This window comes from Podarcis filfolensis, assembly GCF_964270895.1.
Source record: "Podarcis filfolensis genome assembly, chromosome: 9".
NCBI lineage: Eukaryota > Metazoa > Chordata > Lepidosauria > Squamata > Lacertidae > Podarcis > Podarcis filfolensis.
The window spans coordinates 68,869,386-69,135,462 of record NC_139610.1 but is presented as its reverse complement, the minus strand read 5'-3'; the positions used below and the strand labels follow the sequence as shown (position 1 = coordinate 69,135,462).

The 266,077-nt window shown below is 44.5% G+C and overlaps 2 protein-coding genes across 2 annotated transcripts; one reads left to right on the top strand and one right to left on the bottom strand.

The window, feature by feature from the left end:
- The first annotated feature begins 67,412 nt into the window (after positions 1-67,412).
- ADAMTS3 (ADAM metallopeptidase with thrombospondin type 1 motif 3) lies at positions 67,413-205,559 on the top strand. The gene is made up of 23 exons (XM_083571019.1): positions 67,413-67,433; positions 68,292-68,374; positions 73,280-73,307; positions 80,858-81,264; positions 112,798-112,954; positions 148,937-149,136; positions 153,760-153,843; positions 158,267-158,423; positions 159,208-159,313; positions 160,375-160,518; positions 162,099-162,231; positions 163,909-164,022; positions 165,025-165,170; positions 166,396-166,571; positions 167,619-167,752; positions 169,608-169,731; positions 171,495-171,575; positions 180,380-180,543; positions 183,008-183,173; positions 184,296-184,428; positions 185,988-186,195; positions 190,236-190,353; positions 200,927-205,559. Exons 2-23 carry the CDS (start codon positions 68,306-68,308, stop codon positions 201,499-201,501), a joined length of 3,624 nt encoding a protein of 1,207 aa, XP_083427145.1. The 5' UTR covers positions 67,413-67,433; positions 68,292-68,305; the 3' UTR covers positions 201,502-205,559.
- Positions 205,560-219,074: 13,515 nt separating this feature from the next.
- Positions 219,075-220,920, bottom strand: LOC310742646 (ferritin heavy chain A-like). The gene is made up of 4 exons (XM_083572077.1): positions 220,793-220,920; positions 220,032-220,178; positions 219,776-219,901; positions 219,075-219,254 (listed from the first exon to the last, which is right to left on the bottom strand). Exons 1-4 carry the CDS (start codon positions 220,892-220,894, stop codon positions 219,099-219,101), a joined length of 531 nt encoding a protein of 176 aa, XP_083428203.1. The 5' UTR covers positions 220,895-220,920; the 3' UTR covers positions 219,075-219,098.
- Between the last annotated feature and the right edge of the window lie 45,157 nt (positions 220,921-266,077).

Here is a 266,077-nt window from a genome sequence, read left to right as displayed (position 1 = left end):
AGGAAGCACACACAAACCAGGACGCTGTAGACAATGAATTAATGAAACAATACATTTGACATTTAAAAAATACAATTGCAGCAATCCATGGCAGAAAACATCAGGTTTTGTTTTTTTAAAAAAATATATCTTATCACTAAAAGCTTGTTCTAAATCAGCAAATTTCATTCACTCCCAAGAATTCTGGAAACTCAGGTTTACTCATCACAGACCTAGGATTCCCAGTGTCCTAAAGAAACTACAGCTACTCAGAGAGTCTGTTGAATATTGTGTGTTTGTGTGTGGTTTGTATTTTCCGTCACCTGCATATCTGCTGTTTAGATCTGATGCAAGTCTCTCTCTCTCTCTCTCTCTCTCTCTCTCTCTCTCTCACACACACACACACACACACACACACACAAACTTCCACTCTCCTTTCCTTCTGCACGAACAGCACATTCTTGTGGGAAGCTTTACTGGAAATTATTCACCTATAAAGCACCCGCTTCACTGTTAACTTCCAGGAGAAACAGGGGAAAGAATGTTGTGTATCGCGGTGGTACAGTATTTCAGCTGAAAAGGGCATCTGGCCTCATCTCGCTCTCTTTGCTCCGAAAACAGTGATTCTGCCTAGGCAGAGAACGGGGTACTGTGCTTTCGTTGACATGGGCAACGGGTAGCAGGGGATTTCACAAGGAAATGGCATCGCACCACTGGAATATTTGCAGAGTAGGAGAGAGAAGGTCTCTCAGGAGGCACCTGCCACTACCTCATCCTTTAGCTGGCCATTCAAGTCTCCAGCAGGTGTCCGCGCTCTGAGCAGAGCCTCGGGAAGGAACCAGTTGACACATGCCGGTGCTTTCTTTAGAAAGGGTCAGCTATGTCTCCTTGGATAAACCAAGCAAATACTTGACTGCACCGTTTTGCAGATGACCCAGAGAAAAATGGGTTTAAAGCAAACAATTGGGTTGCTTTTTTCTAAAATCTCTCTGTGTGTTTTGTGAGTGAGGAGTTGAAGGATTTGATGCTCTTAGGCCTTTTGTTCTTGATTCGAAAGCCGAGTCTGAGGCTCTTGCTTATAAAAGCAGCTTCTGAGAAGGACTTTTTGATGAGGAGCCAGCACTGCCGAAACACACATGAGGCCAGCGTTGCACCAGAAGATTGCACCTGAAACGAGCCCTGGCACTAACCTTTTGCAGAACTGTTGCTGGGGATTAGATGTGAGCTACTAGGGATGCGGGTGGCGCTGTGGGTTAAACCACAGAGCCTAGGACTTGCTGATCAGAAGGTCGGCGGTTCAAATCCCTGCGACGGGGTGAGCTCCAGTTGCTCAGTCCCTGCTCCTGCCAACCTAGCAGTTCGAAAGCACATCAAAGTGCAAGTAGATAAATAGGTACCACTCCATTGGGAAGGTAAACGGGTTTCCGTGCACTGCTCTGGTTCGCCAGAAGCAACTCAGTCATGCTGGCCACATGACCCAGAAGCTGTACGCCGGCTCCCTCGGCCAATAAAGCGAGATGAGCAGCGCAACCCCAGAGTCGGTCATGACTGGACCTAATGGTCAGGGGTCCCTTTACCTTTACCTTTACCTTACTAGCCTTTTGCTGGCCTTTCGGTCTGAGCAGTGGCAGACCCTGGGGTCTCAGATTGCAGGGTGCCCTGTGCAACCCCAAAATTTGGCACCCCCTGCCTCTCACACACCATTCTAAATTATAATAATTGCTGCATGCCCTGTGGCACCTCCGAGTCTTTGCCCTCAGTGCGACTGAACCAGTCACACTCCCTTAAATCCACCTCTGCTCTGGAGAAGGGATGCTGAAGTTACCATTACTTCTCCTTGCTCACTCCTTTGCTGGACTTTCCAGAGGTGGCAGGTGAACAGGCGGAAACCACAGGAAGCAGCACCTGTGGCAGGAGAAAGCCAACACCAGGCAGCTGCCAAAGCCCATACTCCAGCAAGGACCCCACTGCCAGTACCTGGGACAGGCCATAGCTCAGTGGTGTAGGGATCTGCCTTGCATGCAAAAGCTCCCGGGTTCAATCCCTGACATCTCCAAGTTGGGCTGGGAACAACTCTTTGTGAAACCCTAGAGAACTGCTGCCCAGAGGTGCAGACAACACTGAGCTGGATGGAACCAATGGTCTGACTCAGTGTAAGGCAACTTCCTGTTAGAATTCCTGCTCCATGATTGCAGTCATGAGATTGTTGTCTATCACATGACGGTATATGTTTCAACTCCAAAGAGTGGGAAGTGACGGAGACAGGATGTTTGTGTTACTGTGTTCTGTGAAGTGGGACTATTGTCCTTTTTTTCTTTTTCTCTTTGCTGTCTGATGCTAGAGAGAGAGGGAGACATGTTGCAGTGCTCCATGTGTGTTTATATGTAAATAAAGTAGATTAGTCAAAATGCTGAGTTGCTGAGGTCTGTTGCGCATGATGCGCAAACTCTGCGGATCCCTAAGTGTGCCGCTGTCTGTTGGCATCGGTCGCTGTGATGTTTGGGCAGAAGAAAGCTTTTGAAGCTCCCGAACGATCAACCAGGAGGGAGAGAACATGCTAGTCGGGTATGTGTCTCTGCCAGGGTCCTACTCGAGTGTAGGCTGAGCTCCTGAAACTTCCTAAGTTTATCATACTTGTGACTCTTCATCCCTGAACACTGGCTATGCTGGTTGGCTGGTGCTGATGGGAGTTGGATGGCTGTGTGTCAGGGATACTTTAGTTGAGATTCCTGCATTGCAAGGGGTTGGACTAGATGACCCTTGTGGTCTCTTCCAGGTCTAAAGTTATAAGACTTGTGCCCAGACTTGCGCCCCAGGGAGGTCACTTTGGTGCTGGTAACACAGCGATTTGACCTCACCCCCAGAGGGGCACTCCATCACCTCTTGACTGAATCACAAACACGTAGTCGGCTAAACACTGAGAACCAGTTCCAGCTGTTCAATGAGTGTTGATGTGACAGTCGGCTATCAGTCGCAAGCACTGCCTTTGGAATATATCTCATTGAGTTCTCAATCTCATCCACAGCTTGGCTTTTGCTTTCCACCTATAATCAGCCTGAGCAAACACATCTCTTAAAAAATAAAATAAAAAATCAAGCAAAGTCTAAATGACTTCCACTTGGTGGAATTCAGGAGTGCAATTTCTGTTTTCCTCTCAAATTGTCTCCACATGTTTGTAGAATTTGACCTCATTAGTACGCTTGTAGTCTGTAACATTAGCATTAAATCATTCAAGGGCATGTAGCCCCCCCTCCCTCTGCCTTATAAAGAGTGTTCGATTTAAAAGAGCTGAAATTCAGTTGATCTATAGATGGGTTTCATTATTCCTAGGGGAGTGGGGCAAACAAACGCTAAATTGTTTCCGGGGATATTTGAAAGGTATGATCTCAGTTGCTCAGATTTATGATGGGAAACCCCTCCAGGATTTTACCATCGGTAAAATCGGTGGCAACTGCAGTGATGTCTTTAAAGTGAAATAAAAATAGGGGCATAGGATCAGAACCAGGCCATTGGGTCCACCTAGTTCAGTTCTGTCTGCACTGACCAGCAGCTGCTTTCCAGGGTTTCAGGCAGGAAGTTTCTCCTAACTCTACCTGGAGATGTCAGGAGTTGAACCTGGGACCTTCTGCACGCAAAGCAGGTGCTCTACCACTGAGCTATGGCTGTTCTCCAATGGGCTATGCCTACTGAACTAGGGAAGGGGACCTTTGGCTCTCCAGATGTTCTTGGACTCCATCTCCCATTATCCCTGACCATTGGCCCTGCTGGCAGGAGCTGATGGGCGTTGGAGTCCCACATTGTCTGAAGAGAGAGGGCATAAGTTCCCTATCCCTGCATTGTAGAACATTCTCTAGTGGCACAATGCATAATGATCCTTATCAGGTTCATCTTTGCAATCACCTTGGAGGTACAGTGGTACCTTGGTTCTCAAACTTAATCTGTTCCCGGAGTCCATTTGACTCCTGAAACAGTTTGAAAACCAAGGCACAGCTTCCGATTGGCTGCAGTAGCTTCCTGCACTCAATTGGAAGCTGCAGAAGCCACGTCAGATGTTCGCCTTCCGAAAAACATTCGCAAACTGGAACACTCACTTCTGGGTTTGCAGCGTTCAGGAGCCAAGCCATTCGAGTATCAAGGTACCACTGTATACAGTATATTATTTTACAGACGACAATCTGGGGCAAAGACAGGTTTTCCAATAAACGAGAGAGTGAGGATGTGATTTGATCCCAGTTCTCCAAGGTCAAAGCTTCTAACCACTGAATAATGTGACCTATCCTGCTTAATTCAGGATCCACATGTCACTATGGGATGTCAGTGTGTGTAAAAACCTCCTCCCTTCCAAACTCTCCTCTGTTTGTTCTGCAGTAAAACTGCAGGCACATTGGCGAAGCTAAGCAGGGTCTTCTTTGGTTTAAAATAGATGGGGGGACCACATACTGAGGTTCCGACATTGCAGGGGGTTGGACTAGATGGCCCTCAGGTCCGTACCAAATCTGCAGTTCTGTGATTCTATGTCCCAGTCATGTTGTGTGGCAAAGATCCCAACAAGGGCACAACCTGTGGTCTATTGCGATCTAGTTTCCCCAGAACCTTCAAAGTGACTAGGATTCCTTCCTACCGTTCCATACCGTCTGTATTGGAGGAAGATCAGTTCCCTGAGGGGACAAGTTGACCTCAATATGGGACAATCAAAGCTCTATTTTTTATATATAACAATAATAATAAATGGTAGTGCCCAGTCACTGGTTTCTCCAAGCAGTCAGGCTTGTGAACCGCTGACAACGGTGTTACATTTGGCTCTCCACCCTGAGGCTAATAGCAACCAGCTTTCCGGCAGTATGTTATGTTCTCTGTTGGCATGATCCTGTCCTATTCTCCTTGCAGCTGCATCTTTTGCCCTTCAATATGGCTAGACATCACACAAGCGAGAAAAAACTTGTTGGCCTTAGATACAGTTCTTCACCAAAGGGGGGCAGGGATGATGAAGAAATGCACCTTGAGCTCTGTTTAAAGAAGCTGTGCAAAGTTCCAGAAGAATAAAATAAGCAGGCTGTTCTTGCTTTCTTATTTTTGCATCTTCAACTGGATTGGTAGTGGAATTCCTGGTGATCCCATCTCTCACTCCCACCCATTTCTTTTTAATTTTCAAAAGAAATGTTATTAAAAGAATGGTTTGTATACGATTACAATCAAGAAAGGAAAAAAAATCCCAGAACTTTTTGCCATAATATCGTAACTACAACAATTAATGAAATAAATAAAATAAGATTGTTATCTGTCTGTTGCTTTCCAAAAATGTTTAATAAACCATAACTCATCAAACCAATCATTGGAGGGGGATTAGACCAGATGTTTTTTGGCCCCTTCCAACTGTACTTCCAACCTTCTATGATCAAGTGTAGCCAGACTCTGAAGAGACTAAGCAGCTGAGATTATATAAGTGCAAACAGTCTTCTCCCCACACCCAGTTTTTAATCTTGTATTTAATTTATTTCTTTAATCCATCTAGTTAATGTTTTTATAGCGCTCCTTTCTCATGAGCTGGGCTTCAAGGTGACTTCCAGCATTTAAAAACATCATTATGAAATACATAGTAATGCAAACGAAGTAGTTAAAATACACCGAAACACATTTAGAACCAGCAATTAGGACACAGTTTGTCCTGACAGCAGCCCAGTGAGAATGCAACATTTGCATCGTATTTTCCAAAAGCCTGCCTGAACAGGGAGTTCTTTGGCTGCCAGCAGAAGGATAACAAAGAAGGAGCCAGTCTAACTTCTCCTGGGAGCGAATTCCACAACATAGGAGCAGCCACAGAAAAGACTCTTTCCCCAAGGCCACGTGAAATTGGGTTGGCACTGCTTGCCTAATTAGGTTGGACCTAACTTTCTCTGCCCACCAGCACATAAGAGGCCTTGCACTAGTGGATGGTACAGTTTAAACGTCGCACCACAAAGGAATCCAAGGCAATGGTTGTGCTAGCTCTGGCTGCACGTCAGCTCTGGTTCTTGTTGTGCAATCTACCATTGTGTGGCAAAGTCCCAAACCCTCCCAGGAAGTGGAATAAAGACACACGAGACAGCATTTTAGGTTAATGGGCGAAAAAGACCACAACTTTATTGGTTGCAGAATGTGAGTGGTATTGGCTTAGGCACTGGAAACCACACTACTATATCTGACTTCTGTCCATCCGCAGGAAGTCTTGGAAGGGTTAACCACCAGTAGGGGGAGCCCAGCTGATGCACATCAACTAGGAACGCCCCCAGGGTCACCGCTAGGGGTCATGCCATGGCCCTAGCCCCCCTGTCTAGGGCTTCGGACAGAGACCACGTCCTTTGGATTTCTTTAACAGAATACCCTTGAATTAGGAGGGGTAGGTGATGGCCACTACCTCCTCTTACCTTCAGCCGAATACTCCAATGCCTAACCGCCAAACCTTACAAAGTTGTGACAATTTGCTACGAGGTAGGCGAAAAACCAAATGGTCGGTGCCAATTTGCCAAGTGGAAAAAAATTCCTGCCAGGCCCCTTGTACCACCAAGATCCATAGCAAGGTCAAGAAATAAAGAGCCTAACCTAAGGGAGGGAGGGAGGAAGAAAAAAGGGGGCAAGTCCTCAGCCGCGGGCAGTTTAAATAGCCCATGCCACGCCCCCAGACCATCTGGATTGGACAGCCTAGGGATGATGTGGCCGAGGAGACCCTGATGGCGCAGGAGCTATCCCCCCCTTGTGCGTGGGGAGGGCTTGCTCCCAGCCCACAGCGTCATTTCCCCAGGAATGGGAAGTGGCTTTTCCAGATATCCCCAGGGAAGAGGGATTGATTGCTAAACCACTCTGGGAATTGCAGCTCTGCAAGGAGAATAGGGGGTCTCGTAAGAACTCTTGGGAACTTTAACAAACTACATTTCCCAGAATTCTTAGGGGCAAGCCATGTCTCTTTATAAATTGTATAATCCTGCTTTAAATGTGTGGTGCAGAAGGGGCTTCAGCAGGATGAAATGTCCTGCTTCAAGCAGCACTAGGAAATGGGGGGACAGAAAAAAAGAAAGAATAATTTAAATGTCTTCTTTGCTACAGTAATTTGCTTTGGCTAGCACAAAGGCTTTTAAGACCTGTTGGTTCATTCAGAGGTCCAGGAACATTTATTGAAGGAGTCCTTAATAACATCTTTTCAGCCTGGCCAAGTCAAGTTTATTCTATTTCCCCAAACCCCACACCACTTTATATATTTGGCATATTCTTTATAGCACACCCTTCATCACAACAGGTCCTGCCACAAAGGAAGAATGGAATACTAAATGTAACAATAGTTGAGTTAAAAAAAAAGATCTCTCCATCGCGTTATTGCATGGACCTTCCTGACATGCAATTCAACAGTCTTCCTCACCAGGAAATGTGTCGGAGGTGGCTCTGGATCGTAAGATTAGGGAATGCAATCACAGGAAGATCAGCTTCTAACAGAAGAGGAGGGGGAATATTCCAGTGTTTCCAGAAGCAGAGAGACAGGCAGACCCAGAAGCTGTACAGTTGAGACAGGAGCTATCCAGCTATGAGACAGTAGCTAAGCAACCAGAAGGGAGGGAGCAGCTGGGGAAGACATCAATCGAGAGTGGGGGGAGCACTCCCTCCCCCCAAACTTGGAGGACCGAGCATGTCAGAGAACAAAGGAAACGCAGGGGAGGGGCAACTTCCTGTTGGCGCTCTTCTTGCTGAGGAAGTGGGGGGGGGAGTCAGAGTGAGCAACTGATATCCTTGCGGAGGGTTGCCTTTTTGCGCTCGCAACATAATGCTGTAATAAAAGGACTATAAATCTACCAAATGCTTGTTACTTCTTATTGGTGACCTACCAGAAGGGAGAGGGGAACTCCCGTATTACTTGACAAAACGTGTCACACAAAGATAAAGGCAAATCCACAGTAAATTTGTTTGCTCTCTGATCCATTAGGGTTGACTGAAATCCAGACCTTCAGAGGGGCAGCTGTTAATGCTAATTTTGCAAATTACAATGATGGGCTCCCATTTGTCCATTGCAGACCCTCACAGGGGGAGTAGAGGTGTTTGGGTGGACATATTGCAAACACATGGATGAAAAAGGGTGGAAAAATCGGGGTTTCATCACATGTGCATTATGGAGAGTGGTACTCCGTCATCCCCATCTGGGATTCACGCAGTCCAGGGATTTATGAGGAATGTTTATTAGTATTAGTATCATACCCTCCAACATTTCTTTGATAAAAATATGGGCATCCTACCCATAGCTGTCAACTTTTCCTTTTTCTTGCGAGGAATCCTATTCGGAATAAGGGAATTTCCCTTTAAAAAAGGAAAACATTGACAGCTATGATCCTACCATACTCTCCAACATTTTTTCTGCTGAAAATAGAGAAGTTCCAAGGAGAAGCAGGACATTCCAGGATCAAATCAGAAACAGTGATGGCTTCTCTAAATCCGGGACTGTCTCTGGAAAATAGGGACACTTGGAGGGTCTGTAGAATTAGTATTACCCACCTTTCACCCTAAAGTTCCAGTGCTGTTTACAACAATTAAAACACAACATTGGCATTAAAGCAGAACATTACACAATATTAAGAACGGTTTAAGCACATCTGTCTTAGAGGGAGGAGAAAAAGATGAAATGAAAGAGATCTGAGGTGGAGGAAAGAGCTATTCTTAGGCTCAAAGGAGTGAGCTATTTTAGATACCGGATGTACAGAAAGCAATAAAAGAACTTGGCTTCTTGCTTACACACACACACACTCTGTTTCGCAAATGGTATCACAAAATGTGTTAATCGTTTCACTTTATCTTGAAAGAAGCTGCCTGCAGATCTTGCCGGATGGCCTAATTCTGTATTCTTTCTGATGTAGGCCCGAAAGCAAATATCTTGCATGTTATCTACAATGCCTAGGGCCCCATTTCCCCAAAGTTGGATTGACATTTTCATTTTTGGAAAAGACAGAGAGGGTTGCCTTCTGCACAACCTACTGACGTTGATAGGATTGAGGTTCCAGTCCTAACCATGTCTACTCAAAAGTAAAGCCTATTAAATTTAATGGGCCTCATTCCCAGGTAGTGGGATTTGGTTTGCAGCTTTAATCATGTCCATTAATCATGTCCATTAATTTCAGCATGATCATTTCAGCCCAGTATCATGGTTTCAGCCGAAGGCACGTCCTGAACATAAAGGAGCCATGCACTGTTGTTGGCATCTGTCTGTCTCAAGAGACAGTGGAGTACACCTCCAGGGGTGAAGTCAAATCACTGAGTTAGCAGGATCTAAGTGACCTCCCTGCACGGCATAGTCAGCATCTTAAAAAGCAGAGACATCACCTTGCCAACAAAGGTCCGTATAGTTAAAGCTATGGTTTTCCCAGTAGTGATGTATGGAAGCGAGAGCTGGACCATAAAGAAGGCTGATTGCTGAAGAATTGATGCTTTTGAATTATGGTGCTGGAGGAGACTCTTGAGAGTCCCATGGACTGCAAGAAGATCAAACCGATCCATTCTGAAGGAAATCAGCCCTGAGTGCTCACTTGAAGAACAGATCCTGAAGCTGAGGCTCCAATACTTTGGCCACCTCATAAGAAGAGAAGACTCCCTGGAAAAGACCCTGATGTTGGGAAAGATTGAGGGCGCAAGGAGAAGGGGACGACAAAGGACGAGATGGCTGGACAGTGTTCTCGAAGCTACCAGCATGAGTTTGACCAAACTGCAGGAGGCAGTGGAAGACAGGAGTGCCTGGCGTGCTCTGGTCCATAGGGTCACGAAGAGTCGGACACGACTAAACAGCAACAACAAGTGACCTCCCCAGGATGCAAGCAGTGTGTATGGAGGTCCTGGGCTGCCCAGGCAACAAGACCCCCTCCTGGTGTTGCTGATGTGATCAAAGAAAAGCAGAGCAATATATTTGGCACCAGCTTGACTGCAGGAGTTGCCAGAAGAAAGCATACAAGGCACCATTCAACTGTCTTAGGGACCCCACTCCAGATTTGTGTTTGGTTCACTCCTTAGCCTTTTCTTCCCCTGAAGATATTCCACAAGGCAGCAGAGGCTTAGGATCAGAGTTTTCCTTCTCCTAGATGGGCTACTTTCCCAGGCTGACTAAGTTCAGTTGAACCTAAGTTCCATTCTCCACATTTCCAAATAAGTTTGAGATTATTATGATTTTTAAGTTCTCATGAAAATTCATCATTGCTTAAGCACAAATTCCTCCTCATGTACACATGCCTAATACATACACTTTCCCCCCAAAGCAGTTTTCCCCAATATAATGCATTTGAGTTAGTTATTTTCACTAACATATGCAATTTTATGCATGCTTTACCCTAGTATAAATATTTCTGTACACATCACGTGGCTGGAAAACTGCATTGCAAAATTCAGAGAAGTACAAATTTTAAATAATGCCTGCACTTTGGTGCACGCTTCTGAAAGCATAAATTAGGTCACTTCACTTTTCAGTGTGAACCTAATTGAATTTCTCCTCTATTCCTAATTGTAACTACCACACCCTAGAAATTTTGAAATGAATGGCAGCATAGATTTTTTTTTAAATAAACCCATTTGAAACATGCACTCTAAGAGCAATAAAATAAAATGCATTTAACATCACAATTAGTTTAGCCCTGTGAATTTGAGTTGCTGTGCTCCCTGCTATTAACTTCATAATATTTTTGAAGTGGTGTAAGTATTCAAAGGTTGCCCAGGTCGCTTGGAACATCTTTAAGAGATTTCGGAGAAGGTGGGATAATTTTTAAGCTCTCTTACTGTAAGGACGGCTATGGGCCTTTGTAAATGCATCCAGGAACAACCCGTCTGAATGACTTCAGCTTCCTGCTTCTGTATTGCAAAGACAAATGTAACTCATCACTATGGGAATAGAGTATTTGGAGTGAGATACATTGGAGTATCCAGCAGGGCTCAGAACTTGGCCCATTTGTCTGATGTGCTATCCAGGATGCTCTTCAAGTCAGAGAGAGAGAGAGAGAGAGAGAGAGAGAGAGAGAGATCCTCTCTATGTACAATATGCAAAGTAGATAGATCGATAGACTACATACTTGTGATGGTAGATAATTTTGTCTACCTGGGCTCAACCATAACCAGAAATCTCTCCATCAACGCTGAGCTGGGCAAGCATATTAGCAAGGCAGCTTTGGCAATGGCTCCCTTCTCCTGAGTTTTTTGGGGGATGTGATGCTAATGCCCAAGAAGATGAAGGTTTTCCAAGCTTGCATGCTTGAGCATGGTGCTTCATGGAAGTGACTTGTGGGAAACTTACACTTGCCAGGAACAACGCCTCAATGCCTTCCGTATGCACCGTGTCAGGAAGATTTTGGGCCTCACGTGGCAGGAATGAGTCTCAAAAGATGTGCTCTCCCAAGTCCACAATCCCAGCATGTTCACACTTCTGCCTGTCTATGCTGGTTTGGTCATGTCCACAGAATGGAAGATGGCAGGATCCTCAATGTGACATGAAGGCTGTCAACATTAACCCCACCATGAGGGAATCCCACAGTGCCGAGAGACAGGGAGTCAGGTCGTGTATCCATGGCAGTGACGAGAGGAGGAATGACAGCTGGGAGAAGCACAGAGAAGAAGCACCATGGTGCACCTGTGGCAACAAAACTGGGTGCTTTCAACTGCCCCACCTGCAATGAAACATGTCTCTCTCATATCATTCTCTACAGCCAGTGGCAAAGCTTCATGCTCCGGCACCGGGGGCAGAGAGCAGGCGGGGGCGGGCTCACATCCTGGGGGTGGGGAGTGCATCCTGGGGGACACTCCTCTTCCTCCACCAGTGTCTACAGCCACAGCAGGTGCTGTAACTCTCCAATGGTTTGATTTTAGCCCCATAGGAGCACTCTTCTAACGCCCCCTGAGAAAGCTGATTCCCCTCACAGGGAGTCGACGTTGCGGGCAGATCATGAGCCCAACCCATGCAGGCGGGGCTTAGGTAAAGCCAGTGTGGTGTAGTGGTTAAGAGCGGTGGACTTGTAATCTGGTGAACCGAGTTCGCGTCTCTGCTCCTCCACATGCAGCTGCTGGGTTACCTTGGGCCAGTCACACTTCTCTGAAGTCTTTCAGCCCCACTCATCTCCCTGAGTGTTTGTTGTGGGGGAGGAATGGAAAGGAGAATGTTAGCCGCTTTGAGACTCCTTTGGGTAGTGATAAAGCGGGATAGCAAATCCAAACTCTTCTAGGTCGCTCCGCATCACAGGGAGTTCCTGGTCGCGTCATTTCATATCGCGTCATTTCAGGACCTTGCCACACAAAGACAGATGCCAGCAGCAGGTCAAATATTATCAACAGACAGATGCACATCCACCCACACATTAAAGTCCTATCCACCCATAGGTTGAAATGATAAAGGCCAGGAAGAATTTGCACCATGCACTATTTCTGCATGTATTAATTGCCCCTAAAAACTGATTTCCACATTCTTTCTAAGATGCAAGAACAAGCCATCAGAAAGGAGTTCAGGAAGTGATACCAGCAGGAAGCTATTTCTGCAGCTGCGCTGGGTTCTCCACACATCTTTTCACCACCTGGATGGCTGTCCATTAAAACATGTGATTACCAGACCCTGTTGTGCGCACTTCATGAAGCATCTTTGTCGAGTTAGGAAGAGTGTCGCGAGGCTGGCAGATACACTGATCTTGAGCTGACTGGGATCTTTGTAAACCAAAAGCCAACACAGGACTGGAAGTCTGCCATGCTGAGGACATCAATCACAGAATATAGACACAACACGTAGGCTAATAACTGTTAGAGCATATATAATAGAATAATGATATCATTCAAAAAGTAGAAATAAATCAATAGGAGTTCATATATACAATGTAATAGACTAGTGGCGCAGAACGCCAAGCCATGTGTTCAAGATAGGTGTCAAAAGTCAAAGGTCAGTCTCACAATGGTTATTCAGAGGTTACAACAGAAGACGTCTCAAAAGTCTAAAAAGTAAACTTTTCTCAATAGTTTTTCAAAAGTTTCAGTGGAAGATGTCCCAAAAGTCTCAAGGACAGTGTTTCCAGAATGATACTACTGTTTCGTGATAGTCTTCATCAGCTGAAAATACAATACAAAGCATACAACCAATGAATGATAACAGAATTGAGCTACCCCATACACATTGTATAGTAAAACAGAACATACAAAACAAAGTGTATAAAGAAAGGTACGTACCCAATATTTTTCACAAGAATATGTAAGTAAAATTCATCCTACTGATCAGTGCTCACTAGTAGTGTAGCTGCTGATACTTGCAACTCAATTGCATAGGACATGGCAAAGACTTGCAAGCCCCTGTCTTCCACAGTGATGATGAAAAGGGGACTGTGAAGAAAATGGTGATTACCAGATGTTGACACCTTTTCCTCCCACTTTCTATAGTTTCATATCGTATTCTCCTACTTTTCTGCATCTAATATGCAATCAAAGCAGCAAGCATGATTAATTCTGCATGCAATCAGGGTACAGTTAAAGTGCACTGTTTCTAACCCAAATAATTATGGGAACTGTGGTTTACCCCTCATAGGACCACAATTCCCAGCGCCCATAACAGTTCCCAGCACTTTTAGGGTGAAGCCATGTGCTTTCAGTGTATGGTGTGTACACAGCTGAAGAATAACTACAACAAAATCAGACCCATGAACAGTGTGATCCTAACTAGGCCTACTTTGGCTTTCTCTTGAGATTATATATATATATATATATATATATATATATATATATATATAGTTTTTTAACAAATCTAAACATATATAAAAAATAATTCAAGATCCATATACCAAGATTGCTCTGAATCTCTTGACTTCCCCCATCCCTTCCATGGGTCCTAATCATAATATTTACAACGGCATATCAATACTTATCCAAATTTTAACCACCCAAATTATCCATACTTTCTGTTACTTTACAAGCGTGATTAAAATCCTGCTAATGTTTTGACCTGCTTACAGTGGTCTCGTAAGTGCATAAATTATAAACTTTTCTCATTCTTTTTTACAGTTCTTGTCCTCTTGGTTTCTGAGCTTCCCAGTTAGTTTTGCCATTTCGGCATAGTCTCTCTTGCTTTATTTTTTAATGCTCATTTGTTGCTTTTAAGTTTTATTTATATGGATTCCCCCCACACACACACTCTAGAACCTAGAAAGCTGCCTGATGCTGTGTTGGACCGTTAGTCAGCCTAGCTCAGCACTTCCTACACAGACTGGCAGTGGCTCTCCAGGATTAGGCAAGGAGTCTCTCCTAGGTCTACTTGGAGGTGCTGGGGAGTGAACCTGGGACCTTCTGCATGCAAAGACAGATGCTTTGTCACTGAGCCACAACCCTTCCTTCCACTGAGCCATGGCCATTCCCCTTTCGTACACCACCTTGGCATCGTTTGACAAACCACAGTGGAGAGGGTTTTTTGGTAGTGTTTTAAATGAAATAAAAGAATAATAAAGCATTTCATCTGAGAGTATGATGGAGTGGGAACCAGCCAGCCCTGGGTCACTTTGCAGGTGCAGAAAGGGCCTGGAAGTGTTTCAGGATTAAAGCCATGATCATATAGGGCATGTCATCTGAGCAAACAATGGACCATCTGGCCAAGGGGTGAAGTCAACCCAGAATTCGTTCCACTCCAAATGCTTTAAGCGGAAGTTGCAAATCCTGTCCAGGCCGTTAATTCTGTAATGTTATATCCATAAAAGCATTGGAGACAGACTGGGTTAGGGTGGGGAGGATGGATTTCTCTCCCTTTCCCAGGTGGTGATGAGCTTATGGTCTGAGGCTTAATTATTCCTAGCTCATCTAACTTCTGCCCAAGCTCATCCACTGTAAAACCATTTAATTTCTGTGAAGATAATTTTCAAAATGTACTGAATCTGTACATTGTAAAAAATAATAATGGCAGAAGTTATAAGAGGACCCCATTCAGAAAATTTCAGATCACACACACTACTCAACATGTTTGTCCTACAAGTCTAGTTCTGTTCTTCTGACCATCTAGCCTTAAGTACAGCTGAAATGATCCTCTCAAAGTCAATGATAATGGGATCTTTTCTTCTGTAATTAAGTCCCAATTATGCCTAACAAGATTGACCCCAAACCTCTTGCAGTATGATCTATGCAATCCCATCTGTGTGTGGATGTTTCCAAGGCACTCTTCTTCATTGACCACCCTTAATCCTTGATTAAGATATAGCAATGGATTAAGTTATAACCGGGAAGAAGGGCCATAGCTCAGTGGTAGAGAGAGCTTCTGCTTTGTATGTAGAAGGTCCCTGGTTCTGAGATACATGTGTTACTAGAAAGATGCTGGAGGAATCTGAGCTCAGTCCTGTAGCTTCTTCTATGAGAGGTTCTCCTGCGATGCAGGGAAAATAGCCCATACATTGAAGAAGCTGGAGCAAAGAGCTTTAGACGATAGCTGCTGGTCCAAGAGATCTGATGACCAGCACTCTGATCTCCAACCCAGTTAAGGCCCATTCTTAGCCATTTCCAAGGCATCTTTCCTAGGGAGGCCCCCTTCGCACTTTGAGAACCGAGTCTGCCAGTCTAGAGAACTTCTTCAGTCTTATATTCAAGCCCAAACTACAAAGTGTTCCTTTGATGGGTTGCTCCCCTCCCTTGCTTTTAGCAGATGCAGATTCTAGTATTATCTCAGACAGCTGCTTCCCACACCTCCAGATGAATCATGGGTAATTCCAGTTGATTATCATGGGTCTCCATGCAGGAGTTCAGAAGCTCTCCTTGATCTTCCCCAGCCTTATTTTCTTCTGCTCTCACTTCTGTCTGTTCCCCTGGCTTCCACCCAATCCTTTCTCGGGAACAGCTGTGACCACATGGCTTGGGTGTGTGCTTGCCGACTGGAGTGTATTATGCACATTTTCGCTATAAAACCTGTTGTTTCGATATCTGCAGTTAGGGTTGGGGGGAGAAATTTGGCTTGGCCCACATTTGAATAAGAACCTATCTCATTTGTGCTTCCAGGAAGAATGCGTGAACTGAAACATAGATTTCCTTTGAAATTGACAAAAGAACACAAGAAGACCCTGCAGGATCAGGCCAATAGGCAACTAGTCCAGCATCTTGTTCTCACAGTGGCCAACTAGCTTCCTGTGGGAAACCCACAAGAAGGATTCAGGACAAGAGCCCGCTCCCGTCCTGTGGTTTCTAGCAGCTGATATTCAGAAGCCTTGCTTTCTCCCACTGTGGAGGAAAGAGCGTAGCCATCAGTCTAGTAGCTGCTGATATTCGTCTCCTCCATGCAGTACTCCGAATTTCTTTCTCCCCCCCCCAAAAAAAATATACATTTTATAACACAAATAAACAACACAAACAGAAAAACAAACAAATTCTTGTCTTGTCCTTATTTTTTCTAAACATTGTTAGGTGAGCATCCCCAAGTCCCCCCATCTGATTTTCATTTTACCTCATCTTTAGCAATTTACATATATCATAATTTTTAACCATTTTCTTTTCTATCACACTTACTTTTACCATAAAAATCTTCACATATTATCCCTTACAAACAATACTATTTTAAAATACACTATCTTCTACTTCTAACCCTACAGCCTATATCCCCTTCCAAAGCTATTCTAAGATTTAAATATTAACATATTTTTTCAAATATTCTTTAAACTTCTTCCAATCTTCTTCCACTGTCTCTTCTCTCCATATAGTCCATCATCTTCATCTGCCATTCTTCGATGGTTGGTAAATCTTGTTTCTTCCAATTCTTCGCCAGTAATATTCTCGCAGCGGTACTCCGAATTTCTTAATGCCATTCTCCAACCCAAAACGTGTACAAAAATGTGTATATTGTGGGAAATTGCACATTAAAATGCAGGCATTCCTGAAAACAACGTTTTAAAAGGGAGTGAATTAGGGCTGGCTCCTGAACCATTTCAATTAAAGAATTTAAAGCGGATTGGTGACCTTTTCCTTCAAAATTACAGGAAGGGCTTCATACGCCAGCTTCGTCATTTCCTTCAGTCACTGCAGATATTTTCATTATAAACAGGCAATGCTTTTTTCTGGGGGGACACAGGGGGACGTATACCCCTAAACATTTTATGAATCTTTGTACTTTTATCTGCTTACTGTATTTATTTTTCCCGATCTGAACTACAAAATGGTGATTTTCTTGAGTCAAAATGAGAGTACCCCTAAACATTTATTTATTTTTTAGGGGGAAAAGCACTGTAAACAGGTCTCCATTTTTGCACCTACACAAACACGTGCACCACATTTAATTGTTCTCTGAGATGTGGAGGAGAGGAAAAAGGGGAAATGGGACATTCCAGGGTCAAACTGAAACCTGGATGGCTTCTGTAATTCCATGACTATCCCTGTAAAACTGGGACACTTGGAGGGAGTGAAATAGTTCATCCTCCTAAGGCATACTTGTCTGCTATTTAACTACATTCATGCATTCAGCTATGTGATTTTATACACACACACACACACACACACACACACATTATTATTATTATTTTGGAGGACTGGCAAGGTACAAAGAAATGGTCTCATTTAGTTTTATGTGGAAACCCAGCTGCTTGACGAATTAGCAATGGCAAAGCTGGAAAATATGATTTTGTGATATTTTTATAACAGGGTTAACACACAGCCAGCACAGGTGGCACCACAATTAGTGCATCACGTCGAAATCAGCCTACACGGTGCGCACAGACTCATGCATCCGTTTCTGGGGCTTAGCTCAGCCCAATTCAGAGAGGGCTGTTGTTCACATGGCAGATCCCGCTGCTCTTCTGGCAATTTCATCCCATGGCGCCTTTGCGATTTAATGCAATTTGGATTAGAGTCACTGCCAGCACATCAGCCAGAGCAAAACGGGAAGTGAACTTGAAGGGTCTTTCTTGGATGAAACATTAGACGATAAGGGGATGATAAGTGGGACACAGGTGGCGCTGTGGCCTAAATCACTGAGCCTCTTGGGCTTGCCGATCAGAAGGTCGGTGGTTCGAATCCCCACAACGGGGTGAGCTCCCATTGCTCTGTCCCAGCTCCTGCTAAACTAGCAGTTTGAAAGCATGCCAGTGCAAGTAGATAAATAGGCACCACTGTGGCGGGAAGGTAAACAGCATTTCTGTGTGCTCTGGTTTCCGTTACAATGTTCCATTGTGCCAGAAGCGGTTTAGTCCTGCTAGCCACATGACCCGGAAAGCTGTCTGTGGACAAACGCCGGCTTCCTCAGCCTGAAAGCGAGATGAGTGCCACACCCCATAGTCACCTTAGACTGGACTTAACTGTCCAGGGGTCCTTTACCTTTACCTTTTACATTAGAAGAGGAGTGGGAAGCCCCTGTGGTCAACTGTGGCCCTCCAGGAATTTTCGTCTGGCTCTCCAGATTTGGTCCAAGCATCATACGCTCCCCAGACCACACGTTTTCTTCCTGGATCCAATCTCTCACTGGCCCTTGCTCTATGGCCTTGAGTGCTATTTTATATTTATATTTATATTTTGGAGCACAATTCTGAGCACAAATCAAAGTGTTGCTGCTGACCTTTAAAGCCCTAAAATGGCCTCGGTCCAGTCTACCTGAAGGAGCGTCTCTACCCCCATCGTCCTGCCGGACACTGAGGTCCAGTGCCGAGGGCCTTCTGGCCGTTCCTTCCCTGCGAGAAGCCAAGTTACAGGGAACCAGGCAGAGGGCCTTCTCGTTAGTGGCACCCACCCTGTGGAACACCCTCCCACCAGATGTCAAAGAGAAAAACAACTACCAGACTTTTAGAAGACATCTGAAGGCAGCCCTGTTTAGGGAAGCATTTAATGTTTAATAGACTATTGTATTTTAATAATCTGTTGGAAGCCGCCCAGAGTGGCTGGGGAAACCCAGACAGATGGGTGGGGTATAAATAAATAGATTATCATCATCATCATCATCACCATTACCATCATATTTATATACCACCCTTCATAACACGATCTCAGGGTGGTTCACCCTGGTCCCATGCCAGGGGTTGGAAATGTTGGGCAGATGCCAAGGCCCAGCATTCCAAAATGGGCCACATTGCCACCCGTTTAGGCTACCAGGAAGGGAAGTGAGGGCAGCAGCCATCACTGTTCCCTCACTTGCCCTCAGAGTAAAAAAATCGAAAGACAAATACAAAATACAAATGTACATATAACACTTAGGAACAATTTAAAACACCCCCTACACACAAATAAAAACACCCACCCAGGGGTGCCAACTTGAATAAAATATTGGCAGGGGACGACAGGTAAGTGCCGCCCTACATAATTGATCACATGACATGGCACAGCACATACCATTTGAATGGCAATGCCCATCAACTTGGGGGGGGGGGGCACAAATATTTTGTGGTGTACTGGTTAGAGCGTCATACCAGGACCTGGGGGACCGAGGTTCAAATCCCCACTCAGCCATGAAGCTCACTAGGTGACCTTGGGCCAGTCACTGCCTTTCAGCCTAACCTACCTCACAGGGTTGTTGTGAAGACAAGGAGAACTGTGTACACCACCCTGAACTCCTTGGAGGAAAGGTGGGAAATGAAGGCAATAATCAAATAAAATGAAAAATAGATAAATGAGGGGTGGATGAAGGGGCTGCTGGGGGAAGGGAGAATTGCCCCAAATTGGGCTTAGAACCTAAAATAGATTAAGTTAAGGAAGTTCGTGGATGGAAAATCTCTTGTCACCTCCTCAAAACAGCCCCCTGTGTCTTGTTCCACATTGTTCAAAGGGACCCCAAACTTTCATTGCATTTATATGTTGATTTGAAGCATTCAGTGTGTTTTGTATTAGTTATAATGCCCAGAACAACTCCGCAAAGTAAATCAGTATTTTTATAATTACTGTACTCTATCTACCTATCTACTTCTTTGGAAGCTACTAGCATGAGTTTGACCAAACTGTGGGAGGCAGTGGAAGACAGAAGTGCCTGCCGTGCTCTGGTCCATGGGGTCACGAAGAGCTGGACACGACTAAACGACTAAACAACAACAACATCTACCCACACAACTTTGATTTAATCCACCGTACCAGACTCTTCATAAGTCTTGCAGTAATAATTCCCTTCCTCCTGTGCTCTTTGGAAGGCATCCACAAGCTTTGAGCTGATACAATGGGATGCACTTACTTAGTTAAAACCAGCCATGCAAATGGATTTGAAGAAACTCGAACCTCAAGATTGCAACACTGTGCTTTGCTTGTGTCTCTCACCGGGCTGCAGTGGCATCAGGGGCAGAAAAGGAGGGTTGGTTTTAAAGCCCCGACGCTCTCCCTCCACAAACACTCTGCCTCTGTGAATTACTCTTTGCACCACAGACTTGGGTCTTTAAAAAAACAAGACACCAATAATAAACCACCCCGATTTCAGCTGTCAGACAAACTGTATTCCAAGAAAATTGGCCGAGCCCCCAGAAAAATGGAACTTACTAGCAGAAAGTATTAAAATCATAAAACTTTTATAGAATTCTTACTTTATTATACTTCCATCCCTTGGTATTTAGTGTATGTGTGTGCATATATATATATATATATATATATATATATATATATATATATATACACACACACATAGTACACAAATCATAAACTGCCTGATTCATTTTGGGCTTCTGTCAGTTTCACCGGCAATGCAATCCATACAAGACGTGACTGGCTCATCTCATTAAAATGCAGTAGATGAAAAAAGGGAGGGGGGAAGGAGGGGAGACATAGAATCTTATACAATTTTAGAGTCGTAAGGGACCCCGAGGGTCATCTAGTCCAACCCCCTGCAATGCATGAATTTGCAGCTGTCCCACATGGGGATCGAACTTGCAACCTTGGCGTTATCAGCACCATACTTCAACCCATGTCAGAGGAAAGGGGGCTCTCACAAGATCAAGAATGCATTATGCATGGCTCTGGTGTTCCCTTTTAGAGAAGCTGTTTATAAAGTATGCCACACAGCAAGAAGGAGAGAAAGGGTAACAAGGCTGTGTCCAAGGGAGAGGTGATCTGCTTCTCTGGCATGGCCATTCAGTATGGTGGACTTCAGGTGGTGGCACATGGCCAGAAGTGGCTACCAGAAAGTATGTGGCCCTTGGTCTAATGTTAACTCTGCAAGCCATCAGTTCAGACTTTTGCAGACAGCCACCTGCATCTTCCTTGCAGCCCACTAGGAAGGAAGGGAGAGATGGAAAAGGTCTATGAAGCCTGTAGGCCTCCAGATGTTTATGTTGTTGTTTAGTCATTTAGCCGTGTCCGACTCTTCGTGACCCCATGAACCAGAGCATGCCAGACACTCCTGTCTTCCACTGCCTCCCGCAGTTTGGTCAAACTCATGCTGGTAGCTTCAAGAACATTGTCCAACAATCTCATCCTCTTTCATCCCCTTCTCCTTGGTGCCCTCAATCTTTCCCAACATCAAGGTCTTTTCCAGGGAGTCTTCTCTTCTCATGAGGTGGCCAAAGTATTGGAGCCTCAGCTTCAGGATCTGTCCTTCGAGTGAGCACTCAAGGCTGATTTCCTTAAGAATGGAGAGGTTTGATCTTCTTGCAGTCCATGGGACTCTCAAGAGTCTCCTCCAGCACCATAATTCAAAAGCATCAATTATTTGACGATCAGCCTTCTTTATGGTCCAGCTCTCACTTCCATACATCACTACTGGGAAAACCATCGCTTTAACTATACGGACCTTTTTTGGCAAGGTGGAGTTGGGAGGGACTCTGGGGGTCATCTAGCCATGTGAGCATTCCACAAACGGGGAGCCACCACAGAAAAAGCCCATTGTCACCCTCTGAACCTCTCAGGGAGGGGGACACAGGGCTTTAAGGTCAAGAGCAACACCTTGAATCGGGCCTGAAAACTATTAGACAGCCAGTGAACCTGGAACATCGCTGAGGCAATATTGTCTGAATGGGTCACACTAGATGATAATCTGCTTAGAGCGTTTCTGAATCCGGGGCCCTCAGATGTTGTTGGACTACAACTCCAAACATTCCCCTGGGTATCATGGATTTGTAGTACAACAACGTCTGGGATTCAAATTTGGGGAAAGCTGTTCTAAGCCAAATTAATTTTCTGAGCACTTTTCAAGGGTAGCTTCAAACAGAGCATGCTCCAATGAGATGGAAGTGAGCAAAGCACCATCTGTACCAAACGTTCAAAGCAGTATCATACAGTCATGGCTTTCCCTGAAGACTCCTAGGTCCTGTAGCAGAAGGTGTAATGGGTTTTGAAGAAGCTTGAACTCAGGACGAAAGGGAGAAATGTGCTAAGAGGAAGGCACACTTGAAAAACCCTCACTGTGATCAACTCCCACCCGGAAACTTATGTCCCCACTGTGGAAGGACGTGTGGATCCAGAATTGGCCTCCACAATCACTTATGGACTCACTTTTAAAACTATGTTTATGGAAGGCAATCTTACTTGGCTATGAATGACCACAGAAGAAGAAGAAGAAGAAGAAGAAGAAGAAGAAGAAGAAGAAGAAGAAGAAGAAGAAGGGGTGCTGAGACCTCCTGTTCTCCGCACAGAGCTAGTGTTCTCAGGGTTCCCCAGGAAGAGGGATTGATTGTTAAACCATTCTGGGAAATGAATGAATAAAGCTTTGATGGTGGGCAGAGGCAAGGAGATAAGTGCTAGGAAGGAAATATCCTAGCTGCTCAATTTACGCATTTTGGCTGCTCTTTAAAGGGAGAGGAGCAAAGCAAGCAAAAACAGGTTGATGAACGGAGTTGTCAAGGAAGCTTGGCTAGGCTACTGAGGCGGCAAACTGGATTTGGAGCTGCTCATGGAAAGGCCTTGCCGGATCAGGTCCCTGATCCCCAAAGCGTTTTCCAGTGCATCGAAGCAGCTGTTCTTGGGATGCTTTGAAAGAAGAAGGAAAAAAGGCCTTGTAAAAATGAAAGTCAAGTCCATTGAGTGATTCCAACTTTCTTTTATTTAAAAAGGAAAAAATGCAAGGTATTCCTTTTGCTTAAATCTGAAGTGTTGGGGGTTTTTTTCATGGTAAAGGTTGTGGTTATTGGCTGTTTGGGTGAATTTTGAGAGAGGAGAGAGTTCTTGATTCACCACTTTACTACAGGGCGTGAAAGACATCTGTGTGCAATCAGTCAAGTCTGAAATACAGGGAAAAAAACATATGAGATATAGCAGCAGATACGATTTTCCCAGTGGATTTTAAGAAGCAAGTCCAAAAATTATTGCAGTTTGGGTGTCTTCTGACTGGTCAATCCATGAAGGTAGGGGATTGTGGGCTACTGGAGAGGGGTCTACAAGATCTTATTGCAACAATGATAGTGTATTAGTGTGGATTCTGCTTTCTTTGTTGTTTTGTAATGCTTACCCAATGTTACCACATTACTGCCAACTGGAGAGGCACTTTGAATGTTGGAAGATTCAGAACAGATAAATGAAAATACTTCTCCACTCAGTGCATAGTTAAACTATGGAACTTGCTCCCTCAGGAGGCAGTGATGGCCACTGATTCAGAGCTGTGAGAATCGCAGAATAGGGGTCTCCTAAAAACTCTCATCACTCTCAAACTACAATTCCCAGGATTCTTTGGGAGAAGCCAAAGAATGTATAGTGTATGGTGAGGATGGGGCCCTAGAATATCTCCCAGAATCCTATGCAAAGTGGTGTGGGGGTGCAGGGGTTGGACTAGATGATTCATGGGGTCCCTTCCAACTCCATGACTCTATGATATGCAGAAAGAGCTCCTTCAATCAAGGTTGAAAGTTCAAAAACAAATTGGTCTATTCCAGAGGTTTTCAACCTTTTTTAGTCCACGGCTCATTGACCAACTAAATTCTGTGTGGTGTAGTGGTTAAGAGTGGTAGACTCGTAATCTGGTGACCCGGGTTCATGTCTCCGCTCCTCCTCCACATGCAGCTGCTGGGTGACCTTGGGCTGGTCACACTTCTCTGAAGTCTCTCAGCCTCACTCACCTCACAGAGTGTTTGTTGTGGGGGAAGAAGGGAAAGGAGAATGTTAGCCGCTTTGAGACTCCTTTGGGTAGTGATAAAGCAGGAAATCAAATCCAAACTCCTCCTCCTCCTCCTCCTCCTCCTCCTCTTCTTCTTCTTTCTGTGGGGCTCAGGAGCCCAGTTATGTCACCTCTTGCTTGCAGAGCTGGCAGGCTCTCACCTGAAGTGTAGGTGGGTTCCCACGAAGCAGGACACAAGAATAACAGCAAGAACCTTTATTGAACTAACAGAACTGGACAACAGGGGCAAAGCAACTGCTTATATACATTTCTAAAGACCTGGGCCACTCCCACTCTCAACGTGACTGGCTGTCTAAACTCCCAAGCTGCAAATCATAACTCAGAGTTTAAGGGCCAATGGCAGGGGCCCAAATCCTGAAATGTTCTGTGATTGGATATCATGCATCGAATCAGAACATAGGGGCTCAGAATCTTTAGTCTAGAACTCAAGCTCAGGCAAACACAGACCACTGAAAACGTAACACATGCTTTTTTGAGCACCCTCCTTTGGGGAGTGTTTCCTCAGCCTCCTCTCCTTGAGAGTCCTCTGGGCAGCAGCTGCTGCTGTTCCTGGTCTCTGAGCTGCACCCCCCTGCCCCAAAGAGAGGTACCTCCTCATATTGCCCCAGATCCCTGAGACTTGTCTGTCCATTCCCAACAGCAAAGGCTGAGGGGACTTGCAATGGATCCAAACTACAAGAAAGAAGATTCCACCTAAACATTAGGAAGAACTTCATGACAGTAAGAGCTGTTCGACAGTGGAATTTGCTGCCAAGGAGTGTGGTGGAGTCTCCTTCTTTGGAGGTCTTTAAGCAGAGGCTTGACAACCATATGTCAGGAGTGCTCTGATGGTGTTTCCTGCTTGGCAGGGGGTTGGACTCGATGGCCCTTGTGGTCTCTTCCAACTCTATGATTCTATGATTCTATGATTCTATGACTGGCTGGGCAGGCTCCCTCGGCCAATTGCTTGCTTACTCTGAGGTCACCCCAGCCCCTGGCAACCAGCACCCCCTGGCCAGTCCCAGAGGCACCATTCTCCTGGGGAGCTTGTATCCAGGGCTGCTGCAACAAACAGCCACACAAGCCTTTGAGAGGCAGAGATGTGAGAGGGTATCAAAGGAGTGAAGGACAGAGGCCAGTATTGACCATCATTCGAGGCACTCCAGGGTGCCACGGCACACTAGTTGAAAACCACTGGTCTATACTAAAGTGATATGTGCATAGTATCTGAGTTTGGTGTATCTGTAGCAGCACAGCGCAGAAATGAATAGTCTGGGGCAGTTGAAAGAATATTTTGGGTTCCTGGGGAAACAAAGCCATTCTGGGTATAGGCAAGGCATTTGGCTATTATGAAGTCACAAGGAGGAAGGAGAAGACAATCTTCATATCAGCAAGTAGTCACTCATGAAGGAATCTGGGAGGAGATATTAGGTTGCCTTTCTGTCTATCCCCACCTCAGGTTATTTGTTATGAGTGCTGGTGTTTTATTCACAGCGTGCAAAACCTGCATCTTCTCCCAGGTTACCTGAAGTAGGTCTTCCACCCCAAAGGTTTCGGAGGTTTGACTGGAATGCCATCTGGTTCTGCGTAGCTGATTTCCCCCTGTTTTATTGGGTTTGGCAGCAGAATGCTTCTGGTCCGAGAGCTGCAAAAATGCTTTCTGCATATAGGTATAAAACTTAATATTCTCCAGCACTCAGATTTTTCTCTTTCTTTTACAATTTCAGCCCTTCTCTCTCTCAACACTGGTGGTAGTGTTGGGGGAGGGGATTGCAGGGAGTGAAAGAGGAAGTGGGAACTTCCAAGAGGCAGTGTGGTTGAGTGGTTAGAAGGTCTGATTCGGAAAATCCAAGTTTGCATCCCTACTCAGCCACAAAACTCCCTGGGTGATCATGGACCAGTTTTTGCTACTTCTCGGCCTATCCTACCTCACGGGGCAGATTTGAGGATAAAATGGAATAAATATCACTTGTGATTCCCAACGGAGATGGAACACAGCCAATGTAGCTAGTGACCATTGACAGCCTTATCCATGAATTTGTCTCATGATCCACCCAAGTTGATAGCCATCCCTACTTCTGCTATGAGCAAATTCCATAGTTTAACTAAGGAATGTGTGAAGCAATCCCATTTTTATCTGTGTCAAATCATTGGCTGGCCCCATTTAGGGTTGCCAAGCTAGGGTTGCATCCCAGAACCTGAGATTTCAGGGCCCCAACCTGAGACCTAGGTGTGGCCCCATGGTGACGTCATTAAGCACAACATGTTGTGTCTGCATCCTTATATCTTGTGCCAGTTGCACGTGCACACTCAAAATGCTCTCACAAATCTCCTCCTCCTCTTCAGTCCAGCCCAGTTCTCTTTCTTCCTCTGTGTCCCTCTAACCACTGAGTCCTGCAGATGGAAGTTAATTGGGAGCAGGGAGGAGGGAGCAGAGGTGTCTAAAGTTTGCAAACTGCTATCACAGTAGATAGAAAGATAGATAGGTACTCTCACTCACCTAGAGATTCAAGATCTCCACCTGAGACCTGGAGGAAGTGAGGGACACCTGAAGATTTCAGGTCAGCCCTGGAAGTCTGCCAGCCCTAAACCCAGTGTCTAGGATACCGAGTTAATACAATTCATAGGTTTATTGTTCTAGCAATGACCATGACAAATTTGTAGCAATAGTATTAATAAAATAATGCAGAACATACTTCCTATCAGCTGACTTCCATGATGTAAGAGAGAGAAGATACCAGAGCTTAAATCTAGCTTTATTTTAGTTTAAACCTTCAAATAGATAAAATCACTATATGTGGTTTTGGTTAACTCCTTTTCCTGATCTTTTTTTGCAGCCAGTGACTAGAAGGCCAATCTGTGTTATGAAAAAACAAAGCAAATAATTTCTGCTGGGGTGTCCCAGCTTGAAACTGTCCCACAAACTCCAGTGGGTGCAGAATGCTGCACTGAGGCTCCTCACGGGGTCCCTGCCATGGGAGCATATTCACCCAGTGCTTTACCAGTTGCACTGGCTTCCGGTGGAGTATAGGGTCAGGTTCAAGGTGCTGGTCTTGACCTTTAAAGCCCTTTGTGGCTTAGGGCCCTCATACCTACGGGACCGCCTCTCCTGGTATGCCCCGCAGAGGACCTTAAGGTCCATGAATAACCATAGTTTAGAGGTCCCGGGCCCTAAGGAAGTCAGACTATCCTCCACCAGGGCCAGGGCCTTTTCAGTGATGGCTCCAACCTGGTGGAATGCTCTGTCCCATGAGACTAAGGCCCTTCAGGATTTAACCTCCTTCCATTGGGTCTGTAAGACAGAGCTATTCCTCCTGGCCTTTAATTTGAATTCAGCCTGATCTTTTATTTACCTTCTCTTCCCTCCCCCTCCCCTTTTATGAAGATCACCCACTCTGAGACCCCACAGCTAATTCTCCCCTGGCCTCCTCGCTGGCCCAAGTAGGACCAATTCAGCCAGCTAGCCCTGGAGATTATCTAATTGATTTTTTATTTTTGAATTTTATTGTTATTCATGTTTTTATACTGTATTTTATGCTGCTTTTATAATTAAGAGTTTTAAAGTGTTTTAAATTTGTTGTTTGCCCTGAGCCCGGCTTTTGAACCGGAAAGGGTGGGATATAAATAAAAAATTATTATTATTATTATTAGAACAAAGGTTTCAGAAAGTGTTATTTTGAGTCATATGCAGAAGGAGATAGAGGTGGGCAGGCAATATGAATGAGAGAAGTGGTGGAAGGCGAATGAGAGAGATAAGTGGGTACCAGAGAGAGGGAGCCGTCATCAAGGATTGAGAAACAAAAAAGCACAGGTTAGGAAAAAAGAATATCTAACAGTTGGCTGACCAGGAGCTGACCAGGGAGTAAGGAGTTGCTATGTGTGTGCATATTGGAATTTAACAGCCCAAACTCTGGCTGGATGCAGACTACTCATTTTTTTGCTGAGTTTATAGTGGCGAAGTTTTGGGCACCAATTGGCTGAGCTGATGTGATGACACGGAACGTTCATACACATCCCAACTTCTCAGGGAGCAAAGGTGTCAGGATGCTTGCAGCTCACCTTCTAAGTGTAGGTTACACACATTCTCACTCACAAACACACATTCTCTCTCTCTCTCTCTCTCTCTCTCTCTCTCTCACACACACACACACACACACAGGTTTTGTTTTTTGTCTTTTTGAGAATGACCTTTCAGAGAGGAGTAGCTTTGTGGAGTAGTTTGAGGACTAGGAAAAGGCTTGAGGAGGTAGGGAACTTGCAAACAAGGTGGCCGAAGGAGGGGTACTGAATAGGCAGTGTGAAATGGCAAGGTGGGCAACCTATGACTAAGAAAAAGGGAGGAATGGGGGAATATTTGTATGTTGGGAGAAGAATGAATTTCACACACACACACACACACACACATAGTGTGTGTGTGTGTGTGTGTGTGTGTGTGTGTGTGTGTGTGTGTGTGTCCTGCATGACAGATAGTCTACCATTCAAATTATAAGTTCAATTAAGAGCAGCAAGCGAGATCTTGACCCAGGAAAGAAAACAACAACTATTCCTCTATTTTGTTTCATTTATAACGCTTATATGCTTGCTGCCAGTTTTCCTAATTCAAGCAACATGGGAAAATAGCAAAGAGCTCCATGCTGCCTTACGTATAAAATGCTGACAATAACATTGCAAGCAAGGCAAGCCAGTTCATAAACAAAATTAGGGGATAAATAAATAGAATTATTTCCCACTAATTCCCTGCAGGATCAGGGCCAGTATGCAAGCCCCAGCTTGTTTAGGTGTTCGTTTTTGGCAAGCCTCGTTAAATGTTTGCATTGGAGGCCCACAGCTAATTTTAATGAAAAACATGCGGCCCAATGTTTTCGTTGGAGGAAAGTTTGACCATTGGCCACAATGGACTAACACAGATTCCCCAAAACAAATATCCAATTCAACATGTGTGTGTGTGTGTTCTTAGTTTATAATGAGCAGGCAATTTATTAAAGTTGGGAGACAATTTTACACACATTGTTCTATCTGGGAGGAGTTGGCAATAAATCAGAAGGAACTGAAGGTCTGTCTGGTAGATGGGATGAACTGAATTAAAAAAAAAATATATTCAATAAGTGTCAGGAAGGGTCACCAACTGCTGAAACCACCCATGCTCCTGTGTCTTAATAGCAGCATGAGGAGCAGATAGGGATGAAATTTTCTGAAAATCTTAGGTTTGTGTTTATCTGCACAGGTTTTTTTCCTAATTCCCCTCTCACAGTTTGATTGCAGTGAGAAGCAATATATTTTTTTTTCCAGTTCTGCTGAAGTTGTGAAAAATGCTTGCAAATTTTATGCAGTATTATATCCCTGATATTTACATGATTCAGGTTTCCTAGAGTAACCAGGTACAAAAGCAGATATGTACAACAATGTGTAATGTAAACAAAAAAATGTATATTTATAAATTATGCTGCAGAAAAGTAGTACTGCATGAGAGTTGACTTTTCTATACATATCTTCCTATACACATTGAAATGTAAGGCTGTCATCACGCAGCTTGCATTGGAGGATTTGTAGTGCCGCATCCTGGATTTGCATGCAGAAATGAGGTTGGGAAGGCAAAAACTGATATTAGTAGTTGCATGGGATGAGAAGAAGAAACTCTAGGGGTTAATGTGGAGTGGGTATTTTTCCCCCATACAATTTTGGATGTATTTGGTTGCGCTTTAAAGAAAAAATGATAATGCACAGATGGCTTGAACCTAAGTGGCCACTCAGTGCAAGAGGCAGTCTCATGTGGGGAAAAATGAATGTATGAATCAGTTTAAATTGGATTCTGATTCCATCCCTATGTGCAGACATTAACAGGTGATGTTTATCTCCATTGCATGCTGTGAAAGCTTATTCTACTGATTTTCACTTTCATTTTACTTACTTTAAAATTCAAGAGCAGGCCAAGCCATTCTTCTAGTCAGTTGGCAGCCCAGCTGCTAGGTAACTTTTTGAGACAAACACAGTGCTTGATTAAATAAGAGCTATACATACAGAAGATATCCTTACCTCAAACATTCTAATGTCACCATCTTCGGGATCCATGAGTACGAACAATGGAGATCAGCACCCAAGGGTACTAAGGAGTTTCTGTCTATAATGTTCGAGAATTCTGAGGTCACTGCAGACTGGAGTAGAGCAAATGTTGTCCCCATCTTCAAAAAGGGGGGAAAGAAGACCCAGGTAGCTTACTGACTGGTCAATACCAGGAAAGGGACTAGAACAAATGAGAAAACAGTCAGTCTGTGAAGACTTAGAAAAGATCCATCACAGGTTTCTTAAAAACAAGCCATGCCAGACAAATCTCATTTCTTTTTTCAATGAATTTACAAGCTTGGTGGATCAGGGTGATTCTGTGGATATACAGTGGTACCTCTGGTTACGTACTTAATTCGTTCCAGAGGTCCATTCTTAACCTGGAACTGTTCTTAACCTGAAGCACCACATTAGCTAATGGGGCCTCCCACTGCTGCTGAGCCGCCGCTGAGTGATTTCTGTTCTCATCCTGAAGCAAAGTTCTTAACCCGAGGTACTATTTCTGGGTTAGCGGAGTCTGTAACCTGAAGCGTATGTAACCCGAGGTACCACTGTAGTGTATCTTGATTTCAGGAAGGCTTTTGACAAAGTCCCCCATGATATTCTCACGAGGAAGCTGGCAAAATGGGGGTTGAATGAGGTAACTGTTAGGTGAATTTGTAGCTGGTTGACTGACCAAACCCAAAGAATTTCAGTGTATCTGAAGAAGTGTGCATGCACACGAAAGCTCATACCAAGAACTAACTTAGTTGGTCTTTAAGGTGCTACTGGAAAGAAAAAAATTTTTTTTTGTTTTGACTATGGCAGACCAACACGGCTACCTATCTGGAACTCAAACCCAAAGAGTACTCATTAATGGTTCCTCATTATCCTGGGGGAAAGTGAAGTGGGGTGGCCCAGGGTCAGCACCTGTCTAACTGATGGCTGCTAGGCATGACAGCTATGTGGGATGCAGATGGCACTATGGTCTAAACCACAGAGCCTAGGGCTTGCTGATCAGAAGGTCGGCGCTTCAAATCCCTGCGACGGGGTGAGCTCCCATTTCTCGGTCCCTGCTCCTGCCAACCTACCAGTTCGAAAGCACAAAGTGCAAGTAGATAAACAGATACTGCTCTGGCGGGAGGGTAAACGGCGTTTCCGTGTGCTGCTCTGGTTCGCCAGAAGCGGCTTAGTCATGCTGGCCACATGACCCGGAAGCTGTACACCGGCTCCCTCGGCCAGTAAAGCGAGATGAGCGCCACAACCCCAGAGTCGGCCGCGACAGGACCTAATGGTCAGGGGTCCCTTTACCTTCACCTTTAGGCATGATGGCTATGTTCTGCCTCCACTTCTGAATACCAGTTGCTGGAAGCCACAGAAGCGGAGGGTGCTGTTGTGCTCCAATCCTGCTTGCAAATTTCCCACAGGCATCTGGTTGGCCATTGTAAGAACAGGATGCTAGGCTAGATGGGCCATTGGCCTGATCCATCAGGCTGTTCTCATGCTCTTGTGTTCCTAAACTTTCGCTGGAGGATATTCCAAACTGCAGGTGCCATAACACCAAAAATCTGATTCCTGTGTTTTTTTTTGTGGGCCTCCCAGTAATACGGCAACTGCAGGGTGCAGTGATCAATTGGGTGTATAAGGCGTGAGACGATCTTCCATGTCTCCAAGTCCCACGTGGTGTAGGGCTTTTTACAGTCAAGCCAGCACCTTGAACTTAGCCCAGTACCACGAGTGAACAAGAATAATAGTTTTGTTTTTTATGGCAAAAAAACCCATTTCACTAGCAGATGAAATCTGAGTCCAATATAGTTTTGGATAATTGTGGAGGAAAACTGGAGGTGCCACATTCCTCTTTTGCCTGCTAGGCTCTGAGCAGAATACCATTGTAATATCCACAATAGCAGCCATTTGTGTGTCAATACAGTAATAATATTTTCCTACCTCCTCATCCAAATTGGCTTCCGCACTGTCCGTCTGGGATTTGGACCACCCAAGTGATCCAGAACAGTAAGTGTTGCAGACAAAAGGTAACTGCAGCTAAATAAAGACACACACACACACACAGAGAGAGAGAGAGACCCAACAACCCTGCAAAAAAGGAGGAGTGTTAGAAAAATTTGTAAAAAAAAATACCAACCTGCCCCCCAAATGCTATTATTTCAATCTGTGGTTTTTTTTGTTTTTTGTTTTTGAAGTAACCAGAAAAAATGAGAATTGGAAGTTAGAAAGGGGTTGGTGCATTAAAAAGTGCAGTGAAACTTATTGTGAGGCACTGAAGACCTGGGGTGTGAATGCTCACCTGTGGACAATTGGATAGATGACTCTGACACTAACCCAGGGTGAAATAATTGCAGACTCTGGAAGGTTAGCATAAGGTTAACAGATTTTTTTCAAAGAATCTGGGGACACTTAAAAAAAAAATAGAGGGGGGAAAGTTATTTTTTAAAAAATTAAGAAGTAATATCTTCTCTTCTGTGGTCTCCTCTATTGCGCGACCTTCCACTGGGCCCTGGACTGCTTTCTTGGAGTGCTAGCTGCCGTGGAGTAAGCTCGGGTCGGGTCTGGGCTCGGCCACATGTCCTTGCCCTTCCGGTGCTCTCCTACCTTTCCTCCTCAGTGGCAGCGATGCTGCAAGGTCGGGGCTCCCCTCTTTTTTCTCCTTCCTCTTTCTCTCTCTTCCTTCTCCTTCTCTTCTCCTCCCTGCATCGGCTCCAGGGTTTTCCTGGCTCTGGAGCGCCGCTGGGCAGTTGGCCAGGTGGCCGGGCGTTCTTGCTCCTGGCTCGATTTGGGTCACAGGGGTGTCAGCAGTTCCTCCAGTTGACACGCCGGGCATCCCCGGTTCCCCCTCAGCAGTGGCAGCAGCAGTCTCAGCAGCCCAGAGCCAGCCTGGTAGCGCAGTTGGCTCTGGCTGGCTTCAGGAGCTGCTTGCTGCCGTGGTGCCCACCATTTTGCCTCGCTTGAAGTCCCCATATGATGTGTCTTGTGCCATTGAACCAATCACGCAACATTCATTCCCTACTAATACATCTACAACACTTAAAATACAAATCCAGGGACATTAAATGAAATCCGGGGACATTCCGGGGATGGGTTTTGTCCGGGGACAGATTTGTAAATCTGGGGACTGTCCCCGGGAAACAGGGGGTTAGCAGCATCTCAGGAGTTTCCCTAAAGGAGGTGTATCTAACCATTTATGCAACTGTCACCTCTTACTGGGTTACTGCAGTGATGCAGCAACAGCCATTGCATCAGTTGCTCATCAGGAAGTCCTGACTGCAAGTCAGGATTGGTTCCCTGCTTCTTGACCCATTGGGTCTGTAAATGGAACAGTAGGCAGGTCAAGCTGGAACATGACCCCCACAGCCAAGCATCTTCCAAGGTCTAGGTAGGAATCAGGGGACATAGGAGAGACAATTCTGTGCCACTTCATATTACAAAGCTCCCATATCAACTGATAATCCTCATGATGTTGGTAGAAAACATATTCTTTGGTTTGCAAAGATTTGTTCATTTATTTATTTTTTCAATTAAAGCAGTTTTAAACTACTCAAAATTTAAACTGAAGCTGTAATTTGCAATGGCACTTCTGGGAGATTTCACCCAATCGAGCCTACCAAATTTCCAAAAGAAGAGGTAGGTTGAAATGCAGCAATCCTTTGAAATGCTTGTTTCTCTGAAATTTGCAATGTTGCTCTTCAGCCAAGTAATGGGTACAAAAGTGCATATGCTTGGGTAAGCTGCACCTCAGCATGCATGCATTAGTGCATGCATGCATTATATCAGAGGGAATTGTTTATATTAGGCAGAATGCCATTTCAAATATGTCTGGCAGGAGGAATTCACATGAAATGTTGATGAATTTTCATGATTATTATTTTTTTAAATTGCAAACTGATATGGATATGTGCAGAACTGAATTTAGAACTGAGGGAAAAACAGAAACAGAGAGAAAGTGAAGTTGGAATATTTGCCCATCCCTAGAGTAGCCTCTCTCTTGGGAAAAAAGCAATGACAAACCTAGACAGCATCTTAAAAAGCAGAGACATCATCTTGCCAACAAAGGTCCATATAGTTAAAGCTATGGTTTTCCCATTAGTGATGTATGGAAGTGAGAGCTGGACCTTAAAGAAGGCTGATCACCGAAAAATTGATGCTTTTGAATTATGGTGCTGGAGGAGACTCTTGAGAGTCCCATGGACTGCATGAAGATCAAACCTATCCATTCTTAAGGAAATCAGCCCTGAGTGCTCACTGGAAGGACAGATCGTGAAGCTGGGGCTCCAATACTTTGGCCATCTCATGAGAAGAGAAGACTCCCTGGAAAAGACCCTGATGTTGGGAAAGATTGAGGGCACAAGGAGAAGGGGACGACAGAGAATGAGATGGTTGGACAGTGTTGTCAAAGCTACCAGCATGAGTTTGATTAAACTGCGGGAGGCAGTGGAAGACAGGAGTGCCTGGCGTGCTCTGGTCCATGGGGTCACGAAGAGTCGGACACGACTAAATGACTAAACAAAAGCAACAACAACAGAGTAGCCTCTCAAAGATGGGAAGGACAACTGAGAAAACTTCAGGAATGACACTGCCATGAGATGGCAATGGGTGTTCCTCCATATGATCATTGTAGGGGTCAGGCATGCTGGGGACCCTGGGGAATGCAGTTCCTAGGATCCCAACTTCTGTGCATATTATAGAGAAGACGTACAACACTGTCCAGGGATTCTGGGAATGATGAGAACAATTGAGATTGGGAACATGTCCAGAAATGCATTGTGCATACCTCTCAGCTGAGATTAGACATGCATTAGTTCATGCATCTGATGAGGGAACTTACAGCAAAAAAAACTTTTGCCATTAGCAATGTGTACTACAAAACTTATTTGCTGAAAAATGGACAGAAACATGGCTACCCTCTGGAAGTGGTTGCATCAGCTGACATATTCATCAAACGTTCATCATGAGCAGATCAATCCATGCAAATTTCATACATGCTAATTCCTAAATCTATTCCATCCTGTTTTTGCATGAATCTGTGGTGTTTTATTGGGGGGGGGGAGTGTATGAAAATTCTTACTGTAATAGTACTTTGAATATATATTTATTTTATACATACTTTCATATAAACTTACTTTTAATATATATATTACCACTAAGTACAGACTTTAATGTGTACTTTATCTATGCATACATTTCTAATGTACATCTCCTACGCTAAAATACACTTCGCAAATTATACTTGCCAGATTCTGAGAAATTCAGAGTATAATTATCATGTTCCGGTCCACACAGTTTGCATTGTAAATAACATGAGCTGAATTCCCAAGTATCCCTGCATGATATGCAAATGTGTTTATGTGCCACTCATTGTATAGATCACCATGTGCCGGAAAAAGACTAAAAGAGAGAGAGAAAAAGGAATAGTTTACCGGTGATCTCATGGCAAAGAGCTTATCGCCAGAGTAGAATGGTACTATAAACACAGCACTTCTAGGGAACAGATTCTCATTAGCAAAGCCACTGTTACATATCATTAGTGGCTGAGTCAGAATCTATAGAAAGACCAGACCAAAAAAAAAAGAGAGGTTGGACCCAGGTAACCTAATGAGGGCATAAGAAAGAATGGGTATCAAATGCAACCTCTCCTTGATTGTTGGAGATGCCCCAAGGGGAGTCTCTGGGCATGACAACACCCGTTGGCAAAGGCACCCACTGCTGGTGCAGACAGACCGGGTGAGAATTACTGCCCCGGGGGGAAGAAATTATTTTTAAACAACAAAGTCTATTGTCACGAAGAGCATCCAGTCGGAGGATCAGCCTTTACAAGTTCTGAGAAGGCTTCCCCGGGTGCAAACTCAGATTTATAGACAAAAATGGTTGTGGGTCGGGTGCTGTTGGTGCTCCTGTTTCTCGTGCTTATCGAAGAATGGATGAAGTCATAGCATGTGGCCTCACTTTGACCGAGGACGGCGTCCACAAATGCCATTGGGGTGAGCAATGTGGTTTCTGCTCAGGCATTCCGCTTTTTATTGCCTCGTTAAGGGTCAGCAAGGGGCCAGACGGGCAAGGGATGTGGTAAAACCAAGCATGTCCCTGTATGGTAGAATCCAAACAGCGAAGCTGCAAATTTGGCACGATCAGCACCATGCTCTAACCAAAGGAACTGTCCAGACTGGTCTATTGAGCTCAATATTGTCTATGCTGCATCGGGCGGATTGGACTAGATGTTGCTCAGAATCCCTTCCAACTCTACAGTTCTCTGATTGTAGTTTGACTCAGGGGAAGGCAGCTTCTTGTGCAAGAGCACAATTAGAATTGGGACTGACTTGACTGAGGACGGGATGTTTAAGGTCCTCGGCTTCTCGGAAGAGCCAGTGTGTTGTAGTGGTTAGAGTGGCAGACTAGGACCAGGGAGACCAGGGTTCAGATCCCCATTTAGCCATGAAGCTCACTGGTAACCTCAGGCCAGTTACTGCCTCTCAGCCTAACCCACCTCACCGGGTTGTTGTGGGTATTGAATTAGGATGCGGAGAACCAGGTGCACCACCTTGAGCTCCTTGGGAACAGGTGGGCTAGAAGTGCAATTTATAAACACAGTGTTCTGTTAGCCTGTGGATGTTGACTGTGGATGTTGATCACCCATCCCTGTTGCTTATCCCCAGCAACAGGCATTTGGGGGTAGACTGCATCCACACATGAAGGTTCCATTAACCCACCATGGTTCAAATCACTATAAAAGAGAAGTGATGCGTTTGGAAGTTCTCTCCTCCTCTCGCTCAGTCTCCTGCCCAAGCATGTCTCGCTCGAGAATTTTTTGACTGGAAAAGCAGACAGAGTCTGGTAATGGTTACAAGTATTTGAAAAACTCTTTTCTTTTTCTTTCTTTTTCTTTTTGCTGACTTCTCCATTCTTTGCCAGCTGTGAAATCCTAAAGTAGCTGAGGTTTCACCTTGTGAGGTTAGTCCTCCGTTTCCCATCCAGAATTCAGAAAGAAGAGCAGTTTCTTACAGGGCAAAGATCTGGACAGTGGCAAAGAGCTGCCGGTTGGCAATATTATCAACGACAATTTTGCACTGCAACATTAAAAGGTAATGCCCGTACAGGCCAGTCGTGACCAACTCTAGGGTTGCGCGCTCGTCTCGCTCAAGAGGCCGGGAGCCGGCGCCGTCCAAAGACACTTCTGGGTCACGTGGCCAGGGTGACGAAGCTGCAACTGGAGAGCCAGCACCAGTGCCGCACACGGAAATGCCATTTACCTTCCCGCTATAAAGCGGTACCTATTTATCTACTTGCACTTAGGGGTGCTTTCGAACTGCTAGGTGGGCAGGAGCTGGGACCGAACGACAGGAGCTCACCCCGCCGCAGGGATTCGAACCGCCGACCTTACGACCAGCAAGTCCTAGGCACTGAGGTTTTACCCACAGTGCCACCCGCGTCTCTTCTACTGCAACATTACATTCCTGTAAAACCGGTGCTCTCATAAGAATGCATGGAACATAGTAACATATGGTTAGGAATGGTCTATCTCAGGCTGCAGTCCTACTCAGAAGGAAGCCCAGTTGAATTCAAGGAGGTTTACTCCCAGGTCAGTGAAGCTAGGACTGCAGCCTTTGTCTATTCCATTTCCACTCCTCCCCTTTCTACATTAATCAGAAGAGAGAAATCCCATTTAAATCCATATGTATTAAATATGTATTTCAACATGTTTTCTCCCAAATGATTCACTGCTAAAAGGGATGCGGGTAGCGCTGTGGTCTAAACCACTGAGCCTCTTGGGCTTGCTGATCAGAAGGTTGGCGGTTCGAAACCACACAACAAGGTGAGCTCCCATTGCTTGGTCCCTGCTCCTGCCTACCTAGCAGTTCGAAAGCACACCAGTGCAAGTAGATAAATAGGTACCACTGTGGCAGGAAGGTAAATGGCATTTCTGTGTGCTCTGGTTTCTGTCATGGTATTCCCATTGCACCAGAAGCGGTTTAGCCATGCTGGCCACATGACCCAGAAAGCTGTCTGTGGACAAGCGTCGGCTCCCTCAGCCTGAAAGCGAGATGAGCGCCGCAATCCCAGTGTCGCCTTTGACTGGACTTAACCATCCAGGGGCCCTTTAGCTTTACTGCTAAACCTGTTTTCTCTCAATATATACTTTGATAAATAGATTGGTCAATTAGTGACTCCCCCTGCAAGTGAAGACAGGCTCTGACAGAATGAGCAGACAAGACCAATTGTGGGACCAATGGTCAAGAAGGCAATTTCTGCATGAGCTGTAGGGGAAGTGAGGGGCAGATGGGGCCCATCAACCTGGGAAGGTAGCCCATCTAGGAGAAGGAAAGCTCTGACCCTAAACCTCTGCTGCCTTGAAAGATATTTCCAGGAGAAGAAATGGCTAAGGCGTAAACCCTGCACAAATGCAAAGTGAGGTCCCTAAGGTGGTTGGATGGCACCTTTTATGCCTCCTCCTGGAAACTCCTGCAGCCCATCTGATGCCCAATGTATTGCTCTGCTTTCTTTTGGACCACATCAGTGAAGCCGAGAGAGGGTGTTGTTTTCTGAGTAGCCCAGGACCTCCATCCACACTGCCCAGGCTTGTGTCCCAAGGAGGTCACTTCAGTGCTGCTAACACAGCAGTTTGACTCCACCCCTGGAGGCACACTCCATTGTCTCTTGAGACACATGGATGCCAACTGACAACCCATGGGTTCTTTGATGCTTATCAGGAGCTCCTCAACAAGGAAGTCAGTAATAGTGGAAGAGCTTCCTTGAAAGACAGCTTGCCCATCACTTCCTCTGCCATGCACAGCCATGGTTGTGTGGTGGATACGCTCTAATTCATGTTCTCTGTTCAGGTGAGGCCCCAGTGCCAGGACCTTCCATAAGCTGAGGTCTTAAATATGCTCCACAATTTTGCATAGACCACACTTCCTGCATAGACAAATCATGGGGAAATGGAAGGTTTGCAAAGCACCCTGTGATCCTCAGATGAAGAGTGATATTGAAATATAATAAATAAAAGAATAAAGAGTTGATAGTCTCAAGGATATAAGTATCATGGGCACAACCCCAATGGCCTAGAAGCATTCCTTCTTACCAAGAGGAAGGGAAAGTTTTGTGAGAGATGGGATCATACTATTGGCTATACCCAGCATGAGAACCCTTAAGATCCTTAAGATATCAATGACTTCCCTTCTTCTCTTTCCATGGTTCATTTTACATATCATAAATCCCTGCATAAAGGTAAAGGTAAAGGGACCCCTGACCATTAGGTGCAGTCGTGGCCGACTGGGGTTGCGGTGCTCATCTCGCTTTATTGGCCAAGGGAGCCGGCATACAGCTTCCAGGTCATGTGGCCAGCATGACTAAGCTGCTTCTGGCGAACCAGTGCAGTTCACGGAAAAGCCATTTACCTTTCCGCCGGAGTGGTACCTGTTTATCTACTTGCACTTTGTGCTTTCAAACTGCTAGGTTGGCAGGAGCAGGGACCGAGCAACGGGAGCTCACTCCTTTGCAGGGATTTGAACCACCGTCCTTCTGATCGGCAAGTCCTAGGCTCTGTGGTTTAACCCACAACGCCACCCACGTCTTTTAAATTCCTGCATATTTTACAAAAAAAACCCCCCAAACTATACCATCCAGTATTCCATTATGGCACCCATCAAAACTTGTTTACACTGCTGAATTCATCTTAACACTGCCAGCATTTTCAGCTGTACACAATTATTTCCCATATATTCAGCGTTTTCCAATCATCTCTAAACGTACATTCTTCTTGTTCTCTTATTCTATATGTTAAGTCTGCAAGTTGTGCATATTCCATCAACTTGAGTTGCCAGTCTTCTGAGGTTGGGACCTCACTCATTTTCCATTTGGGGGCTAACATGGGCCTCAGTAGTAGCTGCTTCTTCATTCAGTGCATAGTTAATCTACGGAACTCCCTTTCACAGGAGGAAGTGATGCCCACCAACTGTAGATGGCTTTAGAGAGGATTGGAGAAAATCATGGAGGAGAGGGCAAATGATGACTAGTAGCCATGGTGGTTGCGCCTCGAGGCCCCAAGACCCACCCCCAAAATAATTACACACGGACACTTATATTAGTTTGGCCACAACTTTATTGAAATACAATCATGTGAGCGATATTGGCTTAGGCATTGACTCCCCACTATGACTGACTCCACCTCTCAGGGTGATCGTCCAATGGGGTAAACCCAACGAGGGAGCTAGGTCAATGAGGACCAACCTAAGCTCACCCCATGGTTCCTGTGGTCCTGGCATGACCCTAGCCCCTCAAGAGGACTTCGGACGAGATCCAGGACCCCCAGATTCCTTTAACAGAATACCCAGTTCCTGGAGGGGCAGGTGATGGCCGCACCTCCCCTCCCCACAATCCAACCGAGCCAATGCCTAACCGCCACCTTACAAGTTGTGACGATTTGCTAAGGGGTAGGCGAAAACCAAATGGCTAATGCCAATCTGCCAAATGGAAAAATTCCTACCCGGCCCCTGTTCCAAAACAGGCGACCCAAACCAAAGCAAGGCCAAGCGACTCTACCTAAACTAGGGAGGGTGGGCGGGTCTTCAGCAGTGCGAAGCAAGTGCCCCTGCTTGCATCACACTGCCATTTTTAAAGCCCCTGGGATCACGCCACCTACTGGCTATTGGCTAAAACCGCCTCGCGTGATCCCAGGGGAGTGACCAGGACTTCCTGCTCCCCCCCCCACATTTTAACCCTGTCAGATGAGTTCTTGGGTCCCGCGCACAACCAGGACCCTCTGTTATGAGGAGCCCATATGTGCTCTGAAGGCAGCAATGCTTTTGAATACCAGTTGCTGGAAACCACAGGAAGGGAAAGGGCACTTGTGCTTGGGTAGTGCTTGAAGGTTTCCCATGGGCTTCTGCTTGGCCATTGTGACAACAGGGTGCTGGACCTCATGGGTCATTTGCCTGATCCATTGTCCTAAAGCGCCCCTTTCCTTTCCTCCTCCCTGTTTGTCCCCATTCCCATTCTGGGTTGACCCAGATTACGCAACACCATTTGAAGATTGCGGTGCCCTTCAAAGACATTGGCCTTTGGGCGACCTTTCCGAAGATCAAGAGGACACCTCCAGAATAGGAAGCAAACAAAAAGCCCTTCCCTAGAAAATGTGGACCTGTCCGAGCGGTGGCCCATTGCAGAATAGCTATTGGAGGCAGACCCTCCGCTTGTGACAGAAGTCAAATACCGTCCATGCGGAATGCCCAGCATGTGGACTGAAGCCACGGAGGAGTCCCATGCCAGGCGACTGAATAAATAAATAAATAAAAGCGCCCCTCTGCCCTGTTACACCAGAGGGGAATGGCATTACATAAAGGAGTAGCATTCTCCAATGTTTAAGCAATCACATAACTAAGTCAGGTGCTGGAGTCTGCGATGAATGCTGGACAGCTCTTGCTGTAGCGCAGCAATGCCAGACAGAGCAAGGAGAAATGGGTCTCCTAGTTACTCCCTTGTCTGAGTAACTGATTCTCACCAGGATCTGCAATGATAACAATAATTGCATTATTCTGCTGTTGTGTTTCCACAGTGCAGTTTAGAATAGCCCTATGTCCTGCTTTACAGAGGACAGCTTTCTTCGAAGACCTGTTAAGCAGGCATAAAAAGTTGTCTTATACTGAACCAGAGTTTTGATGCGTTTAGCGCAGTATTCCCAAGAGTGGCTGGCAGTATATTTCCGGGGTTAACATAAGAACATAAGAAGAGCCTGCTGGACCAGTGAGGAGACCAGGGGAGAATTAGTTGTGGGATCCCAGAGCGGGTAATCTTCATAAAAAGGGGAGCGGGATGGAAGGAAGGGGAATAAAAGATCAGGCTAAGTTCAAATTGAAAAGCAGGCAGAATAGCTCTGTCTTACAGTCCCTGCGGAAGGAAGTTAAATTTGTTCTGCACTTCCTACATGTTACCTGTTGCTGCATGACCAGTGACTGCCACATGCTTGAGATGCAGCTATTTTTTTTTTTTATAATAATATTTTATTAGGTTTGACAATAAAAGGATACAACCAGACATAATACAATAAAAACACACAAAAATACAGAACACAACAATACAATCTTTCACAAAAAAGAGACAATCAACACACCACAAATGACATAAGACATACACAGATCACTCTTTTCTAGTTATTCATCTTTGATTAACTTATTTTCCTGACTTCCTCACAGCTCCCTTTTTTGTATCCCTCTTTAACAATTAGGTCAGCAAATTCATATCGTACTACTTTGTCCAAATATTTTATCTCCCAAATTTATAGTTCCCAATTTTTATCTCTTGTTACTAGAACCTCTTCTTTTTATTTCAATATCATCCACATTCATACATTTTACAGTGCTTCTGTAAATAAATTTTAAATTTCTTCCAATCTTCTTCCACCAACTCTTCTCCCTGGTCTCGGATTCTGCCATTGAGATGCAGCTATAGCAGTCGCTATGGAATTTCCATTACAGTCGTACCTCAGAAGTCGAATGCCTTGCTAGTCAAACGTTTTGGCTCCCGAACACCACAAACCCAGAAGTGAGTGTTCTGGTTTGCAAAAGTTCTTTGGAGCCCGAACGTCTGATGTGGGTTCTGCTGCTTCTGATTGGCTGCAGGAGCTTCCTGCAGCCAATCAGAAGCCGTGCCTTGGTTTCCAAATGTTTTGGAAGTCTAACTGACCTCTGGAACAGATTCTGTTCGACTTCCGAGGTACAACTGTAGTTGCGGAAGATAATGCAATCCTAAATTTTCACACACCACACTCAGTCTTGCCCAGAAGTTGCAGAAGTTAGACTTAAGAACAAAAAATAGTCTCCTGGATCACATCAGTGGCCCATCAAGATGCCTGCAAGACCTCAAGACCAAGAGCTCAAGACCTCAGAACAAGAGCTCTCTCCCTTCCTGCAATTTCCAGCAGCTGGTATCTGACTATAGTGACAGAACAGAGCAAGACTTCTTTCTCATGGGAAGTGAAGCGTGTGCAATAGCTTGCATCCACCAGCCATCAATGGTCCCTTAAGCAAGTGTCTCCTGCTTCTAAAGTCCCATTGCTAGTTATGTGGTGTAGTGGTTTGAGTGTCAGACTGGCACCCGGGAGACCAGGGTTCAAATCTACACTCGGCCATGAAACTCACCGAATGACCCTTGGTCCAGTCACTGCCTCTCAGCCTAACCTACCTCACAGGGTTGCTGTGGGGATTAAATAAGGAGGGGGAGAACCACGTGTGCCACCTTGAGCTTCTTGGAGAAAAGGTGGGACAGAAATGGAATAAAGAATTACAAAAATTAAAAACGCTGTTGCTTCTGCAACTGCAATACCCTCCTGTTTCCAGCAGGGGGCTCTTTCCATGGACAGGGGAGGTTGAGACTTGCCATCACATCGTTCAGCCTGGAATATTACATTTTCTTCAAACCACGTGCTTTTCTGAAATGTGGAAAGCCACATGGGGGGAGACGGGAAGGTTTTTTTTTAATTGGAAAAAAAATTAAACATCTGTTGGTTCAGAAAGCGACTGCTGAGCTTTGCATTAGCATCCAAGAGAGGAAACACCTGTCCACGTTTTATGAAGGTCTTGATGCCCACTCAGTGCACAGCGCAGATGATTCAAGCCAGGGCATGCAAGGACATGGGCAATTAGCAATGGGGCTTGGCCCCGGCTCCTGGCTCCTGACTGCTCCTCCATGATTAGCAGTGTGTGTGCAGGACTGGCCCATGCCAGAAACTGCATCATATGTTCACAATGCAGGTTCTGTGTCCATTCTTCTGATTCATCCCTCACCCTTTATGTGCAACACCTCTCTGCCCAAACACAGACCCTCCAAGTGTCCCTATTATCCAGGGATGGTCCTGGATTTACAGAAGCTGTCCTGGTTTCTGATTTGATCCCGGAACGTTCTGCTTTTCCTTAGGATCAATGCCAGATTTACGTATAAGCTAAACAATCTATAGCTTAGGGCCCCACTCTCTTGGCCCCCCCAAAAAAATTTAAAGGAAAAACAACTGGATGTACATTTCCAAAATATAAGATAAAAAACAAATAAAATAAAACCTACACACATACAGCAACAGTGTTTTGTGTTGTGTAAGCTCCTATTTGTTGTCTGCAAATGGCTTTAGATACCTAGTACAGTGGTACCTCGGGTTAAGAACTTAATTCGTTCTGGAGGTCTGTTCTTAACCTGAAACTGTTCTTAACCTGAAGCACCACTTTAGCTAATGGGGTCTCCTGCTGCTGCCGTGCCGCCGGAGCACAATTTCTGTTCTCATCCTGAAGCAAAGTTCTTAACCCGAGGTAATATTTCTGGGTTAGCAGAGTCTGTAACCTGAAGCGTCTGTAACCCGAAGTACCACTGTAGGTCCATTGATTACCATATAGCATATATTCAACACAAAAAACAGCGACAATCTGTTGTTGACAAAGGACAGCTGGACATATAAAGGGCCCCATTACCTTCAGTAGCTTAGGGCCTCATCAAACCTAAATCCGGTCCTGCTTGGGATTTCCCTATTTTCATTGAGGACTGTTGGAGGGTATGGAGTTATGTGACCCCCCGAGCCAAGGAGATAAGTCACTATACCATCTTTAGAAGGCATCTGAAGGCAGCCCTGTATAGGAAAAGTTGTTTGTTTGTTTTAAAATATTAATGTTTCATTATGTTTTTATACATGTTGGAAGCCACCCAGAGTGGCTGAGGGAACCCAGTCAGATGGGTGGAATATTGATGATGATGATGGATGAGGGATGAGGACATCCCTATTTTCATTGGCGAAATGTTGGAAGGTATGTGAATGTGCTTCTAGTGGCCAACTTTGACCTTCATAATGTGTGAAAAGGGCCCAGATAGCAGTGCCGTGGTTTTTTTCCTTCTTCTTTTTTAAGTCCAGCTGATTTAAATCAGGAATAGTAAGGTGGCACAACAGTCTCAGTGCAATCCGTCTAATATCCGAAGTGTCAGTATTGGCAGATTCGTCAGCCCCGGTGCCTCTTTGATGAGGTGTGAAAGCAGCTAAGGAAAGCAGGTTCCCATCCCAGCTTCTCTCGCTGAAATACTGCTGGGAATAATCCCAGCGTCTGGTTTTGAGTCATGCCGAACTCACAGGCGCGCGCCGAGCACACACACATTTGAACGGAAGGGAAGGGTCTTCAGAAATATATGATGGAATCATTCTGGGTGGTCTTCGGATCACAACTCGCACACCCCTCTCCAAAAGCCCCTTCAGTTTCCAGCCTCTGTTTGCTATTTTGCCTTCAATAAAATACTAATTATCTACCTCAAGCAAAGCCTCAGCCCTGAAAGAAAGGAAGGGGGGCGGGAGGAGAGGAGAAACTTCTGGCAATATTTTCAGGATATAAAAAAGAGAGACCTCAGACCTTGCTCACAAGCCAACTTTTCACTGCTGTCTAATAAAATGAAATAAGAGTGAAAAGTTCAAATATTAGACTTTCCTGTGGAGCTGGTTTCATTGGGGTGGGTGGGATGTGAGGGCCAATGTAAACAGTGTCCGAGTGGCGAATTCATGTCTCTGTCTCGTCTGTGGCGAACGCATGTGAGGGCATCTGCTTAGAGGAATAAAACCTCCTTTGCAAAAGACAGAAGGGATAATATAGGCAACTCTCCTGTATATAGATCATTGGGTTTGCTGACCTAAAGGTGAGATAATCTCTTTCTCTCTCCCTCCTCCATCTCCCTTGATGTTGTGGTTACAGAACACATTGAAAACCTTTAAGTTAAGGTTACCAGACATCCTCGTTTCCCGGGGAAAAGTCCCCAGATTTACGAATCAGTCCCCTGACAAAATCTATCTGTTTAGTAGGAAGTTGAAAAGTGTCCCCGGATTCATTGGAAAAAATCTGGTAACCTTACTTTAAGTCCTTTTTGCCCAAAAAGTAGGGGATGGGAGAGATTGGATCATGACTTTTGAAATATTTTCTGTTTTGTTTTTTTTAAAAAAATAATAATTGCAAAACCCTCCAGTCTTGGGATTTATTTATTTTCCCCTCCAACTTTCCTACCCACCAGACCCACTGACCACCATTGCCCTAAACGTCACATTCAAAGTAATTAATTAAGGATACCTAATTACATTCTCCCCACCCCCATCATTCTGCCCAGACACCGAGGTCCAGCGTCAAGGGCCTTCTGGCGGTTCCCTCACTGCGAGAAGCAAAGCTACAGGGAACCAGGCAGAGGGCCTTCTCGGTAGTGGCGCCCGCCCTGTGGAATGCCCTCCCACCAGATGCCAAAGAGAACAACAACTACCAGACTTTTAGAAGACATCTGAAGGCAGCCCTGTTTAGGGAAGTTTTTAACGTGTGACATTTTAATGTATTTTTAATCTTTGTTGGAAGCCTTCTCCAGAGTGCCTTCTCCAGAGTAACCCTAGGAACCAAACCTCACCAGCTGACTTGCCTCTTTCACTCTGATTAGCTCCAATCAACACAACGTTTTCATGGTGGCTGGACATGGATCCTGTTGCAGAAGTAATAGTCACTCTTTGACACACATGCACACACACACACACACACACATATCCTGCCATGAACCCTCACCACTATGGCTAGAGCACGAGACCCTTAACACCAGTGGCGGGTTGGACCCCCTTGCTGAGAAAAATATTCCTGCCTTGCTAGAACCCTTGTGGTCCCTTCAAACTCTACAGTTCTTTGATTCTATGTAGACGATGGCACAGATAGCTAGGAATAAGACATGATTCTTAGGGATGCCTTTCTTTTTGAATTCCTCAATGAACTCACTTGCTCCATATCTCCTTGATGGATGTGTTGAGCAGAACTTGTAATGTGTGGATAGTCAGGCAGCGGAATAGCAGGACTGGAGATTGAACCATATTGATCTCACCATTGTAGCTGCTCTAACCATCTTGGTTGATTTGTTCATCTATCAATTCCTCTCCAAGATGCGCATTCTGGACACTAGTTTGTTATTAAACCACGCTGGGAAACCAATAGATAGAGACGTGTTGGAAAATATAATGATCATAAAAACTAATCCCTAAGGAGAATTTTTCTAAAAGATGATAATGTTATGTCAGGGAACTGTCATCGGAAGAACCGGTGGTGCAAGGGCTCCCAGAGGTTGAGAGAGACTTATCAGCGGAGAAGGGAACCAGCAGGGGGAGAGAAAGAGCTCCAAGGGAAAGTGAGTCGGAAGGATGGCTCAGAGACAATTCCAGCGAGGACAGCGGAGAGGTTTCAGGACCTCCTATAGGGACACCCACTCCTCGCCGGAAACTGTCACGCAGAGAGTCCAGAAGGCGTGTTTCCGTTAAGGAGCTTTTATGCTGGAAGAAATTCCGTAAACGCCCACTGTCGGATTCTGCCAGCGACTGACGGAGTCATGCTTATGGAGCTCCGTTACAGACAGTGGTTTGTGGACATAGCCAAACACTGAGGGACTAGGAACTTTATGCACAAGCAGCTCAACATCCCATCACATGTTATGACTAGTATGAAGGCGGGAGGGAGATTTTTCTTCCTTTCTCATCATGCTACAACTTGGTAGATATCACACTGAATCTGGAAAGTGCTACAGCTGCAGACAAAATTCTGGATCTGCAGTCATACCCAACCAACTCTGCTTATGACAGAAACTCATCTGGAAACGTGACTGTTCATGGTGTTCATCAGATGGAATGCCTTCCATCAGCTTCAGCTGGTGGCCCAGCTACGCCCCTATCTAGACAGGGATAGCCTAACTATTATTATTATTATTATTATTATTATTATTATTATTATTATTATTATTGCAGGGGTTGGACTAGATGACCCTCATGGTCCCTTCCAACTCAATGATTCTGTGACCTATGCTGTACCAACTGAGCTATCGCCAATGTCGTTACAGGAAGCTTGATGCCTCAGGGCTGCTGAAATCAGACAGTACTGGGGGAGATTTTGTGCAAAGCAAGCTCTTGGCATGTGGAGAAATCCTGGCCAGCTTGGAAAGGCTGCCTTCTTTTCTTGCTTCCTTGCATTTCTCTGAGATTTGTACGTGACGCTGTGGAAAGAGCACTGTTTTGGTCTCCCCAAGCACTATGTAATCTACTCAAGCCACCTCTAATGTGTGTCCTTACTGGCCAATGGAAAGGTGTGAGTCACATTGAAATTGCCTAGAGGAGGCTTAGGCATTCAGACCAATATCTCTGTGGTATTGGAGATTCTCTGTCTCCCCTTCCTGCTCAAGGATAGCATTCAGCATGCTCCCTGGATTAGCACACACATTGAATTTCTACTTTAGGTTCTGCTGAAACAGCAAAATAATAGGAATGAAAGCTACAATGGAAGTACTTAACATCTGAGCTGGGGAGATATCAGTGGTGCAGCAATAAAACCGCTAGCCCACTTGCAAAGCTAAGCAGGGGCCAGTATGTGTTCTAATTTGGTGGTTGAGATTCCTGCATTGCAGGGGGTTAGACTAGATGACCCCCAGGAACCCCTTCCAGCTCTCTGATTCTATGATCTTAAAGAGACCACCAGCAAAGCTTTGCAAAGATGCTTTTGGTAGTCTCATTTGCTTCCCTGGGCATGTACTGGATGTGCACTGGTTGGGGAGCCCAAAACCAAATGTTGCAGAGAGCTCCTGTATATGGTTGCCATATGTCTGGAATTTCCCAGACATACCCGGGATACTATGTCCGGATTTCCACTTTTTGAAATATGGCAACCCTATTCCTGTATGATCACTGGGAGCTGCAACAAAATGTTGCAGGACAGAATGCTCTTGCTCAGAGTTCTAGTCTGCCAGTCATGCTATCATCATCATTGCATTCAGCTTCCTCTATTTCAACCCCCTTCCCAATACACACTCAAATACTAATTCCTTTGTTCACCGAGTGTATTGAGAACTGAAGTTTGTTTCTTCATTTGCACCCTTTTTTGCCTTTGGATCACTTTGAGTAGCACACCCCTGTCACATAAAGGCTAATGTGATCCACCAACATCCACCCAAAACATTATAAAGTATTTGTAGCTGCATAATGATCTTGATATATACTGTTGCATAAAAGTTTTTTGAGGGGAGGGGTTTAAATAGGTCATGGGTAGGGAAACTAAGACCCGGGGGCTGGATCTGGCCCAATTGCCTTCTAAATCTGGCCTGCAGACGGTCCGGGAATCAGCGTGTTTTTACATGAGTAGAATGTGTCCTTTTATTTAAAATGCATCTCTGGGTTATTTGCAGGGAATAGGAATCCATTCGTTATTTTTTTTCTAAAATATAGTCCAGCCCCCCCACAAGATCTGAGGGACAGTGGACCGGCCCCCTGCTGAAAAGGTTTGCTGACCCCTGGAATACGTCAACAGAAATTGTACAAAATGAATTCCACTTGCTAGATACCGATTGCTGCAGAACTTACAAAACTCAGCAGATAAAGGCAAAACTAATTTCGTCAATAAATATTGTGCTTTCTTGGAATCGATCTGGATTATCTTGGAGGAAAGATGAACAGTCCTTTATGACGTATTTCAGCTTTGATTAACCCGGAAGGTCCAATTCGAGCCTGGAGAAGGAATCATTCTCAGCCTGAAAGCTTCATTCCATGAGAGGTGCATTTCAGAGGTCACATGCTGTGTTGTGAGTTGGGGACCTAGGCAAAAGTGGGCAGACCAGTTTGACATGCCATCCAGACTAAAACACACAAGTTTTGACACATACACACACATCTTCACCTTCCATCCAGGAAAGTAAGAGGCATTGACATAGTCCAGCCAGGCAAAAGATCTCAAGGAGGGCACAGAGTGAGGGGTGTGGTTCAGGCACAGGGGCGTTGTCTCATGGGGACCAGACAGAGAGCCACATTCGGCCTCAAAGTTCTGCCCTCCTGCATTAAAGCAGGTGTTTTGCTATATTTGAACTTTGCTCGCGGTCTTTAAGGTTTATTGAGATGAGGTCCATGGAGCTAAACCTTCAATGCTGGATTCGTGCTGCTTTCCCCTGCAGACGAATGCCCTTCTTGTCCAGGTATGTCAGCTTGCACGATGACGACCACGATGCGATATAGCTATTTGCTCATAAACGTCTGCGAGTATTTAGAGAGCCCAGAGAACAGGATGCCATGCATCTCTGGTCAACGGACAGGGGAATTTTTACGAGAGCAACCCAAAAAAGGGTAACATGGCTTGATGGGCACAGCCTCATTTATGGAAGAAAGTTGCAAAGAGCTATGCAAAGCCAAAGTCATGCCAAAGGCTGGATGAAAGAGCAGCCTGCCAACATATTTGTCCTTGCTTTCGAAGCTATCCGTGGCCTTGTCCCCATCCTAGGTTTTTGCCCTTCTTTCTTCCCTGTAACCTGTGGTGTTTCACATATATTGTTGCACCCCAATCTCTGAGCGGTGAGAGACTCCAGGGGTCCCAGCGATCACCCAGGGTTAGAATAAGAGAATCATGGAATTGAGGAGTTGGAAGGGACCCTGAGGATCATCTGGTCCAACCCTCTGCAATGCAGAAATATGCAGCTTTCCAATACAGGAATCTAACCTGCAACCTTGGCATTATCAGAACTACACTCTAACCAACCAAGCTATCCAGGTTCCTTAGTATGAAGGTCAGCAGAGACTGCAGTGCCTTTAGGATATATGGTTTTATTTACACATACATTGGTACCTTGGCTCTCAAACTTTTAAAATATATTTTTAATTGAATTTATAATTTTTTTATTGAATGTTTACACATAACAAATCATCTTCATTATATTTCCCCCCATTTTTCCTCCAAATATCTATATCTATCTATCTATCTATCTATCTATCTATCTATCTATCTATCTATTATTTTAACAACAATAAATTTGTGTATGTTTATTCAAAACCTGCCAAGGAGTCCAGTTCATTTTGGTTTTTTTAAAAAAGTAATTTGTGAAAGGTTCCCATTCCTCTTTGAAGTCACAGTTGTCCTTGTCATGCAATTTGTACGACAATTTGGCCACTTCTGCATAATCCATCAATTTCCCTTGCCACTGATCTTGGCTCTCGAACTTAATCCATTCCAGGAGTCCGTTCCACTCCTGTGACTGTTCAAAAACCAAGGCACGGCTTCCAATTGGCTTCAGGAGCTTCCTGCACTCAAGCAAAAGCCACATGAGACGTTCGGCTTCCGAAAAACATTCACAAACCAGAACACCTACTTATGGGTTTGTGGCATTCGGGAGCCGCTTTATTCAACAACTGAGCCATTCAGCAACCAAGGTTCCATTGTATATACAGCCTGAGCATCTTGTGCATTAACACTCCAGTACATCTTGGTTCCCCATTAAGATTCCAATGCAGTCTCAAGTCACAGCTTTGGGTTGAGCACCGAGCAAGATATGCCTCTGTCTCTCCAGCTTCCAGCATCAGCCAAAAAAGACACACATATAGCCTACCTTAGCTGATTATTCTCCATCCTAGGATGATGTGGCATGCAGATGAGTGAAATGAGTAAAGGCCCATCTATTTATCTCTATGGCAACAGAACCCATGTAAATGGTGGTGCTTCATCAGTCAGTTACAGCCATTGTCTTACAAAGGACTGGTCTAACCATCCTGGTTCATCCTGAACTAGGACAACACGGTTCTTCAGCCATATTATAACTGACTTACATTTTGAGGCCTACCAAGATGGTCCAAGTGAGTTACCTACAGAACTCCAAAGTGGCTGAGAAACCTTAAGCCACAATATGCTACTTGAAATTGATTCAGCTGTGAGCCTTCCAACACATTTTATTAACTATAGATATTCCTTGGGAGGGATTGCAGAAAGGGAAATCCATAGTGTGGAGGGGGGGGCGGGGAAAAGAGGGCATAGCTGAATAGAAATAGCTTATACTGTAACATTTTGTTACAAATCTCACTTTTAATAAATGTGGGTATTAGGAGCGATGTGCACCAGATTTGGCTGATCTCCAAACCGAACTGAGCCAATTCAAGGGCATCTGGGTGTTGATTTGAGTTGGGCTGAGACAGCTCCAGATCTCCATGGGGTAGGTGGACCAGAGTGATCCTGAGCTGCCAGTGTGGGCCATCAGGCAGGAAAACCCACAAAAGGCCTATACCCACCTGACAGCTGGCTGTAGCTTCCTGGGAGTACAGGTGTGCCTTCAGTTATGGACAATTCTTTCCAACCTGATCTCCTTTCCACTCCCAACACCACCTGACTCTCCTTCCTGCAGATACCCAGCCCCTGTAGGATTGTCACCTCTGTGCCACAGCTGTTGAGCAGGGACATCGATCCTATGGGATGTGGGATGCTCCTTTGTGAAGCAGTGCTCCACAGGATCCAGGTCCCTGAGCAACAGCTGTTGCGCAGAAGCACCAATCTTGCAGGGCGCAGGCTACTCATTCGCATGTGCACCTTCTCTGCACAGAAGCTGCTTGCAAAACAGCATCCTGCAGAATCGAACCCCCCCTCCCCAATTTCCTTCCCCTGTGCCCCTCCTGACCATATAATTAATTAGGGTTTGTGGTCTCTTTTTTAAACCTAATTAAACATTAGCTCCACCCCTGAACTAATTCAGGGCATTCTTGTCTTGGCCAAAGGTGGGTTTCCAGGGCAGATTGGTGTGTGTGTGTGTGTGCGCGCACACGTGCGCACAACATTTATTATTACTCCCCCAGTTGCAACCTCAAACATGGCATGAGAAATGCATGTTCTGAGTCTTTAAATGCACTGCTCTAATCTTTCATCAGGAAGGCTATTATTTCAACAGGAACTCGGGTCTCTGTTCTGCATGTGTGCAGTGTATATATTTGTTTAGCAGCTGTTCCGAATTAAGAGAGGGGATAGGTGTATTGATCTTGGGAAGTGGACAGATGTTCTTACTTCTCTCTTGAACGAAATGCGGGACACAGGCAAGCAACGATAATTCACTAAACCTTGATCCCTTCCTAAATCTGGAGCTGAACAATTTCCCTTGGAATGAATGGGCAATTTTCCACACGATTCTGAGCAAGCCGTCAGAATGGTGCGATTGCTCAAGAAGTACCCTAACTCTGCTGATGCAATTGCTATGGCCAGCTTCTTTAATCAAAGATGAATGCGGTGGGGTTTGGGTTTTTTTAGCATTAAACTGCACGGCATCCAACAGAGCCATCTCTGAATTTGTTGGTATCCCTCTGTCTCGAGAGACAATAGAGTGCACCTCCAAGGGTGAAGTCAAACCACTGAGTTAACAGGATCTAAGTGACCACCAAAGGATGCAAGCCTGGGCAGTGTGTATGGAGGTCCTGGGCTACCCAGATGACAAGACCCCCACCTCTCAGCCTTGCTGATGTGGTCAAAGGAAAGCAGAGGAATGTGTTTGGTACTAGCTTGCCTGCAGGAGATGCTAGAATAAGATTTACATTATGCCAGGCTACTGGCTTAGGGAGTCTGCTCTGCATTTGTGTAGGGTTTGCTCCTTAGCCTTTTCTTCTCCTGAAGATGTCCTGCAAGGCAGGAGAAGTTTAGAGTAGGAGTTTTCCTTCTAAATGGGCTACCTTCCTGGGTGCAATGAGTTCCACCTGCCTATCATTTCCTTCTACATCACATGCAAAAACGACCTTCTTGACTATTGGTCTCATCTGATCAATCCACTTTGCATGCACAGGAAGTCCCTAACTCACTGAGGGTTTGAAACCCATCAGCTACCCTCACCCGGTTTAGCTGGCCAGTTGAAGCTATTTCCTGGGGTATGGCTGCTGTCACATGCCAACAGCATCTAGGAGCCACAGGTGAGAGTTGAGTGCAGGGTGGGGACAAAAAATGGACGCACTACCCCAGAAGGAGCATGTTGTGTCCGCCACCAGAGGTACTAACCTTCTCCAGCCACTCTGGGAGGCTTCCAGCACATATAAGAACATAATAAAACAGTAAACCTTAAAAAGCTTCCATTTACAGGGCTGCCTTCAGATGTTTCCTAAATGTTATATACAGTGGTCCCATCACCTCCTGGCGAATAGAAGGGAAAGAAATGGAGGCAGTGAGAGATTTTACTTTCTTGGGCTCCATGATCACTGCAGATGGTGACAGCAGCCACAAAATTAAAAGACCCCTGCTTCTTGGGAGAAAAGCAATGTCAAACCTAGACAGCATCTTAAAAATCAGAGACATCACCTTGCCAACAAAGGTCCGTATAGTTAAAGCTATGGTTTTCCCAGTAGTGATGTATGGAAGTGAGAGCTGGACCATAAAGAAGGCTGGTCACCGAAGAATTGATGCTTTTGAATTATGGTGCTGGAGGAGACTCTTGAGAGTCCCATGGACTGCAAGAAGATCAAACCAATCCATTCTGAAGGAAATCAGCCCTGAGTGCTCACTGGAAGGACAGATCCTGAAGCTGAAGCTCCAATAATTTGGCCACCTCATGAGAAGAGAAGACTCCCTGGAAAAGGCCCTGATGTTGGGAAAGATTGAGGGCACAAGGAGAAGGGGACAACAGAGGAGGAGATGGTTGGACAGTGTTCTCAAAGCTACCAACATGAGTTTGACCAAACTGCGGGAGGCAGTGGAAGACAGGAGTGCCGGGTGCGCTCTGGTCCATGGGGTCACGAAGAGTCGGGCATGACTAAATGACTAAACAACAACAAGAGTATATAGTGGTACTTGGGTTAAGTACTTAATTCGTTCTGGAGGTCTGTTCTTAACCTGAAACTGTTCTTAACCTGAAGCACCACTTTAGCTAATGGGGCCTCCCGCTGCCGCCGTGCTGCCAGAGCACAATTTCTGTTCTCATCCTGAAGCAAAGTTCTTAACCCGAGGTACTATTTCTGGGTTAGCGGAGTCTGTAACCTGAAGTGTATGTAAAAGGTAAAGGTACCCCTGCCCGTACGGGCCAGTCTTGCCAGACTCTAGGGTTGTGCGCTCATCTCACTCTATAGGCCGGGAGCTAACCCGAGGTACCACTGTAATTACTTATCTCCTTAACATCTGATGGGAGAGCATTCCACGGGGCAGGTGCCACTACTGAGAAGGCCCTTTGCCTAGTTCCCTGTAGCTTCACTTCTCGCAGTGTGGGAACTGCCAGAAAGACCTTGGCACTGGATCTCAGTGTCCGAGCTGAAAGGTGGGGGTGGAGACACTTCTTCATCAATTTGCAACATTTTTTTCTCTCTTAAGAACAAAACCTCAAATGCAAGAGTGGCATAGTACTTAGAGTGTCAGTCTAGGACCTGGGAGACCTGGGTTCAAATCCCCACTCAGTTAATGAAGTTCATCTATTGACCTCGAGCCAGTCACTGCGTCTCAGCCTAATCTACCTCACAGGGTTGTTGTGGGGTTCAAATGAAGAGAGGGAGAACCGTGGACACCACACTGGCCTCAGCCCAGTATACCTGAAGGAGTGTCTCCACCCCCATCATCCAGCCCGGACACTGAGGTCCAGCACTGAGGGCCTTCTGGCGGTTCCCTCATTGCGAGAAGTGAGGTTACAGGGAACCAGGCAGAGGGTCTTCTTGGTAGTGGCACCTGCCCTGTGGAACGCCCTCCCATCAGATGTCAAGGAAATAAACAACTATCTGAATTTTAGAAGACATCTGAAGGCAGCCCTGTTTAGGGAGGTTTTAGATGTTTGATGATTTATCGTGGTTTTACTTTTCTGTTGGGAGCCACCCAGAGTAGCTGGGGAAACCCAGCCAGATGGGCGGGGTATAAATAAAGTATTATTAATATTATTATTACACTGAGAAAAAGGGATATAAATGCAGTCAAGCAATCAAAAAACCCATATGAAAATCCATGCACCTTTTTCAATGAATTAAATACTTCACCTAATATACACATATTTGGAAGCAATATTTCTCGTTTAATGTATTTTTGCATATTGTTTTCACCAATTGAAGCAACTTTCTATTCGTTTTCCCATAATATACACAGTTTCCATACAGATTTTTTGCAGGGGTTTGAAGAACTGCATCAGAAAATTCAGACCCCCCCCCCAAAAAAAGCAGCTTAATTTCATGCAGCATATCAGCCCTGGAAGTCCAAATCCAGAAGGTTTCCATTAAAATGCAAAGTGGAACAAAAATTCCCCCTCAACCCTGCTCTGATGATGGGGGCTCATCTAACTGGCTTGCCCCCATGGTGGGCACTGTTCCAGGTGCCACATGCCAGTGTGCAAAGGTGGGAAGAGCAATGAATGTAACTTTTACCTATTCACAGTGGACTAGTTTCTACATGCAATCACACATTGCTTTCTCATCCTTCAGCCAAGGAAGCAAGAGGCATGGTCAGAGCTCAAGGGCACATTCCAGCCAGGCAAAAACCCTTAAGAATGGTGCAGTGAGGGGCATGGCTTGGTGCATAGGTGTGTGTCCTGAGGACCAAATAAAGATGCTTGGAAGACTGCCTTTGGTTCCATCAGCCCCATCCAGCATGGCCAATGACCAGGAATGAGGAGGGATGGAATCCATCTACATCTTAAGGACGACAGGTCCTCCATCCCTGATTTCTGAGATCTCCGGGTATAGGGCAATATAATAATAATAATAATAATAATAATAATAATAATAATAATAATCCCCTTCATGGACCACTGCCTTGCTGTGGCAAAGGGGCTTGAATAACTCAGAGAAGCTATGAGCTATGCCATGCAGGGCCACCCAAGATGGACAGGTCATAGTGGAGAGTTTGGACCAAACGTGATCCACCTGGAGCAGGAACCGGCAAGCCACTCCAGTATCCCTGCCAAGAAAACTCCATGGACAAAGGCAACAGGCATATAAAAGTTATGACGCCGGAAATGAGCCCCTCAGGTCAGAAGGTGTCCAACATGCTACTGAGGAAGAGCGGAGGACAAGTACAAGTAGATTCAGAGCTGATGAAGCGGCTGGGCCAAAGCCGAAAGGACGCTCAGTTGCGGATATGCCTGGAAGTGAAAGGAAAGTCCAATGATGTAAAGAAAAATATTGCATAGGAACCTGGAATGTAAGAACCATGAACCTGGGTAAGTTGGATGTGGTCAAAAATGAGATGGCAAGAAAAGACCCTGATGTTGGGAAAGATTGAGGGCACAAGGAGAAGGGGATGACAGAGGAGGAGATGGTTGGACATTGTTCTTGAAGCTACGAACATGAGTCTGACCAAACTGTGGGAGGCAGTGGAAGACAGGAGTGCCTGGCGTGCTCTGGTCCATGGGGTCACGAAGAGTCGGACACGACTAAACGACTAAACAACAACAACAACAACAACAACAACAACAACAACAACAACTAATAATAATAATAATAATAATAATAATAATAATTTTATAGTCATCATTAACTGCTAGTGATTATCAGCCTTCTATTCCATGAAAAGCATCTACGCTTTAGGGCAGCACAGCTTCTGTCAATTGTGCCCTTACGTAGCATGACGTTTCAGTGTTCACCATTACTCATGGCGCATTGGTCCTCTGTGAGAACAGGAAGCTAGACTACACGGGCCATTGGCCAGATGCAGCAGACTTCTTATATTATTATTTTCTCATTATGCTTGCTTGTAGGGGTGAATGAATCTGTCAGTTTTGCTTGTTCTCACTTTCTCATTTTCCCAGCCCTAAGGGCCTGTTATTCCCATTTCCATATCAGTTTCCATTCATTTTTTTTAAAAAGTCCCCATAAAAATTTTAGCTCGTATTTCCCCTAAAATATACATTTTTGTTTGCAGTTTTGATGCACATTTTTGCAAGCAATTGTACAAATGTTTGTGTCTGTGTGTGTGTTATGTTTGCATATATATCCACACACACACTTTTCCTCAATGCATACATTACAGAGTAACATAGAATTGCAGAATTGGTAGGGTCCCCAAGACGAATCTTTTCCAACCCTTTGCAATGCAGGAATCACAGCTAAAGATTCCTTGATAGACGTCTGTCCAACCTCTGTTTAAAAACCTCCAATGAATAAGCATTCACCCCTTTCTGAGGTAGTCTGTTCCACTGTTCAACAGCTCTTGCAGTCAGAACGTTCTTGCGTGCACATTTTTGGGTGGGAGAACAGCACCCCAAAATTCGGAGAAGTGTCGATCTGGAATGAGAGCTGTGTTTTGCTCATGCATTGTTTCGCACCGAGTGGCCCTTCTTGCGAGTGCACTTATCCTAGCCATTAAGTGCTTGCATAAATATTTGCTGGATGGGAGCCCACAATGCATAATGTATTCGGTGCAAAAATAGCTCTCTCTAGTATGCTTACCTCTCCCCTGGTCAAACATATGTACATCATCTCATAACAGAAGACTTTTAAGCAGCCTGCACATTTCAGCTGTCTCTTTTTAAAACGCCCTTTGATCCATTAGCAGTTTACGGGAATAGCACTATCTCCTGGGCTTCTGCTCTGACTCTGCGTTAAAAATGCTTACAAAATTGGAGGATCTTGGCAAGCGGAGGCAGGTTATTTTTACACATACGCCACAACCTTTCATAATGAAATCAAGGAAATGGGCGGGGATGGGGGGCAGGAGAGGGAGAGAGAGGTGCAAGTTCACTGTGTGAGTAGGCCTTTTCGGATGAAATCCCAACAGGAATTACACATTCCAGGGCAACCACACAGAAGGTAGCGTTCTATCCCACTTCTTCTGAAAAAGGCATTTCCTACTGTACAGCGGGCCAAATTGGTTGCTTACTATTGATTCTGAACCAGCATTTTTCCACCCATTCCTATTGTACTTTTTAATTGCTCAGGGAAGGTTTTTTTGGCTCCTTCGCCTTCATTCTCTGTTTGGTTGGCTGCCTAGATACATGGAGAGGCTGGCTGGGCTGCTGCGTAGTAAAAGAGCCATAGAAAATGCAGGTAGGATTGTGGCTGAAGAACAAATCTGAGATTAAGGGCGTATCTGCACCACAGATTTTGGGTTTGATCTTTGTTCTCTCTCCTTGGGGGACTATAGTTCCGTTAAGAGATGCTTGGCATTCCTAGAATGGCAAATCTGGGCATTTGCACCAAATGTCATTTCCTAAGATTCTTTGGTAGGTTTCTGGCATTGCGGATATGACTCAGAGGCACCAGATTGCAAGGGAGATTGTGGGGGGGTCAGCGTCGTGCATGTGACACCAGGACAATGGGAGGAACCAGGAGCAGAGCAGAACATGGCGGTCCCATGGCTTCAATGGCTTCTCCTCCACACTTATGGGACACTGGGGCCCTCAGCCCTGACCCCCAAAATATTGAGGGGGACCAAAAGTGCTTGGCCCACAGGAGCTGGCACACCGATATAATAATAATAATAATAATAATAATAATAATAATAATAATAATTTATACCCTGCCCATCTGACTGGGCTTCCCCAGCCACTCTGGGGGGCTTCCAACAAAATATTAAAATACAGTAATGCATCAAACATTAAAAGATTCCCTAAACAGGGCTGCCTTCAGATGTCTTCTAAAAGTCTGGTAGTTGTTGTTCTCTTTGACAACAGGGTGGGTGCCACTACCGAGAAGTCCCTCTGCCTGATTCCCTGTAACTTGGCTTTTCGCAGTGAGGGAACCGCCAGAAGGCCCTCAGCGCTGGACCTCAGTGTCCGGGCAGAACGAAGGGGGTGGAGATGCTCCTTCAGATATACTGGGCCAAGGCCATTTAGGGCTTTAAAGGTCAGCACCAACACTTTGAATTGTGCTCGGAAACATACTGGGAGCCAATGTAGGTCTTTCAAGACCAGTGTTATGTGGTCTTGGTGGCTGCTGCCAGTCACCAGTCACCATATTACTGTATGGCACGCCGTGAATAAATAAGTCAGCGTCTTGATGAGAAGATTTTCATGTTTCTTCGCAGCTGGGCTAACTCATTGAAATGACAAATCACAGAGCCAGGATCTCTGTGCTTTGCTGAGGTGCACATGAGAAACTAGAACTTTTCAGAATTCCAAAGTGGGGCACACACAGCAAGTATGTCCATGGAAACTTTTAGCAGTTGCATTAATATTCTGGGCATTTATTTTAACAGCATATTTTTAAGGTCACCAATGTCATAGAAATCTGAACAATTTTACAACTACTGTAGCTAGCTGCACTTCAGCTCATTTGCTCTACATTGACTTTTGCATAGCTGGAGTGAAATAAATATTTTACAGTCTTCTCCCTCTCCTGACTACATTCTACGTTGGACTCAGAACTTCACTTTCACGGGTCTTGCTGTTAAATCTCTGCCATAAATTCTACTCTCCGGCACTCTGAAATAATAAAGCCACCGAATTTCTCCCATTTCATGCTCTTGTGGAATTGAGGGCGTCTTTTAAAGCAATTAACTTTGGCTCGTGTAATACAATATTCTCCACGGTTTCTAACGTATGGAAAAGATGTTGTTTCATTAAGAATGTCCATCCTAGAAGGAGATTATTTGTGATCATGAACTGTAAATGCATGCCCCCTTCCCCACCCCCAAAAAATCTGGGGTCTGGAATTGAGCTGCTGCATGTATGCATGTGTGCACATGTGTGCTCAGTTAAACTTTTTCCTGCATGCTGTATTTTCTGTGCAAAATGCCCAGAAACTGCTTTCCTCAAATAGATTTCAGAGCATGTTTGCAAAGGCAATTATTTGAAGCCCATATGTGGGCCAATCCATACCTTAGCTTAATGTGGATTGTGAACCCCTCATGCCTCGTTTAATTAGAATAATAGAATTGTAGAGTTGGAAGGGACCCCAAGGGTCATCTAGTCCAACCCTCTGCAATGCAGGAATCTCAGCAATTCTTCCTTGTCCATGTGACATTCTCCAACCCCTAGGCACAGTTAATGGAGCCTTAATTTTGGGTGGTGCAGGCAGTTCTCCTGCATAGGGCACCAAGTCAAGGGGGTGCAAAACTATGATGTAGCACACTTGAAAGCATGCACAGAATGGAAGGCAAGAGGAGGGGGAGGGCACCAGATTTGGTCCTTGCTCAGGGCACTGTATGACCAAAGTCCATCCCTGACCTTAATAGATTCCAATAGTCTTAAAGGTAAAGGGTAAAGGGACCCCTGACCAATAGGTCCAGTCGTGGATGACTCTGGGGTTGCGGCGCTCATCTTGCTTTACTGGCCGAGGGAGCTGGCGTACAGCTTAGTCATGTGGCCAGCATGACTAAGCTGCTTCTGGCGAACCAGAGCAGCACGCGGAAATGCTGTTTACCTTCCTGCTGGATCGGTACCTATTTATCTACTTGCACTTTGACATGCTTTCGAACTGCTAGGTTGGCAGGAGCAGGGACTGAGCGACGGGAACTCACCCCATCGCAGGGATTCGAACCACCGACCTTCTGATCGGCAAGCCCTAGGCTCTGTGGATTAACCCACAGCGCAACCTGCGTCCCTCCAATAGGCTGAAGCATGCCTAATTTGGCACATTATCAGACCATGTCACCTATAAAAGTGACTTTAGGATCAGTTTGCTGGCATGTAAAATGGGTATACGAATGGCTTCCCTCAGAGGCTTATTGTAAAGATGCATGATGCACAGATTGTATAATGCCCTTGACAAAACCGAAAGTGCTATAGAAATGAGTTGTGGTGGTGATGCTTGGGATATTTGGTTGGTCTGAAATTTTATGACCGGCTCTGGGATTCCTGTTGCAATGAAGAGCTGGTAATAAATATTTAAAATAAGAAAAACAATTAGATAGCATGCAGACCTGTCTGTGCACACACACACAAAATATAGGTTGTATTCTGAAATGTTTATATCTGCCCTGGGGCTGAAGGGCTGTAGCTCAGTGATAAAAAACATGCAGGATGTGTCAAAAGTCCCAGGTATTTCCAGATACGAAAGACTCCTCCTAACTAAAAACCTGAAGATCTGCTACCAGCCAATGTTTATAATATTGGACTAGATGATCTGATGAGGGGACTTCCGGGTTAGCGCCATCGGCGAAATGGCAGAGTTCCTCCAATCGGAGGAACTGTCTCCGTGGAAACTGGGTCTACCCGCCGCGGCGAAGGTGGGGACCCACTAGAAATCCCAGGTGGAAGAAGCCTGGGAGCGTGGGGTTCGGCAGAGCACCAGGAGCGCCTCTCCTACTCGCGGGGAACCCCATTTTGGGGCTCCAGAGTGAAGTAGGGTGATCGGCGCGGTGCTGCGAACTGACTGCTATTTTCACGGAGGGAAGCCACATTGCCATTGCCGGAGAGAGCTGACTTTTTCCTGTCGACAATTGGACTCTAAATAAGTACCCGTGAGTAGAAACGGAAAATTGTATCAAGAAATATCTTAATTTGGCACCGAAGCGGGAAGGCTCAAAACAGGAAGTCCGCCTTCCGCTTTTTGTAAATAGTCTGAAGCAAAAATCTTGTAAGCTAATAGCCTGGAAAGTCGTTTTATAAAGGTCGAAATTTCCTTCATTTATAACCATTAAAACCCCCTTGGAAGCAGGAGAAAAGGGGGGGGGAATTAAACTGTTCAAGCCTGCAGGAGAGGGAGTAAAAGAAAATAAGTTTCCACCATCTCAAACCTGGGAACGGGGTGTCAGAGACAGAAATTATCGGAGACGTCCATTGACTGTGAATGGAACATTTTGACAGATAGTAAGAAAAACGAGAAACAAATTGATTCCAATGTTGCCTGTTGCATTCTAAAGAAACAAAATATTTGAAAATTGAAAGTAACTTTCTTTTGTTGGATATGCTTTAAAAAGATGGACACAAATAGAAATTGTATCCTCTAGAGGGAGCTTGTCAAATTGTTGCTGCAGTTCACTTGGGGATTTCACAGCTGTGAGATTAACATCGTGGGACCAGACTGTGACTTTGAATAAAAATGTGTTTGGAAGAAGTCCTGGTGCTTGCTTTTTGCAAGACAAGTGCTTTGTTGGAGCAGTTGCATGAGAAGGTGGATTTGATGAACGAGAAGTTGGATTTGATGACTGTTGTAATCAGTGAATGTGGACAAATAGGGAATACTGACATAGAAATCATACAGGCACCAATCCAGGAAACTGGTTCGACTGGGCAAATGCAAGTGCAGATAATAATGGAGGAAGTCACGGTGCTACCTCAAGCAACACAGATGGAGAGATCCGAGGCCCTGCAGGAGCATAAGTCGCTGTTTTGGAAGAATGAACTTGAAATGGGCCAGAGGGAGTCTGGAGCTGAGGAGGCTCTCAACTTTGGAGAGATTTTGAAATATGCTGTTAAAGATCTTTTGGATTATATTGATGATTGTGGGGAGTGGGACTGTGGGGAATGGGTTGGTCTGATGTGGGGAGATGGAGATGAGTATGGGTGGAAATCCCCCGGAGACCTACTCCTCAAGGAGAAAGGAAAGAAACTAAGAAAGAGACCAACAAAAGACAAGGAAAAGTGCAAGTATAAACAAGAAGAAAAAGATCTGCAGAAGGGGCATGGAAGAGATTTAAGAGCCTCGGATATTAGATTACCAGGTTGATGGACTAGATGGAATGGATAGTAAGGACTGACATAACCCGAGACCAGGAAGAAGGGACGTTGGATGAAAATTGGAAGAGTCTATAAAGGAAAATTTTTATTTTGGGAATTAGTGTAAAATTAATGAATATTAGGGAAAATGTTGGAATGAAACTATCTGGCTTTAGTAGAAATGATATAAGGAGTTATGTATAAATAAGTATTAAGTTTTAAGCTTTAAGGTATTGTACGGTAAGATAAGGTTAAACAAATTAAGGCAAATTGAATAACAGAATATGGTGAAAGATGGAAAGGATTTACTGAGTTAATTAATAGGTTAGACTGTTGAGATAAATTATTTAATAAAAAGTGAGAAAGATGGAAAGAATTTGCTGAAACAACTAATTAAGCTAGAACACAAAAAGGGAGGTGTGAGGAGGTCAAGGAAATAAGCAAATGAAAGATAAAGATATGTAATATGGGAGTTGTATTTTTCTTTTTTTGTTGTTGTGTTGTTGTATTGGTTTTTGTGTATTTTTTCTTCTTTTTTCTTCTTTTTTCTTTTTTCTTCATCTCTTTTTTGTACTTTTGAAACTCTTAATAAATATCATTTTTAAAAAAAGATGATCTGATGAGGGTATATGCTAGCTTCCTATTTTTCTGAGATATGCTTCTTCTTCCTCCAATCTGAGGACTGTTAAACAAAGGGAAAATGCCTTCTGCGTGAATTCTGCCGTGTTCAGACTTGCATACCTGAAGACTTGCAACCCTCTTCCCCAATCAGAGGCTGATTCAAGTGTGTGAAAGGGGAACTTCGACTGCCCAATATTCCACCCAGCCTTGGTTCATTCTGTGCTGGAGTGCCCACTGCAGTTATAAACCAGCATGAAGCAAACTTTGTCCAGAGTTTCACAGAAAAGGGTGTACAAAGAAGACTCGAGATGAAGAATTATGAAGGGGGGAAAGGTTATATTTATTAAATATAGCAGCCTAGAGGATCTGCAAACCAAAGTAAAACTAGTTAAACCATAATATTCTCTCGGCAGGAAAGCTCCCTAAAACAGCAGGAACCTTGTTACTCTCTACTTCTTGGCTCCACAGAAAAGGATTAGGAGGAATTCTTTCTCCTTGCTCCAATTATTATTATTATTATTATTATTAATCATTTATACCCCACCCATCTGGCTGTTTCCCCAGCCACTCTGGGCGGCTCCCAACAGAATACTAAAAACACGATAAAAGATCAAACATTAACAACTTCCCTAAACAGGGCTGCTTTCAGATGTCTTCTAAAAGTCAGATAGTTGTTTATTTCCTTTACATCTGATGGGACAGTGTTCCACAGGGTGGGCGCCACCACCAAGAAGGCCCTCTGCCTGGTTCCCTGTAACATCACTTCTCACAATGAGGGAACCGCCAGAAGGCCCTCAGCACTGGACCTCAGGGTCCGGGCTGAACGATGGGGGTGAAGATGCTCCTTCGGGTATACTGGGCCGAGGCTGTTTAGGGCTTTAAAGATCAGCACCAACACTTTGAATTGTGCTTGGAAACGTACTGGGAGCCAATGTATTTCTTTCAAGACCAGTGTTATGTGGTCTTGGCGGCCGCTCCCAGTCACCAGTCTAGCTGCCGCATTCTGGATTAGTTGTAGTTTCTGGGTCACCTTCAAAGGTAGCCCCACATAGAGCGCATTGCAGTAGTCCAAGCAGGAGATAACCAGGGCATGCACCACTCTGGTGAGACAGTCCACGGGTAGGTAAGGTCTCAGCCTGCGTACCAGATGGAGCTGGTAGACAGCTGCCCTGGACACAGAACTGACCTGCACCTACATGGACAGCTATGAGTCCAAAATGATTCCCAGGCTGTGCACCTGGTCCTTCAGGGGCACACTTACCCCATTCAGGACCAGGGAGTCCTCCACACCCACCCGCCCCCTATCCCCCAGAAACAGTACTTATGTCTTGTTTAGTACTTATGTCAATCTGTTAGCCACCATCCATCCTCCAACCTCGGCTATGTAAGTTGGCAAGTGCACAGTGGCTCCACCAGCTCATCATTCAACCCAATGTTCATGCCAAGCATAAAGGGGACCCCAGTGCCCTTTATTCAGTTCTTTACTCCGTCTATTGACTTGCTATTCCTTCCCAGACTAATAGCTAATGAAACCAAACAAAACCCAATGCCGCTGCAGACACAAAAGTCCTGACAATTCGAAGTAGGTGAAAAAAGAGTTCCAAGGCCACTTAGGGACTCCCTCCCAAAAAAATCTACTCACCTCCCAAATGGGCAGCTTAGAGGGGCAGGGACTCAGAAGATTGGGGTTGCTTAAAAACCTGCTCCCCTCTTCTTCAAAAATTGGTCCACACTGAGAAGTGGACCAGTCACAACTCCTCTCCAGGATGATACCACCTGAGTCTTCTTTCCCAAGGGAAAAGGTGGGTGGCAATTTCATGCCCACTCAAGAGTGGGAGCTGCATTTTTAGAGGCCTGTCAAATGTCAGCTTCCCATGTTTCTGTGGAAGCCTCTTAAATGTTTTGAGACCCATTTGCAGCTGCAGCGCTCTCTGAGACTTATCAAAGAGCATAGCCAAAACCAGAAATGCCCCCTTTTCTATTAATGTGCATTTCCGTCATTCATAAATTATTCTGATTCAGCTCCAAATCCAACCACACCAGCTATCCAGAAGAAAACACTTCCAGCTGATGCCTCTCATACCGTCTTGTGCTGGGATGCAAGTCCATTCCGCTGTCTTGCCATTTCTCTGCCCCACCAACCTTTACCTTTCTCTCCCTATCTGGTCTCCAGGGAAACTGATAAGGTTAGGGCAGGGAGAGTGAATATTGGAGTGAATGGGGACTCTGCAGCATTTGGGACTTTTTAGCTTAGAGAAAGGTGAGAGGTGACTGACATCACTTATAAAATGTTACATGGCGTAGAGGAAGTGGATAAAGTTTTCCCTCCTCTCTCATACCACTGAAATTCAATGAAGCTGAATGTCGGGAGATTTGGGACAGATATCTCCACTGCCAGAGACAGCAATGCTTCTGAATACTAATTGCTGGAAACCACGGAGGACGGGCAAGAATGGTTTCGTGTTCCGATCCTGCTAGCAGTTTCCCAGAGGCATCTGGCTGGCCACTGTGAGAACAGGATACTGAACTAGGTGGGCCAGTGGCATGATTCAGCGGGCTCTCCTTACGGTCTTATTTACAGGAAATGTGAACTGGTGAAACTAACCCCACTGCCATTCTGTGCAAGAGAGCAGAGGTTAACATCTGTGTGTGGCCCTTTGCAAATGTCTGCAAGTCTGTGCAAGTCTGCATTTGCTAATGTCTACAAGTCCAGTTGATGATGATGATGATGATGATAATAATAATAATAATAATAATAATAATAATAATAATAATAATACTTTATTTATACCCTGCCCATCTGGCTGAGTTTCCCCAGCCACTCTGGGCAGCTCCCAATCGAGTGTTAAAAACAGTACAGCATTAAATATTAAAAACTTCCCTGAACAGGGCTGCCTTCAGATGTCTTTTAAAGACAAGATAGCTGCTTATTTCCTTCACTTCTGAAGGGAGGGTGTTCCACAGGGCGGGTGCCACTACCGAGAAGGCCCTCTGCCTGGTTCCCTGTAACCTCACTTTTCTCAATGAGGGAACCACCAGAAGGCCCTCAGCGCTGGACCTCAGTGTCTGGGCTGAATGATGGGGGTGGAGATGCTCCTTCAGGTATACAGGACCGAGGGCGTTTAGGGCTTTAAAGGTCAGCACCAACACTTTGAATTGTGCTCGGAAACGTACCGGGAGCCAATGATGGAATCACAGGAGGGAAGAAGGCTCTTGCACTCAGGTTCTGCTTGAGGGTTTCTTGCAGGCATCTGGGAGGCCACTGTGAGAACAGGATGCTGGACTAGAAGGGACAATGGCCTGGTCCAGCAACCTAAAAACCTTGTGTGAAGAAACACAAGCAACTGACATACTGCAAGCACTGATCTATCCACCTCTAAACTAACTGGCAGAGATTCTCTAAGGTTTCAGACCCAGGTTTCACCCTCAGCGTTGAACCGTCAGCTTTTGCAGATAGCAGAAGCTCAATCACTGCTATCTCCAGGCACAGCTGCCGGAGAATGCCCCCTGGCTGAAACCCGGAGGGCAGCTGCCAGTCAAGGTAAGCAATGCTGAGCGAGGTGCTCCAAAGGTGAAACTTGGTATAAAGAGTCTCCCTCCATCTGCACGGGTCTCCTCGACTCCCGGGTCGTGCGCTCTGAGGCACCGGACGGCCCGCGCTCTTCCCGCCAGCTTGCGCCCGGCGCAGCTCAGCTGTGCGCCCCTGCTCCGAAGCGCCGGTGCCCGCGCTCACGTCGGAGCGCAGCCAAAGGCGCTTCCCGCCTCGCCAGAGCGTCGAAGGGACTCCTGGATGTCTCTGGCTGGAGCGTGGCCAAGAGGGGCGGACTCCCGAGCGGTGGCTTTATTAGCGCGCCCAGCAGGTTACAATGAGAGGAGCTGGCGAAAGAGGAGGCTGTGCGCTCTCGCCGCCTAGGAAGAGACCCCTCGCAGCGGGAGAGGGGAAGGAAGGAAGGAAGGAAGGAAGGGGATCTTCAAAGAGGGCTGGTCCGTGCCTTCAGGCAGGAGTCGCCCACCCTTCTCCCCCGCCTCCTCCGCCCTCCTTGTCTTTCTCCGCCCCTCGCCACGGCTCTGCCTCTCCTCCTCCTGCGCGGCGAAGGAGCTGCTTTGCAAGAGAGCGCAGGCTGCCAGCCGGGACGGGAGCGCGCGCGCTGCGGGCTGTGCAAAGCGCCAAAGAGGACCATCAGGGAATTCTCCCTCCGGCTCCTTGAAATAAATACATTAAAATTGCCCGTTTCTTTTTTTTTTTCCATTCAGAAGTGCAATTTTTCATTCCGCAACCCACCCCACCCCGCAACATTTTACTTACATTTATTTTTTTTATTTTTTATTTTAAAAAGTGCATATATAGGCTGTCCTATACCCATCATCCACCATCCATCCTTTTTTTTTTCCATTCGAGAAACTCACTTCGGGATGATTCTCCTGTCATTGTGCTTCACAGCAGCGGCTCTGGTGCAGTTGAAGACTTCAGCTGACGAACAAGTAAGTCCATGAATATCCCGAGAAGCCTGCGGAACAACGCACATCCCTTCCATCACCACCTCCATCTACTACTAATTACTATCATTTATTTATTACTTGATTGATTGAAGGTGATGGTGGAAAGCCTTTGCTGTTCCTTTCCAAACTCCGTTCTTCCTGGTGGCTTTTTATAAACCCACTTTCTTCAGCCACCTCCCCCCCCCCCCGCCTTAAAAAAAAGAAAAGAAAAAGAAAAACGTTTTGATTGTGTGATGATATCCCTGGCTCCTGCATGGAATTACTGCTTGGCAAAGCAGCCCAGAATTGCCTTAAGGTTCTAATTTGTAGCGTAATAGAAGAACTTTGTTTGTTTCCAACTTTCTCTTCTGCTAACACGGCTTTCTCTCTCTTTTCTTTTCCGTGTGTGTGTGTAACGGATTGGTTTGTGAGTATTAAATTGCAAGATTCTTAGCAGCCCTTCCTCAGCAGCCCAAGGTGAAGAGGCTGCTGTGCAGATTAACTGCTGTCCTCTAGCCTAGGGAATGGAGTCAGCGGGGGATGGGGATGGGGATGTTCTTATTCGTCTCTCTGGAGCGAGCGTGTGCGTGTGAAAGCGTTCATTCCGTGTGCAATTCCGCAGGTGGGAGGGGGCTTCTCTTACAAGAGCCCCTCCGTGGCTCCCTTTCTCTTCACTGTGGCTTGCGCAAGAGACCCCCCCCCCATTGAATACTGTATGTGATTATATGGTATGGTAATTTGTTATGTTGAGATTGCTAATAAAAATAATTTTTAAAAAACAAACAAACTTGGAGACATTGCCCATGGACAGAGATATACAGACCTGAGCAAACAGGTCATCCCACCTGCCTCAAGGCTGGCATAGGATTTGTTTTCCCCGTGAGGGAAATGGTCCAAAGGAGTCATCATTTCTTGGGAGATGGGTGACACCTGGCTTGAGAGCAGTACATATGAAAAGGATCTAGGAGTCTTGGTTGACCACAAACTTGACATGAGCCAACAGTGTGACGCGGCAGCTAAAAAAGCCAATGCAATTCTGGGCTGCATCAATAGGAGTATAGCATCTAGATCAAGGGAAGTAATAGTGCCACTGTATTCTGCTCTGGTCAGACCTCACCTGGAGTACTGTGTCCAGTTCTGGGCACCACAGTTCAAAAAGGACACTGACAAACTGGAACGTGTCCAGAGGAGGGCAACCAAAATGGTCAAAGGCCTGGAAACAATGCCTTATGAGGAACGGCTAAGGGAGCTGGACATGTTTAGCCTGGAGAAGAGGAGGTTAAGGGGTGATATGATAGCCATGTTCAAATATATAAAAGGATGTCACATAGAGGAGGGAGAAAGGTTGTTTTCTGCTGCTCCAGAGAAGCGGACACGGAGCAATGGATCCAAACTACAAGAAAGAAGATTCCACCTAAACATTAGGAAGAACTTCCTGGCAGTAAGAGCTGTTCGACAGTGGAATTTGCTGCCAAGGAGTGTGGTGGAGTCTCCTTCTTTGGAGGTCTTTAAGCAGAGGCTTGACAACCATATGTCAGGAGTGCTCTGATGGTGTTTCCTGCTTGGCAGGGGGTTGGACTCCATGGCCCTTGTGGTCTCTTCCAACTCTATGATTCTATGATTCTATGATCCTTAGCTTACTAGAGCAGCCACCAGAGGTCAGAGAGCATCCTCACTCAAAGGTGAGATGCTCCTGGGCAGCCCAGGTTGGTTCCATTGTAAAACACATTCAACACATTCCTCTTCTTTGTGCTTGGGAAGCATGGATGAACCTTTGCAACCTGACTCTTCATTTCCTCTTCCCATCTTTCATGGAATGGTTTTAATTTTTTTTTTTAATTGGAAGAAAGCTCATTCGTGTCAAAAGGCTCCTCTTCCCACTCATCTGAGAATCCTTCTCACAGGCTCTTTTCAGTTACAGCTGATACTTAAGAACATCAGAACAGCCCTGTTATATCAGTTCCAAGGTCCATCTAGTTCAGCATCCTATTCTCACAGTCACCAACCAGATCACAGAATCATAGAAATGTAGAGCTGGAAGGGACCCCCTCTCCGAAAATGCAACACGGCGTTCCACATCACGTGTGACATCGCACACACTATGTGCTGATGTGTGATATTGCAAGTCCATGTTATGGCGGCAGGCACCCACAATGCTGGGGGCGAGATATAGGCACTGCCCCAGACTGTACTTTTGCTGGTTGCTGTTAATTTTCTTTGTGGGCCCACATACGTTCCTGAACTTGGGTTTCTTCCGCTGCATGTTGGTTGCTGTGAATGCAAATAGGTATGAGACGCAACAGACCTTCAGATTTGCTATGATAATAAAGTCATCGCTTCCCAGGAACTCATTTCCCTCCCTCCCTTTGCCGTCACCTTTGATCAAATAGGTTTTGCAGGCTTTTTGAAGCACTCTCCGCACCTGCAAAACCTGTTCGCTCAGAGATCTAACTGTACTTCCTTTCTCTGCTAGCTCAGTTCTAGGGCAGAAAAAAGAGAGAGAGACTGCCACTTGTCTTGGTTTCTTTGGCTTTGTGTCCCTGGACAGTTGTCAGGATTCATGTTTGGTTGTTCCCCCTACACCCTCCATCCCTCAGGAATCGTGGGTTTAATTAGCTCTTAAAGTATTTCTTCAGCCACCAGACTCTAATTTTTTGGCGTAGCACTGCAGCATTACAGAATGGCCCATTCAGAAATCTGGGTTTATTAGCTCAAGCTGTTTATGTGAAACTTATTATTTATGGAGTCTTATTAGTGCATTGGGGGACAGCTGTTTATTCACTTAAGGGCAGCACCGTTCCTGGATGTGGGGCAGTGGGGGGGGGGCGTTGCGGAAGGCAGGAAGAGGTAAAACAGTGTAGGATAAGCTGGCTACACCAACTAGTTTGTCCTTTGCAAACATAGCAACTGCTCTGAAGCATGGATCCTCAGTGGACAAAAATAGTATACTTCTGAATACAAATTGCTAGGGACATTGGTGATTGGGAACTGGTAGGGCAGAAGTCTGGGAGGCCAACAGTAGATGGCGCCAAAGCCGGTGGTTGGTGGAGCAAGAGACAGAGATGGGTAGAGCCACCTAATTCTGGTCTGGTTCCCACCATCCTTTTTGGTGAGTTCCATGGGTGCGAAACTGAGACTGGGGAAGAGGAAGCTGATGACCATCTCCTGAGACAGGTGAGGGCTAGATGAGGACAGACTGAGGCTGGTGGGGAGAAGCCTCCACTGGCTAGGGGTGAAAACAGGCAACAAATAGCTCAGTCAGGAGAGCAAGAGAGTTTTAATCTCAGGGTTGTGGGTTTGAGTCCCACATCAGGCAAAAGATTCATGCATTTCACGGGGTTGGACTAGATGGCCCCTCATGTTCCCTTCTAACTCTACAATTCTGTGATTCTGTCACCTTTTTTCTTCTTCTCTCTGCTTGGTGAGATTTGCTTGGCCCCTGCTGGAATCGTAACGCTGAGCTAGATGGTCCTTACTTATTCCAGGATCTGGGTGCCCTTGCTTTGTTACTTTCCCAGAAACATACACTGACTATCTTCATCATGATCAGAAGCAAAGTAGCATTCGCATCCTCCCACCCACTCACCCACAAAAAAAGTTTCCTGGTCCAATTCAAAGTGCTTCTTCTTGCCTAATAAAGCAGAGGTGTGGGATGTGTGTGCCTCCAGATCTTGTTGAACTACAACTCCCATCTTCCCTGTCTCATTGGCTGTGCTGGCTGGGGGCTAATGGAAGTTGAAGTCCAGCAACAGCTAGAGAGGAACACGTTTCCATCCCCTAAGTGGCTTGGGGCTAGGACATCTGAAGGGCTGCTTCCATTGCAGCCTACTCTGAGGTTCTTTTGAGGTTCCCACCATCGCATAGCTGTCAAGTGTCCCTTATTTGAAGGGACAGTCCCTTATTCCAGCGCCATGTCCCGCTGCTGTCCCTTATTGATGGATGTCCCTTAAATGATGTCCCTTAAATTTCAAAGGAAGCAGCTCTTCTCCCTCCCTTCCTCCCTGCCGGCCAGGGAGGAGGGAGGCTCCAACTGTGTTGCTTGGCTGTGTTGCTCACCCAATAAGAAGTCTAAGAACGACTGGGGGTGGAGCTTGCATGCCTTGTGTGTGGCTAGTTAATGCAAGCTGAGGGGTTTTTTGAATGCTGGACGCCATTTTGTTGCACGTGCTGCTGCAAACTTTGCAGTGCAAAGCCAGGCCGGGACCCATCTTAAGTTGAGGCTGCATAGGCCTTGTGGTGCATGTGATTCAGATTCTATTCAGTTGAACCTCTGGTTACAAAGTTGGTTGGGCAGTGTTCTCGAAGCTACCTAGCATGAGTTTGACCAGACTGCAGGAGGACAGGAAGACTGGAGTGCCTGGAACAGGTGAGGCTGTAGGTCCCTTATTTTGGCTGCTGGTCCCTTATTTTCAAGGCTGCTGGTCCCTTATTTTCAAATCTGTAAGTTGACAGCTATGCACCATCAAAATAGCTAGACTGGTGCTCTCGCACGCAACAGGGTCTTTTCTGTGACAGCCCCTTCAAGATCCTGATTATGGAACTCCTTTTTTGAAGTTCTGTTTATGTATTAGATTTATCTCCTGCCTTTCCTCCAAGGAGACCAAGGTTGTGACCTGGTTCTCCCCCTTCTTCCTTTTATCCTGAGAGGCGGTGATTGGCCCCAGTGAGCCTCTTGGCTGAGTTGTGGGGGTTTGAACTCTGGTCCAATAGTCTAACCACACTATACCCTGCTGGTGATTTAATTGTTGGACTATTGATTTGGTTTCGCTGTTTTGCCACTCTTCTGTCATTTAATATTGGTTCAATAATTGTTTTATATGTACACCACTTGGAGTGCCTGAGTGCCAAAAGTTGATCTATGTGTGAGTATAGTTAATGAATAAAACAAATTATTGTTTATTTTTCCAGGCTGCTAAAGAAGACGTTATTCAAACAGGTAAGACCATTCAGCTGTATCTTATTTGTGGTTTGTATATAAAATACTACTACTACTACTACTAACTACTATTGCTACTACTTTATTATTTATATGCCATCCATCTGACCGAGTTTCCTCAGCCACTCTGGACAGCTTCCAACAAAATATTCAAACACCAACACAAAATATTAAACACAAGATAGAACTATTTACCACTAATATGGCTTTAGCACCCTGTGAGACCATTTTCTTAATATATAAAATAAATAAATTGCCATGTAGTTGATATTCACTCCAGTTGGCAAGTAATAGTGATACATGTTGGAACTGTGTCAGTGTACTATGGATGGATGGAAGGCAGGTGAGAAAATCAGGGGGGAAATGTTATACATCTTCTTCCTCTTCTTCTTTGGCAATCACTCGTGGCCGAGTAAGATTGTCTTCCATAAACACGGTTTTAACAATGAGTCTGTAAGTGACTGTGGAGTTCAGTTCTGGATCCACACGTCCTTCCACAGTGGGGACATTGGTTTCCGGGTGGGAGTTGATCACGGTGTGGATTTGCCAAGCGTGCCTTCCTCCTAGCACGTTTCTCCCTTGCGTCCTGAGTTCGAGTGTCTTCAAAGTCCATGACACCTTTGGTAAAGGATGTTGTGTACAGCTATTAACCAAATGAAAAATAACAAAGCCAGTGGACCTGATGGGATAACTGCCAAAATCTTCAAAGCGGGTGGAATTGAACTTACACAACAACTTCACAAGCTCATTGAAAAAATCTGGGAAAGAGAAGAAATCCCAGGGGACTTTAGAGATGCCAAAATTATCAATCTCTTTTAAAAAAAGGTGACAGAACTGATTGTGGAATATTATACATATACGGGAAATGATTGGCCATCTTATCACAATGAAACCTTTACAGATTCTCCACCCCCATAGCTCAGCCTGGACACTGAGGTCCACCTCTGAGGGCCTTCTGGCAGTTCCCTCACTGTGAGAAGTGAGGTTACAGGGAACCAGACAGAGGGCCTTCTTGGCAGTGGCACCCACCCTGTGGAACACCCTCCCAGCTGATGTCAAGGAGATAAATAACTATACAACTTTCAGAAGACATCTTTTAGAAGCCCTGTATCAGGAAGTTGCTAATGTTTGAGGTTTTATTATGTTTTTATGTGTGTTGGCAGCTGCCCAGAGTGACTGAGGCAACCCTGCCAGATGGGTGGGGTATAATAATAATAATAATAATAATAATAATAATAATAATAATAAGACAGATACCTGTATTTAAACCTGAATGCTGGGCTGGTCAACCTTTGGCCTGATCCTACAATCTCTTCTGATGCTCTTATGTAATTATGGGCAGGCCTTGGGGTCCTTCTCCGTCTAGGGAAATGCTCAAAACATGTAGCTCTGGTGGCTCCTGACACAATGCAGCTGTGCTCAGAGCTGGGGGCTCTCACTTCCAGCCTTGGCAGCTGTCAACACTATTGCAGAGCTGTGTGTGGGCAGACGAGTTAACGAAATGCCTATGGGCTTGTAACAGAGGCTCTCGTAACCGTTTCTTAATTTCCCTCCATGTGTGAATCTGGCATCTTGTTTTCCCCGTAGCAGGAAAGAAAATGCTCCTGAAATGTCTGTGGATTTTTCAGATTCGTATTCATTCAGCGCTTGCCAACTGGAAACCATATCGTCTTGGGGCAGTGTGGAGGGGGGGGCGAGATGAGTTGCCAAGTCAGCCAGTCCTTGAAAGCTAAATCTCTGGTGCCTTTGACCCCTTAATACGGAGGTTTAAACCTGTTCGGTGGCTCTTCTAGCAGGCGAAAGCTCGCATCCCGAACACTTCAAAAGGCTGCCTCAAAGCTTTTGCGATCTCTTTCTGTGACCTTTTGCTCTGAGCTCTTCTCCAGTTTGACAGCTCAGCTCCTCGTATTCTTAGGTGGCCTCGGAGCAAAAAGGACCAGTTTTCTGAAGCATTATGGTCCTACAACAAGGATGGGCAATTGACAGAAACACAGTCCAGCTGTCTTAAAAGGGAACTGGATAAAACATAGTCTTTCCTTGGCTGCAAGTCACAACAGCTAAATTTGGGCCATCATATTCAGAGGTTATATGCCATGGATAGGGGTGTTGAATAATTCTGATGCAAACAGGGATGGAAACTGCCATGTTTTTTTTTCATTCTGATGCTGTGGCATTTCTCCGCATTTCCACAAATTTATCCTAGCATACACAGTTTTGCATGCAACTTCATTTGAAATACACATTTTTAAATGCGATGTTCCCAATATAACGCATTTGCTTTGTCAGTGTTTGCATCTTTATTCATTCTTTCCCACAGTGTAGACAATTTTGTGCGGGTTATTTGACTGGCGAGCTGCATCACAAAATTCAGAGACGTGCAAATTTGGGAGGAAAGTGCAAATTAAGTAGATTCGCATTCACATTCTAACTGAACCAATTTTCTCCTCTGTTGCTAATCACCCACAACAAATCCCTGTAAACAAATAGGCATATATATTTTTTCCCTTTTCCTGAAAGCACCCATAGTCTGTGGCTTAATGTCAGTGGCTTGTGGTGAAATATTTCGTAGAGGCAAAATTAGGGCCAGAGGCACCAGATTGTGAGGGCAATGGCGTGGGGGGTGATGTCACACACAAGATGTACTGATGTCCTGATGTCGCGCGCATGAATATCGTGCCTCTTTAAGCTGGGCAGAAGCTTCCTGGGCTTTGGGAAGGAGACACCAGGATAACATTTAGAGGACTAGTCTGGTCTCCTTGGTCCACTGACCTAATGTGTGTGCTCCCCTTTGCGAGGCACCTGTCTGCACAGGCTCCATCAATGTGACACTCTTACTGCTAAATGGTTGTGGTTTTTTTGAAGCACCAATATGCTCGGCAATACATAAGCAGGGCCATGGTCCCCTGCCCCAAGGAGCTTACAGCAGCTGCACCATTAGGGTGACTGGGGGGCTACCGCATTGACCTCAGTCTGTCCTCACTCAGTCCTCACTTCTCTGCCTTCTTATCCACAGTCAGGGAGTGTCTCTGACTGGCCTTGTATCTGGCTTATCTTCCTGTTGGTCGCTATGCTTCTCGCCCTAGCAATACCAGCCACCACTGGCCTACAGTCATCCAGCGAATGTGATTATGGCACCTCGCCATCTCGGAGGGAGGGATTTGCGTGGCAAAAGTAGACTTCTAGGCATCCAAACTGAAGAATCATGTGTGTGTATGTGTGTATATATATATATATATATATATATATATATATATATACCAATATATATAGGCTGAATTATGGAGCTGCATCTTTCATGCTCATATATAATTTAAAGCAAAGAGTAATTCTCATGCATCATCCGATGACATATTGCTAACAATAAAAAAAACCCACGTATTTTTAGCTCTTGCGGCTAGGGAAGAAACAATCTTGGATGTGTGCAGGGTAGTTTGTGTTGCAAAGCCCTTTTGGCTCAGCCCTCTCAGCTCTCTCATTCTGCCTGGCATGTGGAGCCGGGAGGTGATAGAATTCTGATAACACTGACGAGTTTCTGACAAGATCTTGGCTTTCGAACTTCGCGGGATGACATTGGCCAGCTGCCTTTAGGAGGGGCCTTGCAAAGCTTCCTTGATGACTCCCTGTAGGCCGAACCAGACACACTGGGGTGATAAATGAGACCCTTTCAAGTTCTGAATCAACGGGGGAATTTTAAGTGGCCCCTTGGGAGTTGTCATCTCTGGCTGAACAGAGAAATGTACTTCCAGGACTATTAGGCTATTAGATTTCATAGATTTTTCTCTCTCTCCCTCTCTCTCTCTCGTCCAATCTAAACATGCTTACATTTTTTAAATTAATATTTTATTAAGAGAATTTCATATATATATATATATATATATATATATATATATATATATATGAGTGAGAAAAAATGAAAGAAAAAGTAATTGGGAATTAAAAAAATGCCATTACATGTTTAGCATGTTTACATTAGGAGTAAAAAGGTAAAGGTAAAGGTACCCCTGACCATTAAGTCCAGTCGCAGACGACTCTGGGGTTGCACGCTCATCTCGCTTTATTGGCCAAGGGAGCCGGCGTGCAGCTTCCGGGTTATGTGGCCAGCATGACTAAGCCACTTCTGGCGAACCAGAGCAGTGCATGGAAACACCGTTTACCTTCCTGCCGGAGCGGTACCTATTCATCTATTTGCACTTTGATGTGCTTTCGAACTGCTAGGTGGGCAGGAGCAGGGACCGAGCAACGGGAGCTCACCCCGTCGGGATTCGAACTACCAACCTTCTGATCGGCAAGCCCTAGGCTCAGTGGTTTAGACCACAGCACCATCCGCGTCCCTTACATTGGGAGTACATCCTGCTTATTTTATTGGGACTTACTGCCAAGAAAAGGGTGCATAGGATAGCCTTATGTGTCTGTGCACCACATTGTGTGATCAGTTGTGCAGGGCAGAGCTTCCTTGCCCTCCAATGTTTCATTCAAGTTGGTGCCAAGTTGGTAGCCAAAGTGGTGTAACAAGAACTGAAGAAGAGCCTGATGGATCTGGCCAATGGCCCCTCTCATCCAACATCCTGTTCTCACAGTGACCACCTGGATCCCTGTGGGGAACCTGCAAGCAGGACCCAAGAACAAGATCCTTTCCCTTTCCAGCAACGTTGCTGGCTCCAGATGTGGAGGTGGAGCATAGCCATAGGTGCTGGTTCTGACCTTTAAAGCCCTTCATGGCCTAGGACCCTCATACCTATGGGACCGCCTCTCCTGGTATGCCCTGCGGAGGACCTTAAGGTCCACATATAGCAACACCCTAGAGGTCCAGGGCCCTAAGGAAATTAGATTAGCCTCAACCAGAGCCAGGGCCTTTTCAACACTGGCTCCGGCCTGGTGGAACGCTCTGTCTCATGAGACCAGGGCCCTGCGGGATCTGATTTCTTTCCACAGGCCCTGTAAGACAGAGTTGTTTTGCGTGGTCTTTGGCTTGGAATCAACTTGATCACCTTCCCCTCTTTCCTTTTTCCTTTCTCTTTCTGTGATGGAACTCCTATTTGGGGACTTCCCTGGCTTTTTTCTGGCCCACGTAGGACCAGTCTGGATAGTTGGCCTTGGTGAAGATCTGACGTTTTCATCCTCCAATTTTTATTTTATTTTATTTGAGTTTCTACTGAAATGAGGCTGCATTTTAATGTTGTATTTTAATCTTGTTTTTATGTTGTCTTTTAATCAATTGTTTTATACCTGACGCTAGCCGCCCTGAGCCCGGTCTTGGCTGGGGAGGGTGGGGTATAAATAAAACTCCTTCTCCTTCTCCTTCTCCTTCTCCTTCTCCTTCTCCTTCTCCTTCTCCTTCTCCTTCTCCTTCTCCTCCTCCTCCTCCTTCTCCTCCTCCTCCTCCTCCTCCTCCTCCTCCTTCTTCTTCTTCTTGCCATCATGGCTAGAAGCCTCCAATAACTCTCTCTTCTCTATGAATTTGTCCAATCTTCTTTTGTAGCCATCCACAGTCTAACTCTACAACGACTGTAGAGGTGCTTCATTTTATCTGTCCCAAATCTTTCAGCATCCAGCTTTATTGATGTCCACAAGTTCTCGTGTTATGAGAGACCATGAGTTGCAATGAGCTCTAATAACGTGAATGAGATCACACATGCAAGTTAGCTCCAGTAAGGTGGACGGGATCGACTTGGGTGGTCCAGCAGACCTGATTTCTTGACTTTTTTTTTTTGCTCCCTCTGGGAATTCTGCTAAAAAGTTGTAACACTTAAAAAAAAAAAATGCCTTCCTTTTGCTTAATTATATGTTTTGGAATGCTTCCTTATGAGAATATGATGTGCTTTCTTGAGCAAAACCTTACAACGTAACCATTTTGCAACTGTAGCAGAAATGAGGAGTCTGAGAAACAAAATCAGGACAATTTTAAAATCCCTTATGCTGCACTCTGGAGTACTTATTTGGCTCTTCCACTGGAATCAATGGCTGCTTCCAAGTTTAAAAACTTGTGCGTAAGCATTTTCACTCTTATCTTCTTCTTCCCCCTTTTTACTATTATTGGCTATTAGCACAGCTCCTAATTAGCTAAAGAGGATGTGCTGGAACTGATGTGTGGGAGAGAATGAAGAGAGGGGAAAATATTGTTTTCCACCACCAATGGATGGAATTGCATTTCCATAGACTGTAGACTGTGGAAAAGGGACAAAGGAAGCCAGCTGAGAAGCCTGGATGTCTTCAGAGTTTAAGCATGACACATTTAATTTTAATTGCCTTTGACTACTTAAAGAGGGGGGGCAACAGCCTTCCATTTCTATGTTTATGGATCTTGGGAAGCTCTCTGCTGACTGCAGACAGTCCTGCTGGTGTCTCCTTCTCTCCTTTTTAGTCTCACCTGTTCATACGTAGTTGGTTCTGCTCCTTGAAGAGTTCACTTTCTTCCCTTCTTCCCGCATGCTGAAATGTGGGGATGTGGTTACAGGACTTAAAAAAACACCCTTGTTTTTGAACTGTAGCTGAAAGGCTGAACCTAATCATCACCCTAAAGGGAAATGTCTGTACAGGGGACTCACTCTGTTACTACTCATCCAGTGAGTTTTGGGTGTTTTTTTAATGCATTCAGTGCTGGCACATCAGATCACTCTTGTTTGTGCTAACTGTGTCATTTGAAAAGTATTGTGTTTGTGGCAGTGGCGGACCTGGGGGTCTCAAATTTCAGCAGCACCCTGTGCAACAGCAAAATTTGGCACTCCTTCTCACAGTGGCCACCCAGACGCCATGGGGAAACCAGCAAGCGGAATTCAAGAACAAGAACACACACTTTTGAGTTTCCCAGCATTTAGGTTGGTGGCCGTTGCTGCCTGCTGTGGAAATGAGTCCCATAGCTTCACTTTGTGCTTGACTGAGGTTTTTCTATAGGTAGTGAATTGGCAGTAGTGGGTAAAGGATGATGGACTAGATGTCATGGATGCTTTTAGCTGAGATTCCTGCATCATCATCGGTCCTGTATACCTAAAGGAGCGTCTCCACCGCCATCGTTCAGCCCAGACACTGAGATCCAGCTCAGAGGGCCTTCTGGTGGTTCCCTCATTGTGAGAAGTGAGGTTACAGGGAACCAGACAGAGGGTCTTCTCGGTAGTGGCACCCGCCCTGTGGAACGCCCTCCCTTCAGATGTGAAGGAAATAAGCAGCTATCTTATCTTTAAAAGACATCTGAAGGCAGCCCTGTTTAGGGAAGTTTTTAATATTTAATGCTGTATTGTTTTTAACACTCGATTGGGAGCTGTCCAGAGTGGCTGGGGAGACTTAGCCAGATGGGCAGGGTATAAATAATAAATTATTATTATTATTATTATTATTATTATTATTATTATTATTATTATTATTATTGCAGGGGTTGGACTAGATAACCCATGGGGTACCTTCCAAGTCTACAATTCAATGATTCTATGATTCAAAGTCTTTGAACTGATCCAAAAGTGTTCTTCTTATGATGCTATGAAGGGAAATATTGATGGCTGTGTCTGCTCCATTTGACATTGATATAAATGCTGCCTTTTTTCTTTTTCTTTTAACAGAAACATCAGAACACAAGCTAAAACAGTATGTCTTAGCAACCCCGATCAGCACCAGAGCAGACGGAAGTTACATCTCCCATAGAGTTTCCGCAAGCCGTTCAAGAAGAGCCGTGAGAGATGTATCGGCAAGCCCCAAGCAACTATATTTCAATGTATCTGCATTTGGAAGGGAGTTCCATCTTAGACTGAGGCCGAACACTCATCTAATAGCTCCCGGGGCGGTGGTGGAGTGGTACGAAGACTCTGTGGAAACAAGAAACGGAACAGACGGCGTTAGCCTGGCTCAGAGTGGGACTGTCACCGAAAGAATATGGAAAAAAGAATCATTATCGACCAACTGTGCTTACGTTGGAGATCTTGTGGATATCCCAAGCGCTTCAGTTGCTATTAGCAACTGCGATGGTCTGGTAAGATATTCTTTTTGGTTACTGATAGTGTCAATATCTGTGGTTGTTTCTGTCACAAACATCATCAGTAACTCATAATAGCTTAAAGGATGCTTCCTTCCCCACAGATCTTCTCAGGTGCTGAGATCAGCAGGGGGGCCCTCTTGGTAGTTCCCCCACCCTCAGAGACTCAGGGGGTGGCATCCCCTGGGAGAGCCTTCTCTGTGGTGGCCCCTAAGCTGTGGAACTCCCTCGCCACAGAGATGCGCCCAACACCTTAAATTTACAGCTTCTGGCAAATGCTGAAGACACACTTCTTTACCTTGGTTTTTAACGCTTGTGATGTTTGCTTTTTAGAACCCACCTTGTTTCTATGGTTGTTAAGTTGTTCTAAATTACTTTTAATATTGCATTTTGATGTTGTTGGACCACAGCTCCCATCATCCCTGACCACTCTTCCTGCTAGCTAGGGATGATGGGAATTGTAGTCCAACAACACCTGGGGACCCACGTTTGAGAAATACTGCACTGGGACCTTAGGGTGAAGGACGGGCAAGAAATAAATATATAAATTTGGAATATTTTCCAAATGGGATGGGGGAATGTTTCTCTGTGTTGGAACTCTTTTTATGTTTAGCTATTTGCATTCAAATACATGAAACTTCCTTGCTTCAGTGAACATGACAGTTGCTCTTCAGTGCTTTGGGTTACCCAGGATCCTTTTCACTGGTGAGGTTAGAGGTCAAGGGCCCCTCCCCTCTTCTCTGCCCTTCTTCCAAAGCAGGGGTGGTGAACCTGAACCCCCCCCCCTCCTCAGATGTTTTTGGACTCCAACTCCCATAAGCCACAACCAGCAGCAAGGATGGGATTTGTAGTAGAGGTCCACAGGTTCTCCACCACTGTATCTAAAGAGTTCAGAGTCACTCGCGTATCACTTTTACGTTTGGTCTGCCATGCAAACAAAACTCAAGGGACGATGCCTACTCACCTTCAGCAGTCGTGCTTCATTATGGGATAAGACAATTAAAATTGTCCGCACCATTCTGTGTCCTTTGCAGTGCACCAGGGGAGATGGATGTAGCTTTGATTCAAAATCTCAGTTCACGTCAAGATGACAGCTTCCCTCTTGGTTGATTTAGCACTGGAATCTGTTGGATCTCCTGGAAGAGATTCTGGTAGTGTAGGGGAACTGGTGTAGTGGTTAGAGTGTTTGGTTAGGACTGGAGAGATGGAAGTTCAAATCCTCACTTTGCACCAACTTTGAGCCAGTGACTATTTTTCAGTGTAGCTTATGTCACAGGCTTATTGTGAGAATGAAATGGGGTGGGAAAAATTCTTGAGATCATTGGTGTGTGTGTGTGTGTGTGTGTGTGTGTAAATAAATAAATAAATAAGCAGGAGTCCATGTGAGTGGGTATTTAGAAAACTTGAATCGTTATGGTGGCCCATATCAGGAAAGCAGAGCTGTGCATGGACCCCTGATATGTGAATTGGGTCAATTCACTCAATGTTACCCAGGGGACTTTCACCTTGCACTGGATCCATCCCTGAAGAAAGAGGGCAGGGCTAAAGGTTTTTAAAACCCTATTCTACCATAGAGTTGAACCACTGGGTTTCGAAAAGGTTGGCTCCATACTGGAGTTGATTCTCAAGTCCAACAGCAGAAGGATCCAATCCTGCACTGTGTGGATCGCGGCTCCTTTGTGAACCAAGGATGTTTAAACTCAATTCGAATGATGCCTGGCTCAGTCCAAATAATCCATTTCGGCTCAGTATTTGGGCCTCTGGTGAATCCTGCACACAGCCGTCCTGGAAAAGCTGTCACAAAAGACAGATAATGATATTAAAGTGTTCAGTTAGTCTGAATGGTTCCATGAGGTTTCATTGCATCCAAATTTGCCAGTCTTGTCCTTGCTAGTATTTATGAAACAGTAATGCATTTGCATTATTGTTGTTCTTCATTTTAAAGCGATAATAATATTTGTCATTGAAGTTGAGGGTTGATGTGTTTTTTTGTTAACATTTGGTGTTCAATATTGGAATGCCCTTTCTCAGTCCTGTGGTACCTATTGCAAAGCTGAATATCATGCCCAATAAACTGGGGTTTTTTTATTTATTTAAAAAACAACCTCATGAAAATTCATCAGTATTTGAATGCAAATTCTGAAGGACTGCTTTGTTCCAGTGCATGTTTAGCTTCAGAATGAGTGCATTAGTTTCAGAATGAGTGCAATTCCTCCCTCGTCCCTAGGGATAAGTTTCAAAAGACCTGAGAATTAGCTGATGGGGAGGTAGATGCTGATACTATCAGGGAACCTGGAGTCCTCCCAGACCTTCACTTTCAATATTCTCTCTCTCTCTCTGATTTTGCATTTTTAGAATGGCAACTATGGACAATGAGCAAGGTAGCTACATAATTCCTTTACTTTTCAGGTCAGCCTTGGTTATAATGGCCACCTGGACTGAATCCTTAGAGGCCATATACTTTTTTTCCATAGGTGTGCATTGCTGGATAGCAATACCGAGCCATGGCTTGCCTGCGATATCCCTGACTGTGTGTTGCAACCAGGAAAATGCTTTGCAAGCTCAATTTGCAAAGCTGATTTGTGCAAGTCCCTTCAAAACCAAACACGAACATTGTTGCTGGGGATGTACATGGGTTGCTCTGCTTGAGCAATATCTTGGAACGAGAGATGGACCCTTGGCAGGGTCTAAGCATTTGGGAATCTCGTAATGTAGAAAGTCAGTCCTGTCTTTAAAGCGGACGCAAAACAGAGGGCAGCTGAGGTGAGAGAAAATGAGGGTCAAATGACAAGACAGTGAGAGGAACAATAAAGGCACCAGAAAAATATGCAATTAGTCGAACCATCTGAAATAATGAAACCGCAGATGATCAAAACATGTTAATTCTGCATGCTTTTTCATCTTTTATAGTTTGGAGCCCAATCAAGGGCTATTCATGACATTCGTTGCTCAGCAATGCGCAAACTGCAGATTGGGAGCATAGCAATTTGTGCGCTGGAAAAGAACTCAAGAAGAGCCGTCCTAGATCAGGCCAAAGACCCCATCCAGTCCAGTGTCCTATTCCTAGAATGGTCATCCATATGCTTCTTGAAAGCCCATCAGCAAAAACCCAGGAGCGACAGCACTGTCACCAGGCGTGCCAACTCCTAGGGGCAGAGGGGTCTTTGGCGCCCTCTATGTTGAGGAACGGAGGAGGCTGGGCGTGCTTAGGTTCAATGGTTGGCTCCTCCTGAGCATGAGAGAAGAAGCCACACCATGCCAGGCTCTGCGTTCAGCCTCCTCCCGACGATGCGAAATCCTGCATTGTCTGTATTACGTCACAAGAGCACACCTCGTGCTGTCCCCCGATCTTGGGTGCAAGACAGTACCTCTGACTCTCACCACTTGTAACTCCAAGCAACTGTTATTCAGAGGCATATTACCCCTGACAGCACAGGCAGAACATGGTCTTTGTGTCTTGTAGCCACTGCCATCTAGGAGAACAGGACTATTTCTAATCCTCTTTAAAAGCCAGCCAAGTTGGGAGCCCTCGCTACCTCCTGTGAGAGCAAGCTTCATAGTTAAACTGTTATTTATTGTTGTTTTCAGTGCCGTCTTTAGCATATGTGGCACCGGGGTGCAAAAAACTGCCCAGTGCCCCCAAGTGCAGAAAGATCAGGGATTTGTTTCATTATTATTATTTTTTAAAGATATTTATTGAGGTTTTACAAAAAGAAAAGTTTACATAAATAATAAAAAAGATACAAAAAGATACATGACAAAAATAAAATAAAAATAAAAATACGGAATTCAAAAGACAAATAGATACAAAAAAAAATTAAAAACAAATCCATTTTTGTAACTTTAAATTCATTTAACTTGTTTCCTTGACTCCCTCACACCTCCCCTTTTTGTATTCCCATTTAAATAATCAAATCAGCAAATCCTTGCCCTCTTTCATTTATCTTAACTCTATATCGTAACGTATTATAACTCTATATTTTCATCCATTTATCAACTCATTTTTGCATATTCTTATTAACTTTTGTTGCTAAATACCACTTATTTCCAATCCAAACATCATTTTAACATTCATTAATTTTACAATATTTCTGAAGATAGTCTTTAAATTTCTTCCAGTCTTCCTCCACCAGGGATTTGTTTCATTAAAAGCATTTCAAAACCACTTCACAGTTCGAAAACCTCAAAGCGGCATACGTCATGTGCGTTATAATGGCAATATCCATTAAAGCAAACAGAAAACATACCAATTAAACAACAGCATAAAAGCATGGGGAAGCAAATGAAACAGAGATTCATGGGTTTCAGCCACATAAACAAAGGTCCAATCTTATAGGTCAGGGGAAGGTTGGGCGCCACGATATGTCTTTGCCAGATGACTGGAGCAACTGATAGCTGCTGCTTTAGGTGTGGCAGAGGGAACGGGCAACAGCAGAAAATGGCCCTTCTCAGGTCACCACTGTATGATATTCTGTAAGGCATGGAGCCCTTAGCAGAATTTAACTGCATGATCTAAGTCAGTGGTTCTCAACCTGTGGGTCCCCAGATGTTGTTGGACTACAACTCCCATCACCCTTAAGCTCTGGCCTTGCTAGCTAGGGGTGATGGGAGTTGTAGTTCAACAACATCTTGGGACCCAAGGTTGAGAAAGGCTGATCTAAGTGATCCTACAGATCTATACAGGGGCAGTTGGTCAGGATATTGTTTCTGCTTGATAGAGAGAGAGAGAGAAAGAAAAAGAAAGGCAGTCTCTCATGGGTCCATTTTATTAAAAACGCAGAAGACATGCCAACAGTGTCCCAGTGATAACAGCTTTCCTGGCATTAAGTTGCTGCTGAATCCCAGATTTGTGTTTGTGTGTGTGTTGTGTTCTGCTAGAACTCAGTTATTACCCAGAGTATGTGCAACTGACATTTTAGAAGGAAGGTGGAGGCAAGAATTGCAGAACTGGCTTTAGACAAAGACTCTCCTTCCTATCTTTTGGCTGACGTCTGCTTAGCTGGTGGCCCAATATTGATCCGATAAAGAGCCAACGAATCAATATGTTAATTGAATCCTGTGGTCATTCCAGCATCGATTCAGAATCCACTCAGCTCCCCAGAAGCATCTTGATGAATAGTTTATTGTTACTAGAATCCATCTTTTTGAAACGGATGTCTTGTTAGTCTCCCTCTCCCTCTAGTTTTTGGCTCAAAGTGTTTGCTGAGACAGCTTAGCTCACCACTGTATTTCGAAGTTTATGCTCGCTTTGTCCTGTTCAGTTTCAGCTCACTGGGGAACGTTTTCCAACCTGAGGGCCACTCTCCTGTCTGGGCAGGCTTCTGAGGGCCACATGCCAATGGTGGGTGTGGCCAGAGGCAAAAGCGGGTGGGGGCAAGTGTAATTTTGTGCAATCTACATGCGCTCACACACCTTTCTCCCTCTCCCCCAGCCAAGGAAACAAAAGGCCTGTTTGCAGTTCAAGGACACATTCCAGCTGGGCAAGAGGATAGCTTAGTGCAGGCTTAGGCAAACTCAGCCCTCCAGATGCTTTGAGACTACAATTCCCATCATCCCTGACCACTGGTCCTGTTAGCTAGGGATGATGGGAGTTGTAGTCCCAAAACATCTGGAGGGCCAAGTTTGTCTATGACTGGCATGAGATTCTCAATCTCAGGGTTGTGGGTTCAAGCTTCATGTTGGGCGAAAGATCCCTTTGTTGCAGGGGGTTGGACTAGATGACCCCCGTGGTCCCTTCAAACACTATGATTCTAAAACCACTTTTGGTACAAAGCAAGTGCCAATGCTGGCGTGTGGCCAGGGGAGTCTTTCACATATGTACTGCCGGGGTGCAAAGATCTGCCCAGCACCCCCAAGTCTGACAGGTCCTGCTGTTGTGAATGACAAGCACCGCCGCTGGCGCATCACGTCTTTGGTAAATGAGCGCACAAAGTCGAAAGTCCTTTAGTGAAACAGTAGGTATACATTTCGGTAATACCTAGGTATAACACCGGTCTTGAAATGCCTACACTGGTTCCCAGTACGTTTCTGAGCACAATTCAAAGTATTGGTGCTGACCTTTACAGCCCTAAATGGCCTCGGCCCAGTATACCTGAAGGAGCGTCTCCACCCGCATCGTTCAGCCCGGACACTGAGGTCCAGCGCTGAGGGCCTTCTGGCGGTTCCCTTGCTGCGAGAAGCCAAGTTACAGGGAACCAGGCAGAGGGCCTTCTCGGTAGTGGCACCCGCCCTGTGGAATGCCCTCCCACCAGATGTCAAAGAGAACAACAACTACCAGACTTTTAGAAAACATCTGAAGGCAGCCCTCTTTAGGGAAGCTTTTAATATTTAATAGGTTATTGTATTTTGGTGTTCTGTTGGAAGCCGCCCAGAGTGTCTGGGGAAATCCAGCCAGATGGGTGGGGTATAAATAAATTATTATTATTATTATTATTATTATTATTATTATTAGTAGTAGTAGTAGTAGTAGTAGTTTTTCTAGCTTGATCAAAATTATTTATTATTTTTATTATTTTTATTATTATTTATTATTTCATAACAGGTAGACAGTTAAGAGCTTAGGCGGCTTCAGCGACAGGTGCCTGGCGCCCTCCAGAATTCGGCGCCCGGGTGCCCTACACCCCTTTTGCACCCCCGGGTAAAGACGGCCCTGCATGTGGCCTGGCTAGAGAAAGAGAAGCTTGGAGATCTTCTTTCACCCACTCTCTGCGTGAGGTTTCCTCAGCCTTGTTGTCTGATAATAAATTGCTTTCTGGTGGCACTTTTGGAGAGTCTGCAGTGCAGTGCTACAGTTCCTTTCAAATTAATTAGACTAAGTGTGCTGACTGGTCATTTTGCTTCCTAAGTGAATAATGCTGGCAATAATTAAAAGTTACTAGTCTGCCCCCCCTCCCCCCGTGAAGCTAACTCGGTGGGGACAAGCAGAAGAGGAAAAGAGATGTCAGGAAAGACATCTTCTGGAGCCTGCTAAATTTCAATGCTGGTTCCCTCCTCTTTCAGCCCACTTGGTTTCTGTGCTGGGTGTAGAACCGCTTTGCAAAAAATGTGCACATTAGGCAAAATTGCATCCCCAAAATGTGTTTGTTGGGAGAAAATTCATTCTGAAAGCTGATGTGGAGAACTGGAGCTAAGTCTGGAAAAATGAAAAATGGAGAGAAACAAAAATGGATATATTTGCCCATCCTTCACTTTTGGGGTCTTGTGCCTTTCATCCAAGTCTGCTTTGCTGAGCTGCTCTCTTTTTGGCTTTCCTTCCACATCTAGTGTGAACATGTATGACTCCTGATCCGGAAGGGGTGTACATGCAGTAGGGATACATGAAATATCCTTCTAAACATGTTTATCTGCTAGAACCCTCCCCCTCCCTCACTGAGAAATCTCCTGGGTTGTTTCGTTTTTCTTTTTTCCACCCCATTTCAGAAAATTAGGCTTGCATTCAACCACCTTGAAAATGAACTGGGAAAAACAAAAAGTGGATCTCTTTTCAACCATCCTTTGCCCAAGTGGATGTGTGAATTGACCCCAAATATCTGAAAGACCATCTCTTTCCCTTCTTGGGTTTCTAAGCAGTGGAGACTGGTCTATTAGAGTGAATGGGCCACTGGGACCAAAAACATCAGTCAGCCCTCAGCCAGCCTGCTCCAGCCTTCTTACTTACAAGCAGTCCAGGGTCTAGCAGTCAGTTTCTTCCTCCTTGGTCTCAGGCGTTGCTCCTATACAACTCAGCAGGAGGAAGATGAGGGCAAACTTAAAATTACTAGGCTAGTCTTGTCATTGACCTTGGCTCCACCCATTGTTGGTCTTCTGTCCTACCAGTTTCTATTGGAACTAGTGACTGCTGGTGTTAACATTGGCAGAGGGACCTTCATAGTTAGGCTACTCTCAGATGTGCAGGGGATGGTGGCCGATGGAAGCAGAGACATTTCTCTGTGGAAGCCCCTGTTAGAATTCCTGCTCCATGATTGCAGTCATGGGATTGTTGTCTTTCACATGACGGTGTATGTTTTGACTCCACAGAGTGGGAAGTGATGGAGACAGGATGTTTGTGTTACTGTGTTCCGTGAAGTGGGACTATTGTCCTTTGTTCTTTTTCTCTTTGCTGTCTGATGCTAGAGAGAAAGGAAGCCATGTTGCAGTGCTCCGTGTGTGTTTATATGTAAATAAAGTAGATTAGCCAAAATGTTGAGTTGCTGAGGTCTGTTACACTACTGCGCAAACTCTGCGGATCCCTAAGTGTGCCAGTGTCGGTTGGCATCGGTCGCTGTGATGTTCAGGCTAAAGAAAGCTTTTGAAGCTCCCAAATGAAAGACCAGGAGGGAGAGAACATGCCAGTCGGGCATGTGTCTTTGCCAGGGGTCTACTCGAGAGTAGGCTGAGCTCCTGACAGCCCCTACATTGCGGAACTCCCTCCCCAAAGAGATGCATCCAGCGTCTTTGACTGTTAAGGTGCTTTGTTTTACTCACTTCTTTCGCCAAATTAATACTGTTCTATTCCATTGGAGGGCAGTCATAGAATCTTAGAGTTGGAAGGGATCCCAAGGATCAACTGGTCCAACCTCCTGCAATGCAGAAATCTCAGCTGAAACATCCAGGACAGATGGCCATCCAACCTCTGCTTAAAAATCTCCAAGGAAGGAGAGTCCATCACCTCCCAAGGGAGACCGTTGCACTGTCGAACAGTTCTTACTGTCAGAAAGTTTTTGTGATGTTTATTCAGAATCTCCTTTCTTGTAACTTGAGTCCATTGGTTCGAGTCCTACCCTCCGGAGCAGGAAAAAAGAAACTTACTCCATCTTCCCTGTGACAGCCCTTTAGAAACTTGAAGGTGGCTATCAGTCTTCTCTTTTCCGGTTCTGTCCATCTGCCATTGTAATGGTTATCTGCATTTTCATAACTGTATATTATGCCACTGTTACCTAACCTAGGACCCTCAGCAGAAATATAGGCAAGAAATCTTATAAACAAGTAAATAAACGGAAACATTTTTTCACTGCATTTAATCCATTGGATTGGGTTTCAACCAGGAACTTGCCTGCCACAAGAAGTTCACAGATCAGACTAAACATCTCTCCCCGCTGCACCTCCAGTTCCTCCTTCCGTTCAGCTTGGAGGCATTGTGGTTTTTCTGTCCCATGTAAACTGTTCTCTCTGGGCACAAACCTGCTTCCTTTTTCAGCTGAGAAGGAGAGTTCTTCTTGATTTTGGTGCAGTCTCTTGTTCTTGGCCCTCTCTGGCCTTCCTTCGCTTTGTTGCCATGCCTGATTCTTCCTACGCTTGAAACAGATCCCTGGTTCTGCATGCCAAAATCACCTCCCTTTCCCCCTTCGTCTTCAAAACCTCTCCCTCTCTCTCTCTCTCTCTCTCTCTCTCTCTCTCTCTCCTTCTCTCCTCCCTCCAAACGTTCCCTTAAGAAATTGCTGAAGACTTGCCTTTTCCATGGTGACTCCCAGAGCTTATAGTCTGTGCTGGAGAGAAGCACCCTATCATAGAACCATAGAACTGTAGAGTTGGAAGGGACCCTGAACATCATCTAGTCAGACCCTGAACATCATCTACTCCAACCACTTGCAATGCAGGAATCTCAGCTAAAGCATCCCTGACCCTCTGTGTAAAACCCTCCAATGAAGGAGAGTCCACAACCTCCCAAGGGAGACTGTCCAACCATCAAACAGCTCTTACCTTCAGAAAGTTCTTCCTGATGTTTTGTTGGAATTTCCTTTCTTGTAACTTGAAGCCATTGGTTTGAGTCCTACCCTCCAGAGCAGGAGAAAACAAGCGTGTCCCCTCTTCCATGTGACAGCCCTTGAGATATTTGAAGATGGTTAATCAAATGGACTTATATATGTTAATGTTTTAAGGCAGAGGTAGGGTACCTTTTAGGGATGCAGGTGGCACTGTAGGTTAAACCACAGAGCCTAGGACTTGCCGATCAGAAGGTCGGCGGTTTGAATCCCCGTGACGGGGTGAGCTCCCGTTCCTCGGTCCCTGCTCCTGGCAACCAAGCAGTTCGAAAGCATATCAAAGTGTAAGTAGATAAATAGGTACCGCTCCAGCGGGAAGGTAAACGGCGTTTCTGTGTGCTGCTCTGGTTCGCCAGAAGCGGCTTAGTCATGCTGGCCACATGACCTGGAAGCTGTATGCCGACTCCCTTGGCCAATAAAGCGAGATGAGCGCTGTAACCCCAGAGTCGGCCATGACTGGACCTAATGGTCAGGGGTCCCTTTACCTTTAGGGTACCTTTTAGAGGTCAAAGGCCACATTCCCATCAGGGTAAACTTTTGGGGAGCACATGTTTGGTTGGCAGGGCCAGCGGCAAATGTATGCAGAGCAGCACATGTGTTTTTTCCCTTTGTTCAGGAGGCTCAACTCTAGACACCCTCCTACACCTCTGGAGGGAGACAGGTGCACCATCCCTTCATTAAGGAAACATCTATTCTTCACCATCAGTTTAGTAGGCTGCGATGCTCTAGGACAGAGGTTCTCAACCTGTAGGTCCCCAGATGTTGTTGGACTACAACTCCCATCATCCCTAGCTAGCAAGGCCAGAGCTCAGGGATGATGGGAGTTGTAGTCCAGCAACATCTGGGGACCCACAGGTTGAGAACCGCTGCTCTAGGACTTCAACTTCTACCATTCTCAATCATTGACCGTTGACCAGGAATGGTGAGAGTTGTGGACCATCAACCTCTGGGTGGTCACCAGCCACAAAGCAGACATTAGCTAGATAGATCACTGATCAATGAGCACTCTGTGCCCTCTGAGCAAGCTCAGTCCTTGCTAGATTACTTGCATTTACTCCCGACCCCTCAACTAAATAATTTTCGTACTTCTGCAAAGCTTGGGGTTCCTTCTGTGCCATTTTGCCAAACCAGTGAAAATTGAGCTTGCTGTTAGTAAATACATTGCAACTGGGTGGGATGTGCTATGAAATCAGAGTCCCCTTCTTTCCGCTGTGTATTATTGCGCAGAATAAAACTTTGCATTCATATATTTTTTTCTCCTGTTATACAGTTCATCTCTCTTTTTTATAATTTGGGGGTGGGGAGAAGTGTGATTCACCCGACCCCAGTCAACCTTCAAAAATAATAGATTTTCCAAAACGGGGGTGGGTGTATTTCCCTCTTCCTGTCCTTCCAGGACTTGTTTGGTCATAGGAAAAACTGATTTGACACACACCAAGTTGAACGGCTTGGAACGTCACCGGCAGCCCTTGAGCCAAGTCGAAGCAGCTGGATTACACTTCTAGAGAGGGTGAAAACAGCAACTGGCTTCCGATACATTTTGCAATCAGATGAAGGGCAACAAACTAAGACTGGCCTGGTGTCCTCCATCATACAGGACAGGCCAGTATTTCCTGCAGTGTCCAGCCCAGTGTCCTCATTCCCTGCACACCCACTGAACTTCCAGTAAACCAGATGCTCAAGGAAGGAGGTTCCAAGCGAGATGGTGACCTTTTTGGTTCTTAATGAATCAGCAAGCCAGCAGCTCAACTGCTGCTACTGCTGCTGGCTGTCTTGCACACCACAAATTGAAACCTCAAATGCTTTTGGGAAATGATGATGATGTGACACACCATGATTTCTGGGTCCAAAGACATTGGGGTAAGCACATTTGTCTGTCATCTATCTATCTATCTATCTATCTATCTATCTATCTATCTATCATCTATCTATCATCTATCTATCCAGGGCCGGATTTAGGTTTGATGAGGCCCTAAGCTACTGAAAGGTAATGGGGCCCTTTATATGTCCAGCTGTCCTTTGTCAACAATTGTCACTGTTTTTTGTGTTGAATATATGCTATATGATAATTTATGGACCTAATAGGTATCTAAAGCCATTTGCACATGTTGCCATTCAACCAGTCCATGCAGAATGTAGGCACCCTATATATAGAAATGAGCAAACCAGTGATATTTTAGGGAGCAGGCTAGCAGATGGGGCCATTTACTTACATTATAGAAGCCTACACAACACAAAACACTGTTGCTGTATGTAGGTTTTGTTTTATTTGTTTTTTATCTTATATTTTGGAAATGTACATCCAGGTTTTTTTCCTTTAAATTTTTTGGGGGACCCAAGAGAGTGGGGCCCTAAGCTATAGCTTGTTTAGCTTATACGTAAACCCAGCACTGTATCTATCTAATCCTAAATTGAGGGTAGGGAACCTGTGGCCCTCCAAATGCTCTTGGACTTCAACTCCCAGCAGTCCCAGGCACCTATGACCAATGGTCAGGGATGATGGGAGTTGTAGTCCAGCAATGTCTGGAGGGCATGATGACTTCACCTGCTCTAGACTATCATCTTAACCTTTCCCAGCTATAACTGAAGTTTTAGTACGCATAATGATGTTTCTTCACATTTTCTTCTCTCTATATTGTTTCATGAAAGCCCTTGAGGAAAGGGCCATAGATCAATGGTGCAGCATCTGTCTTCTGTGCAGAAGGTCCAAGGTCAAATCCTCAGCATCTCCAGGTAGGACTGGGACTGTCACCTGCCTGAAACCCTGGAGAGAGACTGCCACTCAATATAGGCAATACTGAGCTGGATGAAAGATTCTCTGCATTGCAGGGGATTGGACTAGATGATCCATTGGGTTCCATCCTGTGGGAATGTTCGGGGATGCAGGAGAGGATATATTGTTTGATTATATCCTTTCCAACTTGTGTTAATTTAGCAGAGTAACATTCCCCTTTTTAAACTTGTACAGTGGATACGTTTGCTCAGGCTCACTAAAGCCTCTAAAATAAATTTCCTTGGTAATTTCCCCTTTAGTCCCTCATAAAAAGATACACATAACACGGTCTTCTATAAAAGTTTAAAAAGGGTTTACTCACTCACATTCTGTTCACAGATAAATCCCAGAAGGCAGACTTAAGTTACAAAAGTAATATACAGTGGTACCTTGGGTTACAGACGCTTCAGGTTACAGACGCTTCAGGTTACAGACTCCGCTGACCCGGAAATATTACCTCGGGTTAAGAACTTTGCTTCAGGATGAGAACAGAAATTGTGTGGTGGCAGCAGGAGGCCCCATTAGCTAAAGTGGTACTTCAGGTTAAGAACAGTTTCAGGTTAAGAATGGACCTCCAGAATGAATTAAGTTCTTAACTCGAGGTACCACTGTACCTGGAAACTATCACATAAGGAGACAGCTCCTTTGTCCTCTCTTGGGTGAAAGCCAAGAGAGCATCTTAGGCTAAGCAGATGTTGCTTCTTCGATGAATCTAGTCAGAGAGAGAGAGAGATGGCGGCCTCCGCTGAGGTATTTTTTTACCTGCATAGGTGAGGCCACGTCCACCTCTGGTCACATGTAGAGGAAGTCTGTCCCACCCAGCCTAGGAGGAAACAGGAAGTTCCGACTGGCAGGTCAAGACATCCCCTTTTTACGTCCACTCTAGGGATGTTGTACTTGACTGCTCTGTGTTTCACATCCCACGCATCCAACTCTGCAATTCTATGATTCTATGAAGTAGTGGTCTTTTCCATCAGGCAGGTTCCTATGTGAATACAGGAACTGATTTTGTCTATGCATGCTGATTACACAATATAAACAGGGCTTTTGTTTTCAGAGTACCAGAGTGAGCTGGAGCGCAGTTGTGGCACCTCTCAGGTGGGTGCCATTTCAGACGGGTGACCCTCCTGTCTCCTTCTTGTCTTTATGTACTTTTGAGAAGCCCCAAACAAACATTTCAAGTCAAAATGGAAGCTGGCCTGTATGGGAGAGTCTATGCTTTTTTTTTTTAGACTGCACCTAGCTCCTAGTTGTGATAGCTCAAGCTGTGGGGTGGGTCCAATTCATATTTCATTTTCTTCAGTCCATCTCCCATGTAGCAGTGACGGGCTTTAAGCTTTCCAGTCAGGCCTCTACCATTCCACAAGGAACCTTCCAAACTGCCCTAGCCATCTGCCTGAATCTAAGAGAATGAGGGAAGAGGGGGGTACATTTATTTGACCTGACCAGAATCTGGGGCACTGGCTGCTCCAACTCACCTGGTGACTTACTGTAAGTCACTGCATGGTGAGTTCTATTTGTCTTGAAATAAAAGTGCTGAGGAGAAATAAATACAATCATAATTAAACCATTAGCCCTCTCCAGATTCTTTGTTTGCAGCACCCAGTTTTTTTAAAATACTTTTCTGAATTTCTGCATCATCTGTTGCCTGTGGCTTGGACTGTTCTAAAAACCAAGAGCACTGTTTCTTGCCGTGACTCATTTTCAAATACACCGTATTTTATTTTATTTAAAAAAATCTCTGTTGCCGTACACCTGCATTATAACTATGGTGGAGGGAAATTGGCTTGACAAGTCTATCCTTGGAAATTGGTTGTTGCCAGTCGGTAACAAGCCCTCAATTATGTGAAACAAGCAGGAATAAATACTGCAGCCGTCCACCTCCAACTTGGAGGACATCCCCTGGTTGTGCGTTAGGAAAATGGGTATTGAGAAGACTGGCGGCTTTTTAAAGCAACAAGCTCTGCATCTTCTCATACCTGCCTTGGCTCTTCAGCGCAGGATGAAGTTTTTGCATCCCTTGGCTTTGCATAGGAAGCAGCGGCCTCACGTACCATTTACTGACTTCATGTTTAAAGCTGGACCTACCTAATCAGCACTTTGCAAAACAATATGAAAACTGAAATGCAGATGCCCTTCAAAATCTTCACCTCTTCAAGTTATGCACCGCAGATCTCCAGTCCAGCAATGAGTACAAAAACGCATAAAGAGTGTGCATAAAATGCACATATGTTCATGGAAATAAACATACAAAACGCTTTACATAATAATGTAAAAAATGTGCACACTGGGAAAAATTGCTTTGCAAGAATCTGTACATTGGGCACAATTTTATGCAGAAATTCACATTAAATTCGGATAGATTTTCATGAGGGCTTTTTAAACAAAACAAAACAAAAAACAAAATGAACTGATGTGCAGAACTAAAAAACCAAAACCAAGGGAAACGAAAATTGACAGCTACAGTATTTCCATTCCTAGTTGGGGGTGATCTATTGAGGTGTGGGAAGAGAGAGAAGGTCTCAATATTTATTTATTTGCATTTATAGCTTACCATACGCATGGTGTTACCAGGGTGGGTCAAACACAGTTTAATACCCCCAAAATAAAAATAAAGTGAAATAAAAACTTGTATAATTCTTAGCCAGTCTAGAATGCATTACAGCCACCCAGATCATGGTCACTGTGGATTGGCAATAGCTAATAATAATAATAATAATAATAATAATAATAATAATAATAATAATAATTTTATTATCTGGCTAATGAACTGATTGTCCCTCCCATGTGTGCAGCTGCAGTTTATAGGGAAGAGGCAGGGAGAAAGGGATTGTGCTACCTGTCTGAGGGACACAGGAAACTGCCACATACAGAGTCAAACCCAGATTTATATTGTCTGCACTGGCAGGCAGTGGCTCTCCGGAATTCCATGCAGGAGTTCTTTACAGTCTTGCCTGGATATGTTAGGAATTGAACTTGGGACCTTCTGCATGAGAGCTGGATGCTCTACCATTGAGCTAAGGCAAGACTTTCCTGGCTCTTCTTTTGACCAGACCTGCACAGCCTGTGCTCGATGTCTGATGGTAGCTCTCTGTGCACCAGAACTTTACCATGTACAAAGGTGGGTGGGAGAGGGAATCTGTCCAAGTGGTTCTTGTATTGCCCAGCCTTTGCTGAGCACCTCATGAAGGTAAGGTAAAGGACCCCTGACCATTAGGTCCAGTCGTGACCGACTCTGGGGTTGCAGCGCTCATCTCGCTTGGTTGCCCGAGGGAGCCGGTGTTTGTCTGCAGACAGCTTCCGGGTCATGTGGCCAGCATGACTAAGCCACTTCTGGTGAACCAGAGCAGCACATGGAAACACCGTTTACCTTCCTGCTGGAGCGGTACCTATTTATCTACTTGCACTTTGACGTGCTTTTGAACTGCTAGGTTGGCAGGAGCTGGGACCGAGCAACGGGAGCTCACCCCGTCGCAGGGATTCGAACTGCCGACCTTCTGATCGGCAAGTCCTAGGCTCTGTGGTTTAACCCACAGCGCCACCTGCATCCCCTCATGAAGGTAGGCCCCACTTTTTGGGGGGTGGCAGGGAGATCACAATACAGTGGTACCTCAGGTTACAGACACTTCAGGTTACAGACTCCACTAACCCAGAAATAGTACCTCGGGTTAAGAACTTTGCTTCAGGATGAGAACAGAAATCGTGTGGTGGTAGTGCAGTGGCAGCGGGAGGCCCCATTAGTTAAAGTGGTACCTCAGATTAAGAACAGTTTCAGGTTAAGAACGGACCTCCAGAACAAATTAAGTTCTTAACCCGAGGTACCACTGTAAAGCTGAACTGCAAAGAGATGTTGGGTTGGAGAGTGTGGCGGGTGATTAATTTAACAAACGCAAAGTGGGCGGTCATTAGATGTTCTTTAGTTATGTGTTTTGGAACTGTTGTTGAATCGCACCTTCTGTCCTTGGCGATACTCCCCCCCCCCTTTTGCAAAAAAAGAGAGAAACCTAGAAACAACACAGTACTGGGCAGATTGACAAGTAATTTTCCTTCTGGATTTTTGCTTTTGTTGCCAAAAGGTGGCATCTGCTTCTTGAATCCTCTGTGACTGAGGTCACTGCTTGCAGCATACTGAAATAGCCTGCAGTACTTAGGAATTGCAGGCAAGACCACTCCAACCTGCTGATGTTGCCCCAAGAAGGAGAAGCAATCTCCTGTTTCTCCAGGACTAGAAGGACAAGTTCTCTTCTCCTTCACTGTGTGGGATTGCCAAGCCATTGATAAACCTCTCCTCCAAGAGTTGAAAGCCATCCAGGTTGGTGACCATCACTGCCTCCATCATTTGACTATGAGCTGCATGAAAAAGTACTTTATTTCATCTGTTCTGAATCTTCCAACATTCAGCTTTATTGATGCCCATGAGTTCTAGTGTTATGAGAGAGGAAGAAAACCCTTTCTCTATCCACTTTCTCTTTTTCCATGCATAATTTTATAAAGCACTATAATACATTGGCTCCCAGTACGTTTCCGAGCACAATTCAAAGTGGTGGTGCTGACCTTTAAAGCCCTAAACGGCCTCGGTCCAGTATACCTGAAGGAGCGTCTCCACCTCCATCGTTCTGCCTGGACACTGAGGTCCAGCGCTGAGGGCCTTCTGGCAGTTCTCTCATTGTGAGAAACCAAATTACAGGGAACCAGGCAGAGGGCCTTCTCGGTGGTGGTGCCTGCCCTGTGGAATGCCCTCCCACCAGATGTCAAAGAGAAGAACAACTACCAGACTTTTAGAAGACATCTGAAGGCAGCCCTCTTTAGGGAAGCTTTTAATGTTTAACAGACCACTGTATTGTAATACTTTGTTGGAAGCTCCCCAGAGTGGCTGGGGAAACCCAGCCAGATGGGCGGGGTATAAATAATAAATTATTTTTATTATTATATATTATTATAAGGTTGCCTCTTACTTGCCTCTTCTTGATCTAAGAAGTCTCTTATATAATGATCTCTGGCAGGCAAGCAGCCTGATAAGCTTCAACGACTCTCTGTCAGTTTTACACAAGTTTATTTACAACAACAAGAAAAAACAAATCCAGAGCATGACTTCCACGTCCTCTCATTAACAGTAGTTGCTCAGTCTGACTCATCATCCCTCCTCCAACAGAAAGAACGCCAAAATCCCGCCTTTCTTCTCCTTCCCTTCCATTGTTCTCTGAGCTTCTCCAGTCTCCTAGTATGGGGACTGAACGGCCCGTTTCCTCACCACTCCCAGAAGACACAGCCTAAGACACTAGCTTATCTGCTAGTTGCCTGGCAACACTCGGCCGACTTCCAACTCCTCCTCTCCTTGGGAGCTAACAGCTTCTCCCTGGGAAGGAGGGGGGTCGGGCTGTCCTCTCTAAACTCTGACAAACAGGTCTCAGCTTCAGAGTTGGCTCCTTGCTCGCTTAGCTCATTTTCTGAGGCTGACTCTTCCGCTGCGCTCTGGGGGGCCATGTTAATGACACCTAACACTTCAACCTTATGCTGATTGTCCTTTTCTAAACTTTTGCCAACTCTTCCATATCCATTTCGATGCAAGGTGACCATTTTTGTTGTTTAGTCATTTAGTCGTGTCCGACTCTTCGTGACCCCATGAACCAGAGCACACCAGGCACTCCTGTCTTCCACTGCCTCCTGCAGTTTGCCCAAACTCATGTTAGTAGCTTCAAGAAGACTGCCCAACCATCTTCTCCTCTGTCGTCCCCTTCTCCTTGTGCCCTCAATGTTTCCCAGCATCAGGGTCTTTTCCAGGGAGTCTTCTCTTCTCATGAGGTGGCCAAAATATTGGAGCCTCAACTTCAGGATCTGAACTTCCAGTGAGCACTCAGGGCTGATTTCCTTCAGAATGGATTGGTTTGATCTTCTTGCAGTCCATGGGACTCTCAAGAGTCTCCTCCAGCACCATAATTCAAAAGCATCAATTCTTCGGTGATCAGCTTTCTTTATGGTCCATCTCTCACTTCCATAGTGACCATCTCAAAACCATAGTGACCATAAGAAAATGGCATAGTGACACAGAAAACTGTGAGGTGACCATAACTGTACACAATATTTCAAATGTGGTCTCACTGTAGATCTGTATAATGGCACAATGATACTGGCAGCTTTGCTTGCAATTCCTTTCCTAATGATCCCTAGCATGGAATTTGCCTTTTCCACACCTTCCGCCCACAGGGTCGACAACCTTGCATGCAAGAAAGAGAACCGTTACGAAAATACGCAACTCACTTTTCTGAAGGTGATGATGAAACAATTTCTAAACACAGTAAAAATCCCCCTTCGTGATTCTCTAATTTGTTATGTGGAGAAACTTCCAGCTCTTGAAAGAACATAGGAGCCCAGGGAACTGCTTTATGCTGAGTCAGACTCTCGGTCCATCTAGCTTGGAATTGTCCAAACGGACTGGCAGTGGTTCTCTAGGGTTCCAGACAGGGTGCCTTTTCCAGCCTTGGAGCTGCCAGGGATTGAAAACAGAACCTTCTGCCATTAAAGCAAGTGCTCTACCACCGAGTCGCGGTTTCAGAAGTATGGATCCCACTGAAAATCACCAACCCCAAGTTCCACGGACACCTTATCCCCGTAGCTATGGAAGTAGGAAATCCATAATAACTTTTACTGCAGATGTGTTTGGATGTCGGGCGGGAGCAGCCAAAGGGGAAAGCGATGTGGGCATCATTGGCTCCTCTTAGTTTTCATTCCCCCTGCTTTCCCAGTAAATTGGCCAGTGTTCGGTGTGCGGTTCTGAACGTTTTTCATCCCCGGACTTAAAAAAGCATGTGGCAGGTATTTCGTGACGCAAGTTTTGCACAGTCATTGAACCCAACACACCTTAAACTAACAGAGAGGGTGAAAGGTGGCTGTGTCTCTTCGGTGCCTGGAGATGTGTTTTTTAAAGACATGGCAACATCGTAGCTATAAAAGCACGTTTTATGTCAACTCTTTAAGAAGTTAAAGACTGGAGGGTTGTCTCCACAAACTGCACCCCCTCTCCTCTCCCCCACAACCCATGTGCACCTCCCTCCAGCCAGGTCTCCTGTGTTTGTCTTGGCAAGCGGAGACTGTCTGCTTGGCTGGCGCTCGGCTATTAGACAGATGAAACACAGAACTCTTGATCCTTATTTCAGTGGCGCTTCTATTTCGCAAATGGCAAAGCACAGCTCCCATCAGCCGCTTGCAATTGTCCAAAGCAGTGTGTGTGTGTGTGTGTGTGTGAGAGAGAGAGAGAGAGAGAGAGAGAGAGAGAGAGAGAGAGAGAGAGAGATGCCCTTGCAAATGTGCCCATTTGAATAATGAGAATGGCAGCTAGAATAGAAAAGATTCAGGATTTCTTTCAGAACGGAATGCCCATAAAACTGCGAAAGCTGTAAGGTGGTAATACCTTGGGGGGGGGGGCACTTTAGGGATGGAGGAGAAACCGGATCCAGCTCATATTTAAAGAGGATCCTGCTTAATTTTGCACTTTCTGAAACAATATGCGAACTGAAACACGGGAAAAATGTGCACATGAAGCAAATCTATAGACATACACATATTTATTGCGACAACAAATATATACAGTCACACCTCGGGCTGAAGTAGCTTCAGGATGAATATTTTTGGGTTGCGCTCCGCAAAATGATGTCAGTGCATGTGCAGAAGTGGCAAAATGTGACCCACGCACATGCAGTCACGCAGTCGCGTGTTACGTTCGCTTCAGGATGCGAACGGGGCTCTGGAACAGATCCTCTTCGCATCCAGATGTACCACTGTATATATTAGGAGAAATAGTTGGATCAGGAAGTGCTATGTATATGCTACTGTTTGAGGACAAGCATAGACATTTATTGACATTTGTACTCCACAAATCTGCACCTTGGCTTCCAACGTTGCAGACCTTTTTCCACAGAGGGCAGGGCCTTGACTGACTCCAGCTACAAAAGCTGAAGCTGCTAAACACACTCATGTGCTGGGATGTTGTTTAGCAGGGTTTGTTTGAGGGCGGGGGGGGGGGTTGTTGCTGTTAATGCTATTAATTTTTGTATCTTCATTTTAGATCTTACTATGATATATGTAGAAATTGTTTCATTTGGTTGTGTACTTTTTGATGTTTTATTTCTTGATTATGGCTACGCACGTTATGTCTGTCATTATGTATTTTTTTCATGTTGTGAGCTGCCTTGATCATGGTTTTCTATGGAAAAGCGGCATACAAATAAATTGATGGAGGATTGAAAATCACACAAAAATGCTTATGAATTTGTGTGAGGATTCAGTGCTCCCCCCCCACCCGGTGCATTTTTTTAAAAAAATAATGAAGTGATTTTGAAATGTGGAGAACTGAATTTAAGAATGGAAAAATGAGAAACAAAGTGAAACCAAAATTCATGTATTTGTCCTTCCCTAGCAGGCGCAACAACTCTCTGGGGCCGAGGCCTCTACAGCCTCCCCAGTGACCACTGGGACAGGGCTCAGCCATCTCAATTTTGAGGGGCAGAGGAGGCCTGGCAGGATGTGGCCCTGGCTGACCTATGTGGCCTGGTGTGTGAATGCCACATTGGGACATTGAACAAAAGTTGAGCTAACTTTCTCACAGGTATCAGCATAAGCTACAGTGTTAACACACCATATTGGCCTGACTATACGCCTCACCCGCACATAAGCCACACCTTTAAAATTCAAGGCTTCTTTGCGGGTGCAGCCCACCTCCCGTCACTACCACCCTGAATGGGGGGTGGCTGGTGCTTGGCACCCCACTCTCCAAGCCAGTGCTGGTGCTCGGCTCCGAATATGTTGTTGTTTAGTCGTGTCCGGCTCTTCGTGACCCCATGGACCAGAGCATGCCAGGCACTCCTGTCTTCCACTGCCTCCCGCAGTTTGGTCAAACTCTTGCTGGTCGCTTCGAGAACACTGTCCCACCATCTCGTCCTCTGTCGTCCCCTTTTCCTTGTGCCCTCCATCTTTCCCAACATCAGGGTCTTTTCCAGGGAGTCTTCTCTTCTCATGAGTGGCCAAAGTCTTGGAGCCTCAGCTTCAGGATCTGTCCTTCCAGTGAACACTCAGGGCTGATTTCCTTAAGAATGGATAGGTTTGATCTGGATAGGCTCTGAATATAAGATGCACTTTTTCACAGTTGGCATTTGGGGGGAAAAAGTGTGGCTTATATCTAGGCCAATACGGTATTCATGCTTTTGAATTTGCCCTCTGGGGCCTACAGCGCTGATCCAGAAAATGTCCCATGACGCTGCATCTCTATCTAAATAGCGCATTTGTGGAGTCAGCACATATAATCAAATAATTAGCCTCCTCCGCCTCCTCTCCTCAGCCTAGCATTGGAACAAAGCAACAGATGGTTGTTCTTAATTAATAGCTCCTCAGTGCCATGGGGCTTAGTGGAGAAGGCTGTTTAATTTCATTAGCATGGATCAAGGCAGGGTCCCATCCATTCCTGCAGCAGAAAAGGCTGGCTTAACCGTAGATTAGCCACGTAGCGTCTTCCAGACTTTGCCATGGCTTCAAACAAAAGAGCCCAAGGGGTGGCCAAACCCCAGGAAAATGTTCATACTTCCTCTCTTCATTGAGAACAAGATCAGCAACAAATCCCCGGCCCTGTTTGTTTGTTTATTTCTCTTAAGCTATTAATATGCATCTTAATCACTAAAGCTTTGAAGTGGTATACCCATTTATTTTTATACACACACATTGGATAAGATCAACTGAAATTAATAACGAAAGCAAAGCACTTCCTTAAAATTGCCTGCTGGACTAGAAAGGTCTTCATCGAGCCGGATGGCTCAGTCCATAGAGCATGAGACTCTTAATCTAAGGGTTATGGGTTTGACCCACACATTGGGGGAAAAATTCATGCATTGCAGGAGGTTGGACTAGATGACCCTTGTGGTCCCTTCCTACAGATTTTATGAATCTGAGCACCCGAAATTCAACAGGTTTCTAATCTCAGCCAGGAGAGAATTCTGCAGAATTGACCTCAAGATCAGTGACTGAGCCCCATTTATTCTGGCCTAGCTTTCAGACAGATGGGCAGATGCTGGGCAGATGAGGAATAGGAATAGTGCATTTTGACCCACTTGCACATCCAATTGTTTTTAAAATCATCAACCTGAAAATTCACCAGAGTGCATGTCTCCCATGTGTGGGCAAATTTGCCAAATATCCACTTTTTTTTGCAAGCAGTTCTCCCCAGTATTGCTCTTCTTTTTACCAATAGATTCATTTTATTCTCATTTTGTCCTAACATGCACCTTTTCTTTGGTTGGAGAACTGCATCACAGACTTTGGAGAAGCATGAATGTCCAAGGACAGCTGCACTCCACGTATTATATCAGGAACCGCAAATTAGGTCATTTCACATGAAAATGCAAACCAGCCCGAAATTCTCCCCCATCACTGCTCTATGGTGAAGTACAGCCTCTTGAATGTGGCACTTGATTGTTAGGGCTTTTAATACCGGGATGAGTGTTTGGTTTTGGATGCCTGCTATTTCTGTTTGTGTTAAGGAATGTGAGCATCCAAATGCAAATAGAAACATGTAGTGCATGGCAGCAGATCCCCCATTCAGTCTTAGGGTTTCAGAAACCGGTATTGGATATATTTGTTGGATATATTTGGAACTTAAAATACCAACGAGTCTTTTCCAGGTAACCGCAAGCTTCTTGGCTGCTGTTGCCTTAGCTATTCTCCCTCCCTTGAAACCCACACCCAGAAGTATCTGAGAGGTGAGCACAGCTGGACATTTGACTTCGTGTCTTAGTGGATGTCTGCTTGTTAACAAAACTGCCCTCATCCCCAAACCACCTTGCATGTCAGGTAGAGATGGATGACTCTGTCAGTTTCAGATTCTCAAGTTTCCAGCCTTTAATTCAGTTCTCCACATTTCTACAGAAAATTCACCAGCATTTAAGTTCTCATAACAAAGACATTTCCATGTCAAAACAAATTTTTTTTCTTTTTCTTTCCAGTAGCACCTTAAAGACCAACTAAGTTAGTTCTTGGTATGAGCTTTCGTGTGCATGCACACTTCGTCAGATACACTGAAACAGAAGTTGCCAGATCCTTCTATATAGTGAGAAGGTGGGGAGGGGTATTACTCAGAAGGGTGGTGGGAATGGGTGGTTGGCAGATAGCTGAGATGAGCCTGTTGACGGCTCTTAACGACTGCAACACGTCTTACAGGAAAAAGCAAGGGGTGAGAAGGTGAAAAATGGCTTTGTCATGTATAATGAGATAAGAATCCAATGTCTTTGTTCAGACCAGGTCTCTCCATGGTTTTAAGTTTGGTAATGAGTTGCAATTCAGCAGCTTCTCTTTCCAGTCTATTTCTGAAATTCCTTTGTAGTAATACAGCTACTTTTACATAAAATTGGACTCAGACCCCACACAAGAATACAAAAAAGAACTGAACAAGATTGTTAAGGAGCTACCCCCACACATCCAAGAACAGATCCTCACCAACACACCAACAGAACCTCGACCAGGAACTTTCTATCTTCTACCTAAAATACACAAACCAGGAAATCCAGGACGCCCCATCATTTCAGGTATTGGCACTATTACAGTGGGTGTCTCCGGTTATATGGACTCTGTTCTGAAACCATATGCCATCAGTGCTCCCAGCTATGTACGTGACACCACAGATTTTCTGAGGAAAATACAATCTTTAAATAATCTTCCCAACAACACTATACTAGCTACTATGGATGTGGAATCTCTGTATACCAACATCCCACACAACGATGGTTTACAAGCTATAAGGAACACCATTTCAGACAAAACCACAGCGGACTTTGCCACCAAACTCTGCCAATTTGTCCTTACCCACAACAACTTCAAATTCGGTGATGACCTGTTCCTTCAGATCAGCGGCACAGCAATGGGCACCCGCATGGCCCCACAGTATGCCAACATCTTCATGGCAGATTTAGAACAACGTTTCCTAAACTCCTACCCACTCAAACCTCTCTTGTACCTGCGATACATTGATGATATTTTTATCATCTGGACACATGGTCAACAGACCCTGGACACCTTCCACCAGAAATTCAATGATTTTCACCCCACAATCAACCTAACAATGAATCAATCTATGCAAGAAATACATTTTTTGGACACTACTATAAAAATACAGGATGGACGCATAGACACCACCTTATACCGTAAACCAACTGACCGACAAACATATCTACATGCCTCTAGCTACCATCCCAAACATACCAAACAGTCCATTGTATATAGCCAGGCACTACGTTACAGCCGTATCTGTTCCAATTCTACAGACAGAGACTCTCACCTAAGAGATCGACAGCAAACCTTTTTAGAACTAAAATACCCAGCAGATGAAGTTAGACAACAGATCAACAGAGCCAGACAGATACCCAGAGAGAACTTGCTGCAAGACAGACCCAAAAAAGAAAATAACAGAACACCTCTAGTCATCACATACAGCTCCCAAGTCAAAACAGTACAACGCATCATCAGAGATCTACAACCTCTCCTGGACAATGACAGTTCTCTTTCTCAAGCTCTGGGAGGAAGACCTTTCATTGCCTACAGACAGCCACCCAATCTTAAACAACTCCTAACCCACAATAATACTACAACCAGACGTAACACGGACACTGGCACCAGAGCCTGCAATAAACCCAGATGCCAACTTTGCTGCCACATACACCCGGACAACACCATTACTGGCCCCAACAACATCACACATACCATCTCGGGACTATTTAATTGCTCATCGTCTAACATTGTATATGCCATCAAATGCCAACAGTGTCCCTCAGCTCTCTATATTGGACAAACAGGCCAAACCTTACGCCAAAGAATAAACGGACATAAATCGGACATCAAGAATCACAAGACAGAGAAACCAGTAGGAGAACACTTCAATCTCCCAGGACATTCTATACAAGATCTCAAAGTAGCTGTATTACTACAAAGGAATTTCAGAAATAGACTGGAAAGAGAAGCTGCTGAATTGCAACTCATTACCAAACTTAAAACCATGGAGAGACCTGGTCTGAACAAAGACATTGGATTCTTATCTCATTATACATGACAAAGCCATTTTTCACCTTCTCACCCCTTGCTTTTTCCTGTAAGACGTGTTGCAGTCGTTAAGAGCCGTCAACAGGCTCATCTCAGCTATCTGCCAACCACCCATTCCCACCACCCTTCTGAGTAATACCCCTCCCCACCTTCTCACTATATAGAAGGATCTGGCAACTTCTGTTTCAGTGTATCTGACGAAGTGTGCATGCACACGAAAGCTCATACCAAGAACTAACTTAGTTGGTCTTTAAGGTGCTACTGGAAAGAAAAAAAAATTTTTTTTTTGTTTTGACTATGGCAGACCAACACGGCTACCTATCTGTAACATTTCCATGTGCAGTTTCAATATGTACCTTTTTTTGCGAGCAATATTTCTCAATATGATGTATTTTTCTGTGTTATTTTTTTAAGAAGAGCTGCAATTTTAATGCAAACATTTTCCCCAACATATTCATTTTTGTATGCATTCATTGGAGCACTGTGTCACAAAATTCAGAGAAGGGCAAATTTCAAAGGATAACTCTGGTTTGGGCAATATATTTCAAAGGGGCTCGCTATCGGCTCTGATCTTCCAAAAGTCCAAGCAGACCTTCAAAAGAAAGAGGCCTGCATTGGTAGAGCGAGCTTGGCATCAGTTCTACAGGTGGTAGTTGAAAACCCGTGTCTTTGGGGGGCATTTTTGGGGAGGAAACCCCCAACAATTTAGGTGTCTTCTTAAAAGAAGCTCAGCAACTTTTGGGTGTCCTGGTTTTTACTGTTTGAAATATGGCACCACTGCAGTCCAGTACAAAGGTGGCTTGGATTGCAGAGACAACGGAGATTAATGCCTTTGCTCAATCCACCACACACACACAGAGAGAGAGAGAGCGCGCGCGTCTGGAATGAAGTGGGTATGGGTTTCACCATAAGGCAGCTTTTTTTTGTTGGTTCAAAGAATTTCTCCCTAGTATCTCAATATATGCACAGCCCTCGGCATATTTACTCTGAAGGAAATATTGCTAAATTCAGTGGCACTTAACAGAACATTCCAATGCACGTTTATGCAACAATAATTCATGTTGAGCTTGATGAGACTTATTCCCTACAAAGTGTGTTCAGGATTGCAGCATTAGTGGGGTAAGATAAGGACAAAGTTTGAGAGCACCAGGTCACTGAAAATCTGGGCAGGGGACATTTTAGAAGGCGAGAAAGCACTGCAGAGGGAGGGATCCTGCCTAGAGGCAACTCTACCCATTGATTATTATGTTGAAACAGGAGTAGACCCTGACTGACTTCACAGTAAAGAGGCAATTAGGAAGGAAGCCAATTCTTTTTCCCCCTGCTGAACTGAGTAGAGTAAGTGATTGCTTATCCAGTCAGGGGGGAGATTGTATTACCGCGTTGCCTGGTGCTGGTAACACCACACCTGAATTCCTGTGCACCTTTTGACCTTAAGAGAGTAGAACTGCAAAGCAATAAAAACCGAGTGTTGAACTGTGCATCCAGAAATGCCATATGGTTAGGAATGGCAGAGAAATTCAATTAAGTTTTCATTTAAATGTGGACTTACCTCATTTGCACTTCGTGAAACAATATGTGAACTGAAGGACAGTCATCTTTTGCAATTCACACTGTCTGAATTTTGCAAGGCAGTCCTCCAGCCATATAGCATAAATGCATACACTGGGGTAAAGTGTGCCTTATAGATGCATATATTAGTGACTATAAACTAACAAAGATGCATCGTATTTTCCTTTGCAAAAACAAACAAACAAAAGTTTATATTAGGCAAAAATTCATACATATCAAGCCCAGTAATATGTACAAAAATGCTTATGATGGAGGAAAGCCTACATATAAATGCATATGCTAGTGACAGTAATTTGCAGAAATGCATTATAATAGAGGACACAGCTGTGCAATAAGGTGTCTATGATGCAAAATTGCATACCAAAAAAAATGTGCATATTAGGAGAAATTCACCTGCTGGTGAATTTTCACCTGGGATGGATACATGAGAGATAGATGGATAGATGATAGATAGACAAGCAGATAGATATAGGTCATGGAATCATAGAATCATAGAATCATAGAATCATGGAATCGTAGAATCGTAGAATTGTAGAGTTGGAAGGTACCCTGAGGGTCATCTAGTCCAACCCTTTGCAATGCAGGAATCTCAACTAAATCATGCATGATAGATAGGGCCATCCAACCTTTGATTAAAAACTCCCAATGAAAGAGACTCCACCACCTTCTGAGGGAGCCCATTCTTACCATCAGAAAGTTCTTCCTAATGTTTAGTTGGAGTCTCCTTTGAATGCATTGGATTGGGTCCTCTCCTCCAGAGCAGGAGAAAACAAGCTTTCTCTATCTGCCATGTGACAGGCCTTCAGATATTTGAAGATAGCTATCATATCTCCTCTGAGTCTCATCCAGGCTAAGTCTTATCCAGTCTTATCCAGGCTAAACATACTCAGTTCTCTAAACCATTCCTCATGAAGCTTGGCTTCTAGACGCTTTAACATCTTGTCCGCCTTCCTAATCATTCATACAAACAAATGAGGATGCAGTGGACACTCGGGTTGTGAACATGATCCGTGTGGGATGCATGTTCGCAACCCGCAGCGTTCGCAACCCATGTCTGCACGTCTGCGCACGTGCAGGTTGAGATTTGGTCTTCTGCGCATGAACAAAGCGTGATTTGGTCTTCTGCGCATGCGCAACCGCCGAAACCCAGAAGTAACCCGTTCCGGTACTTCCGGGTTTCAGCGGTCCACAACCCCAAAAAAACGCAACCTCAAGTGGCTGTAACCCAAGGTATGACTGTATATGGAGAACTGAACTCAATATTGGAAAAATGAGGAACTGATAGAAACCAAAAATTACCCATCACTTCTCTATTTACCCAACACCAACAACTTGTTTTTGAAAATATTCCCCACTGTTAACCTTTCATGAATAATGTCATCACCTATCTTACCACCCACTCCATCTTTCGCTGTAAAATAGAAAAATGGAAGAGGAACCTGCTGGGGGGAAAAGGCTGTTTTGGGCCTCCTTTCTTTTATTTTCTTTCCTTTGAATACTTCCAAGCTGAAAGCATTGAAAATGGGATATTTAAACAAACGTGGGAGTGCCAAGATAGAATCTTACGTCATGAGCATAGCAACTGTAGGCACAAACTCTCTCTGTCCGCCCCCCCTCCATTTCAAATGGCAAGAAAGCAATCCATTCACTTGCCAGGAGGCTGCTAGGTTGCCAACCTAATAATGCTTCTTGGCCATACGGAAAGGGGAAAATGAGGGTGTGATCCTGAAATGGACTTATTTGAACTTAAATAGCCCAATGGTTATTGTTGAGGAAAGGGGCCATTCAGAGGCAGAGTGGATGCTCTGCATTGCACTTCAGTTCTGCCATATCCCAATGAAAAGGATCTTCTGTAGCAGATTTGGGAAATACCTGTGCCAGTGATCCTGGAGAACCACTGCCAGCTGATTCCTGCCTTAAGAATGTCTTGCGTGTTTTGATGGAGCTGCGTATTAGCCTAAAAAAAAAAAAAAAACCCACACAACTTTTCAGGGAGCAAGAATGATCAAAACAGATAATTATACGAAATATTCCAATCCCTGACTTCTTTCCTTGAAAGGAGCAGTGCCGGATTTACATATAAGCTCAACAAGCTATAGCTTAGGGCCCCTCAAAAAATTAAAGGGAAAAAAACCCTGGATGTAGATTTCCAAAATATAAGATAAAAAACAAATAAAATAAAAGCTACATACAGCAACAGTGTTTTGTGTTGTGTAGGCTCCTCTGATGTAAGTAATGGGCCCCGCCTGCTAGCCTGTTCCCTCAAATATCACATTTAAAGGGCCCCATTACCTTCAGTAGCTTAGGGCCTCATCAAACCTAAATCTGGCCCTGGAAAGGAGTACAAAGTGGGGGTGGATAGACAGCATGTCTACTCAAAAGTAAGTCCCATTGAATTCAATGAGGCTTTTAAAAAGGTAAAGGACCTCTGACAGTTAAATCCAGTCATGAACGACTCTGGGGTTGCGGCGCTCATCTCGCTTTACTGGCTGAGGAAGCCGGCGTTTGTACGCAGACATTTTTTCCAGGTCATGTGGCCAGCATGACTAAGCCGCTTCTGGTGAAACCAGAGCAGCGCACGGAAACACCATTTACCTTCCCACTGGAGTGGTACCTATTTATCTACTTGCACTTACTCTATGGTAAATAGATAACAGTAATACAGCCAAAGGCAAAGTCCCTTCAGCCCCAAAAGCTTACATGTTCTCCCTTCCAGCAACCAAGTAGTTGAGGAGCTATTCCTCCAATCCTATAGACTAGGGCTGGGGAATTGAATATGGCCCTCCAAGCCTCTCTATATGGCTCTCAGGAATCTCCCAGGCCACTTCTCTTACCCAGCCAAACCCTCTAGTGCTTTCCTTGAGTGGTTTTTACCTGGGTAGGATGTGCTTCTCCTTTTACTGCCCCTTCCCCCACTGCCTTCTCTCACCACGGCCAACATTTGAATGGCTTCGGGGCAGAGGTGTTCTAAGTAACCACAACTTTGAAGTGGCGTTGAATAACTTTTAAACGCCGGTCCTAAGCATTCCAACTAGGGAATAGATCCCACATGATTCTGCAATGTCTCTCTGCAATTTCTCATTGCTGTTTAATTTATTAGCTCCCCTCTGCCATGGAGCTGCTGCTGCTCCCCCCCCCCCCCGACTGTTCAAGACAACGTGATTTTCATGACGGATCAGGAGTGGGAAGATCCAGATTCAAATTCATATTCCCCCATAGCACTTAATACATTGGGCACCCGAACACTGGACATTGGAAACTGCCTTAAAGGTAAAGGGACCCCTGACCATTAGGTCCAGTCACGGCCAACTCTGGGGTTGCGGCGCTCATCTCGCTTTATTGGCCAAGGGAGCCAGCGTACAGCTTCCAGGTCATGTGGCCAGCATGACTACGCTGCTTCTGGCGAACCAGAGCAGCACACGGAAACGCCGTTTACCTTCCCGCCGGAGCGGTACCTATTTATCTTATTGCACTTTTGATGTGCTTTCGAACTGCTAGGTTGGCAGGAGCAGGGACCGAGCAACGGGAGCTCACCCCGTCGTGGGGATTCGAACTGCCGACCTTCTGATCAGCAAGTCCTAGGCTCTGTGGTTTAACCCACAGCGCCACCCGCATCCCCGGAAACTGCCTTAAACTGGACCAAACCACTGGTCCATCTAGTTCCATTTTGCCCCTACAGGATTTCAGGATTTCTGTCTCAACCCTACCTGGAAAAGCCGGGGATTGAACCTGAGACTTTCTACGTGCAAGGCAGATGTTCTGCCACTGAGCTATGCCTGCTCCCCAATTGCCCAGACCCAGTAGTTCAGGGATAGCCTGACTCCAACTGGAGTCCTGCTGCATCTGAACCCATTACAGGGAGACAGTTGATTGCCAATTTGTAGATGCACACACTCCAACTTGTGTTTGTCCCTTAACATTTCCACACTCCTTTGCAGAGCAATTCCAACAGGATTTCTGTACCTCTCATCCAAGCATAAGGTTAGGTCTTCCACCCTTGTTTTGTACCGTGGTACCTCTGGTTGTGAACGGGATCCATTCTGGAGCCCCGTTCGCAACCTGAAAGGAACGCAACCCGCATCTGCGTATGCGTGGGTCACGATTTGCCGCTTCTGTGCATGCACGTAATGTCATTTTGCGCATCTGGCATGCATGCGAGGCGAAACCCTGAAGTAACCCTTTCCGGTACTTCCGGGTTGCCACAGGACACAACCTGAAAACACGTAACCTGAACCGAACGTAACAAGAGGTATGACTGCACTGCATTCGGTGGTTGACAATTGAATGATCCCAATGACAATTATCATGACAAATCTGGAAGACGGATTCTTCACATATTGGTGTCTTCTTACTTCTTTTCCTCTTTCTGCCTAGGCTGGAATGATCAAAGTGGGTGAAGATGAATATTTCATTGAGCCGTTGGAGAAAGGGAAACAAATGGATGAAGAGAGAGGGAGGAGTCACATGGTCTATAGGAGGTCGGCCATTGCACAAGATCCAGGAGACATACTCCCTGACATCCTCAGTGAAGGTATTTCTTATGTCTATGCTTACTTGAACTCGCTGACTGCATTGGGGCTGATCACAAAAGGCTAGCATTCCCGTTGCCTCACATGCTTCCACTCTCCATCCCCGAAGGATATGGAAGCTTTCGTTTTCCAGTTTTGATTAACCAGAGTTTAGCATTCCATCAGAACTTTAAATTGTGGTTAATCTTAAGTATATTGTGTTGAAGCAAGCCAGCTTCATAAAGCATTGTGTGAAACTGACATTTCCTATATTAACTACAGTTTAGGATTGTATCAGAACTCAGAACTGTGGCTAATCTTAGGTATATTTTGTTGAAGCAGGCCAGCTGTGTGAAATTGACTTATTTCGGACAAACCATAATTCAGATTAACCACAGTTTATCAGTGTTTGGGCAATGCCACAGCTTCTGGTTAATCAAATGTGGAAACACAATCTTATGAACAGCATTGTGAATTGTGCTTGGAAACATACTGGGAACCAGTGTAGATCTTTTAGGACCGGTGTTTTATGTTCCTGGCCGCCGCTCCCAGTCACCAGTCTAGCAGCCACATTCTGGATTAATGTAGCTTCTGCGTCACCTTCAAAGGGAGCCCCACATAGAGCGCATTGCAGGAGTCCAAGCGGGAGATAACCAGAGCATGTACCACTCTGGCGAGACAGTGCGCAAGCAGGTAGAGTCTCAGTCAGCGTACCAGATGGAGCTGGGAAACACAAACAGTGTAGGCTAGTCTCATTCCTAACATCAAGGTTTAGTGCTATGTCTGTACATGGTCACTGTCACCATGAATATTTCTTTGTTTTATCTTTTTGCAGGGAGACAGGTGGATAGCTTTGAATAAGTAGGTCAAAAATTGAGGGTTTCTTATATTAACTGTGGAAATTTAATAAAAACAACATTGTAGAAGATCAGCAGTGTGGATTTTAATTTGGTTGTTGTTGATTGGATTCTTTTTTGCAGATCCTGAGCCCTGATTTGATTAAAAACCTAAAATACTCTTTTGGGACTGGATTTACACAGTGATACAAACTACTTGTTGAGTTTGGTTCAAGTAGGATTGAGTTGCATGCGACTGTCGAAGGTGATGCTGAATAAATTGTGTGCACTGAAAACTTTGGACAAATTCAGTGTTGGGCTATGATACTGACATTTAACGAGAAAGGAAATGATGTGTTAAACTCAAGGATGATAGCTTCATCTGCTAAATGGAGCTTCCATGTTTAAGCAATAGTGCGTTGCGGAATACCAGTTGCTGGTGGACTTCTGTGGAGAAGAGCTGTCACCTCCAAACCCTGCTTTGGGGCTTTTTGTGATGTTCTTTTGCAGTGGCAGACTATGTGGTAGACACAGGTGGTGGGAGTTGTGTCCAACAACACTGAGGATAATGGAAGCTGTGTGCTCTCCAGAAGTCAATGGACTACAACTCCCATCATCTCTGACCATTGGCCATGCTGGCTGGGGCTGATGTGAGTTCAGCAACATCTCGAAGGCTCTAACTTGGCTACCCCTGTTGGTTGGGGAGGGTTTTTTGATAGCAGTGATGGGGATAGATAATGTGATACCAGCTATGCACTGAACCACCGCGGGTGTAAATTTATATGTAATTTTAGACTCTGGACTTAATGTTCTTAGGTGGGGGACATCTTTGGATGGTAATATCTTGCTTACTTCAAATGGTGTTATGCCCCCTCCTTAACTCGCTTACTAAAAATTGAGGCAAGCCAACTATGCTGAGTTTGGGGGCCCTACTACTGATTCTACCAAGGGGGGACCTGGGCCTGGCTTGACTATGGTCAATTGTCCCATGAGAATCCAGTGTGTAGGATGAAGGGCCTGAGAAAGAGCAAAAGACACATCTCATATGTGTGTCCCAGAGATTACCAATGTGGTCACCACTGTGATGCCTGTGGGTGCAGTGGAAGACTTGGGGTCTTTCCCTGGTGCCCGTAACATCTCTTACCTGCCCAACACTGCCACCGCAGTCAGGAGGTGTTGAGGGCACTTCCTTCCGTCCCATGAAAAGTACACGAAGGAGGAAGTTGGGAAAGTGATGCTCTTTCTCATGTTCTCTTTTACCTCCATGCAGTTTTCCAAGCTCTGATTAATGCTTTTACCCAGATCCCACAGGAAAGCAGAATGTGAGCATATACAGTCTCTTGGGAAGAGGGCTTATACAGGAGGCAGGATGAAGTACGGAGAGCAGTTGGTGGCCATGGCGCTCACTCAAATTTCAAAAAATGTGTCCACCGGCTGAAAAAGTTTGGCAATACCTGAAGTACAGTGGACACTCGGGTTGCGAACGTGATCCGTGCAGGATGCACGTTCGCAACCCACAGCACATCTGCACATGTGCGGGTTGCGATTTCGTCTTCTGCGATTGCGCAAAGCGTGATTTAGCGCTTCTGTGCATGCGTGACCGCCAAAACCTGGAAGTAACCCATTCTGGTACTTCCAGGTTTCGGTGGTCTGTAACCCAAAAAAACACAACCTGAAGCGGCTGTAATCCGAGGTATGACTATACTCTTTGCAAGCACAGAGACCCATTCAGCTTCTTTCACTCACCGACTTTTCTTAATGCCCTATATTTCATTTCCATTTCCACTTACAGATAAACTAGGGGATAAAACTGAGATTTTAACATTATTTACTGTCTGAGCACATCACTCTTTTGGAGTAATTGTTTTGTCTGGATATGTCTGCAGGCAAGCGGAATGTGGTTGACCCACCTTAAAACAATTATTGTCCAGACTATTCAGCAATATCTTTTTCCCCTCCCTCTTTTAAAAAATTATATAGATGCTTGAGAAGCCAAGCGGTTCGTAAACAAACAATGAATTCTCTCAAAGATGGTTGGAAGCTCTCAAGAGTGCATTCCAATGGATGTAAAGAATATAACAAATGATTCTCTTTTATATTTAATTACTCCCTAGGTTACTAATGTGGCTCCATTGTATAGATGTGTTGGATACTGAAACAATATTATTATTAATATATTAATAGAAATATTATGTGGCTCATTTTCAGGGCACCTTAGCATTTATTTGGAATTTTGGTGGATGTGGTGCTTGGAGCTTATTTTATTGTTGCAAAGTAGTCAAGCATGGTGTGCACCTTTTTCTTTCGATTAAGTCTTTCTTCAGCACTTTGCAGCCTCCCTGGCTGCCTACATTTTCTGAACGGGAATCTCCTACCCCAGTGGGAGAAGTTAACCACATGAGGCTTTCTCCTGGCCTTCACTGATGTATGGGCATCCACTTTTGAGGCTTTAAAAGAGGATTAGACAAATTCATGGAGGGTAAGGCTATTAGCCACAATGGCTATGCTTTTCCTCCACTGTCAGAGGAAAACCATTTTCCTGGATACCAGGAATTTCATGGGTAGAGTGTCGTCACGGTCCTGCCTTTGGTCTTCCCATAAGGCAGCGGTTCTCAACCTGTGGGTAAGCGAATGTTGTTGCACTACAACTCCCATCATCCCTGAGCTTTGGCCTTGCTAGCTAGGGGTGATGGGAGTTGTAGTTCAACAACATCTGGGGACCCACAGGTTGATCCATAAGGCATCCGGTTGGTCAATGTGAGAACAGGATGCAAGACTTGGTGGACCTTTGACTTGATCCAACAAGGTTCTTCTTATGTTCCTAAGGCAGAAGGGACCCGTTTTTCCACTTAGGAGCCAGCAACTCTGCTTTAACATACTCTCCAACATTTCTCCAATGACAATAGGGATGTTTTATTCAATAATAATAATAATAATAATAATAATACCCCACCCATCTGACTGGGTTGCCCTAGCCACTCTCGGCAGCTTCAAACATATATAAAAACATAATAAAACATTTTTTAAAAACCTTCCCTATACAGGACTGCCTTCAGATGTCTTCTAAAGGTTGTATACAGTAGTTATTTATCTCTTTGGCTCGGGGGGGGGGGGCCTTTGGCCACCTCATGAGAAGAGAAGACTCCCTGGAAAAGACCCTGATGTTGGGAAAGATGGAGGGCACAAGGAGAAGGGGACAACAGAGGACGAGATGGTTGGACAGTGTTCTCGAAGCTACCAACATGAGTTTGACCAAACTGTGGGAGGCAGTGGAAGACAGGAGTGCCTGGCGTGCTCTGGTCCATGGGGTCATGAACAGTTGGACCCGACTAAACGACTAAACAACAACAATTATACTCTCCAACATTTCTCCAATGAAAATAGGGATGCCCTATGGAAAAGTGGGATATTCTGGGATCAAATCAGAAACCGGGACGGCGTCTGTAAATCCGAGACTGTCCCTGTAAAATAGGGACACTTGGAGGGTCTGCTTTGAGTAACAGTAGACCTCTTTTGCTTTAGGGCAATTGAATACATGTACAGTTCTGAGAGCCACCTGCCCAAGACCACTGGGCTTTTACAAATCAAAGACACTTCCATGGCTCTTAGGACTGAAACTTCTCTTTCCTCCCTCCCTCCTGGTCATTAGACACTTAACTTACATTGGGCCCTTGAGGAGTCTGGAGGACAAATCCAGTCTAAGAAGATTGTTATTTATAAAGGTGGAGTGCTGTGCGATTGGCTTAGCTCTGGGTTGCCGCAACGGGCATTGTAATTAAGAAAGCCAAGTCACCTGAGGGAGAGTGTGTGGGAGGCATCTTGCCAATCCATTTGCAGACCTGAAGGTTGATTACATCCAGCAGATGTGGGCTTCCCACCTCATTCTTATCATTGCCAAGAACAGATTGAGCACACTTCGGAATTTTAATGCTGATTAAGGTGGAGTTGGGGAGGGCTGGAGATTGTAACCAGGGTGGACTTGGGGGGATGACATTCACTTAAGTCCTCCTCAGCCAAGCCCCATTAAAACTAATGAATCTAGCTTATTCTCTTCAGTTAAGTTCAGTGGGTCTACTCTCAGTAGGACTAGCGGGGAATACCACTCTTAGTGCTGCAGCAATACTGATTGCTTCAAATAGCTCTGAGTCACCTGGATCCTTTACATCAGAGTTTCCCAAACTTGGGTCTCCACTTCCCATCATCCCTGACCACTAGTGCTGCTAGCAAGGGATGATGGGAGTTGTAGTCCAAAACCAGCTGGAGACCCGAGTTTGGGAAATCCTGCTTTATATTTTGCAAGGAAAAGCAGCTGTGTGGATTGTTGTGTGTTCAACTAATGCAAGCTTGTTTGTTTTTAATTAGGCATGGTGTTATTTACTTTTGGAGGGCCCAAGGGCCACATTTGCTGTTACACAACCCTCCAGGGGCCACTTGCTAGGGAAGAGTGTGGCCAAAGCAAAAGTGGGCATAGTCAGAGTTTGCTTGCAGATAAAGAGAGAGAGAAACAGAGAGACAAAAGCAGACAGATACACATTTTCTCTCTCTGTTTCTCTCTCTCTCTCTCTCTCTCTCTCTCACACACACACACACACACACATGCAGAGAGAGAGAGAGAGAGAGAGAGAGAGAGAGAGAATAGACAGGCAGTAAAACACACACACACACACACACACACACACACACACACACACACAATGACTTGAAACCCCACCAACCCACTCTTCTCTTAATCCATGGCTCTGCTGAAGACTTTTCCCCTCTCAGCTCAGCACCAAAGTGGAGCAGAACAGCCCTCTGCTTACTATGCAAAGCTGTGGATTACTACAGCAATCAAATCTCCACCGAAAGCCACTTCAAACATCAAACAGAAATGTACGGTATCGACAAGGCAGCTCAACACCATAGCAGATCAACTCCGAAGCCATTTACAGCTGCCTACCTCAGGCCAGCCCCCTCCAAAAGACTAGTCAAAAATGTGTTTCGTTGAGAAATGAATAATGATGGTGCCAGACAGAGCCATAGCTGTCAACCTTCCCTTTTTTGTGGGAAATTCCCTTATTCCAGCACCGTTTCCTGCTGCTTCCCGCTGCTATCCCAGATTGTTAGATATCCCGTAGACAGGTGAGGCTCCCTTATTTTCAAATCTGAAAGCTGACAGCTATGGACATAGCTGGCCCTGAGATCTTTGGATGAAGGGCGGAATATAGGGCTGCTATCAAGGGCTTTCCCAGACATGTCCGGGAATCGGACTGACGAAACGGCATCCGGCCAGATTTTTGCCGAATTGGCAAAATGTCCAGGAAAAACCTTGGGGAAGAGATATTTAAATATGATTTTAAATGTCCAGGAAAACCTTGCTAAAATTATTTAAATATGTTGTTTTTTTAAAAAAAAATTGATTAGAAAATAAAAAAGCTCCCAAACAGCCTCAACCGATATCATGTTTCTCAAAACAATAAGAGTGCATGATTCAAATGACTCCAGCGGTTTTCTTTTCTGGAGGAAGCCGCAGCAGCAGGAGCATCCCTTCCTCCAGTGTGCAGACACGGCCTTGGCGAGGCAAATGCTGGCTGTTGTCCCTCATCATCTCTCCAGCGCCTGCTAAGGAGAAGTTTCCAAGCGGACTTCACGGCCAGCAGCAAAGGCTGGGAGGGCCCTGCAGGACGGCTGGGAGCACCCTTCCAGCAGCCACCGCCTCCCCTCCCAGCTCTAGTGTGCATAGCACCGGAGCCCCCCCCCCCTCCATAATCACCAACATAGAATTCCTTGCACGTTGCTATAGAGAGAGGTGGGTCTCTGTGTAGCTGGGGGGGCAGCAACCCCCTCCACTAACTGTGTCTCGCCAGGCCAAGCCTCCTCTTTCCACTGGTGGAGGAAGGGGGGTGCGGTGGGTGCAGTGGATGTGGTCCACTCCGGGTGTCATCCCCAGGGCCTTGCAGAGCCAGGCGGAGGCCCGGGCCAGGTAGATAATGTGCCCCCCCTTTTTTTACCCTGGGGATAACTGAAGTCTTATAAATAAGTAAGTATATAAATAATTTTCACAAAAGTTATGCTGACAAATAATTTTATTTCAAGGCTTGAACGGTATCTGCATATAAAGACAAAATGGAAAATATAGATATACAATAGTGCTTTTTAAAAATACATAACGTGGGGCACGGGTGGCGCTGTGGGTTAAACCACAGATAATAATAATAATAATAATTTATTATTTGTACCCCGCCCATCTGGCTGGGTTTCCCCAGCCACTCTGGGCGGCTTCCACAGAGACCAAAAATACAATAAACATACACAGAGCCTAGGACTTGCCGATCAGAAGGTTGGCGGTTCGAATCCCCACGACAGGGTGAGCTCCCGTTCCTTGGTCCTTGCTCCTGCCAACCTAGCAGTTCGAAAGCACGTCAAAGTGCAAGTAGATAAATAGGTACCGCTCCAGCGGGAAGGTAAACGGTGTTTCCGTGCTCTGCTGTGGTTCGCCAGAAGCGGCTTAGTCATGCTGGCCACATGACCCGGAAGCTGTATGCCGGCTCCCTCAGCCAATAAAGCGAGATGAGCGCCACAGAGTCAGCCATGACTGGACCTAATGGTCAGGGGTCCCTTTACCTTTACCTTCTATTCCATCATCAGCATCATCATCACCACCACCACCAATACGCTGCCCATCTGATTGGGTTGCCCCAGCCACTCTGGGCAGTTTTCAACATATATAAAAACATAATGAAACATTAAACATAAAAAACCTTTCCTATACACAGCTGCTTTCAGGTGACTTCTAAAAGGTGTTAGTTACTTATCTCCTTGGCTCGGGGGTTGCATAGCTCCATACCCTCCAATATTTCTGCAATGAAAATAGGGATGTCATAAGGAAAAGTGAGATCTGGACCATAAAGAAGGCTGATTGCCAAAGCATTGATGCTTTTGAATTATGGTGCTGGAAGGGACTCTGGAGAGTCCCATGAACTGCAAGAAGAGCAAACCGATCCATTCTTAAGGAAATCAGCCCTGAGTGCTCACTGGAAGGACAGATCCTGAAGCTGAGGCTCCAATATTTTGGCCACCTCATGAGAAGAAAAGATTCCCTGGAAAAGACCCTGATGTTGGGAAAGATTGAGGGCACAAGGAGAAGGGCATGACAGAGGATGAGATCGTTGGACAGGGTTCTCGAAGCTACCAGCATGAGTTTGACCAAACTGCGGGAGGCAGTGGAAGACAGGAGTGCCTGGTGTGCTCTGGTCCATGGGGTCACAAAGAATCAGACATGACTAAATCATTAAACAAAGGAAAAGTGGGACATTCTGGGATCAAATCAGAAACTGGGATGGCTTCTGTGAATCTGGGATTGTCCCTGGAAAATAGGGATATGCTTGGAGGGTCTGTGCAGGTGGCCCCTGATCTAAAAGGAATAATAAGACTGTAAGCCCTCCAGAGAAAGAGGTAATGTTGGTACCACTGTAAGCACACAGTAGCTTTCACTGGAAAGATCCCCTGGGCCAGACCAGGGCTAGAAAGCCAGGCAAGTTCATTCTGGCAAGGGAGAACGGAGGAGAGCACAGCGTCTGAAGCAAAACGGCCTCTCCGCATGCCTGCCTGACGCCGCACGTAAGGGAACAAGAGTCCTCGAGGGAAATTTCCTTCCCTGCAGGCTGGGAGCCAGAGCCAAAAGTACTGGGCAGCCCTGTTTCATAAATAAATAGGGAAGTGTTCCAAACAAACAGGGGTAGTGAGTCATAAGCAGGGAGCATATCTGTGGCAGGCCAAGTTCTCCGTGAGAGGAGAATTGCTGAGAATGTGTACGACTCTTGCTCTCTCCTGTGGGCACATCGAAGCATTCTGCTTTGCAAAGAGATTTTCCAGGTCTGTTGAACCTGGACACACAAACCGACCGGCAAACAAAACCGGGGTCCAAGAAGGGAGTGCCTGCCTTAAATCAGAGCAGAGAGCCTCTCAAAGGTCACACTGGGCTACCTTGTTCTTGGAAGTTGCGGAAAGTATTTGCCTAGAAAGTGCAATGCGAGGGATGGGGCGGTTTCAGCCAACATAGCTAGGCTGTGCTCTCGATTTCCTTCAGCATCCATTTAGCTTCAGCAAATAAGAATGCAAAGTTAGTACTCCACTTTTTTAAAAAGAAAATTGTTAGGGTTTTGGAAGAGGAACACAGTATAATTGTGTGGCTTTCTTGCCTTTGCATGCTCCTTTTGCTAAACACTCATTTACCCAAACACATGTGGGCTTAGGATGGAGAGTGGTCCACGGGGGACTGCCCTGTTCTGGTGTTGCAGAGGCACCTACAGGGCAAGGACTACAGGTAGACTGAGGTCTTTTGAGCCTCTGTCTCTGGTCTGCCTTTCCTAGACTGCAACCCCTTTTTTGAGAATTATGGTACTTAATGGGACAACCCTCTAGGGTGATGGAGTTTCATTGGTCCCAATGTAATTTAGCCTTCTGTTTTTGCAATTCTCTGAATGTTGTGGTAGTTTTCAGCTCAAAAACGTACCAAAATTGCACATTAAAAAAGGTGTATTTTAGGGCAAGAATATTTTTTTAGAAATGCGTACACTGAGATACATATTCGAACTTATTCTGTTTTGTGACCATTGAAGAATGATTTTTTGAAGGGATAGTTTTTAAAAGTATTTCAGAGAATAACACTTAAGTGGGATGGCACAGAAATATGAACACATGGGAAACTGACATGTATCTGTATTAAAAAATCAGAAACCTAAATAATTCAACTGTAGTGTATGTACACACACACACACACACCCATCCTCAGATCACTGGAATATTTGGGACTTTGCTCTTTCCAAGGCAGAGTGATTTGTGGGCAGAAGCTAATCTGGTGCCAGAAAGAAGAGGCTTCGTTTCCACAAGCTGGGTAGTATTTTGCGGTTTCTCACTTTAATTTTTCCACATGCAAATATTTGCATACAGCAGAAGGCATCCAAAAGCAGGCTTTGTGTCGCCAGTGAAGATGACAGGATCACTAAAGCAGTTGACTGCATATTTCCCTTCCCTGCAAGGACTGGAACTTTGTCAAAGTGCGGGATTTAAAAATAATAATAGTAATCATTTAATTTCAGCTGAGGTTTGCATTTCTTCTTCTTATAGCTACAGAAGGGTTTAAGAAATTCTGTGCTTCTTTGAGTCACTGTATTGGAATAAGGAGAGGAGAATAGCTGGCTGCAACCTTTTTGAAAGTCTTTCTTGTGATATTCCATTCTTATTCAAGCCTGTATTGTTACATAACCACCCCATTCTCTGAGTGGTGCGAGATTCCGGGGGTCCAGACATTTATCCTGTGTTCATGTTTGCTTTGGAAATGAGGTGCAGCAGAGACTGTGGTGTCTTTATGCTATATGGTTTATTTTCACACATATACCTAACCCCTTTGATGGAGGGGATACCCAGAATCACACTTCAAGAGGGTCCCATTTCTCCCATTGCTACAGCTTCCGATTCAAACAGGCACCACACTTTGTGCTTTAGCCTCTCTCAGCAGTTTGCTGCATTGAACAAACTGACACCATTCTCCCTCAGTCATGCCACAGCAAACTGAAACCCCAAAACTTCCTCCTAACAAAAACCAGGAAGTGACCTATCCAGACAACAGAACAACTCTTCTTGTCTCCTGGGTGACACCGACGCCATTAGGCAGTTGAATGCGCATGTATACTCTGTCTGTTTCTCTCCCATCTACTGACCCCCTCTGTGCGGCCCTGGGTTCTGGCAACCCACGCTACACCACTGGCTTCACCCATCTGCTGAATGGCAGAGTCTCTGCTGTATTGATGGCCCATCTCCGTGCCTTTGTTCTCTGTTAATGGCCTATCTCTCAGGTGATCTCCTGACACGGGAAGCTGAATCCAGATGTTAAGAGTCTGATTTCCAGTCTAATTCTCCAAACATTAAATTCTAACACATACTAAATCCAGGAATTATGGGTGCCTTGCAGCTATGAACGCACAGAATCATAGAATCGTAGAGTTGGAAGGAACCCTAAGGGTTATCTAGCCCAGCCCCTTTGCAATGCAGGAATCTTTTTCCCCACTGAGGGATTGAACCCACAACCCTGAGATTAAGAGTCTCATGCAAGGTAGCCTTACCTACTTACACACCCACTAGTCCTGCCTCCCCTGCATTTGACAGACACCTCAAGCTGCTTTCTGTGCATATGATATCATAGATCTGTAGAGTTGGAAGGGACCCTGAGGGTCATCTAGTCCAATCCCTTGTCCCTGGGTGGGCTTGAACTTTCTGGTTAACAGCCAGATGCACTTATATACCATGTCTAACCACTGGTCCATCTATCTCAGTATTGTCAATACTAATTGGCAGCAGCTCTCCAGGGTTTCAGGAAGGAGGCGTCTCTCCCACTACTACCTGACCATTGGTGGGGATTGAACCTTCTGCATGCAAAGCAGGTGGTCTACCACTGAGCTATGGCATTTATGCAGATAGAGCTCCTCCTCAAAAGAGGGATATTGGGTTAATCAGGATCCCCTTTCAGGTGGATTAAGCTCTATGCACCAGGGTCTCATTTTCACCAAGCATGCGGCCTGCAGTAGGTATGTTTTGTCAATGTGGGATGGGAATAGACTGTGTGACCTTGCAACTCCCCAATATGCATAAGGGGTGTTCCTACCACTGGATGCTGCTCAGTTTTAGAGCATCTTCTTCCCATGTGGAAGATCCCAGGTTCAGTCCCCAGCATCTCCAGGGAGGGCTGGATCAGAACCTTGTCTGAAACCCTATAGAGGCAATATGGAGCTAGATGGGCCAATGGTTTGGCCCAGATTAAGGCAGTTTCTAGTGTTCAGTGTTCCAAAGTCCAATGTGGGGACACTATGGGGGAATACGAATTAGAATCTGGAAATTCCTCTGTGAAACCCTGGAGAGTTACTGACAATTCTGAATGATATGGAGCAATAGGTCTGACTCAATATAAGGCGGCTTCCCAGTTCCTATTTGAGCATCTCACTTTTCATCTCCTACTCACATATCCTTTGGGTGGAAGCCATGCAGATACTTCCTTTCCCTGTAATCTTTCCTGCATGTATTCCTCTGTGGGAATTGATTTCCTGCCTAGTCCACAATCGAAGTCAGCTGTCTCCAGGAATTATTTCATCAGAGGTCCCCATCATCGCGACCCCCTGTCTGTATGCCCATGTGCAGGGGAGATGTTCCTCTCGAGTGTGATATCACAGCACCCGGTAATCAAAGGCCCTGCGAAATGTCCCAGAAATGACTCATGTGAGAACATGATGTGCATTGGGGGAATGGTTCCCAGAGGACTCCAGTTCTGCCGTGCATGCTGTCAAAAGCTTGTCGATGTGCGTCAATTCTACCAGAGTGCATCAGCCAGATCTCAGACCGTGACCCACCTCTCTCCGTCTCTCTCTTTCTCTCTGCTGAAAGAGCTCTTGTTATCAAGGATTTCTTGTTGCCTAATTTTCAAGTATTTAAAGTATGTGAGTATGCACATGTTTGTGTTATGTGCTACTTCTCCCGAGAAAGCACCCAGAAGGCTTAGTGATGCAATCTTGGTTGGAAGAGGAAGTGCTCATTGCGTCTTTCCAGAGATAAAAGATATCAGTCTCCTTTTGTTTATAGTGGTGTTGATTTGTGTTGCTTTTCTCAGAGGGGTAAGCAGTGGCCACATTCACACCATACATTTAAAGCACTTTTGAACACTCATGGCCCTCCCCCAGAGCAGTGGCTTTCAACCAGGGTGCAGTGGCATGGAATGATGAACCGGGGTGCTGTGGGCAACACTGGCCTCTGTCCCTCTTTCCTTCCCTCCCTCCTCTCTGCCTCCCAAAGGCTTGCACAGCTGTTCATTGAAGCAGCCCTGGCTAAGAGCTCTGCAGGCAAAGCCACTTCTGAACTGGGAGAAGGTGGAGTTGCAGGCTTTACGCCCTCTCCACGTGCGTGGGGGCTGGCTCTCAGCCTCTGCGCAATTGAGGGAATCCCCGGGCGTGTCATCCCCTGGCCAGCCAATCGGCTGGCCTAGGGGCCATGGCTTGTGCTATATTACACTGGCACAGCCGGGGATCTCCCTCTTTTGCTGCCTCAGCTCATCGGGTTTCCCACCCTCCTGCCCCTTAGGTTTTTCCTTTGACCTTGCTATGGACCTCGGTTGGTCACCATTAAGGGGCCTGGTAGGAATTTTTTCCACTTGGCAAATTGGCACCAGCCACTTGGTTTTTCACCTACCTCGTAGCAAATCGTCACAACTTCCTTGGCATTGGCAGTTAGGCATTGGTAGGGTATTGTTATGTAGATGGAAGAGGGGAGGTAGCGCCATCACCTGCCCCGCATATCGAAGGGTAGTCCGGTAAAGGATTCCGGGGGGCGTGGCCCTGTCCGAAGCCCATGGAGGTGATGTCCTAAGGCACACCCCCAATCAGTGACCCCGGGGGAGTTCCTAGTTGATGTGCATCAGCAGGACTCCCCCTACTGGTGGTTAACCCTTCCCGGACTTCAAGCAAACAGGCTGAAGCTCAATAGTCGGTTAGGACCAATGCCTAAGCCAATACTGCTCATCACCTGTAACCAAAAAAGTTGTGGCCATTTTTAGCCCATTAACCTAAATAATTGTGTCATGTGTCTTTATTTCCACTGGGGGGGAGGTGGGAACTCGCCACGCAAATGCAGCCCTGGCTACAACCTCTCTTTGGGGCTGTGTGTGTGTGTGGGGGGGTGCAGCTCAGAGAGCAGGGACAGCAGCAGCAACTGCCCGGAGGACTCCCAAGGAGTGGAGAGAGGAAAGGAGGCTGAGGGAACACTCCACAAGGAAGGGTGTTTGAAAAAAGGGTGAGAGACTTCCAGCTTGGCAGGCAAGGAGTGACATAATGGGTTCCTGAGCCCCCACAGGGATGCTGCAGAAAGAGTGTACAGTGGTACCTCTGGTTACAAACGCTTCAGGTTACAAACACTCCGGGTTACAAACTCCGCTAACCCGGAAGTAGTACCTCAAGTTGAGAACTTTGCCCCAGGATGAGAACAGCACAGTGGAAGCGGCAGGCCCCATAGCGAAAGTGCGCCTCAGGTTAAGAATGGTTTCAGGTTCAGAACGGACCTCCAGAATGAATTGAGTTCATAACCCGAGGTACCACTGTAGTTGGTCCAGGAAGCCATGGATTCAAAAAGTTGGAAACCTCTGCCCCAAAGAATCCTGGGAAGGGTAGTTTGCTAAGGGCGCTGAGAGTTTTTAGGAGACTGCCTATTCCCGTCATGGCACTATGGTTCTCAGAGTGGTTTAACAATCAATCGCTAGCCCTTAACAAATTACAGCTCCCAGAATTCTCTGTGGGAAGCCATGATTGTTTACAGTGGTGTGGTCCTGCTTTAAATGGTGTGGTGTGGGTGTCTCCAGTTCTGTTGCTGCAAGAATAACAAATGCAAAGGTACCCCTGCCCGTACGGGCCAGTCGTGTCTGACTCTAGGGTTGCGTGCTCATCTCGCTCTATAGGCCGTGAGCCGGTGCCGTCCGAAGACACTTCCGGGTCACGTGGCCAGCGTGACAAAGCTGCATCTGGTGAGCCAGACCAGCGCAGCACACGGAAACGCCGTTTACCTTCCCGCTATAAAGCGGTACCTATTTATCTACTTGCACTTAAGAGTGCTTTCGAACTGCTAGGTGGGCAGGAGCTGGGACCAAACGACGGGAGCTCACCCCGCCGCGGGGATTCGAACCGCCGACCATACGATCAGCAAGTCCTAGGCACTGAGGTTTTACTCACAGCGCCACCCGCGTCCCTTAAAGACACTATATATATATATATATATATATATATATATATATATATATATATACTTGCTACCATCAGTCATTTATTACAATCACATAGAGTCATAGAATTGGAGAGTTGGAAGAGACCCAAGCTCTGTGCTGTTTCATTCATTGTGGGAGTAAAAGCTTGCTGGTTTCCCAACTTCCGCAATAACTCTGTTGAATTTAGGCTAATAATTACTGAAAGTAGCGTGATGGTCACTTGCAGAGTTTTGAGCTGTTTCCTTCCCCGCAGCACCGAGTGATCCTGTGCCCTTTCCCCACTGGGAAGGTTGACGCAGCAAAAGTTCAGCTGGTTTATTTTGCAGCTGATTTTGAGTGGCTTCCAAGTATGTCGCAGATTGGATCGCTTCCATGTCGCAGGGATTACGGGCATGACGAGCCCTCGGTGAAACAGTTTCGTTGACTAAGGTCAGCAAGAAATCAATTTCCCGCACTTGTGGCATTTCAGCTTCCTGTTCTTAGGAATGAATAAAAAGCAATCACCGGGGTGGTAAGAATCCCCCTTTGGTAGGGTATGTGGAACATAATGCAGTGCAAAGGCCTTAGAAATCAGCTGTAGACATTTTGCTATCCTTCAGCCCTTATTATATTTCAACTAAGAGTGCTGGAGAATTCCAGCAAAAATAGAAGAACTTGCAGGTGCAGGCTTATTCATCCCATGTCCAGAACAGAAATCAGTCCAGCAAACACAATTGGCATTTGCTGCCACCATTCAGTCCCCAAATGCTACATAATTTGGGTAGTTCTCTGCACCTCCATTTGCATTGTATTTTCTTTGCTGTGATGCTGGCTCCTCTGCCACCTAGCTGCCATTTTTATTTTAACCTGGCTTGCCAGAACCACACGTGAAAAGGATGTAGTAGACCACAAGCTTCACATGAGCCAACAGTGTGATGCAGCAGCAAAAAAAGGCGACTGCTATTCTAGGCTGCATCAATAGTGTCCAAATCAAGGGAAGTCATAAAAAGTAAAGTGACCCCTGACCATTAGGTCCAGTCGTGGCCGACTCTGGGGTTACGGTGCTCACCTCGCTTTATTGGCCGAGGGAGCCGACGTACAGCTTCTGGGTCATGTGGCCAGCATGACTATGCTGCTTCTGGCAAACCAGAGCAGTGCATGGAAATGCCGTTTACCTTCCTGCCGGAGTGGTACCTATTTATCTACTTGCATTTTGAGGTGCTTTCGAACTGCTAGGTTGGCAGGAGCAGGGACCGCCGAGCAACGGGAGCTCACCCCGTCGTGGGGATTCGAACCACCGACCTTCTGATCGGCAAGCCCTCGGCTCAGTGGTTTAGACCACAGCACCGCCTGTGTCCCTGCTGTACCGCTCTACTCTGCCTTGGTCAGGCCACACCCAGAGAACTGTGTCCAGTTTTGGGTACCAAAATTTGAGAAGGCTGTTGACATGCTGGAACATGTGCAGAGAAGGGCAACCAAGATGACCAAGGGTCTGGAAATCAAGCCTTATGAGGAATGGTTGTGGGAGCTGGTTATGTTTAGCTTGGACAAGAGGAGACTGAGAAGAGATATGATAGCCATCTTCAAATATCTCAAGGGCTGTCACATGGGAGATGCAGCAGTCTTGTTATCTCCTGCTCTGGAAGGGAGGACTTGAACCAATGGCTTCAAGTTACAAGAAAGGAGATGCCGATTGCACATCCATCAGAAAAGGATTTTCTGACAGTAAGAGCTGTTTGACAGTGGAACAAAGTCCCTCAGAAGGTCGTGGGCTCATCTTCCTTGGGGGTTGGCTGGCCATCAGTCAGGCATGCTTTAGCTGAGATTCCTGCATTGCAGGGGGTTTGGACTCAATGATCCTTGTGGTCTCAACCAATTCTCCAATACCATGAGTCTATGATTCACTAAAGGATGATCTCATAAAAACCCCTTGGGCCAGTTGCTGCCTCCCAGCCTAGCCTACCTCAAAGGGTTGTTGTGGGGATAAAATGGGGGGAGGGAGGAAAAACCATGGATACCACATTGAGCTCCTTAAGAGAAAAAGGTGGGATTTAAAAGCAACAAACAAAGGAATAAAAAATTCCCTTAACAAGCTACCACGAGCGAGACACACACACTTTGCCTCACTCCCCCCCCCCCCTCCAGACCTCTACTAGTTCCAGGGTGCTGACATGGTGTAATAACAAAGTGGGAGATGTGTTATTTACTCTTAGTTAAAAATGGCTTTTTAATAGGGAACAGAAGAGGGGAAGAATCCAATTGAAGGAGGCCAGCAATTGCTCCAAGGAACAATACTTGAAATTCCCAGGGAAACTCCTAATAAACTGATTGAATATGCTGGAATGAGTTCCATTAGACAAAGAGAAGTCATGGGAGGGAGCTGAAAATGGAGAGACCTCTTTTTGCTTCTTGTCAAGAACTGTGGACAAATTAAAATGCATTGTTTATGTTTGGTTATTTGTTTTAAATGTGAAGTGTGTCCAGCATTCTGGAAAACTATTACCACAAAAGGCATCTGGAATCCCTGTGCGTGTGTGAGAGTGTGCGTGCGTATGTTTGTGTATGTATATATCAAGAGAGATGACTTAGCCGTTACTCACTCCTCATTGCAAAAGTCATCCAGAGCATGTTGAAGCAGAAAATGCAAATGCAAAAAGGAAACCAAACAATAAAAGCAAACAAATAACAATCATACGAAATAAAAAAAATCTCTAAACTGGCAACCCCTGCTTGTAGGGAACACTTAATAATAATAATAATAATAATAATAATAATAATAATAATAATATATTATTTTTAACCTGCCCATCTAGCTGGGTTTCCCCAGCCACTCTGGGTGGCTTCCAACAAAGATTAATTAAAATGTCATGCATTAAAAACTTCCCTGAAGCCTTCAGATGTCTTTTAAATGTCAGGTAGTTGTTTATCTCTTTGACATCTGATGGGAGGGCGTTCCCCAGGGCGGGCGCCACTACCAAGAAGGCCCTCTGCCTGGTTCCCTGTAGCTTTGCTTCTCGCAGTGAGAGAACCGCCAGAAGGCCCTCGGTGCTGGACCTCAGCATTTGGGCAGAACTATGGGGGTGGAGAAGCTCCTTCAGGTATACTGGGCCGAGGCCATTTAGGGCTTTAAAGGTCAACACCAAAACTAAGAATTGTGCTCAGAAACATACTGGGAGCCAATGTAGGTCTTTCAAGACCGGTGTTATGTGGTCTCGGTGGCCACTCCCAGTCACCAGTCTAGCTGCCGCATTCTGGATTAGTTGTAGTTTCCGGGTCACCTTCATAGGTAGCCCCACGTAGAGCACATTGCAGTAGTCCAAGCAGGAGATAACTAGAGCATGCACCACTCTGGCGAGACAATCCACAGGCAGGTAGGGTCTCAGCCTGCGTACCAGGTGGAGCTGGTAAACAGCTGCCCTGGACACAGAATTGACCTGCGATTCCATGGACAGCTGTGAGTCCAAAATGACTCCCAGGCTGCCCACCTGGTCCTTCAGGGGCACAGTTACCCCATTCAGGACCAGGCCGTCCTCCACACTGACCTGCCTCCTGTCCTCCCAAAACAGGCTTGTCAGGATTCAACCTCAATCCATTAGCTGCCATCCATCCTCCCACCGCCTCCAGGCACTCACACAGAACCATCACTGCCTTCACTGGTTCTGATTAAGAACTTTAAGAACATAAGAAAAGCCGGCTGGACCAGGTCAATGACACATCTAGTCTGGCATCCTGTTCTCATAATAGCCACCTAGATGTCTGTGAGACACCCATGAGCAGGGGAGTTCTCTCTCCTCCTTTGGTTTCCAGCAACTGATATTTAGAAGCCTTACTGCAGTGTGCGCAAACCAACACATGTTCCTGCCCCTCCCACTTCCATATCCTCTAATCTTTCTCCAATGAAAATAGGGACATCCTCTATGGGACGTGGGTGGTGCTGTGGGTTAAACCACAGAGCCTAGGGCTTGGCAATCAGAAGGTTGGCGGTTCGAATCCCCGCGAAGGGGTGAGCTCCCATTGCTCGGTCCCTGCTCCTGCCAACCTAGCAGTTCGAAAACACGTCAAACTGCAAGTCAATAAATAGGTACCACTCTGGTGGGAAGGCAAACGGCGTTTCCGTGCACTGCTCTAGCTCGCCAGAAGCGGCTTAGTCATGCTGGCCACATGACCCGGAAGCTGTATGCCGGCTCCCTCGGCCAATAAAGCGAGATGAGCGCCGCAACCCCAGAGTCGGTCACGACTGGACCTAATGGTCAGGGGTCCCTTTACCTTTTTATATTATTATTATTATTATTATTATTATTATTATTATTATTATTCCCCACCCATCTGACTGTGTTACCCCAGCCACTCTGGGCAGCTTTAGACATAGATAAAAGTATAATAAAATATGAAACATTTTTTAAAAACTTTCCTATACAGGGCTGCCTTCAGCTGTCGTGGGGGTTGCATAATTCCATAGCCTCCAACATTTCTCCAATGGAAATAGGGATGTCCTTAGGAAAAGCGGGACATTCCAGGATCAAATCGTCAATCCAGGACTGTCCTTGGAAAATAGGAGCACTTGGAGAGTCTGCACTCCACCTAATTTTCAGTTCCCCAAACAATACATGGACACACACAGCCATGATTTCATTCCAGCCATAGCTACCTTCCTTACACCTTATGTCAGCTGTGATGTCAGGTGTGGACAGGTAAAGAAAGCAGGGTTCACAGGCACTGCCAACCATCCGATTATTGGTGCTTGCAAAGTGCTGTGCCTTTGGCCAATGCAGTTTGATTTCATACTGCGTGTGCAAAGGAAAATGGAAAAGAAACACACACACACACACAATTATCAAATAATGATTAAACCGATGCAGTGCAGAACCACACTGCATTATTCATCCACAGGTTCACGGGTTTTTGTGAGTGTGAGTTTTCCGTCAGTGCTGACATAGATGCAATCTGAGTAATGACCGCCCTGTGTTCAGCCATGATGAACACTGCTACGCACCTCTGAACATTCTCGCACTCCCACAATATGGCTTTGTGATTCCAGAAAGCTGCTCTGTTAATTAAAAACCAATTCCTTAATTGAGGGGATGAGATGAAAAGGCATTTCTCCCAGTTGCTATGGAGAGTGTGTTTAAAGACAGAAAACAAGGTTGCTTTTTTAACATTATTAATTTCTAACTCCAGATTTATCCTGGCATTCCAGTTTGACTTCAGAGCACACTCCTCTGCCCAGAAAATGTAGTAAATACAATAAGCAATAAAATGAACAGGAGGCGTCGTCTTTGTGGCAATCTGCTTTTTACAAAAATGCAGCCTGACAGAGAATTAATTTGTGCTAAAGAGCACATTTTGTTCATTTGCAGGCTCATCTGTTCTAGTGATTACTCCTTTCTCTCCCCTCTGCATTTTTTATCTAACTGACACAATCTTGCATTCAGTGTAGTACTAAGTAACCGTCCTGTCAGTACAAAGATTTATGCTTGAGCAACGGTACTCTCCCCATTTTCTACCCATGCCTTCCTCAAATCTGCCCCAGCGGAGTGGGGTAACTCCCAGGAAATATTTAGGGGGCGCTTGGGCAGAGGATGGGGGGAAGTCCCTTTTTGCCAGCATAAATTCATGCACTGACAGAATGGTTACTTAGCACTAGGTTGTATGCCAGCCAGGAGGGAAATCATTCTTAAAAACAACTGACACATTGTCTTAAATCATTGGTCTTCCATCTGTAAATGAGGAGGATACAGTTCATTATATAATATATCCCAAAATTTCTTTATTTTCCTGCAATTCCACCACATATGAATCATTGTACCCTTTGCCTCTCTACATCTCTATATATTATATAATCTATAACGAACTCAAAAAGATGTTTAAATTATCCTTTGTAAAAAAAAAAAAAAAGCCCAAAGCCTTTCTACTGGTTATAATTGGTACAGACATTCCTAAAAATATGAGGAAGGTCTTTATGTATGCAACAGTTGCAGCAAGAATTCTAACAGAAAAAAAAAGAAAGGAAAGGAAAGGAGAAACCACCCCAACTAAATTGGATTGGCAGGCAAAACTATTGGAATATACAGAATTAGCAAGAATGAGAGGAAGAATTAGAGACAATGCAGAACAAACTTTTGTTAGAGAGTGGGATATTTGCAGAAAATATCTTGAAGAGCGTTGTAAAAATGTGAATCCTCTGGCAGGCTTAGACTGACCCCTGTATGAACATAAAAAACTTTACTAAAATAAAACCTGGGAAAAGTTTGAAGAGATAATGAAAAGTGCGTCACACGAAAGGAAATTGGGACCCTTGACGGGGTGACAGTATGTCACAATGGAAGTTATGTTGTGAGAAATTAATTTATCCTTTGTAAATTGTAGTAGTCTTTGGTTCTTTTTGGTTGATTGTAATTTTTCTTTTTAAAATTAATAAAGCGGGGAGGGGGGGGGAGGATACAGAAATGGCTCATGTCCTCACCTAAACCTGAAATTCTGAACATACCAACTAGATAGAATGACTGGGAGTGCCTGCTGAGACCAAATAACATTGGTCCTATAGATCCACACTGGCTCCCAGTACATTTCTGAGCACAATCCAAAGTGTTGGTGCTGACCTTTAAAGCCCTAAAGAGCCTCAGCCCAGTATACCTGAAGGAGCATCTCCATCCCCATCGTTCTGCCCAGACACTGAGGTCCAGCTCCGAGGGCCTTCTGGCAGTTCCCTCACTGCGAGAAGGTAGGTTACAGGGAACCAGGCAGAGGGTCTTCTCGGTAGTGGCACCCACCCTGTGGAACACTCTCCTTTTCAGTTGTCAATGAAATAAAGAGCTACACAACTTTTAAAAGACCTCTGAAGGCAGCCCGGTATCGGGAAGATTTTAATGTTTGACATTTTGTTATTATTTTACTATTGCTGCCCAGAGTGGCTGAGGCAACCCAGTCAGATGGGTGGAGTATACTGTAAATATTATTATTATTATTATTATTATTATTATTATTATTATTATTATATCACTCTGAGAATTGCAGCTCTGGAAGAGCAATAGTGGCTTCTTAGCACCTCTCAGCATCCTTAGCAAACTACAGTTCCCATGATTCTTTGTGGGAAACCATGATTGTTAAAAATGGTATAATTGTTTCTTTAAATGTCTGGTGTGGGTAGGGCCTGTGGGTAAAAACTAGCCTCTTGGACAGAAACTTACTGGATAAACTGAAAATTTATATTTATAACCACACCTACTTTTGCCTCTGGCCCCGCCCACCAATGGAATGTGGCCCTGAGAAGATTGGCTAGAAGGGAACGTGGCCCCACCCCTGCTGAACAACAGCTATTATATGTTCTTCATTATATGTCTAACCAAAAGGACGAATGCCCTGCCCTCTGTAGTCATAAAGAACAGATTGCCAGTGGCATAATATGGGGGCTGGCCACAGGGGTGGTTGTCCCTGGTGCAAATTTGTTAGGGATGCAAATTTCAACACCCAGTGCTGCTGCAACACAGCTGCACACTTCTGTCACTGGGCTCCCTTGAAAACGGCTTTTCCATGCAAACCAGGGAGTGACCTCTCCAGATAATAGAACAACTCTTCTTTTCTTATCTCTGCATCTGTGATCTCCTAGGTGTGATCTCCTCTGCCTGTTTCCCTCCCACCCACCCCCTCCATGTGGCCCCAGGCCTTGGCAACCCATGCTATGCCACTGCAGGTCATATCCACAGCATACGTCTAAAGCACTCTCCTATCACTTCAACAGTCATGCACAGAGCTGCAATTCTCAGCACCCTTAACAAACCACAGCTCCCAGGATTCTTGTGGGAAGAGGAGTCATAACTGTTAAAGTGGTAGAAGAGCACTTTAGATCTATGGTGTGGATGTAACTCAAATACATAAGAGGAGCTCTGCTGGATCAGTTCAATGGCCCATCTAGTCCAGAATCCTGTTCTCACAATGGCCACCCAAATGCTCCAGTGGGAAACTTGCAAGCATGTGTTGTTGTTGTTGTTGTTGTTCTTGTTTAGTCATTTAGTTGTGTCCAACTCTTTGTGACCCCAACAGGACCAGAGCACGCCAGGCACTCCTGTCTTCCACTGCCTCCCGCAGTTTGATCAAACTCATGCTGGTAGCTTTGAGAACACTGTCCAACCATCTCCTCCTCTGTTGTCCCCTTCTCTTTGTGCCCTCAATCTTTCCCAACATCAGGGTCTTTTCCAGGGAGTCTTCTCTTCTCATGAGGTGGCCAAAGTATTGGAGCCTCAGCTTCACGATCTGTCCTTCCAGTGAGCACTCAGGGCTGATTTCCTTAAGAATGGATAGGTTTGATCTTCTTGCAGTCCATGGGACTCTCAAGAGTCTCCTCCAGCACCATAATTCAAAAGCATCAATTCTTTGGCGATCAGCCTTCTTTATGGTCCAGCTCTCGCTTTCATATGTGTATTCCTCTCCAAAGTTTGGCTAATATTGGAGCTAAGTGTACAAAGTTGATTTTGCTCAAACTCACCTGCCTTTCCTTTTCAAAATAATTTATGATAACCCATATTTTAAAAAACTTGTTTTAATAAATTGTCTTGACAGTTTTCCTTGAACAAACCACCAAAGGAGAGAGAGACAGAGAACTCCTTAATGTACTTTCCTTGTCGTAATTTCAGAAATCAGTTTGGAGATGTCATGTTAAGGGCATGAATTTTGTGTGCATGCTAATGGGCTTTTGAATGTTTTAGGAACATTTCTGCTGCTATAGGAATTGCCAAAGGGCTCCTTTTAAAGAAGTGCCAGAACCCCAAGATGCATTAAACAGAAGGCTATGATCCTTTCTCCATGGGAAGAACAGAATGGGGGTTTTCTTCAAAACACCCTTTTCACCCCAAAGAAACATTGTACGTACTGTTATATGGGTTGGGGGGGAATTAGGCAATGTGAAATTTAAAGTTACATCCTCTTCTTAACTTATGAAAGTTATCATCACCCTCTGGAAAGATTTGTGGGAGACTTCCTTTGTCTATTGCTCAATAGTGGTCGAGAGCATTGGCAAAGGCATCATCACAGTTTTTCTACAGAAATTGAAGTGGGGAGGTTCTGAAACCTTTAAAGCAGGGTTGCATAACCTCAAGCCACAGGGCTGAGTGCGGCCCTCCAGGCCCCTCAATCTGGCCCTTGAAAGTCTCTGCCTTGCCCCCTGTCATGCCCTTTAACTTCAATAAAAGGGTACCAAGGCAGAGTTTTACGTCACCTTGCTGTCTACTTTTGCCTCTGTTCCATGTGGAGGTACCTGCATACAGTGGTACCTCAGGTTAAGAACTTAATTCGTTCCGGAGGTCCGTTCTTAACCTGAAACTGTTCTTAACCTGAAGCACCACTTTAGCTAATGGAGCCTCCTGCTGCCGCCGCACTGCCGGCACACGATTTCTGTTCTCATCCTGAAGCAAAGTTCTTAACCCGAGGTACTATTTCTGGGTTAGGGGAGTTTGTAACCTGAAGTGTCTGTAACCCAAAGTACCACTGTAATACTGATGGGCTGGGACCAGATGCGGCTTGTTGGGTAGGGAAGAGTTACCAAACTAGCTTCGCAGCAGGTGGGTCACTGTCACTCACTGGGAGGTCTAGGCAGTGGGGAGGTCAGCAAGGTACAAACACCCTGGTGGAGCCAATCTGGTGCTCTTGCTGGTGTGCTTGTCCACTTCCCGGTAAGAAATAGAGCCCCATCTACTGGCAGTTCCACCCCACCCAGCAGGCTGCTTTAGGCGGGGAGTTCCTTAGCCTAGGTGCTGCAGCAGAGAGAGATCCATACCTTGTGCTATCTTAACTCCAGATGCTCCTTCCCAACATCCCATCCTCTAAACTGCTTCTCCTGCCTCTTGCCTGTGCATCGCACCCTCCAAGACATCCTCCCTTCTGTTTGGTCAAACACAGTTGATCACACTGGTGTTCTGTCTCTCTCTGTCCCCTGCTCTTTCTGTTAGATGGGGTCAAGGGAGCAGCTTCTTTGGACAATGATTGCCCAAGGCTCTCTTGAGTGCCCAGCAATGGCCAAGCAGGCACACTCCCTGCCGATCCTCCCCACAGAAATGTGGGCAAGTTTCTTCTTTGGCTGCTGCTTGGTGGAGGCACTTTGAGTCCCTCTGAAGGACAGTATCCCCGCTAGCAAGGAAGTGGAAAGAGCCTGGTAGCCACAATGTTAGAGAACGTTTCACATAAGTATGAAACCCAGGATTTGGTTGGAAAAGGCTAAAGGGCCTCTGAATTGGGAATGGTTGGGGTACCACTAAATTTCTTCTACAGAAAAAGTTCAGCAGTTAAAGGCAGTTGACACAATCCCCCCTCCTTTATTTTTTTGCAAAAGACGAGGCACTCCAGCTTACTTACTCTGAAGAATAGCAAATCCCATTTCGCTTCAGCTAAGCTGATAAAAGCTTTACAATTTACTGGACCATGCCGTTAAAGCAATGACATTAAAACGGTGTTAAGGTTGGAGAAAAGGTTAATGCAATCCAAGTTTTATTCTAGGGAGAGAAAAACGTTCATCAGATAAAGCACTGTTGAGTAAGCCAATTCATTCGTAGTGCATTAGTGGCTCATCTGCAATATGCCAAGCATCTGCTCTATCTATATTGATTGACTTGCTTGAATATGATCTCTCTCTCTCTCTCTCTCTCTCTCTCTCTGTGTGTGTGTGTGTGTGTGTGTGTGTGTGAGAGAGAGAGAGAGAGAGAGAGACTACCAATCACAAGTTCAGACCCTCCAGGGACAGTCCCGCATTTACAAAAGCCATCCCAGTTTCTGATTTGATCCTGGAATGTCCTACTTTTCCTTAGCATGTCCCTTTTTTAACTGGAGAAATCTTGGAGGGTCTGGAGCCATGTGAAGGCAGCCCTGTATAGGGAAGTTTAAAAATGTTTAATGTTTTATTAGGTTTTTATATATGTTGGAAGCCACCCAGAGTGGCTGGGGCAAACCAATCTGATGGGCAGTGTATAAATATTAAAATTATGAGGAGGAGGAGGAGGAAGATGGTGAGGATGCAATAGAACACCCCTATTTTCATTAGAGAGATGTTGGAGAGTATTCAAGTTTGATTCAGACCTTACAGGGAGAGCATTTCAGAAATGGTGGCCTACCACAGGATAAGATTAATAATGTCAGTCAAGTTTCTTTTCTTGAAGCTTGCTTGCCATCACCCATCTTCTCACTTACAGGACGCCCAGTTCCCTGCAGATCTCACTTGAAGGGCAGAGGGGGAATGAACGAGATCATTTAACCAAAGTCACCGGGCATATTCACCCACAATTCATGCTGTTGTTCGGATCCAGAAATTTCTGCCATGAGACAGAAACAGTGTCTGGTCAGTTGCAAGAAAACCTACCACTTGCCAAGCTCCTGAGAACCAAGAGCAGCAATCGGAAGTCTCCAGCTGCCAGGATGGAAAGACAATACCACATTTATTTCAATTTAGGAGGATTGCTGCAACAAGATGACTGAAAGGGCTTGGAAGCCCTGGAGTTTGGGAATCCAGGAGGCTGTAACTGCCCCTGAGATCAGCTCCCATCCTTTTTAAGTAGCATCCAGAGCAGGCCCCGTGTCTTGAAAATCATTTCCTTTGCTTAGAAGAAATGGGAAGCATCTGGTCCTTATTGTGGCAGGTAAAAACTGCAGCATCCATGTTGGCAGTGTTTGCCACAGGGATGAAGCCCCTTTTTAGTATTCCCCGTTTGATGGAGCTATGCCCAGTGTTAGTTCTACTTAAAGTAGATGCATTAAAAATAATGGACATGACTAGCTTAGCTCCATTAATTTCTGTGGCTCTGCTCCAAGTATAATTTAGTTGGATGCAACATTTAAACAGTATCTCGTGGCTCTTCAGAATAATTAGGCAGGGACATCAGAGTCATATGGTGTAGGCATAAGTGTGTATGTTTCACTTGATGAAACACATTGCATTATGAATCTTTCATGCACTTCTGCAGCAAGCTATTGATGGTACCAGCTGTTCTCCTTTAAGGAGCCATAAAATACAAAAATGCCAACGGAGCTTCCAGCAAACGTAAAGGCCGAACCAATATGTCAGGTGTATGGAAGAAAAAGCAGTTTGAGGAATGATCTCATAAGCATTCTTTAGCATGGAACTGGCAAATATTCTGCGTCCCTCACTTCTTTCTAAAAACAGCTTGGGTCTTAGCATTTGCTGCTGCCATTGCCCACATTCCACACCCTTTCCAGTAGGTTTACAGTGAGCAGGCGTGTGCTGGAGATGGAGGAGGATTGCTTGAAGGTCATTGAGAGAATGCTTTTTATTCAATGTGCTGCAGCAATAACCCTGGGATGCATTCACAAGCATTTTAATAGAGGGTTGCTTCCAACTATATATCTCCAGAGGGTTGCATGGAGGGAGAAGTTCCATTGCACTTGTGGAAATCGCTGCAATGAAAGCAATTATTTCATTGGATGCAAATCCAACATTTCCAGCTGGAAGCTCAATTTGGCTCCTGCCCACTCAAAAAATGCCCCGCCAAATTTGAGCATGCACCATGCCCAGTCTAACAGCCCCTCTGTGCACCAATAATGTGCTATTGTTAGTGAAGCATTGTGGGATAAATCTCCCACCGATGCACTCTTCTTGTGTCCAGGAGGTGTTGCACAATACACCCAGCATAAAACTTGAGTACAGAGAGCCAGGACCAGTTCGACATTTGTCAAATGTGTGCAGAGGAGGGCAACCAAGATAATCAAGGCCAAGCCTGATGAGGAGTGGTTGAAGGAGCTGGATATATTTAGACTGGAAAAGAAGAGACTGAGAGAAGATACAATAGCCAACTTCAGATATCTCAAGAGGTGTCACGTGGAAGAGGGAACAAGCCTGTTTTCTCCTGCTCTAGGGGGAGGGGGACTCAAACCAAGGGCTTCAAGTTACAAGAAGGGAGATTTTGACTAAACACCAGGAAGCACTTTCTGACAGTAAGAGCTGTTTGACAGTAGAACGGCCTCCCTCAGGAGGTGGTGGACTCTAGTTCCTTGGAGGATTTTAGACAGAGGTTGGATGGCCATCTGTAATGGATGCTTTAGTCGAGATCCTTATATTGCAGGGTGTTGGACTAACTCTACAATTCATTGATTCTACTATTATTCTAATGGGTAAAGTGGTGTGAGAAGGTCTAAAGTCAAAGAGGGGGCTAAACCTGCCTTTTGCATTCTGAGCGTGGAATTAATTTCAACTAGAACAAGATTCCACGGTGATCCTCCAGCCTCCATTTGGCTGGTGGGCGCCATATTTGTTTGGGCCAGAAATACACCAGAATGACGCTATACTCTTTCAAGGGGCATTTTTGGATGAAATGGTGCTTCCTACTGGTTGACAAAGAATCACTAAAATGTCCCTCCTGCTTTCATGGCCTACCATGCTGCCCTGTGGCATGTTGGAGGGTAGTACCCAATTGCCTGTGTGGATTTAAGATTCAGTTAGCAGTCCAGTAAATGGAAGTGGTGCTGTTGAGATCTTGTTGTGCCTCAGACAGCAACATAGCTTTCCTTATATCCCATACTTTGTCCTATGGAACTGAAGGGAAGCCCCTGGGAAGCCCCCTGCTTTCAGTTCAGTCCTGCCCCAAAATCTACATAGCTCTGCCCTTACGCTATTTCTTGGTCACGCGAGAGTGTGACAAATATATGGAAACCAGAAACTCACCTTTGTATGTGTATTTTTCATTATTTCTTTGATAGAATCCCCTTTAACTTCATTTCTTAAAAACTATGGTGGGCTTACATTTTCTCCGCCATGCTGTTTAGACTGCAATGTGTGAGTTTGTATGGGTTTTAACATTTCGTCCTTTCAGCTGCTTCCATGTTTGTGTTATATGGAAAGCAGTGTTTGATCCCCCCCTCCTTTAAGTTACTTGTGGAAGAAAGTTCTTTTTAGTAAACAGATTTACAGTACTTTTTGGCTCCATTCGCTCTTGGCATACAAATGTATGCACCTCCTTTTTTTATGAGAGAGCTCATTTATTTCTTATTCTGAGGCCTGCAAAATACAGTTTTAACATAAAACAGCTCTCTGTGGCAAGCTATGATGCCCGTTCAAGGCACACACAGGCCAAAGGTTATTTTCAATCTGTGTCTCAAAATAATTATCTATATCCAAAGGGACACTGGTGACCTGAATAATTTATTCTCATTTACACATTTCTGTAAGCAAATTCTCGCAGTGTACACCCTTTTGCAAAGCACTTTTCCCTACCAGAAAGTATTTTTGCAACTTATATTCACAAATGCACACTTTACAAAAATGCGCATTTTTGTATACGAGATTTGGCTGGATAACTTTATTGCAAAAATTCAGCAATATGTGCATTTTGAAGGAGTCCTACCTTTCAGTTTGTGCATTATTTCTTTTAAGGTCTTCTTTATGCCCAGCGGTTGACTCTTTATTCCTCCAAATCACCTGCCCCTTTCAGGGTAATCACTGACAAGGATGGACGACAGGCAAATGTCTGAGGTGAGGCAGGTGCTGAGACCCAGGAGTTGCGAGTCATTGAGAAGTCAGGACCACACAGCAAGTTGTAACTGGAGCACAAGAAGGAGGCAGGGTCAGGGAGCAAGTCAGAGCACATCTGGAATACTGTGTCCAGTTCTGGGCACCACAATTTAAGTAGGATGCAGTGGTTCCTCGGGTTAAGAACTTAATTCATTCTGGAGGTCCCTTCTTAACCTGAAACTGTTCTTAACCCGAGGTACTATTTCTAGGTTAGTGGAGTCTGTGACCTGAAGTGTCTGTAACCTGAGGTACCACTGTATTGACAAGCTGGGATGTGTGCAGAGGAGGGTGACCAAGATGATCAAGGGTATGGAAACCAAGCCTTATGAGGAACGGTTGAAGGAGCTGAGTATGTTTAGTCTTAGGAAGAGACTGAGTGGAGATATCATAGGTAAAAGTAAAGGTACCCCTGCCCGTACGGGCCAGTCGTGTCCGACTCTAGGGTTGCGTGCTCATCTCGCTCAAGAGGCCGGGAGCCGGCGCCGTCCGAAGACACTTCCGGGTCACGTGGCCAGCGTGATGAAGCTGCAGCTGGCGAGCCAGCACCAGCGCAGCACACGGAAACGCCGTTTACCTTCCCGCTATAAAGCGGTACCTATTTATCTACTTGCACTTAGGGGTGCTTTCGAACTGCTAGGTGGGCAGGAGCTGGGACTGAAAGACGGGAGCTCACCCTGCTGCGGGGATTCGAACTGCCGACCTTACGATCAGCAAGTCCTAGGCACTGAGGTTTTACCCACAGCGCCACCCGTGTCCCATAACCATCTTCAAATATCTCAAGGGCTGTCACATGGAAGATGGAGCAAGCTTGTTTTCTCTTGCTCTGGAGGGTAGGACTCGAACCAATGGCTTCAAGTAAGAAGAAAAGAGATTCTGACTAAAAATCAGGTAGAACTTTCTGACAGTAAGAACTGCTTGACAGTTGAATGGACTCCATTGGAAAGTGGTCGACTCTCCTGCATTGGAGGTTTCTAAGCAGAGGGTGGGTGGTGATCTGCCATGGATGCTTTAGCTGAGATTCCTGCATTGAACTAGATGACCCTCAGGGTCCCTTCCAACTCTACAATTCTATGATTATAGCCCTACCTGAAGACACCAGGGATCGAACCTGGGACCTTCTGTCTGCAAGACAGGTGCTGTAGCACTAAGCTATGGCCCTTGGCCTACAGTCTGCAAGTGCTGATAACCTGCAGACCCCACTGAGCTTGTTAGTCCTCCACTAACCTCATTAGGTCATCAGTTTGATTCACAAACTAGTTAAACTGAAATGCTTCTGCCTAAGATGGTCTTGCCCCACTGACCTAAGTGGAACTGCATTGGCTTAAATCCAAGGATTCAAAGCGGGTTAGGTTAATAACTACAGGGTGTGTGTAGGTGTGTGTATAGCAGGGAATGAACTGAAGAGTGCACTGTTTGTTGAAATCCTTCATTTTCTAGGCCTATTAGCTAACAGGACAATCCTTGTTCAACCGAGGAAAAGGCAGGGTAGGTTTATTTAAACGATTGGTTTCAATCCCCGAGAAGGAAGGTGGATTTCAGTCAAGCTTTACATTTTGCAATTAATACATATCCTGAGCAAGCATGCATTGGTCAGAATTTTTTTTAAAAAAATGGTTTATAACTAAAAATAGCTTTTACTGAACCTGGGAGCATGATCTAACAGGGGTGCTTAACCTGTGGCCCTCCAGATGCTGGGAGACTCCCAGTTCATATCAGACCCAGCCAGCTAACCATTGGTGAGGGATAGTGGAGGTCTATAGGTAACCCACCCCCATCTAAAACCTTTAGCCATGAGTTCCCATGCACTTTTTACTCTGCTTAGAGATGAGCAAGAGATTTGTGTTTGCCCTTTTGTGCTCCCATGCACAAAAGGATGTTAATCAAGATCCATTATGTCAAAGCTATTTTTCTACCAGTTTCCAGAAGGAAAATTAGCAGGAAAATTAGCGTTCCTCTATGAGATGGGACCTTAAATGTAGATGCCATTTGGTTGGTAGAGTGCTAGAGAGTCATCATCTGGAACCGAGCACATTGCACAGTTAAGAATCATAGAATCATAGAATCATAGAGTTGGAAGAGACCACAAGGGCCATTGAGTCCAACCCCCTGCCAAGCAGGAAACACCATCAGAGCACTCCTGACATATGGTTGTCAAGCCTCTGCTTCTTCAACAAAGAGAAGTATCAAATCATCAATGTGACCTCCATGGATTCTTAGTGAAAGGGTGGTGGCTCTTGCCTGACTTCCTGAGAGCCGAGTCTCTGCTGCATACTGGGAGGTGACGCATCGGAGAGGTCAGTGCGGTGCAGATGCAATGGCAGAGGCAATCTGGTGCTTATGATGCATTTGCACTCCACCAGCCTCTCTATCACCTCCTAGGTAAGCAGCTTCGACTCAGCTGTTGGGTGATCAGATGAGTGTATTCATTTATTTATTTTTTATAAATATTTATTCAAGTTTTCAATTTTATACAGACAAAAAAGAAAAAGAAAAAAAAATATTAAAAACAAATCAATTTCAATATCAGTTTTCAATAACATGTTTCTTTGACTTCCTCATACCTCCCCTTCTTGTTTTCTAGTTCAAATTGATTATCCAGCAAATCCTAATCTCTTAACATTCCTTTTAACTAACACCTTATTTTCCAATCAACTTTTTAAATTTTATAACTTAAACAATATTTATCCCAGTTCTTTTTATCATAACAGCTAGAGACCACATAAATTCAATCCAGCATCTTTCAAAGTTCATTAATTTTGCAATATTTCTGTAAATAGTCCTTAAATTTCTTCCAATCTTCTTCTGCCGACTCTTCTCCCTGGTCGCGGATTCTGCCGGTCATTTCTGCCAGTCCCATACAGTCAATCAACTTCATCTGCCATTCTTCCCGAGTGGGTAGATCTGTCCTTCTTTGGCACCAAATGGCCGACTATGCCCAAGAGAAAAGCCTCTGGTTTCTTCAAGAAGGTATACTTAAATACCTTTTTCATTTCATTATAAATCATTTCCCAGAAAGCCCAGATGAGTGTATTCATCCCATCACACTGTCGGCTACTGATGTTACAGCAACTTGCAGGTATTAGGTCTACAAGGAAGTCTTGTAAATATTGAATACATGACAGTGCTTAGCCTCGGAAGTCCAAAACATATACCCTCTGCACTTATTTTTCTTATATAGATTACAGGCTTTAATTCAGTACTTTGATACATGGCCATAATTCAGTTTTAAGGGAACGTGTGCCAAGTGTGGACATGTTTGTATTGAATTCAGTTTTCCCTTTAAATCAGGAATGGGGAATCTGTGGGTCTCTGGATGTATTGTTTTCTGCTTTGTCTTTCAGACTACAACTCCCATCATCCCTGACCATTGGCCATGCTGGTGGGGGGCTGATGGGAAATGGAGCCCAACAATAGGTTAAGCCCTTGTTTATTTGCCCTGGCATTTAAAACTGTTGGGCTTTCAGTGGACTGAATAGTTTTCCCCCTCTGTTTCATTGTACAGTTATTTTATTATGATGGTTTATTAAGTTTGTATGCTTCATCCATAGATTTCAGGGCAGCTCACAACATAAAAACACAAAATAAAAACACAAAATACAAACAAGAACAACACACACACAAACCAATAAACCTCCTCCTCCTCCAGCCTCTCCTGTTGTTTTGCAGATTTTAAATTCCTGCATATATCCTTCTGAAATCCATTGTCTTTTGAACATGCAGTTTATATATTTTTAAAGCAACAAATGAATGAATAAACAAAATCTGGAGGGTCATAGGCTGCTCAATCCTTGTTTTAAACAAGGTTCCTATAATCACTTACTATAACTGAAATCGTAAAACATCAAAAAGGTTAAAAGCTGGTGTGTGTGTGTTGCCACCCCAGTAAAGGAACTGGATTTTTGAAGGTGAATGAGTGACCTCTTAAGGATCGTCTTTAAATCAGCACAGTTTCTTCATATAAAAAAATGTGGCTGGCAGTGGCGTTACGTGCCACACCAGTGTAAAGCCAAGGAAGCCAGGCTGCAAGAGACACATAGATGAGAATGACCCGGCTAATTTCAGAATGAGATTACATGAGATTAGCATGTCTGCTTCAAACAGATTTGCTACAGGTAACGGAAACTTTAAAAAATAGCTTTTGGCAGCAGCTCCACAGCAGAGCATCTGCTTGGCGTTCAGAAGGTTGCAGGTTAGCAAGCAGATTGGGAAGAGAGGATCCCACCTTCTGCCGGGTGTTTGCATTCTCTTTATCCCAGAGAATATTGCATCTGATTTGCCAATTGTTCTGTGGGTGGCTGGCAGGCAGAGCTTGCTACTTGAGGATGGCTCATGAAAAACAACCCTCTTTTAAAACCATCTAGAGCTATTGTTTTCCCAGTAGTGATGTATGGAAGTGAGAGCTGGACCAAAAAGAAGGCAGATCGCCAAAGAATTGATGCTTTTGAATTATGGTGCTGGAGGAGACTCTTGAGAGTCCCATGGAGTGTAAGAAGAGCAAACCGATCCATTCTGAAGGAAATCAGCCCTGAGTGCTCACTGGAGGGACAGATCCTGAAACTGAGGCTCCAAGACTTTGGCCACCTCATAAGAAGAGAAGACTCCCTGGAAAAGACCCTGATGTTGGGAAAGATGGAGGGCACAAGGAGAAGGGGATGACTGAGGATGAGATGGTTGGACAGTGTTCTCAAAGCTACCAGCATGAGTTTGACCAAACTCCAGGAGGCAGTGGAAGACAGGAGTGCCTGGCGTGCTCTGGTCCATGGGGTCATGAAGAGTCTGACACGACTAAACAACAACAGGTTGTTGGCCATCTCTTCCTCCATTGTTTAACTGTGCATAAAGTGTGGTGAACCCTGCTATGGAACTGCTTGGTGCTTTTGCCATAGGCTAAACCTCCCCCCCTTCCTGTAAGCAGATGGCTGTACCTGTCCATTTGCCGGGGATGTAAATTAAGATCCTGAATATTTCACACAGGGAAAAAAGCAGGCAACGACGATGCTTTTTAACCTACAAATCCACAGTCCAGGAATGAGCTGGATATTTGGGGAAAGAAAGTGTCTCTCCCTGCCCCTTTCACACACAGAAAGGAAGATTCTCCACTTACTCCTGACCACAAAACCACTTATTTAAAGAGGGAAATGACAGCCAAGCCCATGGGCCCTGTGCGGAGCAGACGGCCCTTTCCCCCCCTCTGCTGACCTGCCGATTCAGACTATTCCATTCATGCAACGGGCATAATGATATGATGACATGACTGTATATTTCCATTGGACGTGGCGCTCCAAAAAAGAAAAAAAGAAAACCCGAAAGAAAACCACCCACCCTTGCCAGGAGGAGCAATTTTTAGAAATGGGAGCCAGGGGTATGAATTTCCCACTTGTGTGCTATCACAGCCTTTGCATTCTTGAGCCCTGCAAAGAAGCGGAGGTCAAATTGTAGAGCTTGTTTGCTAGGCTGGGTTTCTCACCCGCAAGGGCTCACAGTGCGAGGGAAGTCTCACTGTTTGATGTGGGGAAGGAAGGAGGGTTACTTATGTGTTGTTGAGCTACTGAGATGAATTTTAGGAGAGAGAGAGAGAGAGAGAGAGAGAGAGAGAGAGAGAGAGAGAATATTCTCCACTACTGAGCAAGGCACCGCAGCTGCTCACTGGAAGGAGTTGTGCAAGTTTCAGAACTTTGGTTAAATTCCCTCTACTAGTTATTATTAATTTTCTGCACACACAGCCCACCTTTTCCTCAAACATGCTCAAGGTGGCATTCGTGCTTCTTCCCCTTTTAATCCTCACAACTCTGTGAGGTAGGTTTGGCTGAGAGTCCTTGGCTGCCCCAATTTCACCCGGTGAACTTCATTTGGCTGAGTGGGGATTTGAACCCTGGTCTCCGAGGTCCTAGCCGAATACTCTAACCACTACACCACATGTAGTGGGTTTATTATTTTAAAAGGGAATGTGGAATCAGCGGTGAATATTGATTCCCTGAAAAATAAAATGGTCATTCAATTCACAACTGACTAATTCTGGGAATGGACAATATTGGCGCTATTTTTTTTTTTAATGACTAGGTGGGTTACTTCCCCATAGGCGCCAACTCCTAGGGGCCAAGGTCCCTTCGCTCCCACAATACAATATTTGAGGGTGCCCCGCCAAGTTGACAGGAATTGCCATTCAAATGGTGTGTGTGTGCTGCATCATGTGATCAGTTATGTGGGGTGGGACTTACCTGGGCCGCCTAATATTTTATTCAAGTTGGCACCCCTGTACTCCCCCATTACTCCCTCCCCCCAAAAAATGGAGGTGAAGTCTACAATGATAGCTTGTTAGGCCTTAGGTGATTGAAGCATCCATGGATGCTGCTTAGAATCGTTTTGTGATGCTGGGAATCATAGGAAAGAAAATTTCCCATGGTTCCCAGTGCCCTGGAAGCTGCAGAACACATTCAGAGCTTAATAGAGACCCTATAGAGGTGCCTGTCCTGCAACCACAGTGACGTCCAAGCAAGCAGAGAAAACAGTGGCCACAAGAGCTCAGGTTGGAACACTGTTGTAGAGGCCAAAACTGCACAGGACAAAATTATGTTTCTTGAAATGATCCAGCTACACTGAGTGGCAGCAGTTCTCTAACGTTTCATGTCTGGGGCATTCACAGACTTACTTGCAGATTCCAGGGATTGAAAAACAGATTCTCTACCACTGAGCTATGGTCCTTCCACTGGAAGGCATTCAGCAACGTAATATGAGTTTCCAACATTATTTCCTAGCTGTGCTTGCAGGAAAGATGGTCGGGGTCTATCTGTAATTTATGGTACGGCTTCTGTAACTAAAGGATGTCAAGGGGCACTTGAAATCCCCTGGGAAATTCTAGGCAAAGTAGGAAATGAATTATAACAATGGAACCTGTGCTTTTATTTCCCCTTAGAATCTGGCCTTGGGGGGCGTCCCAGTCTCGACTCTATGTATGCAAGCGTAGAGCAACGGCTGAACGAGACGCTGAGGCAGCGCCGGAATGCCGGTGACAATCACTACAACATCGAGGTGCTTCTGGGAGTGGATGATTCCGTCGTCCGATTCCATGGCAAAGAACACGTTCAGAACTACCTCCTCACCCTGATGAATATAGTGAGTTCTCTCCCTCTGTAGTTGTTCTGGGAAGCATGTTTTTTCATCCAATACTCAGGACTCTCCTCAACTGGTAGGGCATTTTGCAGATGTATTCTGAAGCATAGAGGTGGGGAGGGGGATGAAGTCAAGGAACTAAGGGACGCAAGTGGCGCTGTGGTCTAAACCACTGAGCCTCTTGGGTTTGCTGATCAGAAGGTCGGCGGTTTGAATCCCCGCAATGGGGTGAGCTCCCGTTGCTCTGTCCCAGCTCCTGCCAACCTAGCAGTTCGAAAGCACGCCAGTGCTTTCAACTCTACTTCTGAAATTCTTTTCAAAGACAGCTGCTTTGAGATTTTGTATTGAATTTCCTGGGAGACTGAAGTGTTCTCCTACTGGTTTCTCTTGTCCAAAGACATCATTTGTCATTTCACATCATGCCCGCTAGCGTGAATGAAATTTAGCATGACATAGCCAATATATCCCTCAAAATGGCACAGTGCCATAATACATCAGAAAACAGAACAGACCTGCTAGCATTATAAGCGGGAAAACTAGCACAATATTCCCCATATCTGACTGCACCTTAAATAAACATCATATTAACTATAACATGATAAAAATAAAAATAAAAACTAGCAAAAATTAAAGCCTTAATCTTTGGGCACGTCCACCAAAGGTGAAAGAATGTACCTTCATTTTCTTTACATTTCCAACATTTATTATCAGGCAAATGATAGATTTTTGCAAGTTTGACTGGTGTCATGTACCACCTGTATATCATTTTCATAATATTCTCTCTTAGGGCATTACATGGCGTAAATTTCATACCTGTGGTCCACAACTGTTCCCAGTCAGCAAACATAATGTTATGTCCAACATCCTGTGCCCATTTAATCATAGCAGATTTAACCGTTTCATCTTGGGTGTTCCATTTCAGCAGCAAGTTATACATTCTAGAAAGTATCTTAGTTTTGGGGTCTAACAGTTCTGTTTCCAATTTTGATTTTTCCACCTGGAAGCCAATTTTTTAGTCCAAATTATAAGCCTTCCTTATTTGATAATAGTGAAGCCAGTCTCGCACTTTATCTTTTAACTGGCACAAGGCATTTTGTTGCCTGAGGCAAAAATGCGACTTCCTCCCCATTTCCTGTACAGAAGCAGTTTGGACCAGCATCCTGCACTGCACCTGAGGCAGCAGGATAGTTTTGGGAGACAAGGGCAGGGCATTAGCATGCAGAGGAAAAAGGCCAGGGCGCTTTGGAGCAACACCAGGGGGGCTTCAGCCACTGCTCGCAAGCATGTGGTGCAAGAGGCAATTGCCTCACTTTGCCTAATGATAGAGCTGGCCCTGTATAAATGCTTCGGTGCCATCTGTCCCTTAGGGCACAGGTCTTTCTTTCTTGCCAACAGGCAGCCTCATTTACAACTCTATTCCCCTTCCTCTGCCCTCACAACCACCGAAAAGTGCTTTGTAAGCGAAGGAGGGAGATCAATGTGTCTGCATCTTTGAGAGGATGACCTGTGTCAATTTTTCATGAGCCTTTCAAAACCACGCTCAGCTGAAGCATTTAAAAGGCTTTGGCAATCTGTGAGCCTGAGAGAAATGGATAGCCTCCAAGAAATCTAGGAAAAGTAAAATTGCTTGTAAAACTTTATCTAGCCCCATGTTTTTACAGAAAGCGCGAATTAGCAGGATCTTTTCAGATCATTTTCATAACCTCTGTTCTTGCTGCTGAAGAGATAAGTCATTGGGCTGAAATATTGGGAAATTTTGGAGCAAGAAGGAGACAAATTGAAATTGCAGAGTTTTGAGAAATTAAAAGATAAAGTGTGAGACTGGCTTCATTATTATCAAATAAGAGAGGCCTATAATTTGGACAAAAAAATTGGCTTCCAGGTGGAAAAATCAAAATTGGAAACAGAACTGTTAGATCCCAAAACTAAGATACTTTCAAGAATGTATAACTTGCTGTTAAAATGGAATATGCAGGATGAAACGGTTAAATCTGCTATGATTAAATGGGCACAAGATGTTGGACATAACATTATGTTTGCTGACTGGGAACAGTTGTGGACCACCGGTATGAAATTTATGGCATGTAATGCCTTAAGAGAGAATATTAGGAAAATGATATACAGGTGGTACATGACCCCAGTCAAGCTTGCAAAAATATATCATCTGCCCAATAATAAATGTTGGAAATGTAAAGAAAATGAAGGTACATTCTTTCACCTTTGGTGGACGTGCCCAAAGATTAAGGCTTTCTGGGAGATGATCTATAATGAAATGAAAAAGGTATTTAAATATACCTTCCTGAAGAAACCAGAGGCCTTTCTCCTGGGCATAGTCGGCCAATTGGTGCCAAAGAAGGATAGAACTTTCTTCATGTATGCAACAACAGCAGCAAGAATACTTATTGCAAAGTATTGGAAGACACAAGATTTACCCACCCTGGAGGAGTGGCAGATGAAGGTGATGGACTATATGGAATTGGCGGAAATGACTGGCAGAATCCGAGACCTGGGAGAAGAGTTGGTGGAAGAAGATTGGAAGAAATTTAAAGATTATTTGCAGAAATATTGTAAAATTAATGAATGTTAAAATGATGCTGGATTGAAAATAAGTGGCGTTAGCAACAAAGTTAATAAGAATTTGCAAAAATGGATTGATAATGGATGAAAATATATAGTTATAATATGTTAAGATATAGAGTTAAGATAAACGAAAGAGGGCAAGGATTTGCTGAATTGATTATGTAAATGGGAATACAAAAAGGGGAGGTGTGAGGAGGTCAAGGAAACAAGCAAATGAGTTTAAAGATACCAAAAAATGGATTTGTTTTTAATTTTTTCTTACCTATTTGCTTTTTGTATTTTTTCTTTTTTTCTTTTTCCTTTTCTATGTATTTTTGTATTTTTTCTTATTTCTTCCTTTTTATATGCTTTCTTTTTATTCTGTAAACCTTTGTTTTTTGTAAAATCTTAATAAATATTTTATATAAAAAAATGAAGAGATAAGTCATTGTTCAGTTTTGTTTTTTGTTTTGTTTAAATGGCTTGTCTCTTCCGCAGCTGGAACAGGGATGAGATGATAGCTGGCAATGTAAGAGGATCCCAAAGCAATGGGAAAATGAATGGTGGAGCTGGCCCAAGTCATTTTGATGCCTGAAGCGAGGCACCAAATGATACCCTCCCTATGCTAGGGAGGTGGTGGACAAAATGTAAACAGTCTTGTTGCACTGGTTCAGATGTAGCTTCTTGACTTTATGTATCCCCCTAAATTCTGGTACCTGAAACAAAATGCTTCACCATAGCAGAACTGACACAGAGGGATATGAAGAAGTTTCATCAAATGTGATCAAAGGCTCATCTGACAATGCCCTTTCAACAATAAAATATGGATAGAATAGAAAAGAAAGAAAGTGTGAATTAGTGAACTAAATTGAATTTCCCTCCCCAAAACCCTATTAGTGGGACACGGGAGACAGCAGGGGTCTTGGTTCTTCCAGATACCTGTAATATTTTGGTGTAATCCCACGTACTATGCAAAGGCACAAGGAAAACTCAGAACATGTGATGCTAGTAGGAAGGACAAGGGATCATGAAAAGTTCATATAAACCAATGATTCCTGAATTTTTTTGACCTTCCGCCCCCTTGGTTCCATAAGCTCATCCCCCATACACTACAAAAGGCATTTATTCAGAATAGCATTCTGCATGACCCACTAAGGAAGATAATAATATAATAAAATATTAATTGCAGTAGCAATTACCGTATTGGCCTGAATATAAGCCGCACCCCCAAATAAGCCACACCTTTAAAATTCAAGGGGGGGGGGAAATAAAAAAAGACAATACCTGAATATAAGCTGCTGCCTTAAAATTCTGCAAGGGCTCACACCTGTAAATGGCCAATGTAGAGGAAAACCCAACAGCAATATTGTAAAAGTCAATTTTTGTAAGGTCGCAAATTTAAGCCACACTTTAACTTTTCACGGTCGGAATTTTTTTTTGGGGGGGGGGAGTGTGCCTTGTATTCGGGCCAATATGGTAATTGCACATTGATTCAAAATCCAATTAAAACTATTTAGTTTAATTAATTTAACAAAATAGATGAACTTTATCCAGTGATGTCAGCTTTCCAGTGCCCAGTGGCGTAGCGTGGGTTGTCAGCACCCGGGGCAAGGCAAGTAATTTGCGCCCCCTAACCCGTGGATTTGCGCCCCCTAACCCGAGGATTTGCCCTAACCCCAGATGTTGCGCCCGGTGCGGCCAGCCCCCCCTGCACCCCCCACGCTACGCCACTGCCAGTGCCTGAAAAGTTATTTTCACTTCAGCATCCCTTGCTGCCCCCTTTGCCTCTTAGTGCCCCCCTAGGTCATCCCCCCCAGAAGGAAGCACTTTGGGGACCACTGATATAAACTAAGGAGAAGGAATACTCATTTGGAGTGCAGATTTTTAAGAAGCAACACGCACCAGCTTGATGCATTTATCCTCCCTTTGACACAGCTGCAAAATCCCACTGTTCCATCACGCACTGTTTTGGAAAGTAGAAATTGGGTTGTCCTTTTAATTGTCGACTGAATCAAACTTTGGATTTGTGACTGTTCAGATTTTACCTTCTCTGCCTCTCTCTTTTAGGTGAATGAAATTTACCAGGATGAATCCCTGGGAGTCCACATAAACGTTGTTCTGGTTCGCATGATGATGTTGGGCTACACCAAGGTAAGAAAACCAAGTGAATGGTCCCTTCTGTCTCCATTCTCATCCAAATTGCTTTTGGAAGGTGAGATGTTACTATGTGTGCTTCCTGAACGAAGACATCACATGTGTGTGGATTCTTTGTTTTGTGTGTATGAAGAAGAGTAATGAGGAGAGAGAGTTGCTGCTGCAGCAACGGCCACCTCTGCGGGCTGGTTCAAATCCTGCCTTAATCCTCAGGTGATAAGCAAGGTCTGTGTCCTTATCATGTTTGCTTTAATTCTGAGCCTGGAAGAAGAAAGCAAATGGAGCAACCTTCTAGAATCTAACAGATCTTTTCATTATTATCCTTTGCCTTGTATTTTTCTGTTTTGGTTGAACAAGTGGGCTCTGGGGCTATTCCGTGTGACTTCTTTTTAATTTTTGCGTGTCGAGGTCCCCAAGCCACCCCCCAAATAACTCACAACGCACACTTAATTTTTGTTTAAGGTTTTTGGCATAATTTTGGCCACAACTTTATTTAAATACAAAACCGTGAGTGGTTGTTTAGGCATTGGTTAAGACTATCTGTCCCCCCCGCCTGGGGACAGAACTGACTTCCGGGCACCACCGAAAGACAGTGCGGGGGAAAGCAAGTCGGGGAGAAATGGAGCTGAGTCACAGACCCTCAATTCTCATCCGCATGCTCCCCAAAGGCTTGCCGGCCCTAGTCCCATTCCAGGGATTGGACGAAAAGATGGCAAGCCCCAGGATTCCTTTAACGGAATTCCCTTTCCGCAGCAACCATGGAGGGGCAGGCCCAGCCTATCCTAACCCCTCCTCCACCAATTTATAACCAATGCCTAACCGCAACCTTACAAGTTGTGACGATTTGCTACGCAGTAGGCAAAAACCAAATGGCCCAGCCAATCAGCCAGATGGACAAAATTCCTACCAAGCCCCTGCCCCAATGGCAGACAACCCCATGACAGGCATAGCAAGGTCAATGCAACAACCCCTTACTCAAGGGCGGGTGATCCGTTGCACGCAGCAAAGAGAAAGCTCCAGGCTGTGTGCAGAGTATTTAAACATTTTACCCCTCCCACCAAAATTGCAACATAACTTTTACCCCAGCAACCCAGTGAACCAATCACTGCCCCAGGCCATCTTTAGAGACCCTGCCTGGTAACAGAGGGGTGGCTCAGCAGACCCCACCGCAACACGTGCTCTCCATGAAGGAGAACACGCTTTTTAAGGGAAAGTTCTGCACTCAAGGAAGCCCAAATCCTGTGCACAGAAGTAGCTGAAATCTGCAACCACCGCAATGATGCAAATAAAACACTTCATTGCGATTCCTCTTACTTTGCATGATTTACCCAGCAATTGCTTTGCAAATTTTTAACTTCAGTAGTCATTTGGACTGCTAAAGTAGCTTAACACTGAAACCTCCTTGCATGTACCAGGTCACTAGAAATTCCACCAAACCACCTCTTTTGGCTCCTGAGACTTCAGTTGGCATTCTGCAAACACTTTTACAAATAAAAAAATTCAATCACAAGGACTAGAAACTTGATTTTAAAGTTGAAAGCTGAGAGTCTCCAGAATCTGAATTCTCCTCTTGGTTTCTGATTCAGATCTCCCCCATCTTGCACCCCACAAAATCACAGCCCTGGCCTGCATCCTGTCACTGCTCTTTAGGAGGATTTTGGCAGGAGAGTAAACTGAGCAGACCAAGTCTCTTTTGCCATCTAGTGGCAGTCAGCTTCTGAAAACCCAGCGATACCTTCAAATTATCATCCTTTAAGTCATGGGTGGGAAAACCTTTGCAGCCTTAAGGATGCATTCCCTTCCAGGGGCCATGAGTCAGTGATGGGCGGAGCCAGGGGCAAAAGTGGGTGGGGCAGCAAAGGTGAATTCTACCTATGTCCTGAAGGCTACTTTCTACAGATATTCCCCTCCATCTGGGGAGTTGAGAGGCATTAGCAGAATTCAAAAGCACATTCCACGTAGGCAAAAACATTCAAAGAGGGTGTGAAGCAGGATAAGTGAAGACTGTGGCCCAGGGAGACAGGTTAGACGCAGGGGTCAGCAAACTTTTTCAGCAGGGGGCCAGTCCACTGTCCCTCAGACCTTGTGGGGGGCCGGACTGTATTTGGTGGGGGGGGATGAACAAATTCCTATGCCCCACAAATAACCCAGAGGTGCATTTTAAATAAAACCACACATTCTACTCATGTGAAAACACCAGTCAGGCCCCACAAATAACCCAGAGATGCATTTTAAATAAAAGCACACATTCTACTCAGGTAAAAACATGCTGATTCCTGGACCGTCTGTGGGCCGGATTTAGAAGGTGATTGGGCCGGATGCGGCCCCCGGGCCTTAGTTTGCCTACCCATGGGTTAGAGGTATGGCTTGGCTCTGTAGATCATCTCATCTATATCAATATTGATATCTAGATCATCTAGATTGTACTTTTGCGAACTTTAGGAATCCTTCCAGCATACTGACACCTCACTCCAGTTTCTCAGCTTTATTTTGGCTACAATTCTGTTGGCACTCACCACTTTGGTTTGATATTAGAGGGACTGGTCTCTCTCTCAAACATACACTCCTTGACAGTGAAGTTCATAATTTTGCCACCCCTTCCGCATAATCTGTAGTTTGGCTGCCAGGGTTCTCTTTATGACGCTACTGCTCCTCTTTCTCCAAAAAGACAAAGAAAAAGCAGGCTTGGTTCTATAGCTTTAAATGGCTGCACACAGCAGTCATTTGTATATATCATTATTCTACCACTTAGTTGGACAGTATATTGCTTCTTGGGTGGGTGAAAGGACTGCTTCATTAATATCCTTAAGTGCTAATAAATATTCTTCTTGGGAGGGTGGAAGGACCACTTCATCAATAACCCGGAGCACTAATAAATATTTATTGCCTTTTCATCTGAGTGCACAACACTGCTGCTTCAAGCACCCCTGGCAGAAATGCTGGCAGCTCTGTGCATGTCATTGGCCTTGGATTTATTTTCCAAGAGGGTTGCCTCTTCTCCCCCAGCAGTTGGGAATGTAAGCAAAGCCCAGCTGTGCAGCCCCAATTGTCCTGGTTCTGAGACTGTCTCACTCATTGAGCATTTGTTCTGCACATGGCTTCTCCCGCAGAGAAAAGGATAGCCCCGAATTCATTACCGGGATGAAGAATATAAACATCGGAGATAATGTCTTCTGCAAAGTTTCTAATATGCAGCTACAACAAGCAGATCTGACTTCCTTGAGCCAGAAAAAATAGAGTGTATATAGCAGAAGATCCAAAACACTATCAGTAGTATTTTATTTTATTTTATTTTAACTATACACAGAGTTCCGTCTTTCATTTATGCAACTGAGGGCAGATGTTCTGACCTGACAGGGCTGCCACTGAAAAGGGCATCTGTGTATACCTTCAGTATACCTGAAGGAGTGCCTCCACCCTCATTGTTCAGCCCGGACACCGAGGTCCACCTCCAAGGGCCTTCTGGCGGTTTCCTCACTGCAAGATGTGAAGTTACAGGGAACCAGGCAGAGGGCCTTCTCAGTATTGGTGCCCTCCCTGTAAAACGCCCTCCCATCAGATATCAAGGAGATAAAGAACTACATAGCTTTTAGAAAGCATCTGAAGGCAGCCCTGTTTCAGGTAGTTTTTAATGTTTGTTGTCTTCTGTTTTTAGATGTGCTGAAAGCTGCACAGAGTGTCTGGGGAAACCCAGCCTGATGGGGGGGGTATAAATATGATGATGATGATGATGATGATGATGATGATGATGACGATGATGATTTCTCCAGGTCTCCTCAGCTTGTGAGGCAACAGTAGCCTAGTTTCTTCATACACTGCTCTCCAACCTCCATCCAGGGGAGCAAAAAGCGTTATCAGAGTTCAAGGACACGTTCCATCAAGGCAAAAACACTTGGGGTCAGTGGGGAGTGTGGCTCAAGGATAAGGGGTGTGTCCTGGGGAGAGATCCAAGGGCCAAACAGAGAGGCATAGAGGTCCAGATTGAGTCCCTGAAGTTCCCCACACCTGTACTATGGAGTAGTGGGGTGGGGCAACCACGTGCAGCCCCTCACCATGAGGCCATGTGCCAGGTGAAGCATAGAATCATAGAATAGATTCATATATTCATAGAAACATCGAGTTGGAAGGATCATCTAGTCCAACCTGAATATGCAGCTGTCCCATACGGGGATCAAACCTGCAACCTTGGCACTATCAGCACCACACTCTTGCAAACTGAGCTACCATCTGCAGTTGCTGCCATCTTATTTTTTTCTAGAAGAGAATGAAATGACAAGGGGTCCAGAATATCACCACTGCAGGGGCTCTCCAGAGCCACATCATTTGCTCTGCTGTGCTGAGTGCAGGCGCCTGGCCTGGCCAGCAGCAATCTCTGCACTTGTGATCAGACCCATCTAACATATATCACATTCTTGCTCAGTCCATCAGCCTTATTGAACGAGGAAATCCATCCCGGAGCCTGGAGAATGTTTGCCGCTGGGCATATCAGCAACAGAAAGCAGACTCCAGCCACTCGGAGCACCACGATCATGCCATATTCCTAACCAGGCAAGATTTTGGACCAGCCGGAATGCAAGGTAGTGCAACCAAGACTTTTTCTTATTTTTATGAACAAGTATTTTGCTGTGTTGGCTGTTTGCAAGATTCTACTTACTTGATTCGGGCAAGTGGAATCCAGCCAGAATTCACAAGTCATTTCTTCTCTCTTCATTCAGAGTTGGTCAAAGTTTAGTAACTCAATCTATCCCTGCTGGGGAATGTGTTCAGCAATTTCTCTCCCAATTATTATTATTACTCCACTAGGTTTATGAAATAAAACTAGAGAACTTCTAACAGTTATTAAAAGAACGTATTTAGAAGCTAGGAATGGGTTGTAAAGGTTTCCTGAATCCCTCCTGGCTTCATGTTACTCTGATGGTGAATGGCAATCACACACCCTGGTTTCTAGTAGCCATTTTTTCTTTAAGGTTCCTTCCTACTCAGAAGGAGATGGAGTAAGGGAAGAAAATGTGCAATAGAAAGGTAAATAAAGAGTTTGGGGAAGGCTCTGCATGCTGAAGGTCCTAGGTTCAATCTCTGCGTAGGGCTGGGCACGATCCCTGCTAGAAACCACAGAGAGTCACTGCCACAATTCTAAGCTTCATATGCACATTATAAGGCAGCTAGCTATTTTCATATGACACAACTGGAAATCTCTCTTTTTCTTTTGCACAGAACTGTAAAGAAATGTCTCCTTCCGCACTGTGGACAGTTTTGTTCTGTCAGTAGGTTAAGTCTTCATGATACAGCTATAGCCACGGAGGGCTAACAAACCGTGCTTTGTTTTGTTTTTAAAATCCAAGTCTTTCACATTTTCAACAGGCTATGCTCCAGTAACAGGCATGTGCCATCCTGTCAGAAGCTGCACTCTTAACCATGAAGATGGATTTTCTTCAGCTTTTGTGGTCGCCCATGAAACTGGCCACGTGTAAGTCTCAGTAGTATGCTTCTGAATGCCCATAAGTTGGAGGCAGGTTGCCTCTGAATTCTAGTTGTTGGGAATCACAAGTGCAAGGAGCACTCGGGTCCTCGTTGTGGGCTTCCCATGGAAATCTGGTTGGCCACTAGGAGAAGAAAGATGCAGGACTAGATGAAATCCAATAGGGTCCTTCTTATGTCCTTATGCTAGGGAATCTCTGGTCTACTGGCCAGTCTTGGCCCACCAGGGTGTCCAAGTTGGCCAGTAAGGCCATTACCCTCCACCACACCAAACTGCCCATCAGCTGGCATCATTGATGGGAGGGTTATATTCCTGCTGGGTGCTGCTTCACCATCATGTTCCTTGCAGAAAATGTGATGGTGAAGCAGACCCTTCCACCTACCAGGATGCCCACCTATCAGTCATCTGATGTCACAATGACATCCAGCCATCCACCTGTCAAAGTTAGTCCTCTTGGGAAGAAGGGGGAGAAATAAAAAATGATCTGCGAGGCCAAAAATGTTCCTCACCCCTGAGGGTTAGCAGCTGGGGCAGACTGAGACTGGTAGGACAATGCTTCTTGCACCCTAATGAACCACCCACCAGTGTTCAGGGAGAAGGATCCTAGACCAGCCTTCCAAATATCTGTCTAAAGCAGTCCAACACAGACCCTGGTTTTCAATTGCAATGGAGTCCTAATGATGGGCCTGGGTCTGTGAAATTCAGACTGCAATGGCTGTCATGCTTTCCCTTCTATAAAACCTGGAATTGAAGGAGCTTGAGAAGGGTTGAGATGTGTAGTCCTACAGATATTGTTGAGCTCCAGCTTCCATCAGCCCGGCTCAGCATGACCAATGGTCAAGGATGATGGGAATATTTGTCCTGCAGAATCTGGAAGGCCACAGGGCTCTCCATCCCTGAGCTACCTAGACCAGCCTGGTAAAATAGCCTGGTAAAATTTATCAGAGTAAAAGAGAAGCTGATCTAAGTCACTTTGTATGTGTAAGATGGTTTCATCCTTCTCCACTCTTGGCCCCAATTAATTCCATCATGCTGGTCTCTGATTTCAGGTTGGGAATGGAGCATGACGGACAAGGGAACCGATGTGGGGATGAGACAGCAATGGGGAGTGTCATGGCTCCCCTGGTGCAAGCAGCGTTCCATCGATACCACTGGTCCCGATGCAGTGGCCAAGAAGTCAAAAGATACATACAGTAAGGACCAACATATGCTGTATGAACAGGCACTAAATACCTGGAGCAAGACTAGGGAGCGCACACGAGGAAAGCCAAAGTTTGGCTAGTGTCCAGGCAAAGTCTCAGATCTGGCTTAGAAGCTTTAAGAACTGATTCAGGAGGAAACAAAGGGTTGCAGAAGGCAGGTCAACAGCAGGACCAAGAAGAACAACCCTGGCCCTCTCTTCCTTCATAGTGACTCACAGAAAAGGATGTTGGTGCATAGACATGGAGATTCATTGTTCAAATTCTGACAAGCAGTTAATGCATTTTTAAAGGCCAATAGCAAAGCACCTGATGCAACAGTTGTTACTGATGTTTTGGGGTGGATAGTGGTGGGGCTGCCCCTTATGGGAAATGCCTTGTTTGATATTCCAGGGGTGGCTTAACTGTGGCTTTCCAGATGTTGCTGAACTGCATCTCCCATCATCCCCGATGTTAGACATGCTAACTGGGGCTCATGGGAGTTGTAGTTCAGCAACATCTGGAAGGCTACAGATTAGCCACCCCTGGTTTATTATGAGCCCAATCAATTAGGATCCTTTTGTCTTTGGGAACTGATCCCCTTCTCCACCACCACCACCAATTAACCTTTGTTCTCCTCCCTCCTCCCTTGTATTTTACATGAACATTAAGAAATGTGTGCTTCAGTAACATCAGTTGTCACAGACATGCCCCTCTGTTACTATCAGTCTCAGAGTTAGGGGGCTTAGTGAACTGGGGAATGGGGTGCCTGACTGAAAATAGAAATTGGTAGAGAGCAAGCAATCTGAAGGGCCTGCCAGCCCTCTTGCAAATCAGCCTGAGAGATCCCAAACACAATAAGGCAAACAGGAGAACGTTTACTCTTTGCAGGGCAAGAACCACCAGTATCTTTAATTCAAGAACTGCTATTGCCAGCATTGATAAACTCAAGTTCTGCAATCCCAGTGCATTTGAACTGAATATGTTTGCTCAAAAGTTTATCGGCCCTGCAGTGCCCTCTGGTGTTGGTCACCATGTGATCATAGGCAGAAAGTATCTCCGTTATCTCTTACTTGATGCTGTCCAGCCTTTCTCAACCTGTGGGTCTCAAGATGTTGTTGAACTACAACTCCCATCACCCCTATCTAGCAAGGCCAGAGCTCAGGGATGATGGGAGTTGTAGTCCAACAACATCTGGGGACCCACAGGTTGAGAACCGCTAAACAGATTGAAAGATGGGCTGTGGATAAGGAATGCCCTCCTTACTTAAACTTAGTGGGAGTAAATATTAATTTAATAATAATAATAATAATAATAATAATAATAATAATAATAATAATATATTTATACCCCAGCCACTCTGGGCAGCTCCCAACAGAACATTAAAAACATGATAAAACATCAAACATTAAAAATTTCCCTAAACAGGGCTGCTTTCAGATGTCTTCTAAAAGTCAGATAGTTGTTTATTTCCTTGACATTTGATGGGAGGGCATTCCACAGGGCAGGCGCCACCACTGAAAAGGCCCTCTGTTATAAGCTGTGGCTTATGCATATCCAGCAGATGACTCTCTTCTCCTTCGTTTCTGCAATAGCTCCTACGACTGCCTCCTTGATGATCCCTTTGAACACGACTGGCCCAAACTTCCTGACCTGCCGGGGATCAATTATTCCATGGATGAACAGTGCCGTTTTGATTTTGGAGTGGGCTACAAAATGTGCACAGCGGTATGTCCATAGCGAATTCTAGAAAGTAAAACCGGACCAAACCATTGAAGTATTGAAAGATCCCAGTTTTGCATGCAGAACTCAGTTCAATCCCCAATGGCATCCATGTAGATTTGGAAACCTGTCTGAAATGCTTGAGTGTCTTTGTAAGTCAGTGAAGACAATATTGAGTTGGATGGACCAATGGTCTAACTCGGTGTAAGGCAGCTTTCTATGTTGTTATATCATTATATTATGTATCATGAAAGGTAAGCCCAAGTCGGTCATGATTCTTCATGTATTTATTCAATCTAGATCTCATCTTTCCTCCCAAAGGAGAGAATGGGGCAAACCATTGATAAGTTGGAATGTACCCAGAGCAGGGCAACCAGGATGATACAGGGTTTGGAAACCAAATCTTAAGAGGAAGTTAGGTGGGTTTAGCCTGAAGAAGAGAAGACTGAGAAGTGATATGAGCCATCTTCAAATATCTGGAGGAACACAGTATATGACGAGCTTAAAAAAAATGTTTAAGAATAACTTTGTGAAAAATACAGGAGCTTTTCTACTAGGGATAATGGACACAGGTAAAGCAAGAGAAGATCAGAAAATATTTCTCTATGCCACAGAAGCGGCAAGGATCCTAATTGCTAAAAACTGGAAAAAAGAAACTGTGCCAACAAAAAAAGGAATTGCAAGAAAAACTGTTAGAGTATATTGAACTGGCTAGATTAACAGAGGCAATTAGAGATCACACTAGACAAGAGTTTCAAAAAACATGGGGGAAATGCAGAGAATACTTCACAAAACAGTGCCCTAAAATACATACCTGGACTTGTTTCGATTAATGTCTGCAGAAGACTTTGTGGATATTTAAGTTATAATAAGAAAAATCTTAATAATTATTCATAAAGGAAACAGTTTATAAGAAGTAAATAAGGAGGCCAGGTACAGGATGAAGGAAGTCTTTTATTTGGTTGTTTGTATTGTTGTATGTTACACTCACTGTATGTTATGTTCACGTTTAATGAGGGAGGATTTGTGTATTTGGGGGGTGGGGGGGTTATGTTATGTTGTAAATAAAATTCCAATAAAAAATAAAAAAGAGAAGTGATATGATAGCCATCTTACATTTCTGAAGGGCTGTCAAATGGAAGATGGAGCAAGCTTGCTTTCTGCAGCTCCAGAGGGTAGCACCGAAACCAATTGACTCGAATTACAAGAAAAGAGATTCCGACTAAAAATTAGGAAGAACTTTCTGACAATAGGTGCTGCTTGATAGTGGAACAGACTACTTCCCAGGTGGTGGGCTCTCCTCTGTTTTTAAATAGAGGTTGTGCATTCATTCACTAGGTTAATACAGTGGTACCTCAGGTGACATACGCTTCAGGTTACAGACTCTGCTAACCCAGTGCTTCAGGTTAAGAACTTTGCTTCAGGATGAGAACAGAAATCGTGCTCTGGCAGCATGGCAGCAGCAGGGGGCCCCATTAGTTAAAGTGGTGCTTCAGGTTAAGAGCAGTTTCAGGTTAAGAACGGACCTCCAGAATGAATTAAGTACCCGAGGTACCACTGTACTTTAGTTGTGGTTCCTGCATTGCAGGGGGTTGAACAAGATCACCCTTGGGGCCCTTACAACTCTACAATACTATAATTCTGTGAGATCAAAAACTTATTCAGGTGCCTCCCTTTTTCTAGTTCCGAACTTTCGACCCATGTAAACAGTTGTGGTGCAGCCATCCAGACAACCCCTACTTCTGCAAGACAAAGAAGGGGCCCCCACTGGACGGAACGGAATGTGCACCCAGTAAAGTGAGTATGTATCTTCAAGTTTACATGTCCCAATACATTTCAAGGCAGAGAGATGCAGAGGTGATTTTATTTATTTCCAACTCCTTATACACCACAGCAGCTGTTTAGGGAAGCTTTTAATGTTTAATAGACTTTTGTATTTTAATATTCTGTTGGAAGCCACCCAGAGTGGCTGGGGAAACCCAGCCAGATGGGTGGGGTGTAAATAATAATTATTATTATTATTATTATTATTATTATTATTATTATTATTATTATTATTATTTCAGTGGCTTACAGTGAGGTTACCGAACAGATACAAAGGATAAAATCTGTTACAACTAACCACCAAATCAGAAAAGCTTTCTTAAAATGCTTGCTGGGGCGGGGGGAGATCTTCACCAATGGGAGCAGATCTGTTTGATTTCAACTACTGTATGTGTGGATTTTTAACAGAATTCGGCCCCCAGTAATGAAGGTACAGCTCCTAATGTGTCTGACCCATGCATCTGAACCATGGGAGACCACCGATAGAGATCCTACCATGAAGGCATGGGCTGGGGTAATTAATTGACTGTTAATTAATTATTAATTAAGTACAAACTCAATTATACTAACAGGGGAAAAACCCACACATAATTAAAATATACAGTGAAGCAATGTCATTGATGCATTAAAATATAGAGGCTTAGACAAAATCATGAAGGAGAGGGCTTGGGATAACTTGCAAGCCACAATGGCTATGCTCTGCCTCCTCTATTGGAAACAGCAATGTTTCTGAATATCAGTTGCTGGAGACCACAGGAGGGGAAAGTCCTCTTGTGCTCAGATCTGCTCACAGGTTTCTCACGGACAACTGGCTGGCCACTGTCAGAACAGAATTCTGGACTAGACGGGTCACTGACCTGATCCAGCAACGCTCTTCTCATGTTAACAATTAAAATTAGAAGTTCAGGTGAAGAGATCAGGGGACTCCAGAGGGTCTAATTTGTGTGTGTGTCTCATTTCTCATTTTACCCTTAGTGGTGCTACAAAGGTCACTGCATGTGGAAAAACACCAACCAGCTGAAGCAAGATGGCAGCTGGGGAGCCTGGACGAAATTTGGCTCCTGCTCTCGGACATGCGGAACCGGCGTTCGCTTCAGAACGAGACTGTGCAACAATCCTGCGTGAGTCGGCGGTGCTTCTCCTGCGACCTGTTGCGCACACATCTTGGGGTGGATATAAGGAGGGTGCCCTCTGAGGAACACTATATCCAGTGGCTCAAATGAAAACAACAACTCAGGACTGTCTAGGTCAAAAGTCAGACAGGTGTAGAGATGGATAAGTGGGGTTTGTGGTCTGGAAGGGGAGAGAGTGGGGTCTGGGATCCGATCCAGCTTAGACCCACCCCCAAGCATTCTTTTCTCTCTCTTTTTGAAATCATTGTTATTTGCTTTCACAAATACAAAGTTATAAAAAGCCAAATGTATATCCATATACAGGAATTCCTCCGAATCTCGGGACTTTCCCCCACTGCCTCCAGGTCCCATTTTGAACATTTAGAACTGCATATTCTTCCATACTCTAACTTTTATATCAATCCATATTATCCATGGTAATTGTTACACTACAAGTGAATTCAAAATCATGCCAATGTTTCTATCTGCTTACAGCGGTCTCCTAAATAACTTATAAAAAAATTTCCCATTCTTTTATAAAGTTTTTGTCCTCTTGGTTTCTGAGTTTTCCAGTCAGTTTTGCCATTTCAGCACAGTCCATCAGCTTGGTTTGCCATTACTCTTTGGTAGGGACTTTGTCTTCTTTCCATCTCTGGGCTAGTAACATCTAGGCGTCTGTTGTTCCATACATGAAAAGTTTTTTCCGTTCCTTTGGAATATTGGTACCTGAAATTCCTAATAAGAAAGCTTCCGGTTTCTTAACAAAAGTTATTTTAAACATTTCCCCCCATTTCATTATATAGCATCTCCCGGAAAGCTTTTATCACCTTACAAGTCCATCACATATTGAAATATACTCAGAGTCGCAAAGTGATTTCATGCTCTTTATTCAGCTCATAGTGGTGAGGAGGAATGAATGAAAGTCCCGTCAAAGTATCTGCTTTATATACATTACTTACACAATGGGCTGCACATGATTGGCTAATTCCGGAATTCTACTGTAAGCCAATCAGGTTGTGGATTCACTTCTATCTGGAGCATGATTGGGTGGTTCCTGCCAACCAATCATACTGCTGCATTGTTCTAGGACCAATCAGACTGCTGCATTCTGAATCCTATTGTTCTAGGACCAATCAGACTGCTGCAGTTTGGATCCTATTCAACTCAGTACATAACACATATGATAAAAGGTACCTTCAAGCATTCTAATTGGGCCTCGTTTCTCCCCATTAAGGCCTCTTAACGGGGGTCAGGACTGTGCTGGCGTCAACTTTGAGTACCAGCTGTGCAACATGGAGGAATGCCCAAAGCATCACGAAGACTTCAGAGCCCAGCAGTGTCAACAACGCAACTCACATTTTGAGTACCAGAGCAGTAAACACCACTGGCTGCCTTATGAACATCCTGATGGTAAGTGATGGCCGGTCCTCTTCTGCAAAGAGCTGTTTCAAACGCTGCAATGGAGTTGGGAAAGAGGAACAAATAGCATATGTGCAATGCTTATTCCCCTCCACCAACTTTTTGCCCTCCAGTAGGGAAGCCATCAAAAAGCCACTTCTCAATAATAAATTCTTCTCCGAGCCCTAACAACCAGAACTATTTCAAAACGCAGTGAATGGTTAAATATAACTAGGGAAGAAATTTTGTTAGATCTCTATTCTATCAACTCGACAGAGTCTCTCATGTAGCACCGATTGATCTCCTTTGATTAATGATGAGCTTGGCCTAAAAGAGGCTTTCATAGCGAACCTTCATAGCTTCTCTGACAACTAAGCATGCCCAGGAAGATGAGAATAGGGAGATGATAGAGAGACAGCTAGAAAGGTAGCTTTAGTCATTTATTGTATTTATATTAGGGCTGTTCAATACAGTCTTACCTTGGTTTTCAAACAGCCTAGTTCTCGAACGTTTTGGCTCCCGAATGATCAAAACCCAGAAGTGAGTGTTGCAGTTTTCAAATGTTCTTTCAGAAGCCAAGCATCCAGTAGGGCTTACGCAGCATCCGATTGGCTTCAGGAGCTTCCTGCAGCCAATCGGAAGCCGTGTTTTGGTTTTTGAACGTTTTGGAAGTCGAACAGACTTCTGGAACGGATTCCGTTGGACTTCCAAGGTATTACTGTATTTATATTAGGTGCCTTCTGGTTTGGTCCAGGGCTCATTTCAGTTGATTGGGCCTTGATCTGACCTGGGCATGATTTTGGGTCCCAAACTGAATCAGGGCCAGAGGGATTGATGTTAAACCACCCTGGGAATTGTAGCTCTGGGAGGAGAACAAGGGTCTCCCAACAACTCTCAACCCCATCGACAAAATGCATCTCCCATAATTCTTTGAGGAAAGCCGTGGTGGTTTAAAGTGGTTTGAAGGATTGATGTGAATGTGGTCTGTGCTGCTTGTGTAATCCAACAATTGTTCATGGGTTTGGGCAAATATTTTGTCCACATTTCTACACCATGTAGCTACCAAAAGATGCCAACTCTACTGCCAATCTAGAGAGACAGGAGATGTTGCCTACATGAAACAACTCACCCACGATGGGACCCGCTGTTCATACAAAGACCCCTTCAGCATCTGTGTGCGTGGGGAATGTGTGGTAAGTGAGGTCTTCCTGACCATCCCACTTGTTCTTTTTAGCTGGAGCTGCTCACAAAAGACTTTGCAAGATGTGTTCAACCAAATATATATGGAATATACATGGCCTGACTTCTTTTTAAATCATTTTTATTTGATTTTACAAATATAATACTAAATACATATCCATATAGAGAGATTTCTCTGAATCTTGAGACTTCCCCCCATCCCCTCCATGGGTCCTATTGTCAACATTTTCAACTGCGTATTATTTCGTAATCTATATTTTGTATTCATCCACATTATCCATAGTGTTTGTTATGTTATATGTGAGATTAAAATTGTGCTAATGTTCTCATCTGCCCACAGTAGTCTCCTAAATAAATTATAATTTTTTCCCATTCTTTAAAAAAGTTTTTGTCCTCTTTCCAGTCAGCTTTGGCATTTCGGTGTAGTCCATCAGCTTAGTTTGCCATTCCTCTCTGACAGGGACTCTTTCTTCTTTCCATCTCTGGGTTAGTAACATCTGTGCGGCTGTTGTCACATAAACATGGTGTGACTTTTAATTGGAGAGGGTGAAGGACCAAATTCTTTTATGAGAGCAGGTCTCATGTTCAGTTGCCAGCAATGTTTTCCTCCCTGTGCGTTTCTTTGTTACAGCTTTGCACTGAAGAGTTGCCCCTGACATTTCTGGGGGTGGGGGTCTAAAGCTCAGCTCCTCTCATTTTTCTGGGAGAAGCTCTGCAAAGCAGCCCCTTAGCAAAGCAGCAGAGAAGCAACGGAAATGGTTTGAAGACCTGACCCCAGAAAATTTTGGTCTGGGATAAGGTGGTCCCCTGAAGCAGGTAGATTTTGATCCACTGCCACCTTTTGTGAGGTGCTTTTCAAAGAGGGATAGGCAGGCAATCTCCTCCAGCTTGGATTTTAATCTGATCTGGAGAAGAACATGGGAGCTCCTGATGCTCACTTCTCCTTTGAAGCAAGCATTACCAAGTACAGTACCTGAAACTCATTGAGGCCCTGAGCTGGAAGAATTTTGCCAGCTTCTCTGTTTAAAACTTCCAATGGTTATGCCCGAGATGCAACCCGTTGAAGAAAATGACATCAAAATTCTGCACAGATTCCAAAAATTCTTTGCCAGGAAATGTGGAATTCCACAATCTTCATAAGTATATTCTGTAAGGCCAGAATTTTTCTGGCTTCTGCAAGTCATGAATGGACGCCGTAGAGTCCATGTGCAGAGTAACTCCTGAACTGCCAAAATTGCTTCTGAGTCCCTGAAGTTTACTCGGCCATATAAACTAGAGCAGGCATGGAGAACTGAATCCAGCTGGGGGGGTTGAATCCTTATCTCCCCACCCCTCATGGGCCAGGTTTGAAAGGTGGGTGGAGCCCCTCACCTTTCAATTACCTGACACCACAATGACATCCTCTGATGGTGCTTGCAAAGCCATTAGTTGGTGCTTTGAAAGCCCAGTGCAAAGTGTCTTGGGCCTGCAAACCCCTTTTTAGCCCAGCTACATTTTCGCCCATCAAACCTGCAAAGCAGGTCTGCATGTCTTGACTGAAATAGCCTCATGGGCCAAAGGGCGGGCCTAATTAGACTTCATGGCTTAAGGTTCCCATCCACTGAACCAGAGACTTGCTCCCCACTTCCTCTTCTTTTTGGGTGATAAATGCAAAGATCTGCCAGAAACTGTATTAGATGCTTGGTATCAAAACCTGCTGTTATGGAGCATACATAACACCTGCACTTTCATTGGGGGGAAAATATTAGGAGTTGCAAATTTGACCTGTGCATTTGATTCTGTTCATTTCCAAACAGTGCTTCTTCTGATTCTCTGCTCTGATGATACTGTGACTGTCTCTTTTTACAGAAAGTGGGCTGTGACAAGGAAATCGGGTCCAACAAAGCTGAAGACAAGTGTGGAGTATGCGGGGGAGATAACTCTCACTGCCGGACGATCAAAGGGACCTTCACTAGAATCCCTAAGAAACCTGGTAGGGATACCTCTACCTCCATGACTCTTCCATATTACCATTAGTTTCCATTGCTGTCCCTCACCTCTGCAGAGGAGAAAAGGTGATGAAAGCCTAAATCTCAACATGAAGTGCTTTGACCATGATTGCAAATGTTCACATGAACTGACTTCAAATATTCGTGTGGACTGGAATTGGTTTAATACAGGTCACAGCAGGGCAGCCAGCCTGTAACCCTTTAGATGTTGTTTTAGCTACCATCCTACCTACTGGCCATCCAGACTGAAGCTATTGAAGTCCAACATCAGTGTTAAACTGATTCCAGTCTGCACAACTATTTGGAGTCATTTCATGCAACCATTTGAAGTCAACTGGAAATGGAAATTTCGAACTGATTTGCAGACCTTTAAACTGAGCTTTTGAATGATCCACAGTACAACAGCATGCCATGCTTCAATTAGTTTTATTTATTCATTTTGAATATATCCAAGACGTTTTGTGGTAAGTTCAGGACACCAGTTGAAGCGTTTGCAAAGCTAGCAAATGCAGAAAATCCTGTTAGCTGGTGTTTGAGGATGATCTTTGTCCTTGGGGCAGTGTTTGAAGCATTGATTTTCCATTCCACAATCATGTTTCACAATTATTTATCATTAGATTCCATTTTTGTTTGGCATTGCAAGAAAAAAATCTAATCAACCTCTTCCAACAGGGAAACAATTAAGCAAGAGGTGCCAAAATGAACTCAAGGTTCTGGAAAATGAAATCTGCAAGTATCCAATTGATTTTTCACAGTCTTAATTTTCATTGACTTGATGCTTTAAAGTAAAAGAGAACTGCTGCAATGTGTGTAAAAATCTTTCAAACAGAACTTATTCATGCTTGATTTATTAAAAAAAAAAGGCGCTCCTATGAAGACTCAGTCAATGAAAACTCAAGACTTCCATGCTCTAAATTACTAACAAAAGACATTCTGTTTAAGGGAAGACAAGAGGCGCGTTCACTTTGCCTAAAGGAGCTCGTGATGTTTCTGTTTCTGAAAACAGAGAATCTAAAAATATTCTGGGTAAGTTTTGACTCTTTGCAGAAATTTGGGCATCCATAGCCGCCGCAGAACCATTTTTTCTTCTTGTATTACTTCTAATTGCTGACCAGTCACTTACAGGAAAAGCAAACTCAGGCAAATCATTTTATGCTTCCAGTGGGAGCTTCTTGAAAGCTGACAATATTCTGACAATGAACTATATTCACTGAAGTATGTCAAACAGTAAGCTGAAATTCTTAGGGTGATGAATTTGGCTTGCGATAGCAGCTTCTGTGCTTCCACAAAATGGCCCACTGGCCTGATCTCAGCAACTGGGGAAGAAATGAATTCTTAACAATATGTATTTATTATTCTGGAAAGGATCTAACTGACAGATGGTAACAGGGGTGAATGATCCCTGTGTCCTTCTATTTTCATTCCACAAAACATAGGAAACAAAAATGCTTTGTCTAAATTACCCAGATTGCTTTGGTTCGCCAGAGAACAAAATGAAATAAGTGGCTTGCAATAAGATTGCCTTTCCCCTCCTCTTTCATGAAAATATGGGAAATGCAAGGCTGGCTAATCACCAGTATTGCAAACCTACTGGTCCTTAAGTTGACTGTTCATGGGTTTATGGATGCACCTCTTCTGCAAATGGGGCCAACCTCTTCTTGCAACCTACTAACCCTAGCAATGATTTTTTGTCTCTCCTTTTGTTTCTCTTCTGCCTCCTACCAATGCCTTGCTGCACATGCCAAAGGCTACCTTAAGATGTTTGACATCCCTCCGGGTGCTAGACATGTGTCTGTCCAAGAAGACGAGGCTACCCCTCACATTCTTGGTAAGTGCTTCTCTGCTTGGGTTTGACCATGCTGCCATAAACTCTGACGATAGACCTAACACCGCTTTCCAGATGATGCCCTTTCCAGAAGATGCCCAGCAGGACCATTGCGGACATTACCCTAGCCATTTGGGGAGTCTGAGTGGTACCTCCTGTGGTTCAGGTCGTGGAGCAATTCACTTGACATTGTGTTTCATTATCACTTTTATAACCCGTGGAACTCAATTCAGCATAGAGAAGAGTTAAGAACATAAGAAGAGACCTGCTGGATCCAGAATCCTGTTCTCAAAATAACTGTCAGGCATGGAGAGTACTCATCTCCCTTCGGTAACTTCACAAATAAGAATTAACAAGTGGTTGAGAGATTTATAGCATCATTATTACAGCATCATGTTGTGAGCACAAATACACAGCTCTCTGCAAGGAGGAGGAGAAGAAGAGGAGTTTGGATTTGATATCCCACTTTATCACTACCCTAAGGAGTCTCAAAGCGGCTAACATTCTCCTTTCCCTTCCTTCCCCACAACAAACACTCTGTGAGGTGAGTGGGGCTGAGAGACTTCAGAGAAGTGTGACTAGCCCAAGGTCACCCAGCAGCTGCATGTGAAGGAGCAGAAACGCGAACCCGGTTCACCAGATTACGAGACTACTGCTCTTAACCATTACACCACACTGGCTACAGTGTGGAGGGCAGTGTGTGGGTAATTTAGACAACTGGAGGGCAGTTGGCTACTCTAAATCCTCCTCCCAACTTCCGCAGCATTTTGGGCGCCAGCGGGAAGTTCCTCCCTCCCTCTGACTCCTTTGCTCTCTGATACGTTCGGACCTCTGAGTCTGTGGTGAGAGGGGGGTCCCCCCACACTCCCAAGTGACGTCTCAAGTCACTGCCCCCTCCCTTCTGGTTCTCTTTTCATTATCTCAAAAGTGGGTAACTCCTCCCTAAATTGTTCAGCTTCTGTCTCTCTCTCTGCTTCTGAACACACTGTGGGGGGGGGCGACTCTTCCCCCTCCAGCTCTCCATCGGAGAGAAGCTGGTCTTCCATAGAACGTATTCCCCAGTCCTCGTCTTCAGACCAATCCCTGACAATAACCAACCAGATGCCCATGGGAAGCTCACAAGGAGGACCTGGGTGTTCTCCTCACTTGTGATTTCAAGCTACTGTTATTCTTAGGCCTACTGTCTTCAACAGTGGATGTTGAACAACCCTATTGAGGCTAGTCTGGTCCTGTTTTATAACCATCCAAGTTGGTAGTCGTCACCACTTCTTGTGGGAGCAAGCATACATATTTTAATGATGCAAAGTGTTTAGAAGCACTTCTTTCCAGTCTGTCCTGAATCTTTCAACCTCCATGCGCTGAACAGACCCAGACCTCCTTTGCTTTATCACAGTTGCTGCATCCCGTCTGTCTGGGTGTACATCTAAGATGCTTAAATAGTAGACCAAAGAAATGTAATGTGTGAACGAGGCAAAGATGTTTAGTAACCTGAATCAGAGAGCTAGAAATGGATGCAGCTCCCTGCTGAGTTTATATTCTGTCATGAACCCAGCTTTCCTGCTATGTAGGTCATGCCAAGGTACTTCCTTTGAGGAGGCAAGTGAATCTGGCCAAAAACTGAAGCTTAAAAACATTTGGTTGAGCTTGGCCTGGCCCTGTCAATTTCTGCTTCACATAGGTTACTAACTATGATAGAAAAGAGATTCTGACTAAACATCAGGAAGAGCTTTCTGACAGTAAGAGCTGTTTGACAGTGGAAAAATCTCCCTCAGGAGGTTGTGGACTCTTCTTCCTTGGAGGTTTTTAAGCAAATGAAAGACTGGAGGAACTGCTACCCAAAGTAGTTTGGTCTCCCTTAATACATGGCTATGCATTTACAGGGTGGTTCTTCATTTGCTACCGATTTTGTTGTGGGTGTTCTTGTTATTATTTTAAATTGTGCTTTTTCAAATCCATTTCTGTCGATGTATTGAGTATGCAGACACAATTTAGCTTTGCAGAATTATATCACTTAAGGTGGTATTTGCCCAACAGAGTCATGCCGACGTCTCCCACCCCCCATGTTTCCATTTAAAAGTTTACATTCTGAGGTGTCGGTAATATTGTGCAGTTGCAGCTAGTGCTTTTGAGCTTTAGAAAAGCACACCATTCACCTTCCCAACATTTGTGTCTCAGAACGTTGCCATGTATTTAAAAATATCAGTCAGGAGAAATCAGTTCCTTTTTCCAAGTCCAATAATTTCAGATGATTTGCCGGCAAACCCCTCAAAGAAATAATAGCTGGCCCTTGAGAAATCAATAAGATGCTCCTTTGGTGCAGATAGTCATTATATGAGCTCTTTTAAAGCTGATGTTCTCTCTCAGTCCACTGTTGATTTGCTGATACTCACTATAATGGCATATTTTAGGAGGATGAGCAGTCAAAGGATCCACAGATGGGAGGCGATTAAACTAAGTGGTGGGCCTCATCTTGAAAGCATGTAAGGAAGAGACGACAAAATAAATAGCTTAGCCATTTTATAATATCATTATTCAACAGAATTGGAGATGAATGAGGAGCTATATCAATTTGTCATGCAGAAGTCATGAAGCTGTAAGAAAACTGAGGGGCCAGGAAAGCTGATCCCTCAGGAAGTAGGGGTGACAGGGTGGTAGAAAGACTTCATGCCAGCCCCTTTCCAGAACCCATTAAGCCCCCAGAGATGCACACTATTCATTTAAAGAACATGCATTCACACCCCCCCCCCCGAAAAAAACCCCTGGAAACTGTAGCTTATACCTCACAGAGCTACAGTTCCCAGAATCCTTCACAAATAGAACCCAGGAATTTTTTTTAGTGAAGGTATATAGCTTAAATGTGTCCCAATTGTACTTTGAATGTTTGGAATGGATGTGATAGGGATGCGGGTGGCACTGTGATCTAAAGCACTGAGCCTAGGGCTTGCTGATCGGAAGGTTGGCGGTTTGAATCCCCGTGACGGGATGAGCTCCCGTTCCTCAGTCCAAGCTCCTGACAACCTAGCAGTTCGAAAGCGCATCAAAGTGCAAGTAGATAAATAGGTACCGCTCCGGTGGGAAGATAAATGACGTTTCCATGTGCTGCTCTGGTTTTGCCAGAAGCGGCTCAGTCATGCTGGCCACATGACCTACAAAAACTGTCTGTGGACAAACATCGGCTCCCTTGGCCAGTAAAGCAAGATGAGCGCCACAATCCCAGAGTCGTTTGTGACTGGACTTAACTGTCAGGGGTCCTTTACCTTTACCTTTTTATGGATGTGATGTATCTCTCCTGGTTTGGTTACCCTTGACTTGATCAAGTCTGCAGAGGTGGACAATCAACTGGTTGATCCAAATGAGCAGCAGGAAATAGGGTGTTCCATGCTAGGGATCTGGCATAGATCACAATCGTATGCAAGTTTGCAAATCAGTGGCATTTAATTCAGCAGGACTTCTGAATAAATTTGCATTGATTTGTATAATGGTGAGCTGTGAGCCTGGAAGTCTCCGGTTCAAATGCCTAGGTGGGCAGACCAAGCTACTATTCTTTCAGCCTTAATCTGCATATTTGTAATATGGGAATGGAAGTCCTCCTGGCCTGTCATAAAGCTTGTTGTAATGAATTCTGCAATAATGCATTTGAAGCGCTTAAACACTTGGGATGCACTCAATCTGAATAAGCCTCTCCTCAAAGGTTTACCATAGTGCCTGAGGACACCTCCATTTCTACTTCTATTTTTTGCAGCAGCAGATTTTATTATTTTTATCAGCTTGTTTCCCAATGGGCCACTTTCCCCAGTTACATTGCTACAAAATAACTGCTGCAAATATCACTGTGTGTGCCCCCAAACTGCTGAAAAGTGCCCCCAGAGTCGTTCCACCGCCTCATGCACATTGAAAGCATTTCTGCATCAGCAGTGGTGGCTGGCGTCACTGATAGGGTGGGGAGCGGAGAGCCAGAAAGCCAGTGATGGGCAGAAGCAACTAAATCTAGTGTTGTCTCCAGCCTCTTCCCTGAGAAGTTCTGCAAGGGCATCATGAAGCTAAGGAGGATGAAGCTGTCAGCCAGGGTCACCCCTGTTGGAAAAACGCCCGGGAAGTGTGCCACCTTCCCAAGACATCAAGGCGTTTCTCCGGTGGTCACTCTCTGGCTGGAAATCGCCTTCAGTCCAGAGAAACCGCTAATAAGTGACCCCTCCCTCCTGAGAGGAGCACACTCGTCTTCTAGCATCCCATCACAGAAGAAAGAGACAGTCAGTAGCTACACACTACTTTATTTACAGACTGTACACAGAGCTTTCATCCGACATGTCTGAGCAGCAGTACAGAAGTACGACGCAACACTCACTTCACCCAGAAGTGAAAGTAACTTATCCAGGTACTGAGAACAAGCAGAGACTTCCTCTCTCACTCCCAGACATACACATGATGTCAACAACCATTGTGCTGCTTCTCGCAGCTGGTTAGATATAAAAATCCCAACAACCCCATGGTCTGGTTGCAAGTAAGAAGGCAGGAGGTGAGCTTGGTGGAATCGAGATTGAAGCTGGTGGGTGTCAGGAGCTTGGCCTACACTCGAGTAGGACCCTGGCAGAGACACATGCCCGACTGGCATGTTCCCTCCCTCCTGGTCATTCGTTCGGGAGCTTCAAAAGCTTTCTTCTGCCCGAACATCACAGTGACCGATGCCAACCTATACCGGCACACTTAGAGATCCGCAGAGTCTTCGCAGTTTGCATAACAGACCTCAACAACTCAACATTTTGGCTAATCTACTTTATTTACATATAAACACACACGGAGTACTGCAACATGGCTCCCTCTCTCTCTAGCATCAGACAGCAAAGATTAAAAGAACAAAGGACAATAGTCCCACTTCATGGAACACAGTAACACAAACTTCGTGTTTCCATCACATCCCACTCTGTGGAGTCAAAACATACAACCGTCACGTGAAAGACAACAATCCCATGACTGCAATCATGGAGCAGGAATTCTAACAGTGGGACCGACCCTCCACTCAGCAATCTGCATCTTTCTTTCCTGTAGCTTCACTGCCAAAGAGATCTGATCTGATCTCCAAAAGCTACAGAATGCTCCCGATCATGGAATTGTAGAGTTGGAAGGGACTGTGAGGATCATACAGCCCAACCCTCTGCAATGCAGTAATCTCAAAGAAAGCATCCATGACAGATGGCCACCCAACCTCTGCTCAAAAACCTCCAAAGGAAAGTCTATCACCTTTCAAGGCAGTCCATTCCACTGTCAAACAGCTCTTACTGTCAGAAAGTCCTCCCTAATATTTCATCAGCATCTCCCTTCTTGTAAATTGGTTTGGGTCCTGCCCATTGGAGCAGCGTAAAACTAGCTTCCTACATCTGACAGCCCTTAATATATTTGAAGATGGCAATAATTTTAGCTCATTTAAAGGATCTAGGTGTTTCATTACCACCTCTTTCCCTATCTCAGACTGCAGCTCCCTTCCTCCAATATTCATTGCAGTATTTTATCACCAGGTTGGGCTATTCTCTCACATCCGAGTGCTGACAGGGGCAGCAGAAAGAGGGCAGGCAATGTAATAGCTCTTTAGAAAAACATAGAATAATAGAATTGCAGAGTTGGAAGGGACCCTGAGGGTCATCTAGTCCAACCATTTTTGCCCTACGTGGGACTCTAACCCACAACCGTGATATTAAGAGTCTCATGCTCTGCCAACTCAGCTATGATCATAATGGTTAATCATAATAAACATTAGAACTTGTAAATGCAATAAGGAACATTAATCAAATTAATGGGGAACTTGGGCAATGGGGTTTAAATTTGTGAAATGAAAAAGGAGTTAAGGGGGGAATGCACTTGAAAATAATAATGAAACAAATTTAACTGGGAGTCATGGGGGCAGGGAGTGGAAATTAATAATGAAATTAATTATTAAGGAGTAATGGGGTGAATATTAATAGTGGAATGAAATGAACAAGGAGTAATAATGAAATGAATTTAGTGTGGAGTGACGGGGGGAATAGGGGAATTAATAGTGAAATGAGTTTTTAAAGGCTTAATGGGGAAAAGGGTGGAAATTAATGGTGAAATTGTTTTTTCAAACGGGCGAAAGAGGGGGAATAACTATTAAGTCTGTCTAACATTTACGATTAAATGTGAAAAAGAGTAAGACGCACTTTGGTTTTACCCTTGACATTTGGCCCTCAGCCTGAAAGGTATGTTGAACCATGGGACTCACCCCCACAAGAGAGCCATTGTGGTGTAGTGGTTAAGAGTGGTAGACTTGTAATCTGGTGAACTGGGTTCGCGTCTCCACTCCTCCACATGCTGGGTGACCTTGGGCTAGTCTCTCAGCCTCACTCACCTCACAGAGTGTTTGTTGTGAGGGAGGAATGGAAAGGAGAATGTTAGCCACTTTGAGACTCCTTAGGGTAGTTATAAAGTGGGATATCAAATCCAAACTCTTCTTCTTCTTGTGATGGCTACCAACATGGATGGCTTTCAAAGAGTATGAGACAAATGGCTTATCAATAGCTACTAGCCACGATGGCTGTGCTCTGTGTGCCTGACTGAAGGCAGTAGGCTACTGAAAACAGCAGGAGGGAAGAGTGCTCTTGTGCTTTGGTCTTCCTTGCAGGTTTCCTGCAGGTATCTGGTTGGCCACTGTAAGAACAGGTTGCAAGACTTGATGGACCGCTGGCCTGATCCAGCAGGCTTCTCTTGCACTCTTAAAATGGTTAGCCACCATTGGTGCCATGTAGTAATACAATATTGGCCCGACTATAAGCCGCACTCGCAAATAAAATCCAAGGCTTGTTTGTGGGTGTGGCCCGCCTCCCAGCACTACCACCCTGAATGGAGGCGGGGGGTGGCCGGCACTCAGCACCCTGCTCCCCAAGCCAGCCCTGGCGCGCGGCTCTGAATATAAGCCACACTTTTATGGAGAGAGTCAGAACTTACAGGGTTAAGAAGTTCTGTGTGACGTCTCACATTCAGAGGCGGGTTTAGAACACTGACTGAAGTGGGAGTGTCTATCTACGCTGACACTCAGTGTGAGTCTAGCCAGATCCGGGAGAGGATCGAAAATGAGTTGCGTGTCGCCGGGATTTATGATCTGTTGATTTGTACGAGATTAAAGCTCTTTGTAAGATAAGGGAAGACATCGAGCGTCTGACTGATTTACTGCACAAGGCAATCATCGGCTCTGCTTCTGTCGCTGTGCTAAGCTCTGCTAACTGCAGCTGGGGGCCCGGAGCAGCAGAGACACGCAGGCGGAAGCGTGTGGGCTCCGTGGGCAAGCGAAGCTGCCAGTAAATTTCTCCAAAACTTTAACTTTTCAAAGCTGGCAAAAATGTATAGGATGAGGGATAAAAATTTTTGGAAATGTAAAGATGTGGATGGAGACTTCTATCATATGTGGTGGACTTGCGATAAAGTAAAGACCTTTTGGGAGTTGATTTATAATGAACTTAAGAAAATACCAAAAAATACCTTCCCCAAAAAGCCAGAGGCTTTTTTCCTTGGTTCGATGGGGAAGGAGATCAAGAAATCAGACCAAAGACTATTTATGTATGCCATAGCTGCTGCAAGGACTTTGTTGGCCCAAAATTGGAAATTACAAGAAGTTCCCACCATTGCGGAGTGGCAGACAAAAATGATGGATTATGCGGAGTTAGCCAAACTGACCGGCATAATTCAGGATCAGGATGATCAGAGATTCCAGGAAAATTGGAGTAAATTTACTGTGTACTTAAAGGGCAACTGTAAAAATTTAAAGACACTGGCAGGATTGAAGTAATTCCTACAATATAGATAAGACAGATATGATGTAAAATGTTAAAATACATGGTTGGTGTTGATAAGGGATAGCCGCTGAAGGGAAGGAGGGAAGTCGCAAGCTCAGCAGAGCAAAAAGTTCATATGTTGATTAATGTATTGTAAAAGTGATTGTGCAAAGAAAATAATAAAAAATTATTGATAAAAAAACCTTTTCACAATTGGAATGGGGGTGTGTGGTTTATATGTGGGCCAATACAGTATTAGTTAGTATCAGTGAACACCACTTTTTCTTTGATCTCTGGATTATCTTCAAATAACTCTAAAGCCAGCCCCCTTCCCCAGCTTCTCGTTGCATGTGCTTTCATTTATTTTCTCCCAGCCTGCCCTTGCTATTTTCTTTTTTAAATCTGCTTTGTTCTTCCAAATTAGCTCCAGAGAAACCATATCTGCAGAGGCTACAGCTACTTTCATATTGTGCATAGAACACAGTGGGGGGTGAATTAAAGCTAAAATGAAGCCCCAGATAATGGGAGGCAGAGCTGAGAAGCTCTGGGTCTTGGGTGGCCACTTATTCATTGCCAATGAAAAGATGAACTGTGTCACCAAAAGGAGGAGGAGGGGGAAAGAGAACACAGATTTGCACAAATTGTGTGAAGACTAAAATTCATTTATTCTATTTACTATAATTGAAATAAAAATGCATAGTAGGGAAGACTTGACAGGTGACCCTAGTCAAACTGTGGCTTGGCAACTTCAAGGTCCCTGATCTCCCTTCTTAAGGTTCTTTAAATGGATTGTGAATGGGCAGCCCTTTAAACAGAGGATGCCATCAAATAGATTGCATTCTGTAAAATAGAACACATTACTGCCCTATCGGGATCGCTGAACAAGAACCTAAATTTCATGGCATCAAGACAATGCAAAATGAAGGTCCAAGTGCCTTTTGTATTGTCTTTAAGGAAGACATGGCCACCCACCCAATTTAATTGCAATGATTAATCAGCCACCATTTCTGTTTTTATTCCTTCCAGCTGTTAAGAACCAGGCAACAGGTCACTATATTTTGAATGGGAAAGGAGAGGGATCTGGCTCTCGTTCTTTCATTGATCTCGGCTTAGAGTGGGAGTACCACATAGAAGATGACATAGAAACCCTTCAGACGGATGGGCCATTGTATGATGCTATTGTTGTGTTGGTAGGTCATGATCCATTTTCTGTTTCATAGAGTTTTCTGGTGTGACCAACAGGGCCTGTTCCAGGCCAGGCAGTATCAACCTGGGAGATCTACTCACAAAACCAACAAGGACATAGCCACGTGGTTGTGACAGAGTAGATCTGCCCAAATTGTGAGTTTCAAAACTAGAGGCAACCCATCAGTCATACACAGTTGGGGTGAACATGAAGGAGACCTAAGATGCACCTTGTATCTGTCTCTGTGCCCTTCATATATTCCAGTCTATTTCTGAGTCACCTTGTGCTCTACACTTCAATCCAGGGTCAGATTTAGGTTCATAGCTGTCAACTTTTCCCTTTTCTTGTGAGGAATCCTATTCGGAATAAGGGAATTTCCCTTTAAAAAAGGGGAAACGTTGACAGCTATGTTTAGGTTTGATGAGGCCCTAAGCTACTGGAGGTAATGGGGCCCTTTCTATGTCCAGCTGTCCTTTGTCAACAAGAAATTGTTGCTGTTTTTTGTGTTGAATATATGCTATATGGTAATCTATGAACCTAATAGGTATCTAAAGCCATTTTTTTTTATCTTATATTTTGGAAATGTACATCCCAGGTTGTTGTTTTTTTTAAAAAAATTGGGCCCCCAAGAGAGTGGGGCCCTAAGCTATAGCTTGTTTAGCTTATACGTAAATCTGGTATTGCTTCAATCTTTGATTCTGGTTCCGATCTACTCTGTGTAAAATGAAGCTCTATCTTCCCCATTCACTTTTATTGGGGATCTGAAAATGGCTAATAATCTGTAAGGACTGAAAAGGAAGGGAGCAGTTAGAATTAGTACAGTAGAGATTATATTTCCTTAACAGCGCATGAAGAGAAGCAGTCAGAAGCTCTGCAGTCTCCTCCAGCCACCATTGCCTGTCGGCATGAAAACTTCTGAATGCTCTGTAGGGAAAGCATAGCTTATAGGTGCCTTCTTTGAAGTTATGGGTGTGATATTTAGATAGGCCCTTATTTGTGACTTTCCCCTCCTGGATTGTAGCTGGATGTTTTCAATGGTCTGGCTGCCCCATCAACCTGGAACCAGCCTGGAACTCAGTCTGGTGACCTCCACATACTACATATTATCCTGGCTCCCATCAGATGAAGGACTTCTATGCAGATTGTGGTTCCTACCAGAAATGTTAATGATCAAATCAGTGCATAGGCAAAGGAGAGGTCAAAGTCACCACAGGTGCAAGGCATGGCTAGGCTAGCTAAGAAGTCCATTCAACAGTTGGCAATGCCCTCTAACTCTGATTAGAAAAGAGTGAAGTGGAAAGGGCTTTAGTGTGGCAAACACTGAGCATCTTTGGACTGCACAAGAGAATGGGAACGGCTTCTGGTGGCTGGGCCTGAGCTGTCTGTTCAGGCCAGCGATGGGTGATGAAACAGCACCACCTGTGGGGTGGCTGCTGCAGCTCAGGTGCTGGTGCCAGGGTTGTGGGCTGGACTGGCATGGAACGAAAGAGTGACAGCCCACTAGGTCCCTCTCCAAGATCATGCTGCTCATTGGCTGAGTCCCCACCATCACCAGGCAGCTCAGATATCTCACAAGATGCTAACACACCTTGTTCCAGGCCACTGGGTCCCTCCCCAGAGTCATCAGCTGTCGGGAATTCAAGCCCATATCAGGAGAAACTGGCAACAATCCCAGGCACCCGGCTTGATTCCCTGTTGACCTCCCTGGCTGCATTCCCCAGCAAGCGCAGGCTAGGTCTCGATCGGCGATTCTTCTCAAACGTGAGAAGAACACACCCCCTCTTTCCTGCCCCCTGGCAGGGGAAAGAGATAGACAGAAACGTATTTACATGCCTTTATTTCTGTCTTTGCAGCGTTACAAGAAACATGACTGCTCTCTTCAAACTCCAGCAGCGTAGTGACAAAAACTTCCTGTACTTCCTGGACAGGAACAAACGGAAGAGCTCATATTACACTCTTAGCTAATTCCGGTGCTTCGCACTGTGAATTGACTGTCCCTCTGTTTCCCACGGGCAGTCCCAACATTCCCATTATGTTTACTTTTCAAGCTAGCACTTTGCAGCTGCATTGCTTCAATATCGTAGCATCAGCCTCCCACGCTTCATGCTGTTCCCACCTCTCAGTCTGATCTGACCAGCCCCTCCAAGACATCTCCTCAAAACTCATAACACATATCCCATCAGCCTCAGCCAGCAGAACCGTGACCAGGGATGATGGAGGCTATAGTCCACTAACATCAGGAGGGCATTAGGTTGGGGAAGGCTGCCCTCAACACTACCAGCCACAATAGCAGGGCAACCATCAACTTTTGAGTTGGGTATTGTTGTTTTTTATCATCTGCTAAGGTACAGCAAATACTGTATCTTCCTCTCTTGTGGCTCTGAAAAGAAAAGAAAGTTCCTAAAGGAAAGAAGTGCCCATGTTTCCATCTACTGACATTATGTCCCATTTGCTCAACCTTTTGACAGATCATTCCTCGGGACAACGTCACACAGTCGAGCCTGACATACAAGTACATAATCCACGAGGATTCGGTCCCCAATGTCAACAGCAACAATGTACTTCAAGAGGACCTGGATACGTTTGAGTGGGCTTTGAAGAGTTGGTCCCAATGTTCCAAGCCTTGTGGAGGAGGCAAGTCATAATATTGTCTGGTGGGAGGGAGTAGAAGAATATATTGGAAAACTGTATGTGTCTTTTTAGTGCCCGTACATGCAGGGGTGGGGGAAAGGGGGTGCGGTGGGGGCGGACTGCCCTGGGTGTCACCACTGAAGGGGGTGACAAAATGCTGGGTGGCACGGGGTCTGCAGCGCACCCAAGCCACACGTCTCTCCTGGGAGGGACGCAGTGGCTTGAGGGCCTACAGGCTCCACGCTGCCCCAAAGAGTCCACCTGTTGCCTCCCCCTCAGCTGTAGGGCGGCTAAGTGGGAGAAGGCAGATAGACTCCTCAGAGGTCCAGTAGAGCGTCCTGCCCTGGCTTGCCCTGCCTGCGGGCAGCTGGCCCCACCCCTGGGTGCAGAGCATGCGTGCCACCCCAGATGCCTGATCGACTTGCTCAGCCACTGTGCACATGAAGAGTTGTATTTGACAGAACCACTGAGTGAGCAGAACAATTTCCACTGACGCAATGGAATCTCCCTTCCTTCTGCTCCCTCTGTGTGTCCCCACCCACACCAAATCTACTCTGGGAGTTTCTCCCAACCATCCAAAAAAGAGCCGCAAAAAGATCCCATTGAGCACATGGATTGACAATATGAACAGACTAGTTACTTATGAACGAATTGCATATCGACACAAATTAAGAATGGATAAATATGAAGAAATTTGGAAGGAATACTTAAGCGATAAAGTGGAAAGGGGGAGGAGAGGTGGGGAAATATTGATAAAAAGGTGTAGTTATAGGTATATCAGTACTCAAATCTGAATTGTTAAAATGTATTATTAGTGTTATTGCAGTTTTTGTTGTATGTGTTTGTTGTGGTTGCTGTTTGAAAAAATGATTAATTTTTTTTTATATAAAAAAAGAGTTGGGGGTACACAAGGGGGAGAGAGGGAGGGAAATGGTTCCACTTGTGCTTCTGTTGGATTCAGTCCAAAGAAGTTGCAAAGCCCAAAACATAGTGATCTGTAATAAATTAAAAACTGCACCGAATTCTGCACTTTGAATGACACTGGAGAGCTGATTGTGTTTGCATTGTATATGTGGGTGTGTGTTTTTTTCCTTTACTGAATTGTTGTTTGGTTTCCATCCCCAGGTTTCCAAGACACTAAGTATGGGTGCCGCAGGAAGAGTGATAGCAAAATGGTACACCGCAGCTTCTGTGAAGCCAGCAAGAAACCCAAGCCCATTCGTAGGATGTGCAACCTTCAGGAATGTACGCAGCCATTGTAAGCATCTGCTCCTATTCAGTGATGTATTCGCAGCGGCAGTGTGGGGTCAAATAATAATAATAATAATAATTTATTATTTATACCCCGCCCATCTGGCTGGGCCTCCCCAGCCACTCTGGGCGGCTTCCATAAAAACCAAAAATACAGTAAAATATCACACGTTAAAAACTTCCCTGAACAGGGCTGCCTTAAGATGTCTTCTGAATGTCAGGTAGTTGTTTATCGCTTTGACATCTGCTGGAAGGGCGTTCCACAGGGCGGGCGCCACTACCGAGAAGGCCCTCTGCCTGGTTCCCTGTAGCTTTGCTTCTCGCAAGGAGGGAACCGCCAGAAGGCCCTCGGCGCTGGACCTCAGCGTCCGGGCAGAATGATGGGGGTGGAGACGCTCCTTCAGGTATACTGGACCGAGGCCGTTTAGGGCTTTAAAGGTCCATCCAAAAAAGTTTCATCCAAGTGGGCATAGGGTCTCTCCTCAATGAAACAACAGGCAGCCAGATTCAGTGATAGGTCCTACTAGTTGATTTCCCATAACTTACCAAGGCAGCATATTATGGACAACAGGAAATACATCAAGTGCTAACCCCAAAGGTATAATCCAGCTGTCTTGAAGGCTTTGTTTTGGAATTGGAGATCACACTTTGCAACCTTCTGCCTCTCCTGCACATCCTCAAGTTTCTGCATACTTAGGCTGAAAGTTTGCTGCCTTTATCTATGTGACAGAAAGAACTTGTCATCCTGCCTGTTAAATCCTGCTCAGAGTAGACCTGTTGAAATTGGCCTAAGAGAGCCATGTTCTTTAATTCAAAGGAGTCTACTCTGAGTAGGATCCAGTTACATACACAGCGACTACTATCATTATTAGATTTCTATGCAGCAAACTGAAACAACTTAAGAAATTTTAAAAAAGAGCAGAATACATTAAAGAAACAAAAAATACATACAGTGGTACCTCAGGTTACATACGCTTCAGGTTACAGACTCCGCTAACCCAGAAATAGTGCTTCAGGTTAAGAACTTTGCTTCAGGATGAGAACAGAAACTGTGCTCCGGCGGCACAGCAGCAGCAGGAGGCCCCATTAGCTAAAGTGGTGCTTCAGGTTAAGAACAGTTTCAGGTTAAGTATGGACCTCCGGAACAAATTAAGTACTTAACCTGAGGTACCACAGTATATGGGTCATGGAATCGTAGAGTTGGAAGGTACCCAAGGCTTGTCTAGTCCAACTCCCTGCAATAAAGGAATCACAACTATAGCATCCTTGACAGGTGGCCATCAAACTTCTGTTTAACCCCCCCCCCTCCATGAAGGAAGGTGACCATCTTCCGATATGGTCCATTCTATTGATTTTCACAAGGAGGTTTTCTAAAAGAGCCAAGTCTAAAGTTGGTGCCTGAAGATCTTTGCAGGTGTTGCAAGCTAGATTTCCTAGTTCCCTTACAACAGTGACAGCCAATGGCCATAATATTTGTGCCGCATGCAGATCAATCCTGGGTAGAGTTAGTGTTTTGCACTAGTTAGTGTATTCCTACTTAATGCTCTTCTCTCTGCCCCATCTCAGCTGGGTATCAGAAGAATGGGAGCATTGCACCAAAACCTGTGGGACCTCTGGTTATCAGATCCGAACCGTGCGCTGCATCCAGCCTCTCCACGATGGCGCAAATCGCTCAGTCCATTTCAAGTACTGTAACGGAGATCGCCCTGAGAGCCGTCGGCCATGCAACAGGACGCCGTGCCCTGCTCAGTGGAAAACCTGGCCCTGGAGTCCAGTAAGCAAACCGGGTCTTGTGTGTTTCATCAACCATTATGGGCGCAGGTAGCCAAAAACAAAAAACCCACCTCTCCCAGGACACCTACAGTATACTCCATTTTGCCAGAATGGAGAGAGGTTATTGACAAGCAGGGCCTCCAACAAAATGTTGTAGCATGGAGTGCATCAGTTCAAGGTCCCAGCCATTCCACTGCATTTCTTCCTTCCCCCTCAGTTTTCCATTCCCATAAAATTCAGTCCATTGATCTTGCTTTGCCATCGCTGGGCTGTTCTTTGGGGCGGGGACCCCCCCAGCTGAGGGATTTCTCTAGGAGGTTAAGTTAGAAGCCTCATGACCCCCCCCCCAAATATCCTGGTGATACAACACTCTTTAGTTTGGGTTGTGGGTGATTTCTTCCCCCAAATAATGAATTATTCTTTTTTTTTTAAATGAATATTTATTGAATTTTCCAATTTTATATAAAGACAAAAAGAAAAAGAAAAAGAAAAAAAAATTAAAAACAATTCAGTTTCTATAACAGTTTTCAGTCACATATTTCTTTGACTTCCTCATACCTCCCCTTCTTGTTCTCTAGTTCAATTTGTTAACTCAGCAAATCCTAATCTCTTAACATTCCTTTTAAAATATCGCCTTATTTTCCACCCAACTTTTTTAAATTTAGTAACAAAAACAGTTATAATCCCCATTATCTTTATCATAACAGCTGGAAACCACCAAAGTTCAAACCAACATCTTTTCAAAGTTCATTAATTTTATAATGTTTCTGTAGATATTCCTTAAATTTCTTCCAATCTTCTTCTGCTGACTTTTCTCCCTGGTCGTGGATTCTGCCGGTCATTTCTGCCAGTCCCATACAGTCAATCAACTTCATCTGCCATTCTTCCAGAGTGGGTAAATCTTGAGTCTTCCAGTGCTTTGCTATAAGTATTCTTGCTGCCGTTGTAGCATACATAAAAAAGATTCTGTCCTTCTTTGCCACCAAATGGCCGACTATACCCAAGAGAAAAGCCTCTGGTTTTTTCAGGAAAGTATACTTAAATATCTTTTTCATTTCGTTATAAATCATTTCCCAAAAGGCCTTGATCTTTGGGCACGTCCACCATAGGTGAAAAAATGTACCTTCCACTTCCTTACATTTCCAGCATTTATTATCGGGCAAGTGATATATTTTTGCGAGCTTGACTGGGGTTATGTACCACCTGTATATCATTTTCATAATGTTTTCTCTTAAGGCATTACATGCCGTGAATTTCATACCTGTGGTCCATAACTGTTCCCAATCAGCAAACATAATGTTATGTCCAAGATCTTGTGCCCATTTAATCATGGCTGACTTAACCGTTTCATCCTGTGTATTCCATTTCAGCAGCAAGTTATACATTTTTGACATGATTTTAGTTTTAGGTTCTAGCACTTCTGTTTCTAATTTAGATTTTTCCACCTGGAAGCCAATTTTCCTGTCCAAATTGTATGCCTCCCTTATCTGAAAATAATGTAACCAGTCTCGGACTTTGTTTTTTAATTTCTCAAAACTCTGCAATTTCAGTCAATAATGAATTATTCTTAATTAATTTTGTATACTGCCCTTCATCCATAGATCTCAAGGTGGTTCACAACATAAAAATACAAGGTAAAAAACCAAAATGGCTAATAAAACCAAAAACAAACTAGTAACCCCTGTCAGGAGTTCAGCCTACACTCGAGTAGGACCCTGGCAGAGACACAGGCCCGACTGGCATGTTCTCTCTCTCCTGGTCTTTCGTTTGGGAGCTTCAAAAGCTTTCTTCTGCCCGAACATCACAGAGGCCGATGCCAACCAACATTGGCACACTTAGGGATCTGCAGAGTTTGCGCAGTTGTGTAACAGACCTCAGCAACTCAGCATTTTGGCTAATCTACTTTATTTACATATAAACACACATGGAGCACTGCAACATGGCTCCCTCTCTCTCAAGCATCACACAGCAAAGAGATTGAACAAAGGACAATAGTCCCACTTCACGGAACACAGTAACACAAACATCCTGTTTCCAGTCACTTCCCACTTTGTGGAGTCAAAACATACACCGTCATGTGAAAGACAACAATCCCATGACTGCAATCATGGAACAGGAATTCTAACAACCCCCACCCACTCACAGCTTGAACACTGGAAGTAGAGGGAATTATAGTTGTCTAATTACACATACACTCGTGAGTCTTCTTGAATCAGACCAAAGACCCAACTAAGTCCAACATCCTGTTTCTCAGGGCAATTAACCAGGTGCCACAGTGGGATGCCCACAAGCAGAGAATCCCCTTTAAATCGAGATAAATGAAATAAAGAAAAATATGCCTCTCAACGAAAAGTTTCATTTAGCCATCATGGATAAAAGCCATTGTACAAGCAGGAGCTTCTAACAACCTTCACGTCTAAAACCTCCAAGGGCTTTTGGTCGTGCAACAATGGTGGTTAAGCAGTTTCAAACTTGTTGGCATTGAAAATGTGAGCATGCTTCAACCAAAGGCACAGTTGATACAGGGCTGCCTCTTGCTAAAATACTATATATAATAAACTAGAATCATCCATCACTTTGTCATATTTCCTGACTCAGACAAAATCTGGACATGCACCCAATTAACGTGTGCTAATTTCAAGGTCTGTTGTTTGATTTCATTTCCTAGTTGATGAGTATTGTTCATATGGCTATATATCATTCTTTTTAAAAAAAGGGGGGGGAAAGTACCCCTTACAACACTTTTGTGTGGCAAGGAAAGGCAGGAGAATATATTTAAATTATTTATGAGCAAGCCTCTAACTTCAAGGATGCTCTCTTAGTGCTAGATCTCCTAGATCACATTTTAATAATTGTGAGAATGGATACCTGCATCTGGATGGAAGCAAAGCAGAACTGTAGTATTTACAGCTGCTGTTTTTACCAGTCATGGATTTTAGTCCTGTGCCAAACATCTATCCTGTGTGGGTTTCTTTTACCATTGTCCACCAGTTAACGGGAAAAGAAATTGCATTTGAAAATTAACAGAAGGGCAGGGAAATTCAGTGACATTCTCATCAGTGGAGTCCAGGGCTTTTGTCACATTAGTCTTACTTTCAAGATGGTTGAGAGATGTTCACAAGTATCTTTCCTTCCTTCCTTCCTTCCTTCCTTCCTTCCTTCCTTCCTTCCTTCCTTCCTTCCTTCCTATCATCTCAGCCTTCCCAGATGCCTTCAATCAAAGCCCAGGGGAGGGCATCATAGGTACCTCCATCTATGGGGCTTTTTCAAATCAGGAAGCCAGGGAGGCTGCAGAATATTTTGGGGGAAATGTTTCCTTGAAAGAAAACCTCAGCTGCCTTGCAACAACAGGCTAAGCTCTAAACTCCATGCTCACCAAAATTCTAAACAAAATCTCAAGTGTCCTGAGAATGAGGCAGTAAAACGGGAGCTTCTTTTGCAGAGGAAGAAAGCTTTTGAGAAACTGAGGGACAGATTTTGGCTCAGGGGTAATGTGGTTGTGGAGCCCATCAACGTGCATGGCTGTTTTGCAGCAATAGCACAAGCCAGAAATTGAAGTTTCCAATTGAAGACTGGCTAACCACAGGGCAGAAGGAAAATTGGGAAGGTTGAGGTTACTAGGAAATGAATGGTTGATGGGTAATGCTGAGTTAACAGAGCACTCGTGAAGCATGCTTCTCCTTCCTTTAAAGGTCTGCTTGCAATGTCATGCATGTCCATATTTTGGCAAATGGTTTTGGTTTAACCAGGACAAGGTGGCAATAGATAGCATTGCATCAGTGCCACAATCTGGCTTTACCTGTGGAATAGCTGGAGGTAGCTGTTCAACCTGGCAATGTGTCGTTTATTGGGAAAGTCAGAAAGGGGCAGTCCCAAATCTGGTCAGATTTTGACCTTTTCAAAGAGAGTTTCATCCTTCCAGCTCCAGCAGCAGCAATGCAGCCACCTGTACAACTCTCTTCCTCATTTGGTTAAGGATATGTGTGCAGAAGTCTCCATGGTTTCTCTTATCCATAGTGCCTTGTTGCTTTTTGCCCATAGTGTTCTGTGACCTGCGGTGAAGGAACAGAGTCCAGGCAAGTCTTATGCCGCGCCGGCGACCAGTGCAATGGAGAGAAGCCAGAATCTGTGAGGGTTTGCAAGCTCGCCCCCTGCAATGGTAAGCAAAAGGTTGTCCTCTAACTGCGTCAGGATTGGATCATTCCAGTTTCTGGAATTCTAGCAACATCTTTAATTTGGTGCAAAGCAAGGGGAATGCTCTGAGAGTTGCTCCGGTTTGATGCAGAACAGATCTTCCCATTTCTGTGTACCATGCTATGAAAATTCCACAGGTGGATTTCCCATTAGTTTAGAACAAAAGTGATTGGTGGGGGCCTGCCGGATGTTGTTGAACTACAACTCCCATCACTGATGGACACTGGCTAGGATGGCTCAGCCTGATGGGAACTGAAGTCTGACAACATCCAGAGGTCACTCTGTCCACTATCCCTGATTTGGAACACAGAGCATACAGCCAGCTTGTTAGGGGAGATATTCTCACTGGGAAAACAGTGGCAGGGAAGGGTTAAAACAACAGCAGCCCTGAATTGCTTGCTTCCCAGGCCTTTTTTTACCCCAATAAATTTTATTAAAGTTTGAAATAAAATATACCAAGGTTAATATCAAACATCCAATATCTTTTTATCAAAGATAAAAAAACTAATCTAAATAAAAACATGAACCAAAAGGAGAAAAAGAAAGTAGACTGAGAAATAAAGAAAAACGAGAACTTCTAATTCTTCGTCTGTCAGCTATACGTAAAACATAATTCAAGACATCCACCCCAACAACTCTACTTTCTATAAACCAATTATTTTCTTCAATCCTCAAACCCAGATATCATAAGTTTATTTTTCACACAAAAAGTTTCCGATCTTTAGTAAATATTGACAAAGATTTTTTCCTCTGATTAAACACATCAGCTTCGCCATATCAGCTGAGTCCAATAATTTTAACAACCGTTCTTCCACGATAGGTAACGATGAATGCATGCATCCCAGTCCAGATGAATTCGCACACCCTGCGAGTGGCATGTGATGTAACAGAAAGAGATAGAAGCAACATGAAATACCTGGTTATCAGAAAATTCTGCTGCTCTAAAAGCCTGGTGCACAGTGCTCTTCTTGTAAAAATGAATAAATGAATGAGATGCTGACACTCCACAGTCAGAGGCTGTATGCTTCTGAATGCCAATTCCTTGGTACCTGAAGGGAAAGTGCTGTTGCTCTCTGGTCCTGCTTGGGGGCTTGCACCAGAGCTTCTGTTTGGCTGCTGTGAGAAAGGATGCTATACCAAATGGTCCACCAGGCATCAAACTCCATTAGTGTTGGTTTTGCATGTTCCTGGGTTGAGGAGGGCATTTCAGAAGGGTACCACTATTGAGAAGGTCCTTTCACAAGTTGCCACATATCTTAGCTCAGAGAACCATGGCGTGGTGAGAAGGATATCCCCTGGTGATATTAAAGTCTGGGCAGATGTATAAGAGAGCAGGCAGTCTTTCGGGTATCTATTTCCCAAGCTTCCTAGGACTTTATATTAGTATTATTCATTTCATTTCTATACCACTATATATTTTAAAGAACAAATCCCAAAGCAGTTTACAGCACATTGTTGTTGTGGTTTAGTCGTTTAGTCATGCCCAACTCTTCGTGACCCCATGGACCAGAGCACGCCAGGCACTCCTGTCTCTGCCTCCCACAGTTTGGTCAGATTCATGTTGGTAGCTTCGAGAACACTGTCCAACCATCTCGTCCTCTGTCGTCCCCTTCTCCTTGTACCCTCAATCTTTCCAAACATCAGGGTCTTTTCCAGGGAGCCTTCTCTTCTCATGAGGTGGCCAAAGTCTTGGAGCCTCAGCTTCAGGATCTGTCCTTCCAGTGAGCACTCAGGACTGATTCCCTTTAGAAAATTCCCTTAGAGCACATTAAAACAGCAAATAAAGCAATCCAGAATAAAACACACTCAAGCTTTGAGGAAAATATTTCAGATCCTTCTCTAAGTGACCTTTTGCTTTCCCCATTCTCCAGCCTGGCATGCAGAGATCTCCGCATGGTTGCAATTGGACCCGTTGCAAAATGTGCCTGGCGCCTGGCTAGTTTCTAACACTGTATTCCCGCAATGCTAATTTTATTTTCTCCAACCTCTTTTCCATTGGCCTTACAATAGAGAAATGAGAAAATGTTGCAGCATTGAAGCCTAACTGCAATCAAAACAAGCACTTTAAATTTAGCTCGGTAGAATTTTGGCAGTCAGAGCAATCAAAACCAGCGTTGCATTTGGAAGGTGAGCTTCCAACTGCAGCTTCCGAACCACTCTCAAAGCCAGTCCTACATAGAGTGAGTTGCAACAACTCAACTGAGAAATTACCAGCTCTTAAACTACAGCAGCTTTCACATGAAACTTTACAAAGTCTGAGGCCTTGTTGTATTCACTAGAGACACTAGAGGGAAGCAAAGATGTATCTGTTAGCTGAGGTTGGAAACACATGGAGGTTTTCATTGGTATAAAATGGCATTTTGCCTTATCTCTCAAGCCCTGTCGGAAAGAACAGTGCTTCCAATACAATATTATAAGGGAGCCATATTCATTTTTGGCTCAGATTAAAGAAGGGGCAGGCAGTACAACACCACAGGATTATTTCCAGGTCCATCCCAAGGTGTCATGGACAGTTTTGCGAGACCACTCTTGCCTCTTCCTCCCTCAGCTACAATGAGGCTCACGACCAAATGTAAGAAGGAGAAGGTTTTCTACCGTGGGAACCTGGTGAATAAGAAATGGATGTCTAGATTATGTGTAGTCCATCTCAAAGGCCAAAAAAAACCCAACCACAGGAACCTGTGAGTACACAACTCAGAGTTGGTACTGATGTGCTCAAAAGTAGACTGTTTTTAGAAAATGAAACAAAACTTTGCACTGCTCTACTTGGATCGATCAGCCCCACCGTGAAATGCATGTGATAGTTTATTGAACAGGTAATAAACATGGGGTGACTTTGGGGACCTTTGTGAATACAGTGGGACCTTGGCTTTCGAACTTAATTGGTTCCAGGAGTCCATTCGATTCCCAAAACTGTTCAAGAACCAAGGCATGGCTTCCGATTGGCTGCAGCAATTTCCTGCACTCAATCAGAAGCCGTGGAACGTTCCAAAAAACGTTCGCAAACCAGAACACTTCCGGTTTTGTGGCCTTCGGGAGCCGATTTCTTTGGGAGCCAAGCCGTTCAAGTACCAAGGTACCTTTGCAGTTTAGAATTGCATTTGCTGCACCAGACAACTAAAATCTGGTCAGTCTACACATACAGCAGAGAAGCAAAAGCTTCTCTGAGGTGATAAGGTTTTTTACAAGTAGGAACAGTTTTAAAAAATGGCATTTCTCAATCACGTTCAGAAGTGGTACAGCCTCCCTCCCCTTTCGCTTTAGGGTTTTTCTACAACCACCTCATTCTGTTGCAAGTTGCAGATCAGGCCAAAGTGACAAAGTGTTCAGCAACTATAACATAAGGATGACATTTGGCAAAACAAGAACAACACATCTCTGGTGCCCCTCCGCATATTGGAAACCCAGTGCAAAGATTTGTGCTTCAGTGGTAGTAGCTGCTGTAGTTTAGATATCATCTTAGAAGTTTTCAGCCTCGGATTTGTCGCGCTTCTGATGAAATTCCTATAGCTGTTTTGTGTTTACGGAGCACAGCAATCTGTTCTTGTGTGTAGCAGAAATGGTTGTTATCATAAGATTTGAGTGGGTAATTCCATGGTTTCACATGGTTTCATGCATGTGAAGGGCTTCAAACAGGCTAAAAATGCAGTTATGGGCCTTTGGGTAATAGGATCCGTGCTGGAAGGCTGATAATTCTCTCACCTGAATCTCTCCTGGGGAGCCACACTTTTTCTTCCTCCTACACCCCTTCTCCAACGTAAGCTAATGGATAGATCTCTCCCAGGGAAAAGAAGCGGGGCCCCCAAAATACAAGCAGAACCCCCCCATGACCCTTAGGAAACATGATCCTTGCTGGATGGTAACACTTTCACCACTGCCATCTTTCTTGGGGTCCCATGCTCCATTTCCCACCTCACCTACTGGAATTATGATTTTCCCTCCCTCCAATATTAAAGTTTACCCTTGTGAGTGACCCACTGCAGCTATTCTTCTGAAACTTAGCAGGCTCGGTCTCCTTTGAAGAGGTGAGTATTCCTGCAAAGTATATCCAGTTCCATCAGAAAAAAATAAAAAAAGTAAAAAAGTAAAGGCGTTCTGCATGAACACCCCTGGGTAAATCTGCTTACAATTTGGCAGGCTTAATCCACTCGGGACGGACTCTTAGGCCTGCAAGTTTTATCTGCTTCTGTGAAAATAGAAAAGAGTTCTATCTGTTTTTAGATTTCCGATGTTGTTGAATGGGAAGGTAAAAGCGGGCTTCGTTTTTAATAGATCTATTTTTTTAAAAAATATATATTTTTATTAACTGGCCAATCACATCAAATTAAATCACATCACATAAATTCCAAATTACAAAGCCAAATTTTAAAATTTTGTTGGGGGAACCCATACTTCACGATCCAAAGGGGGATTCAGATCATCTTCTTATTACTGCGTTAATGTCCAAATCAGTCCCAATCAGTCCAAACAAAATTCATAATTCTATCCAGTCTTATCTTGGTGTTTCCACATCATATCTTGTTCATATAATTTCTATTTTTCCTTTACGATCTCTTCTGTTAGTCTCCTTAAGCCGAAAAGCAAAATAATAATCCTGTGTGGATTTCCCGTTCCTCCACTAAGTCCAGATGGTTTCCATATATCTCCTTCGTAGATAGCATAGCTCTTTCCATCATAAATTTGGCATTTGTCGCTCTTAAGTCCCACCGAGAAGTTGGTCCACGATATGTAAACAACTCTATTTCTCTCTTTCTCCTCCCAGACCCAAGAGCTCCAACAATGCCTCCTAAAATGGCGACGGCATTTTTAACTGCGTCATTCCAAAACTCTTAGCTTTCCAGCTTCATCTTGAAACATTGCTTTGGTTCGAAAGTTTATCTCCACACAGCCTTAAATCCACAGCTTAAGTCCTTAGTTTCTGACTCATTAGGGGAGGGGATTCTTGTTAAATCACATAAGAAAAAGGAAGGCAGGTTTCCCCCCCCTCCCCCCTCAGTCATTTGTAGTACCGTATCTTGACGTATCTTCTCATATTTTATTCTTGTCTTGTTATCAGAGATCTCTTCTGTCAGCAGTCTTTACTCCCCTTTTTCCTTGAAGCATGTGCAATTTATCTCATCCAAATTGTTTCTTTTGAAGATGCTTGCAACTGGCGGCACGAATCAGGGACGGCGTCCAGGAGTGCTGGAATCCCACAGGAGGGCTTTGTGCCCAGTGCCCCCACCCCCACAAATTCGGGGGTGGTATAGGGCACAGCAGGCAAGGGCCGTCCCCCCCACAATCCTGGGGGGGTTAAGGAGGCCAATTACCCCCATCCTAGCCTCCAAATTACCTCGTGTGGGTTGGAGAGATGTTATTGTCAGCCGTCTTCTGATGCGCCACCTAGTGCCCCCCCCCCCGTTTTTAATAGATCTAATCCCATCCCAAATAAGGAGACAAATTGGAAAGACACAGAGTGGCTCTGAAACAGATCAGGCAACTTATTGAAGCTCTAGAAGCAGATAACTACTAATGGGTGAACACCCCTAGTCTTTGCTGTAACCCTGCAGAGATCATATTGCAGAACTTCAAAACTCCTGTCTCATTTGCCCAGGGACAAACTGAGGATGAGACCATCCAGGTCTTTTGCCTCATGCATGAAACACCATCAGGTATGTTGCTTAGGCAGAGTGCCTAAGTCACAGTTAGAACCGGTGTCCGCACTGGGAACTCTTGCATGCAGTGTAAAAAAAAAGATAAGCTAATTTATGCATTGAAAACTTTTCAGTAACTTTTTTTAGCAAATGCAACCTTGTCACCGTTTTGGGAGGGGCGAGAGTTTGCATCCGTATGTTAGTCAGCTGTGGGCGGCTGAGATCACAATATAAAGATGAATTCCACTTGTCGGAAAAGGTTGCAGTGCATACAGCTGTTCTATAAAACTGCAGTATAAATAGAAACGCAGGACCGAGAGTGAATATTTGTTGTTTCCTATAAAAAGGCAGACTTTGAAGAAGATAAAGACAGTTCCTATCCATTCTGTACATCTTTGTTTTTATAATTCCATAATGCTTTTTCATATGCCACATGTTCTGCAATTCAAGTTTCAGTGCCTCTGACACACACACAATTTTGGAAGTAATTTCTACTGCAATATCTTATAAGCAGGTAGGCTTAGGAAAGGGCCCAGTTTTCACAGGTAAGTTAACCATGCTATCAAATACTGTCTACTCAAAAGTGCATCCAACTGAGTTCAATGAGGCTTACTCCCAGGTATGCAGGCCTGTAAATTACTGATTTCTTTATTGAATACTTTTTTCTATACTTAATATACAGGCAATTTTCATTTTGCACAGAGATTACATTTCCGCCCTGCCTCCATTCTGCCAATTTAGGGACATTTTACGTTCACCTCCGAGTGAACTTTAAGTTCACCTGTGCGTCCATGCACAGCCATGCGCCAATCATCAATGCCATAGCCAGGGGGTGGTGAGGAAGGCTCCCGCCAGGGATGCAAGCAAGAGGGAGACACACAAAATCAGCTTTGAAATATGTCCATAAATATGTCTATAAATAAAAATATTGATTATTGCCTAGGTTATGATATCTGTTATGGTTTTCAACCGTTTCTTACCTTATTTACCATTGGCTTGCTTTTATATATTGACATTCCACCCTTCAGTATAAGGATGCTCCATGTAAAATCAATAAAACAATGAAAGCATATAGCTGTAATAAAACAACAGAATAAAACAGCAGAGAATGGCAGTGTTAAGACAAACCCGTCATGTCTTTAAAGCCCCAGGAGCAAAGTTTTTAAAGACTATATTTATGGGAAGACATCCACCTGCTTTCCAGAAAATGGCAAAATGATACACTGCCATGGCGGGAGTCGGGAACAGGTCAGGAATAACTCTCAAGGTGTCAGCGAAGTTAACTCTTTATTCAAGAAAACAAAACAGCTCAAGCAGGCCTAGTGTGGTGTAGTGGTTAAGAGCGGTGGACTTGTAATCTGGTGAACTGGGTTTGATTCCCTGCTCCTCCACATGCATCTGCTGGGTGACCTTGGGCTAGTCACACTTTTTGAAGTCTCTCAGCCTCACTCACTTCACAGAGTGTTTGTTGGGGGGGAGGAAGAGAAAGGAGAATGTTAGCCACTTTGAGACTCCTTCGGGTAGTGATAAAGTGGGATATCAAATCCAAACTCTTCTTCTTCTTCTTCTTCTTCTTCTTCTTCTTCTTCTTCTTCTTCTTCTTCTTCTTCTGAGCACAGCAACTCTTCCCAGTAGGTCTTGCCCCAAAGAGGCAGTTGTGAGGACTGAAGTTCCCCTCCTTCCCACCGCTCCCTAAGTCTCCTCCTCCCTCCTCCTCTTCCCCAGCAACCTGAGACTTCTTCACCTTATCTGTTTTTGCTGTGCCCTCTTCATACCTCTTCTGGTTCTGAGAGACCAGGGGGAAAGACAGCTGGTGGCAGCAGAAGATGGAGACCCCCTGACTTCTTCAGCAACCTGACTTATCTCTGCTTCTTGGTTCCCCTCCTCTCCTGCCTCTGATTCTGGACTGCTCTCTGCCACAGACTCTCCCTTCTCACTAAGTAAACCCTGTTAGCTCTTCAGCTTCTGACACTTCCATTTCCCAGTCTGCTCCCTCTTCTCCCTATGACTACTCATTGTCATCTCACCACCAATCCTCGGGCTTGGAGCCTTCTTCCCTTGGGGGTTCCCCAACTGGTGCCCTTCACCATTTCTCTATCCAACCAGCCCATGACATCTGTTAAGGATGGGGGAGAATTTTGATTCTGTACTCATTTGAGGTTGAACCTACTTAACATTTTCTGAAAGGGTATGCAAACCAAAACACAGCAATCCTTCAAACTTCACATTTCTACAAATTTTGCAATGCAGTTCTATGACTAAATGGTGTGCCTAAAAATGCAGGTACTAGAGTAAAGTGTGCATAAAATTTGGTGAAAATAGCATATAAAAAGCACTATATCAGGCGAACTTGCCTCGCAAAAACACATGTGTTAGGCAAAATTGCATATAAAGAAAGAAGAAATTTGCACTGAAATACTGGCGGATTTTCCCAATGACATTTTTTAAATTGTAAACCTGTGCAGAAATGTGGAGAGCTTAATGTAAGCATGGAAAAATGAGAACTGGAGAAAAACAAAAATTGACATATTCAACCATCACTAATTGGAACATCCTCATGAAATAAATGAAAGACAGCTAAGGGTATTTGCTAATTTCCAGATTTAGCTATTTTCCATTTTAAACCTTCATTAATACACTTTTTTCATTTCTGTGTGAATTAAATCACTTATACTTAATAAGCCATACTGAGTTCAGTGGAATTTACTCCCAGGTTAGTGAATATAAGGTTCTAGCAAGAAGAGAGGGGACAGCTCTTGAAGCAAGATAGACCTGGGCATTTGAGATAAACATGAAAGTGTCTGCAGAACGGGATAATCCTCAAATATGAAACGGGTCTCTGAGCACAACAGCAGCAGACATAATTGTAAATGTTTTTTTCCAAGCAAACAAGCGTGTATTCAGGTGGGATTTATTTATTTTTAAATGCACCTCTAATCTCACCTACTGTAGATGCTTCAAGAACTGGGGCTCTCATGGTGGATGCTTAGAGCACTTGATTAAACAACAAAAAAAAAACAAACACCTGTTGTTAAGTAAGGGGTAAAATCAGCTTTCTGAAAGAGCTACCAGCAGGCTGCCAGGAGAGGAATAAGCTCCTTTAGGTAATTTTAGACTCCAGATTTATTGGTCTTCTCACCCAACTGTGCACAATCTTTATTTCACTACTTCAAATGTGGTACCCAAGTCTGGCTGCATTCAGCGGTACTCCTGCTCATTCTGCTGAATGGGTCTCTGGTCTTCTGTCCCAAAGTCCTGCCCTGATAGCACCACTGAAACTCCTCCCCAATTCTCATCTATCACCTGCTGCCAAGACCCAGTTTTCTAATACATCTGGATTCTGTTCCCCAGAAACGGAGCACAAGCAATTTTGTGCACTTCTGGTTCCACATTTTGGCCATCCCTTTGTTGATGTGCCTATGGCTCTTCTCTTCCTCTGCTCCGTGGTCGGTCGTAGTGGGAAGGGAGAAATCAGCCTTGAGCAGAGTGTGGTTTTCAAAGCTGAGATTCAGCAGCCTGGACATGGAGCATAGAGGCATCAAGGGAGCAGGTGGATAGCTCTGTTGGTGAAAGCATGGTGCTGATGATGCCCAGGTCAAAAGTTTGATCCTTGTATGAGACGGCTGCATATTCTTGCTTTGCAGGGGGTTGGACTAGATCGGTGTTTCCCAAACTTGGGTCTTCAGCTGCTTTTGGACCACAAGTCCCATCATCCGTAGCTAGCAGGACCAGTGGTCAGGGATGATGGGAACTGTAGTCCAAAAGCAGCTGGAGATCCAGGTTTGGGAGACACTGGACTAGATGATCCTTGGGGTTGTTTCCAACTCTACAATTCTTTGATTCAATAGTAAGCGCCGAGGGCCTTCTGACAGTTCCCTCACTGCAAGAAGCCAAATTACAGGGAACCAGGCAGAGGGCCTTCTCGGTAGTGGCACCCGCCCTGTGGAAACCCTCCCACCAGATGCCAAAGAGAACAACTACCAGAATTTAGATGACATCTGAAGGCAGCCCTGTTTAGGGAAGCTTTTAATGTTTGATGCATTACTGTATTTCATTATTGTGTTGGAAGCCGCCTAGAGTGGCTGGTGAAACCCAGCCAGATGGGCGGGGTATAAATAAATTATTATTATTATTATTATTATTATTATTATTATTATTATTATTAGCTGCATGCAGGCAAGCAGAGGAATATCAGAGGGAAATAGGATGCACTGAGAGGTATAGAAAGTGCTGAAGTAGCCACACAGCTCCATGGGCGTTCCTTTTTTTTAACTGAGTTTGAGAAGACGTTGCTCTCCCTTCTTGACATTAAATCTGAATTGGGTGTTTGTGTGCAAAAGAGAGGAATTGAGCAAGGTAGAGAGCTTAAAAGCTCTTTTTGAGCTGGGAAAACCCAGTTGTGGGTTGTTCCTGTGAGATCATAGAAGCCCCAGGATGTTTGCGCAGGGACAGTTCCAAGGGTTTGGGTTTATACGTTTTCGCGTATACGCAGAACCCTTGGAACCGAACTCTAAGATGAGATCATGCTGTATATGCAAATGTGGATGTTGAAGAAATTGTTATTGACATAAGGAAATTAGATACACAAGGACACAGTTCTTCCAAGGAGCCTGGTGTTAAGGTTACTCAAGGATTTTGCATTTTAAAGCAAACGAACCCAATTTGCAATTCCTAGGCTAATAAATCAGAACGCAGGTATGTTTCAGTTTTTTAGACTATTCTGAATTTTGCAACACAGTTTTCTGCTGAAGTGTACCTAAATCCAAATTAAAATATGCATTTTGTAGAAAACAATAAGAGCGAGAGAGAGAATGAATGAATGAATGAATGAATGAATGAATGAATGAATGGACTCCATCAGGCTCATCCTTATGTTCTTGACTCTTGTTGGGTTCTGTCTTTCAGATGAACCATGCCTGGGTGACAAATCTATCTTCTGCCAAATGGAAGTGCTCTCCCGGTACTGCTCCATCCCGGGCTACAAGAAGCTCTGCTGTGAATCTTGCAGCAAACGTAGCAGCACCCTCCCACCACCTTACCTTAGCGAAGCTGCCGAGACCGAAGAGGGAGTGATGACTGGCCCTGGCAACCTCCCCAAGACTTTGGCTTCTCCGATGTCTTCAGTCCCTCCTCGCTCTGAGAGGCGCAGTTCTTTGGGCAGGATGCCCTTGGCAGAAGAAGACAGGCATGCCCTGATCCCCAATGCCTACGGAAGGGCCAGGGTTGCCAGCCCACCTCAGCGAAGAGTTCAAAGCCAAGCGAGGAACAAGACTTCCGGGCCGGTTGCGACGCCGTTACAACTGCCAACCATGAGTGGGCACCTTGCGACCCACACATCCTCAGCCTTGTTAGATATCGGTCCAGCTGTGACACAGAACAGCAGTTCAGCTGGTGTCCTGTCTCCAAACAGACCCTCAAAGAAAAATGAGAAGCAAGCGGACAGGCGGCAACCTCCGAGGCCTTCCACTGTGGAAAGATGAAACTTAGAAATAAAAAAAGGGGGTGGGAGATACCTAAAGTGGAGAGTGTGTCTCCTTGCTTTGTTTGGAGTACGGTGATGCATGCAAACCCTTCCAACACAAAACTTTCAACAAGTCAACCGCAGAAAAGGAGGTGGGAGGAAAAAGTGCTGGCTCACTTTCCAGTGACATCCATCCCTCACTCAGTTCCTCCTCTTCTTCCTCCTCCTCCTCCCAACATCTGGCCACTCCAAAAACTTTGAAGGGAAGCACCAAAAATCACACCGATGTAAAAAGAAGAAGAAGAAGCAAGTAGCTGAGTGGGTTGGCCATTCTCTGCCACCCAGACCCCCTAACGTTGCACGTCGGCTGCTTTTGAGGGTGGAAAGTATGATTGATTAAAAATAAAGGAAGGAAAGAAATTAAATGTTGCTTTTGAGGGGTGGGAGGGGGCAACCAAGCAAAGGCACCAAAGTTTACACGTCTACAGCGTATTTTTTACTGTGGAACATTTGACCTCCATATGAATTGTATTGCTAATTTATCTCTATAAGCAAATGCTAGAGTATGGTTCACCGTTGTCATGTACATAGGCTTGGTTGGCACATCATGCTGAGCCAAAGCATGGCTGAGCATGGCCACATGAAGATGCAGGCTCCCAGAGGGCGATTCAGCTGTGTTGTTCCTCCCCAGCTACTTAGCCATGAGTTAGCTTAGTATAGGGTCCTGTGAGGCTCCAGAGGTTACTGGAATACAACTCCCATCATCCCTGCCTGTGGGCCATGCTGGCTGAGGATGATGGGAGTTGAAGTCCAACAACATCTGGAGGGCCACAGGTTCCCCATCCCTGGCCCAGTGTGTCATCTGAAGCCAGGATCTCTCGTGGCTTAGCTCTCCCGTACAAACCATGAGGCATAAAAAACACACGCAGGCCATAGTTTGGTTTTAGCTTGTGGTTAACAGGCCCACAAGCCTGTTAGCCAAGCCAGTTAAATAATGCAGGCAGAGTACACAAAGAGGAAGAATCCTCAGAAAACTGTGAGGACACTGGAATCAACCTCAGTGTATAACTTGAGGGGGAACGAACAGAAAAGTTTATTCATAGTCAGGAGATATTCAGTCAAATATACAGAGGGAAAACTTCTTCAGAGTCACACAGCCAATCAGGGCACATGCTGCCTTTGGAACCATCATGTCTTGCTGCCTGGTTGCTAAGCAACACTTCTACCCCGCCTCTAGGCTAGGTGGCTTTAACAGTGGCAACAGAATTAACCCTTCAATTACAACGCCTGGGTTCAGGTCCCACTTAACAACAGCACAGCAAACAGAAAGGATCAAAGCAGCCACAGTCTCCTCTCCTGGAGCCTGCTCTCTCATATGCTCATGCTAAGCTATGCTTTGTTTTAGCACAATGTGCAAGCTAGGTCATAGTGCATATAATGAATAGAGAGGGAGGAAAAACAGTGTTATTTTTTCAGAGTTTTATGTTATTCAGCCATTTGTTTATGGACTTTGCATTTCAGGATCATGTTTAGGTGCCTGCCGTTCAGTTCTGCCTTATTTACAAGCCATGAACATGTTTGTTTTTTGCTGGGATCCGAAGACCTGGATACAAACAGTGCTGCACACCAATCCAGGTCGCTAAATGGCTTTGGACATCCGTGAAGGCTTTCTAGATCTCCATTTCCCAGCATGATTTCCTTGTGCTGCCTCGGACTTACTCTAGAGTATCTCCCAACATTCTGATGTGGGCACAGTATCAACTGAGGGAAAGTGTGCCAGGAGGAAAGGTTAAGTCTGAAGACCTGAAAGGCCGACCTTCACTCCCAGCTAGGCTGGTGAAATATACTCGGAGTCGAGTGTGAATTTCATGCTCTTTATTCAGCTTGTAGTAGCAATGAATGAAATTTTCCCCAAAACGTCTAGCTATATATACATTATTTACACAGTGGGCCCCGCGTGATTGGCTAATTCCGGGCTGCTCCTGTAGGCCAATCAGGTTGCAGATTCACTTCCTCCAGAAGCCTGGTTGGCTGCTCCTGCAGGCCAATCAGGTCGCTGATTCACTTCCACCTGGAGCTGGATTGGGTGGCTCCTGCGGACCAATCAGACTGCTGCATTCTGGATCCTATTGTTCTAGGATTCAGCTCAGTACATAACAGCTGGTCTGGAGGCAAAGCTGCCAAGAGGCTGGCAGTGGCCTGAAAGGTCTGCCCTCAGCCTTTTGGACCCCCAGCAAGCAGGATTACAGAGGAAGATAATCTCCCACCTTTATATCCTTCCAAGGGCTTTGGGGTGATCATCTCAGTCATGCAATCCATGGCTTAGAGAGATGAAAGGCAGCAAAAAGTGCATGTTCTAAGTTGATTTATTCACACCACTTTAGGTATGTGGGGTAGCTGAACTGTCCAGGCAAGGAAAGGCAAAGCAATTCTCCGTGCCTCTGGTGGGTAGGAAACAAACATGCAACCTAACACCCCAGCCTATACTTAAGGGGGTTTACTGAGGCCTGGACTCACAGTGCCTTCTTCTTTTGCCTGTACCCCAATGCAGCATCACTTGCACATGGGCTGTGCAGACCAATCCCAACATTAGATGGTGCAACTGAGATTGCAAATGACCACAATTTACAGTGTGGTTGGTCACAAGTGGCATTGGCACTGCCTTGTCTAGACAAGGTCCAGGATGGTTTGGCCCATCACAGGGACATCACCAAAGCTGCAGATTTAAATGGAACCTGAGAAGAAATTGGTGGAAAAGGTGAAGATAATCATGGGCACAACCTCGATGAAATGAATGCTAGAATTTGGGGGTCACTTGCTATGAGAGAAGGAGGGTGTAAGGACTTACTGACGGAGCACATGGCTCCTGCCTGGAGACATGATAATAGCCACCTACCTGAAGCTGAGCACAGGGACATAGGAATCTGCCTTATCTCAAGTCAAACCATTAGTTCATCTAGCTCAATATTATACGCCCTGATTGGCAGGATCTCTCTTGGGTTTCAGGCAGGTTTCTCTCCCAACCCAACTTGGAGATATCAGGAAATGAAGCTGGGGCTTTCTATGGGTGAAGCAGATGCTCTCCCTGAAATATACTCAGAGTCCTGTAGTGATTTCATGCTCTTTATTGCATCTTGTAAAACAGTGACAGAATTGCCCCCAAACCTCAGGCTTGGGGAGCAATTTTATCACATTATTTACACAATGAGTCCCATCTGATTGGCTGATTCTGCTTCCCTCCTGGAGCCTGATTGGTCTTTTCCTGCAGGCCAATCAGTTGTTGCATTCTAAGATCCTACCAGCCTAATAGGCTGATTAACTTCCTCCTGGAGCCTGATTGGTCTTCTCCTGCAAGCCAATCAGTTGTTGCATTCTAGGATCCTACCTGTCTATTGTTCTAGGATCCAAGCTTAGTAATCTGGTCGGTCCTTCCAAAAGAAATTGCCTGGGGACCCTGTGTATGCTACCTTGAATTCCAGGGGAGAAATGAAGGGATACAAAATTAATCACTAAGTAAGAAAAACGATCTGTGTGCACGCAGCCCCAAGTTCGGTTCTTGGCATCTCCAGGACCAGAGTTGAGAAATGCCCTTACAAGAGACCGTGGGGCACTGCTGTTGGTCAAAGTATAGAGTACTTGAGCAGATGTTTGCCTGACTGCCTTTCTTTTCAATAGGGCTTGTGCATGAGAAGGTCTTGCTTATAGGACTCCCCTGGTGTGCAGTAAAAGTATGGTAATGTCCCTGAAAAGAAGGGGAGTTAAGTTTACTTTTTAAAAAATAAAAATCTGCTAAATCGCCTGTTCGTCAAAGCCAAAGAGCGACTCCAAACTAGGACAGGAACGTGGTGTAGGAGTGGCAAGCGCTGGAAAAGCACTTAACTTTTTCATCGACTTCAAGCTGAGAGAGTGCATTGACCAGCTGCATATGTATCCAACTGGGACAAATTGCCAGCCATTTGGGTCACTATCAAACTTGTCAGGCAACTTCTCTCTCTCTTTGTGTGTGTGCGTGTATGTGCAGGGTTTCGCTGTAAGGTACTTGTATATAGGAATGAAAAGTAAAGCTATTTATTAAAAGTTGGTTGTGGTGGTTTTCTGTGCCAGTGTTTCATGTCCTGAAAACTTGCGCTTAAGATGGCAGCACCGTTTCCTCTGGTGTAAAGTGTTTCAAATTGAATTTCACACATGGCTCCAAAGGGCTGTTGCAGTCTAAGCATGTTTATATGCATGTAAGGGCCCCACTGCAGAGGACATACCTTAAAAAATGTAGACATGTGTCAGCTGAGCTCTTTCCTATTTAAATTTCCGAGCAAGGACAGAGAGGGCCCATCCCACCAACGTTTTGCATTTTGCTTTTGAAATGTCATATCTGAATCTATTTGAAGGTTTATAGCATGTCCTTCCAATGCATTTCTATTAGCTCTGTGTTCAAATATGCCCTTTCAATTTCTTGAAATGTTTCTTCCCTGGTAAAAGAGGCTTCCAGTTATTTTTGTTTGCCTCCTTCTCAGGGTGCTTTAGAATTATTTTAGACTTTCTTTATCATTTTAGCGGCTGTAGGAATGCAAGAGCACACCCGTCCACGGCTGGCTGTCAGATGCCTGATATCAGTGTGGTTGCTGATTTTGTTTTCAAAGGCAGTCTTTCCTTTTACCTTGGCAGGGGGGGAAACTTTTTACATTGACTTATTTAGAAGTAAAGCCATGCCAGTTAAAACACACACAACTCAAACCAATTAAGGGCTGTCAGACTCACAGGGGGTAACTTACCCATCTTCCTATATGTACAGGAAAGTTTTCATGGAACGTGGGTACCATATCTGCTCCTGAGGGTTGGGGAAAACCCCAGAACAGATCTAGGGCCACATGGAGAGCACACAGGGAGAGGAGAGGGGTTGGAAGTCCCATCAAACAGGCAGAAGTCCTTGTACTATATATCCCTTCTCCTCCTCCTGGACTGTAAAGTCCAGTAACACAAAACAACAGTAGACTAATTTCCCTCACCCTCATCCACTCAGTTGCTGCTTGTGGTGTCAGAAAAACTAATGGGCCAACTTCAGTAGATACAACCCACAGAACAGAGATGAATTAAACATGGAAGTTGTGGAATCTCCTCTACAATATTTGTAGATTCCACTCACGGAACAATTTTGATTGATGCCTCAAAAACCGTGTTATCCACCAGGATGTTCCCAAATGCCACATTTTAATGTAGGAATCCTTACTAGCAATGTTGCTGGTCTAGTGCAACTGGCATTCCGGACACACATGAAATTCAAAGTGGAAGAAAGTAATGACGCATTTTGTACATCAACATGAGCAGAGATGCTTCTTGCACAGAAATCCCACCCAAACACACATGTTGGTGTGACTCTACAGCCAACCTCCTCAAGTTCCTTCCCTATTAATTATCAGCATCCACCATTCCGTAGCTGTGCCACCACCTCCCTCCTACAACTGCGCAGAAGCACTCCCACACAAATCCGCTGCTGGAAGCCTCCTTGCTCCCAGGTGTATTGCCGTGCAGGTAGATGGACAAATCGGTTTCTCTCCATTTTTTCATTTTTCCAGTCGTCACTTCCACCCACTCCATTTCCACACCAGTTTGTCATTTTGAATACTAGAACTAGGTGAACCATTGAGTCTCACTGTCAGGCAGCTTTTGATGTTTCTATTGGATTCTTCCCAGAGTCCTCTGAGTCTGAAATCACATCTAATGGAATGGCATACCGAGCCGAAACAAGCAGACAAAGAAAGCAGACAACATTAGACTAGGAGCCTGAGTGGCAGTCCTATTATATGCCATTGCAAAAATGACAGGACAGGCAGCTTGGCTTGTGATTTTGAAGTGGTGCTGGCTGCATGGTCTGTAATCAGTTATTTTGATTGATTAAGCTGCATGTGAACTGGAGAAGACGCAAGGGGAAAAACAACTCACCAATGCCATCTGCCTTGTTGATTGAGAGCAGTGAAAAGATAGTTATAAATGTAACTGGACAGTATTTGGCACGCCAGTTGTCCGGCTTAGCATCTGAACTGCAAGCTTGGCTAAGACCATCTCTGGTACAATCTCCTTGAATTGATATTCTCCTGCAAATCTCCTCCTTATACTTTAATCAGGGGTCAGCAAACTTTTTCAGCAGGAGGCTGGTCCACTATCCCTCAGACCCTGTGGGAGGCCAGACTATATTTTGAAGAAGAAAAAATTGAACGAATTCCTATGCCCCACAAATAACCCAGAGATGCATTTTAAATAAAAGGACACATTCTACTCATGTAAAAACACCAGGCAGGCCTCACAAATAACCCAGAGATGCATTTTAAGTAAAAGGACACATTCTACTCATGTAAAAACATGCTGATTCCTGGACCGTCCACGGGCCAGACTGAGAAGGCGATTGGGCTGGATCCGACCCCTGGGCCTTAGTTTGCCTACCCATGCTTTAAATGCAAGTTGCTCCAATCCAATTCTAATTGTGCATTTCAATGCATGTGATAGATGCGGTAGAATGTGGATGAAGATGCTTAATGGTGCAGGTGCAGATATTGTCCATGTTAGCGGCAGACTGACACCCGAAAAGGCTTGGTACCTTTGAATGGGCTGTAAAGAAGTACCCTGTTGAGGATAATACTGCTAAATAACTCATAACACATTTAATGACTGCAACTCGACTTACCATGATGAAGAATTGGAGAACTCTGAATACAGACATAATTCAATATGTGGTTGGTGAAAATATGGGACATTGCTCTGATGGACAAATGAACTGACAAGATGCAGGGACACAGAACCAATACAAAGACAGATGCCTTTCAAATGAGATGCTTTGATTTTCTTTGGAATGCTGCCATGAAAGAACATGGGTCAGAACTCCTACAATTTGCGGCAGACTGTGGATAGATACATTCATTTAACATTTAACTGAAGATGGAACATATCATTTCTGTAGTTTTCCTCTGCAACTATTCTGCACGGGGGGGGGGGGCCTCCAGACAATTTTGTTTATTCCGTTTTGTTTTGTTTTTGTTTTTTGTTTGTTTTGTTTATCCTGTTTTAAAGCACAGCCACATCTTGCATAGGGCTTACATTCCAGGAATGATGTATATGCAAAAACATGTATACTCAAAGCGCTCCCTTGGAACCAAGCATGTGCAAAAACACCTAGCCTTGCAGAGCTGGGCCCTTGAGCCCCAGGCAAGGCAGAGAGCTTAAAAGCTCTTTTTTGCTGAGTTTTCCCAGTGCGAAAAGAGTTTTTAAGCTCTCTGCCTTGTTTGCACTTAACTTGTGGGATTTCAACCAGCCTGTAGAAACTGTGTGAGTTAAGTGAGCGCTAAGATGCAAACATACTGGACCTGGAAAGATAAACACTTATTATTATTATTATTATTATTATTATTATTATTATTATTATTTTAAAAATGAGAGAGAGATATACTCTGAACAAAATGGTAGCAGTAAGACTGCTGCAAACTATTCATACCCCACCAGAAATGTTGGAGGGTATGTTTTTCTAGGACAGGGTGAGTGACCTCTGACCCACACGCCAAACTTGGCTCCCCAGGGCTCCCAACAAGGCAGTTTGGGGAAAGCTGCACGCACCATATATATCAGGTGCGGGGGTGGAATTTCTCAAGTACAGAGGCTCACACCAAATTTCCAGTTGTTCAGACTTCATTCAGTAATGCATTACCAGGCAGAGTTCAAAGAGTCTGCAAGTACATTTTCATCAGGGCACACACTATACAGTGGTACCTCAGGTTAAGAACTTAATTCATTCTGGAGGTCCGTTCTTAACCTGAAACTGTTCTTAACCTGAAGCACCACTTTAGCTAATGGGGCCTCCTGCAGCCGCCACATGATTTCTGTTCTCATCCTGAAGCAAAGTTCTTAACCCGAGGTACTATTTCTGGGTTAGCGGAGTCTGTAACCTGAAGCGTCTGTAACCTGAAACGTCTGTAACCCGAGGTACCACTGTACAGTCATACCTCGGGTTGAAGTAGCTTTGGGATAAGTATTTTCGAGTTGCACAGTGCGGTGTCCCAGAAGTAATGGAGTGCGTTACTTCCGGGTTTCGCAGCTTGCGCATGTGCAGACGGTCAAAACGCATCACACGGACATCACACGCATGCACAGAAGCAGCGAATCGTGACCCGCACACGTGCAGACAAGCGGACACGGGCTGTGTTCGCTTCTGGATGCGAATGGGGCTCCGGAACGGATCCCGTTCGCATCCAGAGGTACCACTGTATAGGCAAATATATATTGTCTTAATTGTTTATCCTCTACTCAACCACCTTCTGCCACTCCAGTACTTCACTACCTTTCATCCAATTGCAGTGCATAATATAGAATATAGGGCCCATACATTTCCCCTTTAACTAGTTCTTGTATTCCTGTTTACGTGACATTGGCCTCACTAATTAGGGTCCTAACAGTAATTCACACTCACAGGTGCAGGGCAGGTAAGAACAGGGCTTCAAAGGAACAACTGTAAGCTTAAATTGGGCTCCCAGTTGTTCTGTTCCTGGAGCCAAGGCTAATGTGCAGTGAGAGCATACTTTGTTCAAAGAGGAGGAAGCTGTTTCCATGCAATGAAAACGACTTATCCCTCCCAGCTCTGTGCTTTGAAGTAGCCTGCTCTGCTCCTTAAACCTTGGATTTCTGAAGGTCTAAAGGAACAGGACACGGCCACTGGCAAGGGGTTTTCAAACAGCCCTGAGACACAAAATTGAAATGTTTCATCATCAACCAGAATAAACAACAGATACAGAAATGCTTAAGGGTCACGATAATAAAGCACATCTATAAGCTATCTGGGCTTGTGGCAGCATCCCAACCTACAAACAATAAAAGAACGCTATCTTAAATGATTATTAAGAGCTTAGTTCTGTAAAAGTGGAGGAAACTCCAGCTATCATAGATGAGGGGGAAACAGTGGCCCCCAAACATGTTATTCCTGATGTCAACGTTTCCATCAGTTAAATTTCCTCAATTGTAGAAAACGATAAGAGGAAAAATATGGTCAGAGCAGAACAGCTAACAAAAATCTAAATCAGAAAATATGCTTTATGGAGTGGGAGTTATAAAGAGATCTTATAAGGCCTCAAAAATAGCAGCGACATTAGAATCGTTTGGAAAGAACCATAATCAAGTGCTATCAGCAGAAAAAGTATTGTACAAGTCTTTAAAAGCAGCCACAGGCCAAAAAGAACACAACAATTTTAATGTAGTCGGTGTGACTTAACTGATCACACAAATAATGAGGCATATGCAGCGGCGTAGCGTGGGTTGTCAGCACCCGGGGCAAGGCAAGTAATTTGCGCCCCCTAACCCCTAACCTGCCGCCGCTGCCAGCTTCTTCTTGCTGCTGCCTGGTCTGGTCTGGTGTGGTTCTCTCCCACGCTCAGCGCTGCGCTGGGCGGCCGCTGCACTGTCCCTCCCCCAGATAGCCCCTCGCTCTCTCTCCGCACCGCACGCCTGGCACCCACCCCCTCCACAGTGGGCGGCGACCCGGCGACTCGGATCGGATTCGCACAGCCAGCACTGCAGTGAGAGTGAGTGAGTGAGCCAGGTAGGAGCAGAGAGCTGCGAGCGCGCCCCCCCCAGATGTTGCGCCCGGTGCGGCCGGCCCCCCCTGCACCCCCCACGCTACACCACTGGGCATATGGTAGAACAGTACCCACAGTTTACAACATCATCTGGCATGCATAAAATGTATTTTAATTGTTTTCCCATCACCCTGTTCCTCTCCCCTTCTTATAAATGTCTATAAATTCTAACTGCTATTGTTACAAAATACATTTTGCTAATTGTCACTAATCTAGGCAATACACATTAGACTATGTGCATCATTTCATATCTGTAATAATTGTGGTATATACAATTTGACACAATTTTGTTAATAGGTTCAGAAACCTTTATCTGAGTGTTTATTGTTGTTTTATTTTTATGCTTTTATTTTTATGTAATGGTTGCATGTCATATACTCAACTGAGAAACAGAATTGTACAAGCCTCAATAATGGGAATGACTTTGGTTCAAACCAAAGAAGCTTGTAAATTATCTACTTTCCTCCACTAAATCAATACTAAAGATTCGGAGTAATTGTTCTCCAAAGCTAACTTCAACTTTATCCCCTTTAGCTTAAACCTTAAAATAAAAAATAAATGGCAGTATAACAATGCAAAGACGACAGACTATCAACAAGGATATCTGGAAAGGACTCAGTTGGGGAAGATAGTATGAGCAAAGTCACAGTATATCCTATGAAGGTGCCAAAGAAGTAACAAATCAAGCACATCGTTTCATTTTTTTTTCAATTGAACAATGGAAATTAAACATCTTTTTTTAAAGTTGAACAATTGCTGTTTAACATGGAACTCCACATCTTACTAAGTCTTTTGAGAAGTTTTTATAAAAAATCTGATAAAGGAAAAGTAATTGCACACAAACACATACACACACACACACACACACAAAATTCTCTCCTATTCAAGAGAAAATGGGAATGAGACCTTCTGAACTTAAATCAATCATAGAAGAAGACTGGGACTAGCTGTTCAAAAACGTTTTAGTGATATTACTAAAGGCAGATCTCAAAGAAAACTTTTAAAGTTATATTTCAATAGTATCTAATGCCACATAACTTATAGTCAAAGCTCTGTACTGCTTGAGGTATAAAAGGACCTGGAGCTGCAGGCAATTTTGGTCAAAAATGTTGGGTATAATACAGGAAATTATGGGTTCTGATCTGCCCAGGAATCATAAAACAATTATTGGAATGCTCTGATCTGATTGTTTTCTCCCGCTCCAGAAGCTAGGAGCCAAACCAATGGCTTCAACTGACAAGAAAGGAGATTCTGACCAAACATCAGGAAGAACTTTCCGACAGGAAGAGCTGTTTGACAGTGAAACGTAGAATCCATTTATGTCACCCCATTGTTAGTTTCTATACAATAGGTATATAGTTCAAAAGAATATTCTCTGCTGAAAGATTTAACTTTTTCTGCAGTCATAGTTATGCAGACCAGCACTTTCTCCCAGAATTTAGTTAAGCACAGAACACTGTACAAGCATATGTTTCAGAGAGGCCTCTCCAATGCTACCCAGACAGTGGGAAAGTATTTTAGCCTTGATACCGGAGGTATCAATGGATCTTAAATTAAGACAAATACAACAGGAAATAATAGGTAAAGAGACCTCTGACCATTAGGTCCAGTCGTGGCCGACTCTGGAGTTGTGGCGCTCATCTCGCTTTATTGGCCGAGGGAGCCGGCGTACAGCTTCTGGGTCATGTGGCCAGCATGACTAAGCCGCTTCTGGCGAACCAGAGCAGTGCACGGAAACGCCGTTTACCTTCCCGCTGGAGTGGTACCTATTTATCTACTTGCACTTTGAGGTGCTTTCAAACTGCTAGGTTGGCAGGAGCTGGGACCGAACGACGGGAGCTCACCCCGTCGGGGGATTCTAACCCCCGACCTTTCGATCAGCAAGTCCTAGGCTCTGTGGTTTAACCCACAGCACCACCCGCGTCATACAAAAAGGTACTAGCTAAAACCTCTCAACCATCTTGAAAGTAATGTAAATTGAGGGTTGATTCTTGCCCTTGAGAATCTCATATATTTATGCCTTCTCCATTTGGCCCATTTTGGGCTCCAAACTTGCTTCTCACTAAATGGTGGAGAATGATTTGTGGAGGGGGCAGGAGAGACAGAAAAGAGTTATTTGACAAAGCACTTATCTAAATATATAGTTTTTGGAGCCAAGAACCTGGAGATGGAAGACAACTGGGCTCACCTGCAGGCTGAAATACAAGCCAGTTTCTAATTAGGCATAGCTGCTGGTGTTGGACCAGAAATAATTCTAAAGGAAATAATTGCCTTGTTTTCTCTCGGCCTGTACACCCACAGTTCAGCTGAAGAAAGACAAATTGAACACATTTGCGCCCTGGCACAGCACAGAAGACCTTGTGATTGTGATTGATCACACACTGAGCATGAGGCAGCGGTGTGATGACTCTACAGACTACAGCTCCCATCGTCTCTAGCTAGCAGGACCAGTGGTCAGGGATGATGGGAATTGTAGTCCAAAAAACAGCTGGAGACACAAGTTTGGGAAACCTTGGTCTACACTGAGTGGCAGTAGCTCTCCAGGGTATCAGACAGGGGTCGGTTTCAGTGCTACCTAGAGATGGCAGGGATTGATCCTTCTGCATTCAAAGGTGCTGTGGTTATTAGGGCATGTTTTCAACTTTCAGTTCCAAAAATGAGGGGTGCTAAAAAGGTGTAACATGACTTGGGAATTCAAAATATATTTTGGTTAAGTCAATACAGTATAATTTGGCTTTGCTTGGTAAGTAAAAGGTCTACAAAATTGCACAGAAATCATTAAAAATGATTGCCAAGTACTTGCCGTCATATTATATCTTAATATTTGTTGTTGTTGTTTAGCATTATCTGACATTTTCAGAAGATAAAATCACAAGTCTTTGGTTTCCTGAAAGCAGTTTATTTGCTTCTTCATCAAATGCAGACTTACCCAGCTAAATGTTATCCAATCACAAAAAATAATAATGGCAGATTAGAATTCCTCACACTCAAAAATATATAGTTAAGACTGCTCACTGAAGAAATTTGCAAATATCAAGTTTCGCTCCTTAAAATGGCACACCCTAAAATGACATTCCCATTGGATATGATTTCCCAGCCTGGCCCAACAGTCAGAGCCAGGTGTGTTGACTGGCTGGTATGCTCACACACTGTGAGATAGGGCTGTTCTGCCCTGTATTTGTCACATGCAGCATTGCTTTCATTCAACTGCACTTCATCTTCTAGCAAAAACTACATTATTCATAGACTCGTAGAATCACAGATTTGGAAGGGACCCCGAGGGTCATCTAGTCCAACCCCTGCTGTCCCCACTGGCAAAATGATATAACTTGTGAAATCCATTATGCACATTAAGTATGTTGTTGTTATTCCACCCAATTCATGACAATGCAAAGGAAACACAATGCAAATGGGGAAGAAGAAAACCATAATCAATTACATATACCACAATCAATTATATATAATTTGTGGGCTAAAAGCAATAACAGCAAATACTGATCAAATTTGCTGGACTGATGTCCAGACAAACAACAACAACAACTATTTATTTATACCCCGCCCATCAGACTGGGTTTCCCCAGACACTCTGGGTGGCTCCCAACAGAATATTTAAAACACAATAAAGCATCAAACATTAAAAACTTCTAATAATAATAATAATAATTTATAAGTGAATAAGTGAATGACAGCAACTTCTGCTGCCGTTCCTCTTTTACGTCTGAAATCTTTGACACCCCTACTCTTGGATTGCGCTTATCTGAAATCATTTTTTAAAATTCCCTGTACAGTGGTACCTCTGGTTACACACGCTTCTAGTTATGCACACTTCGGGTTACGAGCTCTGCTAACCTGGAAGTAGTTGCTCCTGGTTGCGAACTTTGCCCCAGGATGCAAGCAGAAGTCATGCGCCGGAGGAATGCGCAGTGGGAAGTGCCATTAGCAAAAGCGCGCCTCAGGATAAGAACGATTTCCGCTTAAGAACAGACCTCCAGAATGAATTAAGTTCGTAACCAGAGGTACCACTGTACTCAAAACAGTTGTCCTATTAAAAAGTTAATATTTTAAAAAATTCTTCTCCAGTATGGTTGTTTTAATTCTAAAACATTTTCTCATATAAGAGTGAAAGTGGGGAATACTCCAAGGAATGAATAGAAGGGCAGAGTCTGACTCTAGATGTCTCTCTAAAACTGCGCCAAGTCTCCATCTAAATGTCTTTGTTAATAAGAAGAATTAAACTTAGAAAACGTATCTGCTGTAGGCAAAAAGAAGGAGCACCTGGTATCCAGGCAAAGAGACTTTCTCCAATATTTTCTGAAAGCTGGAGATGGAATTGATTCCAGATGTCCTGAGGCAAGTTATATAGATCTGACTCAAACCAGGCATGCAGAGCTTCCCTACATCTTTCAGGGGACTAGGTTTTGTCGGGGTGGGGGGCTTTTGTGTTGGGCTTGTAAATTTTACAGGAGCATTTTGCTGGCTGGTCCAGCTATTTGATATCTCAGCCTATCCTTAAGCTAATCAAGAGATGCATCAAAGGTCCACTGATACAAAGACCTTACTAAGGCTAGGTAAAGGTAAAAGGTAAAGGACCCCTGGATGGTTAAGTCCAATCAAAGGCGACTATGGGGTTGCAGCACTCACTTTCTGGCTGAGGGAGCCGGCGTTTCTCCACAGACAGCTTTCTGGATCATGTGGCCAGCAGGACTAAACTGCTTCTGGCACAATGGAACACCGTGACGGAAGCCAGAGCGCATGGAAATGCCATTTACCTTCCTGCCGCAGTGGTACCTATTTGTCTACTTGCACTGGCGTGCTTTTGAGCTGCTAGGTTGGCAGGAGCTGGGACAGAGCAATGGGAGCTCACCCCGTCGTGGGGATTCGAACCGCTGACCCTCTGATCGGCAAGCCCAAGAGGCTCAATGGTTGAGACCACAGCACCACCTGCATCCCTAAGACTAGCATGCCTGTGGGTATCTGGTGGTCTCTCCTGGTGTCTTTTACTCAAGCACCATCAACCTGCACCCTCACAGCTCCATTTTCTAAGGCACTTAGTTCAAGAGAGCAATCGTCCATGGTTCTCCAGGGTTCCAGGTAGGAGACATTCCCAGATGTTGGAATGATGTTATGTGGTTTTAGCAGAAATGTTATAAAGGATTAGGAAAAAACTGACTGTTAATTGGTGAAAGGAGGGAAAGTAAAGTTACATTATATTAAGATAAATTACAGGACAAAAATTTGAAATGATGGAAAGGATTTGCTGAAACAGATAATCGAACTAGAATACAAAAAAGGGAGGTGTGAGGAGGTCAAGGAAATAAGCTAATGAAAGACAAGTTATGGGAAGATTCGCTGTGTTGTTGTTTTTAATGGATTTTATTTTTCTGTCTTTTTTTTCTTTTTCCCGTTCTTTTTTTCCTTATTGTGATGTGTTGTATTGTTTTTGTTTAATACGGTGTTTTTCACTTTTTCTTTCTGTAACCTTTAAAACCTTAATAAATATTTAAAAAAAGACATTCCCAGACCCACCAGGAGATGCTAGGGATCAAACCTGGGGTTTTCTGCATACAAATCAGATGCAGTACAAATGATCCGGCCCAGGATAAGGCAGTTTCACTTAACAGATGTGCATTTCATTGCCACAGAGATACAGGAATTCTGTGTCAGACCTCTGGTCCTTCCAACTCAGTATTGTCTACACTGACAGACAGCAGTTCTCCCGGGCTTCAGACATGGATATCTCCTAGCGCTCCCTGGACATGCAGACCCCCCATGTACCCCCATTTTATTGGGACTGACCTGGATTTACAGAAGGCATCCCAATTGCTGATTTGATCCTGGAATGACGCACTTTTCCTTAGAACCTCCCTATTTTCATTGGAGAAATGTTGGAGGGTATGGAGCTATGCAAAGGCAGACCTGTATAGGGATTTTTTTATTATTCTTTATGTTGTATACTTATATATATATATATATTGCAAACCACCTAGAGTGGCTGGGCCAACCCAGTCGGATGGGTGGGGTATTATTAATTTAATTAATTAATTAATTATATAATAATATAATAATAAATAATTAATAAACATAATAATTAATAAATATAATAAATAAAAATAAATAAATAAAAATAAAAAATTGAATAGGGTATCCCTATTTTCATTGGAGAAATGATGGAGTGTGTGGACATGTCAGAGACTGAACAATTATTTATTTCAGCTTTCTATATCGCCCAGGTTTTTCGTGGTGTATGTCAGGATGGCAAAAGAAGCATATCATGGATGAAATTCATTGCAGAAGAGAAAACTTCCTAATAGTGCCTGGCAAAATCGAAAGATTGTCAGCCACCTGAATTTCAACAGGGAAGGACCACTGAATGAGGTCCACAATGCTGAGTGCCCAGTGCCTGAAACATAACCCCTGTGAGGAGTTGCCTGCCATCAGGCTAGGCTAAAGGAATCCTGCAAACAAGCTGTTGGAATACATGAGGGCGGAGGCAGGTGGGTGGGAGCTGGCTGTGAGCAGACTGAGGTTGATGAAGCAGCGCTCCAATTGTCCTCATGGACCAGTCTCCATTGCCCCACCTCCACCACCACGAGTCTTCTCCATGTCAAGCATATGTTCTTCCATGGATCCCAAGCACCTTCTGCAGCAACTGGGCGAGAGAACTGGAAACGAGCTCAGTGGTAGAGATCCTGTTTTGCATGCAGAAGGTCCTAGGTTCAGCCAGCAACATCTCCAGGCAGGGCTGGGAGACACCTCATGCCTGAAACCCTGGAGAGACGCTGCCGGTTGGTGTATAGAACACTGAGCTTGGTAGAGCAACAATCTGACTTGGTGTAAGGCCCCTTCCTATGATATAGTTTCCTTCCACATCAGGAAAAGGAACTGCACTTTGGAGGTGATTAGCCCCGCTGGCAGAGAAATCAATCCACCTAGTTCCTATTTACAGACGTTCTTGCTAATGCAGTGTGGAACTCGATGGCATAGCAGCATTTCCCACAAGCAATTGCTCCATATTGCAGCGGGAAATTGTTAACTGGAGACACATCATTCTGTCCAACTTTATTTTCTCGCTCTCAAAGTCAGATGGAAACTACCATTCATAGACACCCAGGAAGGACAGAAGTGACCAACTGGCAACAATAATTGGAGGACTGAGTTTAAAAGAAAACTTTGAATGCCACAGCAAAGCTTCAAAGGCAGCTTTGAACTGCTCCTGGAACATTTTGCTCATGGGCCAAGTTGTTTAACTTGAAGTGATGAGCTTGTCAGTAAAAGGATGCATGGGGAATGTTTTATTTTCTTTTTGTACTTCTACATTTAAATATTTAGCCTTCCAAAGGGAATATTCTCATGGAGAGCAAGTACTCTTGGGTAGAGGAGAAAGCATTCCATAAGTACCAACTGGGTTTATTCTGCAAGTTCATTAGTTTTCTAAAACAACGCAACACTAATTGATTGGGGAGACTGCTTCAGGCAAACAAGAGAACTGAAGTGTGCTGGCTGTGACAAGAAATTTCTCAGTATCTTATGCAACTACTATCGAAGTTTCCAATCTCAAGGTGGCTTAAGAACTTGAAAGACCTGCTGAACGAGACCCAAGGCCCATCTAGTCCAGCCCCTAGTTCTCTGACCAACCAAATGTCTATGGTTCATATGCATTTTAGGCCACCCATAAAATCTTCAAGAAGGCTACAGGGCAGTAAGTGTAATTTCGTCACATTTATATCCAACCTCTTTTCCATCCTAGAAACCAAGGCATTATATGTGGTTCTGAAGTAGCTGCCCATGCAAGTACCAGATCTAGACCTGTTTTACTTCAAAGTAGTAGTGGACTTGTATACCTTCAGACCACACCCTGGCCTGAGTGCATTTGGGTTGTCCCACTCCATTTTGCCAAAGAGAAAAAAACCACCACACTACTACAGATTCATGCCAATAATTTATTTTATTCTTGAACATTACACTAAACAAACTTGACTTTTCTCTTTTTCTAAAGTGATGAGAGGTTTCAGCTGCTGCTCTTCAAACTGAGCTTGTCAAACAGGTACTCCCCTGTGCCATTCTGGGGCAGTCCCAGGCGCCTCAGGTTCGTGAGGTGGTCTCCCAGCTGCTTGATGACCTTCACCTCTTCCTCCAGGAACTCAGACTCCAGGAAGTCACACAGCTGAAAGGTGAAAGACAAGCACTGGTCAACTGCACATATTATTCACTGCAAGCTATGGACAAAGATAGAGAATCTGCCACCCTCCAGATGTTGGATTTCAGATCAAACCAGCCTGCCTGAACAGTGATTAGAGTTTGTGATAGCTGCAATCCAACCACATCTGGAGGGTCACAGATTTCCTACCAGTGGATTAAAACTTTTGTATACATCTTGTTTAAGAACTGGGTCACAAGGGGAATAAGGCATGTAGCTTTAACTTTCTCTAGATAAGCTAAACCAAAACCAACAGCCACCAATTGTGTCAAACCATGGAAGGGCTACAACAAGGCTACACCCTTCCAGTTTTTGAATGCCACAGAGAAATTAAAGATATACTAGGCATTGGTACTGGTTTTATGGAAGGAAACAAACCTTGCGTGTGGGATGGGCATTTTTACAGGTAGCTCAGAGCTAACTAACCCTCCTAATCCTATTAAGCACGAGGAAGGCTCCTGGAGAATGTAGCATTGTTGAGAACTTACATGAGGGTCTCCCTTCTCTGTTGCCAGCTTGTGCAGATCCAGCAAGGCCTGGTTCATCCTTTTCTCCAGCTGCAGGGCAGACTGCAGGGCATCCAGGCTGTTGCCCCACTCGTCCTTCTCTGGCTTCTGTGCCAAAAATCAGATACAGAAACTCAGAACACCAGCCTGTGTCTTGCTACATGCAAACAGCACCATCAAATCACAACACAAGTCCTCCCAAATGAAGCCCAGCTAAAGATCTTCCATGTTCACTTACCTTGAGGTCCTTCAGCAAGATGCGCCCCCCTCTCTTGTTCTGGTATTTCAGGAACTTGTCTGCATGCTCCCACTTTTCTTCGGACTGCTCCTTCAGGAACTTGGCCATGTGACACAAGGCAACATCATCCCGGTCAAAGTGGTAGGACTGGAAGGAGAAGGAAAAATAAAGGTCATAGTCAAATGAGGACCTGTAGCCAATATGCAAGCATATCCCTTCCCACCCCAGGTGTGTCCATGTATTTTGGACTCACTGTTCTCCACTTTGCATTGACACAACATCTGAAAAGATACTACTTGAATAGATGGCCTACTGTAGCAGTAGTACAGATAGAGAGTTGGTTGACCACCTTCAGCCCCCAGACCTGAGCTTCTCCACAAACACCCTCCACGTAGACGTAGTAAAAGGAAACTAAAACCCCCTCCAATGTACTGGAAAAGCTTCCTAGTTACCATAATAACTACATTCTTACAGTGCAGAATGTTAATTATAACAATTCAGCATGGTTATTTCACTAAGGGTTCTATCAGGTCTGGAGTTGAAAGACATGGTAAAGCATCAAGGGTCTACCAGACCCTGTAACTATTACAGTTTATCAGAAGCACATTCTCCCACCTATTGCACACTTACTTAGAAAAACAACCCAATAAGCTACATGAGGCTTGAAGCTTAACAAACATACCTAAGACTGGGGTAAATCTAAAATTACACAAACAAGTTGCAACCAAGTTCTTCCCATTAGATAACCAAAAGTCACTTACCATAGACAGATAAACATAGCTAGCATTCAACTCCAGATTCACCAGCTGGTTCAAGGTAGCTTCACAGTCAGCATGGAAGTTCTGGCACACCTGAGAAGACATCTCTGTATCCTAGCAAAATAAACTGAGACCAAACAACACTACAAGCCCTACACTGCTGTTGGTGTAGAAAAACGTGCAGCCCTAGTGGTTTTTATACCATTTGGGGCAGGTAACTAGTTTGTGATTAGCAGCAGAATCATCCAATAGAAATGCCAGTTGGCTCTGGGGGTGGGAGAATGACTCAGCAAAATGGGACAAAGCTAGCAGCTGATGACAATTTGGTCTCCACCTAGTAATCAAGTCTTATTTGACCATTTTCTGCCCCCCTTTTTTTGAAGAGAGAGGGGATACTTAATTAGTTTTTTTTGCACTACTTTGTGGGTTGTTTCCATCACAGCTGCAGGAGTTTAAGGAAGAAGCATGAATGTGTAGGGAAGAGCAAAGACTCACAGCACAATCCTAGGGCATGCCTACACAGAAACAATTCCATTGAACTCAATGGGACTTGCTTCTGAGTAGGCATGCATAGGACTACACTATGAACTTTGAAGAGATGTGCAGAGCTGGGAGTAAATTCATGCATAAGAGCAAATCTGTCACCTTCTTCATTCTCCTGCACAAGTGAAAGACGAGCATATAGAAACTCGAACTGGGTGTGTGTGCAAATTTTACAATTATTCATCATAACCTCAGATTCAATAAGAGATACATCAAGTAATGTACTCAGCCTTGAGGGCCAGTGTGGTGTAGTGGGATGAAAGCATGGGTAGCTATCATGGCACCCACCAGATGTTCCTGGAGTCCAACAACATCTGGAGGACAACAGGAGTCTTTCTTAGCCCATTCAGGAGATGCTGGGGTTTGGACATAGGAATTTCTTCATGCAGCCCATGCATTATTACATTTCCCCTTAAGCAGGGATGAGGAATCTGTCACCCTTCTGATGTTGTGGGACTTCTGCTCCCACCTCCCCTGTCTATTGGCCACACTAGCTTAGGCGGATGGAGGCTGGAGTTCAACAACATCTGGAGGGTCAAAGGTTCCCCATCCTTGCATAGCTGTCAACGTTTCCCCTTTTTTAAGGGAAATTCCCTTATTCCAAATAGGATTCCTCGCAAGAAAAGGGAAAAGTTGACAGCTATGCATCCTTGCCAAAACCAGAGATCAATAAAGGAACAGGATAGGGGGAAACCAACTCATCACCCATGTGGATTACATGAGCCATGAAAGAGCCATTCTCTACAAGTGACACCACCATGCAAGGATTGGTGCAGCTCCCTTTAAGGATTTTGTATTATTCCCCACACACACACACACACATAGAGGTAGTGGATTGTCAGGTGACAGATAGAACAAGCACACATAGACAGGCTTGGGTTTTCCTCTTAATGTTTCAACATGCACTTGAAGAGTAACGGCAGCAGCAGCAGCAACAAAAGCAATTTTATTATTTATATGCTGCCCATCTGACTGGGTTGCCCCAGTCACTCTGGGCAGCTCCCCACAAAATATTAAAAACACAGTAAAATGTCAACCATTAAAAGCTTCCCTGAACTGGACTGCCTTCAGATGTCTTCTAAAAGTCATATAGTTGTTTATCTGTTTCACATCTAATGGGAGGGCGTTGCACAGGGTGGGCGTCACTACTGAGAAGGCCCTCTGCCTGGGTCCCTGTAGCTTCACATCTCACAATGAGGAACATGCCAGATGGTCCTTGGAGCTGGACCTCAGTGTTCAGGCTGGACGGTGGAGGTGGAAATTACTCCTTCAGGTATACAGGGCGGAGGCTGTTTAGGGCTTTAAAGGTCAACACCAACACTCTCACTGAAGCACCAGAGACAACTCTAGAACTTATGAACATCCAATGAAAAGGAATGTTGGAAGATCCAGGACAGATAAAACGAAGTCCTTCTTCATGCAGTTAAACTATGGAAGGCAATGATGACTACCAACTTGGAAGGCTTTAAAAGAGGAATAAAGAAATACATGGAGGACAAAGCCATCAACGGCTACTAGCCACCATGGCTATGCTGTGCCTCTATGGATGGAAGCAGTAATGCTTCCGTATACCAGTTGCTTGGGGTGATGGTTTTGTGATGGGGTCCTGCTTATGGGTTTCCAACAGGCATCTGGCTGCCCACTGTGAGAACAGGACTAGATGGGTCATGGGCCTGATCCAACAGGACTCTTGTTACGTTCTTATGACACAGCACTAGCTTATGACATCCTGCACATCACTGGCCTTTCCAGAAAGCCCTGCATTGTGGTAAAAATAATGATGGCCTTTATTGGTACCCAAAATCTGATGCCAGGGATGGGTTACTCCTATGTTGGTCCTGTCTGGCTTCTCCTTCCACACTATGCCATTCTGATCAATGGGTGCATTTAGGAGAAAATGTCTCAGGTGAACCTACCTCACGGGGTTATTGTGAGTATAAAGTGTGGAAATCTGAATATATATACCTCTGTAGAGGAACAGTGAGATAGAAGTGTCATTAATAAAACTGTAAGAGCATGAAAACATGCAAAGAGCGTGATGGATCAGGCCAGTGACCAGTCAAATGCCTGTGGGAAACTCACAAGCAGGATTCAAGTGCAAGAGCACTTTCCCTCCTGTGAACTGGAGCAACTGGGATTCAAAATCGTTAGTTCAGGAATCCCCAAACTCGGCCCTCCAGATGTTTTGGGATTACAATTCCCATCATCCCAGACCACTTGTCCTGTTACCTAGTGATGATGGGAGTTGTAGTCCCAAAACATCTGGAGGGCCGAGTTTGGGGATGCCTGCATTAGTGTCTCCAAACATGGAGGCAGAGCACTGCTATACCTGAGAGTAAACCCACTGAAAAACTGGAATTTACTTCTGAGCAGATATATAGATATAGATTGTACTGAAAGAGATTGAGCATACGATTGTCAATAGGGCATAGCAATTCCACAATGTTCACTGAACTTCAAATTGGCCAGCATAGGTGCCAACTCCCTGGGGCCCTGTGTGCCCGAGCACCCACAAAATTCCCCATTATGAGGCTGAGTACCCACAAATTTCAGTGCCAGGGTCTTGCATGCTGTATGGCACCCACAGCCCCAGGCACCCACGGTCAGGGGGCCAAGTTGGCACTCCTGTAATGGCCAGAATCGCCTTCCAGAAATTTTCACCTGTGACTTCATCAGATGTTGCATTAGCAGAAATTCTGCAGGTGAAATCTTTCCAGCTATGCGGGTGTGTTGATGGGGGAAATTGCACCAGCTGTTTTCTTAAAGACATAGGAGCCCAGCTAGAAGACAAAGTGGTCAAAGAACTTTGTTGTAGGTAGACAGTTAAATTATTGAATTTTTAAAAATATAATAATTACAAACCAACACAGTCAAAGAAAGTACAGTAAAATCAATAGTTTAGAAAAATAATAACGAAAAGGAAGGAAGAGTAATTGTGTTGCACCATCCCAAAGCAATATTGTTCAGTATCTTTACATTACATGCAGCCTTTCAAACTGAAATGGGAATTTATTGTTGAGGAAACACATAAATTAAAAATGCTGGAAGGGGTGGGTGCGGGGAGGGAGAGGAGGAGATAGTTTCCCTATGCTCAGATGCACTTTTAATGCGTTTCTGTTGCTTGTAGAAATTGCTGTCAGCAACTTAAACACAACTGCAACTTTCAGACTTCTAGATGTGCCAAAGCAGGGGTAAGCAAACTTTTTCAGCAGGGGGCTAGTCCACTGTCCCTCAGACCTTGTGGGGGGGCCAAACTATATTTTGAAGGGGGAAAAAATAAACGAATTCCTATGCTCCACAAATAACCCAGAGATGCATTTTAAATAAAAGGACACATTCTACTCATGTAAACACATGCTGATTCCTGGACTGTCTGCGGGCCGGATTGAGAAGCTGATTGGGCCGGATCTGGCCCCTGGGCCTTAGTTTGCCTACCCATGTGCCAAAGGCTTCAAAGTGCTTTACATAATGATGCGAAGGTGGAGAAAGACATCATCACACAGTTCGGGGCTATCCAACGTTTTTGGGTCCAGGGACACGTTTGCAAATGTAAAGAATTGCTGGGAATACCCAAAATACCCATCTGACTGGGGGAAGTGCATGATGCCCAGAAGCCCACTTCCAAACAGGTAAAATACCTGCAATGCCCATCTCCCCCCCCAAAAAAAACCCAGACAAAGAAACAGGCACCCTACCCCCCAAAAAAACCCAGGTAACTCCCCTCTCACACAACCCCAAAGGACCCAAAATGCATTAAAAACAATTTAGGAAGTTGGGTTGATGAGTGCCAAAGGGGTGTCTCAAGTTGGGGACTCCAGATGTAGTCGTTCTCCTGTGCCTTGCGCCATGTGTTTGGGGTATGCAGTATTGGTTCTGCACTGAACCCCAAATGCATTACCCAGCAGCTGATCAGCCAAGCACCTCTGTGAGAGGAGATGAAAGAACAATGGTTTTTCAGCCATCAGATGCCTGGGCAAACTAGATCCTGGTCTATCTAGGAGGCTTAGTTTGGTCAGAATTGAGTGTACACTACCAGAGTTAACACTAAATACATTACTTCTGGTAAATGAGCCAATATAACCACTAGAGGGCTGTGCAAATTTGTGTCCCGGGCTTTTTAGATTCTTCTAGCCATGTACTATCTGAAACCAAAGGGCCACATTGGTTTCCAGGTGTGATTTTTTCCCCCAGCTCTCCTACCTCACTAGTGAGACAATAAACACTGAACGAAGTGAGAAAGGAGTTTTCTTAACCAGGAACACTGGAAAAGGCTGACTACTGAAAAGCAGGATAATTTTGGTGTTCTGCTGGAAAACTCTGCTGAAGCTTTGCATACTCCACTGATCATACTTTCCCCCCATCCGGCCATTTTCTCTTCCAGGAGGAACATAAGGAGCCATGGCACCCAGCTGGAATGGCATGATCTTGAAACCCCATTTCCACAAAGTCTGGCAAAGACGAGTGACCCCATCAACCTGCAAAGAAGACCCTAAGGATGAAGTCTCATTAGGCAATGACTTGTTGTATTGCTCCCCATCCAATACGTGGACCAATCAGAAAAATTATGAGGTGTCTCACCGAACGATAGCACACAAAAGTATGATCATCAGTCTACTACACTTTTGAGTGAGAGCAGATCCACAATCACTTTATGTACCTTTGGGGACTACAGTGGTACCTCAGGTTACAGACACTTCAGATTACAGATGCTTCAGGTTACAGACTCCGCTAACCCAGAAATAGTACCTAGGTTAAGAACTTTGCTTCAGGATGAGAACAGAAATCGTGCGGCAGCGGGAGGCTCCATTAGCTAAAGTGGTACCTCAGGTTGAGAACAGTTTCAGGTTAAGAATGGACCTCCAGAATGAATTAAGTTCTTAACCTGAGGTACCACTGTATTAACTTACTGATGAAGAAATATCATTGAAACAGTTCATTATCCCAGAAGAACTGTTCTGTTTGCTGTTTGTTGCTGCTGTGCTAACAGCACCACCCGGCTCCAGTTCATTCTCAACCAAACTTTGATATAGAAAGGGTTTTTGCCTCAACTTCAGTGTTTCTTTGTGATTACACACCATTCGAAGCATTCCTGTTGATGGAATATTTATTTGACTTCTATTAGTTTGTGACTTCTTGTGCGTATTATATGGCTTTTGTTTATTAATTAAGAAACAAGTGATAGTGTTTCATAAATATTGCCAATACGTTATTAGCCCATGTGTTGCCTTTTGTGCTCTGAGCCCCAAAACCCACCCCCCACGGAAATAAAGACAGTGGAGACAGAATTTAGTTAAAATGTTAATGGGCAAATTTTGGCCACAACTTTATTAAATACACAAATGTGACTGGTATTGACTTAGGTATTGGTATCAAAACTATAACTGGCTCCTGCCCCACCCTGCAGGAAGCCTGGAAGGGTAAACAACCAACAGGGGGAGCTCCATCAATGTATATTGACTGGTGCTCACCCCTGGGGTTCCCAGGGGTCCTGGCATGGCCCTAGCCCATCTCTGGGCTTCACACGAGATCCAGACCCCCGGATTCCTCTAACAGAATACCCTATTAATTGAAGGGGCTGGTGATGGCCGCACCTCCCCTCCCCACATTGCCCTAAACCAATGCCTAACCGCCAAACCTTACAAAGTTGTGATGCTTGCTAAGAGGCAGGCAAAAACCAAGTGGCCACAGCCAATCTGCCATATTGGGAAAAAATCCTACCCGGCCCCCGTTCCAAAACAGGCAACCAACCAAAGTCCCAAGCAAGGTCAAACACGACCTAATTAGCGGGTGGGTGGGTGGGTGCTCGGCAGCGTGAAGCAAAAGGAGGTCCCTACGTCACGCTGCCAAATAAATACCCCCAACCCCCAACCTTGCCACGCTGCTGATTGCCTAAAGGCCAGTGGCATAACTGTGGCACCACCAGCTTGGAGCGAGGCAAGCCTTGCCCACAAGCCGGTTGGGGAAGAGCTCTAGGGCCAAGCACAACATGGTCCCTCTGTTAGGAGGATCCAACTTGTTGATCAGGCAAAAGTACAGCGGCTGAAGGAATACTGCTTTAAGCTCATCCTTTTTCCCTGGAGAGCACCTCAGAAAAGGATAGTTTTTTAAAAAAAACAATAACAACAACACAATGTTGGGCCCATGTCTAGCAGGTTATGGGCCAACTGACTTCTACAAATCATAACAATATGGGGAGCAGCAAGGGTGATGCACAGAGTTCTTGCCTGTCAGAAAAAGTATTTGCGTCTATAACATTCCACCCACGGCTTCTCTTTCTTCTTTCATTTTACCCAAGGGGCCCTGCTTTACAGCTCTTTGCCTCAGAGGGAAAGGGAAGTTGATTTCCTTTGCTGCTCTCCTTTTACCTGCAACGGATTGAATTATCACTTTGTCAGATGTTATTTGTCTGTCTCCCACGCGACCAGCCCTAGTCACTGTCGCTGCAGCAAGAGATCTTGCAGATGCTTCCGATTTCCGATTGCTCTGGCTTAACGTAAAGGTCAGGGCACAGTGGGGCTGTGTGGGGAGAGTGGTGGGGCGGAGAAGAGAGATAATCCTGTGAAATATTGCTAATCGGATTAACGGAAACGTTTTGACCGAAGACAAATACAGCATGCTCTCTGCCTCTGTCGACGTATTTCACTCCGCTGGCTCAGCCAACTGTTTCACAGTGTGCTTTTATTGCTCGTTGTCGTTCCCCTGCTACATTATAAGCTCCCAAAATGGCCCAAGGGATGCGCCCAGGAAGCCAGCAAGCTGGGACATAAATACACAACTCTGCTGGTGCCCATCATTTTATGATTCTGGCCACGCTCTGGGGGAAATTATCTCCTCTTATTCAAGGGGGAAACTGTGTGGCGTGCAGGCGAAGAGCAAAACCCTGTTGCACAAGCAGTCCTCATTCCACTCACTCACACCCTCCACTTAAAGTTCCGGTATATTGAATTTCACCCTATGAGGGGTTTTGTGGTTGTTGTTTTTTCAAAGAAAGACCGATTGCATTTCTTTCCAACCCACATTCCATTACCTTTATCATTGCTGTGGGGATTCATGGCACACTTGACACCACAGACATCTGCACAACAATTAACCATGGCTCCTTTGCTCATTAAGCAGTCTGTGGCTAAACACTTATGTATCAATATCTATTTCCCCTTCTTAGTAAAGCAAAAGGAAGAGGGGCAGTAGAACTAATCTCTAGGAGACAACATCTTGAAGTGCTCATTAGTGCATTTTGGTAGGAAAATGAAACAGACACCCCCTCTCACCTCAAAGAGATTTTAATTAAATTTCCAGCAGTGTCCCTAATTGAAGGGATCGGCTAAGTGGGGGAGAAGAAAATGGATTGCAGAACAGATATTAATGTTCTCATGATGTTCTGGCAGAATAAATAGCACATCAGTTTGCTTCTCGGGCAGGTACAAGTAGGAATGGTCAAATCCATCCATTTTAGTTCCTCTTGGTTTCAGTTCACCAGGTTGCCACCTCAGTTAACATTTTGTTTAATCATAATAATTTTATTATTTATATCCCACACATCTGGCTGGGTTTCTCCAAGCACTCTGGGCAACTTACAGCACATATAGAAACAGTAAAATGTCAAACATAAAAAACCTTCCCATACAGTGCTGCCTTCAGATGTTTTCTAAAAGTTGTGTAATTCTTTATGTCCTTGACATCTGATGGGAGGGTGTTCCATAGGGAGGGCGCCACTACCAAGAAGACCCTCTGCCTGGTGCCCTGTAACCTCACTTCTTGCAGTGAGAGAACCACCAGAGGAGGATAGTCCTCATGAAAATTAATTCTCATTTTTTTCCTGCTTTTATAGTAATAGATACATTTTTGTGTGCAATTTTGCCTACTGTAATGCATCTGATAATATATCAGCACAATTTTCTCCTGCTTAGGCACAGCAGGGATTGTTCCCAAGTTCTTTTGGGAAGGGCTGAGGACAGTGCAAAGGTATAAGCATTAAAGGTAAAGGTAAGGGGACCCCTGACCATTAGGTCCAGTCGTGGCCGACACTGGGGTTGCGGCGCTCATCTTGCTTTATTGGCCGAGGGTACAGCTTCCAGGCCATGTGGCCAGCATGACTAAACCGCTTCTGGCGAACCAGAGCAGCGCACAGAAACACCGTTTACCTTCCCGCTGGAGCGGTACCTATTTATCTACTTGCACTTTGACGTGCTTCCGAACTGCTAGGTTGTCAAAATATTTGCGTCTTGACTGTATATGTTAAAAACGTTGAAACTTAATAAAACAGAATTTAAAAAAACAAAAAACAAGGAGGGACTGAAGCAGGTCTGGTGAAGGGCGGGGTTCAGGGAGAGCCTTGGGGGCCAGACAGAAAAGCCTGGAGGGCCACATTCAGCCCATAGCTGTCAACGTTTGCCTTTTTTAAAGGGAAATTCCCTTATTCTGAATAGGATTCCTCATAAGAAAAGGGAAAAGTGGACAGCTATGATTCAGCCCCTGGGCATGAGTTCTCCCACTATGCAATACCTTTACAGATTGCCCTTCCTGCTATTTACTCGTGTGCCCTGGAATACATTTGAAAAAGAGATATAAAAGCATGAACGCAATCAGCAAATGGGAGTGAGTGGGAGCAATCAGCTCACAAACTCAGTGTAGTGCTTTAAATAAAAAGAAACATGCATTCAAAAAGGGCATTTTGCCACTGATTTTTATTGCTAACATGCCCTGTGACGCACCTGCTTCTCTTCCGGTCCTACCGGTCCCTAGCTGCACTGGTTCCTGCCGCTTAATTTGGGACACACTCTGGCTCCTTTCCCCTCGGAGGAGGCAATCAGTGTTTGCATTTGCACCTGCAATGGCTCAAACCAATTTGACTGCTTGGAGCCCCTGCAAACTGAGAAGCCGGCGTGGAGGAAAAAATTGTTGCAGCGCTAATCGCCTGCTACCCAAGGGGGGAGTGTGCTGAGCAAACCTAATGTGCAAAAGCTCAGCTGGAAGTGAGAGTGAGAGGCAGGTTGCTTGTTACTGCGTGACGCCAGGCAGCTCCAAAATCAAAATACACATGTCTCTGTATGAATGGTCATTAAGGAGGCATTCTCACAGCTGTGTGGAGGGGAAGTAGAGATCCTGTGAATTAACCTTCTGGTCACAAACCTGGATGGCTTTTAAAATAATTGCACAAATGAATGGAGGGTAGGATTATGGCTACTAGCCGAAATGGCTATATTCTACCTCCTCTGTCAGTGGCAATATTCCTCTTTACACGAGTTGATGGGAGATGAGCAGTGGCGGCAGCCCCTAGTACAGGCATAGGCAAACTCGGCCCTCCAGATGTTTTGGGACTACAACTCCCACCATCCCTGACCACTGGTCCTATTAGCTAGGAATGATGGGAGTTGTAGTCCCAAAACATCTGGAGGGCCGAGTTTGCCTATGCCTGCCCTAGTAGTATTAACTGGTTATTTTATTAACTAATAATAATAATAATAATAATAATAATAATAATAATTTATTTATACCCCGCCAATCTGGCTGGGTTTCCCCAGCCTCTCAGGGCGGCTCCCAACAGAATATTAAAAGCAAAATGAAGCATCAAACATTAAAAACTTCCCTAAACAGGGTTGCCTTCAGAAGTCTTCTAAAAGTCATATATTGTTTATTTCCTTGACAACTGATGGAAGGGCGTTCCACAGGGCGGGCGCCACTACCGAGAAGGCCCTCTGTTAATTTATTTATTTATTGACTTTAAAAAAAAAATGCTGTAAATTTTACTTTGATGTTAGCTTTTTGAAAGGAAATTAATAAGATGCATTAACCCAGAGATGGTTTCACTTAGGGGCAACATCAGGGGGCGACAGGGGGCCTAGGACCCCCAAGCATTTTCAAGGAGAGGGGCCGGCCCCCTCAAAATTCCATGGCGACCATGCACACAGGGCATGCTAACATCATGTGCCCAAGCTGCAGGGTGTGCGCACAACATGTCAGCACATCCCGGAGCATGTGTGAATGACATCAGCTGACACATGCATGCTTACGTCACATGACCCCAGCCCCCTCAATCGCAGGGGCAAGGTACTACACTTGGTGGCAATCTACAGCTCTTTATGTCACGCTCCTCCTTTCCTGACGAGTGGAGTACAAATCTTTCTTTCGTACAAGGTCCATTCTCTTTGAGAATCCTGAAGATTTAGACTAGAAGAAGTTTAAGGAATATTTGAAAAAAATATGTTAATATTTAAATCTTTGAATAGCTTTGGAAGTAGATATAGGCTGTAGGGTTAGAAGTAGAAGATGTATTTTAAAATAGTATTATTTGTAAGTGATAAAATGTGAAGTTATTTTAAGTGTGATAAAAAAAAGATGGTTAGAAATTATGATATATGTAAACTGCTAAAGATGAAGTAAAATGAAAATCAGATAGGTGGGACCTGGGGAAGCCCACTGAACAATGTTTAGAAAAATAAGGATATGACAAGAATTTGTTTGTACTGTTTGTTTTTTTGTGTTATAAAATGAATAAAAAAAATTGGGGGGGGGAGAGAATCCTGAAGATTTGGTGTCTCCATAGCAGGCCGTTCATTTTCTGACATAGAAACAGGAATCAGTTTGCAGGAATGCAGAGGCAAGCTTGATGGTTGTGATGGATTCAGAAGTTTGGCCCAGTTTTCCCGAGCTTCGCAGCTAGTCACTTACAGACACGACTCCTTCCAATCCAAATCAACATACTCTTAATGAGCTCTACTGATCCAAACTGTCTGACAGCCCTTTCAGAATCCTTCTGTTTGATGGATGTGCTTGCAAATCACTCGAGCATATTATTATAGCGCCTGCACTCTCACTATATATTAACCCTTCCACACTGGGAAAGATTTAACCTCGCAAACCACACACTTACACATAACAGCATAAAAAGAACCTGCAGGATCAGGCCAATGGCCCTTTGAGTGCCACATCCAGTTATCAGAGCACTGTCTTCTCCTCTGGTTTCCAGCAACTGGTATTCAGAAACATTGCTTCCTCCCGCTGTGGAAGCAGAGCAGGTTAAAAAAAAGGTAAAGGTGAAGGACCCCTGGATGGTTAAGTCCAGTCAAAGGTGACTATGGGGTTGTGGCGCTCATCTCACTTTCAGGCCGAAGGAGCTGGCATTTGTCCACAAACAGCTTTCCAGGTCATGTGGCCAGCATCACTAAACTGCTTCTGGTACAACGGGACTCTTGGAATACACTGGGGGGTCCACGCAGCCCCCAGGATGAGACAAACCTCTCTGGGCATCTTCCTGGTGTTGCGCAGCTCCAGGACATCCATAAATCAGTCCCGGCATGCTCCAGCAACACATAGCAGATGCCTATGTGAACACACACTCAGCAGAGATCAGCAGAAACAAAGTGGAGATTGGTGTGCTCATTCTAAGCTTTTATTAAGTATTATATACAGGACACCCGCCATGGGACGTGGGTGGTGCTGTGGGTTAAACCACAGAGTCTAGGACTTGCCGATCAGAAGGTCGGTGGCTCGAATCCCCGTGACGGGGTGAGCTCCATTGCTTGGTCCCTGCTCCTGCCAACATAGGAGTTCGAAAGCACGTCAAAAGTGCAAGTAGATAAATAGGTACCGCTCCAGCGGGAAGGTAAACGGTGTTTCCATGTGCTGCTCTGGTTCGCCAGAAGCAGCTTAGTCATGTTGGCCACATGACCCGGAAGCTCTACGCCGGCTCCCTTGGCCAATAAAGCAAGATGAGAGCCGTAGACCCAGAGTCGGCCACGACTGGACCTAATGCTCAGGGGTCCCTTTACCTTTATCTTTATATACAGGACAAAGTAATCATGGCGTTCTCTCCCTTCAGCTCCAAGAGAGAACAGAAAGTGAAAAGTACAAAAACACAACAGAGCAGAAAAGATAAGGTTAACTTCGGTTCTCAGGCTTTCCAGGCCTAGAAAGTAAACACAGACATGTGATGTAACAATCACACATCCAGCAATGGAGGAGTGAAATGCTAACAGGGACACCATGACGGAAGCCAGAGCACACGGAAATGCCGTTTACCTTCCCACCACAGTGGTACCTATTTATCTACTTGCACTGGTGTGATTTCAAACTGCTAGGCTGGTGGAAGCTGGAAAAGAGCAACGGGAGTTCACTTGAACCACCGACCTTCTGAGAGGCAAGCTCAAGGGGCTCAGTGGTTTAGACCACAGTGCCACCTACATCCCATCCTGACTAGTACCATCGATAGCCCTCTCCTCCATTAAATTGTCTAACCCTCTTTTAACGCCATCTAGGTTGGTGGCCATCCTGTGGGAGCAAGCCCCATACTTTATCTATGCACTTGCAAGACTTCTTTAATATTTTAATCCCAGCCAGTCAAAACGTCTCATTATTGCAAGGGAAACACATTAGCAGAGTGACTAGAATGAAGCAAATGGAATCCAGAGAGAACAGAAACTTGCTTTCCTGAGGTGAAAGCTGAGCAACAGTAAGCTTTAACTTGAGGAGAACTGAAACAGAGAGGCTTGTCTGTTTTTTGTCTCTCAGGCCTACACATGAGGAAAATTCATTCAGAACCACTTTTCTACCCAACTCCCTCAGCTGTCAAAACACAATCATCTTCCTCGAGATTCCAGGGAGTTTCAGGCACACTTGACCCAGGGTCTGTGTTTCCCTTTTTGGAAAATGAGGCACAGCAGAGACTGTGGTGTGTTTATGATATATGGTTGTCATACGTCGGGAATTTTCTGGACATAGATGGGATTCGTCCGTCGAAAATGGCATCTGGGTGCAATTTTCACAAAGTAGCTAAAATGTCCGGGGAAACCCAGGCAGTCCATATCAGAAGTGTTGATTTATATTTTTATTTTTTTGTGATTTTCCTAAAAAGAAAAAAAGGTATAAACTTCAACAACTTTGCGCCCCTCTATCTATCTATCTATCTATCTATCTATCTATCTATCTGAGCCTACAATGAAGGAGTACACAACATTTGTACCCCAAGAGGCTTCCCCCATAAACGCAAACAGACACCTGTCATTTTTCTCTGCCTCCTGCTCTCCACTTGTCACATAACATACTCCTCCCAGCATCTATCCCACATTCCTTTATCTGTGGAGTGAAGGGGGCCCCACCCCACTGTTGCCTCATACAGAGTTTCCTATGATTCATTGCTTTGCTAATAGCTCATTAGCCCCACCAAGGAAACTAGTCTAATTAGTTTCCAACAATGCTGGTTCTGAGAGAATCTAATACACAGTGTAGAAAGTTTGCCTAGCTTAATTGGCCTTTCACACATGCTAATTCCAGAGGATTAAAAAGCATCTAGCACACATCTTAATGCACACAGGTCTTGATCACATTCTGACACTCGAGTCTTAATTGCGTTCTAGCCACTGCAAGCCTACAACACTATTAAGTCGCACACTGAACGATCCCTGCTATTGTACTTCCAACAAGAGGAAAGAAAACTGGCAAAATATGATACTTTGGTTCTATGAAATCCACAAGGCTGTGCAACTTTGTTTGAAACTCATGTACAGGAGTCTTACAGTGAAGTAAGAACTAGGAACACTGAAAGCATAGGGAACCAGCCAAAATTGAGTAGGCAGATGGGTTTTTGACAGAAAACGGACGCAGGCGGCACTGTGGGTTAAACCACAGAGCCTAGGACTTGCTGATCAGGTCAGCGGTTCAAATCCCTGTGACGGGGTGAGCTCCTGTTGCTCAGACCCTGCTCCTGCCAACCTAGCAGTTCCAAAGCACGTCAAAGTGCAAGTTCATAAATAGGTACCGCTCCGGTGGGAAGGTAAACCGTGTTTCCGTGCGCTGCTCTGGTTCGCCAGAAGCGGCTTAGTCATGCTGGCCACATGACCCAGAAGCTGTACGCCGGCTCCCTCGGCCAATAAAGCGAGATGAGCGCCGCAACCCCAGAGTCGGTCACGACTGGACCTAATGGTCAGGGGTCCCTTTACCTTTAACTAATGTATTCCATATTTGACATAGACAGACAGACAGACAGACAGACAGATATTCATGGCTACCTGTGCTCACCTTTTGAGGATAAGAAAACTATTTTTTAAAACAGAATGATTAAAATTAACTGAGACTTCAAGTTTTAATCAGTAGGTTTATCATCTGAAAGAACAAGGTACCCTCCAGATACTTTGAAATAGGATCTCCATCAGGCATAGACATAAAGGCCAATGGATAGGAATGATGAGTACCATCGTCCAACAATATCTGGAGGGTGCCATTTGGCAACCCCTCATCTAAAATTTGGGTTGATTACATGGGAAGTGCAAATTTTAAAGAATGAGGCAATCTGTTAAGGGCACACTCAACATCTATATTAAGGCTTTGGTTATATGTGCATTGATTTGAATACAATCGCCTAATCCCTCAGTTAATTGCTTAAAAGCTGGATGATTGATGAACTAAGCATTCTTTAATGCTGCATCATGCCTGCTCTACAATGTAAGTGGCAGTGCTTTGCAAGGAACAAATCAGCCCTATTAAGCTGTAAAGCAATAAAGGCAATTTATAATCCATTCTTCTTTATTTTTTGTTTTGGCGTTTTCCATGATAGATCTGATTCAAAATGAGGCAGTTATAATTTTCTGAAAACCGCTAGATCTGTTTTCAATTCCCTCAATTATAGAGATTTTTTATTTTTATTTTTTATTTTTGTTCTCATTGCATGAAGCAATCATATGCCCATGAATATCACTCAGGGGATTTGCGTTCAACAAAACACAATCAGTTTCTACAAACCTCCTGAATGCAAAATGAATTGTCGGAGTAGCTCCCCATCTGCCCCAGCCAATAAGCCTAATGGAAGAGCCAGCCCAAGACATTTTGCCACCTGAGGCAAACCACAAAATGCCTACCCCCTCCTGTGGGGAGGGGAAAAAATGGATGAGGAAAGATCACAAGAGACTAGGGCCCTGCGGGACTTGACATCTTTCCGCAGGGTCTGCAAGACAGAGCTGTCTTCTAAAGGTTGTATAGTTATTTATCTCCTTGGCTTGGGGGTCACATAACTCCATACCCTCCACCATTTCTCTGGTGTGAAAATAGGGACGTCCTATGATACCCTCCAACATTGTAAGAGTCTGCTAGTGTAAATGGTCTGTAGCTTGACTGCTGTTTCGGAAGCCCAAGTAGCAGGAGTATCATATTCGCCTTGGAGAGATACAATATTCAGAGTGGTTTAACACCTCTGTGAGGGTGATAGAGGTTTCCTAAGAACTTTCTTCAACCTTAATAGACTACAGCTTTCAGGTTTCTTTAAGGGGAGCTGTTTATAGTTATACTGCTTTAAATGTATAGTGCAGCTGAGTTATATGGATTTAAGAAGGCCCCTGCTGCATCTCCCCACCTTTTCCACCAACCTGTACTCATGGTCTTCAGATGTCTTCTAAAGGTTGTATACATGGGAGTAGCCAGGATTTATTTTAGGGGGTGGGCAGGCATTATGGTTATATAGTTACTTACCTCCTTGGCTCGCAGGGGTCCCATAACTGTTTACATTTGCTTCCTTTTGCCTGACCTCAGTCTCCAAATATTCATTTTCCTTGGACATCCACAAGTTCTAGTATTAGGAGAGGAAGAAAAGCTTTTCTCTCCTGAGTTTCTTTCTGTCTGTGCTTGCTAAGACATGTTTTTTCATAGCTCTCCAGAAATCATTAGCAGAAAAGGTAAACAACAACAACAACAACAACAACAACAACAACAAATAATAATAATAATAATAATAATAATAATAATAATAATAATAATGCATAAGTGGAGCTGAAACCCATGGGATATCCTCCCTTCCCAATACATACTCTCCACAACATTATTTTTGGTCCAAGTGAATCAGTCAGTGAGCAGTCAACATTGCCATAAAACTAATACCTCTCCAATTGCTGTTAGCATTAATTTGTCATGTACAGGATTTGTTGGTGGCTAAACATAATTTTTTAAAACATTGCTAGTCCTTGAAGTCCTCAGGTGTCACAAGCATCATTCATTATACTGCCGTTTTGTTCTGCTGGCAGGCAGCCACCTGGGTACATTGATGTACTCCTCCACTGTAAAAGTGGATTCTGCGACGACAGCCTTACTCTTACCTTGGGCAAGTTGCCTTTATAGATTTCAGTACTATGTAGGAATCTAGGAGCTGAGAGCTACTACACCCCACTTTGTTCAGCTCAGAGATGGATGCTTAAGCCAGGCACACTCCCCCAAAAACACTCAATGTAAAATGGGGGTTATTACTACAGACGTTCCAAGTGTCCCTATTTTCCAGGGAACCATCCCCTATTTTTACAGAAGCCATCCCGGTTTCTGATTTGATCCCGGAACGTCCCGCTTTTCCTTAGAATGTCCCTATTTTCATCAGAGAAATGTTGGAGGGTATGGAGTTATGTGATCTCCTGAGCTGAGACATTCTTGTATAGGGAAGATTGGTTTTTTTAACTGTCTAATGTTTTATTATGTTTTTATATATGTTGGAAGCTGCCCAGAGTGGCTGGGGCAACCCAGTAAGATTTGTGGGGTATAAATACTAAAATTCTCATTATGGACTGGGACATCCCTATTTTCATCGGAGAAATGTTGGAGGGTATGACAGCCATCTCAGTACATGTTGCTGCCTGAGGCAAAGGACAAGATGGCGCCTAACAGAAGCCAACTGGATCAGTAGTTGAATCTTACTCCAATACTGCTGACGGCACACTGTCTTCCACTGCACTTGAGGGCAGCAGGCCAGCGTAGGGGGTACAGTGAGGGCCACATGGCATTCATAGCTCTGTTCCCTCCCTACGTCTGCTGCCTGAGGCAACTGTCTCACTCTGCCTCATTACAGGGCCAGCCCTGCATTAGGTCTAGCCCCAAAGACCACCTTCAAGGGCAGCCCAATGTAGAGCACATTATGGTAGTCCAGGTGGGAGTTAATAGAGTCTTCAATATGCTTTTTTAAAACTTTGTTTTTAATTGTATGGTTTTGTTACTTTGCTGCCCTGAGCTCCTTTGGAAGGAAGGATGGAACAGAAAATCACTATCATAATAATACAGTGGTACCTCTAGTTAAGAACTTAATTCGTTCTGGAGGTCCGTTTTTAACCTGAAACTGTTCTTTTTTAAAAAATGATTTTTATTAAACACTTTCAACATACCAAATTATCAATCGAAATAATCAATTGCATTATTTTCCCCCTCCCCCCTCCCTCCCTCTCCCCCCACCAAGGACATCCCTCAGCTCCCCTCTCTGATTTTTTTACACATATTGTTCTCTGCATGTTATAAAATTGTACATATCCTTGCCTTATCTGTCATGTGTTCAGCTAATAAATGTTTATTCAAAACCTGCCAAGGAGTCCAAGTCATTTTGTTGTCTTTTTAGATAATTTGTAAAAAGTTCCCATTCTTCCTTGAAGTCACGATTGTCTTTTTCACACAGTTTATATGTCAATTTACCCAACTCCGCATAGCTCATCAGTTTTTCTTGCCACTGTTCTTTCTCTCTCTTCTTAAAAACAATGACAACAAAGCATTTATATCACCAGAGAATAGCATTTTCACTGCCAATTATGTTATAAAGGTAAAGGTAAAGGGACCCCTGACCATTAGGTCCAGTCGTGACCGACTCTGGGGTTGCGGCGCTCATCTCGCTTTATTGGCCGAGGGAGCCAGCGTACAGCTTCTGGGTCATGTGGCCAGCATGACTAAGCCGCTTCTGGCAAACCAGAGCAGCGCACGGAAACGCCGTTTACCTTCCCGCCAGAGCGGTACCTATTTATCTACTTGCACTTTGAGGTGCTTTTGAACTGCTAGGTTGGCAGAAGAATTATGTTATACGCCTTCCCAAATGGATGTACAATTGTACCTTGGGTTAAGAACTTAATTCGTTCTGGAGGTCCATTCTTAACCTGAAACTGTTCTTAACCTGAAGCACCACTTTAGCTAATGGGGCCTCCTGCTGCTGCCACATGTTTTCTGATCTCATCCTGAAGCACAGTTCTTAACCCGAGGTACTATTTCTGGGTTAGTGGAGTCTGTAACCTGAAGCGTCTGCAACCCGAGGTACCACTGTACTAAATTTCCTGTTTTACTTCCTTGCTGGGCTACCGGCAAGATAAACGATACATTGGAGAGAGTTGCCCATGTATCAAGTTGTTTTGAAATGCTGTTTTGAAAAGCACAGTGATGCCATCCCTGCAATTAGCCCTTCTAAACCTATTCACAGATAAAGAGTCTGTTCTCTATAGCAGGGAACTGATCAGTCACTTACTCACTAAGTAGCCACTACAGGAGTCTGGAGAGAGAAGGTGGGAGCAGATATAGATGATTGGTATGCAAAGGAGAATTATTTGTTACATTAGTTTTGCATTATAAGAAGAAATGGCACACAAACTGAGGACACTTAGAGGCCCGTGTAAAAGTGGTAAGTTTAATTTGGTATGATTTTATGATTGATGTTAACATCCAGGAGCTTGCCACTTCCCCACCGAAAGCTTTTAAATGTATGTGGTTGAGATGAATCATTTTTATAGTTCCCCCCTGGTGATGTGTTTTCTTTCCAGTGGACCCCTGAACTCTGCGATGGATGGTGCATATTTCATTTTATATTGCCTGCTGTAAAAGGTAGAGGGTGTTTAATGGTTTTTTTATTTTTAGAAATTGATCTACAGTGAATACTTCTGACAGATTTACGTGTTTGCTGGCTGAGTTCGCTAAGAAGTAAAGGGAAAGGTTAAACACCCTTCCTCCAGCTAATCTGCTCCAGTAAAATTAGCAGCCACCCCACAGCAGCTGTGATAAAGTTTGTTGAGAAAGTTAAAAGACCCATCCTTTATTCCACCACATTTGTTTGGGCCCAAGATCAAGGCAAGATCCTGCAACACTTCCAGGATATCTGTGTTTGATAGGATCACTATGACAAGGCTGCACACACTCAGCGGCACGCAATAGGTACCATATTTTTCTGTGTATAAGACAATGCTTTTTGCTATTAAAAAAAAAGGCAAAAATTGGGTGTCGTCTTATACACAGATAGTGAATGCAGGGGGGTGGAATTAGTGGCAGCAGCAAGCAGGAGATTGGCAGCAGCGATTGGGCGGGTGATTGGTGGCTGTAGCAAGGCCGGCAGGTGATTGGTGGCTGCAGCAAGTGGGCGGGTGGGCTGTTGGTGGCAGCGAGCGGGCAGACAATTGGCGGCTGAAACGAGGTGTGTGGGCAGCAGAGGCTGTGACAAGCGATCTGCAGTGGTGGGCAGGCGGGTGAGCGATTGGCGGACGTGACCTCCCCCCCCAAAAAAAAGCTAAATAACTTAATTTCTTAATTTCGGGTTAAAAAAATTAGGGGGCATCTTATACACAGAAAAATACGGTAAGCCTTGATTCCAATAGAGTTGGCAAGAAACTGTTCCAAAAATCATGTGCCCCTCTGGACTCCCTCCATCACCAGTGAACAGGGAAAACTGGAAAGAAGGCAGAGCAAGCCTCTGAAACTACAAATGCTTGACGTAGAATCTATAAGGCTCTCCTTTGCTGGCACTAACAATGCTGCTTGCTTTGCTTCACCCGCCTTCTTTGTGCCAAAATCCTGCCAAAATCCTGTGACCCACAGCAGGCAAAATGAAGGCAGCCAATCTGCCCAGTTGTCATGACTTGGGGTGCATAAATATAAGCAAAAGGGATGAATATTGGCAAAAGGGCACCTTAATCCACAGAGTGACTCAGCAGTTTGTACAGGAGTCATAGAATTGTACAGTTGGAAGGGTCCCTGAGGGTCATCTAGTCCAACCCTCTGCAAGGCAGTAATCTCAACTAAAGCATCCATGACAGATGACCATCCAACGTCTGCTTAAAAACCTCCAAGGAAGGAGAGTCCACCACCTCCCAAGGGAGACCATTGCACTGTCAAACTGAAGCAAAGACCTCTAGCTAATCTCATTTGCACCAAAGAGTTGCCCCATTATATTAGGAAACATTCTGTCCTTAAGGTACCAGGAACGACCTTACTCCTTATCTTGTTTACCACATGCCAGAGTGTATGCATAATAATAAGAGCCCCACTCTTCTTCACGTGCTGCAAGGTGATACTTAGGTAAAGGTAAAGGTACCCCTGACCATTAAGTCCAGTCATGGACGACTCTGGGGTTGCGCGCTCATCTCACTCTATAGGCTGAGGGAGCCAGCGTTTGTCCGCAGACAGCTTCTGGGTCATGTGGCCAGCATGACTAAGCCGCTTCTGGCGAACCAGAGCAGCACACAGAAACGCCTTTTACCTTCCCGCCGGAGCGGTACCTATTTATCTACTTGTACTTTGACGTGCTCTAGAACTGCTAGGTTGGCAGGAGCAGGGACTGAGCAACGGGAGCTCACCGCGTCGCAGGGATTCAAACCGCCGACCTTCTGATCAGCAAGCCCTAGGCTCTGTGGTTTAGACCACAGCGCCACCCGCGTCCCTTACTTAGATACTTAGAGTCTTTGTTCTGCCTCTAATGCATATGCAATTAGAGTTGCCCATATAAGGATCTCATTAGTAAAATGTGTAATTCTAGGGTTGGACAGAAACTTATGCATATTCATGCCTTAAGAATTGTATATCAGAGAGCGCCCACTTTGTAAGTGCCACTCAGAATTTGGAACTGATTCCTCTGAGTCAACTTTACTGGCCAATAAAGGCAATGAACCCTTTTCTGCTCCTCAACGTGTGTGGGTTTTCCTTTCAGCCTGTTAATTTGCAACAAGTTGCTGACATTGTGTTTGGGGATTAGAGCCTGAAGCCTAATGTAGGTTTATTGATTTCAATGGGTCTACTCTGAGTAGAATTTAGTTCAATACAGCCCATTGCATTTACCTGAATGTGATCTAAATGCAACACGTCTCCAGTCTCTTACACAGATGTTCAACTTCCAAAGAGAGGGAGCAATAACCTGAAGGCCGTATGTTATACATCTGTGTGCACAGTCCATTTTTCACAAAGGGCATTCAACTGAATGTGCCTTAGGCAAGAAAATAGAGACAAAATGTGGAAATTGTTTGTCCAGACACGGACCAACTTCCAAGGGGCCGAAGCTGTTTATAGATTGTAGATTTGGGCAGTGCCACAAACTCTCTTCCACATAACTGCCAATAGTAAAATGTGGGGAATGGAAAACACTTGCCATTTTGGATATATCCAGAATGGAAGGAGGTGTGTGGTGTGTGTGTGTGTGTGTGTGTGTGTGTGTGTGTGTGTGTAACAGGAATAACAGAACTATGATCTGTTTTCAACCAGCCTTTTAATGTTCCTTGTGTGCATTTCCGCTGCTTGGCAGATCTCATCCTAGGCAGAAACTAGTAATTGCTTCTTACTGTGACATTTAGATTTATAAATGAAATTGGAATGTACTTTCTAATTCCCCGATCAACTTGATTGATTTGTCTTTTCATTCCCTTAATGGCATTGCTTATTAGACTGTCTAATACAGACTTTATTGGAGGGTAGGGGCAAGAATATTAGCTTCCTAAGATTTTGACATAGTTATAATGACACCTGGATCCACTCTGAAGAGGCAGAATTATATATCTTATTTTCAGCAAGATACACTTTTTTAAATAATAAAAAGGATGGTCTTTCCAGCTAGTATAGCAGTAATCTGGAAAGACCCTACAATACCAGTACTGTAGAGTGGGGAGTGAAAATCTATTTACATTCTCTTCATTACAGCTGCAAATAGCACATCTTGTAAGCACACATTTAGTAAGCATTCACAGGGTGCTTTCAATATATGCAGAGGCATAGCATGGGGGGCAGGGAGCCATGGCCCTCAGCACACATTTTTGAGGGGGCGCAATCAGGTGCCCCCACGACAGGCATGAAGCGGCTGACAGCTGAGGTGCAGTGGCAGGTGGGTTGGTCTAGTGGGCAGGTGGATGGAGGCAGTGAGAGAGGAGCCTGTTGGAAGGAGACTCTGAGAAAATTGGCTTCCAGGTGGAAAAATCCAAATTAGAAATAGAAGTGCTAGAACCTAAAACTAAGATTATGTCAAAAATGTATAACTTGCTGCTGAAATGGAATACACAGGATGAAACGGTTAAGTCAGCTATGATTAAATGGGCACAAGATGTTGGACACAACATTATGTTTGCTGACTGGGAACAGTTATGGACCACAGGTATGAAATTTACGGCATGTAATGCCTTAAGAGAGAATATTATGAAAATGATATACAGGTGGTACATGACCCCAGTCAAGCTTGCAAAAATATATCATTTGCCCGATAATAAATGTTGGAAATGTAAGGAGGTTGAAGGTACATTCTTTCACCTTTGGTGGACGTGCCCAAAGATTAAGGCTTTCTGGGAAATGATTTATAATGAAATGAAAAAGGTATTTAAGTATACCTTCTTGAAAAAACCAGAGGCTTTTCTCTTGGGCATAGTCGGCCATTTGGTGCCAAAGAAGGACAGAACTTTTTTTATGTATGCTACAACGACAGCAAGAATACTTATAGCAAAGCACTGGAAGACACAAGATCTACCCACTCTGGAAGAATGGCAGATGAAGTTGATTGACTGTATGGGACTGGCAGAAATGACCGGCAGAATCCGCGACCAGGGAGAAGAGTCGGCAGAAGAAGATTGGAAGAAATTTAAGGACTATTTACAGAAATACTACAAAATTAATGAACTCTGAAAAGATGCTGGATTGAACTTTTGTGGTCTCTAGCTGTTATGATAAAGATAACAGGGATTAAAATTGTTTAAGTCATAAAATTTAAAAAGTTGAGTGGAAAATAAGGTGTTAATTAAAAGGAATGTTAAGAGATTAGGATTTGCTGGATTAACAATTTGAACTAGAAAACAAGAAGGGGAGGTATGAGGAAGTCAAAGAAACATGTTACTGAAAAATTGTTATTGAAATCGATTTGTTTTTAATATTTTTCTTTTTTTTCTTTTTGTGTTTGCATAAAATTGGAAAGCTTAATAAATATTTATAAAAAAAAGGAAGGAGACTCTGCTCACCCTCCATGAGGGCTCCACACACCCCACTGGCATGCCCCCCCTACCCCAGCTGCCCAGTCCACCAGGGGCGTTCAACACTTGCCTTGCCCCGGGCACCAGCAACCCACACTATGCCACTGAATAAAGGGGCAGTTGCTGTGACTATGAATTCAATATCTGAGCTGTACAAATGTACAGTGGTACCTCAGGTAAAATACTTAATTCGTTCCGGAGGTCCGTACTTAACCTGAAATTGTTCTTAACCTGAAGCACCACTTTAGCTAATGGGGCCTCCTGCTGTCGCCGCACCGCCGGAGCCCGATTTCTGTTCTTATCCTGAAGCAAAGTTCTTAACCTGAAGCACTATTTCTGACTTAGTGGAGTGTGTAACCTGAAGCGTATGTAACCCGAGGTACCACTGTACAGATATTTAAAGGTAACATGCAACGAGTGTAGAGCCTGAACTGTACAAATCAACAAGCACGTGCACTTTCACAAAAGCACTTGTACATGTACATATAAAGACAGCTTGTAGTTGTTGTAGATGAGTTTCTTGAACATCCTCATGCTTACTCAGAAGTAAGTCCACCTATGCTCAGTTGAGCTTACTCCACAGTAACTGTGTGCAGAAGTGAAGCTTAATATTTCAGGGCACAGAATGGACCAGTGCTTTTTTTCTTTCCTTTTCTTTTTAGTAGAAAAGGGTGCCAATATGCACCATGAAGTTGTTACAGTAAGTGCCACACTTTTAACATTTGTAGGGAGAAGAAGGTGCTGGTACTGCATACTTTTGAATATGCCCAGGAAAAAAGCAGTGGAAGGGACAATACCAAAAAGCATTTAGTACACCCAAAACTCCAGTGAATTAAAACCTTTCGGGAGATTAAATATGGCAATAACTGGAATAAGGAGGAAAATGTTATTTTAAAATGAAGGGATCTGAGCTAAAAGACAAAAGACTTTAACATTATTACCTTCCAAACTGACATATCGCAAATGGCAACTGACTCAGCTACATAACAAAGAGATTACTGTATGTGGTAGGAGTACCCAGGGTGGATATTATCTGGCATTGATTATTGCCTCTTGGATGGCAATTGCTACTTTCCTGAATTTGAAAGCGCTCAACAGTTCTCTGTCGCTGTACCATATTTTCATGTGTTTATGGGCTGCAAGCACAGTGTGTTTCTTTTGTTCCCAGAGAATTCAGCGTATCAAATACATTTTAGTTCAGCATACATTCCCAACAGGAGTGCAAGCCTGCTTAAATTGCAAAACACTTCACAAATGTGCCTGGAGTGGTGCCAGAACTCAGAAGGTGCTGTGCTCCCCTATGACCAGGGACAATTGGTGGTGGTTGTGGGGAGGACTGGGACCTCAAATTGTTTTGGCATTTAATTCATTTCACAACTTGTTTTTATGTGCATCCCTCAGCTTTGTTGTTGTTTAGTCGTTTAGTCGTGTCCGACTCTTCGTGACCCCATGGACCAGAGCACGCCAGGCACTCCTGTCTTCCACTGCCTCCCCCAGTTTGGTCAGACTCATGTTTGTAGCTTTGAGAACACTGTCCAACCATCTCGTCCTCTGTCGTCCCCTTCTCCTTGTGCCCTCCATCTTTCCCAGCATCAGGGTCTTTTCCAGGGAGTCTTCTCTTCTCATGAGGTGGCCAAAGTACTGGAGCCTCAGCTTCAGGATCTGTCCTTCCAGTGAGCACTCAGGGCTGATTTCCTTCAGAATGGATACGTTTGATCTTCTTGCAGTCCATGGGACTCTCAAGAGTCTCCTTCAGCACCATAATTCAAAAGCATCAATTCTTCAGCAATCAGCCTTCTTTATGGTCCAGCTCTCACTTCCATACATCACTACTGGGAAAACCATGGCTTTAACTATGCGTACCTTTGTTGGTAAGGTGATGTCTCTGCTTTTTAAGATGCTGTCTAGGTTTGCCATCGCCTTTCTCCCAAGGAGCAGGCGTCTTTTAATTTCGTGACTGCTGTCACCATCTGCAGTGATCATGGAGCCCAAGAAAGTAAAATCTCTTACTGCCTCCATTTCTTCCCCTTCTATTTGCCAGGAGGTGATGGGACCAGTGGCCATGATCTTCGTTTTTTTGATGTTGAGCTTCAGACCATATTTTGCGCTCTCCTCTTTCACCCTCATTAAAAGGTTCTTTAATTCCTCCTTACTTTCTGCCATCAAGGTTGTGTCATCAAGGTTGTGTCATCTGCTATGGACCACAGGTATGAAATTCACGGCATGCAATGCCTTAAGAGAGAATATAATGAAAATGGTCTACAGGTGGTACATGACACCAGTCAAGCTTGCAAAAATCTACCATTTGCCCGATAATAAATGTTGGAAATGTAAAGAGACTGAAGGTACATTCTTTCACCTTTGGTGGACATGCCCAAGGATTAAGACTTTCTGGGAGATGATCTATAATGAAATGAAAAAGGTATTTAAATATACCTTTCGGAAGAAACCAGAGGCCTTTCTCCTGGGCATGGTCGGCCAATTGGTGCTAAAGAAGGATAGAACTTTCTTTATGTATGCTACAACAGCAGCAAGAATACTTATTGCAAAGTACTGGAAGACACAAGATCTACCCACCCAGGAAGAATGGCAGATGAAGGTGATGGACTATATGGAACTGGCGGAAATGACTGGTAGAATCCGAGACCAGGGAGAGGAGTCGGTGGAGGAAGATTGGAAGAAATTTAAAGACTATCTACAGAAACATTGTAAAATTAATGAATGTTAGAAGGATGTTGGAATGATGTTATGTGGCTTTAGCAGAAATGTTATAAAGGATTTGGGAAAAATTGACTGTTAATTGGTGAAAGGAGGGAAAGTAAAGTTACATTATATTAAGATAAATTACAGGACAAAAATTTGAAAAGATGGAAAGGATTTGCTGAAACAGATAATTGATTTAGAATACAAAAAAGGGAGGTGTGAGGAGGTCAAGGAAATAAGCTAATGAAAGATAAGTAAAGGGAAGATTTGTTGTATTTTTTTGTTTTTTTCTTTATTGTTTAATGGATTTTATTTTTCTGGTTTTTTTTCTTTTTTCCCACTCTTTTTTTCTTTATTGTGATGTGTTGTATTGTTTTTGTTTAATATGGTGTTTTTCACTTTTTCTTTCTGTAACCTTTAAAACTTTAATAAATATTTTTTTTTTTATAAAAAAAAGCAAGGTTGTGTCATCTGCATATCTGAGGTTGTTGATGTTTCTTCCGGTGATCTTAATTCCGGCTTGGGAATCATCCAGCCCAGCCTTTCGCATGATGAATTCTGCATATAAGTTAAATAAGCAGGGGGACAATATACAGCCTTGCCGTACTCCTTTCCCAATTTTGAACCAATCAGTTGTTCCATATCCAGTTCTAACTGTAGCTTCTTGTCCCACATAGAGATTGCTGGAAGTTTCCTCAGCAATCAAGGTCTGGCTGGAGGGCATGGCTCTCTCAGTGTACAGAAATAGAAGAAATTCAGGGGTGGGAGAGTTGTGGGCTTGAGGAAGAGAATTACTCTTGTCACAGTTACAGGTAGGTAGCCGTGTTGGTCTGCCGTCGTCAAAACAAAATTAAAAAATTCCTTCCAGTAGCACCTTAGAGACCAACTAAGTTTGTTATTGGTATGAGCTTACATGTGCATGTACATTTAAAACATTTAAACATTCATTTAAAACATTTAAACATTCAAGCATTTAAAACTTCCCTAAACAGGGCTGCTTTCAGATGTCTTCTAAAAGTCAGATAGTTGTTTATTTCCTTGACATCTGGTGGGAGGGTGTTCTACAGGGCGGGTGCCACTACCAAGAAGGCCCTCTGCCTGGTTCCCTGTAACCTCACTTCTCACAGTGAGGGAACTACCAGAAGGCCCTCGGAGCTGGACCTCAGTGTCTGGGCTGAATGATGGGGGTGGAGAGGCTCCTTCAGGTATACTGGGAACCACTGCCCTAGACCAAATCCTCACCACCAGCCCAACTGTCTTTCTATGCTCCCTTCAATTCCCACTTAACCTTGACATTCTATACTCCAAGCAATCTCTTCTGCCTGCCCCTCCAAACACAAACTCCAGACCTAGTTCACTGCAAGTCTTTTTGGGGTGTCAAAGGGCAAGTGAGGCTGTGGGGTTATCTGTTGAGAGCTGCTCTGAAAGCCATGTGACTCATCCCAACCATGCCAATGACTGTATTGGGGCATAACTTTGGAAGATACGAAGTTCCCTTATATCAACACAGACCATTGCTCAATCTAGCTTAGTATTGCCTACACAGACTGGCAGTGACTCTCCAGGGTTACAGACAGGGGTTTCTTCCATCCCTGCTTTGGGAAACCAGGATTGAACCCAAGATCTTCTGCAGATGCTTTACCACTGAGCTATAGCTCTTATGAAGCAAGGAGCCTGCTCTTTGAATGGAAGATCCCGAGAAGGGCGATCAGTCCAGTGAATATGATCAGGTTGTTGTTGCTTTCAGTCCATAAATGCTAGGCAACTGGTAATTATTTTGGTAATTTACATAATTTCACCACAGCAGACAGTGAGAACAGTCATGTAGTGTCTGGCAGAAGAAGAACTGCAGCAGAACAGAAACAGTGTTGCATATGGTGAATACAGGGCAAAAAGGAAGACGATACCCTCTTTCATCTCCATTCCCTCTTCACACAGTCCCTGCTTTCTGGCCTGTTGCAATGAGGGTATTTTGCTGTTATCGTAATTACAGCCACCACAATTTCAAACTGTGATAATTAATCACCCAGGTTTTCCGTATGTGCTTTCCCAGAATATGCTGGGGTTACCTGGGGGCTGAGCAAGCGCTTCTCAGCGTGGAGATCAGTAATGGCAGACTAGTTTCAGCTTGCCTGTTATTACCAGTCTTACTTAGCAGTGAGCCACAAATAATGCCGCATATATTCAGGTCATACTCTGTTTACTTTCCATTCACAAGCTGAGACAGAAAGCCATCCTTATATGAAAAGGCACCTGAGAGGAATGCTTTAGAAATGTGATATTTGCACATTTCAGGAAGAACTGATCTAAATTATTGTATGGATGAGAATATAGGCTGCAAACCTAACCCCACTTACCTGGGAGTAAAGGTAAAGGGACCCCTGACCATTAGGTCCAGTCATGGCCGACTCTGGGGTTGTGGCGCGCATCTTGCTTTATTGGCTGAGGGAGCCGGTGTACAGCTTCCGGGTCATGTGGCCAGCATGACTAAGCCGCTTCTGGCGAACCAGAGCAGCGCACGGAAATGCCGTTTACCTTCCCGCCAGACCGGTACCTATTTATCTACTTGCACTTTGGCATGCTTTCGAACTGCTAGGTTGGCAGGAGGAGGGACCAAGCAGCAGGAGCTCACCCCGTCGCGGGGATTCAAACAGTCGACCTTCTGATCGGCAAGTCCTAGGCTCTGTGATTTAACCCACAGTGCCACCCGCATCCCAATTACCTGGAAGTAAGCGCCATTAAATGCAAGGGGATTTACTTCTGAGTAGACATGGTTAGGATGGCAGTGATAGAGCTTTTTTTCAGCTGGAACTCACCAGAACTGAGTTCCGGCACCTCTTGGGTGCATTCTGGCACCCCTTTAGCATTGCATTCCTTTGGGGGGGCTGTGTGGCTGGTAGCATGGCTCTCGTATCGTTCTTCAATAACCCCTAGAGAGGACATGATGTGTGTCCAACTTTCATTTCAATAGAAAAAGGAATGAAAGGAATGATAGAGAATCAAGGTCATTTCTGTGTCTAGCACAGCTGTTTACCAGCTCCACCTGGTACACCGGCAGAGACCCTACTTGCCTGCTCCCTGTCTCACAAGTGGTACATGCTCTGGTTATCCCCCACTTGAACTACTGCAATGCGCTCTATGTGGGGCTACCTTTGAAGGTGACTCGGAAACAATAACTAATACAGAATGCGGCAGCTAGACTGCTGACTGGGAGCAGCCACCGGGACCATATAACACTGGTCCTAAAATATCTTCACTGGTTCCCCATACATTTCCGAGTACAATTCAAAGTGTTGGTATGAAATGGCCTCAGCCCCTTATTTCTGAAGACGCGTCTTCATCCCCATCATTCAGCCCAGACACTGAGATCCACCTCTGAGGGCCTTCTGGTGGTTCCCTCACTGCAAGAAGTAAAGTTACAGGAAACCAGGCAGAGGGCCTTCTCAGTGGTGGCACCCACCCTGTGGAACACCCTCCCATTAGATGTCAATGACATAACTAACTGCACAACTTTTAGAAGACATCTGAAGGCAGCCCTGTATCAGGAAGTTTTTTAATGTTTGGTGTTTTATTGTGTTTTTATGTGTTGGAAGCCACCCAGAGCTGCTGGAACAACTCAGTCAGATGGGCAGGGTATAAATAATAAAATTATTATTAAAATATTAGGAGCTTAAAAAATAATAATCCAGCTGGATCAGGCCCATCATACATAGTCCATGCAAGCAGAAGCTGAATGTGAGGTCTCTCTCCCTGCTTATGATTCCAGCAACTAGCATTGAGAAGCATATTGCTGCTGACACTTGGCAGCTTTTCCCACCACCCAAATTCACTGTCATCCTTCATTAAAGATCTCTAGCTTGTAAGAACCTCAGAGGAGCAGGCACATCCAGCAGCTATAGCAGGTGCTCACATTACAAGCAAATTGTTCATAATGAGCACCACAGTTGCTCTCCCTCAACCTCAAAAGCAAGCAAGCAAGCAAACAAGCAAACAAAAAAAACCCCCCCAAAAACTGAGCTATAGCTAGTGGGGCTTTTAGCAAACAACCATCATTAGCAAATCTGGTACCTAATGGACAGCACAATAAAGCATAGCAGAACATGTTGGCTTAATGGGGAGGCTATTACTGAACACTGGACCATGTCTGCAGCTTCCTCTGTAGCTCAGGTTTAATTCAGTACCATGCAAGCAGCACTCATCAGTGTTTATTGATCCATTCATTCATACCTCACCCATCTGGTTGGGTTTCCCCAGCCACTCTGAGCGGCTCCCAACAGAATAATAATAATAAGAAGAAGAATAAAGCAGGGGTCAGCAAACATTTTCAGCAGGGGGTTGGTCCACTGTCCCTCAGACCTTGTGGGGGGCCGTACTATATTTTTTTTGGGGGGGGGGAAGGAACAAATTCCTATGCCCCACAAATAACCCAGAGATGCATTTTAAATAAAAGGACACATTCTACTCATGTAAAAACATGCTGATTCCCGGACCGTCCACAGGCTGGATTTAGAAGATGATTGGGCCACATCCGGCCCCGGGGCCTTAGGTTGCTTACCCATGATAATAAAGCAATCAAATATTTAAAACTTCCCTAAACACTAGCAAAGATGACCAATGTGCACCCCTGCCTAGCAGGATTCTTGTTCAGCTGGTGGGATTTTTTGTGTGCCATGGCATGCTCATTTGAAAGGCGTTGTTGTGAACAATGGTTGCATGTGTGCTGCACATTAAAAACACATGAGAAAATCAAAGAATATTGGGAGCTGCAATCTGCCCTTCGCATAGCTATAATTCACAGAACCCTCAAGGAGCTGCAGTACCTTGGATTCTTTGAGGAGGGCGTATGTGTGTTGTAAATGTTTGGCATGTAGGCAGGCAGTGTACAGACTGAGGGAAATTTTCTTCAATGTAATGTCATTTCTTTTAGGAGAAGAGGCAGTTTTCTAGCAGTGCATGAGACTCTTAATCTCAGGGTCGTGGGTTTGAGCCCCACATTGGGCAAAAGATTCCTGCATAAGTTCATCCAACACTACAATTCTACAATACTACAATTCTTTCTAAAGAAGGGAATTTCTCAGGAAATGACAACACAGGGCCTTCAAAATTATTATTATTATTATTATTATTATTTTAATTCTACCCCGCCCACTCTGGGCAGCTTTCAACAGAACATTCAAAACAGAATAAAACTTCAAACTTCAAACATTAAAAACTTCCCTAAACAGGGCTGCCTTCAGGTGTCTTCTAAAAGTCAGATAGTTGTTTATTTCCTTGACATCTGATGGGAGGGCGTTCCACAGGGCGGGTGCCACTACTGCAAAGGCCCTCTGCCTGGTTCCCTGTAACCTCACTTCTCACAGTGAGGGAACCGCCAGAAAGCCCTCGGCGCCGGACTTCAGTATACTTTCCCATTTCTATGCTGACGATCCTGGATGATTTTCATAATGTCAGAAATCTATTAGAGATTTTTCCCACTCCAGAGATGATTATTTTTATTATTCGTATGCCTCCCATCTGGCTGGGTTGCCCCAGCCACTCTGAGCGGCTCAGAGCAAAATATAAAAATACAATAAAATGGATGCTGAAAATTGCATTTTAGGCGGCAGTGTTTGCCTGGATTTGTTGTCACCATATAATGTGCCTCTTTTCCCTCAGACCCAAGTGCAGTAGCAATGCCTGGGAGCCACTGACCTGAGATAAAGAGAACACACATACATCATATATGCTATTCTGTCCTTGCAGAGCTCAAACATGTCACCGTTGAGAGCGTAGCTTTCTAAATTGGAGACCACTGAAGCATCTTTAAACTGAATGCCTTTCGGTACAGAGAATTGGAGGCTCTCTTCAGTCTATAATCCAGGTGTCTATTTAGTTATTATGTGTCCTCCACGTTCTTATGTTGAGATTATGAGCCTGCCAAGGTAAATGAGGAAAGAGGCTATGCCCTCTCCAGTCTCAATGGCCATTGATTATCATGATTTGGCTAGCTTTGAACCCAAGGAATAGCTGCTCTCCCTGTCCCTCTTGAAAGGTTCTCAAGTGGCTGTGGGAGTCTCCCTGCTTAAGACTAATATGATTGATAATTTAAGAACAATAAGGGGCTAATTTACATAATGGCCTGGCACCATTTATTGAGAATCATTCATTGTTATTGCTGCATTCTCCTCTGCATATTCAATGGAATCATCAAATTGTCCTCCTGCTCATGAATGAACTAAGGAACTAAGGTCATTGTTTCCCCTTGTTCTTTTTTGGGGGGGGAGGGGCAGCGCTCTGCAAAATTCAGAATAAACCTAAGCATCAAAGTACAAACACAGCCTAAGCATGCATGGTGGCAACATATACCTTAATGAGCTCTTTAGTGTGCACTGAGCAAACAAGTCATTAGTGATGATGACAATAAAAGTCAGGTGAGGGAAGCATGTTTACTTCCCCACCCCCAACCTTCCTCAGGAGAAGCACACAATGTCTGTGTTGCATTAATTAATAGAATCATAGTTGCAGAGTTGGAAGGGACCCAAAGGGTCATCTAATCAAATCCCCTGCAATGTAGAAATCACATGGTCACCAACCTCATCCAGATTCTGCCTTCTAAGGTATTAGTTTGGTGTCATTTGCAAATTTGATGAGCATTCCCACTGTTCCTTCATCCAAGTCATTTATAAAGATGTTTAACAACACTGGACCCAGGACAGAATCCTGCAGCACCCTACTTGTCAGGTTTTTTTTCCAGGAAGATGAGGAACCATTGGGGAACACTCTTTGTGTTTGGTCAGTCAACCATCTACAGTAAAATCATTTAGCACACATTTTACCAGCTTCACAAGAATATCACAAGGGGCTTTGTCATACCCCTTACTGAAATTAAGATACGCTACATCCACAGCATTCCCCTGATCCACCAACTCTACTAAAAGAGAGAGAAAGAGAGAGAGAGAGAGAGAGAGAGAGAGAGAGAGAGAGAGAAATAAGATTAGTTTGGCATAACCAGCTTCTGAGAAACCCATGCCAGCTCTTAGTAATCACAGCATCCTTCTCTAAGTGCCCACAGACCAACTATTTAATTATCTGTTCTAGGACCTTTCCTGGAATCAATGTCAAACTGTCCTCTCTTTCTTCCTTTCTGTAGATGAGGGCATTTGTCAGTCTGCAGGGACCTGACCTCTTTTCCAAGAATTCTCAAGTTTATAGACAGAGGTTCTGAGATTACATCTGCAAGCTCCTTTAGTACCCTCAGGTGCACCTCATCTGGCCCTGGATATCTGAATTCATTTAAAGTGAGTAGATGTTCCCATACCACCTCTTTCCCTCTCTTGGGCTACAATTCCCTCTCTACTTCATTTATTCTATTATCACCAGGTTGGGCACTGTTTTCCTTTTGGATAAAGACAGAGGCAAAGGAGGTGGTGAGCAGTTCCGTCTTCTCTCTTCACCCAATAGCATTTCTCCTTCTTTGTACAAAGGAACTACTGTTTTCTTGTTCTTCCTCTTGCTTTTAACATAGTAAAACAACAACAACAAAAACCCAACATTTTTGTTATTTTTTAATCTCTCTTACAAGCCTGATCTTGTTATGATCTTTAGCCGGCCTGACCTTTTCCTTCTAAATGTTGGTTACATACTCCCTTCACGATTTGCCCCTTCTTCCATTTCTTATACATGCCCCTTTTGAATCTCATTTAAGTTAAACCACCCAGCAGTGCTCTAGTTGATGCTTTGCATGCTGTTTCATTCTTTTATTCTGTGGGTGGAGATTGACATAACTGAATGTCCCTCCATACAAAGCAACAACAATGTTGCACATAGAAAACTAGCCTTTTGGGGAGACATTTTCCCAACCTTGCCTTGTCCCTGACAAGCTTGACCTCTATATGCGAGAAATTTAAATTTACATTTTTGGCTTGGGGTTGCATTGTTTCATGTGATTCCCCACCTGCAGTCTGAAGTGGTTCAGCTCAGAGAGAGTTTTGCTATAGCATTATAGGGATTATGCGCACCATCAGAGTTTCTGATTGTTCGTGCTTCAGAAACCATGCGATGGATTGTCTACTTTACTCTCACATTCCCACTCTCTTCTTTGAGTCAGTCCATTGAACGCATCAGCTTAAATTGCAGATCAATCTCTTGAAAATATCTGTGACAGCGCCCCTAGGCAGAGGCAGCAAAAATATATGCACACTAGGCAAGTATAGTCACATTTATTTCAGAATCCCACAAGGAGCTGCTCTGTGAGCTCTACTTTCTCTAGTTAACATTCCCTTGATTGTATGTTTTGTGTTTTATTTGTAACTTTTGCTAACCCTGTCATCTGTTGAACCAGTTGCCGTCACTGAAACAGCCTTTCTGGGTGGTGGCGCCTAGGCTTTGAGATCGACTTTCTGTCTCTGGCTGATGCACAGTGTGGGGGTGTGGAAGGAGAGGTCTTGGAGCATGTCTACTAGAAGCACTGACTTGCATGTGTACACACAAACACATACAGTGGTACCTCGGGTTAAGTACTTAATTCGTTCCAGAGGTCCGTTCTTAACCTGAAACTGTTCTTAACCTGAAGCACAACTTTAGCTAATGGGGCCTCCCGCTGCTGCCACGCCGCCAGAGCACAATTTCTGTTCTCATCCTGAAGCAAAGTTCTTAACCTGAGGTACTATTTCTGGGATAGTGGAGTCTGTAACCTCAAGCGTCTGTACCCTGAAGCATCTGTAACCTGAGGTACCAATGTATACACTGGCAAACCTTTCAGGTTGCTATGGAAGGCATTGCATGCCCAACCTCTCATTTTATATGCATTTGTTTTTTATGTTTTAAACGTCCAGTTGAATTGAGTCAATCAGACCAAATCACCTTGGTGCATTCTTTTGAGCTGCTAATGGCTTAATTCACCAAAATACAGTTTCTGCTTCCTTGACTAGCTGGCTGCGGTTGTTTTGTGAACATTGATAGCTCAATCAATTCAGCTATATCTTTATTTGTCAACTATCAGTTATCATTTTAAAGGTCACATTTTCCACCTACCAGGACTCCAGCACCAAATGAAGTTTCCAAACGAGACATCTGACCAGTGTGCTCCAACTGTTCACTCCCAGCTAAGTGGCTATAAGATTGTAGTCTGAATCTAGTTGCAAGGTTTATCACAATGTAGCAGCTGCTTCACATCTTCAGTCCTATCAGGGGAACAAGGAAAGAAATATGCAGGGACCCGCAAGGGCAAGCATTAACGCGATTGGAATCTTTCATGCTAGTGTTCTGCTTACTTGAGCAAACCAAGGACACAACAGAATGAAAATTAAAAGCTTCGAGGAAGTTTGGGGGGGGGGAGGGTTTAAATGGCCACTGCACAAAATAAAAATCCAGCTACAATTGTTGCCTTTTACAAATGAAAAAATGGTCTTTGCACATAGAACCTCCTGTCTTTTTCAGATAAACCCCATTTTGCTTTGAAAATGAGTTTGCAGCATCAAGGATAATCCATATACTCTCTGTGAAGGAAAACACAAGCAGAGCACCCGTTTTGTCAAGCAGGGAGATAAATGCAAATCAATGGGGAAATGTCTGAACAAGGGCTCAATTTGTGTACATTGGAGAATGGTGGGGGCATGTCTGGTTCCAGGGAGCTGAAAATGTTTCAGGAAGGATCAAAGCACAGTGGTAGGCTATATAGAAGGACTCCGTTTTGATCCTTGGTATTTCCAGGTAGGGCTCAGAATGTCTCTTGCCTGCAGCCCTGGAAAGCCACTTCCAGTCACTGTTTATTCAATTTATTTTCATTTATTTGCAGATATATAAACTGCTTTAAACCCCAAGAGCTATCAGAAAGGTAGATTAAGCAAAATCATAATAATACAGTTTTGGTGATTTTAAGTTGCTTTAAACCAGCTTTTCTCAACCTGTGGGTCCCCAGATGTTGTTGAACTACAACTCCCATCACCCCTAGCTAGCAAGGCCAGAGCTCAGGGATGATGGGAGTTGTAGTCCAACAACATCTGGGGACCCACAGGTTGAGAACCACTGCTTAAACTGCTTTACATGTTGTGTTTTAATGTTGTAGACCACCCTGTGACCTTTGGGTGAGGAGCAGGTACAGCAAGAAAACCAAACTCTGGAACGTTGCCCGGCAGCAAATCATTTCCTTATTCTCTCCTGCCACTGTTTTCATAAGCACCAGGACACCAGCATTAAGCATGGATGAGACTGTGCTGGAGGTGACATGATGCGTGATCAACCCTCACAGCAGGCTATGGCTCGCTTCCTGGCTACTGTGGAGCATAACATCCAAGTCATGTTGAGTCATTCATTACATTCAAGTCATGTTGCATTAGCTGCCAGGCTAAGCTCAAGATGCTGGCTTTGGTGTACTAAGCCCCATACAGCTTGAGACCAGGATACCTGAAAGTTGATCTCAGCCCTTATATACCCCATCGATCACTGGACTCTGCAGCTGAGGACCTCCTGCAAATGACATTTCACCAGGAGCTCCATTCCTGATCAATATAGCAACCAGACCTTTAGCACTGTGGCATTTTCCCTTTGGAATTCCCCCTTCCCTTGAATATAAGACTGTCGGTTGTCGTTTCCGCTGCCTTTTCTCTACTGTTGCCTACTGAAGACCATACTTCTTCAAGAAATCAAGAGCGTTCCCAGTTTGCATCTGCATTGGAATTGTTCTTAAGATACTTTAGAGATTTTTATATTGTTTTTATTATGTAGGGCTGCTTCCCTGGGTTCCTTTGGGAGGAAGGGAAAGATATAAATTTAATAAAGTAAACAAAAGAAAGAAAGAAGTAGACCACTCGTGACACCTCTGTAGACCTCAGTCCACCTCTTGAAGCTCTAGCCTCTGGGGCAAAGGTAAGAGTCACACCAGCCCACCTTTGGCCGGGGCTGGCCCTGTGCACAACTTGCATCTGGCTGGGAATGTTGCTTAGGAGTGAAAGGAAGGAGAAAAAGTGTCCTACCCATTACCAGTCCTGGTTGGCAGTTGCTCTGTTATACTGGCCATGCCTGGATTTGACCTAGGAATGGCTGAATTGGACAATCTGGCTTTCTCATGTTTCCAGTCTTCTTCTTTTTTTAAAAAATAATATTTATTAACAGTTTAAACACTACAAAAGAAGAAGAATTAAACAAAACAATACAGTACAATACAAAAACAAAGACACTACATAACACTAACACTAAGACATTAAACTAACAAAACAAAAACAATTTAAGACACATCCAATAATTTCAATATCTTATCTTTCATTCACTTGTTTCACCGACCTCCTCACACCTCCCTTTTTGTATTCCAGTTCAGTTAACTGTTTCAGCAATTCCTTTCCATCTTCCTCTGTTTTCTGTCCTGTAATTTATCTTAACATATTCTAACCTTATTTTTTCCCTTTAATACATTAATAATCTATTTGTACTTAGTTCTTTATAACATTTCTGCTAAAGCCATATAACTTCATTCCAACATTTTTCTAACATTCATTAATTTTACAGTATTTCTGTAAATAGTCTTTAAACTTTTTCCAGTCTTCTTCCACCGACTCTTCTCCCTGGTCTCGGATTCTGCCAGTCATTTCCGCCAGTTCCATATAGTCCATCAACTTCATCTGCCATTCTTCCCGGGTGCATGTTTCCAGTCTTCAGATGAGGTCTTCACATTTCAACATCTGCTTTGTGATCTTTGTTTTTTTAAAAGAAGACTTCGTGGACGTGCACCGGTTTCCCACCCAACTGTTTATAATCAATACAGAAGGATGCTATGCCAAGGATTCTGTTGGTTTTGTGATTTATTTATTTTAAAAATATTTTTATTAACAATTTCCACACAACAGCTTATCAAAACATATCATTTTCATTATTTTTCCCCTTTCCCCCCTCAAACCCACCTTCCCCTCCCCCAAAGACTTCCCTCAGCTTCTCTCTCTGATTTCTCAACACGTATTATTCTTCATATTATAAAATTATACAAATCCTTAAATTATCTGTCTACCATGTTATCAATCAATAAATTTGTGTGTGTTTATTCAAAACCTGCCAAGGAGTCCAGTTCATTTTGTTGTCTTTTTAAATAATTTGTAAAAAGTTCCCATTCTTCTTTAAAGTCACAGTTGTCCTTATCTCGCAGTTTGTATGTCAATTTAGCCAGCTCTGCGTAACTCATTAATTTCTCTTCCCACTGTTCTTTTGTCAGGATTTCCTCAATCTTCCATTCTTGTGCTATCAAGACTCTTGCCGCTGTTGTTGCATACATAAACGAATTCTTTATTTTCCTTGGCAGGTCTTGTCCTACAATCCGTAACAAAAATGCTTCTGGTTTTTTTAACAAATGTCATTTTCTGTCAGTTTTGTGATTCTACGGTGATTGCGGGGGACACACTGAATAATAAATTGGTCGAAGCACAAGTTCCATGGTTACTCTGGGTTCAAATCAGAATGTTTTGAAATAATGTGACAATAAATGAGACTGCGATGGGGAAATGATCAAGTTTGATTCTTTCAAGCGGAGACTGTACTTTTACCCTGCAGTACCTGCTGTAATATGCAGGGGTGTAGGAAGGGGGGGTGCGGTGGGTGTGGTCTGCCCCGTGTGTCATCCCTGAGGGGGGTGACAAAATGGCACACCGAAGGGATGTCACTTACCGTGGGGCGCAGCTAGCGTACCCAAGCCACACATCTCTTCTCGGAGTGATGCGGTGGCTCTGGGATCTGCGCTGCCCGAAACGTTAGTGTGGGGCTTGCATCTGCCAGGCAGACTCTGTGGGCAGCTCACCACGCCACCACCTCTGGGCGGATCACCACTCTGCCCCCATGCACAGATCTCCCCGCTCTGGGTGCCGGAGCAGCTAGCTATGCCCCTGGCAATATGAAACTGTGGCATTTTGAATAATATACCACTCTGTGTTGTGCTAAAAGTAAATCACACCAGCAAGCATGTTGTTGTTTAGTTGTTTAGTCATGTCCGACTCTTCATGACCACATGGACCAGCAGTGGCGTAGCATGGGTTGTCAACACCCGGGGCAAGGCAAGTAATTTGCGCCCCCTAACCCGTGGATTTGCGCCCCCTAACCCGTGGATTTGCCCTAACCCCCAGATGTTGCGCCCGGTGCGGCCGGCCCCCCCTGCACCCCCCACGCTACGCCACTGTGGACCAGAGCACGCCAGGCACTCCTGTCTTCCACTGCCTCCCGTAGTTTGGTCAGACTCATGCTGGTAGCTTCGAGAACACTGTCCAACCATCTCGTCCTCTGTCGTCCCCTTCTCCTTGTGCCCTCCATCTTTCCCAACATCAGGGTCTTTTCCAGGGAGTCTTCTCTTCTCATGGGGTGGCCAAAGTATTGGAGCCTCAGCTTCAGGATCTGTCCTTCCAGTGAGCACTCAGGGCTGATTTCCTTCAGAATGGATAGGTTTGATCTTCTTGCAGTCCATGGGACTCTCAAGAGTCTCCTCCAGGACCATAATTCAAAAGCATCAATTCTTCAGCGATCAGCCTATATATATAAAGTGGCCCAGTTCCTTCAAATCAATGGTATCTGCTTATCATAGAAGTCAAGTGTGCTCACTGCCCTTCTCATTTCAGAAGGGTTAGGAGCAACCTGACAATTGAAGAAGAAAAGGGAGGTGACTTTTGAAACCTAAAGGAGTCTGCCTGCCAGGCAAGGAGAGATCACTGATCAAAAGAGAGTAGAGAGGTAAAAGGATAGTGTACAGTGTAATGCAATCCTGGGCAGGCTCACTCAGAAGTAAGCTTTTCAGAACACAGAAAGCTCTCTCAAGAGTCTCCTCAGCACCATAATTCAAAAGCATCAATTCTTCGACGATCAGCCTTCTTTATGGTCCAGCTCTCACTTCCATACATCACTCCCATACATCACTACTGGACCAGCAAGCATAGTGTGACACAATGGAAACTGGCATTGTACACTTTGTGACTCTCCCACCCTTGCTGGGTGTGTGTGTTTCTGTCCCCCCCATGATTCACTGCTCTGTATGCCAAAATACCTTCCAAAATTTCATTATATGAGGAAAACAGGTGTGTTGTCCCCCCCGCCCCCCCCGCCCCCCCCGGATATGGTTAACAGGGAAATGAGCCCTAAACTTCCACTAGATTCTGCTAGGTTTCCACAAGTGGAATATACACCATGTGAAAGATAAGACATGAAAATAAAGGGTTAAGGAAGATGGAATGAATACAGCTTAAGTGACAGTCAAGGAAGCTGGACTTATACCTAGTCCATTTTCTGCTGATTCTTTTCATTCCTCTCTGCTATGTTTCAGCTGCTTTGACTACAAGAGTATAATCATCAGCAGGTCATACCCAGCACTTGCTAAGTCTAAGCTCAGCGCTTTAAATTTAAATCAGTAAAGGAAATTGTTGATACAGCAGAAGCTTGAAAATGAAAACTTCCATCACCTAAAAGGCTGTGCATTATTTAGAAGGAAAGGATATGTTGTGCTTTAGTTTTTGTTTTAATTAGAGAGATGTGAAGATTTGGTTCTTGCACACTTTAGGGAAGCTTTCAGCTAGAAGCTTTTCAACGGCCATCTTTTGAGACGAGCTGTTCCAATCTTAAGTGGAAAATCCTTGGCAGTTTCCATGAGCACCAGACATAACAGAGACTTCGCCCTTTCATGCCCCCACAGCCTCTCAGGGGAATGGTACTGTCTGGTCTCCTGTTTTTGTTCGTAAAAAAGAAATCAATTTGCATAAAAACTGCATAAGGTATTTTATATTTATAGATGCAAATTTAGAAATAAATTCTGGAATTTAAATAGAAATTCAATACACCATGCCATATATTCAAGATAGTTAAATTGGTTAGAGTGTGGTGCTCATAATGCCAAGGTTGAAGGTTCGATCCCTGCATGGGACAGCTGCATGTTCCTGCATTGCAGGGGGTTGGACTAGATGACCCTCAGGGCCCCTTCCAACTCTATGATTCTGTGTTTCTGTAGTGGAGATGACACCAGGTGTCCTGTGTGCCCTATGTGCTTGCTAAGTCCACTGACCAGGTGCTGGTCACTGCTGGCGCACAACTTCAAGTTCCCTCTTAGTCTCCATTTTTGTGGTTCCTTATGTCTAACCCAGACTTGGACTGGACAACCCTCAAAATGTGGTGCCATCATTAGAGAATTGGACTAGAACCTGGGAGATCGGGGCAACATACCCCTACTTGACCATGAAGCATGTTGGGCGTGGCCAGTTACTGTCTCTCAGCCTGGCCTGCCTCACAGGGTTGTTGCAAGGATAAAATGTGAAGAGGGAGAATAATGTACACCGCCTTCAGGGAAGAAAGGTGGGCTATAATCATATTTAAATAAATAAATAAATAAATAAATAAATAAATAAAGGACTGTCCTCTATAAGGTAGGCCACATGCCCACCGTTATCTGTGGTAATCTGTTGGGGGGTCACATTGTTAGGAGTGTCCTACTCTTGTGTAGGACCCTGGCAGAGACACATGCATGTTCTCTCCCTCCTGGTTGATCGTTTGGGAGCTTCAGAAGCTTTCTTCAACCCGAACATCACAGCGACTGATGCCAAAAAGCATCAGCACATTAAGGGATCCGCAGAGTATTCACAGTTTGCATAACAGAACTCAGTAGCACAGCATTTTGGCTAATCTATGTTTATTTACATATAATACACTCAGAGCATTCTGGTTTAGCTTTTTCCTCTTTCTCATCAGATAGCAAAAAGAGAGAAAGAACAAAGGACAATAGTCCCACTTCACGGAACACAGTAATACCAAAACATTCTGTCTCCGTCACTTCCCACTCTGTGGAATGAAAACATACACTTCATGTGATAGACAACAATCTCATGACTGCAAACACGGAGCTGGAATCCTAACATCATTGGTGAGCACAGAGTGGATAGGTTTGCAGCAGTGGACCCACTTCTCTCTCTCTCTCTCTCTCTCTCTCTCTCTCTCTCTCTCTCTCTCTCTCTCTTCCTGGTACCCACTTTCCTCTCTCTCTACTACCACTTCCCCCTTTCTCTCTTCCTCCCTCCCTCTTCTCTCTCTCTCTCCCGTACCCACAGTATTTTTCAAGCAGGAAAGACTCTCTTCTGAGCAGTAGGAGAGACCAGTCTCCCACTGTTTCCTTCCTTCTCCACATCCTGTACAAGTAAGAGAAGATACAAGCTCCCACCACCACCCCGAAGCCCCTGGTCCTACCACAGGATGCAAGGGAGGGAAGTACTGGTTCCTGGTCTTCATGGAATGAAAAGCATTTTCTCCAAAAAGGAAAAACAGGTCATTTCCAAAAAGATGTTTCAGGTCATCTCAAGAAGGTTAATGTCTGTGTGGTCTCTGCAGATGGTCAGAGACATGCCCACACTTTTCTCTCTCATCTACAGTGGCAAATAGTATAATGGAAGTCTCTCTCTTTCCCCCTCTATCCTCTTAGCTCCTACATCTCTTAAGGGCATCCTAGGGCATCCCTTCTGTATACTCTACAAACAGTAAAGTACCAAAGTCATTCAGTGGCATCCTTTACAGCATTCAACACAAACAAGGTGAGGGAACGACACATTAGAATAAGGAGCAGTGTTCTTTCACAACTGGTCAGGGTGGCAGTTAACCGCATTACCAGACAACACATTCATGGGAGGCTAAACAGAAACACCAGCAAGGTCCAACTGGGATGACTTTGCAAGCATTTGGAACAAGATGCTGGAGCATAATCAAAGCGGAGCAACAGGAAAGGTCATTTGTTACCAAGTTACCAAAATGATGTGGAAAATGTTCTGCAAAACAAGAGGAAGCATCAAGATTGTGAGCTAGAAATGAGGATCTAATACTTCTTCTTTCTTCTTTGGCGATCACTCGTAGCCAAGTTAGATTGTCTTTCATAAACACGGTTTGAACAGTGAGTCTGTAAGTGACTGTGGAGGCCAATTCTGGATCCACACGTCCTTTCACAGTGGGGACATAGGTTCCCAGGCAGGAGTTGATCCCGTTGAGGGTTTGTCAAGCGTGCCTTTCTCCCTTTCATCCTGAGTTTGAGTGTCTTCAAAGCCCATGACACCTTTGGTAAAGGCTGTTCTACATTTGGAGCGCCCGCAGGCCAGTGTTTCCCAATGTCGGTGTTTATACAACATTTTTTCAGATTTGCCTTGAGAGTCTTTAAACCTCTTTTGTTGACCAGCAGCATTACATTTTCCATTTTTAAGTTCAGAATACAGTAGTTGCTTTGGAAGATGACCATCAGGCATCCACTCAACATGACCAGTCCAACCCGGTTGATGTTGTAGAATCATTGCTTCGACACTGGTGATCTTTGCTTCTTCCAGTACACTGGCATTAGTTCATCTGTCTTCCCAAGTCCCATGTGTAAAATTCTTTGGAGACACCATTGATAGAATCTTTCAAGGAGTTGGAGATGGCGTTTATAAGTGGTCCATGTTTCACAAGCATACAGTAAGGTTGGTAATACAATAGCTTTGTAAGCAAGCATTTTGGTTTCCCTGAGAATGTCCTGGTCCTCAAACACTCTGCACTTCAATCGGGAAAAAGCCGCACTCGCAGAGCTCAGGCGGTGCTGGTTTTTGTTTTTTGTTTTTTATAAGATATTTATTAGAATTTTCCATTTTATACAAACAAAGAAAAAATAAAAAAGAAAAAATAATAAAAACACATAAAGTTCATAACTTATTTTTCAATAACATATTTCCCTGACCTCCTCATGCCTCCCCTTCTTGTATTCCAGTTCAAATTGTTTATCCAGCAAATCCTTATCTCATAGCATTACAGTTAAAAAACCCCTTATTTTCTATCCATCTTCTTAAATTATTGTAGCTTAAACTTTTACTTATATACAAAGAAAAAAGAACCATTTTTTCATATTCTTTTGTACCATTACAGCTAGAAACCACTTAATTTCAATCCAACATCACTCAACATTCATTAATATTGCAGTGTTTTTGTAAGTAGTCCTTGAATTTCTTCCATTCTTCTTCTGCCGACTCTTCTCCCTGGTCACGGATTCTGCCAGTCATTTCTGCCAATCCCATAAAGTCAATCAACTTCGTCTGCCATTCTTCCAGAGTGGGTAGATCTTGCGTCTTCCAATACTTTGCGATGAGTATTCTTGCTGCTGTTGTAGCATACATAAAGAAAGTTCTATCCTTTTTTAACACCAATTGGCCGACCATGCCCAAGAGAAAGGCCTCTGGTTTCTTCACAAAGGTATATTTAAATACCTTTTTCAATTCATTATAAATCATTTCCCAGAAAGCCTTAATCCTAGGGCACGTCCACCAAAGGTGGAAAAATGTACCTTCGTCAGGCGGTGCTGGATTTCGGCATCAATGTCGGCCTTAGACAAAGGCTACTATATTCTACAGCAGGCTCTATCTGACAATGGAAAAGCCAGTGATCCAGCACTTGTAAGTCAGGATGTACCTGCATATTCTCTCTGCAATGATGGGGTGGCGTTCCTTGCCTCTCTGCCCCCTCTTTGTTCTTTCTCTTCCTTTCTGCAGTTTGGATGCCTGCAAACATCTGAACCTGTCTCAAGGGAAGCCAGGCACATCTGCTGAAATAGAGAAGTGTGTTTGCTACACCCACCAAGTCCTGGAAGATTCCTCTGAGGATTACTTCCTCATCTATGATTCCATGTTCCCATTGCTATGGGATTGCCATTGCAAAATACTGCTTCTCTCCAGCAGTTATCTAAAGGAAGCATTAACCCAACATGAGCCCTCAAATCTCTGCCGTTGTCATTGCCAACGTGTTGACATGGGCATTATCATAAAATGCTTCTGCGAAGCACAAATGCTGGCTGTGCCTTGATTGCCAGTGCAGAACGCCCCTTCCTTCTCCATTCTCTGTCAATTTGCCTAAATGGAGCAGTAAACCCAATTCGTCAACTGCAATGCAAATCGTTGCACAATCCCATCAGCCATGGTGATATCAGGAAAGTTGCAGAACCAGGCCAGAATGAAATATTTAGTATAGTACAAAGCAGGGGGTTGGCAGCAAAAGGGAAACTTTTCAGCTTGACAATTTTGAACGTGTATATCACTAAAGCGCAACTGAACAATTATGAAGATGGGAAGACAATGAGAGGAGGAGA

What these genes read in the sequence shown, in the direction of transcription:
- LOC310742646 (XM_083572077.1), bottom strand. Translation starts at nt 220,894, where the DNA reads ATGTCTTCTCAGGTGTGCCAGAACTTCCATGCTGACTGTGAAGCTACC. An exon ending in TCTTGCTGAAGGACCTCAAG is followed by an intron (nt 219,902 to 220,031) that starts GTAAGTGAACAT and finishes TTTTTGGCACAG; the next exon opens with AAGCCAGAGAAGGACGAGTG. An exon ending in CAGAGAAGGGAGACCCTCAT is followed by an intron (nt 219,255 to 219,775) that starts GTAAGTTCTCAA and finishes TTCACCTTTCAG; the next exon opens with CTGTGTGACTTCCTGGAGTC.
- ADAMTS3 (XM_083571019.1), top strand. Translation starts at nt 68,306, where the DNA reads ATGATTCTCCTGTCATTGTGCTTCACAGCAGCGGCTCTGGTGCAGTTG. An exon ending in TGGACCAGCCGGAATGCAAG is followed by an intron (nt 158,424 to 159,207) that starts GTAGTGCAACCA and finishes CATTTTCAACAG; the next exon opens with GCTATGCTCCAGTAACAGGC. An exon ending in GGCTACCCCTCACATTCTTG is followed by an intron (nt 171,576 to 180,379) that starts GTAAGTGCTTCT and finishes TATTCCTTCCAG; the next exon opens with CTGTTAAGAACCAGGCAACA.